Source organism: Pteronotus mesoamericanus, unplaced genomic scaffold (genome assembly GCF_021234165.1).
Source record: "Pteronotus mesoamericanus isolate MK-2021 breed Mesoamerican mustached bat unplaced genomic scaffold, CSHL_Meso_final contig_101, whole genome shotgun sequence".
Lineage (NCBI taxonomy): Eukaryota > Metazoa > Chordata > Mammalia > Chiroptera > Mormoopidae > Pteronotus > Pteronotus mesoamericanus.
In genome coordinates this window covers 29,430,456-29,715,188 of record NW_026555001.1, presented here as the reverse complement: position 1 = coordinate 29,715,188, position 284,733 = coordinate 29,430,456, and positions in this window count along the sequence as shown.

Genomic DNA, 284,733 nt, shown 5'->3' with positions numbered 1-284,733 from the left:
AATACTGGACAAGAAGGGAAAGAGGTGCAGAAGCAATATTTGAAAAATTAAGCTAAGAATTTTCCCAAGTGATGAAAGATATCAACCCACAAATTGAAGTACTTAGTATTCCAAACACAATATAAATAGACAGAAAAACACACAAGGGCAAATCACAGTAAAACAACTGGAAACCAAATGCTGAGGAAAAAAATCTTAAAACTTGTCAGCAATTACTGACAGCTAACTTCTGAAAATAACTGAATTCAAAAGGACAATGGAATTCTACATGAAAAATGCTCACAGAAAGCAATAGCCAATGATGTGAAAAAGTCCTTCAAAAATGAAGGTAAAGAAATAAAGACAAATCAAGTACAAAAGAACTTGTTATCATCATGTGCATATTAAGGAAAATACTAAAATATTCTTTAATTAGAAGGAAAATGATCTGATTATATTTCAGAGATAAATGATGAAATAAAGATCAGCCAAAACTCAAAATATGTGAATAAATATAGTTATTGACTGTATAAAATAATATCTTACAGGATTTAAAAGAATTATAAGAAAATAATTATGTTTAAAACAGATTTATATAATATATGCACTACTTCCCCTACAATAACACATAAACTAGAGGTATAAAGATGGAGTTAAAGTACCGATAAGGTCACTGAACTTTTGGAAAGTAGAAACAAACTCAATGTTAAATTGAACACATGCTGTAATTTCAGAGTAACCAATAAAGAACAGCTTTAAAAAGTATAGCTAAGAACCTAAGAGATGTTTAAAAATACATAAAATATCAAATCCATATAAATGTAAGAAGAAAGTCATAGAAGAAGAGGAAAAATAGAAACGATAGCAAGTGGGAGGCCGCAGTGCACCAACCAGCACAATGACACGTGAAAAGCGCCGCACAGAGCCGCTAGCGGTCACCAGGCACCAGGCTCGTCCAAAAACAAGCCCGACTCCACGGTGCCACACACTGAATGTAAGGGCACAGGAAGGCTGGAAATAAAGGAATGAAGAAACAGTCAATGTAAATGCCAACTGAAACCATGTCCTATAGAATTTTAAAAAACACTGGCACTCGGCCTAACCTTGGCTACCGTGACTATTTAAATCTTGGCCAGGGAAGAGTCCTGTATTACTAAAACTGTGCATGGTTGAGTCCAGTTAACAGTTATACTTGAGAAACAGTGATCTAGCCTGACTTGTCTTACTTGTCTGATGAGGAAATTGAGGCCAAAAAAGACAATAACTTATATTCCTTTTAATCATTGTTTATTCAGTATTTAAGGGAAAACTACTGTGAACTAAATTATGAATAAGGTATGTTTCCTTAATTCACAATTTTTAAAAAGTTGCGCAAGCATGTATATATATATTCATGTGTGTGTGTGTATGTATATACAAGACAGAAAGACCTTACAAAAGGGACAAGATAAAATACTATCGATGAGAGAAGTGAGATTGGTTATGTAAGGAGGTAAAGTCTAGTTGTCAAAGAATCAGGTTTTTAAAATCTGGATTATAAAATGTTGAGTAGGCTTGAGAAAGTCTGGGAAGCTGGAGGAGGACACAGCAATGGGATCTCTGCCAACAGTGTCTTCAGTAACTCGGGACAGTGCGGGTCTGCTCACGAAACGCTCGCCCTCGGCTTCGCAAAGCAGACCGGCTTTCTCCCCCGGCGCTCTGAGACACCCACTTCCCGAGGCAACACAGAGTCCAGAGGGACTGTGCCTGGAAGCAGACAGGGGAGCAGAGCTGCCAGTCCGGGCCCCTCTTCTTGGCCGCACAGCTGCCCCGCCCGGACGGCCTCCCCTGCAGGGGCTGCAGGCCTGGTCCGAGCAGTGGTTGCGGCAGAAGGCGGGGGGCACCCAGGCCAGCTCGTATCTCCAGTGCATGGTCCTTGGTCACTTGTTCCATCCACCAGGTCAATGGTGGATGGTAAGGCCACATCACAGAAAGAGCGCAGGGCCCAGAGTGACTGTGCAGGGCGTAACCGCCCCCTCCTATTTAGGAACTCGTGTGACTTTAGTGAAAAATGTATGTCTGATTAGCGTGTCAAGCTACTGACGTTACAGGGCTGAGGGCTCAGTGGTAGCCACCTCTGTCAGAAGCGCTGGCTTGCACTCGTGTGCTGGTCTCCTTTCTTTAGTTCCATTTTCTGACCTACCTGCCCACCTTCTCAAAGGTGCTACCTCCTTCCCTCCGGGGGATGCCCAGGGAAGTACATCACTCACAGGCCAAGTCTCTGCTTGGCGGCCTGAGGGGTGGTCCAGGCACACAGATGCTTTCCACTCAGCAAATGACCTATTTATGAGACGCAGGCAGCATGGAGGCATTTGGGAGGGGCTTTTAAAAGGAGAGGGCAGCTCAGAGTAGTTCCCATTTCCATCCACAATTTCACTGTCTTTGGGGGCCGTCACTTCCTACCACACCCATGTCTGAACAGTAAATGGTGGAGAAAAGTCTGGACCTTCTGAGGTCGAACCTTTCCACTCCACCCCAACGATGGCTCTTCTGCGCAAGGAGCACCTCAAGTACAAGTGACAGTGGAGAAGGGTGACGTGGTCCTGGGCGCACGCATGGGCGTGGGCCGGTGTGTCACTGAGCTAAACCTTCCTTGCTCTGAGCCACCCCAGAAAAGCCACCAGCACAGCAGTCAGGTCCCTGGGGGAGTGAGGTGCTCAGTTCCTGCCAGCAGCGTGCAGGTCACATTCCCAGGAGCATCAGTCTGCTCAAAATCAGGGCATTCTGGAGAAGTAAACCAAGGACATTAATATTCAATCAGTAAGATATGGCAGGCTGCATACTATGCATGAATCCCCTGACCCTCTAGGAGGGACCTAAAGTAAGTGTTTCATATAACATTGTCACTCCAACTGCTGAAGCGAAAAAAATAAATCAAACCTCTAGAAACACCTAACTTTGGAAGAGACAGAGAACGTGTGCGCGTGTGAAATATGCGACTGTGTTAAACCCACAGTGACGACGGTGTGCACAGAGCAGTGTGGGAGCCTGTTCTCCGGAATCAGGTGATGTGGTCCATTGCTCAGGATAAACTTGGACTGAATCCACACTCCTGATCGGCGGGCACATTTTTCCAACTCAAATATTATCTAAACTATTGTTTAATGATATTTTGCCATTAATAGTTTTTTAATTTTAAGCACTTTTATGTTTAACATTATTAGTGGTATTTTAAGAGAAAGTCCTTACTCTATAGTTTACCACAATTACCAATGAACTTTCAGGTTTTGAAAATATTGAAACCTTCCAAAAGTATTCTCTGAAGCCATATATTTAATGGCATATAGTCATCAATACAGAAGTAAAATATAGAGCTTTTAATTGAAAGCTAATAGCTAAAAGTAACCATTCTTACAAATAAAAGAGAAATACTGCACACTGTGCACCCTGAGGAGGAAGGCGCCTACGGAGACAGGCTCCCGGGGGCAGTCCCCGGGCTCTGCTCGCAAAGCGCAGAGCCTCGCTGCCCTGTCCGCCCAGGGCCTCTCACACACACGGCACATAGGGGACAGCCCGCCCGGGGCCGCCCGCAGGCACCGGTCCCCGCCCTCTGAGCAGCCCTGACGAAGGGCCCCCGGAACCCTGTCGCTACCCCCAGGACCAAGGCTTCCCATCCAGTCGGACCTGAGCAGCTGTGTCCCCATGAGCATCCTCACCGACCAATCAGAGCAGCTCCAATCTGACCAGTTAGGACGGTGCCTTTTGGACCAATCCAACTGCAAGGATTTATTTTATTTTTTTAAAGATTTTTTTTTTCTTTTCTGAGAGAGGGAAAGGAAGGGAGAGGAGAAACATCAATGGGTGGCTGCCTCTCATGTGCCCTCTGCTAGGGTCCTGGCCCACAACCCAGGCCTGTGCCCTGACTGGGAATCGAACCGGCGACCGTCTGGTTCACAGGCCGGCACTCCATCCACTGAGCCACACCAGCCAGGGCTAACTGCAAGGATTTAGAGTCCTTATTTGCATGAGGATGACCAATCAAGGACAGGGGCAGGGACTTGTGTCTATATGTCAGCTCTGGCTCTGAGTGCACACTTCCCTTTTCCACGGAAGACAGTGTTTCCTCGGCTGAGCTGACACTGATGATGTCTTGCTGGCACAGAGCAGAATGGTTCAGCCTAAGGCGCCTGGACCCAGGGCCACCTCACAGCTGTGCTGTGTCACAGCTGAGTTGCTCTGCATTGGATAAAGTTTCCTTCTTCAGTACCTGAGCAGCTTTTCTGGAGTCCAGGCCACCAGTACTGTTTGCATTGGTAACCCACCCTCCTCAGTGTCTCTGGGGCTGTCTTTCTAATGCAGGTTTCTAATGATGCATCTCCCTGCCTCCTTTTCTTCATCTACGAGTCCACGTCCAAAACCCTTAGATGGTCAGCCAAGGCCCTCTGACTGGGCTCTTGCCAACACATCCAGTATCAAGTCCGCCACTCCACCTAATGGTTCACAGTATGAGAACGCCGAGGTCTGTAGACGTTTCGAAACACGCTGGACTATGCCACATCTTCATGTCTGCGGACATCTATTTTCATTAGCTACCTGGTTCTTGCTATTTACCTAATGAAGTCTTGGTCATCCTGAAAAATCTAACTCTTTTGGAAATTTTCTTGACAAGACTTCCACGATACTGGAGAGAAAACGTGACTTGGGCCACAGCTCAGTCCACCTGTCCGTGCTGAACTGAGTTTGTTTACAGGTCTATCCCCTACCTGGGCTATACGCAACTAAAAGGCAGCACCTGTGTCTTATGAATCTTTCTCTGCTCATCAACATCTGTAACACTCAGGGTCTCACACATCAAATTCAAACATGGCAACGCATAAGAGAAAGGGTAAAAAAGTACTGAATTTGTCCTTCAATACAGACAAAAAAGTAATGCTTACTCCCCGAAATTCGCCTTCCATAAGCCACTAAGATCAATATACAGTCGATGCTCATTGTTTGCAGGCTCTAGATCTGCACATTTGCCTACTCGCTAAAGTCTCCTTTAGCCCCAAATTCAGTACTTGCCATGATTTCTGTCATCTGTGGATATGCACTGAGCAGTGAAAGAACTGAGGCTCCTGAGGTGTAACAAGGAGATACTCTGCCTTCCTTTCTCAGCTCTCGAGCTGCAAACTTGTGCTTTCCATCGTCTAATTAGTGCAGTATTTTCCACATTTGGGGGCATTTTTTTGTGTGTGTGATTTTTCTGTTTAAAATGTCCCCAAGCATTGTGCTGAAGCCTAGTGCTCCTATACGTAAGCAGCTATGGAAAAAGCATGTGTTAGGTAAGCTTCATCCAGGCACAAGAGTCAGTACTCTTGGCTGTGAACTCTATGTTAATCAATCAGCAACATATATTAACTAAGGTGTCTTTAAACAGAAAGCTAGGGTCTTTCTGTTTAAAGGTTATATACTGATTGCTTGATGAAAATGTGACCAGAAGCTTAGAAGAACCCAACCCTACATTTCCCTTAGGAACAGCAGTTCAGAATTTACTAATTGAGTGTTCTTGGTGACTTTATAGAAATAACAGCTATGAGTAATAAAAACTGACTTATTACATGTAATTATACAGGGTCTGGCACAAAAAAACGCCCCCCCTTTTTTTAACAAAATCTTTTATTACAAAATCATAAGCATGTAATTCTGTAACATAACATTATCACACTCAAGCACACCCTATGACATTTTAGGTGAAATTAAAACTATAAATTGTCACACTCATATTATTACCCTACCAACCACACTCAAGCAGGCATTGTTTCTGCTGGACCCTGTGTGTATATGTGCTTGTGCATGTGCACATGTGTATGTCTGTGCATATATATCACAAATATAATGATGCCCTTTCCTGTTTAAAATCCAATCCACTGATGAGGAGACTTCATGTCTCTTTGCCCATCTTTGTGCTTTGTCAAAGAGAAAGACGGCCTTTTTTTAATCTTCACCTGAAGATATGCTTACTGATGAGGGGTGGGGCGGAGAGAGAGAAAGAGAGACAAAAAACACTGATGTGAGAGAGAAACATTGATCATTTGCCTCCCATACACGCCCTGAATCCAAACCCGCAACCTTCTGGTATAGGGGTAGATGCTCCAACCAACTGAGCCACCCAGCCAGGGCAACAAGGAGGACACCTTGAAATGTCTTACTCGGTTTTCAGGCTGAGCCAGGCCAGCCCCGCACTTTGTTGAGCTAATGCAGAATAATATACTGTTTAGTATGAAGTCTCAACGTCTATGTTAACGACACCGCCAAGCAGCCAATGACATCTGCTGAATGCTGTTCTCCTGAGAGACAGAATAGAGCATGGCTTTGCATGTTTTGCTCAGCACTGAGCCTAGAGCAGTAAAGGGTCAATTCTATGAAGAGTTCATTACAATTATTGTAGAGACACGAGAATGGGACTATTTTTCGGTCACAGATTCTCTCAGGATTGATGAAGGGTATAGGCTTCCTCTTCAAAAACATCAAAATGCAGAGACTCACAATTTTACACACGTCTACACGTCTTCTGAAAGACCACAAGCTGCCCGAAGCATATACACCTCCAGAAAACACCTTAACCCTAGACTGAGAACCACCTGGACCGAGAGCAAGCGGACGCCTGGGGCCGCCCACGCCGTGGACTTGCGCTCTCGCCCCGCCCGTCTCCAGGCCGTCCCTGGCCATGGTCCCCGCCCACTGTATGCTTCCCATTGTCCACTCCAATGGACAGGCTGGAGCGAACCACACCCCTTGTCTCCCTCGCTCGGCCAACCTCCCATCCATGAGGATGTAACCAATTTCACGGTCCAACTATGAGGAAGAGACTCTAGGCACTGTAACTCCCGGGAGTGGGTAACAGAAATCTCACTAATCCAAACAACTCTGTCTCCACATGCCTCACCATTGAAACCCACCGTTCTCCCGTGGAGAAAGGAAGAACAGACACGTGAGGAAAGGTACCCCACAGCCACATGACCTTGAATTCGATTGAATTCAAGCTCCACACTTGCTACAAACATGAGCCCAGACCTGTGGCACAGGTTTAGAGAATCAAGGATCCCGATAAAATGAGGCTGGGCCAACACTTGGTCTGCAGACCCCTGCTGAGGGTTACATGAGATAATGCACCCAAACCCCCATCACAGTCCGGGCACACGGCAGGCCATGCACGTCGGTCAGTGCCCGGCCCCAATGTGCAGGTGACACCGGGTCAGGTGGTGTCTACAGCAGGTTTTCTAAACTTTACTGATCAGGCAAAGAAACTGTTTCAAAAAACAGTGAATGACACACTTACCCCCCACTATGTACTGACACACTGTAATAACTATGGAACACACACTAATAAAAAATTTCAATTTAAAAATACTTATTTAACCTATAAATATTACCAATCTTTTTTTCCTTCTAAAATGTACTAAGAATGTTTTTAAGTAAGAGAAATATCTTCAAATATAACTTATTATTTTTACAAATCCTACTTGACACTTTCTGATAGAACAATTTCAAGCTCTATTTCTTAGTTCAATTTATATTGATACTTGCTTTTAAGACCTGTCATAGCTGAAAAGATGCCTCTCACAGAAACAGCCGTCTACACAGGAAGACGACTAACTGCTGTATTGGTGACTGTAACTAAATCATAACATTTATTTTTCAATTATTTCTACAGGCTATGCCAAGATTTTTATTGAAATTCAGCTAATAAATTTATCCCAAATGCCACAGTTGCTCCTGCAAACCAATCAGAAGGTGTTACATATATATTTATATATTTTAAACAAATGGATTCAAAGCTCATTAAATTGATGTGTGTTGACAGTTTTTAAAACTGTTTAAGCCTTTTTGTTTCCAAATTTTTAAGTGGGTAAATCTGAACATTTTTAATAAGTTTTAAATATCATTTATAGAAAAATTTAAAATCACATAACAATAACATTCCTAAGCATCGATTTTCAAAACGTTCTCTCCATAATACAAGTTCTTTTATAAAGAGATTCTCACTAATTATTGTAACATCATCTCTACTTCCAAACAGAATTAAATTTATTCATTTGCCAAAAGTATCTGCTGATACCATACTTTTTAAGCCACTGTCCTCATCCATAAATAACAAAGTAGAACTATACGCCCTTCTGTAAACAATTCTGTCCGTCTTTAAGGCTGGCACCCTTTCATTTAGAACCTTGCTACAACAATAAGCAGACATCTTTGTGGCACAGATGCCTTTCACAGTAGTGTCCCATTTCACCAAAGTATTATGAAATATTGCAAAATAATTTTATAAATCCATTTATACTGAGGCCCTCAGAAACTGCAATATGTAGCAAAATGCCAGGAGCCAACGAAGGCGCCAGGTTCCGATGCCAAGGCCGGCCCTGCTGACTGCTCACTCAGCCACAGGGCAGCGTGATGATGTGCTGCCATCATGGCATCTAGCGACATCGTGATGTATGACGGCCGCAAAGGTGAGCGTGTTCATACCCATGAATGTTTTGTACTAGGAAAATTTAATGTAGTTATTTATTTTGATATAAATAAGTCCAAACATTTCTCTTACTCCCCAGTGCCTGATGGGCCCTCTGAAACGCGGGCATTCTGCTTTGGACACCGGCAGCCCAGATTCCCGCATCGCTGTTCAAATTCCCCCAAGATGTGCTCCCTGGCTGAATCAGTTATTTATCTTTTTCCTTCTCACTCTTAGCTTCCCTGCCATCTGTAACTGGTCTTAATAGTTAAAATTTCTCTAATGTGTATACTGTACAATCTTGGTTGAAGTCACTGTCATGCAAAGGACATCAAACTAAAACACAAAAGTTTGACGTTGGCCACCAGACAGCTAACGCTCCTCTCTTCCCCCCACGCTCTCTGCCCTGCCGCCCTGTGTTCCAGGCCTGGCAGGGTCATTCTGTGCTCTGTGCCAAGGCCCCGGTCCTCAGTGGCCTGAGAAAGCAGAGATCCTTGGACAGATGTATACAGTCTCTCTACTCTTAGGATGACAGTAGATTTATCATCTATCTTTTGTGATGGGAATAAAGAGAAATACATATGTCAAAGGAGAGTAGGGAGGACAGATGAGTGGGATGAATATTCTCATCAGCTGGAGACTGTGAAATAGAAAAACTGAAAGAGATGGATTAAGAAAAAAGTAGGACTTTTGTTTCCAGCCAAGATGGAGTAACAGCATTACCCCCAACCAGGAACAACCAACTGAACAAAAACAGACAAAGCACATGGGACAAGGTCTTCAAGACGCCAGATGTCAGAGAGTGAAGGAGACTGGCCCCAGGAGACAGGAGCGTGGGCTCTGTGACTGTCCGGGGTGTCTGCCTCAATAGAGTGCCCAGGCGGGGCCCCAGGATGGGGACTCTATTGAGGCAGAGCCCAGTGGACTCTGAGTTGAGGAGGCGGAGCTGAGGCTCCGGGGAGTCAGGAAAGAGAGACCTTAGGACAGAACCGCGGAGAGATGAGGGCTGCGCAGAGAGAGCCCGGGCTGCTGAGGGTCCCTCAAGGGCCCTCAACAACGTGTGAACCAGCACAAGTCTATGGGGATGACCTGAGGCCCGAGGCCTGAGGCTGGCGGGAAGGACACCCTGAAATCACCTGCAGGACAGCGCGTGGCTTGCTTTCAGGGCAAGACGGGGACGCTCACGCTTCACGAGCAGCGGGCCAAGTCCTCAGACGGCCTGGACTCAGTAGCAAGGAATGATTACTTACAGACTGAATATTGCTTTGCTGCTGTCTGACAGAATTTAAAAGCTAGACCATTAAGGATCAAGATATTTCCAAAAGCAAGCCTCAAATACACTCCTAGAAAGGAAACTATATCCAGCACTCAAAAAGGCAAAATTCACAAGGTCTAGGATTCCATTAAAAATTACGAAGCACTAAAAAAAGCAGAAAAATGAAATGCAGAGTGAGGAGCAAAAGCAATCCAAACTATTATAGAACTAACACAGATGTTAGATTCATCAGACTATAAACAATCATTGTATTCCATATATCCAAAAGTTAAGTGGAAACAAAAGATATTTAAAAAATAAACACTGTTTCTACAAATGAAATCTACACTGTATGAGAGGAAGTGCACCCTGGGTGGGTAGATGACACATCAGCCTTGAAGAATCAGAGCAGCAAGTCTGAAGATGTCACAACAGAAACTGTCCAAAATGGAACACACAGAGAAAAAAAATAATTTAAAAACAGGAACAAAACACCACCCATGATAGATAGGTGGGACAACTTCTAGTGGCCTAAAATATGTGATTGGAGTAAGGAAAAAAGGAGGACAAAAAATTTGGTCAATGGCTTAAAATTGTGCAAATTTAATGAAAAATTCAAACACACACATCCAAAACAACTCAACAAGACCCGAGCACAACAAACATGAAGAGAATTATGTGCATAAAATAATGATCAAATTGCTTAAATCTGGTGATAAGCGGGAACTCTTAAAAGCAAATGGAAAAAAAAGACATGCTACATATAAAGAAACAAGGATAAGGAGTATAACATTTATCATGAGAAAGAGAAAATGGAAGCAAGAAGATAGTAGAACATCAGCTTTAAGTTCTTACAGAAAAAGAAATCTTGTTAACCTTGAATTCATTACCTAGAGAATATACCTTTCAAAAATGAAGGTAAATACATTTTTTCAGACATATAAAAGCTAAAATAGTATCTATCATCAGTGGACTTGTCCTCCAAAAAAACTTCCAGGAAGTTTTGAAACAGAAGAAATATAATACCAGATGTGAATCATCACAAAGTCACTATGTAAATACATGTTTTTTACTTGTTATTTAAATCTTTTTAAAAACAAATCACAGTTTAAACAAAAATAATAATATGGTGTGTCCTTTATAACAAATGCAAAACTAAAATTGATGGTAACACCAAGGCCAAGGGGGAAGTAACAACAGGCTGCTATTATGAGATTCTTATACACTATATGAAGAGGTATAAAGTCATTGGATGGTAAAGTATAAAACAGTAAGATTTATTTTCCAAACACAAAGAGACATCTAAAGTAACAATATCTACTACAAAAGAATTACAGCTAATAAGCCAACAAAGTAGATAAATAGAATGTGTGTGTGTGTGTGTGTGTGTGTGTATTTGCTCAGCCCAAAACAAGGCAAAAATTAGGACAAAGGGAAAAAGAACAGATGGAATAAACAGAATATAGTAAGATGATAGATTTAGACCCAACTATATTAATAACCACATCAAATGTAAATTATATAAACACTACAATGAAAAGGCAGAAGTTGAATTAAATTTAAAAAGCAAAACCTACATGCTGCCTACAGAAACACGTATATATAAGGACAAAAATAAGTTAAAGCATGAAAATATATACCATGTTAACAGAAGAAAGAAGTTACTCTATTAATAACAAACTACCTAGTAGAGCAAGGATTATTAACAGTAATACAGATGAAGTTATATAATGATAAACCAACACAGGAAATAACAATCTTAAACACTTATGCATCTAATAATTCAGCTTTAAAATACGTGAAGTAAAAACTAAAAGAACTGCAAGGAAAAACAGACAAACCCACAACGAGTTCAAGAGCTGGTAGAAAAGGATTAGCAGACAGAAGAGCCAGCAAGGACGCAGACCGATGCAACACTCTCAGCCACCCAGACCCCTGGGACCCACACCGAGCACTCCCTCCAAGAGCAGGAGCGCGTGCTGGGCATCACCAAGGTAAATCGGATTCTGTGACATCGAACAACTCCCAACAAATTTTAAAAGATTCAAGTCATACAAAGTGTGTTCGCTAACCATCGGGAATTGAAGTGGAAGTCGATAATAGAAAGTCCTTTGTAAAACCCCTAAATAATTGGGAACTAAATTCCCTGGTAACCAATGGGTCAAAGAAGAAATACAAAGGGAAATTTCCAAGTGTTTTGAACTGGATAAACAAACAAACCCACAACATATCAATCTGAGGATTGCTGCTAAAGCAGTTTGTTGGGGAGAATTTACAGCAACAAATGCGTATGTCAGAAAATAATAATCAATGACTTCCACTTCCACCTTAAACCACCAGACAAAGAAGAGCAAAAAAACTTAAAGTGGAGGAAAGGAAATTATAAGGACAGAGAAGATGTCTGTGAAATAGAAAATAAAAAATAGAGAAACAATGAATGAAACCAAAAAAAATTGATAAATCTCTAATCAGGCTGATGAGGGAGAGATAGGAGAGAGGGAAGAAGAAAGTGAGAGAGAGAAAGAGAATATTAACAGTATCAGGAATGAGAAAGGGAAAATCAATACAGAATATAAGCATTTCAAAATATAATAAAGGAACATTACATACAACTTGAGCCAAAAAAATTCAACAACTTACATAAAATAGAAAAATTTCCTTGAAAGACAAACTACCAAGTTCTTTCAAATAAGAAATACATATCTTGAATAACCTATATCTATTATAGAAGTTCAAACTGTTGTTAAGAATCTTTCCACAAAGAAAATACCAGGACCAGATGGCCTCACTGGTGAATTCTACCAGACATTTAAGAGAGAAATAATATCAATTATCTATAAATTCTTCTAGGAAATTTAAGAGGAGGGAATACGTCTCAATTCATTCTACGATGGCAGCACTTTTCAGATCAAAATTTTAACAAAGTAAACCCACAGCATAAGGTTGTAACATGTCTTGTGACCAAACAGGGTTTAATAAAAACTAGTATGGCATTTGAAATTTAACCAATGTAATTCACTACAAATAAACTAAAAAAAGAAAACAAATTCACATCATGCCAATAATTGCAGAAAAACAATGTGACACTGCCCAACACGCATTTCTGATAAGTCACTGAGCAGACCAGGAATAAAAGGAAATTTCTCCAACCCAATGAAGGGCATCTACACAAAATCTGCAGCTTAACATCATCCTTAGGTCGGGAACAAGGCAAGATCCCCTCATTACCACTTCTAATTCATACGCTCCCAGACACTCTGCCAGCGCGGTGAGGCAAGGAAAAGAAATGGGAAGCACACAGACTGACAGAGAGAGGGTGTTCATTTGTGGACAACATGACTGCACGTGTCGAAAACCTGACGGAATCCGCAAAAAAACTACTAGAAAATTAAATGAGTTTAGTAAGTGTGCACGATACAGTTTAATGCTGAAAAACAATGTTAACTTTCTATACTATCAGTGAACATTTGGAAACTAAATTAAAAATACAATTATTACAGCATCAAAAATGTTAAACACCCAGGTAGAAACCTGACAGTAACGTGCAGGACCTATACACTAAAAAGTATTTAAAAATACTTTTCTAGAGAATTAAAGAGGGGTCTATATAAGTGCAGAAATGTATCATGCCTGTGGTTCAGAAGATTCAGTGTTTTTAATGTCAGTTCTTCCCAAATTGTTCTGTTCTATGGAAGTTCATGTAAATTTTGAGTCCATGAAGCAAAGATTTTCATTCCATAATTTGACATAAAAAGCAGAAAAACTTGACTCTCTGAGAGACAACAATTTAGCTAAAATGGCAACAATTGAGCATGGCTGAACTTGGCTAACATTGAGGCATTGTCTGTCTCAATGGAGGGAAGGAGTTTCGAGTTAGAAGGATGCCGTTACATTGGGAAGAGCGACCGGCCAAAGGAGACGGTGAGGGCAGTGGGAACGAGTCTCACTGGCCTGCGAAGCCACGTGGCTTTGCGGCTTCTCGTCCCTGGAGTCGTGAGGAGCACTCTGAGCAGACGTCTTCGTGCAGCCAGCAGCCATCCCGTGGCCAACCCAGTGCAGGTCCTGGGCAGGAGGACTTTCACTAAAGACACCCCGCCCCACCCTTCTCTCCCTTGTAGGGTGTGCGCGCACTGTCCTGCTCAAGGCCGGTCCCAACAGAAAGGGGCCCAGGGCAGCAAGACAGTGCAAGTCAGTGAGGTGTGGGGAGCAGGGGACAGGAAGTGCCATTTCCCACACCCTGAACAGTACAAGCGGATTGCTGATGATCTCAACAATGACGATGGTGGTTTAAAAAGAGGGAGGAAGACGAAGAAGTGAATGTCTAAAAGAGTAATCATGATCAAAACAGGACGTGATGGCATCAAATACCTACTGGCAGAGTCAGCGATGCGAATGGTGCGCCTTGGACACCTGTTTTCGCGAGGCAGCTCCCCACCCCGCTTTTCCACTGCTGTACGGCGCTTCCTTCCAGGGATGTTTACAGAGGCTCTGAAGGGTTTATTTTTTTTATGTTTATAATTTTCAACTGTTATTCTATTACAGCTGTCCCCATTTCCCCCCTTTGTCCTCCCCCACCCACCCCACCCCCCGCTCCCCGTCCCCACTCCCACAGTGAACTCCCATTCTGTTGTCCATGTCCGTGTGTCATTCGTGCGTGCTCTTCGTCCAGTCCCTTCCCTGTCTTTCTACCGTTGTCCCCCTACCCCCGACTCTGGTCACCATCAGTTTGCCCCCCCGTTTCCCTGCCTCTGGTTGGTTCTGTTTTGCTCATTAGTTTATTTTGTTCATTAGATCCCTCTTACAGGTGAGATCATAGGGTGTTTGTCTTTCCCTGACGGGCTTATCTCACTCAGCATAATGCGCTCCAGCTCCATCCGTGTTGTCGCAAAGGGTACGAGCTCCTTCTTTCTTTCTGCTGCACGGTATTCCATTGTGTACATGTTCCACAGATTTTGTGATCCACCCATCTGAGGATGGGCACTTAGACGATTTCCAAACCTTGGCTATTGTAAATAGCGCTGCTGTGAACGTAGGGGTACATAAGTTCTTTTGAACTGGTGATTTGGGATTCTTAGGGTATATTCCCACCAGTGGAGTCACTGGGTCAAAAGACAGTTCCATTTTTAAGTTTCTGAGGAAATTCCACACTGCTCTCCACAGTGGCGGCACCAGTCTGCATTCCCGCCAACAGTGCACTAGGGTTCCCTTTTCTCTGCATCCTCACCAGCACTTGTCTCTATGGCCAACTAATATTTGACAAGAGGGAATTAGCATACAATGGCCTAAAAGCAGTCTCTTCAATAAATAGCGTTAGGACAATTGGAATGGTACATGCAAAAAACTGAAACTAGATCACCAATTTACACCATACGCCAGAATAAACTCAAAATGGATAAAGACTTAACTATAAGTCTTGATACTATAAAAAGTCCTAGCAGAAAACATAGGCAGTAAAATTTCAGACATCCCATGTAGCAATGTTTTTGCCAATATGTCTCCTAGGGCATAGGATATAAAGGGAGAAAATAAACAAATGGGACTACACCAAATCAAGAAGCTTCTGCATGGCTAAAGAAAACACCAGCAAAACAAAAAGGGAACCAGCTATATGGGAGAACATATTTGCCAATGATACTTTGGACAGGGGTTTAATCTCCAAAATACATAACGAGCTCAGATGACTCAACACCAGGAAGACGAACAACCCAATTAAAAAATGGGCAAAGGACCTGAACAGACACTTCTCCAAGGAGAACATAGAGAGGGCCCAGAGACATATGAAAGGATGCTCAGCATCACTAGCCATCGGAGAGATGTGAATTAAAACCACAACGAGATACCACTTCACACCACTCAGAATGGCCGTAGTAAACAGATCACCAAGCAAGCACTGGCCGGGGAGTGAAGCAAAGGGAGCCCTAGTGAAGGTTTTATCCAAATGATAATGGCGCCCCTTCAGAGGTTTCCTAGAGGGCGAGGGGGTGGGGAGGGGCAAGTCACATCTCCCCCAAGGAGGGCAGGAATGGCTGTCACAAATCAAGTGTGAGGACCTGCTGGACTTTCTTAATGGTGAATTGGACTGAGTCTTCTGAGTGTTTCTAGCTAACAAAATTTTGAATTTAGGTTTGAGATTTTCATCAAGGGCTGGGCCCAGAAATCTGATATGGGTAGAGAAAAAGCCTGCTTAGAGCCTGTGATAGGCAGAGAATGCGTCTAAGGTCCCAGTTTGGGGACTGCACTGTCCTACGGCCATCACGTGAGGCCACCACCATTAGGGAGAAAACAGGAAAAGGAACAAAACAGTATTACTGAATCATATGAGAGAGAGAGAGAGAGAGAGAGAGAGAGAGAGAGAGAGAGAGACTGAGAGGGGCAGGCACACAAGAATGAGCAGGAAACGACCGCAGGTCCTTCTACAGGGACACCACCCCCTTCAGGTGTCCTGGGACAGAGAGGGACTGGACCTGCACAAGTCTGGGGTTTTAGCTTACAGCCCACAACCTGCTCTTGTTTGTTTGCTAAATTTGAATAAGGTTGTGTCTGATCAAAACAGCACACAAACCTTGAAGTCTAAACAACCCTGAGGTACTACATTTTAAAAGAGAAATTTTAGATAGGAAAGCCTTCAATTTCTAAGAGTGGAGATTTAAAGACAACATTACTGGGAAAAACCATTACGACCATTTGTGAAATAATGCAGCACTTCCTGCAGAGGGCCCCTCCCCTGCCAGGGACCGGGCACAGGCCGGACGCACGACGTGAGGGACAGGCGCTGCTGCTCTCAGCCCTGCCGAACGCCAGCCAGCCAGCCCCCACGGGCTGCCTTCTCTCACCGTGCAGTGTTCAATTTAACTCGACCTATCTTTTCATAGACAGAACCGTAGTTTTTCCTTCAGGGACTGTTGTATGTGGGAGCTAGGAAACACACACACGCACACACGCATGTAATCTATTATGTAATTATAAATAGCATTTAAAATTATGTATTTTATATATTTATTTTAACATACTGTTTTACATAATATATATTTTAGAATATCAAAGCAATGAAAGAGTTCATTATTTTAGAAATGATTCTGTATGCTGTATTTTTCTTCAGTTATGAATTTATGAACATCCAGTGTTAAATGGAAGATGAAGAGGCTTCATCTGTACACTCTGAGAGAGCTAAGGGAGACTCTGACTAGACCGCACAGACTCAATCTTTGTTAATACTGCCCCACCTCCTTGCGAGGAAGGAATCTTAAATGCTGGGATACCTACTTACATATTCTAAAATAAAAATTTAGGTTTGTCATGACAAATTCCTAATATGATGCAATGGCAAGATAAAGTAAAACATCAAATTTAAAAAAAAATTTTTTTACAAATGACATCTTTAAAATGGTAAGTGAACATTATTATAAAATATGTACATTTAAAGAACCACGATCATGAGACCCAACACTGAGAATAAGTGTCTTTGGTTAACTAAAGCACCCCCATGCGCCCCGTCTCCTGAGCAAACCTCCACGGAGCGCCCCCCACCCCCGTGCCGTGGGACGCCCACGTGGGCCCTGCCTCCCGCTCCCCTCCGCACCGTCAGCAGACCCGAGGAGGACGACAGGGCCGAGCCACCAACCGTCGGCCACAGGATGTCTGGCCTCTCCGTGGGAGGCACCTCCACAAATCAGAGTTGAGCTGACCCCTTTCTGGATCCAGATAAGCAGAAACAATAACTGATGAAAGTATTAGAATAGCGAGGGCTGAACAAGACAGACCAGCCAGCCCTCCATAGCCTTTCACGCCGATACAGCTCTGTATAGGCTGTCTGTCCACGGGTGAATTTTCTCTATTAAAGACAATTTGAAAAAATAATTTAAATGCATTTGGGTACTTGAGAGTTGAATCAGTCACACATAAAGTCAGATTTGTAAACTTCACATTTCTTTTTACAAACAGTATCTAATATTTTGTTGTCTTAAACACTAAGCATTTCTAAAAATAGCTGATCTGTTAGATTGCAGAAAAGTTTTAATTTTTAAATTATTTCCACCACATGTTCAACCATTTGCTTTCATATATTTTTACAGACTTCATAGGCCAATTTTGGTCTTTACATGATTGGATTCAAAAGGATAAGTAGAAGTTCAAAGTCTAAAAGTCTATTTTGCAATTAGCCTTCAGATGGGAAAGATATCTACCCAGCACACTTTACTACTTCATTTTCATTTTGGAATGTTTTCAAATTTTTCTTTAAAAAGTTAAAAAAAAAAGTTTTCAAGTGAAAGCTTTGCAAATACAGAAGGGCAACCTTTGACAATGGACTCCTGGTTGAAACCGTTCCACCATCGACCTACTCCATGTGGGTCGATTCAGGCAGACTCTGCAAATACCCAACTCTGTGACTGTGCCAAGGCTGGTATGACAGGTGACGTGTATTTGCTGTGTGACGTCCTTATAAGAGGACTTTCTGAAAATGGCTCATCTAAACATGACATTGGAAAGAAAAAACAGTGAGTGGAGACAAGTCATTTAAGGAGAACAAGCCTGCCTGAGGTCACAGGCCAACTTCCGATGCACCTTCCCTCCGTTCGTGTGTGTACTGGCTCTTCAGGCATCACTGGAAGGAAACGTTCTATGTAGGGGTCCTCCCTCCCTGCCTGAGAGGCCACTGGACTCTCCCTCATTTAAAAATATCAGGGCGTGACAGCAACAGTTGGCAGCCCTGAAGACGAGTCCCCCTGAGGTGCTCAAATGGACAGCAGAGGACGAAGGCTGACAGGACCCATTTCGACTGTGCAGAATTAATATCCCTGAAGAGATGGGAGAGAGGGTTAAGTGACTCCAATGCCACTCTTCCCGAATTCTAAATGCTTGCAGGTGAGAAGAGAAAGAATGAAAACAGCGTGAGTCTCATCCTATCCCTGCCACATCTACTTCCCCATTAGGAAAATAAATGTGGGTATTTTGAAATCCTTGAGAATGGTCTTAGACCATGACTGGTGTCATGGGTGCCTGACCTGGCAGTCACACAAGGCCCATGTCTGGGAGGGTCCCATGTTCAGTGCAAGGCTCTGTTGCCACCTTGAAATGTTAAGGATGTCCAAACAAGAGGGCCTGCCCTTTCACTTGGCACCAGGCCCCGGAGATTGCGGAGCTGGTCCTGCCTTGGGCAACCGTCTTCAGCAATTACACCTTTTCTCTGGCATAGTGGGAAGATCTCTTCTCAGTTTCCTTGCTCCAGACTGGATCCTCTCTCCAGCTCATGCACTGAAGCAGCCCCCAAAGAGGAATCTGCTACTGCCTGTGCCCTCCCCTCCTCCTGGTCCATCTGGGAAGGGGCCACAAGCACCCTCCCACCCTCACTACCAGAGGCAGAGGCTGGGGGGTGGGGACAGGAATTGGGAGTCTCCCCCTCTTGAAAAGATCCAAAAGTAATACTATGTGCACCCCGACTACACATGCCACCCAAACCACCCTCCATCCCCACTGCTCTGCTCCAAATCACCAGCTACCCTGGGCTCTAAGGCATCATTTCTGGTTGGTATTACTGGTCTCCCTGACTCTAGCTTTACTTTCCTCAATCCATTTTCTAAAATTCAAGCAGACATATCATTAAAATGATAACCTCATTCCATGCCACCCTTTCTCAAAGAACACTGAGGTGATTAATTAAACCTTAGAAAGAAACAGCTGTGCTGTTCATAACAAAGCTCACAAGCTCTTAGGTGGCAGGCACCCACCTCAGCCAGTGCTCGCTGTCATGTGCTGAAGTAGAGCGGTCCGTGGACAGTGCCTGAGCTAGCACTGGTGTTTCTCCACACCTGACCTTTCTCTACCATATACACATGTGCGTATATGCACACGTGCACATACACACATGCAGCAGGCCCACCACACATACACACATGTGTCCAGATCTCATAAAAGACTCTTGGGCATTCCCACGTTGTTTGCATAAAGGCTTTCCTACAGACAGACACTGGCTCAGAGGAGACCGTGTGTTCGAGAGATGGGAGGAAGAGAAAGAAAACTGATGTCTAGAGAGGGAAGCGAGGCTGGCGTGACCGGAGATACTGGCGATGAATGCAGGTTCCAGGCGGAGAGCCACGGCAGGAGCAGGAACTGGGGGGGACACGGCCCGCAGCGGCGCTTTCTCTGCACCAGCAGTGCCTGGCGTGCAGCAGAACCGGTGCTGAGTAAGAGCGACCGTGCGGCGTGGAGGGGAGGATGCCAGCCGCAGCCATGACTGATCTGGGCCCAGCACTGGAAGAACCACCTAGTCCTTCAGCAGCTCGCCAGGTGCAAGGAAGGTAGGCCTCGGCCCCAGGGTGCCTGGCCTCTGGCCTGACACCCGCACCACTGCATGGCCCAGGCTCTCAGGGGCGAAAAGCCCCTCCGTGCCCCCAGGCAAAGCAGGTCCACACACCGCAAACACGAAGAGCCTGCGTTCGCAAGCACCACACAGCCTTGAGACAGGCTGATCAGAAACACACCTGCCTCACAGCCTCCGCCTTGCGTCAACCCCCTGGGACACGTGCTGATCACTGGGACCCAGGGAACCCAAGGCATCAACACAGAATCTCACCAGGCAGGTTCGATTTCCAAAAGGAAGGTGAAGTTGTTGTGATGGGACACATGGTCGCCTGACCACCTGCCCTGCCAGACTGTGATGTGTAGGATGCTCTTTGGACTCCCTGTCACTTTCCAGTCCATTGCCTCGTGCCTCCTCTCCTATGTGCCTTAAGACACCAAGGCAACAGGCGCCTTCTTTCCAGTTATGGGGCAGGAGAGTAGGGCTTAGAGGAAGGGGCCATGAGGGGAGGTCACAGAACTTGCTCCTCAGAACTTTGCCCAACCAGTGGACGTGCGTGCCCTCGGGGAGCCCAGGGAACCTCAGAGCCAGGACTGCTGAGTGGTGACAAACGTCCAGCGGGCCTCTGGACTCTGGGGCCCGGGTCTAGGTTTTCACCTGTTGGCTGGCACACCGTCGCACGCTCTTCAGTGGGCCTTCCGCCTCTCCAGAGCCGTCACTGCTCCTGCTCCGACGCCCCCCAGGGAACAACAGCGACCTGTTCAGGTGTATGTTCCCCAAAGAAGCCAAGGCTGGGAGGGGCGCCTGAACAGCGGCATCAACTGGGTATACAGATGTAAACAAGCAAAAGACTGTCACGGGGAGGCTTAAGAGGAAAAATGTCCTGAAGAGCGACGTGAGGAGTGACCCCCGTGCCGGGCCCCGAGCCGAGGAGCTCCTTAGGAAGGGCCAGCTCAGGTAACCCTCATGACAACCCTGTGGGGCAGGGAGTTTCTCAGGTCGCATTTTACAGATGGGAAACCTGTAGGACAGAGAAGTGAGCAACTTGCTCACAGAGAGAAGGAAGAGAACGTGGGTTGGGGGTCTGGCTCCAGGGTCCAAGTTCGTAACTGCTGTATGTTAAGGTATAATGAGGTGAGAAGTAGCGGGGACCGACCCCTGTATCCACTTCTGGACTTTTCATCTTCTATTCTTATGGGCACATCCATGAGCCAATACCTAGAGGTCTAGATGCAGAGAGGAGCCACCACGGAGAGGCGAGAACCAACTGTTCAGACTCATTATTCCCCAAAACTCCTAGTAACTACTGTGAGGACGATTTGTATAGCTTGTTGTCAGTGCGACGGTTTGTCCACCACTTGTGAAAATCAGGACTATCCGGGGCACATCTCCCAGTGCCTTTTAAACATCATAATGTGCAATAAAGCACATTCATTGTATATATTATATGTAAATCACATAATAAAATATATAAGGTAGGTGAATGAAACGTAAGTCACCTACCAGAAATTCCAGCCATTTAAAGCTGATGACTCCAAGAGTTTTAGAACCTGCTCAGAGAAGCGCCCTTACCTGCTGACGTCTGCATCTACCGTCTTGCCACCCCAAAGGCGGCGTGCCAGGGCCGTTCCGACCCCTCCTCTCACCGCGTCTGTCTGTGTGTGACTGAGTCGTCCCTGGAACCGCTTCTTCTCCAGCCAGCTGACTCCGGCTCTTCAGGAACGCCCTGCTCCGACTGAGACAGCACTAGGTCGTGTCCTCTCGGACCTGTTGCCTTTCCATGGTGAGTAAGCAGGGCAGTGGTACTTTATTCCAGGACTCAGACCTGCTACACTTCAGAATTATTCTCAGTGACAGGCCATCCTCGGCCCACGCCTTGCTGCACCTGTTACTGAAACCCGACTGACTGGCAGACCACTCTCCCCTCCCTCCACTCCCGGGCCCCCTGTCCTGGCAGTCCTGCCCCCTGAAGGGTGCTATTCCCTCGGTTCGGTGCGTGTCCTCTTGGCCCTGACCGTGCAGTGCTGTAAGGCATGAGCCTCAGGCTTCTTCTCTCCTCTACTTTTTGGCCAATCTCATCTGGTTTCAGGTCACTAAACACCAACACTGTGCACTGACCCTGGAGCATAATTCTGGGCTGAAACTTGCCTCTTCTCTTCAGACGACCAACTTGACATCTCCACTCAGGGATCTAATCAGCATCTCCAGCTTCAGAGTCCACAATGAAGCTCCTTACCTTTCCCGTGAGCACACGTCTCCTCTGTCTGATGGTGTCAAGATAAAAGGGATTGACACTGAGCAGAGCTGAGCAGCCAGGCCACCAGGAGGGGCCAGCCCGCTACAGCCAGCCCCTGCCCGCCATGCATCCCACGGGCGGCCTGAGCGCAGGCGCCCTGGGAAGGCTGGCCAGCACCGTCTGCCAAGCACACTCCGGCCCCCTCCCCCCGGTTCGCCGGTCTGTCTGGGCTAGGGCAAGGACGCTTTCCTTTTGCAGACTGGACTAAAGTGTACCCCACACCCACTGCGGGTTCAGAACTAGTTGAAACCATATGAAAACATGATGTTACCTATAAAGTTAAAATTCAGGCATCACAGACTTTCTAAAAGGACATTTTTACTCAATTATCAAACATAACTGTAATACTTTGCACTAATTTATACCTTTTAGGAAAAAAAATTGGAAAGAGAACTATCATTTGTTGACCATCTACCAGCTGCCCTACGTTGTACCCTGTGATTCACATACTTGCTATTCAATCCCTCTGATGTTCTGAGAGGCACACACTATCAACCCCATCTTGTAGTTGAGAAGATAGGCCCCCAGAGTCTTCAATTACACTGCCCAATGTCACACAAGTCGTCATGCCAGGAAATGCCTGGGACTGAACACAGGCTGTTGATGCTCACACCTGACACATCCCCATGCAAGGACTAGAGACAATACAATCACCAATAAATGTCAAAGACAGAGCAAGGGGACAGTTCTGTCACATGTACTCTCTATCAGGCTTGATGTCTAGATTAGGCATTTTAGCGTCATAATTAACCTGTGAGCACAACTATGCAGAAGTCCATCAAAAGATTTTTCAATCATCAAAGGCAATGGATGTCAAGTTTGTGCAACAGGCTCATAACAACGATTTAACTAGAGGGAGTTCAATCACCATAGTTAGGTTTTAAGCACAGTCAAATGGCAAAGAAACTCTGCTTCATCCAACAAATGGGTATTTTGTCTAAACAATACCAAACATCTTCAAATGCTGCTATCTCATTAGAAAAAAATTTCTTGCCCAAATAGCAGATACAGAGAATTTTAGAACTGAAAGGGAGCTTAGAGAATTTGTCTCTCTCCCTCTCTTTCCCTCTCCACACCCTTCCCTCTTTTGGCCAAACCGTCTTATTTTACAGATAAGGCATTTGTCTCTATGTAAGTGCTTATTGCGCCGAAAAAAATATTTTAAATTCTTTTAATAACAATATACATTACAGTCCAGAAACACATTCTGTCTATAAAACATTAAAATAGTCTCCATTTATATAATTTAGCACAAAAGGTTTCAACCTTAATGTTACATAGATATCATATCATCTTCCCCCACATAACTTAAAATTCACAAAAATATAGCATCATTTTAGTTCTCTCTTTTAAAGGAACAAGTGAGGAATAACTATTTACCCAGCCAATACAAGAAAGCTGCGCTAGATTTTTGAGCATATTAACTGTAAAATTTAAAAAATTACAGGACAAGTGCAAGCTAGTAACAAGAACCATAAGGGAGCGATGTAAAAGGTGAGTCTTCCCAAATACTGCAGGAGGCTCCCCATTCCTCTCTCTTTGCAGTAAGCAGCTTGTTGGGGACTCAGCTAGGTATATTCTATGCCTCTATAAAATATCTCTAGATGGACATACACATACATAAACATACATACAGATAGGTCTATATTAGATCTATTCCATATATTTATTACATATATTTCATATGTCTAATATAATTATAGATACATATTTAATGACTATCCTTTTAGAAAACAAACGAACTCAAGTTTGGAGTGAGTTCTTTACGCATATACATATGGCATCCTTATTAGCATTTCTGTATCTGCTTCATTCTTTTTTAAATGCACAGCATCCCTTTTTCCGTGTGGGTCAGTATTTATCCACCCTTGGTCCTGCACCAGAACACTACCGTGGCTTCTACGGTTTCACACGTGCAGCACCATGAACATCCTTCGCCACACAGGCGGCACATTGCAAAGGGTTTTCTGTCAATGCAGTTGCTGGGGCAAAGGACATTCGCATTTACCATTTGGCTGACCTGCCAAATTTATCACCACGAAGGTTGCACCAACTTGTGCTCCCAAAGCTGGAACTGGCATTGGATACCTAACTCCCAGTGCTCTGTCAACAATGATAATGATGTAAGAAGCTTTGATTTAATGTTTACTGAATGTGAGCTCACTATAGGCAAAGTATGGTGTTAATAATTTAACCTGTTGGGTAAGCCCAAAAGTCTATTTAGTTTTTTCTGTAAAATAAAAGACGCATTTTCACCAGTAATTTTATTAATCTGGACGTTTTTAATATATTGGCTATCTCCCGCTATTGGCTTCTAGTGCGGAGAGGCCAGGGGTGCTGCTGAACATCTTCCCATGCATAAGATTGCCCTACAACAAAGAATTATTTGGCCAAAATGTAAATAGTACCAAGAACCTTCACAAACCACTTATGAAATGTTTGATCAGTCACAGCACCTTCTCCATAAACTGCACAAATCTTTTTTTGCCTTTCTGTTGTGTTTTTACTTTTCTTAATAAAGCATAATATGCTGAAAATGTTGTGTATCTTCTTCCATCTTCAACATTGAAATGGCTGCACAAAAAATTCACCAATTTTGGTAAGTTTTTTTTAAATGCACGCTGATATGACAGCTGTCACAATATAATGTAACAAAATTGTTCCAAATGAAGTTAAAGACAACTAAGCACTACTAGAGCCATTGTATGGACAAAATATAATGGATTTTTTGGCCAACCCAATTCAATACATCGTTTCTAAATCCTGCACCAGCCGAGCCAGGTACATCCATCTAGTCCCGCCTTCAGCTCACCTGGGAACTAAGTTACACAATACAGGTGGCCAGCTAGGAGAGGGAGAATCAGAACGGAGACCCAGCTAACCTGGCTCCAGAGCCCCATCTCTTTGTTACAATGTGACACCTTATCTAAGTTAAGACAGGAGAAGCAGGCTTATAAGACCTTGATTTACAAATTCCTGTGGAGAAAAACAATTTGTCTTTAAGTTTTTGCAATTAGTAACCAAGGCATGGTACCTGGCATTCTGTTTATTTTCATTTTTAACTGTGTATGTGCCTAACCCAGCTTTGACTTCAACACATTTCCTTTCTCCTCACTTAAATTACACCTTGAATTCTGCGCTCACCTGACAGCAGATGGAGCTTCCTGAGCCATCTCACAACTGTCACAGGGCGAGCTTACTGGTCTGTAACAGAACAGCCGAGTCAGAGAAACAAAAAGAAGGCTGGCTCCTGAGACGAGTCTGTGGAGAAGGGGACACAACTCTGGCATCTCCGTGGACTCGGCTCCCGGCAGCGGCCGGCAGCGGTTTCACACCGAGCTCCGATGTCTGCGTCGTTCGTGAGAGTGGACGCCGACTACCAGGCAGTCCCCTTCCCTGTGAGCTCAGGGACAGGCGGGCTGCCTTCAGAGCCGTCACTACCCCCGGCACGGGGGACACAGAACCCGTTTCACGTGATGACTGACGGGGCTTGCTAACTGTGCAGTGGCGGGAATGCCGGAAATTCCCCGCTCTCTGTCCGTCGCCGTCAGTGGGCTGAGCGCCTACGAGGTGACATGTGACAGTGGAAGCCAGCGCCTGACCCAGATGCCGAGCTGTGGAAAATCCCTTCCAGCAGAAGCAGCTGGGGCGTCAGCGGGCTGCACAGGCAGCAAAGCTGAGAGCCCTGACGTTGCCCGTGGCTCTGTCATGCAGAGAGGCTGCTCGCTGTGCTGGAGGTTTCCACTTGAAGCCATTTTTCTCTGACTCGCCTTTGATCTTCAGCTATTTTGCATATTGTTATGAGCTCAGAGGCAGAAAAAAGCACCCGTATAAACAGCTCTGGAGAGCTCGGCCTGCACATTCTCATGGTGGAGACCTGGGCTTCCTGCAGCGTTCACGTGAGCTCGCCTTCACACGCAGATCAGCCCGGGGGGATGCCCGGCACTGGTCCATGGACACAGTTACCCAAGGCTCCCCAGAGCCGAGGCCAGCAAAAGCGCCCCCCCCCCCACATCCACGGGGAGCAAGGCCGCACTCCTCCGTGGGGCGTGGCTTTCTCTCCCTGCTTTTTGCCTCAGCGGTGCCTAGACCATCAGGTTAGATGGGGAGGAAACTGCTAACAGCTGGAACACAGGCAGGAGGGGAGCGCACACAGTGGGACAGCGAAGCCAGACACCCTCCTCCATCTGTGCACTCACACGTCTGTTCTCTGTCCGCCCCCTTCCCCATGCCAGTTTCCCTGTGGTTTTCTTTCTAGCTCTCCATCAGCTCTTCATCAGCTCTCCAGCCGTCTGTCCTCTGTCTCTCTCTCTCCCTTAATTTATTTCTATCTTAAACTCTCTCCACCTACCTACCACTGACTGATTCCATAAACAATTATAGGTTGACTGAGGTATTGCCCAAGATGTTCGAGGCTCATTGAGGAAAGACAATAAAAACGAAAAGAAACAGCGACAAACTGATCTGAGGGTCCATACAGCAAACTTTGTTTACGTCCTCCACTCACTCCCCGAGTCTCACATTCAGTCTTTTTTTTGTTGTTGGTTTTGTTTTGCTCTTTAGAATCTGGTTTGGTTTGATCGTAAAAGTAACCAGAATAAGCACCAGCTTACCACAAGTCCATTTTACAATAGAGGAAATTTCATTCCACACATACAGCAAAGGCTCATTTTGCAAATATCCCAGGGAAAGAGAACACAGCCACAAATACACAAGTGATGTGAACTGCCAATGACTAGCGCCCTCACGAGATGGGGGAGGAAGGACATGAAGGGTGTGCTGGGGGCGGGGGGGGGGGTGGAACGCGGTGTCAAGGGCAGATGCCTCCAAGGAGGGGCCTTGGGGATAGGAGGGGCCCCGGCCTTCAGAGGGCAGCCCAGGCTCCTCCAGGACCCCCCCGCCCCGCCTGTGCGCGACACCCTCCGGGCTTCCCCCAGCCCTGGACACGGCTTTCTCAAGAGTCAGGGCTCCGTGCTGACAGGAGCACTAGAACGGAAGACAGTGCTTCCATCTCCCCCACCGATTCCTCTTAGTGCACAGAGGCGCACCTCCAAGACAGGGTAACACGGAGTCCTTGGGGCTGTCAGGAGGGTGTTCTCAACGGCCGGTGCAACACCAGTGCCGGGGGGTAAGAACTGAGTGCAGCTCTGCCACATCCAAATGTGGGAAGGAAACCCACTCATTTCTTCATTTGCCTCACTGGGCAAGACGCCTTCCTGGGAGGTACAACAGACACCAGGGGCGGTCACGCCTCTCTGTCTAGGTGTACAGGTGAAAGCCAGGTGTGGGACAGGAAGGCGGTGCAGGGCGCGGATGGGGAGGAGGGGCCGGCGGCGGGCAGCGGTGGGCTCGGTTCTCGCACAGCTGCTCCCCCACCGAGACCCTGCATGTCTCCAACTCCTCTCTCCCCTGCTCTGTCTGCACGGCCCCACCGGCACGGCCACCCAGGCTGTCCTTCGTACCCCTCTGGCCCCTGGAGTGCCTCTGTGGAGCGGGGACTCACACACAGCACGATGTAGCCTGCAGAGCTGCCGCTGGGTGGGATGATGTTTACGAAGCACGAGGCTTAGTGCCTGGCGCGTGCTTAGCCCTCACTAAACAGTACTTGTTCATTCCCTGGATGCAGCAGGCGTTCAATAAGCATTTTTGAATAAATGAAAAATAACTTTTGAAAGGCCTCATGACTTAGAAATCTTGGAAAAACTATTTTAGAGAGCTGAGGTTTCTAAAGGTCACATAGTGAACAGGTGACAGGGTTAGGGCTAGACTTTAATTCCAATTTCTGGTTCAGTGTTCTTTTCACTGCACTATCCTGCCTTTGCGTCTGACTGAATTGGAACACATGTAAAACGAATGGCAAAGGCAATCAGACATTAACGTGGGGGTGTGCAAACTTTTTCTCCTCTTGGATCACCTGAGAATTCAAACTTGCCCGGGTGGGGGTCATGTTGGGCCTAAGAGCAGCCCCTCACCCACCCACCGCCCAGTCCTAACAAGGCAAACGCAGGTGGGGCACCTGAGAGGGGGCAAGCGAGGAGAACGGCCGGGGCCCCGGACGGCAATGCCCGCAGAGCAGGAAAATGGTCCTGCCTCAGTCCTGGGGGTGGAAGGATGCGCGAGGCCCTCTGAGCACCCCGTGATGCCGGCTGCATGGCCCCTGTGTTAATCGATGTCCATGGTGCCACTGGGGACCCTCCCTCCCTCCCTGAGGGGTCCCCACATCCACACTGGAAGACCGCTGGTGCCTGAGACCACTGCTGAGACCCTGGCATGGAGGAAGGGAGGGAAAGTGGTCAACTTTGGCACACATCATAGAACACACACCTCAAGTCACAGTTCCCATTCTCTTTACAAAGAGTGATTTTGAGAGGAGAGCAGAACCAATCAGCACGAGATCAGTAACCAGACAGAACATGAATTCCAAAGACAGAGCAATTGCCTTGGAGAGTTAGGTATAAATTTTAGTAACTGTGCTGCTGAACAACAAAAATCCATAATGGACTGCAAAGAGGGGTCCAGATCCTCATGTTGTCTTGGAATATAAATGATTTGGCATTTCAGTGTAACATACAATAGTCAAGAAAATAGGAGGAACAGCCCCTGCTGAAAAATATTTTTTGTTATTGGGCTTTTTTTCTTGTCTTTTACAAAGGCTGTGATAGGACTGCATGTACAGAAGACCAATCTTATAATCAGGCTTATAACTCTTAGATAAGTCCATGCTTGTTTTATACAAGAAAATGTAAAATCAATCTTACTAAGAAAACCTATTCTGTGTATTTAAATGGCAACTCACTTACACTCATCAGGCTGGGAAGCTAGATTTGTGAAATGCAAGGGTGAATTTGTCTCTTTAATGTGTACCCATCATTCTATGCGTTACAAATGGTAATTAAGTGCATAGTAAGGACTGAAAATGCAATTCATGCATGTTGCTGTTTTCTACATCTTTTCAATTAAATAAAGAGCATTGGATGAGCTTACAATTTCATATCTGTCCTGTGAAGACCACAAAACAAGGAAGGGGTCTAATCACAGCCTGCAGAACACAGCAGCAAGGGTGCTGGACACGGAGCTCTCTGCTGTCCTGCAGGGTTCTTTGGCCAGCACACTCACAATGTGGCAGGTCTCGCAGAGAGTATTTCTGGGTACGGAGCGCACGAGCCTGCTGTCTGTCAAAGGGTCAGAGGTGAGCGCCATGGCGGTTTGCTCCTATTGGCAGTGCTGCTTCCCGTCTACAGAGTCACATACCTCACTTCCTTAAAAGTCTCCTTCCTGTAAAACTCCAGTGCTGTATTATGGGTTGGTGGTATTACAGAAGCAATGGCTTCCAAAGAGTTCAAGAGGGTCCTGGCTTAAATTACGGAATTTCTTCCAAGGTTGAAATCTCAGTAAAAAGACAGAAAGTTGCACTCACTGAGCTAGGTGAGTTAGGAGCTTAGAGGATTCAAGTGAACTAATCTAGGTTGTTCTTTAAAGCAGGCTTTGTTTGTTTGCTTGTTTGTTTGCACAGGGAAATAAAATAAAAGTTCAGGCCTCACTCCACCCGCTTTGACCCTTCAGTCCTGACTCGTCTTTCTGACGACACACTCTGGTTCCTTTTGCCGGCAGACGTCTCCAGCCATGTCTGTCTGCCCTCTCGGCCCACGCGCCCCCATGTTCCCTTTCTGTCTCTGCCCTGTCTTTGTCTGCTGCCTGCACCCACCAACTCTCCGTTCTGTCACGCAGACCTTGTGCGCCCGTTGAGGAACATTTTTAGTTGGCTGATGTCACTCTTGTACCTGATCTCACAACTCCTAGCCTTGCCTCTGTTGGTACTACTTCTCCACCAGTATCCACAGAAGCTGTATTTCCTAGTTCTCCTGGCTCTGTGGGGTGCACGTTTTAATTCTTATCATTTTGCCACACTCTGATTGGCTAGGTAAGCAATGACGCACAGCACAGCCCCCTCCCCAATCCCTACTCACTCCACACTGAAACCCATGACAGCTTCAGCAATATACTAAAATCTCAGATAACGGGCTATTTCCATGATGAAATTATGAATTCCCGTTGTTTAACTTATTTCCTTAGCTTTCACAAGGGCTCCCCCATCCGCCGCAGTACACCCTTCATCCTAATTAAAGCAAGACATCCCTGTTTCTGAGCTGCAAGGCCAGCTGGGCTGTGGATGGGCCTGACTGCTGGCAGGCAGGAAGCAGGCGCTCTCTTCTGCAGAGAAAGGCCAATGACTCCATTTGTACTGTCTTTCAGTTTGTGAGGCAAACAGATATTTTACACTTCTTCACATCCCTCAAGGAACTCAGGAATTCGTAGGTTACCTACAGCCCATTATGTCAGAGCCGCAAATTCAGAATTGTCCTTTAGTCTCTCGAAACTGCCGAAGACCCACTGGCTCCCCTTTCCTTAACTGACAGGTGTTTTGGGAGAGGGGACACTCAAGTGTTCTCATTCCCCATCTCCCGTTGGGACAGCCCTCCTTCCTTTCCCTTGCCTGGCCCACGCCCTTACCTGTCCTCTCCCCACAGCTTTGCCTTCACTTCCACGCCCCACCCAGCTCCACCGGAAGCTTTGGAACAGCGGCGCCACCTGCTAGAACGGGCCCTTGGCATACGGGACCTGCGCAGACCGCGCTGCGCACCATGTCGTCTGTCCCTAATGAGCTCATCCCACCTACGCCAAGGTTAGCCCGGCCCCTACTTTTGCATTAGGTAACTAAAATTTTCCTCACAGCACAGGTCAAATGGTTTGGAGAGAGGATGGCATAGTGAGGAGTGTAGTTCTACCATCCTAATGCCTCAAACTGCTTTCTTTCATAATAAAGCCATCTCATAAGTGCCTTCAACTGTTACTATGCATTTCCCTTTTCATTCAGGGAAAGTTTAATGAGATGATGCCTCTTATTCCAAATGCCCAAAGACGGTCAGGAGCACAGAGCTACCTTTAGAAGGTCAGACATGCGTAGGACGTGCAGGGCCAGGAGGAAAAGAGAGAAGCTCCCCCTCGCCCCCAGCACCTGGATGGGAAAGCCCTTTCCCCAAAAAGGAAGGGAGGTTAGGGTTAGGGACCTGAGGCTGCCCCTCCAAGTCACACAGGTGCGAGTCTGACTGGCAGAGGAGATGTGTAAAGCTAGGCTCTGCCTCCCCAGGGGTGCCCTGCGGGCCAGACAAACCCCAGACTCATCACCTACCTCACCAGAGCATGAAACACCAAGTCAGGGTGCTTACGTAGCAGGGCTTGGATTTTTCATGTTCAAGAACCTCCATACAACAGCATCTTACTATTTCTCCACAAAGAAAAGGCAAGAGCATTACATGATGAAAGCAGACAACTGTTTTGTTGGGGCTTATCTCGGTTATTCTTTAGAGTGCCTGACCCCTGGTTCTTCTTGGGACCGTGGACCATGGGAGCAAACCTGAACTCCTGTATTTACGGAACAAAGATGAAATCAAGACCATGGTTGGTTGTCGACAAGCGGGCCCTTTCCTGAGAACTCATCTGCCCTAGCATCTCTGGCCAGGCGCCCTTTCCTCTGGGCTTCAACCTCCTGACCTACAAAGTGAGGGCGACAGGTCAGATCAATTATATCCCTGGGTCTGGGGAGACACTCACTCCCGTGGCTTGGAAGTTAGGGTACAGTTCCAGGTTTATCTGTGACACAGTAAGGCTCCAGCTAATCTATGCTTGAAGAAAAAACTTTGTAGAAAAAGTGTGCTGGAGATGACTGTTTACCAAGTGTTGAAATCCATGTGCTAGATCACCCATGAGAGGGACAGTCAGTTTTACTTGTTGGGTGTCCCCTTTCTCATACCTGGGGAAGCTGGGGACCTAGCCTCTTCAAGCAAAGTTGCAGCCTGTGAAGGCAGCCATGCACAGAACGCACCTGCAGGCTCCAGGCTCTGTGACCACTGAATGAAAGCACCTGTGATAGCGCCTTTGGCTACTGGCGTGGGGCAGAAAGGCTGGGTACCATCCCAAGTACAATCCCTACAGCTCTATGTTGACCAAAGAAGAAAAAGTGAGCCCTGTGTGACACCTTTCTAAGCCCTTCCATAGCAGCCCCAGAGCTTCAGCCTCCCAGTCTCCAGGGAGAAAGAGTTTATGACTTGGAAAAGCAGGGGACAGGAAGCACAGGGCATTGTAAAGACCCTGCACCAAAGTGTGGAAAGGTTAATCCAAGTATCAGCACTCCACACGCTTCTGCTTATCACACCAAGCCTGCTTCCTGATCCCCAAAAGTAGTGATCATAGTAGTTCCCCCTAGACACTCCTTTACCTGCCAGTGCAGATGTAAAAGCAATGTGAATTCAAGAGCAGTATGTGGTTAAAAGTTATTATTTCTAGTTTCGAGCCAGCACCCCAGCTCCTTGCTGTGACATCTGCGTGCTGCTTGAGGGGACAGAGTACACTCAGTGTAAACTCAGCAAGTCCATGTGTGCAGACATGGAGAGATGGAGGCAAAGAGAAGGCCGAGGGTCTTTCAAGCAGCACCTGAAGTCAGACACTAGAGCTTCCTCGTGAACATTTTTATAGACTAATAATACAACCTTTGTATTCACTAGTGTTGCAACATACACTGGTAATAGATATAATTCCGATTTCACAGAGAAGTTAATGCAACAATTCAATCGAAGAAACAGTGCATTAGAGACATATCAAGTGTTCCTGATCCCTCACAAATGAGATGCCTGTTCGTCTGGATAGGAAACATCCCCACTTTGAAATGAGGTGGGCAGTGACCTCCCGTGGCTCACACTGGAAGGACTCCACACTGCATGCTGGGCACGTAAGCTCCTGGCTCCACCTGCTCTGGTCCCTGAATCCGCTCTCTTCACTTCTGTCATGGCCCAAAGAGTATTTTCCCTGTCCCCTCGGTGGCTCACCTGACTATCTGACCTCCAGTCCGGCCACAGAGAGGGGAGCAATGACAGCACCTGGGTAAGAGGCAGCTGGGGACCAGCTCGCCCGCTCGGCTGTGGGCAGAGGCGGGAGCAGTGCCCCAGGCAGGGCAGAGGGGCTGCCAGCGTCCCTGCTCCTTCTCTCTCTGGGGCCCTCTGCACACAGTTTCCTTCTGCGTTTTTATTCCTTTCCCCCCATTCTTTCTTCCATCATTTTCCCACTTTTTCCTCCATTCTTTCTCTCTCACTCCATTAACTGATTACCTTATTAAATAAAACATCAATTTGGCTTGTGACAAATTTCTTGAGCAGAATATTTCATTTCTTGCTTTAAAAACAGGTTGTAGTAGAGTCTTAATTTAAATTAAAAAGTACATATGCACATGGAAAAGATGGTACAGATCAATACCAAAATGGCAACACTGGTGATTTCTAGAAGGAGAGATCACTTTACCCTTTTATTGTTGCTTTGAAAATTTAACATAATTAAGTATAGTTTTCATAGCAATACTAATAAAACATATGAACTTGACTCCTTGTATCAGTCTCTAAATCATATGGCTGTGGATCCAATGATCTGAGAGTGAGGTCTGGCCTCTGGACACGACGGTCCCCTGGACATGACCCTGGCTGCTCTCCCAGGGACACAGCCCCTAGAGGCCAGGATGCTTCTGCCCACGTGGGTCTTTTATTCACAGGCACCTCAGGCTTGCCGGGTAAAATACTCAGGAACCCAAATGTGCTTCCTTCTTGCATGATTCATTCTGAAATGGGACTAAAAGGAAAAATTTTTTTTTTTTTTTTTTTTTTGTATTCTAGTGGTAGCCACAAGCAACATAGTTAAGTCACACTTTTGGCATCTGAATGCTACACTTGCCATCCTGGTATGTGAAGCCACTACGACTCTCAAGGTAGTACCTAGGGAAAAACCGCTCACCTCAGAGAAAACCTGTCACCCTAATTGGCACTTTGTTAACAGCTGCTTCAGCAGGAAGGCCACATGCAAGATGGACAGTGTGGACCGGCAGACTTCATTTTCTCAATGACTCAATTTCAGACACACCCCAGAAACAATGAAGTACATCTCCGTAATAAAACAGTCACAGGGCCTTGGAAATTATAATTTCAAACATGTTTCTATTTACGATGATGTGTGCTTAGTCCATAGGAAAACATTCTTATCCAAAGATGTTTCTACCTTTGTCAGGGAGAGACAGTTTTCACAAAGACCAGCTTACATTCTTCAATCTTTTGTTTGTTTCCTTTTGCAATGTTAAACAGTAAGCTTTTGCAAGACTCCTGGTTGGTGGGAATCTAGGACAGAGGAACGAGTGCGCACAGAGGGCAAATGGAAGCTGACCACACCTTACATAGGGCTTCAGGGGTGAGCTGCCTCCCCACGACCCGCCGTCAGTCCCCTGGGCAGGGGCAGGACCAGGACCAGCTACATGCTCGGATTCTGGGCAAGGAAGGCAGGGTTCCCCGTGGAGCGTGGCTTGCAGAGGTCAGTGTCCGCACATGACGACGGATGTGAGGGGCTCTCTCTTTCCCAGACTGCAGGCTCCAGAACAGGACCAGCTCAGAGGGCAGGTTTGGCAAAGCGGGTAAAAGGGGCAGAAACAGAGTGTACTCATTAGACATGGTCTTTGGCAAGAGCAGGCTGAGTGGGCACCATCTATGACCTGCCTGCTCTGGCCAGCAGCCCAGTTCTCCCTGCAATCTGAAGCCCAGAAATTCTGCTAGCTTTCCAGCCAAGTGGGTCATCCCAGAATGCTGAGGGGCCTACGGCCTACATCTTCGTTTTGATGTCCTTGGTAGGATACAGATCAGGAGATAAACCATGCCCTGCAGGCGCTAGACACCATGTTGTACCTGTTGTGCATTCTGAGTGAGAACCAGTGCGTCCAGCAGGAATGAGCAACATGGGGTTAGCATCACCTAAGCTATCAGTTCAATGACAAAGCAGGGCATCAGCAGGACAGTTTGGGACAAGGGTCCACAGAATACGAACTGCTGCACCCAGACAATGCGAAGAACAGGGAGGGATGGAAGCAGAGACAGGAGTCTGGGTGGAAGGTAAGCGATGCCTTGGTTAGGCGGTCCTTCAACATTGGCTCCTGCCATCACCTGTACCGGGAGTGTTCCTGGCCTATGAGTCTTAAGAAAGAAACCCACCAGGCCTGGGCTCTGGACCTGATCCCACTGACCCATTGGATGGCCACCCACATACTCTAGCTTGGGACTGCTCGCGCTCCTGCACTTCTTTCTTCAGGAGAGGAGGACTAGATCAGCTGACCAGGTTCTGAGGCTCAGCAACATTTAAACCAGGCGTCCAGCCCTGGGTGTTACATAGCTGAGGGCTGCTCTTAAAGCAAAGTCAAAGTGTGATGTCTGGCAGAATGCTGGGCTTTCCCTGTGAGACTGAAAAAGCTGACAGTGAATCCTTTTTTTTTACAATCTTTATTGTATTTTTTTCCATTACCATTTAGTCCCCTTACAGCTTACTCCCCCAGCAATCACCGCACTGTTGTTCATGACCGTGAGTCCTTTTTCCTTTTTACTCAGTCCCTCCACCTTTCAACCTGCTCCCAACCACTAGCTGTCATCTTGTTCTCCATCTATGAGTCTGTCCCCATTTTCCTTGTTATTTCAGTTTGTTCATTAGATTCCAGATATGAGTGAGTTCATATGGTATTTGTCTCTCTCTGACTGGCTGATTGCACTTACCATAATGTTCTTCAGGTCCATCCATACTGTCACAAAGGATAAAATTTACTTTTTTTACAGCTGAATTATATTCCATTGCGTAAATGTCCCATAGTTGTTTTATCCACTCATCTACTATGAATACTTGGGCTGCTTCCATATCTTGTTGATTGTAAGTAATATTGCAACGAACACATGAGTGCTTATGTTCTATCAAATTAGGGTTTTGGGTTCCTTTGGATGTTCCCAGAAGTGAAACTGCTGGGTCAAAAGACAGATCCATATTCAGTTTTTTGAGGTATCTCCATACTACTTTCCACAATGGCTGCACCAGTCTGCATTCCCACCAACAGTGCAAAAGGATTCCCCTTTCTCCACATCCTCACCAACACTTGCTTGTTAATTTATTGATGATGGCCTTTCTCACAGGTGGGAGATGGTATCTCATTGTGGTTTTAATTTGCACATCTCTGGTGATTAGTGACATTGAGCATAGTTTCATGTCTATTGGCCATCCGTATGTCCTCCCTGGAGAAATCTCTCTTCAGGTCCTTTGCCCATTTTTTAATTGGGTTGATTGTATTTTTTTGGTGTTGAATTTTTAAGTACTTTATTAAGTTTTGGATATTAACCCTTATCAGATGTATTGGCAAATACGTTCTCCCATTCTGTCGGCTGCCTTTTATTTTGTCAAAGATTTTCTTTGCTGTGCAAAAACTTTTTACTTTGATGTAGTCCCATTTGTTTATTTTTTCTTTTGTTTTCCTCCTGGAGAGATATATCCAATAAAAAATTGCTATGAGCAATGTCTAAGATTTTGCTTCCTATGTGTCCTTCTAGGATTTTTATGGTTTCAGATCTAACATTTACTCTGATCCATTTTGAATTCATTCTTCTGTGTGGTATAAGAAGGTGGTCTGGTTTCTTTTTTTTTTTTTTTTTTTTTTTTTTGCATGTACCTGTCCAATTTTCCCAACACCATTTATTGAATAAACTACCTTAAGCCCATTTCACGTGCTTGCTTTCTCTGTCAAATATTAATTGACTATAACAGCATGGGTTTATTTCTGGGCTCTCTATTCTCTTCCATTGATCTGTGTGCCTGTTTTTAATGCCAGTACTATGCTGTTTTGATTACCATGGCCTTATACTGTAGTTTGGTATCAGATAGCATGATTCTTCCTACTTTGTTGTTTTTCCTCAGGATTGCTGTGGGGCTTTTTGTGGTTCCATATAAATTTTTGAAATAGTTGCTCCATTTCTGTGAAATATGTCACTGGAATCTTGATAGGAATTGCACTAAATCTATAGATTGCTTCGGGTAGTACGGACATTTTAATGTTAATTCTTCCTATCCATGAACACAGTATGTGCAGCCACTTACTTGTTTCTTCAATTTCTTTCTTCGGTGTCTTATAATTTTTTGAGTACAGGTCTTTTACATCCTTGGTTAGGTTTATTCCTAGGTATTTTATTCTTTTTGAAGCAACTGTGAATGGGACTGTTTTCTTAATTTCCCTTTCTGGTAGTCTGTCATTGCATATAAAAATACAACTGATTTTTAGATATTAATTTTCTATCCTGCTACTTCACTGAATTCATGTATCAGTTCTAGTAGCTTCTTGGTAGAATCTTTGGGGTTCTCTATGTACAGTGTCATGTCATCTGCAAATAATGACAGTTTTACTTCTTCCTTTCCCATTTGGATGCCTTTTATTTCTTCTTCCAGTCTGATTGCTGTGGCTAGGACTTTCAGTACTATGTTCAATAAGAGAGGTGAAGCAGACATCCCTGTCTCATTCCCGATCTTAACAGGAAGATTTATAGTTTTCACTTGTTGAGTATGATGCTGGCAGTGGGTTTTTCGTATATGGCCCTTATTATGTTTAGGTATGTAACTTTTATTTCCACTTTGCTGAGAGTTTTTTATCATAAATGGGTGCTATACTTCATCAAATGCTTTTTCTACACTTACTGATATGCTCATGTGGATTTTAGCCTTCATTTTTATTTTTGTGGTGAATCATATTTATTGATCTGCAAATGTACCAACCTTGCATTCCTGGAATAAATCACATTTGATCATGGTATATGATCTTTTAGATGCATTGCTGTATTCAGTTTGCTAATATTTTGTTGAGGATTTTAGCATCTATGTTTATCAGGGGTTTGGCCTATAATTTTCTTTCTTTGTAGTGTCTTCTTTGATTGGTTTTGGAATTAGGATAACGCTAGCCTCATAAAATAAGTTTGGGAGACTTCCCTCCTCTTGAATTTTATGAAATAGTTTGAGAAGGCGAGGTGCTAGTTCTCAGAACATTTGGTAAAATTCACCTGTGAAGCCATCCAGTCCAGGGCTTTTGTTTGTTGGGAATTTTTTGATTTCTGCTTCAATTTTACTAGGTATAATATGCCTATTCAGATTCTCTGAATCTTCCTGATTTAGTTTTAGAAGATTGTTATGTTACTAGAATTTATCCATTTCATCCAGGTTATCCAGTTTGTTGGCATATATTTGTTCATAATATTTTCTTGCAATCCTTTGTGGTTTTTTTTGGTGTCAGTTGTTATTTTTCCTCTTTCATTTCTGATTTTATTTATTTGGGTCCTTTCTTTTTTTTTTTTTTTTTTTCTCCTCCCTTGATGAATCTGGTTAAAGGTTTGTCAATCTTGTTCATCTTCTCAAAGGACCATCTCTTGGACTCACTGATCTTTTTTTTTGTTTGTTTCCTTAGACTCTATTTATTTCTTCTCTGATCTTTATTATTTCTTCTTTCTACTCACTTTGGGCTTTGTTTGTTGTTCTTTTCAAAGTTCCTTTAAAAGTGTAAAATTACATTGTTTATTCGAGCTTTTTCTTGTCTTTTTGAGATTGACCTGTAATGCCACGAATATCCCTCTTAGGACTGCTTTTGCAGTGTCCCACAGATTTTGGAATGCTGTGTCCTCATTTTCATTTATTTCAAGGTATTTTTTTTACTTCTTCATTGATCCCATTGTTGACCCATTCATTGTTTAATAACATGCTATTTTTGCTTATTCATTGCATGAATAACATCTTTGCATGTTTTTCAGTATTCATCTTGTGATTGATTTCTAGTTTTATAGCCCTGTGGTCAGAAAAAGACACTTATAATTTCAGTCTTCTTAAACTTACTGGGACTTGTTTTACGTCCTAACACATGGTCTATCCTAGAAAATGTGCCATGTGCATTTGAAAAGTACGTATATTTTGCTGCTTTGGGGTGAAATGCTTTGAAGATATCAATTAAATCCATTTGGTCTAGTATATCATTTAAAGCCACTGTCTCCATGTTGATTTTCTGCCTGAAAGATCTATCCATTGAAGTCAATAGGGTGTTAAAATCCCTGATTATGACTGCATTTCTGTCAATCTCTTCCTTTATGTCCATCAAGATGTGCTTTACATATTTAAGTGTTTCTATGTTTGGTGCGTAAATGTTTACTACAGTTACAGCCTCTTGTTGGATTGTTCTCTTTGTTATGTAGTGTCCTTATTTGTCTCTTCCTATAGACTTGGTTTTAAAGTCTATTTTGTCAGATATAAATACTGGTATCCCAATTTTTTTCTTTTCCATTTGCATGAAATATCTTTTTCTAATCCTTTACTTTTAGTCTGTGTCTATCTTTCAATGTGAGATGACTCTCTTGAAAGCAGTATATATATGGGTCTTGTTTTCTTATCCATTCAGCTACCCTATGTCTTTTGGTTGCAGCATTTATGCATTTCAAATGATTACTGATAGATGCATATGTAATGCCATTTTATTAAGCTGTTTTCCTTTTTTTTTTTTTCTTTCTCTTCTTCTTCTTCTTCTAATAAGTCCTTTAACATTTCTTGCAGTATTGGTTTGATGTTAACAAACTCTTCTAGCTTTTTCTTGTCTAGGGAGCTCCTTATTTCTCCTTCCATTTTAAATGATAGCCTTGCTGGGTGAAGTAGTCTTGGTTGTAAGGTCCTTGCTTTTCATCATCTTGAATATTTCATGCCACTCCCTTCTGGCCTGAAATGTTTCTATTGAGTAATCAGGTACTGGTCTACCTGGTGCTCCCTTGTGGGTAATCACCTGCTTTTCTCTTACGGTTTTTAGGATTCTCTCACTGTCTTTAAGCTTTGCCATTTTAATTATGATGTGTCTTGGCGTCAGCCTGTGTGGGCCTAACTTGTTTGGAGCTCTCTAAGCTTCCTGGACTTGTGCAACTTTTTCCTTTACCAGATTAGGGAATTTTTTGGTCATTATTTCTTCAAACAGGTTTTTGATCCCTTGCTCACTCTTTTTCCCTTCCAGTATTCCCACAATGTGGATGTTGTTATGCTTCATACTGTCCAAAATGTTTCCTAACATCTCATTTTTTTAATTTTTTTCATTTTGCTGCTCTGCCTGGGTGTTTTTTTCTACCTTGTCTTCCAAATCAGACATAAACCTCTGCTTCATCTAACGTACTGTTTATTCCTTCAGTGACTATTTATTTCAGATACTGCATTCTTTATTTCTGACTGGTCCTTTTCTATGGTTTCTATGTCTCTTTTCATGCTGTTGAGTACCCTTATAATCATTACTCTAAACTATCTGATAAATTGTTTGCCTCCATTTCATCTAGTTCTTCTTCTGAAGAATTCTCTTGTTCTTCCATTTGGGGTCTGTTTCTTTGTCTTCCCATTTTGGCTGCTGCTTTGTATTTTCCGCCTTAGTTGTTAAACTAATCGGTTGCTAGGCTGATCAGCTGTTAAACTAATCAAACTATAATCAGCAGCCAGGTGTAGCTCCACAGGGTGGGGCTGTTGCTTCCCCTCTAACTGATGACGCTGGGAGGGGAGTGCTCTGCCTGAGAGAGATGGCTCCTGCAATATGGGGAATGACTCAGCACAGGGATCTTGGCAGCTATTCACTCAGTTCTCTCCGACCAACCCCACACTCTCAAGTGTCTCTAGTCCACTCTGCCCTCCCTTTGCCTGCACCCAGCATTAAGTGGATGCAAATGAAATTTTGTGCATTGGCCCTTAAGAGGCTCTCTGTGCCTGCATCTGTCTCTCTCTGGCCGACAGAACTCCTGCTGCTTTTTACAGCGGGGTGGTATCTGGGTTCCTTTCCGGCTCTGATGCTGTAGGCTGGGGAGCCTAGCCCGGAGTTTAGACCCCACGCTTCTCAGGAGGAACCCTCCCACTGCTGAAATATCCCTCTGGAACCTTAGCTGCTACGTATGAGCACTCAGCCAGCCCTCTCGTATCTCCTCTGCACTCCCTACCAGTCACGTTGTGACGAAGCTGCTGCTTCTGTCTATCCGTAGTTATAAGGCTTTTCTCCAGCTAGTGCTCAGTTGGTTATTCAGGATAATTTCTCTACAATGTAGTTGTAATTCCAGGTTGGTCCTTGGAAAAGGTCAGTGTAGCTTCCATTTACTCCTCTGCCTCCTGGATCTCCCCAAAAAATGAATCCTCTAATGGCATGAGGTAGAGAATGCTCCTTCACTATGGGTGCTAGCAAGGACTCCTCTGTGTCACAGTTTCCCGGGTCACAGGGTTTCGTGAAATCATATATAAAGTAATGAATGTAAATTCTTCACACCATGCCTGGAATTTTGCTGAATAAAACTGCAGCTATCATGACTATCATAGTAACATCAAGAATTCTGTTGAACCAACTACAAATATATTAATCAAATTTCCACAATTCTAATTGTCATCAGATTTCCTACGTACAGATATCTCAGAAGCCAATGTAAGATTCAGAACAGTAGTAAACATGGAAATGCTGAGGACTCCTTCTCACAAAGTTGGATGCCCAGAGGGTTTAAAGAATCAGAGCAAAGGCCATGAAGATGAACCATTTTAATTGATAGCAATGTATTTTATTAATTGTCAATTCAAGGAGGGAATGTTAAATGGCATCACTTGTTCTGAGTCACTGAATTTGGACATGTCACCATGAAAAAAATTCCTGAAGCACTCAGAAGATACAGACCTAATTAAGATTCATATTTTTTTTAAAAACTTGCAAAAAGGAATAAGATTTTAACTTTGAAACTTAATGTCATCTTCTAATGTGATAAAAATGTCTTTTCAACACACACCAAGTTGTATGGTCACAGGGTCTTCAGAGATGACAAGGCAGAATAATAACCTCCCAAAGACACTGACGCCCTTATCCCCAGAACCTGTGCATGGTACCTTGCTTGGATGTGATTAAGTTAAGGATCTTGAAATGAGGGGAGTTTCCTGGATAATCCAGCGGGGTCCAATATAGTCACAGTGTCTTATACAAGAAGTGAAGCAGGAGGTCAGTGTCAGAGATCAGAGAGAGGTAGGGAGATGCTGGCTATGAAGACAAAGGAAGGGGCCAGCAGCCGAAGAATGCAGGTGCCTCTGGAAACTGGAAAGGCAGGAGCCGAACTCTCCCCACCAAGCATCTAGGAGGAACCAGCCTGCTGACATCAATTTAGCCCCTATGAGACTCATTTTGGTCTTCTGACCTACAGAACTGCAAAGGGATAAACTTGCCGTGTATAACCAAGGGTAAGAGCAGCCTGGAAAACAAGAAAAGCGTCCATAGCCTCTCACATACCTAGTCCAACCTCACCCACCTGAGAGCAAACAATTTATTTTTGTGTGACTTGAGTTCCTCAAGGAGAGCAAGGAAGAGAGGTGACAATGATAATTAACTCAGCTGGTTCCAGGAAATATACTGTCATTCCACAGGAGTAGAAAACTTCCATTTCCATGGTGATGACTGTTTCAGGGTCTTTGGGACTTCCCCTGAAGAAGAGCGCCCCCCCCCCCCCGCCACACACGCATGCTTCAGGCTTTTCCTGTCCCCTTCCCAGAGGCGAGGGGGCCGGAGCCGGGGTGGTGGAGCTGCAACAGGTGGAACGCTGAGATGCATTCAGTGGAAGTTTTCCTATCAGAGTGAAAGGAGAAGCCACTTCTCTCAGTTGTGAGACAAGTTTCCCAGCCCATGTGAGGTGCTATCCCTTCTTGTCCTTCTGTCAGGCAGCTCTTGGGCTAAGTGAAAAACAATGGTTACTTGCTGAGTGCATGCTGTGTGCACGCTGCTGTCTGTGCTGGGTACTCATACCTTTCTGCTGACTTTAACGGCAGATTATCAGTCATATTACGTACCTATGTGAAGTGATCCACAACGTCCAGGCGGTTATCAGTATGGACTATTATACCGAGGACAACAGGACGTGTTACAGTTGTAAATCTCGATTTGCTTCATTTTATTGATTGCTTACTTGTCAGGAGCCCAAGTGTCTAAGCTTTTTGTCAGTTGAGTCACCCCTCACATGTGTGAAGGTAGCTGGCTCATGGTGGTTTAAGAAGAACATGGAGCAACAGTGTGGCTTGGCTGAGAGGTTTCTGAATCACCAGTGAATGGCTACTGGACTCAAGCAATTCTGAGACCTCTTAATGAGGATGTGAATTCTCAGCACAACCTTTAAAAAAAAATCAAACTGAGTAATTTATCCATTGTGTCTATCCCAGTCATTCTTTCTAAGGTTGAACAAAAAAAAAAAAAAAAAGTACAAAAATTTGAAGAAAATATTAATCTTATTATTTATAATTGAAAAAACTGAAAGTCTAATGTTTAAAATTAGAAAATAATTAAGCTAGGGTAATTTTACCAAATAAAATACTTTCTGGACTCTTAAATGTTTTATACAGTACGTTTAATGCCATGAGAAAGGAACATACTGTAAGATGAATGATAAAAACCTATTAAATGTTAATATATATGTTAAATGCTATTAATTCTAACAGTGAAATTAGAGGCGATTTTATTTTTCTCTTATAATTTTATTTTCTATATTTGCTTACAATAAGCCTATATTCTTTTTTGTCTTCAAACAGACAATAACGTAAATTGATTTAAATGCATTAGAAATAGACAGACATAACCTGTTCCTAGCCTTATTCTCCCCACAGGGTTTGCTGCCTGTCCTTACACTGGGCATTCTTCCCGAAGCTCCTTCAGGAAGCTCCATGGAGGTCCACACCGTGCCTCCCACCCCACAAGAAGCCTGTCATTGGGTTGTAGCCCCAATACTTCAGTCCCCACCCCACCGAAAAAGCATCCTCACATCCCTTCTTATGAAGCTCTGTTATTACAAAAAGTGTATCCAAGCGAAACTTCGACACTGAAGGACCACAGTGACTACATTTCATTAATGCTGGATAAGTGCACATACCACTAGATTATCCCAAGCTACTGCTAAACAACTGATCCAATGATAAAAGATATATTACAAGGGTCTGTAAGCAGTAATATATCCATTTTCAAGAATGCCATTATCACAGAAAATTTACCCATGACTAAATAGCTTCTTTCAAACACCTAATAAGGAAATGTCAATTAAGTATCAGAACACAAAAAATCCTTTTAATGTAATGATGAACATAGTAGGCACTCAATAAACACAAAATATGAAAAGAGATTTTCCTTAATTTACTCCAATCTTGGCCATGGACAAAATCTAAACTAAAATTTAGTCCTTCTTGTTATCAAATACTTTATTCCTACTGTCGAATGTTCATACGGCTGGAAGACCGGTCTCCCAATCCACACCACGCCTCAGGTGACCTTTCTGGCTTTCTCACTCACTGTCTGACGGAGGCACCTCAGTCCTCACCCACCCCATCGCCCGCTCTTTGTCCACCTGGCCTGCCCAATTCACACTGATTCCAGCCCACCTTGCAGTTTCCAGGTTAGCTGTCACCCTGTCCAGGGCCTTTTTCTTAACCAAGTACTTTCTCAGCCATCTGACCTCACAGCCTTGTGAAGGATCCCAAGCTGCTCTGCAAGAACTGGCTATCTGCCTTCGGGGACTCCCCTTGATTCTGCAGTCCTGGGGTCAGTACAAACTCCTTTCAGGAACCGCAGGGATTCTTATTTTATTTTTACAACTGAATCCTACATTCTCGAGGGCAGCCTGGATGGGAGATGCAAGGAGGAAGGGCAGAGCTGATGACAGGCCATGGCCCTGTTCCCACCACGAGCACACCAATGGCAGGACTCTCCGTACAAAGAGAAAGGTCCATCTTCCTCCTGTTCATCCCCCACGAGGGCTTCTGCAAGTGCTCTCTGGGGTGCCTGATCACTTCCAAAATCCCTTCCCTCCCCTTTCCTTCCTCATCTATCTAAATCTTTCTAGAACATCCTGTCACTTAAAAACTACATATATGCCAGATCATTCTGTCCTTCAGGTCAAAATTCTTCAGGTTCATATCCTAAGTCCTCATTTGAAAGGTCTTCAAAAAAGTGTTTACACCAAATTCCCATGCCTTACTTTAGAAGGTAACTTTTCCTGCAAAGTTTGAGAGCCAATGGAAGAAAAGCAGATATAAAAATAAGCTAGTTTGTGCTGTTGTAGCCCCTCTGAAAGAAGAGGAGAAAAGAAAGCAAGGCGCCGACCAGCCAGGACAGGTGTAACTTAACAGCTTCCCTGCCCCTCCTGCTCTGCACTCCAGCCCCGGCGGGGGCGCCTAGGCCTAGCTCCCAATTCTGAGAACGAACGCTGCAGCTCCAGATTAATTCACAGGGCAGGGCATGCTGGCATTTCACGTAACGACTCTGCCATGGGGGCAGTAGGGAGAGTGCTAAAGTTCTCTCTTAATTTTCTGATTTTTGACTGAGTCAGCATAAGAAATTTCTGGATAGGAGTCAAATCTGAGTGCTACACAGTGGGGAATCTTTCTATAATGGTGTTACCCAGCATCACCAACGCACAGCACTGCCACATCCAGTGCTCTATGGGGGGAAGGCGGATGCAATTAAATGGAAGTACTGGGAATGTGTCTGTAAAACAACAGTGCCAAGTAGTGCACACGCAGAAACACGCAGGGGAACAGAAGAGAAGGAGTGAGAGCGGCCAACCCCTGAGGAGGGGAGGTGGCCCCGTTCAAGCGGAGAAGGCAGGAGCCTTGCAGCAGCCGGCCTGTGAGACTGCTTCCCGCCAACCACCTCCTAACATTTGCCTAATTTCAGGCTGTGAGTCGATTCACCCAAGTTTTATTTTAAACATTTTTTCAGGTAAAAAGGCTACACAGTCCAGGGCAAAATCTCCAAATATAACGACACTCACACACACAACACACTATATGCAGACACAGCATGACACTGTGCATAAAAAATAAGCAAAATGGAAACCTCCGCAGAAGAAGAATGGAAGGAGCAGCAGAGACTGTGTCTGTGGCTACTTCGCAGAACTGCGTATTGTGTGTGTCCCCACTCATATGTCACGGTACCATCTGCTAATTTTTAGACCCCCAAATAGGATTTTGCATCTACCTGTCCAAATGCACCAAACAGATCATGGGATTTTGCATTAGACTCGGGCAATCCAGGGAAGCCCCTCAGTCCCGCGGTGCCTACATACACACCCTGGTGCCCAGGACGGGCTGCGGGGCACTGCCGTGTGCGGCCAGAGGGCCTCCACCCTTCGGCTTCCTGTCCCTGAAATGGTGATCATGACTGAGGATCAATGAACCAATACACAGGCATTTCCAAGAGCGCTTGCTGGCACTTAGGTCAATAAACATCAACAATTATTATTTGGTTATTTTGCCTTAAACCCCCACAAAAGTGATATAGATACAGGATTATAAAGCAATACTGCAGAGTGAGAAATCCTTACTGTGCTCTAGTGACAATTCTCACAGGCCTCTCCTCTGTCACTTTAACACAGTTTAGTTGCCATTACAAAAATCACAGCTTCCTCCTCCTGCCTGAGGAAGCCACTGCCCACTGGGTTGGCCAGCCCTGGCTCCCCCTACACTGTCCTCTCTTTCTCCTGGTCTCCCAGCCTCCGCCTCTCAGAAAGTGATCGATACGCCTTTTCCTTTCCTCCTCCCTAGGCCACACACGCCATGTCCTTTCCTGCTTCTACATTTCCAATTTAACTTTGTTATCATAATGCTTTTTAACCCTTCTACTTCCAGGGAAGATTTGAGGTGACTTAAAAGACGTAAACAATTGATCAATAATAAAAGATCAAAGGGAAAAGTCTAAGGAGAGAGAGAATTTTACAGAAAGGCTACAACGATAGAATTTAAACACTTTGTTCTCCTGAACTGAGGTGGTCTTGTCTCGGCTTCCCTTCATGCACGGCCTGTCCAGTATCTCCTCCTCCTGAAGCCCTCCCGGACTACTCTATCGCACGGCGACTTCTCCCCGCTCAATTCCCCACACTCACCTGTTGTTACCTCGCCTGTGCAATGCAATATATTGAGAGGATATATTGGGGGTTATTTTTAAGCACGAGTCCTGTCCTTCTGTGTGGCCAGGAGCACCCTCACACACAGTGTCTTCTGCTCTGGAAACGGGCAGCTGGGCGCCCGGGGGATGCAGAACGGAAAGGAGTGTGACAAGAAAAGAACCCCACTGTTTCCACTGGAGACTCAAATTACTTTGGAGTCAATAATGAAATTAGTCCCTATTTGCTACTGAATATTTTAAAGGTTTTAAGAATTTTAATTTCTAAAAATATGAATCAGGCATAAAAATTCTACAGAACTAAGGCTGGGTCAGTTTTCAGCTATTTATAACACACACATGTGTAAGTGCCAACCATGACGTGACACTCACAGACGACACCCATGATCATACAAGAGTGGCCACTGCCAGTTAAAGCAAGCCCAGGCCGTCCTCCCTGGTGCTGTCATGCACATGCCTGTCACAGACGGGCCGATCGTCTGGGCTAGGAGTAGTGACAGCCTGGTCACGGAAAGGGGGCCAGCTAAGCGTTCACAAGCGGTGAACACCCTGTCTTGGGCCGGAGGTCTGTGAATGAGCGGCACAGCCACGGCCCTGCTCCCGGGCGTGCTCTGCAGCTGTGGAGCTCAAACACAGAGACGGGTCAGGGTGAAGGGCAGTGTGCTTTCCAAAGACCAAGTCCTCCTGGTGTGCCCACCTGCGAGAGCGCTGTTAAGCACCCTCTTTAACTCTCTCAAACCACCTCTGGTCAAAGACAAAACACGGATAGGCAGACGGAGGGTCCAGAAGCAGAGGTGCAAGGAGTCTGCTGAATGCCGGCAGACCTCCCTGAGGGGGAGCTGACCTTCACAGAGGTGGGAGGCCCAAATGGCCTGCAGGCCCCAGGCCACCATGACCAGCTTGGAAAGATCATATCGAAAAGGTCAAGTTATTGACCCAGTAGCAGACTGAGATTTCTTAGGAAAAGTGACTGGGGGGTCAGTCAGGTCAAGGGGCTGGCAAACTACAGCCAGCGGTCAAATCTGGCACCACCTGGTTTTGCACATCAAGTCTGTGGAGCACAACCACACCCACTGATTCGCATACTGTCTATACACTTAGTGCTACAACGGCAGGGTTGAACGCTAAGTATAGCTGCAACAGGGACCTTATGACCCTAAAGTCAAAAATATTTACTGCCTTACTCTTTACAGATCAAGCTTGCCAACTCCTGCCTTCGATCATTCTTCAAGGAACAAGAAGCCCAAAAAAGTGACAGCTCTGAGAACATGGCATAAAGGGTACAAAAGACCAAGGCCAGACAAGAAGCAATGTTCGTGATTTGCAGGAAGGTGTAAAACGCATTTTAGAAAGCGTGAGAGGGATAAATGCGCTGCTCGGCCAGGCGGTGCTGCCACGAGCAGCTGAAGCAGCAGAGGCACAGCCCTCCCGGCGGCCGCAACGACAGGCCGCAGGTCAGACGTGGAGGCAGAGGGAGGCGGAGCAGACGCCATGGCCCGTGTCCATCCGCGGGCGTGTGCGTGTGCAAGCACTGCCCACATAGCCACGCGGACAGACGTGCACGCTCACAGACGTGCAGCGTGTCACACGTGCACCCGCGGCCGCCTCCCAGCCTCACTGAAGAGCGGTGGTGGTGACCTCCCTTCCCCTGCAGACTGTAAAAACAAAGACCATTTACCCTGCCCCCAGAGTTTCCGATTCTGCAGAGGTGGGGTGGGGCCCAGGTTTTGCCTGTCCAGCCAGTTCCCAGGTGGCGCTGCGGCGACTGATCAGGGGACCCCACGGAAAACGGTGCTTAAGAGAATCGTCACTGAGACGCTTCCTGCAGGGCAGGAACTCGTGCAGGGGAAGAGCAGCCCCGCACTTTGCAGTCGTGACTTGGAACATGGGGCTCGGGTTTGGGATGACGCTGGCTCCCTGTCGGTGGCGTCTCACGCCCTCGGCTGTCTCTGCGGGCTGGGGTCCCAGGCCCCTTGCTTTCCGTTCCTCCACTGCTCTAAGGACGACCGTCTCGGGGACGGCCCCAGAGTGCCCACAGCGGACGTGTGGACAAGATGCAGCCTGTGTTTTCAGTCAGGCCATCCCAATCCCACACTCCAGCCTGGTGACAGTCATTCTAGCCCTTTCATGCGCTATGGTATCAGGGAGAAAAGTTAAATATATAGCAACAAAGTGTCTGAGAAATAAAAAGATCTGTGGCTGGCCCAGCCCTAGACTGACGGGTCCTTAGGCGGTTTCTCTTGAAACACCCCATTTGGGGTTTGTCCTGTCTCTGTGCCTCACTAGCTGAGTATACTAGGTCCAGTTCTTTAACATTTCTGAGCTCCAGTTTCTTTAATCCAACAACAACAAAAAAGATGCAGTAACACTGACTAGGGATGTTACGAAGATAAAATAACCTATGAGGAAAATGTTGGGAAACAGCCAAGTGCCATCACGGGGCTTCTGTCCACGCAGCCCCTCAGGCAGGCGCCACGGCAGAGCCCGCGCAAGGCTGCGTGCCACCGCCCGCAGCCCGTCAGGAGCACGGCCGCGCTCCTCAGCCACCCCGTCCACTTCTCCCGAGCACCTTCAGGGCTACTTCACTCACAGGGGACGACACGACAGCAAAGAACGAGATTTGTAATTAGAATAATTAGGGCTTGCACCTGGCTCCTTGACTGACACGTGATCTAGCAAATTACTGTCTAGCTCTGTGCCTCAGTGACCACCCACAAAATGGCGTTCGAGTTGTGACATTTCACAAAAACTCCATGAGGACCGAATGAAGTCAAGTTTGTGGGTGAAACATTGAAATTTTAAAAACATTACAGACTTCAGTGTGTGAGATTTCATATCTCAAATGAAAATGCTAGGTTTCATCAAAGTCGTAACTTCTAATCAGAAATCGAATGCTATGATTGTGACTTATGTCCCGACTTCCAGAATCAGGCATGTTTCTCATTTCTAACGACTGATGACAGAATCATCACACACTCCAGCCTAAGGCCTCTGTATCCTGGTGAAAGTACTTCGGGATTTCTTTCTCCTGTCCTACACCTTTTTATCTTACAGAAACTTAACTTCCTATAGAATTATTTTTTACACTTTACCCAAAATCTGATTTTTGTTTCCAAAAAAAAAGTGCCTCTTGGCTTCCCCTCCCTTTCATTGTTCCCTATGAGCAATGGAAACCCATGTTCCCTTCTATGTGGCAGGACTACCCACAGAGCACCAGCAGGACCTGAAGGATAGTCACCAGGCCCTTTCCTTGATCCAGTGAGAAGGAAGATTATTTGTTCTGTTTGTTGAGTCACTGTAACAGGTTCTGGGACAAGGCTCTTCCTATTTCCCTTGGGAAACTGCCAAATTCTAAAATGCACTACTCTTAGGGGCCTTTCCTTGGTATCTTGTTACAACGTTCTTTTCTAAAATTCCAGCCTACTATTCTAAGAATTAATTTTGCTTCTCTGCTCCATGGAAACAGGCTCCACAAACTGAACAATATGAAAACCTATCTCAGGAACTCTTGGTTAGGCAGTATTTGCGTTGTTCCATTGACTCATTGCATTTCCCTTTGTCCGAGCTAGCTTTTTGTCTTTCTAAAACATAGCTCTCCAACTGTTGTTTCGGTTTTGGGGTTTATTTTTTTTTAACATGGCTCTTTGCATTTGTTCCTGTTTCATTGTTCTTGGCTATCATAAAATCAAAACAGAACAGAAAACTATGTTGGTAATACACTTAAACATATTTGTGTTTTGATATTTTTGCTTATATCCATTATAAATCTGATTACCGTCTTTTAGACTAATCTTAAATGAAGAAGAAATACCATGAGTTAGGAATATAACTATGCCATCTCCCCGTGTTAAATAGAGACGTTATCTGAATGGCACAGAAAAGGCCACTAACGAGTGCCTGGACGACCCACCACATTAGTCCCCTCTGCGAGTTCAGGGTCCAGTGGAACCATCGCCCACCCGCAGGCCCTCATGCTGTCATCAGTGGGGCACTGGCTGAGGAGGAGCTTCAGATTTGGCCAGTTAGGCAGCCAGCAGACTTAGGTACACACTCGACGTGTTTATTGTAGAAACGAAGTAAAAATAAATACATGAGAGAGTTGTGCAGATACCAGCACAGCACCTATAGACAAAAAATGGCTGAGTTATGGAAATCTTAAAAACCACTGAAGCTTTAGGGCATGGCTTGATTACAATACACTTCTGGTAAGATTAAAGTAAAATAAAACCTCTTCAGGAAATGTATCACCATGATCTTTTCTGAGCCAGCCAGAAAAAGAGATCATGTACTGAGAACATGCTTCATTTCTTAAAAGAATAAAGATAAATTTTAAAAACTCATATGGAAACCAATGGAAACGGGTTAAATTCAACTACACTGTATCACAGCCCTTGTAAAATATCCCAGCCAGCCCCTGAAGGGTGGTTTTGAGTAACAGGCCTACGTGGCACCATGGGGTCACCTCAACAAGTTAGCAGAGTCAGGTCTCAGCCACAGCTGCAGGGCTGTGATCTGTTTTTGGTTGTTTTCACTGTTGAATTCTAACACCTAAAACAGTGTTTAGCACATAGTAGGCACTGAATAAAGTTTTTTTTGTAAAAGGAATGAAAAAAGAAAGGAAGACAGGACAAATTATCTTTGGGGCAAAATAATCAATGAATGACTCCAGCAATTCATACATTTCCCACATCCCCTAATTTTCTGAAATTCTTTATAAACTTCCTAAGTTTGTTTTACTATCCTGCCAAATAAAACTTTTCATTAATGTTTGTGACAGTTGCAACTGTAACATTTGATCTGATCGTCTTTGTTGCTGCTACGAATTTTTCTAGTAAACCAATGACCAAATAATTTCTGATGGACTCCAACTAAAGACACTCTTTTTAATACACAGCATTTTTTTCCTTCACTGATTATGTTATGGGCAGAGGTGTTTTTATCTCAGTGAACTGGAAAAGATTTTCACATCCTACCTATGCGGCAGGCACAAATATGCACATACATCATAAGTAATACATAATCTATCTCCTCAATTGAGGGAAAAAGCACTAAGTGAACTAAATTATTTCTTCTCAAAAGGCAGGATAAAAAGCACAGATAAATTTTCAAACATAAGACAGAGAAACTCAGAACTTTTAAATGAGAACTACTGCTGCCCTTGGAGAGGGTCAATTTAATTCTTCCCTGGGTGTCCCCATGTCACTCCTTTCAGTTACCCTATTGCTGCTCTGTCAACAGCCCCTCTTCCAGGGCTTAAGAAGACAGTACGCTTATCACACATTGAGAACGGGAGGGAAGCAAACCCTACTGCTCTGGCCGCAGCCTGCAGCACTCACCTTGTCCTAGCTCAGACCTCGCGGGGCCCTTCTACAGCTCCCAGGAAGAAGGGGCCCCACGTGCAGACCCAGCCCCAGCATGTGCTTCGCGATGCCGGGAGCCTCCCCAGGAGGAACAGACCGCTGCATGCTCTCTGCGGTGCAGATGAACTGGTGTAGCTGGCATGCACTGTGTGTTTCTGAGAGGTGAGAGGCCCGGCGCACACAGATGCTAAGCACCTCGCTGGGTCTAACAGAACTCAATACCAGGCCTGGCGACTGCCTCCCTCCCTGTGCTTTACACACAGGGCAGAGCAGCGTATATCCCAGAGTCTGGGGGTGGCAGAGGACAGACCCCTCCACCCTTTAATGTGATCCCTGACATTTCCAGGAAGCTGCATGTCAGAGGGCACAGTTTATAGGTGCTTGCTGTGTCAGGCATAATGATGTGCATTGTGTGCACCCTGTATAATTTAATCCTGGCAACAATTTTATGCATCTTCTATCCTTATCTCTTACTTGACAAACTGGGGCCAGGAAGCTAACTTGCTTGGCCAGAGACCCCTGGCAAGCACACACAGGGTTGGGATGTGAACCCAAACCTGACTCAGAAGCTCAAGCTCGTTCCAGCGAAGCGTCTGGATTCTGGCCCTGGCCTGCTGATGCTGTGTGCTCATTCCGTGTCTCCAGGTCTTGGATTCATGCAGCCTTAGCAGCAAGGTGCGCGCCCTTCTCCTGGCAAATCAGTGTAGAGACCCAGCGTCTGCGCTGCCCGCTTTCTGCAGCACCGCCTGGCGCCCAGCCCACAGGCCCAGGGCCTGACACCTTCTTTACTGAGATCTACATGGCATGCTGTGGCATCAGCAAAACCCTACGCTGAGCCCTCCGACTCCGCCTCCCGCAAACCCCTTTCGCTGCCTGCCCCCACAGGCAGGGTCGGGGAGGGTGGGGAACCCAGACCCTAGCCCTGTACTTGTATTGTCTATTGATCTGCTGAGGGGACAACAATGCATCGCTTCTGCTGTGGGTGACAGCCATGGACTTCACTCCATCTTCCCTGCAACAGGGTGTCATCTCCCTGCATTGACGGCCCACGTCTGCAGAGCCCACTCCTCCAGGAGCCCCACAGGAGGGGGAGCGCTGGGACGGCGCCATGAGGCCAGGCCTGGGGTGCTACTGGAAAGGCCAGCGCTGCCCCTGAGTTCGGGTGCTAGTGGCTCAGGGAATCTCCGGAGGAGAAACTGAGCTGCCTTTGATGAGGCAGAGAGACTCATCCGCACCAAACCTAGAGAACCCAGATCGGCTTGGCACCCTTCCCGAAAGGCCTTTCTGATGTGCAAGATACCAGACAAAATGCTAAAGAGAATACAAATTAGAAAAAGAGATAAGTAAAATCATGACATTTGGAAGCAGTCAGACTGGGTTCAAATTCCTGCTCTACTATTTAATGGCTATAATATCTTGGACACCTAAAATCCAGTTTCTGTATTTGACAACGGGAACCACGCTCCCGCCCTTCCAAGCTGTCATTAGAGTTCTAAGGTGAGAGGACGTCAGTGAGACACTCAGGGCACTGCCTGGTGCAGAGAACACACAGCGTATTGGAGCCTCTGCAAGTCTAATGGGACGAGTCCTTGGGCTCGAAGAGGCATGTCCAGCAGCATCCAAGGCGGCACCAGTGCGAGTGCGCAGCAGGCAGGGCGGACTGTCAGCAGGACCCAGCCAGGCCCTACAGGTCCTAGGGGACCTCAGACAGTGCAAGTCGGCCCCGGAAGAGGAACCATCCAGGACGGTCCAGCACCTGCACGGCTATGAGCACGTGATGCACTTTTCTGGTGAAGTCGCCTTCTCTGTAGACTGTTGGAAGGACGGGCGCACACCTCCCTGGGTAAGGTGTCGGTTACGTTTAATGACCCTAAAACCCAGAGAGACAGTGGTTGCTGCACTGACCTTCGAGCAGCGAGGACAATGAGAAGGCGGAGAGGGACGCTGACGGGCAGACACAAGCCCTGAATGGGGTGCTGCTGAAGACAACGGAGCCTCGCTGACGCAGGGGAGGGGTGCGCTGAGCGCCCGACGTGGGACCGAATGGTGGGTCTGGCTCAGGTGGGTGCCAGACGCATGGGACACAGCTCCAGGCATGCATTGAATATATGGTAGGTCTGCTGAGAGCTTCACATGCTGAGTGACCAACAGCTCAGCCCAGCCTCAACAACCTTATTATGTTTCAGGAATCATTTTAAGAGCTTTACAAGCGGTGTCTCATTTAATCTTCACAGCAGCTCTACAGGCAGGTACTAGTATTATGACCGCTTTACAGATTAATAAAGGGATTCTCAGGAAAGCCATGTAACTTGACAAAGCTCACAGACTTAATATGTGGCAGAGCAAGGCTTGAAACTCACATCTATCTGAGCTTGTGCTTCTTCCGGAATATAACATGCCCCCCTGGGAAAAACTCTCCCCAGGTACAATGAAAGCCAGTGGCACCTCTGTCAGGAGTTCTGGGTGCTTTCCGAGGTCAGGACCGCAGTAATGGTGATGGCACCTAAAACCCTACAAGGCTTTGTGGGTTACATGCGTAACTCAAAGGTACAGCAGTAAGACCACTACTAGAGCGGAGCGGGCAAGGGGCCAGAACACGGAACCATGGCTCTGCATGCTACACGCTCCCATGCCGAGACCTACAGGGATCATTAGAACGGCACAGGAGCAGGGGCTGCCATTGGGAGCTCAGCTGGGGAGAAGAAAACAGCACAGGCAGAGTACCTTAGGGACAGGGAAGATCTTGTTCTACCATCATGACGAAGAAGAGTAATCCAGGTGGGGGAGACTGTGAACCAGGAAAAGGAAGGAAAGGTGCGCAGGCAACGATGGAAGAACCGTGACTGCCCAGGTGCGGGTGATGCCTGGGGAGGCTGTTTTGCGAAAGGTAAAGTGGGGAGCACCACCCACACGGGAACGACAAAGGCTGCTCCTCACTCGCATCAGCTGGCCCTGGCTGAAGGCAGAGACACCTGGGCGGCGCTTTGCCTCGCGCCATTCGTTACCTCCCCAGGAAGCCTACACCTTGTCACTTCCATCATGTCAGATGGGGAAACTGAAACTCCTCGGGAGGTTACAGGGATTTCCCAGGTCCCCAAACACGGAGAGGACAGCTGGGTTTGAAACCACAGGGATGACACAAAGTGCCTGCTTTACCTTCTGTTTTAGGAAAAGAAAAAAGCACATGTGGTGGCACCAGACCACACTGCAAGAAACAAGGGGGCAGGGGACCCAGGACAAAACCTCCTCAGGGCGAAGAGCCAGGATTGTGTATGTGACCATGGAAGGTTCCAGACAGCCACAGGAGCCCTGCGATCTGCAACCAACAGCCTGGATGCAGCTCGGCAAGCTGAGACCAACCCAAGGAAGAGTCTGGTGGAAAGCAGTGAGGGCGGCTGGGGCGTGCTGAGCTGGACGCGTCCAGGCATCTAAGCAGAAAACGTCCCAAAAGGGGTGAATGTGAGTGTCTGGCCTTCCTGAAGCTATAGACTGGGGTCTGAGCCTGAGCTGGGGAGGTGCCAGTGGAATCACGGAAAGACCGCCACCTGCGGAGCAAGTCTCTACTGGAGAAGGGGACCGAGGACAGAGCCTTCGGACCAGCCCCCTGCACTCCCACCCCCTCAGTTCCCTTCAAGATTATGAATCCAATACCTGCTCTGAATATGTGACGTGGACCTTCATTTAAAATTTAGCCTTCTAATTAATATTAATGAAGGGTGAGACTGGAGGGATAGCAGATGGAAATTCCAAGATGTTAGGAACAGATTTATGAAATGCAGAGTCTCAAATGAGGTCATTTTTCAACCTCCCAAAAGGCCATACACACGTGATTCATGCATATGCCTACTCTGGGTGGAAGAATTTTATTTTCTCAAGTCCCAATAATCAATTTCTCTGTCACTGTTAACCAGGAAAGGTGCTCATGCACTTGCCCGTCACATGGATCCCAAATGGCCATGGACGTTTCTCATTTCGCATCCTCACTGCTGCACTTTCGCCGATTTGGGCGGGCTACGAGTTGGCGGCCCTGCCCCAGGGCTGCAGACCACCCTCCACCTCCCGTCCCACGAAACGAGGAAAAAACCTCCCCTCTCGATAAGCGTGCAGATTAACCCAGGTGATGAATGTGACTGCTTTGTTTTCACGCAGGTCTCCGGTCACTGCCCTCACCAGCTGTCTCTCTTTGCTCCTCTCCTGCGCAGCTGCCTGCCTGTGCTCACCTACAGCGAGCGCGCGCGCTTACTGCGTGGCCCGGCATCCGCAGCTCTCCAGCAGGCTGCGCCTACATAGCTGTCGTCTTTCTCTTCCTGTCCCCCACCCCACACTCTAGCAGGCTGAGCAACCCTTGTGGTTCCTGGCGCGCCCCGATCCCCCTCTTGCTCTGTGGTGCCTTCTGCACAAATGTCTCTCCTCCAGTCAGGAAAGCGGACTCTCAGGTGGACCACCTGCATGAACTGGATCCCCTTGGCTTCCCTCGGCTCGAACTATCGCTAGGTACCTCCAAGTCAGGGTCCCTTACCAATTTCTCCAAAGGCATTATGGCCTTCAATCTACGTCAGAAATCAGACCAAGAGCTTCCTGTGTTTGCTTCATCGCATTTCTTCAGTTATTAGCATGGTGAGTTACAGTCACATACAACTATTGTTTTTTCCCTTCGAACATATGTCTGAGTCCCTGTCAATGTGCCAGACATAGGGATGGAAGGAAGAGGAAGGGAAAGGAGAGATCTGTTCATTTAACCACGGACCAGTCCCACTGAGGTCAGACCAAGACGGTGACAAACAAGCAGAGAAAAAATTATAACCAATCTCCCTAATTGGTACTCATTGCATGCAAGCATTCTTTAAGTGTAGCAATAAAGGGACATTACAGCAACAGGCAATCAAGCAGAGCCGTTTATAAAGGAAATACAGCACGGGCTCTGGATGCCTTGGAGCCCCCCCACCCAGCTCAACCCGGACTCAAGGCCGTGCGCCCACTGGGCCGGTTCACGGGGTGCAGAGGCAGAACAGACGCACGGCTCAGCCCTGAGTGCCGTGTCGTGACGGCCTTCCTCTTCAAAATCAGCTGAAGCCTGGCCCACTTCATTTTCCCTTCCTTCCTGGTCGCTTTGCTTACTCCACAACGTCTGTTAGAATACACCAATTTCTTACCAATGCCAAGAGTCCCGTAGCTCTTCCTACCTTTCTGCTCCCCATGAGAATGAGGGGTGGGCCCGGTGGGAAAGCCTTGCCTACAGACCCCTTGCCTCCCCGTGCACATCCGCACACACGTGTGTGGATATGCCGCTCTTGGGCCACTGCGTCTCTCCTCTAGATACGCCCGCCCACAGCTGTGGCCCCTGCGCCCTCTGCCTCAGCCTCCGCGCAGCCTCCTTTGCTGCAGGCGCCCTTGGGTGTCGTCACCGCTCTGCTGTGACTCCGCCCCTGCCTCCTGGGGTCCAAGCCTCCCCTCATGTGCTCATTCTTCCCTTTTCCTCCGTCACACCTGAGACCTCGTTTACACTGATAGCTGAATCTGTGCTCCGGGCCTCGCTCAGCCTCGAGCCATCGACTGGCTTTGCCTCCCCAACCCCCGGCTCATAATTTCCCTCTTTCCTGCTTCAGTTTTTCTCACAGACTCGTCCCCATCTATTACCATGTGTGTTTACTTGTTGACCGTCTGCCCTACCAAACATGCACACACTAAGATGTTCTCTCTGTAAAGGCAGTGGTTTTGTTTTATTTTCTACTCTGTTCTTGGAATGACTATAATCATTAATTTTTTTCAAGCAAAAAAATGAATAATGTAAAATAATATTCAGTCACTTAGGGAAAAGCTGAATACTGCATAAAAGGAAACAATGAGGAGCACAATTTCACATAAGGATTAAAATACAGGAACAGATGAGTACTGATCAATAAAATATTTGGTAACAAGGGAGAACAATACGGACAGCAGCCTGCCACAGAGACCACCTCGATCCCATTATGTATTTTCTACACAATGTGGGGCTAGCCTACTGTGTAGATCCTTCAGTGCACCTTGCCGGAAGGACTTCAGTTTTCACCTGGAAAGGTGTCCACTTCCCCCTAAGACTCCGCTCCTTCCCTGGCACCCTGGACCCAGAACCAGTTTCTGGAGAAGGCAGGAAGCCATGCAGAGCAGGAGCAGGCCTGGCAGCAAGCACGCTGGCCTGCAACCTGCCCCCGGTGAAGGTGCGGGGCACCGTCAGGCCCACTGTGGTCCCTCTGTATGTGGGGAAATGGAAGGGAGGAAACCACACACTCGAAGTGCTCAACTGTCATCATTTAATTACCACACCAACCAAACTTTCTTCCAAAAAATGGTAAGAGAATCAGGAAAAGCACTTTTAACCATTCTTAAAATGTGGAAAACATTAGCTTTTACTTTTAGTAATCCCAAATTGGAAGTATTTATGTTCTGCGAGATCTGGGCCTGAGGTACTGTCTGTGTGTGCGAACACCTCACCGAGCAGGTCAGTAGGCAGACTCGAGCCAGAGCCCTCGGCCAGATGCAAGTGGCTCCGTCAGCCACTGGCCCCCATGGGGGTGCTGGGGTCCCCATTCTGTGCCCCGAGGTGGGGCTATGACCAAGAAAGCTGAGGGCAATATGAGAAGACAGTCCAGCACTGTCCCAGGAATGTGACAAGTGCTCTGGAAGAGCAGCAGGGCCGCCGTGCATCGACACAGGGTGGTGACAGGGGACACTGGAGCAGTGTCACCATGAGTGGCCATTCCAGCCTGGCCTTCAGGAGTGACTGGGGTTCCACTGGGTAGACTGGTTTGGACAGGAAATTTAAAGATGGTAGTACAGTAAGTGTGTGTTTATGTGTATCCATGTGTGTGGTATGTGTGCATGCATGCATCTGTGTGGCACATATGTGCATGTGCATGAACACGAGCGCGCCTCTGTGTGTATGGTGTGTGTGTATTACACAGCAGAGACGTGAGGGCGAGCTGTGTGTCTGGGAGTATCAAGTAGATGGAGCCATGCCGTATGGGAATTCCACCTTCAACCTAAACAGAAGCAAGCAAATTTCTCCGAACCCCATCCTGCATTCTGTGGCCCTGAACTATGAGCTGCCTCTGATCCCAGAATGCTGCTCTCTGACCTGCGCGGTGCTCCGAGCACCAGGACCCATGACTGGGAGCCCCCAGCGGCCCGGCCATTTTGGATGAGAACAGCGGAGCGTGCCGCGGTGAGCGGTGTCGGCGAGGCCACCGAGCTGCGCGACGAGGGCTCCGACCCCTACACCAAGTGTGCTCCCTGCTGCACAGAACCGGTGTCACGGAGACCCAGACACGGCTCTGGGAGGCCTTCTCCCCCTCCCTCTGTATTTCAGTCGCCCCGCAAATGTTCTCCACTCACACACTTATGCCCCTCCCAGGAGCCTGTGAGATAAATTCAAAACAGTTCAGCATGGGATTGCATCCTCCATGCCCTCCCTTCTCCTCCGTCACACCTGAGACCTCGTTCTCCACATCTGTCTCCCACATGCGATTAGGACATTCCCCACAGCATCACACTTTGTCCCTCTCGTCCCCTAGTCCAGAGAAGGTTCTCTGCCCAGGAAGGTCCCTCCTTGTTCTTCAATATCGTCTCAAAGGACACCTCTCCCCTCCCTCCACTCACCTCCCTCTCCGTCTGACAGCTCAGTTTATGACCCCACCGTGGGCTCTGCTCTCTCAGGTGTGTGGCACTCGTGTGTGTGCCTGTGGGATGTGAGTGCTCCAGGACCCACGCCTGGGGTTTCATGCACAGCAGAGTCCAACACATAGGAGGAGCTCAGCAGCTCTGTGCTGAGGAAAGACAAAAATGTGTCAGGCTTCCTTTAAAAATAATGACATTTCTATTCATTAAGGTTTCTCTATAACTGAAGTCAGGAAAATGTGACCGCTGTGCCAGAAGGCCACCTGGTACATGATCTGAAAGCAGCGCACAGAGTCAGGCCCACAACGCCTTCCCACGCCGCCCTCAGAACCCAGACCCGCTGCCACCCTTTTTCTTGTGTGTCTTTCCTCCATCGCAGATGCCCCGCCCCGTTTAGTCCATATCCTTGGAGAAACCCTCCCAGCTCTGCTCATCCAAATGACGCCCCCTCCCCGCAGGAGCTCCCCACGCATTCTCTGTCCTGTCTGCCCTGGTCTCGGCTGCTGAGCCTTGACGGACCTCCTGAATGCTTGGTCTTCGCTCATCTCCTCGGCCCTCCTCAGCTGGCAACGTGATCCGTGTGAGACGGCTGCTCAAAACACACACCGCGTGGAAACACTTCAGTCCCCTTTCACCACCTAGAATGAGGGCTGGAATGAGGACTGGACTCCCACAGGTTGGACACACAATCGCCAAACTGGCAGAAGACAAAAACAGGCCTCACATAGAGAAAAGATGGCAAGAACGGAAAAAATAATGAACAGCTACTGGTCTATATACTTTCACGCTTCTAAAACCTGTGTTTATCAGCCAAACTGGCTTCCCTAGAAGAGACAGTTGTCCAAATTCCCGATATTGATTCCTTTCTTAGGACAGCTATGAGTTAGAATTTTTAAAATGTGAAAAAGAAAGGACTGTAGGATTAATTATGAAACTGTAAAGTTACTACCTCTCAAATGTTATGTAAGGGTAGACTCTAAGTGGCTATTTAAAAAATGCAGTTATTTACCCTTTGCAACAGAAAAAGAAATGCAAAGCAATTAAATGCTCAAGGTACAGTCAGTGTTGTTGCTAATCTGTCTAATCTATTAAACTATAGTTTTAAAAATACATATATTCTTAGCAAGTTTTAAAAGCCAATTTTATAGTATTTCTTTAAATACCTTTAGAAATATATTCAACATTACAAAGTCACAGAAGTCACTAATTATTAAATCAATTCTGGTTTTGATTTCTAAAAAGACAACTATTAGTTCCAAAATGCTTTTCTTATACAGCATTAAGGACTTTTTCTACAAGCAACTGCTTATATAAGAAATTCCAAGTGGAAAGTAAAAGCAAAATTCCACCTCTGGTCCTGGCCAGGTGGCCCAGCTGGTTGGAGTGTCGTCCCATACACCAAAAGGATGCAGGTTCAATTTCCGGTCAGTGCACATACCCTGGTTGCGGGTTCGATTGCCAGTAAAGACCGCACACAGGAGGCAGCCAATCGATGTCTCTCCATCTCTGCCCCACCACTCTCTCTCTCTAAAATTAATCAACATGTCTTCAGCAGAGGGTTAAAAAAAGTCACCTCTGCAGAAGTTAATGAGAGTGACCACACGCAGGGACTCTGCCATGCACGAGGTGCTCCTGGTGATTCATGCGACAACTCAAGCCACCTTCACAAGGGTCCTAAGGAGTCCAGACTTATCACATTTTACAGATGGAGAAATGGAGGCAAAGAGAGGAAATTTACCGGTTTTCAGAGGTGAGATTGGATTATCCTTGCCAGTCTGGTATCACAACGGCCTCTTCAGTTACTATGTTACACAACTTCCCATTCATTGAGACATTTTAATGTGGAAAATGGTAAACAAATATAAAACTGGACAAGAGTGTAAAAAATCCCACTTATCCATCAACCAGTTACATTTGCCCAATGTAATTTCATCTGTACTGCCATCTAATAATTACTTGTTATTTTGAAGTCCAGAAATCATATATTTTTGTCTAGAAATCTTTCAGTATGCATCTTTAATTATAATAACTTTGTTTTTAGAGAGCCATGAAGCTATTCACATACCTAAAAAATTAGCACTAATTCCTTAATGCCACATAGTTGACACTTAAAATTCTAATGTATAAGAGCTCAGCCTTTAGTCCCACTTTTTTTTCTGGCTGTATGTGAATAGCTGCATTTTGTGTAAAGGGAAACGCTTATGGACGGTGGGTGGAAGGTAAGGGATGAAGTGCCACCTCGAGGCAGAGGGCCAGGTCGCACAGAAGGAAGACGCGCACCAGCTAGGACCTTTCCAATGCCAGGGCATCTTTCCTGTTCCTAGTCTAACCTCATCGCACGCCCCTCGGCCTGCTCTTGCCGCCATGACTCCTGCCAGCCCCGGGAGCCATGGAGTTGTGCCTGCCACTCACTGGTGAGCCTGGCTCCCCAGAGGCCATCTCCGAGTTCCCTGTCCCTCCTGGCATCACTGTGACTGAGATGCCTGCTGAAGGAAAGAGCTCTGGATCACCCCACCTGCCACCTCTGGCCCCAGCCACTTCTAAATGATTGCTGAGATACAGGAGGTTGTCTCCCGAGTGGGCCTTTGTTTTCAGGCCTCCCTAGTCATTTAGTATTTCTTAGTATCTTGACAGTTGTGACACTGTACGTCCCACTGTGGGTTTCTGGGCTGGGCACAGAAGACAAACTCCCTTTGTTCTACAGTTGAGATGTTTAAGGATGAAGAGTATTTACTTTCCCTGTATTTCAGGGCTACTCCTGGATGGAGCTTCTGTTTAAAGTGTAGAGGGAAATAACGCCTCTTCCATATCAAAACTCACATACTATTGTCATGATGGAGCTTTTAACATACAAACAGCATCAGGAGAGAGAGGCAGGGGGAGAGAGGGAGGGAAGTAGTAAGACTCTCCCTCAGACTTCCGTTGGCACCTTGCTCCATGGCCTGCCTGCTTTTCCCGACCATTTTAATTATACCTCCAAGTTTATCAGCTGGTTAGTTTTCAGCTGAGTAAGAGCCTTTATTGTACGTCCCTTGGCCGATCTATGTTTATAAGGCTTTTTTATTTGTATCCTCAAAATGGCAGGCACTAGACACTAGGCATTGTTCTTTCTTTCACTCACTCCTAGTCAGACAATAGAAACTGTGAAGATCAAGTAGAGAGCTGTTGTTAATGGGTACCTACAACGTGTACCTACTAAAGCAGCAGAGACCAGCATGCAGCATCAAGTCAAGAATGGGGACAACTGGTCAATGAAATAAAAGCTTCAATGTGGTCAATTTTATGTAATTTGAAATTGATAAGATGTAAGAAGTAGTAAGACTAAGTATCAGAAAAGGGTAACAAAGAAATAAGTATAATCATTCATAAAATTTAAAAAGACAATATTCTTGAACAATTAAACACATTTGTGAACTAAAATAGAAAATATTAGTTCTAAGAAGATTCTCTTTATAAAAGGATATCAAGCATGCAACACATGCTCACATGCATAGTTCACGATGTTTATGGATTAACGTGTTTCTATTGTTTCTGTATTTTTGCTAGGCTGCCCTGTTAGTATTTGCCTCTACGATAACCAAGTGTTCCAGAAACCACCCGCAGGTCAGAGTTCGGAGTAGGAAAGTCTTTTACAGTACCCCTCTCGGCCCCTGCCCACAGTGCAGTCCAGAGGTCAGCAGCTACAAGTGGGGTGACGTGAACCCTGGCTCTGACTCTTCAACATGACCTTGAGCACAGGGGACAGCTGTGGGAGAATCAGGGAAGGGCACCAGGGGCCCAGACATGTCACTAGAGACCCAGACTAAGACCAACTGCAGCCTTGTCCTCTCAATTATGACATACGGATGTGAAGTTGGACAGTGAAGATATGATAGGAAAAATAGTGACTCATTTGCAGTGTGGAGCTGGAGAGCGCTCTGTGGAACCCTGGACCTCCAGAAAGATGAGCAAGGGGGTCCCGAAGCAAATTAATCCTGAAATGTCTCTGGAAGCAAAAATGACAGAACAGAAGCCATCCTACTTTGGGCACCTCCTAAAAAAGTCTAAGTTCTTTGGGAAAGACAATAATCCTGGAAAAATAGAAGGCAGCAGGGAGGGAGACCAGCTCCGAGATGGGGTGACTCCATAAAAGAGGCCGCAGGCGGAATCTACAGGAGCGGAGCAGGGCTGTGAGGACAGGACGTTGCGGGCGTCCCTCATTCACAGGGTCACCCGGAGTCGAAGCCAGCTCACAGCAAGCAGCACGCAGTCCGGGGCCCTCTCTGTGCAGCTCCGCCCGCCTGGATTTGGGGCAACGGCGCCACAGTCCCAACCTGAGCACATCAGAGCTGTGTGATCCAGGACCCAGCCCCCAAATACAAGATTCCAACCTACCTTTTGGAGTCAGAGGCTCTGTAGAAATCACTGTCCCCTTCATTTTACAGACTAAGTAACCAAAGCCTTAGGAACTTCGGCGGCCTGCTGAACGTGGCAGACTCGGGACAGACAGCCTAGGTTCCCCCATTTTTATTTCAGGTTTATCTTTTATACCACATTCACATACCATAGAAAGGCTTCTCACGTCACAATCACTAATAGTTTGGAGGAAATGACTTTTATTTGCATTTTAACACAATCATTGGTAATCTGTACAAAGGGGGTGGGCATCTCTGTCTTCATGGTCAACTGGGGAAAACTCTCCAACTAGCCCATGAGTGTTATCAAAAATTGAGGTCAAAGTAATTCCTTCATAGAAACCTATCAGACTTAGTGTACTTAGCAGTGTAATTACCTTGAGTAGGGTAAGTTATTTAACTCACATGTTTAGGAAAATATAACTACCACCAAACACTTGAAATGCTGTTCTGTGAAACAAAAATTAGCCCTTAGCAGCTGGAACAGTTTCTGACCATAGCGGATTCTTAACACAGCTCTCGTGAATTGGAGTGAGTTGAACTGATCTCATCCTCAATCTCCCCAGAGGCTAAAATCACAAATCGGTGTATACTATGAAGCCACAGTTTCACATCACAGATATCGCAGCACTTCAGCCGTCAGAACGGAACAACAGCGCGATAGGCCGCCCCGCCGCACCGTAGGCCGCCACCTCTGGGCACATCCAAGAAGTGACCCTCCTCTCCCCAGGCGGGGGGTGGGGGCCAGAAGTGCCGGCACGGCGCCCTCTGCAGCGCACTGCAAGGGTGCACTGCGACCTTTCTGATGGCTGTGCATCTTGACATAGGGTTAGGCATCAAGAAGAATCATGGTCTCTGTATTAAATAGCTAATAATGACATTATATTCTTAAAGCAAACATGTTACAGTGCTTTTTATACAGTATATCTGGCACTCAACATGAGTGTGGATTCTTTTACTAAAAGGTGAACACCTCAAAAGCATGGGACATGTCCTCTCCATTAGATATCAACAGTGTCTAGCTTAGTGTCTCACACACAGTAGGTACTTCAAACTCTGAATTAATATCAGAACAAGTGAATGAACATGTAAGATTTTGGACTGAGTTCTTGAAATTTTCATTATATATATATAGAAGTAAAATTTTAATCTTTTAAACCTCACACTACAAGATTACTTTGTCTGAAAGTCAAATTCGTGGAAGCTATATATGGAATGGCAGGCCACCCGGACACTGCTGTGTTTAGAGTCACAGAGGACATCTTGTCATTTGACAAGATGTAAAAGTGGAGGAACATCTTGAAAACATTATCATTCTCAAAAGGCTTAAGATTAAAATGTACAAATTCTTTGACCTGGCTACTTTACTATATGTTATGGAAATAATTAACAGTGTAAAAAGTTTTAGGTAAAATATTGGTTATGAATACCTTTTTTATAAAGCAAAATTTTAAAAAGTCAACTGATAAAATTACAATAAAGAATTTTTTAGATACGTTTTTGCATAGCTATAAAGTATAATACTGTCTACCATAAAAAATGTTACAGAAATGCACCTATTGGTATAGAAAGATGTGAATGATGCATAAAGTACAAAAGGAGTAAAGAACAAATGTACAGTATTATCCATTTTAATTTAAACTTGTATGTGCAAAGAAAACAATTGTGAGGAATTTTAAACCAACATATTAATGGCAGTGTTTTAATTTTTTATTATATATGTATACATATACATTCTAATGTTCTAATTTTTCTACAATGGGCATACGCTAATTGTGGAAATAAAACTAAAGTTAAAAAATCTCTCTCTCTGGCAGTTCAATATCAGTGGGAATAACATTCAGGAGGTAAGTGTCTGATGATGCTGCCACTGGAAAGTGAGGAGAGTAAGGAGATAATGCCTTAAAAATGTGTAATTTTTGAACAATTAAAAATTAATTGTATAGTAAATAGAGAATATTAGGTCCAAGTGACTGGCTCATTTCTTACAGTCTTGATGGAGATTAAATTTGTCTTGTGTTTAAGAGTAACATTTCCCAGTCCCGCCCACTCATTAGAAGAGAAGGCAAGAAGTCACCTGTGTACCTTGAGGTCACGGACCAGGGACACAGGTCTCCAATACATTGGTCAAGGTAATGCTAGTTGTTAACAGAGTTGAAAAATAATGAAATTACATCTCAAGGTAGATTTTAAAAGGGATAAAAATGACTGCCTAGGATGTGCCACCAGGGAAAAAAGGAAACTGGTGTCAAAAAAGGACTGCAGTTCTCAGTGAATTCTTTGAAATCGGTGTGACCTGGGCCAGTTGTCTATCTCCTTTAGCCCTGGTGTCCTTGTGTTTATAGGGGGTAGTGATATTTTCTTTTCAAGGATACAGCGAGATAGATAATGAGTAGAAAGTTACACAAAGTGGTCCTGACACAAAGCAAACACGGAACACATGCTAAACATTATTATCAATTTGCCTCTCCATGAATAAATCATTAGTAAAGAGGAATTTTACAAAAGAATAACGGATTTCAAAAACTGTCACTTTTGACCCTCTACACTCTTGAGTCTGTCACAGGCTCCAGCTGATGGACAAAGGAAATGACAGAACACATGGGTTCCACACAAAGGCTCATTCGGTACTACCCACCAATTAGTTTTTAGAGTTTTTATGAGGCCCCAATTAAAGAATCTGAGTAGAAGTGCCTGAAACCTGTAAGGAACCATGCAAATATCAGGAATGAAAAAAGTAGTTGAAAACACTGTAGAAATATAAATGTGATTTAGGCTTAAGGCCCTCAGCTTGATGTGGCTTGTTTCTGAAATACTGAGATTATATACAGTGCTCTCATTAGTGTAAAGATGTAAGAAAAAGTCATCATCAATGTATCAGCTTAATGTATGTATTTAATCAACTAAACAATAAAGTAAAATTGAAGCATCTAAATATCAAAAACAAGAAAAACCGGTAAGAGAGAACATCAGGAAGCCCAGCATCCCGAGTCCCGCCTGTCTTCAGGTGGCCTTTACAGGCCTCACACGAGCACAAACCCCCACCCCCCCTGCATTAACATACCGCACTCTGGGACTCCTCACACGGCAGCGTGGGTCAGACCGACGTCCAGGCAGCCAGGCAGCATCTGCACGCACCTTGGCCTTGGTCTCTGCGCAGCTTCTCTGCATGTGAGAGAGGGCAGAAGGTGTGGTTAGCAGACCGGAGAGCAGGCCCTTGGCCGAACAGGAAGGGCCAGTCTCCCGACAGGGGCTGTGCACACGGGCACTGGCCGCCCTGCATTTCAGCTGGGGAACGGCGCTGGAGCTACACCCCTGCTGTGTCTCCTCAGCACTGTAGTGCTTTTGAAATAAACGCCTGTTCTTTGATAAAAATTACAGAATGAGGTCAGTTGTGTGAAAGTCGAGTCAGTCCCTAGGTCTCTGGCCCACAAAAACACCAACAAAGGGAGACGAGTCAGAGGGAGCACCAACACCCCAGACACTGCCTGCCTGTCGGGCCACGGCCACTGCTGTCAACAGAAGGTTCTGGACTGCAGGCGAACACTCCAGAACCAATGACGGCTCTGCCTGCAGAGTCAAACAAGGACCTCGGAGTCAGACGGCTTCCCTAGGGCCAGATCAGACCTGAGAGAGAAAGACGGGCAGAGGAGGGGAAATGTTTGCTATTTCCTAGTTTCTAGGTTTACAGGGGAAACTGGGGTAATCGAAAAAAAGGAAAAGAATTCCTTTGGAACACAAGTTCAACTTTTTCTAACCACCAACCATATTCATTCCAATTTTAGCAGTTCTGTGGGAGGAAAAATGAAACATGAAATTCTGTGCTTTCCACTGTGCATATATTCCCTCCCTCTACCTGGAATGCCCTCTCTCCTCGGGTCTGCACAGCCAGCCCAGAGTCACACTTTCTATTTTGGGTGAGGAAAGTGACAAGAGCGAGCGTCTTCAGACTGAGACCAGCACCAATAATAACTACCATTACTGATTATCTACCTGAGAAACCAGCCCGTTAGATGCTGTGGGCCCATTTCCCCATTTAATCTTCAAAGACAGGAAACACAATTCTCATGTTACACTGGTTCAAGATGTCAGGAAGCCCCTGAAACAGAGCTGGGCCCTGGGAGGCAGGGGTCAGACCAGCTCTCGCTGACTCTGGAACTCCTCCTAAGTCTCCAAGCTGCCCTCCCATTTCTCAGATCCTCCAATCCAACATTTAAACCCTGAGTTCTGCATTGTTTTTGAAGAAAACATCTAACATTTGTAAACATGCTCTGGTTCTCATGCAGAAATACACCCTTTCGCAGATAAAGTCAATGACTGTTCCAGGACAATATAATCATTATTAAAATGTGGAGACCATTTTAGATCATTCAAAATCATATCAACCATATGGACTCTTTAAAGGAAGTAATGTTGGTATCAAGTTTCTGATGACTTCTAATGGAGAAAATAAAACAAAGAACCCATTAGAAGATAGTTATGAGAATTTCAGGCCTTAGACTCTTACTTTATAACTGAAAATGAGAGTAAATCTAGTTTCTACTTGGATTAGAGTGTGCTTGCATATTATAAGTCAGAAATTAAGGTCCTAATGGTTTTAAGTGGCCCAAATGGTTCCCTGCACGTGGGCAGAGCAGGCAAGGCCATCGGCAATGACACTGACACAGAAAACGAAGTGCCTCCGTGCTGGCTTTGGGGATGGTGCCAGGACCCCTAGGGCCTGGCCTTTTCTCCCTTTTAAGAGTGGTTATTTGTAGGATGGGGGAAGGGGAGCATGAGATATTGAGGGCAAGAGGGAAGAAGCTAATCAGAAGAACAAACTTGGTGTCAAAAACAACTTTGCTAAGATTTATTCTCCACTGCATTTAGAAAAAGATGTTTATGGCAAATAAATAGGATTTATGCTCACGTAATCATATAGGAAAGACAGTTACAGGTATCCATCTGTATGTATACATGCACACTTATTTCATCTAAAACTGCCATTGCTTTCATTTTCATCTTGCTCTAATACAAAATACTGGGCTCACGACCTGTACAGATGCTCAAAAGCAAGTGATTTAAAGAAACATTAACTAGCAGGGGCCAGTCCCAATCTTTTAATTTTAAAATGTAAATAACCTAATCACTGAAGATGAAAAAAATGGTAGGATTTTGAAATTACAGCATAACTTTCTCATGGGTACAATGAGGGTTATAGGGAGTTAGACAATCTTTAAGATCTCTTCTGACCTCGACAATAAAGCTTTAGTTTTCAATATGTTCAGGGCGTTGGCCTTTAAATTTATATAACTATTCTACTTACCTAATAGTTATTTCATATTGTCTTTTAAACCAATAAAACCATAGTTATTTATATGTCAATATCATTACTTTTAAACAGAGGAAAAGGGATGAACTTTCCATGGAAACAATAGCAGCAATGCAACTAAAGCCTTATAAGCCAGGCTAGTCTACAACTCCGGGTCACCTTGGGACCGGAACGCACGGGACAGCGGAGATCAGAAGGGAGGGCGTGAATTCAAGAACTCCCTGGCAGACACACAGATCATTCCAAAATATTTACCTGCCCTCTTCCGCACAGCCTTCCCAAAACAGAAATCGGCTATCTCATTAGATACATGATTTGGTTTCATTTCAGAACCAATAGCTTCTTAAATCAAAATTAGTTGATAACAAACGCTATTTTTACTTAGATAATTTAAAAAAAAAACTCTCTACCCGCGGACAGAACCTCTAGGCTTATTCGTCTGCTTTCACGCAGGTTTCCGTGGCTCTTGATGAGAACGGCAGGTTGAGAGCCCCTGCTCCCCGAGGGAGCCCATCGGGATCCGTGTCTGGGCAACAGAACCCTCCGCGGGCGGCCGAGGGAGGCTGGGCCTCACAGGGCCACCGCCCGGCGCCTCAGCTGCGAGGGCCCTGCAGGTGCCACCGCCTGGCCAGCGAGGCTCTCCTGCGGGCACACGGCTTGGACCTTCTGGGACATTAGCCTAAAAGGATTCTTCTTTATATACTTGTTTACTTAGACACATGCTTTTCAGGCTTATACTGTTTCTCATCCACACTTCAAATATGATTGTAGTGTAGCTCGTTGTTCATATTCTTAATTTTTAAAAATGCCCATTTGCTTATTACCGTATTTTGCTGTGTACAATGTGCGCCCACGCTTTTGGCTCAAACTTTCAGAAAAAAAGCTCTCACTTTAATTTTTTAATTCAACTTTTTGTTTATTTGTATTTAGAAACAAAACAGGGTATCACATTCCAGGGCGTTACTTTGCATATGGGTATTGTTACTGCTTTCTAGAGTTACACTTTCAATGCATACACACACACTGAAATATTAAAAACATTCGTGTAGACGTGGAATTAGTACTACCCATGTATAATGTACGTCCTTATTTCTCCCTCAAAAATTGGGACAAAAAGTGCGCACGACACACAGCAAAACGCGGTACTTTCTCAGGCGAGACTGACACCGTTGGTGAGCGACCCCGCGTGAAAACGCCGGCCTTCGCGGTAAACGCGAAACGCCTCCGCAGCCGGGGACTCGCAGCAGCGGCCCGCGGACACGGGACCGACGGCCGTCCGACCCCGAACGGCCGGAGCGCACAGGGCGGACGCCTTAACGCACCTGCCCTCAGAGAAAGGACGTGGCTTTCCTGGCATCGCGAGAGACGAAACAGGAGACGGGTGTGCCGTCCAATTACTCGCCCGGAGGCAGCAATCCCCAAACCCCAAGCTCACCCGCCCGGCGTAAACACGGCCTCCTCCCTCCTCCCCCAGAGCCCACGGCCCCCGGGGGCGGGCCCGGGGGACGGCGAGGAGCAGGCAGCGCGCGGGGAGCGCTCCGCTCGCCGGGGACGGCCTCCGGGGCGGCGCCGGGGCTCCGGGGGCGCCAGCGTATTTCCGTACCCACGGCGGCCGGCAACCGCCCCACCACACCCTGCACGAGCGCCACGAGGCCCGCCACCCACGCGCGCTGCAGCGCGGTCGGAGAGGCGCCCCTGCTCGCGCCGGCCCCTCTCCGGGAGCCTGTCCCCCGCGGCACAACCAGGAGCCGGGGAAGTCGTTCTCAAACCGCACTCGCTGCCCCCAAGCGCCCGCCGCTCAGGCCCAGCCGCAGGCCGCACGCGTGTCCGCAGGCGCCCCGGAGGCGAGCAGGGCAGGACGGCCCGGCCGCTCGGGAGCCGTGGCTCCCGCTCCGTCCGCTCCCATCTTCGCAACGGCCGCGGCTCTCCCCTGCCGGCGCGGCCAGCGGACGGCCCCGGCCCGGGCGCGCCCCGGAAACGCGCCGCCGCCGGCCCCCACCACGGCCTCTCCTCCGGTTAAACGTGCGGCCGAAACCCGCTCAGGGGCGGTGCGCGAGGCTCAGGCGCGCGACGTCCCGAGAGGCGACGGCCGCCTGCTCGCCACGCGGTCTCCGCCCACCGCCACGCGCGGGACCTTCTGCCGCCTCCTCGGGACGCGCCGCGGGGCCGGCACTGCGCGCTCGTCGGCGGGGCCGACGCGGAGGTCCCTCCGGAAGCGTGAGACGAGGCCCGGTCGGAGAGCCCGGCCCCGCGGGAGCTCCGCATTCACGCGGGGGCCTCGAGAGGCAGCGCGCAAAGCTGCGGCCACGGCACCGAGGCCGCGCAGGGCGTGGGCCGCGCGCCTGGTCTCAGCGCGAGGCGGTGGCGGCGGCGCTGCTTCCTCACCGGGAGGCCGGGACTCTGGCCCGGGCCTAAGCCCCTCCGTGGCGAAGCTGGGCCCGAGTCTGGACGCCGAGCCTGGCGGGCGACCTCGCAGAGCCGCGAGGCGCCGGCGGCGGGCGGACGCGGCCGAGGAGCCGGAGGCGGGTCGCGCCCGCGAGGCCTCAGGGGCGCGACGTCGGCCCGCAACGCCAGGCCCGACCGCCCCCGAGAAAACGCCCGGAAACGCGAAAAAAGCTCGGGCGCACGCGGGCATCCGGCCGGCCCGTGGGACTGGGGGGCAGCTGCCGGGCGCCCTTCGCCCGCTGCCTCTGGAGGCCCGTCCGGCCCTGTCCGGCCCTCGTAGCCGCGAAGGCCCCCGTGCTCAGACGCGCGCGCCCCCCTAGCTGTGCGCTTGGTGTCCCACCCATGACAGCGCACCGCGCGCTGGGCCCACAGCAAGTACCTGGGGGCTGTCCCCGCTCAGGCGGCCGCTGCCACCCAAATCCACGAGCAGCACGACGGAGAAGGCCGGGCGGGAGGCAGAGGTGCGAGAGGCGACGCCAAGGCCGCAGGGGCGCCGCCGTCCACAGGCCCGGGCGGGGCGGAGGCGGCACGTGCCGCGCCCCTCGCGAGGCCGCCCTGGGCATCGGTGTCGCATGCAGCGCCGACACACGCGGGAAGTCGGCCTCCACAGCCCAGCTCTGTGCCTCCCGAGCTGCCGCGTCCGCGATTCCCTCACTCTCTCTGAGGCGTGTGGGCACTTCCGGTGGGCAGGGGGCGGGAGGACGTTGTCTCCGACGTCACTTCCTGTGGGCACCGGTTCTGGCGGAAGCGGAGGTGTCTGCGTGAAGAGGCCCGGGACAGCCTTTCCCGTTACCACCCGCCGGCGTTTACGTCAGCGTGAGGTCTCGGCCCTGCCGAGCTGGCCACCCCGACACCAGCTTTCTCAGCAGTCGCTCGTGAGGTGGCAGGTGACAGGGGGTCGCCGGGTGGTCAGGCCCCACAGAAACAGTTTGTCGTCGGAAGGAGCTCTGCAGTCGTGGGAGACCTTGCCGCACGACATCCTGTGTCCTCGTGGCGCAGTGACAGCGGCTCCGTGTTAGCGGGAGCGCGGAGTCGGCCTGGGGGCAGCAAACCGCCCCCCAGCGTCGAGTGTGGCGCTGCGCTTTCTGCAGCGCCACCGAGGCCATGGGAGGAGCGGCGCGGCGCGTGCTCCACTGACGGGCGACTGCGGAGGAGAAGGGAAGGGGCGCGGCCGACGCCCAGCGTGCGAGACCGCGGGGTCTCACGCGTGCGTGGTGCACGGCCTGGCTGCGGCGGGGACGGGAGGGCGCCTCGTCCCTGGAAGGATGGGTGGGCACGCCGCCCGCCCTTCTCGGGCGGAACCGGCGCCGCCTGGGCCCCGAGCCACGCAGAGGGAGGCGGCTGGGCGGCGCTGTGGGAGCGGCGGCGCGGTCGCGGCCCTCCGCCGCGCGCGGGAGCGTCGCCATGGCCGGGTCTCTGCGTTGGCGCCCGGATCTGCGCCTACATCCTCAGGCAGCGGGTGCTCCCGGGTCAGCGGCGGCCGCCTACGTGCGCGCGGTCAGCCGCCTGCAGTCAGAAGTGACGTGGCCTCCCCTCCAGGGCGGGCGTGCCCACCGGGCGGCGGGAGGGCGGGTCCGGGCCGCGCCCCGCGGACCCGCGTGGAGGCGGGTGAGCGCCCGCCAGGCCTGTGGTAGGGAGAGCTGCCGAATTAGGAGACACGCCGAACCACACGAAGCCCATGGCACGTCTTGCTCTTTCAGGCGAGTCTGTGATGGGAGTGCCGAGGTCTCGGGAGCAGATGTACACAGAGTCAGAAAAAAGAAACGGGAGGCGGGGCCGGGCGCTGAGCTCCACAGCCGGCGTCGGAGCAGGAGGACCGGCGAGCCAGACGGAAGGGACCGGAGCCGCGCTGCGGCTCAGACGAGGATGGCAGCGCGGCACGCTGAACGCGAAGTGGCTTGAAAACTCTCTTATCTGCTGTGCACCCCCCATTCGGTCAATTACGTGCCGCAAGACCGCAAACATCAGATTCTTCTGCTATCCAGCCACTGCGAGAGGCTTACCCGGGACAGGCGTGCCCTCAATCACGGGGAAGGGAAAGCCAGGCCGCCGTGGACGTTGCCAGAAAGTGAGAGGGAGAGACAGACACAAACTTCCTGTCCTCGACATCAGCTTATTTCAAAGGGGTGGCAACTCAAGTGCACGGAATCAAGAAATTCAAGACCAGAGTTACATTTAAAAACGCCAGTAGGATAAATATAGGAAACACAAAAGATTTAATTTTGTTTTTCCAGGAGGTGCCTGTAACTGAGCCAGAACCAGTCAAAAGGAACCTTGAGTGGTTAAGAGGCTCGGATGTAAGTCACCCAAAATACAAGTAAATGACCTGTCACTGCTCCTGGGGCTGGTGCGGGGGACACTATTTGAGAGGAAAAAGGAAACAGTACCTCAAGCAAATGGAAGACAAAGTTATTCAGGAGAAGAGACCAATTCTCCAATAAAGATTGCTTGTCCTGCTTAGTAAACTGTTACTATTCTCATTTAGATGGTTTTCTTAAGAGAAAGGATATGATTCATGACAAATATTTCCATTTTGAGAGCTTTCCCCCTTTAAGAAAAAAAAACATTAATACTGGTTTGCTTTTTTGAGTATATATGGTACATGAATTTAGCAGTGATACAGACATTTTCTTTTTTCTAGAAATGCTGTCTCACTAATATCATTAACTCCAGGAGGAAAGGAAGGGGTAAATGGGAGGGGAAATGAGGCTTGTAGGACCCGCCAATGTCAAGGTAAGGAGATCAGTGGGGACAAGAGTACAGAGACAAATGCTGCTGTGCGACGCGTGTGCTGTCTCTGCCTTGTCCGAGGGCGCAGCTTGGTGTTGACACTGTGGAAGGAAGTGCCAGGCTGGCCTTCGTCTGAAAGAACCCACGGGCAGCAGCCTTGAGATCGAGCTCCACCTCTTCATGGCAGGCAGTTAAGGGCGAGAGCATCGCCATGCCTGGCCGAGTGTGCGCAGGCCTCACCAGAGGCTCCTCGGACCGCAGCTGTCAGCCTGCTGCAAAGGAAAACAGCTGCCTGTGCTTTAGTGGGCGGCTCGCCTCCGGGGAGGCAGGGCCCCTGCTCAGGCTTTCTGCCCCCAATCTGGGGGATTGTCTGGGGCCCATGGAAATGCGTGCAGTGCGGGCACTTAGGGCAGCCCAGAAACAATGCAAACATCTGCTTTCCTGCGAGTTCAGCTCGGCACAGTATGCACAACCCACATCCAAGGCACTTTAGTTCAGCGGTTTTCTCTGCTGCTCTGCTTCCCACAGGCGTCTCGGTGACGTAACAAAAGCCCCAGTGTCCTAGAAATGCCTTCTGAGGCATTTCTCCCACTGGGCTCAAGGTAGAAACATCTTGAAATTTGTATTTGAACACCCTAACTACAGGGTGACGTGACTGGGGCACCTTGTTTGGGACAAACATTAAACTGGGTGGGACACCTGGACATCAGATGTAAACCTGGGCTGTCTGGGTACACCATGGCGTATGGCCACCTGACAGAGTGTTTTGGACAGGGCAGAATCCACCGGTCCATCACCACTGAAAAAGGCTCGTACCAAGTGCCCGCTTTCCTGTAGATGGGTCATGGCATTCCTGTTAATTTCCCCCCAGTGACAGGTTTTAAAATTCATAACATTCATTCCCTTTCATATGTCTCCCCTCTCCCCTCCCACCACGCCAGCAGCCACGTGCACTACTCAGTGTGCATAAAGGCATTGGGAGGGTTTCGGGAATTTCTCAAGAACAAATGCATCCTTTTACACAGAATGAAATATTGTCTTCCTCCTCCTCCTCCCTATTACCATATGAGTACTTTCCCAGCAAGGAAGGAAGGCCAGAAAAATAAAGCCAATGCCTTCAAGAGCCATCTAAGGTAAGAAAAATGGGCCCTAAATTTTAGTAAAGCAGAGCTATTCTGAGAAATCGTGACCAACACCAATGTCATGAAGATTTTCACCTATTTTTCTTCTTAAAGTTTTGCAGTTTCACACCTTAAGTTTAAGTCTTTAATTAATTTTGAGTTCATTTTGTATGTGGTATAAGGGTCCAATTTCATCCTTTTGTATGTGGACATTCAATTTTTCCAACACTATTTATTGAAGAAACTATCTTTTCCCCATTGAGTATTCTTGCCACCCTTGTCAAAAATCAATTGACAGCGTAGGCATGGGTTTGTCCCGGGTTCCCACTACTCTAGATATCTGTCCCACTATCCTACATATTGGTCTAGGCCAGCACTATACTGTTTTAATTCTCATAGTTTTGAAATGTGTGTGTCTCTTTGTGTATGTGTTTATTTATTTAATTATTCAGTCTCCCTTTACTCTTTACCACCCTCCATCCCTTTCCCTCTGGTAACTACCATATCGTTGTCTATGTCTATGAATTAGTTTTACATCGCACATGAGTGAAATCATGTGGTTCTTAGGTTTTTCTGACTGACTGATTTTGCATAAAAATAATAACCTCAAGGTCCATACTTGTAGCAAATGGCAGCATTTCATCCTTTCTTATGGCCAAGTAGTAGTCCATTGTATAGCGGGAACCCTCAAAAAACAATTCATTTATAAAATATTGTGCATTTATTCTTACATGTTTAAACTTCAGTCACCTTCAAAGTACTCTCCATTTGATGCAATACACCTATGGAGACATTTTTTTCCCATGGCTCAAAACAGTTTTTTAACTCAATTTTGATGCCTTTTGGTGCTTCTACCGTTTTTTGTTTTACCTCTTCCACATTGGCAAAATGTTTCCCTTGGAGGACTCCTTTTATTCAGGGAAACAAACAAAAAAAAAATGTCCCTCGGGGTGAGATCAGGTGAATAAGGAGGGTGAGGCACAGGGGTCCTGCCATTTTTGGTAAAAGCTGCTGAAAGTCCAGGCGGGCAGGCGCGCTCGTAAATCTCCCGTAATGAAATGGGCAAATGCACTGAAAGTGTTGGAAAAAGTTCACTGAAGCTGAGTGCAGCCTCTCACAACGTCAGGTGGTCCGCTGGTCCAGATGGGCTCCTAAAACACTCACCTAGTCGGGGAAACCTGGACTGTAAGGGGCCCGCCCTCCAGAAGATAATTCTGGGGTTTGGGGAGGTCCCTCCTCATATATATGTACCACATCATCTTTATCCAGTCTTCCATTGAAGGACATTCTGTTTGTTTTCATGTCTTGGCCAATGTGAATAACAATGAACAGTGAGGTGTATATATCTTTGCAAATAAATGTTTTTGAGTTTTTCAGGTGGACACCTCAAAGATGGATTGCTAGGTCATATGAAAGCTCTATTCTTAATCTTTTGAGGAACCGCCAAACTGTTTTCCATAGTGACTATACCAGTTTCCATTCCCACCAGCAGTGAATGGGGGCTCCTTTTCCTTCATGGCCTCTCCAACACTTGTGATTACTTGTCGTGTTGATAACAGCCCTTCTAATAGCTGCGAGGTGGTATCTCACTGTAGTTTTTATTTGCATTTCCCTAATAGTTTAGTGAAGCCAAGCATCTTTTCATATAGCTGTTGGCCATTTATAGGTCTTCTTGTGAGAACTGTCTGTTCAGGTTCTCTGCCCATTTTTTAATTTGATTGTTTGATGTTGACTTGTATGAATTCTTTATATATTTTGGATATTAGCCCCCTGTCAGAGCTGTTGTTTGCAAATATCATCTCCCACTTGGTTGGTTGTCTTTTTGTTTTGCTATCGATTTCTTCGGCTGTGCAGAAGCTTTTTAGTTTGATATAGTCCCTTTCATTTATATTTTTGCCTTTGCTTCCCTTGCTTTTGGGGTCAAATTCATAAAATCTTTTCTAAAACCAAGGTCCATGAGTTTAGTACCTATGTTTTCCTCTATGTGCTTTATTGTTTCAACTCTTATACTCATGTCTTTGAACCACTTTTAGATAATTTTTGTATATGGGGACAAACTGTAATCTAGTTTCATTCTTTTGCATGTGGCTTTCCAATTTCCCAGCACCATTTATTGAAGAGGCTTTCTTTTCTACATTATGTGGTTTTAGCTCCTTTGTCAAAAATTATTTGCCCACATGCTTATGGTTTTATTTCTGGGCTCTCAACTTTGTTCCATTGGTCCGTGTGTCTGTTTTTCTGCTAACCACGCTGTTTTGATTATCATTGGTCTATAGTATAATTGGAAATCAAGTAATGTGATACCTCCAGCTTTGTTCTTTTCTCAAGATTGCTTTGGCTATTTAGGGTCTTGTGTGTTTCCATAGAAATCTGATGATTTTTTTTGTTCTGTTTCTTTTTAAAAAATGACATTTGGATTTTCATGGGATTGCATTAAATCTGTATATTGCTTTTGATAATATGGACACTTTAACTATGTTGATTATATTATATATTTTTAAATCAGGAAGTGTAATGTTCTCCTTTCTCAAGATTCCTTTGGCTCTCTGGGGTATTTTGTGTTTCCATATGAATTTTAGGATTGTTTTGTTCTATTATTTAAAAAAATGCCATTGGGATTTTGATAGAGATTGCATTGAATCTTTAGATTGTTTTGTATAGTATGAACATTTTAACAATATTAAGCAACAAAAGCAAAAATAGACAAGTGGGGCCATATCAGACTAAAAACTTCTGCACATCAAAGGAAACACAGTGAAAGGCGACCCATAGAGTGGGAGAAAATATTCGCAAACACAAACTTTATCAGGGGTTCATATTTATAGTGTATAAAGAACTCCTACAGCTCAATAGCAAAAACACCCAAGTAACTGAGTTGAATAGACTTTTCCAAAGAAGACATATAAATGTCTGACAAGTATGTGAAAAGATGTTCAACATCACTAATAATCAGAGAAATGCATATTAAAACCTCAATGAGATAGCACCTCATGCCTGTCGTCAATAAATCAACAAGTGCTGGCAAGGATGTGAAGAAAAGGGAACTCTAGTACGCTGTGGATAAGATTATAAATATGTGTAGCCACTACAGAAAACAGTACGGAGAGTCCTCAACAAAATTTTAAAAGATTACCATGGGATCCCACAATTCTACTTCTGGGTATTTATACAAAAGAATTAAAATAATTAACTCAAAAAGATACCTGCATGTCTATGTTCTTTACAACATTATTCACAACAGACAAGATACAGAAACAGCATAAGTGTCCATGGATGGATGAATGGATAAAGGAAGTGTGGGGTATACACACAATAGAATACTACTCAGACTTAAAAAAAGAAAAAAGACGACGAAGATCTGCCATGACTGACAACTAGATGAACCTGTAGCGTACTATGCTAAGTGAAATAAGCCAGACAAAGACAAATACTGCATGACTGCACTTTCATGTGACATCTGCAACGGTCAAACTCTGAGAGACAGCAGAATGGTGGTACCAGGCATTGGGGGAGGGGGGCATTGCTGTCCGTAGTTCAAGCAAGATAAATAGGTTCTGGAGACCTACTGGGCAACATTAATTTTCTAGTGAACAGTACTCTGTCGTGCACTTAAAAATTACAGAGGTTAATCTCATGTTAAGTGTTCCTACCACAATGATAATTTTTAAATAACCTATTCTACTACTCCCCCAAAAGGCATTAAGCATTTCAAGGTACCTCATTCTTTCCCATGTTCACTTTACTCCCATGTTCACATGCCCTGACAGTTCTGAGCTGAGCGCTTGAGAAGAAGCCTTGGGTAGTCTGGGTAACTCCAGACAGAAACTAAGGGAAGCTAACACTCATAACATATTCTTAGCTTACTGAGTCCCCCAAGTATCCTAGTAATTAGTAATTATGAGCTGTGAGGACCAGACTTATCTCTGATTAGGCCCAGCGTTTAATTCTGGCTGGAAATATGAACGGACGCACTCGACTTCCAAACCAGCTGGCATACACACATTTTGGGGGTAACTATTATGTGCCTTACTGATGACCATATACAGTGGGACATGCTGGGAGAACTGAGATCTTTTGCTCAAAGTTCTTAGCTCTTTTTGAGGAGACAAAATAGAAGTACAAAAAAAGTGAACACTTAATAAACAATCAGATGTGAGCTACCGCGACACAGCTTAAATGGGGTGGGATTTATCAGGGAAACCCACATGAAGTAGATACGATTTAATCTTAAGAGTTGCTTTTGCAGTAATAATTTGCAAGCTGCAATTAAGAGAAACTATAATAGTATAAAGTTTTATAAACTTTCATTCCAATTAAAGGCATTCCTTAAAAAAAATCTAAAATCTTTAATGTGATAAATACTCCTCTGTGTTTCAAAAACAAATACCTTCGAGTAGGTTCCGGATGTTGAAACCTCGGCTCTGGGGGACTGGAGGAAAGCCGCGGGCATCTGGGGGCGTGGGGCGTTGCTGAGGAAGCCGTCGCCCGCCCCAGCGGGTCCCGAAATCCTAACGCGGAGCCACAGCGCCCACGACACGCGCTCCGCCTGGCGCGGTCCACTCCGCTGCCTGCTGGGCGGGCCAGGGCGCAGTGCGCGGCACTGGCCGCGGCCACCTGTGCCCCCATGAGGGGCGTGATGCGTTCCCGACACCGAGGCCGGCGGCCCCTCGTCCCACACGCGACGTGCTGCGGCGCACCCGTCTGGGGCAGAGGAGCGTGGGCGGGTGGAAATCTCGGCTCCAGCGGGCAGCAGAGGTGGCCCCAGTCCCCTCGCAATGCACCTCTGCCCACGAGTCACCAGCAGGGACCCCTGTCTGGCAAGAGGGGACCTCAGGCCATGCTGCGGGCTTGCCAGCCCGGACTCCTCAGGCCAGGCTGGTGGGGAAGGGGGCCGCGACTGGGGTCGGACAGCGCACGTGTCCACCCGGGGCCCCAGGGCCACGTGTGGGGCGGAAGGCGGCGCCCGGGGTCAGCCCTGGAGAGTGAGGGCCCACGGCCACTGCGGCTCTCGAGCGTGTTCAGGGGACACTGCAGGCCGGGTTTGCTTCCTCCAGGGGGAAGCACGACGATCAGCGACAGCGGAAACTCCAAACCTGCCAGTGGTTTATTGTCTGCGTGTCCTCAGCTTTGGGGGTGCTGGCCCCTCCCCCTTTAACGCGGGAGCGTCCCCCGCACGCGCCCAGACAGGCTTACTCGGGGCGGCCCGTGAACACCGAGCGGGCCTGGCTTTTCCTGGCCAGGCCCCTAAATCACAGTTTGGCTCCACGAGACTTTTCTCCGGCTTCTTGCGGCAGTGAATCCTTTTAATTAACTTGAAAGCAACGGGAAGAAATCGATACTGTTTGGCGTGTTGATGGCTTGGGAGCGATGCCCGGGCAGGGTAGCCGGGCCATGCCCAGCGTGTCGCCACGGACACTAGACCTGTCTGTCTGCCTCCTCGCCGGATGACACCGGCAAAGGGGCTGGACCTCCCGCCTCGGACACTCAGGCTCCCGTGGCAACGGCCCATCTTCGCGCACCGCGACAGTTTGCAAATGACGGTGCAAAGCTGAGACGCTATGTGTCGCATGTTCTGGCGCACACGAAAAAGGCACACGGTGCTCGTGCGCAGGTTGGACCGGGTTTCCCTCCCGACTGCCCGCGAGGTGCCTGTTGCTCCTCAGAGAACACTGGAGGCCCCTCGTTTTCTGGGGACCCCTGAGACGAGCAGCGTGCCACCCCCAGCAGTCGGCCCGCAGCCTGCAGGTCAGCTGTGGGTCCCACAAGAGTGTCCATAGGCCACTCGGGCCCAGCCGCGCCTCCCTGGGGCTGCGCAGCCCGCGGGGTGCTGGCCGCCTGCGCCAGCTGGGGGCGGGGCACATCTCTGCGCCACGACCAGCTGCCCTCTGCCCAGGAAGGCCAGCGTCGGGCCGGCGGGGGCTGAGCCCTGGCGGGGGCTGAGCGTTCCGGGCCGACCGCGTGCACTTCTCCTCCGCGGACCGGGCAGAGCTGACCTGCCTGAGTCTGCTTCTCCTCGCCACGCAGCCCAGAGCCATGACCTAGCTGTGCATCTTACGGGAACGAGAGCAAGGGCCGTGGGCGCCCGGCCAGGCCTTCTGCTCCGTGAGCACCTCCGGGACGCCCGCTGTTCCCTCGGTCCTGGAACAGCGTCTAGCCCTTGGGCCGCTGCCGCGGGGCTGGACCAGGCGCCGGCGCGCCCTTGCAGCCGGTCTGAAGGCCGCGTGGAAGGCGCTTTTGCACCAGCTGCTGGCCTGTCTCCCGGAGCTCCACTCTCTGCCAGCCCCGTGTCCCTCTCGCTGGCCTTGCTCCCTTTTCGGCTTCCTGGTCTCTGCCCACCCTCATCTCTGTCTGTTTGCCTTTCTCTATGTATCAGAAAACGCCATTTCAGACAGACATGTTGAAATTCTAATTCAAATTCTTTTTCAAATTCTAATATGCCCCATTTCACACGTGTAGGTGGGCGAATATATTCTTCATCACCTTATTAGCAAATACCCAGCTCCCGTGTTTGAGCCTGTCTGTGTGAGGCGCGGCTCCGGCCCTTGGTTGTGGCAGAGAGTGGAACCCAAATGGAAGGGCTGTCGAATACAGCCCTCGTAACATCTCCTTCAACGGAAGCTGTGGCTACGGCAACATCCTGGAGATCCACCACAGTGGCCCAGCCTTTAGTTCATGTGAACATGGTCAATATATATCATGTGCCAGTGCCACCTGTGTTCTGCTGCCACAAAAATAGATAAAAATGATGCGCCAGGCTCACAAGTGGTCCTCTACTCCAAAAGTCCCATTCATGACTGGTTAACACTACTTCCAAAAATGACCTTTAAAGTGCATTAACATAAGCACATTTCACAACTGTTGCAGGAAAGGCACACACAAATGAAGGGAAAACTGAATGGCTAAGCCATTATTTTCACATATCTAAAACAAGGCAGAATATGGAAACAAACGAATCCTGCACACAGGTGTGCAGTCAGACTTGAGGCTGAAATTTTAGTAGACTGGATAAATGAGTGACTACTGAACTTATTAGTCAATAAGTGTTGTCTAAATGTTCGGAATGTTTTGCACCAATTGATAAAAACAAACCCACAGAAGCAGTCTTGGCTTGTTCCTTCCTGTGAATTTGTTCATCTATAGAAGGTGAGCTTTGGAAACATGGGACCACTTTTCCTTTGAAATGGGGAGGAGGAGGGGTTGCTATACTTCTATTTTTGCCAGACTTCAAGACAAACTTGACTGAGATGTCAAATCGCAGTGACTGCGCCTGCCACTAAACATGCTGATTTATGCACATTCCTGAAGCTGATGTCTGCGCACAGCGAACAATGAGCTCTTCCCTCCCGAGGAGACAGGCGGCTTTGTGTGCTCGGGTGGCGGGACCGAACCCAAAGTGGAGACCTGATCACATCCTGCAACTCTTGAAGAATTTAAATGGGCTCTTTTGTCTCATCTAAAACTTTGCTAAAGCCGAGATTATTAATTAGGTTATAGACATGCTGATATGCAATCATTATTTGATGTATGAACAAAGTCCTTGAGAGAGGAACCAGCAGACTGCTTTAAAGAATCAGATTTTTGTTTTAATGCAAAAGCAAAAGCACTTCTGACTTTTGGGACTTCATGAATGTCCCTGAATAATAATCAGCACTGAGCCCCCTTTAGGTAAGTGCATGTCTGTGTTTTTATTCATTCAATAAATTATTCAACTTATATTTACTCAGCATCTACTATTTACCAGAGAGTGAGCAATTGGGCTCAACCCTTAATTCTAGGTTAAATATGATTTTAAAAGTACAGTCATCGTCATAGTAACAGAGTTTGTGAAACCCCTTTCACATTTCACGAAATCATCTTATTTTATCCTTCCAATAACCTTGATAAACATGTCTTCACTGACGCTTGGTGTTAAAGGCGGGGGCAGGGTGTCAACGGAAAGGCGGTTTGTGAGAAAGCGGAGGAGCTGACACCGCAGTGGCCATGGCCCGGGTCGCAGTCTGTGAACTGCCCTCCCCGGGGAACCTGCGCTTCCGCTCACTGCTGACAGCTCGCTGCTTTCACACCCTCAAGACACCTGTCCCTCCTCTGCACAGACGAGGGGCGGGGGCTCAGGAGATCCCTATCAACCGACTTGTTTACCAAAATATCCTAAAGAGCAATGTAGTCAAAACTTGGAAATCAAATGCTACTGTTTCCTAAGGAATATCACCAGCTTCAGTCAGGCCTGGGGGGAGGTGGGGCCCCAGCCTTCAGCTGTAGGTCACTAGGCCCATGGGTTTATTTCTGCTGACGGAACGCACGTGGGTGCTCTGTGGGCCATGTTGGGACAGCTCTCAACCGGCCACATTGGAGAGGGACGTGCATCTTGCAGGATTCCATGTCGAGAGGAATTTATTTACTCTGGAGACCGAGGGGAGACTTCAAAAACCAAACTAAACCAAAAGCCAGCTTGTCTGAAAATCAACAGAGTTCATGGCTGTATGAGTAACAAACAGCATCACCAATGAAAATATTTGTCACTTCACGTCTCAGGAGAACGAGGTGGAAGTAAAACAGCCCTTCAAGAGCTCTCCTGAGCCCGGCCGCCCACAGAGGGGGCGGCTCACCTTGAGCTGCAGCAGGAGCCCAGCCCCCACACAGCCGCCCTGGCTGCAGGCAGCGCCAGCGAACCAGGCTTCTTCTCCACATTTCTCATCGGCAGTACCTCCTGGACACGCCTTTATCCAAGAACTAAAATATGAATTGAGATTACATAAAAGCAAGAAGACACCAAAAAGTGAACTAAGAAGGCAAAGCCATATTGGATTTAACAAAATATGAACAATGTGTATCGCAAATCAGTCTAATAATCAAACAAGCATGTATGGGCACCTTTTATCTGCGTAAGGCACTAGCAAATCCTTTTGGGAGAAATTAATACCTTTAAGGCATAAGGCACATTCCTAAGGAGAGACAATCTGGTTTGGGTAGGAAATGAACACATTCATTAATAAGTATCGGGAAAGTGGAGGCGACTGGAACACTGGCGAGCGCGTGGCACCAACAGCGCTGCTGCCGGAGCAGGAGGAGGGGCCGCCCGAGCGGAGGGCGGGTCAAAAGGAAAGGGCGCCTTAAACCTCAGCCTCCCCAGCGCCGTCCAGGTCTCATCCGAGCTTTCTGTTCTAAGGATCCTCCTCATCCTCTCCACTTGTACTTAATAATAAGCACTAAGTTCCTTTTTTTCTTCTGTATTTTCAATCTTTTAATCCTTTCTGCTCACTCCCCGCGAAGGAGACTCGTGGAGCGAGCGGGCTCCCTGGGCTGTGCCTGTGGTCCAGCAGGCTTGGCGGAGCGCGGTCCGTGCCGTTTGAAACGCGGAGGAACGCTCGAGACGGGGGAAAGATGCGTGTGGGGGCGTGTTTGCGTCACATCCCCCCCCCACCCCGCGGCCACCTCTGAAACCATCCCCATGGAAGCAGAGCCCAGGCAGGAAGCAGAAGGGATATCCCCAAAGGCAGTCAAAAGCTGAGGGCCCAGCGTCAAGAACACGCAGACTTCATTGTGCTGGGACACACTGATTCTGAGCATCCCTGCATTTGAGGCTAGAGTGGATCCCTCAAACCAACTTTTAGTTTAAAATACACAGAAATAAAGTACAATTTCTAAATATCTATCCCCCCATAAGTTTAATCCAGCATAGCCATGCTATTTAAATTGCTGAAATAATTTTTAGTTTTTGAAATTATCGTACAACAGGGAGCATTCTTCATTGCCATAGGGACAGACACCTCAGAGAACTCAGCAGGATGTCACATGGTGCCTGTTTCCCAACGGGTACTTCTCTGAGGCCTGGGGTGCATCTGTGCCACTTAACTTCAATGCCCTCTTCTTTTCAGAACCAGAACAGTGATACTTCTGAGCCTGGATGAGGAATACAGAGGTCCCTCTGCTGAGCGGCTTCTCCTGGGAGCACATGCCTCCCAGAATTCTGCATCTCAGACTCCTCCTTGCTTCATCCGAGTACCTACTTACTGGGAGGAAAAGTTGAGGAAAAGGAAAACCTTTCCCAAAGGAGCCCAGTTCAGCATCCCTGCAGGCACCTACCAATCGCTGTGAATGAGACCTAGGAGTTTGAGTTTTCAAGGGTCCTTCTCAGTCGCTTGAACGCAAATGGCAGATATACAACTATTTATTTCTAAGTGGTAGCAAATGGTCCGAATGAGCTAGAATACACTTACCCGCATAAGCAGGTGAAGGAAAATAAAGGCTGTGGAAGGCTAAGGTTCTCAGACTGGAGTCTGGACTTCTGACTCTGAAAGTTTTATTCAGGCGGGGGAGAGGCAACATCATTTCACAGGAAGCCCCTCGGTGACTCGGACACGGTGCGGGCACGTGCACCATTCACACACACTAAACACCTTGTGAAATGCTTTCCACACAGGGACAACATGCCTATGTCCGAATATGAAGGTGCACAGCCTCACACAAACCAAAACAAAATGATCGCAGTCTTGGGATAAAGACTTTCACATTGAATCGGGACATAGAATCTGGGACCTACAAGGTCCCCACAGAAGATGAGGCATCGATCGTGCCAGTGGCCACGAAGAAGGGGCCACGCTCCCTCCCTGCCCACTGGCCTCTCTTCGCACGCACAGGGAGTGGCCGGGCAGCGGCACGCACACCGTTCGCCCCGGAGGAGGCGCTCCTGAAGGGCGGCTGGCGCAGCCCTTGCGGCCCCACGGTTACAGAGGCAGCTGCAAGGGCGAGGCGGCCTGGGACAGGGGCGTGGGAACCGTTGTGGGGGGGGGGGGGTGGACGTCTTCTGGAGGGAATCAGAAGGCTTTGTGGAAAAGGGCACTCGAGCCAGCCATCGGGGAGCGGAGAGCGACAGCGGGCTTTTGCGTGGACACACAGTAGGACAGCGAGTGGGGACAATGTGGAGGGCCCAGCGCCATGTCCAGAGGACAGTCAGCTCCCCACTGCAGTGACCGCCTGACATTGACGAGGACAGTGAGCGGACAAAAGGCAGTGCGAGCAGGTGGGGGTTACCTGGAACACTAGGTGAGGTGTTCGGGTTTAAGTCCCAGGACAGAGGGAGACCCTGGTGTTGTGTGAGCACAGAAAACGCCAGAGCTGCACTCGGAATAATTAATTTGAAAATAGAATGTGAAGTGTGTGCTGGGGGGTGCTGAGGGGGAGGCAGCACTTGAGGCTACTGTCCCCGTCCAGCGGAAAGATAATGACAGTCTCCTCAGAAGCAGCGGGAGAGGACTGAAGGGATGAAACAGTTGGGAGAGCTATTTTAGCGACAGAATTGGCAGGAAGTAGCCACTGATTGGCTGCCAGGTTAATTATCCCAAAGAATAGCTCTGGTCTTGTCACTCAACGGCACACAAACCTTCCGTAATTTCCCATTATCTGGAGAACAAAGTCACGATCCCGGCCTGCGGGGACTCTGGTGAGTACGACACTGCGACCCTCCGCCACCTGCCGGCCGGTGCCTCGGGCCCACTCACCGCCACGCCTCGGGAAATGCCTGTTCTCCTATCCACGGGGTCCCCACGCCGTGCCCTGAAGAAGCCAAGTGCCCTCTCTCCTAGGAGCCTTCTGTCCCGCCCCCGCCTGAACCCCGCCCCTCCTGTAATGAGCTGCCGAAGCCCTGCCCTTCCTCCTTGGGTCGCCTCGGTACAGCCTCTGCGCACTCCACTCGGCCTTGCTCCACCGCCCCCGCTCCTTTGAGAAAACCCTAACATTTCATCTCTGCTTCCTTACCATTTGTACCAAATCCCAAACCATACTGTAGTCATTTATACACGTGCCTGCTCTTCTCGACGGGCCCACAAAAGTCCTGAGAGTAGAGGATGGACCTGACTCCTTTCCTCGGAACCCACAGCATCTACCAAGATGAGGAGGTGCTGCGGGAGCGGATGAAAGAACCATCGGGGAGACGGGCGCCTGTCAGCTGGAAGGGAGTTCGCAGGAAAATTCCTCCACCCCAGAAAACCCAAGAGCGACCAAATAGAAGAAGAGAAGAAAGAAGAATCTTCCTGCTGTGTCTCATCTGCAGACAGGCCGTGCCCACTGGGCCAAGCCCTGGACGGCTGGTACGTCTCCGCACACCCCACCGCCCCTCACCGCGTTCTGCCCCCGTCTGCACGTGGCCGCGGGGGTCTGATTTCGAGGCCGCCGGCGCCGAGGGAGGAACTGAAGATGTTCATAACTAAGACCATGCAAGAGTCAGAAAAGGCGGGCGACGGCAAATCCCGGGCGACGGCAAATCCCAGCCGATGGGCCGTGAGCAGCAAGACGCGGGCCGCGGGGCAGGTTCCTGGGGACCACGCCACACACAGGCCTGTCTGCCGCCCGGGCCTTCCGGTGCGGGTGAATCGACAAGGACCTGCCGGCGCCCGGGCCGGTGAGCACTGCGCCGCGTCTCACCTCCGCGCTCCCCGCGCCCGCCGTCAGCAATGTGGGGAGGGGCCGTGAGGCGCGCGGTGCGCGGGAAGCTGGTCTCAGTGGGGCACGAGCGAGCCCCCGAGACGCCTTCCTTTGGTCAAACAAAGCACCAGGCGGTGCCACCAGGGAATGAGGGTGCCCCTGCCGCATCCCGCCACTTGGGGCCCCGCTCAGGCTGCCATCCCGGGAACAGGGAGTCCGGAATACAGCGCCCGAGCAGCACGGAGGCCTGGCGCCCAGCACCCGCTGCCCGTGGGTCGGGCTCCGGGACGGGAGCGAACCAACGAGGCAGTAGGATGCGCCCTCGGTCCTCGCCCAGAAGCAGCCCGGCCAGAGCGGACGCACAGAGCGGGCTCCCCAAGTGCCCGGGGCTGAGGGCTCCCTGGGGCCTCCCATCGTGAGAGGGTCTGTGAGCGGACACTCGTGCTCTCCCCAAGAAGCGTGATCATTTGGCTGGGATTCCTCCGCCAAGGCACCAAGCTAGGCCCTGGGAAGCCCAGCCCCGTGGAGACCCCGCCGACGCCCGGGCGTGCCCACCTCTTAGCGGAGCTGAGCGCGTCCCTCACAGGGGCGCTGCCTCGGTGGGCTCCCGCCGCCGCCGGGATGCGCATGGATCAGGATGGCAGTCACAGGGCCTGCTGGACCTGCGGGGGTGAGACCAGGCGAGGGGCGGGGTCGGGGCTGCCTTGCCCACCAGGGTTTGGGGACCAACCCGCTCTGCCTTGGCTGTCGGCCCTGACGGTCCCCGCCCCGACACTGAGCCCTAGAACCACAGAGGGGCCCCCTCCTGCCACCACTCAAGAGCACAGCACTTCGGAGGCTTACTCAGGGTTTTCACTACTGGTAGCTTTTTTGAGAGTCTCATCCCGTTATCCGTTCTCCCTATTTTTAGACCCTGTAGCGATAGAGGCAAAGTGTGCGTTTGGTGAACCAAGGACAGCGGGGAGCGTGCTCCTCGCTTCAAGGGCATTTCCCCAGATGCCGTGGAGGCCCTGCCAGGGCACAGGGGACGCTGAGAAATGGGACGAGGGAGCATCTGGCCAGACGCTCCCTGAGAGGAAGGGGAAGATGGGGAGGAAGATGGGAGAGAGAAGAACATTTCTTGGCCACTTGGCAAATGTGCTAACGGTTGAGGGACCGTCACTGGATGAGAATGAATGAACCAGACGCGGCACCCGCCGTGGCGGCCAGGGCACCGAGGAGGGAAGGAAAGGACTTGGCGTGGCACCGGGCCTTGAACGCGGCCGAGAGGCACGTCGCTGCGTCCCTTTTGGTGCGCGCACCTGCCGGGGTCCCTGCTCCACTTGCCCAGCCACTGGCGCGTCCAGTGGAGGATGGGGACGAGCACGTTTTTGCCAGTGTCTGCGGCGCAGTAATAGCATTTTTATAGAAACAAAGCTGATAAAACTCAGCCTGTTACCTGCTGAGAATCTCAGCTGACGTAAAAGTGAAGCTCCGGAGAGCGAGCACAGTCAACAGCGCGCAGGCAGGCCCTGGCCGGCGGCGCGCCAGTCACTGCCCGGAGGCCGGCCCAGCGGTCGGCGTAGGACCGCTCTGCGCGGAGGCCCCGGGCCGGAGAGGCAACGCCCGGCGCGTTTCAGTGAGGTCGGCGCTCTAAACAAGGCTTTAGTTAAGCAGAGTTGAGCTTTATAAACCAGTTTAAAATAACTATTTTGGGGGAAAGTAAGGAATGTAAGAAAGTTGGAGGCTGGACATTTTTCTTCGAACAGCCACTATGGGAAGAAAACGCCACCGGACGAGACAGCTGGTGTTGGAGCCACGCGTGGAGCGGGGACGGTGGCATCGCAGCCCCGTGAGTACTGAGGGGAGATTTGACCACACAGCGCTGGCCCATCGTGAGGCAAAAGGTGTAAGAACTGGCGCTTCCATTTTTCCTTTCCGGGATACTACGCGTTCTCGGGGTCACGTGCACATTTGATCTTGCACACAGGAGTGGGCTCTCACGCGCTGGGGAGCCTGAACTGGGTGCCTGCCTTGTCCTCACACACACTTTCACACACATGTCTGGGCTCTGCCCTTCCTGTGACGGGGGGCTCGCGACACATTTACCTCGGTTTCATACCTGTCTGTGAGAAAAAGAAATCCCTACTTGCATAATTCCAGAGCGAAGAAGAAATATTTCCATTGTTTTCTTAACATTTTAACAATTTCATGAGAAAACATATGAAATTATGACTATTACAAAACTAAATGTACTTAATATTTTTGTTAATCGTCCAGTAAAAACAATATACCCCTCCTTTGATGTATATTTAGACCATGGAATGAAACGACATGTTGTTTTCGGAACTTTTTAAAAAGCAAACTGTTAACCATTTCCCGGATGGAGCCGCCTCCCGCTTGTCTGTGAACAACTCCTCCGAGGCCGCGGGAGCCCACGCCCAGGCCGCAGATGAGGGAACGCGCAGCCCCACACTCCAGCGGCGCGTGACTGTGCCAGTCTAGACATCATGTCCACCTGCTACGCTGACTGCGGTGACATCAACATGGGGCGCCCTCTCGTTTCCCCACACTTCCAAATTACACTCATTTTCAAAAATCAGCCCAAACCCCCCCGGTTATGAACCGTACAGGCCGGCTGCTCGGCAGGAACAGGGCGCCCTTCGCGCGCCCATCGCCGCTGCACTGCGCGATGCGCAGCCGGTGACCCCCAAGGAGCGCACAGCGTTTCTTCTGGTGCTTCAGCCGCCCATCAGGATTGTTTCATTTGCTTGGTGCTACTTAACACTTCCTATATTGATATATCGTGTTCCCAACTAGAACTTGCAGTCCCTACGGACAAGGAGTAGGCCTCGGGCGCAGCTTCGCGCTGGCCCCACAGACACCCCCGCATCGAGCACCGGGTCTTGCTCAGGCCGGGGTCCTCAGCCAGGCCAGCGCTGCACCGCAGGCGCGAGGAGCCACCCGCCGCCCTCGCCCCGACAGAAGCTGTGGGCCTGGGCTTTTCTTGCGCGGCGCACTGCATTGTCAAGAACCCGCCTCTTCACCTGGCACGCTCTTTTGTCTTTGTGCGGTTGCTGGCCTATTAATAGTGCCCACAACCCATACGCGCCTGTGGGCTTTACAGGGTATAACCTACGGATAAGGCATCCAGTGTAGTGCGTTGGTCGAGCGAGCATTGGTCGTTATTTCTGTTACCATGGTGTTTTCCTGGTAGTCTGTTCTCATTTGTTTGCCAATATATAGCACATAAACAGCTTGGACTTGCATAAAAGAGAATAAGGGTACTGCCCACTTAACATGACTGAACTTTGATCTTCCAAAAGTATGATTTTAGAGCATCCTCCTTTAAATTAGAATAAGGAATAGCCCAATTGTATGTCTTAAACGTGTCTTTTATTGCCTGTAAACTTTCTCTTGCTAATCTCCTTCCTGCTGCTCCCTCTGCTCCTTCATTTCCCTCTCTACCCCCTTCACCCACACGCGTGCACACGGTTACCTTTCCCTCACTGCGCCCCTTCGTTGGTTTGGGTGGGAGAAGCAGTTCCCAACTCTTAGAAATTACACATCTGGCATTTTGAGCCCTTGAAAGAGTGGATGGTTTTATTAAATAAAGCACATCTTCGTTTCGCTTCTCCCAGAGGAGCCTCCTTGGTTACGGCGCGCTGGGGCGGCCGCCGCGACGCCGGTGCGAGGGCTGCCTCTCAGGTGCACAGAGAGCAGCTGGCCCGGCCCGTGGGCTTGGTCCCGCCCTGCTCCCCGTCCCCAGGGCGGGCTCAGCTGTCCTCTCCTCTTCCCTGGACTATTTCAAGGACAAGACTCAGCTCAGTCATTCGCATTGCTGAGAACCGCACACCACTGGCTCTTGGGGTGAAAGCTCAGGGGTTGTTGGCACCCACAAGATCTTGTCACTCTGGTTGCCTTAGGCTGCCAGAAGTAGGACATGGGTTGTGTAACAGATTTCAAGTGCTGAGACTTCTAGCTGCTAGAACTTTCTATTCACCTGTCACACATGGGCTGTCTCTACCACCTAAACACTGCTTCCGGGAGGGGAGAGGAGGCACCCAGCCCCTGGGGCTGTTCCTCTCCGCCTCGAGCCCAGTGGCGCCAGCTGCAGGCACTCCGCTTGCCCCCCTCGCGGCAGGGACGGGAGGCCCCCTGCAGACAGGCGGGTCGCGAGAGACAAAGCCGCAGGCCCTCGCTGCGCAGGCCTGGCTGCGAGCCCTGTCGGGGCCCCTCGCCACTGCAGGGAGCACAGCAGAGACTTGTCCAAAGTGACGTGAAACCCTAGTCACAAAACAAATAGGAGAGGAAAGCACTGAAGTGAAAGTTCGTTTCCAGCTACACGTTCGAGCTTCACACACAGCCCGGCGATTGTCGAGATGACCGAGAAGCCTGGGCGTCGACCCGCCGCACGGCCATTCAGCCGACCGCAGGAATGCCCGGGCAGGCCCATCCGGCAGCACGGCGCCCCCGCTCCACCCGCCGGCCACGGGTCCGGGGCTCTCTTCCTGCTCTTCCCGCACAGCGGCCCCCGACACAAGGAGCAGGCGCGGCCCACGGCGACCCGCCTGCAGGATGGGCCGCGCGGCCCCGGCAGCTCCGGAGCCACAGACTGTGAGAGCCGGGAAGGAGAACTCGCGGCGCTCACTCCCCGCATTCTACGCACGGGCACTGAGACACGGGGGCTGAAACGGCTTGGGCGACATCGTCCCCAGCTGCGGAGGAGGGCCGGCCTCGGGTGAAGGCCCTTCCACCCGGGCGCTCTCAGGCGGGCTCTCCATCGCTGTCCGCCCCGCAGGGATGGAACACCTCACTTGGAAAATGTAAAGGGCAGAAAAGGGGAAAGGACGGCTACAATGCACACTCTCAGGTGAAGACCCCTTTTAGGAGCTGGTGGAAAGAAAGACGTTTCCAGCGTCCTCCGTCATTTTGAAGACGTGGGGGGCCGGGGCCTGACACTGGTGCGGGGGCCACTTATCCCGCAGGGCCGAGCCAGGCGGAGAGTTTCTCACACTGAGGAGTCCAAAAAAGTCAGCCACGGGGGCCATTCATGGTCCTCCTAAGCCTGCCCTTCGTTAACTGAAAACTCGGGAGCAGGAGCGAGTGCAGGGGGACACGAATGCCGGCTCAGGGGACTCGGGGGGAGGGCGGCCACAGCCGGGCGGGCGGGTGGGCAAGGAGCGTGGAGGCGGTGCGCTGAAGGTGCCCGGTGGGACGAAGTAGGTCCACAGCTGTTGGTGTGGGAAATGCCACAATAATTAATACATAACAACACAAGAATTAACTGTGCTTCACACACTCCCAGCCGGAAGCTACGTTTGCCCCGTCCTGCATGTAACCCCGCTCTCCTCATGCTGCTCGTCCGACCGGCATCCCGAGCCCTTCGGAAGTACCTTTGGTATCGAAACAAATGATGCGCTTCGCCTGCGCGGGTTTCTGAAGATACGAAGAACCAAACAGAAATATCATTGGCCATACCTCTCCTTACGGACGTTCCTCAGTCTAACTCCTGGGTTGTTGACATCCATATTTGGAATATCTATCATGGGCTGAGTATATTTGCTAACTTATTCAAAATTTAATATACATGAAATGTTATACATTATAAATGAGTCACCGATAATCTCACAACTTTGGTGGTCTTCCTCGTCATACTGACCCCTTTGATCAGGTACCATTTGGGTCATTAACTCTAAAACTAGATGAACAGGTGGCTCAGCCCTTTTGTAAACAGGTGTGTAACTTGCCCCCAGAGAACAGATACAACATTTTGAGACTTGCACTGCGGGTGTGGGTCTCTTAGGGAAAAGGGGTGTTTTTGAGCTAACAAAGCCTCAGTAACAGCATATTAACTAAAAAAAAAAAGTGCTGTACCATTCTAGTTCTCAGACTGCAAGAAGAACCCCAAAAGATACTGGTGAATTTATAACACAAATTCCATGGAAAATTCCAAGTGTTGACTCAGTACCAAATATGCCATGTGAACCAGAAAACACATAACCAATTAGTCTGAAATTCATCTGAGCAAACAGTTAAGATTTTCTTTCCTGTTACATGCAAGTACCTAGCATCAACCAGCACCTTTTACTTCATGACATCTGAGGCTTCTTTTTTAAGCAAAGACATGCAGCTTTTGATGTCTGCGCTCCTTCAATTCCTGGACTCCAAAAGAACATAAAACTCTAATTCTAATCTAAGTTTTCTTTTACAGGATTTAATCTCAACATTCTTATTTCTGAATAGACGGGCATGTTCAGTCAGCCCTGACTCCACGGGAACCTGGCAGACAGGTACCTGAATGGTTTGAGAGGCATGGCTGGCTTTCAGTGTGCCCCCTCCTTTCCTGCTGCCTCTTCAGCCAATGGTGAGTCAGTGAATGACCAAGTCACTGTCCCCGTCAGCGGCCGGCTCCTGGGCAGCTGTTGATGTCACCGCCTGAGGTCATAGGCGAGTGAGTGGGACCCAGGGACCTTCCTGTTTGCTATGGGCTGGCCCTCGGTTGGTCATCCAGGGTTGAGCCATGCCCGGCTCAGCTGCTCTGTTGGGGACCTTGGGACCCCCTGCTTTGAGATGTGCAGAAATTGAGGAGCAGACACACCTGATGTTACTAGCACTCCTTCCTCATTACAGTGGGGTTTTTTCCTGTCCCACGCATAAGTCCATATACTTAAAAATAAGTGTATATTTATATATACCCTATGTAACACATATATTATGTGCAATGTAACATGTGTGTTGTAACATGCACATTATATGTATAGTGCAATATATAAAATATTAACTGTTACATATACTCATAGATTATATGTAAACATATACTTATTTATAAGCTTACATAGAATTTATAATATATACTTAAATGGGTATCTGTTTACATATAACCTATAAATATAAATGCATATATATATATATAGAGAGAGAGAGAGAGGGCAGGCAAAAGCAGGTTTACAGTTGTTTATGTAGAAAAAGACATGCAGGTTATGATTGTCACAATAGCTTTACTGTTTCACACACAACTATGGAACCTGCTTTTTCACACACACACACACACACACCCTGACTTCCCGGGGGCCAAGACCGCAGCCCTACCCCTTTGGGCTCTCCTCGGCCACGCATGTTGTATGAAGCCTGAAGGAGGAGCTAAGTGGAAGCAGCCATTGGCTTCATCTTCTTCACTCATTCTGATCTTTTTCCTCCAGGAGGAGATGGTGAGGGAGCCGGGCTGCCCAGCCTTGTCTGGGACCCAGCCAGGCTGCCACTGAACTCTTCCCAAAGGCAGGATCCAAAGCCACTGACAAACTTGCGGGCAGGGTCCCAGGGCAGGGGAGATGTGCAGCCCGGCAGCCGAACGCCCCCAGGGGAAGACGGCCCTGCCCCCGAACCCCGAGCTAAAGGTGTGCCCGGCCCTGAGTCTGCAGCGGGCCCGCGCGGGCGGGGCCTCCCGCCTCTCGGCGCGTGGGTCGGGGAAGTGCTCAGACGTGGCCAGGGCGGGCAGAGCTGAACTCGTAGCGTGACCTGGTCACCCGCGTCGGCCGCAGGGACACTACAGTTAGGCACACACGCTTATTTGTCTGGTGATATACTCCAAAGCCCTGAACAGAGCCAGCAAAGAAAGAAATTTCCCTTATTTTAAACAAACAAATAAATAAATAAAACAAGACCAAGAACAGAACTAGTTACCCTGTGAGACAAATCACACAGCCCTCTCCTGACAGCTGCCATCGTGCACCCCAAACTACAGGATGGGGGGCCGTCGCGGACCGGAACCCAGAGGACACAGGGGGCTCCAGCCGACCCCGCAGCCTGCGGGGAGGCCTTGCCCCCAGGGTCCTCGGGGCGGCACGCCCAGCCACGCCAGTGTCCCAAGCGCAAGTGGCGCGCCGCACGCGAGGGGCTGGCAAGCCCGTCTGCGGGAGAGGTCACGCGGCTGGGGGGGCCGGCCCCACTGCCCTGTGCGCGCGCCCAGGACAGCCTCACTCCTGCCGTCCCCAAGCCTCACGATGAGGTCCCCTCCTTCCTGAGGCTGGTGATGAGCCACGCTTTCCTGACCAGGCAGCCAACAGCTGGGTGGATGCCAAAGGACCGCACATCCGTGGTCCTCCGTCCCTTTTTAATCAACTTCCTAATTAAAAAATGCCACGCTGGCATGAGGTAGGAAGGGAGGAGGCTTGGGATATTTCACAAAATAGCATCCCCTAATCCTGGGGTTGTTGAAAATCTGTGTTCTTACAGATGTTTATGAGTTTTCCTGGTGCAGAGATAGAATCAATTTGCTTGCGCCTGGCCCTCAAGATGTATTAAATTTATCCTGCAGGAGCCTGGCTTCTGAAAAGCTCGTGCCTAGACGCATTAGGCAGGTGGGAGTTTCAGCGGACCGGAGGGCCCACGAGCAGATGCGGCATTGATTTCCGAGTGTGCACAACCTTGCAGACCTGATTTGATGGCTCTCTGTGGGGTGCCCGGCAGACTGGATTATTTCCACAACCAGCCTGGCTGGCTTTGTTGCGCGGCGACAGTGTTGTGTGCCTGCAGCCTGCGCTCAGGTGGCCCAGGCCGGCGGCACCCCCGTCCCAGGGCAGGGAGGCGGGGAGAGATGGAGAACCGTCTCTGAGAGCTGCCCCCACCCTGTCGGGGCCGAGGGAGGCGGCAGCGTCTGGAGCTGGGAGGCAACGCTCACTTTGAAAAAGCCATTCTGTTGAGTGCCCCTGAAACCCATGACGAGTCTAGGCTGAGGGAAGAGCGTGAAGACACTGCTCAGAGCAGGGCTGGAGCTGGAAATCCTATAATGATAACCTCGGTCAATGTGCCGGAAAGAGCCCCGCCCCATAAATTATTAATCTGTGAGTTGTCTGATTTACAGACCTACGCCTGACATTCCACGCTCGGAAATATCTCAAGCAAATGTCCGGCCATCACGAGGGATTTTCTTTAACATAATCGGGGCGCGCTCTCTGAGCAGCGAGACTTCAGGAAGGGCGATCAGCTCCCACACTGTCCTAGGGCGCCTCGCCACCCACGCGAACAAGTGCAGGCGTGCGTCCAAAGCAGGGGACCGGGAGCGCGTGCTGCCCCGGCGGCTCTCGCGCTGTCAGCTGACCCGCAGCACGGCCACTTGCATTTTAAAAACACATGTGTGCACGCACTCGCAAAACGCTTCGAGAGACTCGTTGCGGCCCCCCTGGCGCTGCAACAATACATCGTGGCACAGAACGTTTTCAAAACAGGGCAAGTGGCCTTTTGAAAGAAAAGTGTTTCCTCCCATCTCCCTTCCTGGTCCCTGGGAGCCCTGCTCAGGTGTGGGGCCGGGCCCTCCACGCGCAGGGAGACCTCGCGAGGCAGGAGATGTCCCTGAGTCCGTCGCCATTCCCCGGGGAAACCGGAGGGCGTCTGACTTCAGCCTGATGCGTGAGCATCTCATGGGTTGCCCAAAAACTTGCTACACAAGTCTGCTTTCCTCTCTAAAATTGATCTTCAACCTTAGAGCTAAACTAAAAAAAAAAAAAAAAAATTCCCTGAGAAATCACATTTTCAGTGAGCTAGACATCAGCATATTTCTAACCCTGGGACCTTTCATTGTCTTTCAAGGCAAGTCCTTATCCACTCAACAGTGCCTGAGAACTAATGTGACAGAGAGTGGCATAAAGTAACTCCGTCAAGTGGAAAGTAATATGACATAATTTTGGCCCAAAAAAAAAAAAAAAGCTGGGCCGTCCCTCTGAGAGGCAGCCAGGCACAAAGGCAGCGAGGTGGGTGCCACGAAAGGCCCCTCCTCCTGCAAACGGGCACAGCGAGGCCAACACGGCGCTGCCAGTTTGTCCCGGGGAAGTTATAACCCATCAGACAACCAGAAGGAGTTATTTTAATCATACAGAGCTTGGCTCAACTCTGAAATGAAATACAGCAGAGGAAAAATAATGGAAATACCACTTTCCTCTAGATAGCACTGCACGAATCTGTTCGAGGATATTTTGGTATTTAATATTGTTTGGGTTCAAAAAAACCTCAGTTGCTTTTTCATTCTAATTTACCAGCAAATGGTAAAATAAATGTGTGTATATATGCATTGATATAAAAATGAAGAATTCATCTATTATGCAAAAAAAAGCTCAATGTGAATGTTTAGAAACTTGAAGTATGAGAGAGAAAATGATCAACACCAAGTGTCAGAAGCTTCACATGAAGGGTTACTATGTTTTGCCATATCTTCTGAGGCTTCGGTTCATTGAAGTAGGTTTTTTGTTGTTTTCTTTTTTTGGAAATACATGGTATTTTAAACAGAAGAAATGACCCTCCAAAAGTTGCCTTTTCTAGCAAATATTCACTGTCATTGTGCATAGTCAACAGCTGAAGTAAAGCAGCTCTTTAAAAAAAAAAAAAAAGCCTAAAAATAAAAGCAAAATGAACTCGAGTGGTCTGCAACATTCAGGAAACTGTAAACAGACAGTTAAAGGGTAATAATTTCTGCCTAATTTCTACCTTAAAAGCAGATGAAATAATTAGGTCAGTTAAAATGAAAACCTTACCTTTTAAGGAAAGTAGGAATTAAGAGAAGAGGATGGAACTATTTATCAGTGAATTCCCCGAGATGGAATTACATTGACTAAATATTAAAACACCCCTATCGCTCTGCTCCAGCCACAGAATTATATAAGAAATGTGTGTCACTGACCACAATAGAAAATTCGGATTCCAGCAGGCTTCTCACTCATTTCTCAACTCCTAGGACTGCGTGGTAAAGACAGTCTCCATTTTTCTGACCAGAACTGGAAGCGCCAGGGTTGATTTTCATATTTCCTATCTATAGAGCTTACAGATCAATAGAAACTTCAGTCCCATTTTCATGATCTCCAGTAAGTTGCCAGTTAAATTAGCCAGAATCTCCTTCCAGCTAGGAAAAATATACACCAGTCAAAACTAATTATGTCTGGGCTTTCACTGAAACAAGATTTGCTCATTTTACTGGTCTGGATACACTGTTCCAGAAAATATCAATTAAACACATTGAATAATGGCTGCTGCACATTTCTGAAAACAATAATGTCTCAACAGTTCATCCTCACTTCGGACCCGTGCCCGGGGCGGGGGGAGGGGGCCGGAGGAAGCCCCCGCCCCGGACTGGCAGCCACGACCACTCTTTTGTTACTGACCACACAGAGTTGAACTTTGCTCCACTTTGAGAAGGGGAGCCGGGGCTCCGGGAGCGACGAGGACAGGACATATTTACCTGCAGGAGCAGCGAGGAGAGACCCGAGGCATCGCACGCCCGCGCCCGCAGCCCCCGGCTCCCCGGCCAGGCCGGTGCGGCCGGCAGCCCTTCCCCCGGCAGCCACCCCGCCTTCCCTCTCAGGGACTCACCCAGAAAATGCTCCGACCTGCTCCACGGCCACAGAACTCTTGCAAGGCTTTTGAACGCCCACCATTTGCCCTCCATTCATCCAATCAACTTCCCACTGCACATCTCTCTACCGGCGCGGAGACACCGGGCCACTTCTCATCTGTATGCTAATTATTTTGCCACATGGACAAAAGTAATAATGCTTTCCGACAGGAAACTAACAGGCCTGAAGTCGAAGATGGAAATTAATAACTTGACACCACTAAGCGACAGGGAGGGCGGGCATGCGTGCTGGCGGCTCGGCGGCCAGGCAGCCGCAGACAGGGCTAGCCCTGCGTGTGCACGGCCGGCGCCCCAGGAGGCCACAGCGCGGCGGCGGCTCCGCTCGCTGACGACCTGCCCTGTCTCAGGCTGCATCCTCTAAGCTCCACGAGACACATCCATCTCCCCAAATCCTAGTCTGGGAGGGAGCCTCATCGCTGAGCTAGATGTTTTCCAAGGTACGGCTGTGGATTAAACCGGTAATTGCTAGCCTTCCTGTTTATTAAGCCTGCAGCACAGCCGGGCGAGATTGGGGATGCATGCTGTATGAGTCTCACATTGTACCCACAGGCCCCTAAATCTCTAGAGCAGAATGTGTATCATGTGCAGGGCCGTATTCAATGGAATAGATGAGAACGGGAAAAAGCAGGGGCGGGCTGCTCACAGCTCACCGGCGAGGCAGCCTGTCTCCCAACCAGCCCCCATCACGTACGGGGTGGCACACTCAGGCCGTGGCCACAGAAGCCTCACAAAGCCACCGGAACCCACGGTGCTTCCCATGGTGCTGCCACTCAGCTTCACAACAGAACACAAAGAGGCCCAACCTGCCCTGCCACTGCTCAAAATGGGAGGACAGTTCCCCAAGAGTTAACACGGACCGACTCAAAACCGCCCTCAGGTTGCCAGCCACACTCCGGTCTGTTTCCGTGTGAGCTGCTTCTACCATTTTCTTTTAAAACAAAAGACACAGAACGATTTCCCGGAGAAAGTTAAAACATCATCAACATTTTAGTATTGTTTGAGGGACGAAAATGATGAGGAAAAGTTTGATCTGAAAAGGCAAGACCAAATTAGGTTTCAAAGGTACAAAAGGGGGCCGAGATGTCTGAGTTCCATGAGCATTTTTCTGGTTAAAAGGAAGTGCTGATTTTCCAAGGGGCTGCCGGGGGCCAGCAGTGAATGCCTCGCCCCGGTGACTAGACCTTGCGCCCTCCGCAAGCCTCGCGGAACAGCCGCCGCTCGGAAAGCCACGTTCGATCACACAGGCTCCTTAGCGCCTCCCACCCTCCCTCCCCCCCCCGGACGCGGGCCTCGAACACAGGCTCCTGTTTAACAACAAGTCCATGCGGCACGCAGACCGCCGGGCGCCCGCGGGGGCCCCACCCCGAAGGAGCCGCTCTGCCGGAGAAAGAGCCCACCCAACCATGCGATTTTAAGAAGTGCGATAATTTGTCATCAAATAAGGGCCGAAGCTAGGTAGCCAAGGAAACAGCTCTGTGCTCAAGTGCCCCGGCGTCATTCACAAGAGCTGGAAGTGGCAACAGCCAGATAAACCTCAGGCGACCTTTACATAAAGGAAAGCGGTACCTTCACGCAGAAGAGTGGGCGGCCGGCCGGCAGGGTCCTGGTCCGCAGTCTGTCTGCGCGGGCGGGCAGGGCGGCTTCCGCCCCGCATCAGCCATCACACGTGTTGATCCCTGTCCCCCACGCATGTGCGCCCCATCGGCCCTGCGCTCCGGGCCCGCGCCGGCGGCCGCCCGGGCGCCCGGAGAGCCCAGGGCCGAGCCGGCAGCGGCGACGCGCCACCGGGGCTTCGCGGGCGGGGGCCGGGGGCGGGGGCCGTGCGCAGGGGCCCGGAGTTGCCAAGAACACCTGATCCTGGCTTCCAAGGGGGCTCCTCCGCACCCCAGCCTCCGGCCGGCCACGCGGAGCCCAGACCTCCCGGCTGCTCGGAGGCGACAGGGCCCCCCGCGCAGCCCCGCGGGAGATCGCCGCAGCGTGCGAGCCGCCACGCTCCCCGGAGCGCCCTGTGCCACCAGGCCCCGCACGCACACCCCCCTTCCACTCAGGCTGAGACCTCCCCTCCCCCTCCCAACTTCGCTAATAACCACCACGTGGGGAGCAGGGATTTTCTTTAAAGAGATACATTTGAAGAAGATTTTCTAACGGAGCCCAGCACAGCGGTGCTTCTCAGTGTTTCCCTACGTAACAAACAAGCATCTCTGCGCCCTTCCTCGTTGTGTGACACCTGGCTCGCATTTGCCCTGCCTTCTCCGGTGACTGCCGCGGACACCGCCAGGGCTCACTGCGATGTCAAAGCTCTAAACAGTTTCAGTGTGGAAACAGGCATAGAGAAATCGTTGTGTGCGCCGGAACAATGCAGGTGTGAGGGGGCCTGGGGGCGGGGGGCAGCGAGACAGACAGACAGAGTCAGAGAGCGGACACGGCGAGCAGGGGGGGGAGTGGGCGCGGGGAGGGGGGGCAGAGCACGCTCCAGGCTGCAGCCGCCGGGCGCCGGGCCGGACCCCACTGATGGCAGAACGTGGGGCTGCTGCCTTGCACAGCCCGACACCAGAAAAACCGTGCAATTACCTCAAAAGTACAGGGTTCAGTAGTCTGCCTTGCACACGTTTCGGGCGTTAGGGGCTATATTTCTGATGTGTGGGCTGTGCCAATTTAAAATATTTATTTTTTTATATCGGCCACATATGCTTTTTGGATGTAATTCACCCCCTGCAACTTCACGATGAAAAATTTAAAAATTACATACATATGGACTTGTTTAACGTGGCGGTACCTGGTCTGTTCAGTTTAACTGGGAATGAATGCAGGTTAATGTCCGGTGAAGTGTGTTGGCGAGGACCACAGGGTGAGGGGACTTGGTGAAAAATGGGTTAATTATTTTCAAATTTTTGTTTGAGATTATCCTCTATTCCTCCTTCCAAAAGAATGTTGCACATTTCCCCCCAATGAAAGCATTGATGAAGAAGGCATTTTTAGAAACTTAAAATAAGAAATTGCAATTAAATTATGATATGGGGTAATTTAATTATAAGAATTTAGCCAAACTGGAGGTCTCTCTTTCTGAATTTGCCAGTCGCTTGCTTCCTGGACGGTGTCCTGGTGAGACTTTGCAGCTCAGCAGACATTATGGCAAAGCACCAGATGCGTCGGAAAACCGGGTTGCCGGTTGGGAACTCCAGCCATGGTCTGAGGGGACGTCCGGCTGGGCCAGGCGGCAGCATCAGGGCAGGGTGGCCGCCACCAAGGGGCATCACCCTGGTCCCTCGTGTGCCACTTAGTGGGTTTCATCAGGGACAATATTTAAGAATAAATAAAATTTTAAGTTGTTTGAAGTTTAAAATGTAGCCACAAAAAAAAATGTGTAATGAGTAAACAAAGTCTTTTAGATGATATAGTGTGTCTTCAAAAACAATGCCTCTCCCTCAAATTAGATTGTCTCACAGGCAGAGTTGGAAATCTAGTTTACATGCGAGACCTTAGAAATATTATTTAGGCAACAAAATAAATATTTCACGGAAAAGTGACTATATTTTATCACATGTGTGAAGTATTTGTAAAAGAAAATCAAAATCAACAAATAATCAGGTTGCTAATTTAAAATTTTGCATCTTAAGTATAGTTTAACAAATAGAAAAACTTAAAAAGCTTTGAAGTTGCAAAATATTTTATTTATTTTCACTAATTGATTGAAAGTTGGCATAGGAAACAGACATAAAACATCAGACAGTGAAATAATGGGGCATGTTCACTAGTAAGGTATGAAATATAAAGATTTACAAGAGGGTAAAAAATAAATGCCGGGTGCACATCACGGGGACCATGAAGCCAGCACATTGAAAACACCCTCACTCCCTGAAAACCTTGCTGTCCTGCTTTTACTGCCCGAAAGAAAAGAGTGTGCCCCTGCTTCTTTAGGAATTTCTGTGCGCCACATGCTCACGGGCACAAATTATGTGCCCTTCATCCTTCGTCTTGGTGTCTAACGCAGGTTGTGTGACGGACCTAAGTTCTGCTAGGGGATGTGAGTGTAACTCAAGAGAAGTTAAAATGTGTGTTGCACGCACTCTCCCTGCCTCCCGGTTCACCCTGGTCATCCTGACTCCCCTTTTCAAAAGGGGAATTTTATCAGAGTTACATAAATTTTCATTACCTGTAGATTTCCCACTTGAAAAGCATGTCCACAGTGTGTTTACAGGGTGGTTGTTTTTTTAAAATCACAATTATACATGTGCAAGTCATTTTAATGAAACCCTATTATGTTTGCTAATTTGGAAAGTAGGGTGAAAACGTTTCTATGCAAAATAAAGCTGCAGAGGTTGGGTGTCTTTCCGGCCACCGTCGTCAAACATCCGACCGCTGCTCCCTGCCTCCGCGGGCCAGGCTGAAGGCCCTGCCCTGGGCCCTGTGCACGCTGCCTGCGAGCCTGCGGGCGGCCGCGGACAGCTCCCGGTGCTGAAAGCGAGCGGGAGCCGCCGGGCTCACAAAGGCTGGCGCCTGAGCCCTGGACAATCGCAGCGCCGCCGACCAGGGGGCCGTGCTCGCTGCACCGCGCGGCCTGCAGAACAATGAGCGCCAACTCCGACCCCGCCGGTAATCACACTAATGAGATTAACAGGGAACGAGCAGCAGTCAGTGTCAGGGAGGCAAGGAAGACCCCAGCTAGGATTGGTAATTAACTTTTTGGATGGGGGCGGGGGGAGTCCACTGAGCTGCCCCCCAGGCATCTCAGAAGTTGACAATTCCGCTTCACAAGCCTGCGGGCCACACGCGCCGACCGGGCAGCGGCGTCTCCCACTACCGTACAGGCCCAGGGAAGGCATCGCTGGTGCTTCCGCGGGAGTCCTTGGGGACAAGTCACGTCATTGTACATGATCTTCATAAACGATCAGGCTTTCCCTGTTTTTAACTTTCTACATGTGAAATTAATCCTTAAAATAGAATGACCTCCCTAAGACTCCAGCTAAAATATAAAAAAATATGGCTGATTAAAAAGGGAAGGATTATATAATGGCTGCTCTTGCCTGGGTGAAGTCCGTGACTTTGGGGCAGACCTCTTAAAAGTGCCACCGAGTGAAAAACTATCACACAAATATATCAGCCATGGTCCAATGTCATTGATAGAGAAAATTTATCCCTACAGTACAACTTTCAGGAGAACTTCAACCAATTCAAAGACTGTACTTGAGGCGATAGATAATACCCTTTCCATCAGGTCAGTTAGAAAAAATAAACTTTCTTTATTCTAGAATGTGTTGCTAAATGCCATGCACAATATGCAATCAACACTGGACTCCAAGTTCTTAAGAGGTGGAAACTTGCAGCAATGCAATGGAACTGTTTTATAAAAATGGATTATTGGGCAAAAACGCCTTTTACTTTTAAAATAACCACATTTTTATCAGTATGGAAGACATGCCCCTCTGGTTGCCACTTTCATGATATTGGACAATTAGAAAGATTCCCTTCCGTCTGTGAGGAGGGTGCTATGTACTTTTGCCTAGCAAGTTAATTTTGTCCAGTAAAAAATACAAACGCAAACAGAAAGATCTTATTATAAAAATATTTTTACTCTAAGTAAATAAATAACATAATTCTATAGGTTGTATAGTTTTAGTGGTATAAAAATCATCATGGCTAAATTAATACTAAATTCAAAATCAAGGCTCTATATTCTGAGCAGCTAACTGCCATATGTTTACCTATATATTTTCTGCCTTATTCTGAGTTCCCTTAAAAGTGCAGTTTGCAGCTTGAATTCCAGTTGATTAATTTAAATTGCATTAAGAGACACATTTCTGTTATAAATCAAATATTGTTTCATTATTTTGAACCTCAAACATTTAGGTTGTAGTTTAAAAAATTTTTTGAGTTTGTCAATTTAATCAATGTAAGTCAACTTTCTCTCCAGTAGGCAGACATAACGTTACAGCAGAGAGCTCTCATGCTTTAACAGGCTTTCTGTAAGTGACATGCTTTATTTGCCACACAAAGTATATTCTAGTAAAGTCTCAGGGAAGTTCCTGTTGCAATGTCTGCATATCATCCAAGTTCTGTTCATGCAGCGAGTCCTCTAATAAACACCACCTCCGTTAAGGCATGCAACCTAATACCCGCTCTGCCTTAGAAAGAGACCTCGGTGGGCGACCAGCTTGCTAGCTCAGGACCCTTTCAGCTCCCGGCCCCGCCGAGAAAGGAGGCACAACACGGAGCAGACAATAGCCACTGCAGCGAAGCCCTTGAACTACGGTGAGACAGACCCTGCCGCTGCGTCCACAGAGTTAACCCCAGGCACACCACATACCTCCCAACGTGACCACAACCGCTCCCGAGTTGCACTCGCTCAGCTTTGGTAACTGTGCTGGCTCAAAAAAACACACAGAAAGACAAGGAAGCCCTGCTCCACCACCAGCTGGAAAGGACGGTGAGGAATATGCCTACCACGGAGATGCAGAGAGCTGGCTTTTGGTCTTCAGTGAGTATTGATATTATAACCCATAGTCCAGAGAACAAAAAATTAAAACACACCCACCAACAATGAGTAAAACAATCGGGGCGTCACGCAGACTGCGGGGAGAGCTCTCACTGCGTGGTGTGCAGTAGCTTAGGGAGAAAATGTCGCCGGCAGGAATGACAAACGCCGCGCGATAGGCTCGTGGGCCTGAGGGATCTGGTTTGCTTCCACACACAGCCCCGAACGCACGACTCCCACTCAGCCTCTCGAGACGCTTTTTTTCCACATTTTTTTTTTCACGAGCTCCAAATCCCCGGCATATGACCTTCTGTTAAATAGATAAAAAAAAATTGCTTATCAGTCATGCAAATGAGGCTGAATTCATTTTCCACAACAGATGGCCTCATGGATAATGATGATGGAAGAGAGAAAATTGAATGTGTCTCACAAGGTGGCCATGGCAACCGAGAGCAGAATAATATCAATAATAAGCTCACTGCATAATAAGGTTGTCAATCCCACAAATCAAAGTCTCCAGCTAAATCAGGTATCCGCCCCAGCTAGTTACCAGGTAAATAAAATATATATACATATAGAGGCTGCATTTTACAGCGACCGTGAAGAAAGCTGGCATTTCAAGCCATTCTGAGGAGCGTGCGTGTGTGTGTGTGTGTCAGGGGCGTAGCTGGGTAATGAAACGAGATGTGACAGTTTCCCCCTTTCTTTTTCTCTCGTGTGTTCCCTGTGAGGGACTTGGTTGCAGGCGGGTGCCGGAGTGGCCGTGGGGACTCTGGGGACGCGGCTGCGGCAACCCTCTGCCTCCTGCCGCCCCCGCGCTCGCCCTGGCTGCCTGCACCGATGCCATTGCCGCTCGCCTGCCTCGGGCGTCCACCTTGGCTCCCAGGGGACATCCTGCAAAATGAATCAGCAGCCGTCCTGAGCGGCTGATTAAAATGAAAATGGCAAGGCACATGTCTGGGCGGAACTGGAGCTCAGCTCTGCTGCCTGTCTGGCAGGCATGCTCGATATAGCTCCTGCTAATAATGGCTTACAGCCTCTCGTTTTTTAAAAAGGTATCACCCTTTTTCCCCTTAGCCAGCTGGTGCCGGAGTGTGTGTGTGCGTGTTTGCGGGTGTGTGCGCGCGTGTGCGTGTGTGTGGCCAAGGAGATGGGAGTGGGGGCTCCACGCCTGCCGTTTGCTGCTGCTTACGTGCCGACTGCTGCCCGACAAGCCCATTATTGGAAAACTGAGCTTACGTCCAGCTTTCTTTGTGGGGGGGGGGGCAGTAGGGAAGCCTTGGGGTCACAGGGCCAGTACCGCTCCCAGGTGCCGCCTGGGAGGCCACGGCAGCATCTCCACCCCAGCAGAGCAATTCCAAGCCCCGTCCCAGACAGCAGGCCCGGTGGGGGCTGCCCCGCGTCCCGGGCTCCTGGCGGGACCCGAGACGCAGCCTCTGAGGAAACCTAGTTCTGCGCCCAGCGCTTGCAGCAGCCTGATCCTGTGCCCCAGATATTACGCAACGCAGGGCATCGAGATAGAAAGCCGAAGGCTGACTACCAGATGCAATAATCTGACAAAATGTGATAGAAATCAACCCCTGGTTACCTTCTTCAAAATTCTCAGGTATGGCTTTAAGATTACCCTCCAAAAACTGTACTTTTCACTATCTTAGCCAAATTTTTCAGGGTTGTTTTTTTTTAAGATATTCTAGAAATTAGACCATTATCTCATTTAAAAAATAGCTTAAAAATTAAAACCAGGGATTTTTTTTTTCCAAATTCATTATACTCTCCCTGTACATTTTATTATGAGTTATCAACAATCTCAATTTTGTTAAATTTCTTCTTTTGATTCCTTTAGGTAACAGATGCACGATGTTTATGGGAAACTGCGCATATACATGTTTTTGCCTCTAGTCATTCCTGTCCCTAAGATGTGACCTTCCCTCCTGCGCTCCTGCCCTGAGCCGCAGTGTGAATCCGAAATCGATAGAGCTGCCCTGGTGCAGCCTCTCCTCTCCCTCCTCCCTCCTCCCTCCTCCCTCACTCTCCCTCGCTCTTGCTCTCCTTCCTTCCTCTCTCTCTGTCGCGCGTGCACGCGCGCGCACACACACACACACACACACACACAAAACGGGTGACGTCTGTGCAGCTTTTTCAGCTGATTGGGCGCCGCATCGGATGTTCTGTGGAGCAAAGAATAGAGATCATTCACAGTCGCTGGGAAAAATGGGAGCCCGGATCCTCCTGTGTCAGAGACACTGGCCTGAGCTCCCCAGACAGCCCGCTGCGCAGACGGGGGCAGCGCCTCAGACGGTGGGGTCGCCGGGGTGAAGGGCAGCACCCCACAAAGCAGCCCAGGGCTGAGCCTGCCGCACAGCGGGGCGTCTCCATGTGAGCAAGGACGCGGTGTCCCTGTAGAAAAGCGAGCAGAGTGCAATGCACAGGAAGGTTTGAACACTGAGGTCAGACTGAGACCCAGGGCTCTGTGCTAGGGTTGGAATACACAGCGTATTATTTAAAAATCTCCCATGTTCACTTTGGAAAATGAAGTTGAGATGAAAATCTGTGTGTACGGGTAGACACACACGTGTGTAGCTGTTTCCTGGAAGCCCCTCTGCTTTCCCTGAGCTGGGCCTGCAGTGAGCCCGGTTTTCTTTGGTAAACATCTGCCCACAGACAGCGCGTCGTTCAGCAGGAAATAAATCAACCTCCAAGTGGCAGTAGGCCGCAGTATTGTCAGCCACACATCCACCACGTGGCTGTGCTTCTCACGCATATGTGCCTGGCTGCCGCACACCCTGTGCGTTGGATGCAGGGCGCCTGCACACAGGCAAGCACGCGTGCCCCCGTGCACACGAGCACGCGCACACAGGACAGCGTTGCCCCAGCAGCTTCTGGTGACCGGAAGCTGCCAGTGTCTCTCCCTGAAACGACAGGCCCCCTGCATGGCTGAGCTCACGCACAGTAGGGAAGGTGCCCTTGACTCTGTCGCAGGGAGGCGCAGCCTCTGGCGCTCACTGCGGGCGCGGGCCCATCAGCCTGGCCTGGCTGACGCTGCCCCGGCCTGAGCCGACCCGGAGCAGACAGCTGTGGGTCCCTCCCGTCCTCTGCAAGGCCTCGGAGCCTGAGACGCAGGAGCTCCAAGGTCGAGGGGAGGGGGGAATGAGGCCAACGGAAGCCCCGGGCTGGCAGCCGGGCGGCGTCTCAGCCTGCATTGCGCCCTTGCATTGCGGGCACACTTAATAAATCGTGACTCCTTATACAACGAGCCCAGTGTCCCGCAGCATGGCGCCGGACGGAAAACCCGCTCGGGCAGGGACTGGGAGCCCCCGAAGACCACAGAGACTAGTGGTCTCCTTGTCATTCACAATCAGTCCCGACAATGGAAGGCTTTGCCTCCAATGCCCCCGGTTCTGCGCCGCTTCCCAGGCGCGCCCTCCTGCCCTTGAGCAGCGTACTGCCCGGGTCCAAGCCTTTCTGGATTAGGAAATTCACAGCTTACCTGTTTATCAATCAACCAGTAAGAGAAAATAAATGGGAATTGTGGCCCCTTCTCATGGGTAGAGACCTCCCCCCCAACTCAGTACGAAGAAAATAAGCCCAGGGCCATGGCGTCTGAACCGGGACGCGTACGGCTTACGCCCGGGCGGCGTTTCCAGGTCTCGGTGGCCTGTCCCCATCGTTCCTGTCGACAACAGATGGGGCTCTCCGTGCAGGAAGGACAGCCTGTCCCCATCGCCTTCCCAGACGTGGGCACAGACACTGGCGTCGACACTGGCGCCAATATCGCAGGTACCAGCGGGGCCGCGGCCCCGCCCCAGACGCTGCGCTTCGCTCGGCGGGGGCCTGGGCCCCAGCTCTGCAGCCAAAGCGCGGAGGGGCCTGAGTGAGTTTTCTTCCGAATCGCGTCTGCGCTGGTGAGGGGGTGGCGTGATGCGGGAAGGAGCCTTGGGCTGCCCCGGCTCGGCGGCCAGCGGGAGCAGGTCAGCGCCGTCGGGAGGGAGGGCTTGACGCCCGGGATCCCGGTGTCGCCGCCCCAGAGCGACGACCACGCACCGTCGGCGCTAGCGAACCCCTCCCCCACGCCACCGACACCCGCGGCTGAGACGCATACGAGGTAGGGACATTTAATTAAAATACAAATGACGATACGAAGGTGGAAACCTATTTTCTTTTTTTTTTTGCGTTCTCGTTTTTTTATTGTTGTTCAATCACAGCTGTCCCCGTTTTTCCCCCGTTGCTCCCCCTGCCCTCTCACCCCGACCTTCGGTCCCCCGTCGCCCTTGTCTTTGTCCGAAGGTCCTTCATCCTTGTTCCTGGACGACCCTTCCGCTTCTTTCCCTTGTTATCCCCTCCCCCAACCTATTTTCATTACAGGGAATTAGCTTCGACTCATCAAAACCTCTGTGAAGCGCTGCGACGGGGAACGGCGATGAGGAATAAGGCGCAGAAAGCGGCCCAGGGTCACATCAGGGGAAGCGCTGGCGATGGGGAGCGGTTCCGGGCGGGGGGGTGGGGGGGAGCGGCTGCGTGACCCCGGGGGCCGGCGGGGCCGCGCGACAGGCCATGACCTTGCTGGGGCTCGCGGAGCCGCGTCTGCTCGTCTCGGGCCGACGTGCGGTGCGGTGCGCGGGCCAGAGACGGGGGAGGCTGGAGCCACGGGCTCTGAAGCACCCAGACTCAGCTTTCAGAGAATCTAGGCTTTTACAGAGTTGGCCTGATTTTATACAGCTGGCCTTTTTTTCGGCAAAAAAAAAAACCATAGTGTCTCCAATGGAATTCTGAGATTTTAAGATTTAGATGATCAGCCAGCAAACTAAGAGAATCCATAAAAGATACTCATCTCATCCTCAAGCTCCTAATTTTCAGAACATGATCTGCAATCGTATGAAAACACACGCTGCCCCTTTCCCTCGCCGACGCCCATCGTGCTTGCCGACGCCCAGGTCTCCCGGCCGGCGCCTGCCTCCTGGCCGCCCGCCTCCTGGCCGCCCTGGTCCGGAGTCTTTACGTCGCGTGTTGCCTCCTCGTGTCCTCTGCCCAACAGTCTCGCAACTAGTCTAGTTCCTTGGAAAGAAAGGGACTTACACTTCTCAGCTTATGAGTTTGAAATGACGATGTAACTGGACCGCAGGTGGGGTCCCGCCCTGCGGCCGCCCCAGACAAAATGCCAGAGGCCAAGGCTCGGTGAAGAAGGAAAGGAGGCTTCTTTCGGAAGCTTCCCGGTTTTGGCCCCTCAGCTTTCCACACCCTCGGTCACGTAGGCCTGCCAGTGAAGGCCGAGCGCTTTGCCTCCTCAGTCTCAGCTTCCGCCGCTCACGCCTGCTCAGGAAGGCGAAACTCTAACACCTGCGTTCTCCTAGCCTTTCCCCCGTTAGTGTTTCGTTACCCGGTTTCTATAGGGTTAGTTTACAAACTAAAACAACGTAAGTGGCAAAAGCCACATAATCCTGGAAGCCTGAGGGCTTCTGCCTCAGAGCCTGTCCCCTCATGGTCCCCAAAGAGGAACGGCCCTGCCCTCTGCCGGGCCAGCCCGGCCCCGCCCGGAGCGCCTTCCACGCAGACACTGCCCGTTGGGAAACGCGGGCCTGCGGTGCGGCCACCCAGGCGTCCTCGAGGAGGGAGGGAGCCAGCGAGAGCCCTTCTTTTATTTCAGATCTTCTCACCCATAATTCCATGCATCCTGGGGGCATTCAGCTTCTCAGCCAATCCCGTCCTAGACTGTTTACTGTTGCCTAGGCAACCCCCTCCTGTGGCCCCTCCCTGCTTTTCCCAGTGATCTGATCAGATCTCTGTATCAGTAATATTGGTACAAATCGGGGGCTTGATAAGAACATTTGGTTGACTTTTAAGGATCCTCACTAAAGTAAATACGTGTATATATAGAGAGCGCGATTTTAGACCATTGATGTTATTTGGAATTGAATTTTTCTCCATCGTGCTGAAAACAATAAGTGTCAAGCATATCTGGAATACTTTAGTGCTAAAAATCATCAGGAAAGGTGAATCTAGAAAACACATGATGCAGAGAAGGCACTAGAGATACACGGAGGAGGAGAACGCTGGGCCTTCTTGTTCCCAGCGTGGTGAGCGTTTCCATTCCTTCTGCGTTGCCAGCGCCCGAACCTCCCTCCTGCACACAGAACCTCCCCAGCCCTCGCGCCCCTCAGGAGGTAGATACTAAAGCCACCAGGCTTTATTTCTTGGATTCCCCTCCCATCTCAGATGTGGGCACATGGCATACGATCCCCCATTAGAACACGCCCGTTAGATTTGCAATGGAGAGTTAGTCACACAAAAATGGGCGGCCGTCAGGGTTCTTCTGCGGCGACGGTGGTGGCCGTGGCCTGACCGACTCCGGAGGGAGAGGGTGCCCGTAGCCACGCGTGCGGCGGCAGAGGCCTCCCTGGGCCCACGTGGCAGCACGTTCCGGGCGCCGCTCCCAGCAAGCGAGCCTCCGGGCCCGGAGCCCGAAGCTCCCTGGTCCTCCTCTCTTCCACGCTGAGTCAGCCAGCGTGCTGACCGGCAGCTACGCACACTGCAGGGTGCGCGGGTTGATACAAGAATGTAGAGGAAAACTAAAGAGAGGAGAAACGGGAGAAAGGGAGGTGTGTTATTTCACCTGGCAGAGAACGTCCGGCAGGGGAAGAACTGACCCTCACGGGGCCCGGAGACAGAACCACCGAATTCTCAGCAGTGACCACAGGAGGCTCTCCAAGGCCCTCGGCGGCCCCGTTTGGTTGGCGGGATGGCGGGGACTCGACGCCTGTGAGCAGAGGCTGCGCCAGCCCCTCCGTCGGTTGCAGGACCTGCACCCAGCGCTGGGAAGGGGTAGGTTCCCACACCAGGGGTGCCTCCAATGAAAGGCATCGTTGAAGAAACACGTGCAATAACATCACGCAAAAAAGCGACCCGTTCCCAGACCCTCGGACGTATCAGAGTCACACTAAACTGCAGAAGGGGAGCCCTCTGCCGTGGGGGAACCCGGGGGCCACGTGGCCCCCTGGTGAAATAGCCCCGGGAGGAGGGAGCAGGCTGTGCAGGACCGGTGGGCGCCGCCCGAGGGGCTCGGCACCAGGGGGGCGGCACCAGGGGCAGCGGCTGGGCCTGTGCCCGCGCTCTCCGCCCCGGTCCGGCCGCGGCGAGCTCCCGCTCCCTGGTTAAGGAGCCGCCTCTCTGCTTCAACCAGCCATTGGCTTCCTTCCCTTGAGCCAAGGAACCCTGGCTGAAACAGCACACGGACACAAAACACGACACACGGGCCCGCACCCCCCGCACCTGCTCCGAGGCAGGAGCCACGCGAAGGTGCAGCCTCTTGCCGGGCTCACTGTCAACGCTGCCTCTCGCCGTCGGCCCAAATCCTGGCCTGTTTGTCCCCTGAGCGGCGCCCGCCTTCAGCTTGTGCACAGCGCCTTCCCCAGCCGCACCCTGAGGCCCGGCGGTCTGCAGGGCGCCGCCCTCCCGGCCGCGTGTGCGCAGCGCCTTCCCCAGCCCGCACCCTGAGGCCCGGTGGTCTGCAGGGCGCCGCCCTCCCGGCCGTGTGTGCGCAGCGCCTTCGGCTCAGGGTGGGGGCCAGACGGGCCCAGAGTCTGAATCCGGTCAGAAACGAGGCCAGTCAGGACCGGGTGACACAAACACAGCGGTGTCAGCCGTGTCATTGCCAGCCTTTTTATGACACCAAGCTGGAGGCGACGTGACAAGGAGAGACAGCTTTACGGTCTCTGCTGTGTTGTCTTCTTGATTCATCATAATGGACGAGTCCTGCTTCATTTTTAATACCCTGCACGGCAGGAGCTCTGCTTCCCAACTACACAGTAGAAGTGCCTTTCCTTTGTCTTCTAGCTCGTTCTGCTCCTGAGATGCACGGGGGCATCGGGGCCGCACCGCAGTCTGGGACCCACCGGCCTCCAGCACCGAGGCTGCATGTTCCCAGGCGGCCTGCGGCCCGCGGAGGTCTGCGGACGGCGGCCCGGCCCCACGCTTCCCGGGAGAGGCCCGAAGCGAGCCTCGCGAGCTCCGGACAACTGTCCAGCAGCTGCATGTAAACAGAAAGCAGAAACAAGTGAACTTAACTCTAATAATTTATTTCATTTAATCAAATATATCTAATATTTTATTTCAAAATGTAGCCAACAAAATACTCAATGCATTATTTCAAATGTAATCAATGTGTTAGTACAATATTCTACATATTTTCGCGTAGTGTTGATTTGTTGACATACAGCTGACACACAGCGCTGCATCAGTTTTGTGGCTACGGCGACAGGGCCGCCGCAAGCCTGGCCACATCACCGTGACGGAGCCGGGCTTCATGTTCACTCTGGCAAGTGCCCTGCGGACGCGGTGCCCGGGGAACCAGCGAGTCATCAGCGCTCGGTCGCCTGGCTGGCTGCTCACTGGCAGGTCCTCCCACAGAACCCGCCAGGTAGCTCTCCCGCCCTTGGACCGAGGTGGGGCGGCTGGGAATCGCCGCAGCAGCGCCTAGAAGGGGAAGCGCAAGACGCTGCGACCAGAGACCCAGCGCATTTTCACACATAGATGTAAATGTTCATAAACACACACGCTATCAATGACCAACAACGGAGACGCGTTTGCTCAGCCCGGGCCTGCCTCTGCTCGGCCGCCACCCTGGCCCTGGGGTCCTGTCGGCCGACGGTCCGCGGTGTCTGCGGCCGTGGCGTGTGCGACCTCCCAGTCCTGTCACCTCTGTCTGTTCGGCTCGCCCGCAGTGGCACGCCACAGGAGGAAAGGCGTGGGGCCCGCCGCCGCTGGGGAGGTGCCGGCATGCCTGTCCTGGCCCCCGGGCGTCTCTCCTCCGGTTCCCCGCAGCGGCCCGTCCAGCCCGGCACCAGACATGGCTGTTCCAGTGCCCGTCCGTCCCCACGGGGCAGTCCCCTCGCAAATGCCCCCTCCCCCCAAGCCCCGTGAGGCAGGCAGCATCGCTTCGGTTCCTGCCTCCGCCCTCACCACCGGCGACCTCCAAGTCCTCTCCTTACAGCCCCGTGGGACGGCTCCGCGCCTTCCTCGGCACGGCCGCTGCAGGCGCGCCCTGGTGGGGCGCTTTCTCCGGCGCCGGCGTCACCCCCACCAGGAGGGGCGGCAGAGCCTGGCTGCGCGCCTCCCGGCTCCGCAGAGGCCAGGAGGCCCCCACCCGTGTCTGTTTTAGGGTGTTGTCTATTTTAAACAGCTCACTTTAACCTATGTGATTGGAATCTCATTTCCAGATAGAAGGACAGTATGAACAGATACAAGGAAAATGAGGAGGAGGAAGGCCACCTTAGAGATGATCAATTCTATAGTTTAGGAAACTGAAGCCTGGAGGGGTGGTGACTGCTCGTAATCAATGATGAGAGATAGAGAGACAGACAGACAGGGCGACAGAGAGACAGGGAGAGAGACAGAGAGACAGGAAGTTGGGGAGAGAGAGGCTGACAAAGGGCAACGCATCGGTGCCTCTGCGTCTCAGCCGCGGGGGCGTGGGGCCCAGCTGTGCCGACGAAGCGAACCCGGCGGCTCGTCACTGGAGTCGCACCCGCACCGTCGGAAGAGCGCCCAGGGATATCTGGCTGGCAGGAGGTCGCACATCTGTTTATTCACGGGCCTACAGTGCTGCAGTTGGGACATGAACTCAAACCTGAATGAACTCCTCCGCGCCGAGGATTCCAGGCTGGATTTGAAAAATGCTGTGGAATTTGCCAGGTTCCTTTAGCGGGTCCGACGTTCCAGGTGAGAGAGGGAACTGATGTACCAGGGACTTGATGAAATACTTTCCACACATCACTGCCTTCAAAGTCAGGATACAGATGTATGAAGTAACAAGCGAGGTAACAAACACCCCTGCTTACACGTTCAAAAGCGCTGCTGCCTCCTGTCCGGACCGCGAAGAGCCAGAGCTCCTGAGAGCCCACCACAGGCTCCCGCCGCCCGAGGCCCATTCGGGGCCCTCAGGCGCCCAGGCAAGAGTCACGGCGCTTCCTCTGTGCGGACAGCTTCGTTCTTGGAGGACGCATTTCTAGAAAGAGCCAAAACCATTCAAAACTCAATCCGAGGAAATACATACTGCACTTGTTAACACTCTTCAGAGACAAAAACTAATTGTGGTTAGAAGGTAACAAGGCTGATTTCCTTTCTTTTTTTAAAAGATATATATATTTTATTGATGATGCTATTACATTTGTCCCATTTTTTTCTCCCCTTTACTCCCTCTGCCCTGCACCTCCCCTCCCCACAGCACCCCCCGCCTTGTTCACGTTCACGGGTCGTAAATGTATTTCTTTGGCTTCTCCATTTCCTATACTATTCTTAACCTCCCCCTGCCTATTTTGCACCTACTATTTATGCTGTTTATTCTCTGTACCTTCCCCCCATTCTCTCCCCTCCCCCTCCCCTCTGATCTCCATTTCTGTGACTCTGTTCCTGTTCTAGTTGTTGACTGACTTTGTTTTTGCTTTTAGATTCAGTTGTTGGTAGTTGTGAGTTTGTTGTCATTTTACTGTTCATAGTTTTTAATCTTCTTTTTCTTAGATAAGTTCCTTTAACATTTCATATAATAAGGGCTTGGTGATGATGAACTCCTTTAACTTGCCCTTATCTGGGAAGCACTTTATCTGCCCTTCCATTCTAAATGATGGCTTCGCTGGACAGAGTAATCTTGGATGTAGGTCCTTGTCTTTCATCACTTTGAATACTTCTTTCCACGCCCCTTCTTGCCTGCCAGGTTTCTTTTGAGAAATCAGCTGATAGTATTATGGGAACTCCTTTGTAGGGAACTGTTTTCTTTCCTCTTGCTGCTTTTAAGATTCTCTCCTTATCTTTAATCTTGGGTAATTTCATTATGATGTGCCTTGGGGTGTGCTTCCTTGGGTCCAGCTTCTCTGGGACTCTCTGAGTTTCCTGGATCTCCTGGGAGTCTATTTCCTTGGCCAGATTGGGGAATTTCTCCTTCATTATTTTTTCAACTAAGTTTTCAATTTCTTACTCTTTCTTTTCTCTTTCTGGCACCTCTATGATCTAGATGTTGTATCGTTTAAAGTTGTTCTGGAGGTTCCTAAGCCTCTCCTCATTTTTTTGAATTCTTTTTTCTTCGTTTTGTTTTGGCTGTATGTTTATCTGTTCCTTCTGCTCCAGATCATTGATGTGAGTCCCGGTTTCCTCCCCTTTATTGTTGGTTCCCTGTAAATTTTTCTTTATTTCACTTTGGATAGACTTTACTTCTTCCTCCATTTTGTGACCACACTCAACCATTTCTGTGAGCACCCTGATGACCAGTGTTTTGAACTGTGCATTTGATAGATTGGCTATCTCTTTATCACTTAGTTCTATTTTTTGGAGCTTTGATCTGTTCTTTCATTTGGGCCAATTTCTCTATGTCAGCATTGTTGTGTTGGGGGGGTGGAGCCTTAGGTATTCGCCAGGGCGGGGCAACCCAGGTCGCTGCGTTGTGACGCTGGGGGTGGGGGGGTTCCGAGAGGGAACAAGGCCGCTTGCTCTGCTCTCAGCCGGCTTTCAGTCACTTCCCCCACTGCCCACAAGCAAACTGGGCCCTTCTGGTGCTGATTCCTGGGCGGGTGGGTCTCTCCAACAGACTCCCTGTGAGGCTGGGAGTTTCTCCCACCACAACCCCCACAGATGTTTACAGCAGAGGTTTTGGGGCTTCCTATTCCTGCACCGGGACCCTGGGTTGCGAGGTCTGTCTCACTCCCCAGCTGTTCCTCCCGGTTTATACGCATGTGAATGTGGGACCAGCTGGTCCCCCAGCCACCGCCTCGCCCTGCATCCTCCCTGCCCCGGCTGCCCATCTCTACTCCTCCTAGTGGTCTGGATGAATGTTTCTTCTTTAGCTCCTTGGTTGTTGGACTTCCATGCAGTTCAATTTTCTGGCAGTTCTGGTTATTTATGTTTAAACTCGTTGTTGTCCTTCTTTTGGTTGTGTGAGGAGACAACGTGCATACACCTGCACCTCCATCTTGGCCAGAACACAAGGCTAGTTTTTATTTTTATTTTTTTTTTAAATTAATTAATTTACTTTTTAAATACATTTGTCTCTGCCTTCCCCCCCCCTCTTTCCCTTGCCCCCTCCCACCTTCCCTCCCTCAGCTCTTCCCCTTTGGTTTTGTCCATGAGTCCTTGCTATATGTTCCTTGACTTTCCCCTTCCCTTCCCTTTCCCTGCCCCCCCCTTCCCTCTTGTCTCTGTTGATTTCTTTTCCTTTCAGTGTTGCTGGTCATATTTGCCTTGCTTCTTTGCATTGTTGGTTAGGTTCCGCTTATAGGTGAGATCATATGGTATTTGTCTTTCGCCCCCTGGCTTATTTCGCTTAGCATGATGCTCTCCAGTTCCATCCATGCTGTTGCGAAGTTTAGTACTTCTTTTTTTCTTTCTGCTGCGTAATATTCCATTGTGTATATGTACCATAATTTTTTGATCCAATCATCTACTGATGGGCATTTAGGTTGCTTCCAACACTTGGCTATTGTAAATTGTGCTGCTATGAACATTGGGGTGCTAGTTTTTAAATGCTTTGAGCCAGTTCTGAAGGATGAATCTCAAAGAAAATTGTATGCTTGTTGACCAAAGCCATGTAAACACGTGCACACCACCGAAAATGTGACTTCCGAAGCCCCAGAGGCGCGCGTGACCCTGCTCCTGAGGCTCATCTTTCTGCCTCGGTCCCGGTCCCCTTCTTCCTCCCCCACACCCGCCACCGTCTGTGGGGCGCCCACACCCCCTGACTGCACAGCACGCTGCAGCCGGCGTGCCCCGTCCTCGGCGTTCCCGGCAACGTCCCCGACCGCCGGCCGGAGCAGAAGGGGCTCCGCGCCCGTGCTGCGGCCACGTGCGTCCAGCCGGAAGTGCCTGCCGCCGGGCGCCCTTCTGCGATGTTATCAGCTGACGATGCGCAATGCCGGGATCCAGGGATTCAGGGACGTTCGCGAAGTGATGATATTCTGCTTCTACAATGGACATCTTTTTCCTAAATTGGACAGAATACTCTCATAAAGAGAGGCTTCCCCTTGCCTGCTATTAGCCTCTTCATAGACTTCACATGGCAAAGGTGGAATAAGTGTTTGACTGGGTAACCAAACCTTATGACCAAAAGGTTATAATAACAACCTTTTCTTTACTGTTATCAAGATAATTAATTTGTTCCCTATCATCCGCCAATGGGGACCATTTTTTTTTTTTTTAATTTCTTAGCAAGGGGATGTAAACATACTCACTACGTTCCTGAGCATCATCCCTGCAGTTCCGACGGAGGTCCACACCGTCGCCCGCGGACGCGGGGGCCGCTCGTCGGACCTGGGGCCTCCGCTCCGGCTCTGAGGGCCTGTGGCAGCTTCCTTTCTGTCGCTGTGCCCAGGTGCCCTGGCTTCGCCCTGTACCTTTCCTGCTCATTGTTCTGAGAAGCTCTGTTTTTCTAGCTTTTACTGGGGAATAGCATTTCTAGACACCCCCCGGGGTGCCAGAGATGCTCTCCGCTCTGGAGCCAGTATTGTTTCTAGGCTATTTCAGGGATCGTAACTGGGGGAACCAAACCCCCAGTTCATAAGTCAACGCGGATGCTTGCAATTTAAGTGCAGGGCTCCCGGCTGCTGATTCTGTCTCTTATCTCTGACACCTCCGGCTTCCTTCTTCTCCATCAGGAACTTACTCCATCAAGGACCGAGGAGAGGACTGAATTAGAATATCGCATGATTACGTTCTGCTTTTCATATCCCAAAAAACTGTTCGTCTCAACATAACAATACTAAATGTTACTGAAGAGTTTAAGCATGATCTGGGCGGTAGGCTGTCCGCCTCTGTTCTCCCCAGTCGAGCTGCACTCGCCCCATCCACGGGGGGGCGCCCCACACGCCGCTCCTGCCCGGAGCCGCAGCCACGGGCTGTTGCCGGCTCCCTTCCTCCCGTGCCCGACGCTGGGGTCACCTGGGGCTCATCCCGGGCAGACTCCTCAGCGAAGACTCGAGAGCACACGCCCCCTCAGTTCCTAAGATTTTGTTTGTTTTGCTGGATATGAAAACACCTGCTTTACATTTAAGACTCTTAAAACTGTCACTCAGTTTTCAGGCACAAATTCCCGCCAAGGAGACCGGGTGCCACTTCCCCCATCTCCGCTCTTACGCACCTACCCTCCAACCCTCCCTTTCAGATACGTCTGGACAAACCCACCTTCCAAAGGCCCCCGCCTTCCGTGGTCTCTCCCGGCTCCATCCTGACTCCTGTGAACCGTCACCTTCCCGCTGCCCTCGGAACGGCAGAGCTCTGGGCTCCGAGGACCCGCGAGGCACCACTGACCGACCACGAGGGCGCCACGTCGGGCGCGGCAATGGCCAGCAGTGTAGCGAGCAGGTGCGGAGTGGAAAAGTGAGCCAAGGTGCCTCTAGAACACAGAGAAACTACACCTGTTTCCAAAAGAGGAGGAGGAAGAGCCTTTCTACCGCAGGAAAAACCCCCGACGCTGGGCACTGGCACTGGACCCAGGATCGGCCCGCTTGCACCGTGCCCCGTCCTGACACAGCGCACGCCGCAGGGGACGAGTCTGGGGGGGTGTGCTTTTCCCCTTAAACAGCGTATTTTAGACTCCTAATTTTAATTGCAATGCTCGTTAATTAAGTAACCTTTTTTTCCCCCACCCCTGGGTTTTCGGTCTTCACAGAAAACAAGGAGGACAGTGAACTCTCTGTAAACAGACTCACCAACCCTTCCAGGCCCTGGACACATCTCGCCCCATCTGGTCATCCTCTGGGGACATCTCTGCGGCAGCCTCTCCGCAGGCCACCCCGTACCGGGGTGACGAGACGGCGCGTTCTCTGTCTTTGAAACCTTTACAGGCCCCTGGAAGTATATCACATAAAATAAGTACTCCAAGAGGGATTGGATTGGAGGGCATTTTCATTCTAATAATTGTCCACATAGCGTTAGAAAATGAAACGCGTTCGAGGAAGCACGGCGGGCTCTGACTAGAAGACTTGATGTCCTGACTTTACATATGTATTTTTTCATATTTTAAAAACAGTGTAAGGATACGTCGAAAACCTCTTAAATACTCAGCAGCTCAGAAACAAATGGGGAAGTTCTCTCAAGATTAAGAGATCTGAACTAAGATTCGGGGAAAATGCATTACTCTTTTGAACACAGAAACGACACTATCGGTCTTCTATCCTCCACCAGAACAGATTTAAATAATTATCTCCACTGGGTTCACTTGTTTGAAAAGGAGATCCAAACATTTTATAAAAATAAAACTGAGGCCAGTAACAGCACCAAAGGAACAATATAAAAAAGTAAAGAGAAGAAACTCCGTATCTTATCCAGCCTATTATCAGTCTTGAATAATGTGATCATTTTGTTGACAGTGAGCTACAGTGAACCATTATTTTCAGGGGTATTTGACCACTTACGGGAAAGAGGAATAAACACTTATGTCAAGAATAAGTTGAAAACAAGACCCGCGAGTCAAGCGCTGTGAGTCCGTGTCCAGGTTCAGCCTTGAACACCCCCTGCTCCAACCCAAGGTCGTGAATCATGTTCACTTCTCCGCACGGAGCGTCCTGCAGTTTGTTTCTTCTGTGTCGCTTGCATCCCCGCCCCCTGGCCCCGGCACCCCGCCCCCCCCCCCCCATATCAATGGGTTTTTATCTTGTGTGACTCCTGCAAGTTCTGGAGTTACTATGCACACGAAGGCTGTTTCTGTGTTACACTCACAGCCTCTGCACGGGAACCGCGAGGACCCGGGCAGCCCCGCCGTCGCGGTGACTGCGCAGGCGCGGCCCCGCCCCGCGCCCGCCCCGCCCCCCCAGCTGCGGCCCTGCTCTTCCCGCGGCTGCTGGCTTTTCTCCCTCCCGCAGCCATTTTTCCGACCAGAGCAGAGTGAATTTTTCTTTTTGTCGCAACATTTTTTGCTGGTAATAAATTCCTCTTGTGCCTTCGTAGCCCGTCGCTCCACCCTGCGGCTGCGAGGCCTCCCCTGTCCGACCTGCGTCGGCGGCAGGTCCCCAGACGCCGCCGTCGCCTTTGGTGGCAGTTACCACCCCTCTTCCGGGGCCTTCCTCCCCCAGGACCTGCCTCCCATCTCTGACTCCTGAGTTTTCCGTTTCAGCCACACCGGGTCCTTTGTACCTGCCTGCTCTTCCAAGGCGGCCTGGCGCCCAGGCTCCCGGCTGCATCGCTCTCCCCAAAGAGCAGCGGGAGAAGAGACAGCAGGTGCGTGTCCTTCCCTTGTTACACGTGACCTGATTTCTGCCATTCGGTGGACGCTCACGTTCCCCTCCCCGTCGCCGCCTCTGCTGCAGAAGGTGGCCCCTGGTGACAGGGCACAGGGCCGCCCTGGAGGCGCAGGCCCCACGGCGCTGTGTGTCCCCACGCCCAGCTGCCGGGGACACGTACCCTTGGGGGAGAGGCGTCCCGCGACCAGCTCCCTGCAGTGGCCGCTCCGCTGCACTGACGAGACGGCACAAACACGCCTCCAGCCGCACAAGGGAGCTGCAGCCTCTGGGCAGGGTCTTCGTTCTCGTCCGGACCGCGGAAGCCGTGGAAAGCGCCGGCGTCGCCGCGGGCTGCCGGGGGCCTGGGGCACGGCCGCTGCAGCCGCGCACGTGGAAAAGGTGGCGGTGATCGATAAACAAGGACACAGGGCTAAACTCTATGTTTCGCATACTCGCAACTGCAAACCTTCTTTTGCCCCTCCCTGTACAACACGCTCTGGATATTAGGGCAGAAAAGGGGCTTTAGGAAAAGGCAAAATTTGAGGAGCGAGGCCTGCGGTTCCAGTCATCGTACTGCGCAAATATTAACAGCCTGGTGTCCAGGTGGTTCGAGGCTGTGCGAGGTGTTCACGGGAGAGGACGCACGGGTGGGGGCGGGGGCGGGGGTGCGTGGAGGCGCGACAGCTTTGGCAACTCTTCTGTAGATCAATTTATTTCTAGTAAAAAGCTATGCAAAGCTACCAACGTTGGAGGAAGTGGCCATTTCCTCAGCTCTGTGACTCACACATGTCATGTGTACGGCGATATCACCAGGACGCCCCAAACAGAAACGTCGGGAAACGGTGTAGACAAGCCACACACACGTTCATTGTTGCCTCTTGAGAAAAGGGGGTTTCTTATTCACTTGTCCTTTAAACATACCCTTTTATGGTATATCTTCCCTCTTCCCCTTCCCTCTCTCCTCCCTTCTTCTCTTATTTCTTATTCCTAAACAATAGCTTCCAAAAAAGTTGATTGCAAGATCAGGTGGAGCGGACAGAGGTGGTCGAAGGGTGCCGGCCCCCAGTTACACACTGAGCGAGTCCTGGAGACACAGCGCGGGGCCAGCGTGGGGACCCAGCACCCCCGCCATCATCTCCTCGGAGCCTAGAGACATGCGTCTCTGATCAGCCCCTAAGGACCGACGTATTGAGAATGTTACCACAAACATTAGGATTACGGAGGTCTTTGTCTGAGCCATCGGATGGCTTTCATTGCTTATACAAATCTGCTAAACTTTCTGAAGACTATGAAGAGTTTCCAGGTTATTTTTAGGTGGAAAATACTTCATGAAAACAGAGGAAGAGCTGATAGCTGGAGCCAGGAAAATCTAGGGCCACCAAGTCGGCACCGCGTGTGACCAGGGAGGCAGAGCAGAGGGCCTGGGGTTGCGGGCGGGTCAGAGTCCAAGGAGGCAAACACGCAGCCTGGAGGAGGCTCCTTTTCTGAGGACAAAATGCCACTAGTCGGACTTTTACAGCCCATGATGTTTCCAGGGCAGTTGCACGTTAAAGATTCAATGCTCCCCCCCCACACACTTCCCTATACTACATACTCATCAGGCGTCTTTCCTGAGTCGGGGGCCCACCGTGTAAATGCTGTTCTCTAACCTCAGACGCAAGCTTCCGACGTCCGTGCTGGAGTTAGAAGACACGGTTCCTACTTCAGCAAACGGGGAACGTGTGCTTGTTTGCGCGGAGAGTAGGCAGGAAGCGCCCAAAGGGGGGGGGCATTTTAAAGTTGGTAAATATTGGGTTGGCCAAAAAGTCCATGTAGTTTTTTTCTGTGAAGTAAAAGGAACGCTTTTCATTGTCACCAATAACTATCGCCTTGGATACTTTGAGTGTGTCGGCTGTGTCCCGCGTGGGGGAACGCTGGCTGTTCCCAGTTCACGTCTCACCCGAGCGTGGGGCCTCGTCCCGCAGAAAGCTCCAGCTCGGACACGTTCGGCCAGTCACGGCACCTTCTCCATGCCCTGCACACATCTTTTTTTGCATTTCAGTTGCATTTTTACCTTTCTTGAAAGCATAATAGGCCAAAAATGTTGCATATGTTCTTCCATCCTCCATATTAAAATGGCTACAAAAACTCACCAATTTTGATAAGTTTTTTTAATGCACGCTGATATGACAGCTGTCACAACACAATCTAAGAAAATTTTCTCGAATGAAGTTAAAGACAACTAAGCACTATGACAGCCATCGTACAGAAAAAACTAAAGGCACTTCTTGGCCCGCCCAGCGCAGCGACATCAGCGGTCGCCGGCTGCTCTCGCAGCCCAGACGTGAGAGCAAAGGGGCGGCCTGACAGCGCAGGCCCGAGGGAACGGGGCCAAGGGAGCAGAGGGGAGACGGCAGCGTCGGCGTCTGGGAGCAGGAAAGCGCGTGGATTTTGGCAACCGTCCCCGCTCCTCACGGCTAAGGCCCGTCTGCAGGACGCCCCGAGGAGGCAGATGCGGGCCCCAGAACCCCAGAAACGCCGAGGAACGAAGGGCTCACACAGCCCTGGAGGCTGGCACGGAGCCGGCGGAGAGCAGAGGCCGGGTCTGCGAGCCCTTTGAGAAGTGGCCGCATTTGCTGCAGACCCGTGGGCTCACCCTGCAGGCGAGTGAAGCTGAGGGGCCCCCACAGCAGTCGGAGCCAGGGGTCCGTTCCAGGAGCAGGCGCGCGTCCAGCCCGGGAGGCCGGCCCTGGGCTGCGGCAGCGTGGGGGCACCGAGGACACGGCGCGCTGCGGCGAGCCCCACACTGCCTTCCTAGGGCCGCGGCAGGTGGCCTGCGCGCCACGTGGGAGTGTGCGGGGTTTTCGCTCAGGAGAAGGAGGGACCCCAGAGGGAGAACCCTGGTGCCGGGTCTGCTGTTCCTCAGCGAAGGGGCTCGGCCAGGCTGCCCCACAGGGAGGCCCACGCGTGCCGGTGCGGGCTTCGTCGCATGCGCCTCGAGGCGGGGCCTGCGGTGGCCTGAGAGCAGCCTGCAAGGGAGGACAGGCACAGGCGCAAACAAAGGGAAAGACACACCCAGGGAGTTTTAGGAAATACAAGTTCAGAAGAATCGTTCGAGAAGTGGCGTTGTCAAGACAGTAAGAGAAGATCATGCGTTTCTAAAGAAAGAATGAGAATGTGTACGAGAAGAAAGGGACTTCGAAAAGCCAAAAAGATTCCTTGAATATTAACACCTGACAGAATGTATAAAAAATCCTACAGAAGGATCGGAAGAAAGTCATGTGAAATTCCCTGTAAAACAGAATAAAAAGATGGGACAAAACAATGAGAAGATCCAATAAGAAGTCCACTGTCTGACTAACGAGAGACCCAGAAACAGCGACTGGAGAAAAGAGAATCAGGGACTGTAAGGAACTAAACTGACGTCGTACGCGCAGCTGGAGGGCCCAGAGGCCAAAGCCGCGGCCCGAAAAGAGCGGCCGCGAAACGTGGGCCCCGGGCAGGAAGACACACCGGAGAGCGGGGGGCGCGTGGAAAGGCCGAGGAGCCGGCCAGAAGCCCGACAAGCTTTTCCACGGCAAAGTTGTCTTCAAAATACATTTTATTGATGGTGCCGCCCCAGTTGTCCCGATTTTCCCCTTTGCCCCCCTCAGTCTGGTACCCCCATTCCCTCCTCGTTCATGTCCGTGGGCCTTGCACACAAGCTCTTTGGCCTCTGCATTTCCTACGCTGTTCTTAACCTCCTCTGTCTATTTTGTACCTGCCATTGACGCTCCTTATTCCCTGCACCTTTCCCCTCCCAGCTGATAACCCTCCAAGCGGACTCCGTATCTATGACTGTATTCTTCTTGTGGCTGTTTGGTTTCTTTTTTTTTTCAGTTCAGTTGTTGATAGTTGCGAATTTGTTGCCACTTTAATATTCATAGTTTCGATCTTATTTTCCTTAAATAAGTCCCTTTAGCATGTCATTAAATAATGGTTTGGTGATGATCAACTCCTTTAGCTTGACTTTGGGAAGCACTTTATCGGCCCTTCCATTCTAAATAAGAGCTTTTCTGGAGAGAATAATCTAGGTTGTGGGCCCCTGCTTTTCATCACTGTGAATACTTCTTGCCAGTCCCTTCTAGCCTGGAAGGTTTCCTTTGAGAAAATCAGCTGACACTCTTAGGGGGACTCCCCTGTAGGGAACTATCAGCTTTTTTCTTGCTACCTTTAAGATTCTCTCTTTATCTTTAACCTCTGGCATTTTAATTTCGATGTGTCTTGGTGTGGTCCTCTTTGGGTCCAACTTGTTTGGGACTCTCTGTGCTTCCTGGACTTGTACATCTATTTCCTTCACCAAGTTAGGGAGGTTTTCTTTCTTTTTTTTTTTTTTTCAAATAGATTTCCAGTTTCTTGCTCTTCCTCTTTTTCCAGTACCCCTATGATTCGAATGTTGGTACGTTTGAAGTTGTCCCAGAGGCTCCTTAACTTGTTCTCTTTTTTTTTTTTGGAGGCGGGAGGGGGATTCTTCTCTTCTTCTTGCTCTTCTGGTTCAATGTTTTTTGCTTTCTTATGTTCCAAATCATTGATTTGATTCTTGGCTTCACCCACTCCACTACTAGTTCCCTGTAAATGTTTCTTTGTTTCATTTAGGGTAACCTTCATTTCTGCCTGGGTCTTTTTGTGCTGTTGAAGTACCCAACGAGTGCCTTGAGCATCGTAATAACTACTGTTTTGAACTCTGCATCTGATAGATTGCTTAGCTCCATTTTGTTTAGTTCTTTTTCCGGAGTTTTGTTGTGTTCTTTCATTTGAGCCATGTTTCTTTGTTTCCTCAATTTGGCAGCCTGCCTGTGTTTGTGTCTATGTATTGGGTACAGCCGCCTTCACTCCCTGTCTTAGTAGTGTGATAGAAAAGCACACCCAGAAGTTGGATGGGGTGGGACCTTAGGTCATCAGCTGGTGGAGTCTCTGATATGGTGTCACTGCTCTGTGGTTCTCTGTGGGGGAGACTCAGAGAGGGGTCAATGCTGCTGCCTGGCCTCTGGAGTTTAGTCCTGGAGGGAGCTGTCGCCCTGCACTCGCCCCGGTACTGGGGTTCTTCCCATGTGCCATGATGTCCTTGCAGCTGCTGCCCCGGTGCTGGTGCCCAGAGGGAGTGAGTCTGCGTGAGTCCATGCGGGACCTTTAAGAGGAGACTCCTGGGAATCCCGCGGTTTCTTCTGCCGCCCCAACCCCTACTGGTTTTTACAGCCAGAAGTTATGGGGACTTATTATCCTGGCACTGGAACCCTGGGCTCAGTTGTCCTGTGTGGGGCGGGGATCCCTCAACTCCAAGGTATCCCTCCAGATTTTTACCCACCACGTGTGGGTGTGGGACCACTCATTCCACGTCTCCGTGTCTCCCTGCACGTCTGCGCATCCCTGCCCCTCCTATCTGTCTGGATGAATGTGACTCCTTTAATTTCTTGGTTGTCAGACTTCCATGCAGCTCAGTTTTCCGACAGTCCTGGGTGACAGCTGTCATGTAACCCAGCTGTAGTTTTTGCTGTGCTCATACGAGGACACAGGCTGTGTTTGCCTACACCTCCCTCTGGGCCGGCAGCTCACTGGAAAAATTCTGGGGAAAGGTGATGTCCATCCGAGACTTCTGTCCAGTCAGACGAATAGTAAAGTACGAGGTAGTCACGGACCAAGTCACAGACACTCAGGAGAGGCAGACCCACGGTCACACCCCCTGCCCGCCTTCCTCACGGACAGGCTCGCCGGGAAGCGCCCGGAACCACGGCCACACCCAGGAGCACTTGCCACCTAACTTGCTGGCGGCTGGCGGGGTGAAGAGTTCTCTCTCCCTCCGAATAAAGGGCAGGATAGCAAAGGAAAAGCTTTGGTTCCTTCTTCCTGGAATGCGGACGTGAGCTTAGAGCAGAGCCAAGGATGGCACAGTCAAAGCGTGGAGCGGCTTTGATGACCTTGGACCCCACGTCTGGCCTGGACTCCCTGCCTTCTTGCTTCCTGCCAAGTGAAAACAAAACCCAAGCCTGTACCCTCTGGCCACGCTGTACGGGTTATATTTTGTGTGACAAGCCGCCACGTGCAGCCCTGAGACATCCTTCCTAGCTCCACCAAACTGAAGTGGTGAACCCAGGAAGGAAAGGGCATGGGGTCGAGCCCAGGGAGCCGGAAAAGGGACTCTCCGTCCCGACGTGAAGGCAGCTCCCCCGAGCGGCCGCGCTGCAGCAGCCCAGCGGGAGCCCTTGGTTTCCTGTTGGTCCCCGCTGGCCCGCGTTGGCCAGGAGGACCTGGGGACGCTCAGGGACAGATGGAGTGCAGAGGCCACCTGGCAGAGAGACTGTCCTCCAGGAAGAGTTTGGGCCTGAATGAGAAACTGGAACAAAGTATGGAGATAAGCAAATAAGACAACTATTGCCGCTGGGTAAAAGCAAACGAACGTATGGTACACGAGGGGCTGTCGTCATGGTACCTGTGGGCCTCGGCTGTAGACAGCCCTCACCCGGTCAGGACCGGGAGACACCGGGCGGCCTCTCTCAAAATCGTAAAGGAGCCAGCGCTGGAAGCTGGTGGGGACCGCCGCTCTGTCCAGCACGGGGGCAGGAGGCTGAACCGCCGCCTTTGGAAGGGGAGGGTCACCCGCCACCGTCTCCACAGGAAACATCTGTCGTCGAGGTCGGGAATGTAAGCCACGACTGTAGTAGCAAATACCAGATTAATGGATAAATAGTGGAATAACTGACAACATTGAAAGTGGCTCTTCCTGAGGATGGAACACACGTCTGGTATTTTTTTCTCAAAACCGTGTAGATTCTAAAAACCCAGGTGAATGTATAATTTGGTTTAAAAAATCAAAGGACTATATTTTGGGGTTGCTGAGGTTAGGATTATTTTAATGCTCTCATCGCCCCCTAAAATATGGGATATTTTGGCATAATATTTGTATTCTAGTGGTACGCAATAAAAATGAAATAAAAGAACATAGAAAGATGGTATCAGATATAAAAGTGCAACTTTTCTGAGCTAAGATGGCTACAACTTTTGAAGGGTAGTAAATAGGCACAATTAACACCTTTATAGAAAATGACCACAGGGTACTTTGCCCTTTTGTAAAATAACCCCACGGAGACGCGAGCGGACACCCGCATTTGTGAGGGTCGCTCCCGACACCGAACGTCGCCGCGGGGCCTCCATTTGCCGCGAATGTCTCCACTGCGAACGGCGGTGCCACTTCCACGCGCCTCCCAGGGAGCGCACCCAGGTGTGCGGCCTCCGTGGGCTCCGGGCGCGGGGCCGTGTGTTCCGCGCCCACTCCCACTGCGGGCCGAGCCACCGCGCTGCCCCCCGGGTCTGAGCGCCCTTCGTCCTCACTGACAGCCGGCGGCGACCGCGGGGGCTGCGAGCACCTGCCCGCCTTTCTCGTCACGCTTCCCACGGGCCCTCCTCACGCTTCCGCGGGCTTCGCGCTCCCTGCCGCCGACGTCTGTGGCTGACGTCGCTTTGTGTCTCTCCCTTTGATGAACTACGGCTGTTACGCAGACGCCTGCAGGTTACAGTGGGTGTGATGGTAACGCCTGAGAAAAATCCGACCGCTCATCGCTGCGCACAGGCCGTCGCTGCGACACCAGGACCCTGCGTGTTGTTCTTACGTCGCAGTGAGTGGATACCCTACTTACACGTGATCCCGCGGGCAGAGGGGCCCCTCGGGCTGGTTTGCGGGCCCCCTTTCTAGCCTCTTAGGGCAGAGCCCCTCGCGGCGCCGCGCGCAGTCTGCCCGGGAACCCCGGCGCGGCGGGGAGCAGCAGCCGCGGCCGCACAGCTGGCGAACCGGTAGCACGTGAAAGACGAATGGAAGCGCGCGCTGGAGCTGACAGGAGTCGAACGGTCCCCTGGGCGGCCGTGCGCACCTCCTCCGCCTCCGATCCCGGGGCGCGGGCTGCGCGCAGCAGCGCGGGAGACGGGCGCCCGGCCGCGCTTTCCCTCCGGCCGCCACACCCGGGAGGGCGGGGCCAAGCACGGAAAGCCGCGTCCCGTCACTCACGCAACCTCGCCCAAGGATCCCGCGCAAGCGAAGCCACGCAGACTCCACACGGGCGCGCGCCTTTCTGAAGGCGCAAAGGAAAGAAGGAACAGAACGGCTCAGGGAAGCGTCTCTCCGGGCGCAGAGCGACAGGGCGCGGAGCCGGGGGCCGTCAGACGCGGGCGCCCCCCTGCGTGGCCCCTTCCGGTCATCCTGCCACTCAGATTCATCGCGTGGGGACGTTGTCCTTCGGTCCCCAAGAGCCACCCTCCACCCCGGGAACGTCCCCCGACGGGATCCCACTCGCCCTCCTGCAGCGTCACCCCGGCAGACAGGCCCCGGGCCGGCAGCCCTGGCCGAGGCTGGGCGCCGGGGACCGCGGGGTGGGGCGCTGGGGGGTCAGAGCACTGCGCGTAGCCACGTGCCACCCCGAAAACACAACCGAGGTGAGCGCCGGGCCGCTTGGGTGATTTCATTTCCCTCCTCCTCTCCCCGCGCGGAGCGTCGCGCGGTGTCTGGGCTGCGCCTCTGGGCGCCGTGGTGCCCCGCGTCGTTCCGTGGGAAAGGAGGGAGCGCTGTCGGGAGGCGACAAAGCCCGCGCTCCTGGGGGGGGGGGGCGCGCCAGTCAGTAAACACTCCATTATTTGAAAATTTCTCAACTCCCCTAATTATTTAACCCTTTTTGAAGTGGCAAAAATACCAGCATTTTAGCTCTAGAAAGGATTTTGATCTTGACCAAATTTTTACTACTCATCATTTATACTGAAATTAGCGAATCCAACACTATCCCCGTCAAGAAAAGCCCAGATTTAATTTTATTTTAAAATACATGCCTGTAAACCCTTGGTTTACAGACTTCGAATCAGATGCGTGTCGAATGCAGATTTTTTTTTCAGGGCACGTTTACTGTGTATGCACGACACCCCGGTAATCAAAACGAACCGTTGCAAGCGTGTGGCGCGCGTGGGGCGGGGGTCGCCCATCTGCCCGGGGCAGGTGTGGCTGTCTCGCAGCTCAGGACGGGCAGGTTTGCCTTCAGCGCGTGTTGGACTTCCGGGCTGTGGGTGACAGATTGGACACCCACATTTCCATTGCTGCTATGTATGCGGAAGGCACTTAGGAGGGAAGGAAAACTAAACTGACACGTGAAGCGTTCGTTTTCCTTTTACTTTCCAAACACTTCTAAAGGAGGAGAGGAGGCAAGTCAACAAAATCGTAAATAGTTTTTTGAGTATTGGTCCTCCAAGTGCTCTGATCCAAGAGACAGTAATCTAGGCAATCCTAAGAGAGGCGAGTGAGTTCATTGACTCTAGAAACATAAAATGTAAATCCATCTGAATGAGCACTACGCTAGCTGAGCTGACTTATTTAAGAAGAAAACCTAGGGAATTTATTGACTGGCCACTTCGGAAGAATGAAGTCTATACAAGAATATGCACGATTATCCACCAGAATTAATGCAGCTGTAACAAAAGAAAAATACTTTACCGGTCAGTCTGCTAATGGGGATTTTCAAACTGAGTGTAATTGTGTAAATTATGTTCTAGTTACCTGGGCATTTTCTATGACTTAATGTTACTAGATCACATTAGTAAAGACAAAAAAGAAATAAACAACAAACAAAACTAGGCTTTTGGACCAGCTCGTTTGCTTTCCAATGACGATTAATTCCTGGGGAGGAGGGGGCAGGGAGGCAGCAGAACTAACACTGTAGGAATGAAGTTGGCATTTTCTACATTGAAACACTTAAGTATCACCTGGCTTGATGACACCCGAGGGCCAGTGAACATAGAAGAGAGGAAGACATTTTGAAATAATTGAAGACAATGAGTTATGGCCGGGACCTGGGCTGAGACTGACCTGTGGGTTCTGGGCCCAGGGGTGGACAGAACTCGCCACGGTCACGCCCCGGGACAGCTCTGTGTTCACGAGGGGCGAGCCCAGCCGTGGGACCGGTCGCCTCCCACAGCCCGCGTCCCGCCCGCACGCCAGCACGAGGCCTTAGGGGCTCCCGTGAGTGCAGAGGTTTGGGTGCCACGTGGTTTTGGCCCAATACCCTGACTCCCTCTCAGCCTTTACACTATTTTTACCTCTGTTAGAAGGTGCAGCGCACCGAGGGGCAATGCTGCAGGCAAGGGTCTGCTCGGAATGCCGAGAGGTGCTAGACGTGCCATCTGGATACCCCAAAGGGCAACGCGGGAAGGGAGAGCCCAGAGCGCGCCAAGTGCGCAGCGGGCCTGTGGGCTCCGGGGAGAGCAGGTGGCCGGGGAAGGTGGGACTGTAAACATCCCAGGCGGCTGAATGTCTCATGAGGAAAGACACGGTGCTAGTCACGCATGCAAAGGCAGTCAGACAGCAGGACACACGCAGGCGAGCACACGCACACAACACTGGGGCTCCGTGACGTTGCCGAGACAGTTTCCTCGCTGCCAGAACTGACTGCCGTGTTTCTGGGAGCTCTATGATCCAGATTGCTTTGCACAGTATTTAAATATTTTTCTGTAGTTTTAAGGTGCTGTCACTCACATAAAGAAAGAGCAAAACTGTATCATTGGATGCATGTTACGGCTCAGAGTCCCTGGCTGTATTTTGGATTGTCCTGCACGCCCAGGGGACAGCCCTCAGAAGACACCTGTCCCGTCCTGGAGGCCACCACCGAGCGCAGCCTCCGGCTCCTGGGCCCACAGCGTCGCAGCTCCCAGAGCTCGAAATGCGGCGGGAGCCCAGGTGGGCCCCCCAGCCCCCCGAGCCCTGCTCCTCTTTGTGGCCTTGTATTAGGGATGGATGGGGGGCGGGGGCCGGCTGCAAGTTTTGGAATCAAACACAATTAAGTTCAAGGATTCCATATTATAATCAGCATTTTACCTGCACCACAGACCCAGACAAAATATCAAATTTAAAAGATAAAAATCAGGCTATTAAAACCAAAGTGATACACATATATATAGGTGTGTGTGATACCAGAGGACCGATTTCCATCTCTCTCTCTCTCACAGAAATGATAAACACGAAGGTAACAAGTTAGTGTTTTGGAAAACTTTCCAAGTTAGATTTCAGGGCCATGGACAATGGGCGGCCTTCACAACACAATAGGAGGCTGGTCCCCTAGGTTGCCCGTCCCCTAGGTTGCCCTTCAGACAAGGGTAACTGCCGAGCTCACAGAGAAGGCTTTGTCCTTTGCAGCCCCCGAGAGGGCTCACGAGTCCTTCTCTGTCCTCGTCTCTGCTGCCGGTCCCTCTGCGGCAGCTTCTGCCTGAGCGCTGGACCCCCACGAAGCCTTCCCGCCTGCTTTCAGCCCCCGAACATGTGGCGAGAGCGACGGCCTCTGCAGAGCCAGGCCAGCAGCCTGAGTCCAAAGCCTTCGCTGGCTTCTCCTCACTCACGGGACACCAACCGGGCTGGAAGCCGGGCACGCAGGGCCCGCCCCCGCCCCCCCCCCCCCCCCCGGAGCTGCGGCCTCTCGGTCACCGTGGCTGGGCCGGCGCTGTAATCGGAGCGCGCACTCCCGAGGCCTAACCTCGACGGGCAGGCGGATGCGTCTGCTGCCGTGACCACGGACAGACGGGAACCGCGGACCACGGAGGCCAGTGAGGAACGGTCCCCAGCGACGTGCGCGGAGAAGCGGCCGAGATTCCGGGTCTGGGAGGTCGCTTTTGCCACGGCAGCTACGTGATCGCGGGCACAGCCCTTCCTGTCCTCGAGCCTCGGTTCCCGTGTGCACAAACTGCCACTGACACTAACGCGTCCTCACCACTGAGTTGTCCTAAGATGCAGGCAGGCTGAAGAAAGCACCCTAGAAACTGCTGTGTTTCACGAGCTCTCTGGGCTCCCCTGGGAAGGCGGAGCATGTCTCCCTTTGCCGCGAAAACCAGCTGTGACGTGTGCAGAGCCCCTCGCCCTGGGCTCCCCCAGCTTTGGCACTCAGTGACATCGCTGTGGTGGCTGTCTGGGAGCCGTTCGGTGGCGTCGGCGCAGCACGGCACATTAGGTAGGTGCAGACCGAGCTCCACGGACCCCGGTGGGGAGAAGCAGGGTGCGGAGGGGCAGGAGGCTCCTCCCACCAGAGAACCCAAGCCGTGCCCACCTGGTGTCTGTACTGCATTAAGTTCCATCCAGCGGGGGTTGTGGGCGAGGACTGGGGTCCACCTAGCTACGTTATCGAAGTCTTCAGAGCTCCTTGGCCAACGTACAGCTGAAGTCTGGCCTGCTGACCAGCTCTGAGAGCCAGAGGTTTGTCATTGGGCCAGGGACAGTGACCCAAACACTTTAAGTGACCCCGTTTTAAGACAATTAAGTAACATCATGGGTCCCCCAGACTGGGCTCTGGAGTTTTGTTGAAGAGCCAGGCCAAGTGGAAAGGCCTTTCCTGTGAAGGCAGGGAGCCCGGCGAGCTCCAAGCTCCTCCACATCGAAGGCCCGCACGAGACAGTGCCCCTCGTGGGGGGGGGTCCACAACCCCGACTCCCCTTGAAATCAGCCCAAAACACTGAGAAACATATCGAAAACAACTCTTTATTGTTATCCTTGAGCAGGAAAGAAAGAAAGAGAAACCGAAAGCAGGTGAAAGCAGGAACCCGCAACTCTGAGCCAGGCCTTCTCCTGATGTGCTGACCCGGAGGCCCTGAGCTCGGGGTCCGCGGCTGTCGGGGCACTGGGGCCGGCGGCGCACCGGGTGCTCCCGGGGGAGGGACAGGGACGGTGCGCCCGCCGCCAGGGGAGGGGAAGCAGGCTCAGCGTCAGGGGCCTGGAACCCTAACTAATGAGGGTGCACATAACAGAAAAGCACAAAGAAAGAAAAGGCAAAGAACAAACATTAACCAAATAAAAAGTCTATAATAAAGATTAAGATCCAAAAGCGCGAAAGAAGGAAAAAAGCTGAAAAAGTTCTTGTATGATTACCAAAAAAAAACAAAAAACAAAAGCAGATAAGACACAGATTAAATGATACTAGGAATCAAAATGTGCCTAATAACAAAATCTAAAGAGATCAGAAGAATATAAACAACTCTATGCCAATAAATTTGAAAACCTCAATGAAATGGCTGGATTTCTAGAAAAATATAATTTCAAAAATTGACTCAAGTAGAAAGAGAAAACTAGACTAGTCCCATAAGCATTGAAAAGGTGAATCAGTAACTCCCCTCCCACAAAGAATCGCCAGCATCAAACATTTTACAGGTGAGTTATAACCAACCAACTTCCAAGGAGCAAATAATCCCGCACTTAACCCAGGCAGCCCAGCATATGTAAAAACAGAGAATCACCTCAAGCCACTTTGTGGAGCTGGCACAGGCCTGATTTAAAAAAGGAAGACAGTGTGAAAACACTCCATTTTCCTAGGAAAGGAGGTTAAAAAACCGTAAATAAAGTATTAGCAAAAAATCCAGCAACATCCATATGTGTATGTTTACACATCATAAACCCAAAATCGAACTGTATTTTCCTGAAAGTGCAATCCTGTTTAAACACTTACAAGTCACTAAAATTATTAACCAGCGTGACGCTGTGAACCCAGAAGGTCGCGCGCTCGCCTGGGGCAGGGAGGAGCGCACCCGAGGCGCTTGGGGGGCTTCTGCCGAGCGAGAGGCACTGGGAACTGCATTTTAGAATTGGAGGGCTAGGTCTCCGGGTGGCGGGGGCCCGATTTCCGAAGGACGCGCCGCACGAGGTCCCGCCGGCTGGCGTCCCTGTCCTGCAGAACCGACATGACACGGGCCGCACTTTCCACAGAAGGAGCCTTGCGCACGGGCTTTGGAATGCGTGTACCACCTGTGACAGCGTGTTTCCTCTTCTCCTGATTCCCAAGCCCAGCCCCAAGTGGACTTGACGAGGCATCAGCGTGTTTGCACCATGGGGAGCCCTCGCCATGGCCCCGGGCCCTGGAGGCAGCGGCCCCCCAGCGATCGCCGGCCTGTGGGCGTCCAGGCCCGACTACCCCAGCCTCGGGAGCGAGGTTCGGCCCGGTGGCCCCTAACGTTCCTTCTAGCATGAAAATGATGGTTTTTCTCTAACGGCAGGAAACCCTCCACAGAATTAGAACTTATCTCGGTCACTCCCGGCTTTCACAGAGCTCCCTGGGGTGTTTCATGGACGCGCCAGCCCCCGAGGGTGCCACGGAGAGGTGCCTGCAGACCCGTCGCGGGGGCCCTGCTGATTTATCGGGTCTCGGGGAGACCTCGGGAGGGTAAGCCGAGCCGGGGGCTCCTTAGATGATTAAACCCCAGCTGACTGCGACCTGTGTTAGCGGTGAACTCGCCCTGAACCACATAGTGCGCGTTCTGACCGCGGCGCATCCAAGAGCCTGAAACCGAGGTGAAGGGCAGGGTGGCAGGCGCGGCGATGCTGTGAGCGACATTTGTGTTTCCTTCCGGAGGGCCCGCTGCCCGGTCCTTGTCCGGGGCCTCGGCTTTCTGGACCCGGGAGCGCTGCCGGCGGTTCCCACGAGAAGGGGCAGGAGGGAGAGAAGGCACCTGACGCCCCGCAGGTGCCCACCCAATGCCGGGCTCGCTCTCCGTCCGCGCGTGACGATTTTGCCTTGTGTCCAGCGATGTCAATTGTTCTTAGCCTTTTCTACTAATACTTCTTCATGGAAGAAAATCGTACCAGCTGAATTTTCTAGAAAGTTGTTACAGCTGATGGTGCAAGTTGTCAGAGCGCAGCAGTTACATTCTAGGTGCCCAGGAATCAGAACCTGATGTTCCTGTAACGCCTTTTTTAGAACAGGTTTCAAGGAAATGAAAACAGTTACAGGTCCCCAGCACAGACTTCCCACACCGAGGGGACCCTGCGTATCGTCCTGGGGGGGCCTGCGACGGGGAGGTCCCTGCTGCCGGCCAGGGAGCGTGCGGCCTCCTCCCTGCAGCTGCACCTTGAACGATTCTGCTGGGGGTGGGGGCAAGAAAAGAGGGTTAGTTTCCGTGGAGACAAACGTCGTTACATTTAACAAATGAGCTTTCTCACCCCAGCTGGTGTAGCTCAGTGGCGCGCCGGCCTGCGAGCCAAAGAGTTCAATTCCCAGTCAGGGCACCTGCCTGGGTCGCGGGCCAGGTCCCCAGCAGGGGGCGCGCAGGGGGCAACCGCAATGTTTCTCTCCCTCTCCTCCCTTCCTCTCTCTAAAAGTAAAAAATAAAATCTTTTAAAAAACCCCACAAAAACAAAAACAAATGAGCATCCTCAAGAATTCCAGACGTACCAGTTGATTCATTCACAGCTCCAGTGGGCCCTGTCGGTCAGGGGCTGAGGCGCCCAGAACGGGGAGCGGACCCCAGGCGCCAGGCCTTGTGGAGCGCGTGCCCCGCCATGGAGGCAGACACTGGTCAGCAACGCGGAGCCCTTTGCAGGACGAGCCCTCCCTTCCCACCCGCCTCGCAGGGGCCGTGCCCTCCTCTCCCCTCACCTCCCCCGCCCCGGGTGCCAGGATGCGGCTGCAAGGAGGGGGAGCGGCGGGTCAGGAGAGGGCAGCGTCAGCACCCTGTGCCGACTGGAGTGGGCACTGGCTAGGTGGCAACAGTCTCCGCCGCTCCGGTCATCGCCATGCTTCCCGGAGAGATGCCCCAGGGACCGGGGCGGCAGAAGGCCCTCTCGCGTCCTGGACCAGCTGCCACGAAGTATCGGGGAGACAAGGCAGGGAGTCCAGATGAAGGTGAGGCTCGCTGGTGCTGATTCATCAATGCATTTCAATTTCATGACACGCATTTTGGCTAAAAATATGAGTTTCTGGGGCGGGCGGGCGATCTGTGCGCGAGGTGACAGCTTAGACGGGAGGACCCACGCCAGCCCCAGAAACCGCACGGCCGCACCGGTGCAGCGGCAGCGAGGGGCAGCCTGCAGTGGGCACCACCGCGTCCAGGCTGGAGCCGCAGCTGAAGCTGCAGGCTCTGCAGGGAGACAGAGCCAAACCCGGCCTGTGCCGCCTCGGGGAGGAGCCACAGGACGTCCTGGAGGCCCGGCCGTCCCAGGCGTGAGGGCGGGAAGCCAGGCAGAGCCGCCCTGCCCCCAAGGGGCGCAGCTTCAGAGCCGGTCTGCAGAGGCGGCCGGGCTGTGTTCTTCGCGTGGACTGAGAGGCTGTAAAATGGCCTTGAGCTTTGAGATGGGATTACAGGGGACAAGCAGGTTGGTGCAGAGGGCGCGCCAAGCAGAGAGCCAGAGGCTGGGTCAGGCGGCTTCGGGGCACTTGGTTTTCGGCGGGCTCTGCTCGCGGGTCTCAGGCTGCTCGGAGCCTGGGCTGTGGGGATGCCACGCACGTCCTTTTGGACAGAAGGGGTAACAGCCCTGACCGCAGAGGACCGAGCTCCGCAGCGGCGGGGCGGCGCGGCCCGCTGCAGCGGTGACTAAGGGAAAACACACATCTTCTTGCATGCAATTGGTCCGAGGAGCCGGGCTGGGCTGTTGGCTGCCACACATGGATCTGAGAACACACACGTCTGAGATCAGAAGTGAGATCAATTTCATGCTTATCACAACTTCTGTTCAACATCCTGCTAGAAATTCTAGCCAAGATAAGTCAAGAAAAAGAAATAGAAGATACGCTATCCATACAGGAAAGAAACAGTATTATTTACAGTTGCTATGACTGTGTAATTGTGTGCATAGAAAATCACAAAGACTCCTCACAAGTTAAAACAATTAAAATATGAGGCTAGAAGGTGGCTGAAATAAAATTGCATATACAATTAATTGAATTTTAGCCAGCAAAATAAACTGAAACACGTACCTTCTAAAATGCAACAGAAATATTAAACATGTTTATTAAAATAAATCTACCTTGAGATGTAGAAAAATTCTATAGATAAGATTATAAAATTTATTGGGAGACAAGTAAAAAGGCAATTACAAGGGAGGACCCCCAAAAACCTGGAATTATCTCCTGGAGGGGGTCCCCTTGCGTGCAGGCCCCCGACTTGGGGAGGGGCCTCGGGGCCTGGCCGGGCCGGGGCGCCGGCCGGCGTGGTTGTGAGAGGCTGCCTCCGCCTTCGGTGAGGTTTTTCCGACTCCCTTTCAGCGCGTTTGCCCATCTCACGAGTGCCCCTGCCCCCCCGCACGGAGTGGTCGGCGGTTTGTAACCGAAAGCTGCACGACCCCTGTGCCCCACCCCCCGTTCACCCGATCTCACCCCAAGTGCCTTTTCTTGTTTCCCCGGATTTAAAAAAGTCCTCAAAGGGAAACGTTCTGCTGACGTGGAAGAGGTGAAACAAAAACCAGTAGACGCGCTAAAAGGCATCAAAATTGACAGGTTCAAAAGCTGTTCTGAGCCGTGGAAAAAATCTCAACAGAGGGACGGCATCCAGTGATGAGAGCTTTGAAGGTGACTGAAGTTTAAACATGTGAGAATAAATACACGCTTTTTTATAAATAAATTCCAGGGTTTGGGAGGTCCCCCCGTACATGAAGATACGTCGTGTTCATGAATTGAAGGCATCAATGTAGCTAAGATATTCATCTTCTCTAAATATATTAGATATTTAGCACCGTCTCAGAATATCAGTAGCTGTGTGTGTGTGTCTGTGTGTGTGTGTGTGTGTGTGTGTGTGTGTGTGTGTGTGTGTGTCCCCTCAGGAGCCAACGCGGCCCCGATGCGGAACCACCAGAGGCCGAGAGGGGACCACGCACTTCGCAGACGATGGGGGGGCTCCGTCGGTGCCGGGGCTGATCGGAAGCCACAGTAACCGCGAAAGGGTAGGACTGGCACAGACGCAGACAAATATAGTGAAGAACAGGATGGAAAGTTCAGAAGCAAATGTATGCAAATATGGGCATTTGATTTATGACAGAGATTATGCTTCAATTCAGTGTAGAAAGAACAGCATTTCTAAAAATATTTGTAGGACAATTTGAAAATATATCAGAATTAACATTTCTCCTAACACGCCGCCCCCCCCCACACACACACATCGTTTCTACCGGGCAAAGGAAAGCTGTGGGGGGACATTCGTTTCTCCCGCGCGAGCCAGGCCACTGAAGCGTCCGAGGATGCACCGGCCCTGAAGGAAAACATGGATCAATTCAGCTGCATTGAAACAGGAAACACCGCCTCCTCCGAGACACCACGCGTGTGAAAGGTAAACCCACAGGAATGGAGCGGACGTTTCCAATACGCACGACTGCGTGATACCACCCAGAAAACACACAAAAGTAAGTCTGCAAGTCAGTAAGAAGAAGAGAAATGGGAAAAATACCTAGATGGGAACGTCACAGAAGGAAGCTGCTCCGTGACTCTCAAACCCCCGAGAATGAGCTCCCGTGGGAGCCCCACCCGCCAGAGCTGTGCAGGGAGGGGCGCGGGGCCTCGGCCGGCCCGCTCTCTCTCGTCCCCCGATGGGACTGCGCGTCCTCCTGCGCGCTGTGCCCACACGCGTGTTCAGAAGCAGGTAGGCTGGGCCAGAGGGGGTGGCCCTGGTGGGACCCGCAGGCGCCGGGGCCGCGGGTAAAGGCGAGAGGAGCACGATGCCAGAGACAGGGTGTGCACGGGGTGAGCGGCGCCTCGGACCGGAAATGCGCAGGGGGGAACGTTCGCGGAATCTGTGGGGACAGCTTTCCTGAAATAAAAGAGCGCACAGCAAAAAAGGCGCAGATGTGACTGAGACTGAGAGACCCAGACACGGGCCACTCGCAGGCCGGGAAAACGCGGGGCCCTGGAGGCGGCTGAGGGGGCGGCACGAGCCCCCTGTGACCGGGAAGGCGCCTAGAGTCGCGCAGGCACAAAGTCGCAGGACCAGGGTGGCGTCGGATTCCTCCCTGCAGAGCTATCAGCTCTGAGGCTGTCCTGGCGCGCGGTGCTTGGGCGGTGGCAGGGCCGCCTCTGCGCGACGCAGGAACCACGCGCGGGGCCCCCACGGGCGATCGGGTCTCCACTCATTCTTTTCTCCCCGTCTCCCGGCCCGGCCTCAGCCCCCCAGCCTCCCAGGCCGCTCGTCTGCAGCGCCACCGGCGTCGCCCGGACCCCGACGCGCCCCCTTTCTGTGGGGGGCTGTCGCTGCCGCCCCGCTGCCGTCCCGCCCAGACCCCGCGCTGCTTCCGGCCGGGGCGGCCCGGCCCGGCGCTGCCCACGCAGCCACACGGCACCTGCGAGCCGACGCGGGCCAGGCTCCGGCTGGGCTTCCCGAGGGCCCTGGGGACTGGGCCTGGGCAGGGGTGGGGCGCCGCGGGCGAACAGGCACCTGCAGCTGGTCCTCGGCGTCTCCCCCACTGGCTTTTGGGCAACGGCCCGTTCAGCGGATGGGTCATTTGTCAAACTGATTTTCAGTTGCTTGGCTTTCGGTAAACCGGTCCCTCGGCAACAGGAAACGGATTTTCAGAGCGGCCCAAGGCTGCAGCCGCGGGGCCCGTGTCTGGGAGCGGAGGCCTGCCCACTCGGAAGCCCTGGCGAGGAGCCCCGTGTTTCAGCGCCGGCACCAGCGCTGGTCCTTCCGGGAAGCGAGAGTCCGACAGGGAGCCCTGAGAAGCAGGGCGGGGCATGACAGCAGAGATCGGCCGGCCAGCGGGTGGTCAGGAGGGGCCTGGGCATGCGGCCCGGCCTGGCGGCAGCGAGCGCTGAGGCACCCGAGCGAGCGAGGGGCGCGGGGGCGGAGCCGACCGAGCGTGGGAACTGATGGGGGGGGACATGGCAGAGCACACGGCGGCCCAGGAGGTCCCGGTGCGACCGCAGTGACTTCCCAGGGGGCACCAGCAGAGCCAACGTCACTCCGCTTCCTCGTACCGTGTCTGCCCGGTGACGCCGTACCGATCCGTGTGGCCCACTACACCTTCTGACCCGTCCCACACAGACCGGTCCTCTCGGCCTCCTGTCCTCCCCTCCCTCCCAGGCGCAAGGACCACGCCGGCTCCAGGGGACGTGGGCAGCCCTCCAGATTGGGCGGCACGTCGCACCGGGTCCGCCTGGGACCGACCCCTCAGGTCCCGAAAGCTGGGCTGTCCTCTGAACTCAGGTCTCCCGCCTGTTTCTCCTGTCACATGCCGCTCAGCAGGTTTAAGCTTCCCCTCCCTGCTTGCCTTCTGCGCCCACGGCCCCTCAGCCTCATTCTCGTGGTGCGCTCTGCCTTCCTGAGCTCAAATGACCAGCAGGGCACATTGTCACTAGTCACTTCTTGCCCAAACTCCCAAGGCTGAAAACATTAGTCTATATGGAAGCCCTGTGGGATTCCTGTAAATATACGGAAAACAATACTTTCAGTTATGTTCACTGTATTTTTATTCTGCAGATGGCACTGTCTCGTTCGCTCTGCTAACTGGGCCGCCCGGCACGCGGGGCGGAAGTCGGGGCGATGCGCCCTCGGGGCACTCGGCCTCTGTCCGCGAGCGCAGCCAGAGGGAGGCACGGGGGCCCCTGGGCTCCAGCCGCAGCGAGGAGTTCGGGCTCGGGGGCACTTGGAGTGGCGCCCAGATGTCTGGGTCGACGGGGACAGAGCCGGTTTCAAATACGCTGTCCCACTTCCAGAGCATGTGTCAGACTATACATCGCGTTCACGCTGGAGAAAACAGGACGCTCGTTTCTGTAGCAAGAACACAGGCCTGCAGCGCAGGGTCGCTCCTGGGCGGGATCTTCCCCCCTCACCCGCTGGAGAGCTCACGCGAACGCCCCGCGTTCCCTGGCCAGGCTGAGAGCGGTGTGCACCGGCCGGGGACAGACAGGGGCTGGTGTCACCCACAATGCCACGCGCTGGCCGACCAGGAGCCCGGCCCAAACCACCCTGTCGTTGACTCCACTTCCTGGTATGTTTTCTTTCACGTGATCCAACCCTGAAATTTTGCTCAACTAAAAGCAAAGTAAACAGATTCAATCTTTGTTCAAGCAGAAGTAGCTAAAGAGCTTGTGTAACTGGGCCCAGTTCCTCTGCCTTCTCCTGCCTTTTGGGTTGGTTTCGACACAGGCGTACATGTAACTGTAGATGAACAAAAACAGAGGACAAAGAACAATGGTCCAAAGACCAAGGGGCACGGCTTCTGCTCGCAGCCGGTTGCCTGCGCCTCCTTCCACGCTGCTTCCCGCAGGGCCTCCCTTCTTCGCGGGGAGGAGGCGCCCGCGCGCACCGCGCCGCGCAGCCCAGGTCCGCTCCATTGGTCCCCCCCGAAGGCCAGGGCCAGAACTCACTGCCGCGGGCAAGTTCTGCCTCTTCACAAAGGCGCCCGTACCACCGGGGCCCCCGGGCGAGCTGGAAAACACGTGCTCACATAAAAACAAAAACACCACGCTGTCCTTAGGTTATTGCCCAATTATTTCAAGACAAGATTTATCACCTCGCTCAAATGATGTGTTATAATGTGATAAATGTATATCTTTATTTATTGAGCATTTTCTTATTAAAGGAAAGTTAAAAAGTCTGATGGAGATAATCTAATTATAATGTCTAATTACAGAATGAAATAAATCATTAAAACCAGCTCCATGGGTCTCAAACACTAATTAACATTCAGACCAGAGGCCGGGGCGGGGACAGTCCGGCCAGGCAGTGAGTCCCGGGAGCGCGAGGCCGACCGCGCGGGGCGCTGCCGCGTCCCAGATCCCCGCGCCCTCTGCCCTGTCGAGCGGGGCTGCGCGCCTGGTGTCTTCAGTCCTGGCCTAGATCCGTCCCGACAATGCCACCCCTCCCCTCGCCCTGTGGAGAGGCTCTGAACAGCTCCATCTGCTGGGGCGGAGGGAAAGACAGGGCACGTCCACGAGCCGCGGCGTCATGAGGCATGGGCCTGGGTCGGGAATCGGAAGCAGGGCCCCGCCCACGGCACAGGCACAGGCACAGGCACCGCGGGCCGTGCGCTGGCACCCTCCCTGGTCCTGGGCCACGGGGTCGTGGAGGCCGGGCTGCCCGGTGAACGCCGCCACCCCGCCGGCCGGAGAGCGGGCCTCGCCCCTCTCCTGGGCCCCGCGCCCCTGTGTCAGCCCGGGCGGGGGCACTGCATGCGGGGCGTTGGGGGCGAGACGCTGCGGCATCGCTGAAGCTTGCGGCTCGGAGCTGCGCGGCGTATGCAAAGGCCCCCCAGCCCGCGTGGCAGCTCCGCCCTCAACTTCCTGCGGCGGCCCTGGCGTTTATCGCGCAATCGCGGTGTGGAAGGTCCGACAGCCGACCTCACCGCCGGGTCCCGGGGGAGCAGGCCGCAGGGCCGAGGGGAGCAGCAGAGAGCCCCGGTCGTGCCCACGGCAGGGTGCGGGCTGCGTGGGAACGGAAGGCGGCTTGGGTGGCGCCGTGTCTTCAGGCCACAGACACCGATGCTGCCGAAGGAACCGACACGGTGACACTGATCCATCGGGGGAGGGTTGGTGGAGACCTTGGGAGCTTGTCAAGGACTTCGGAAGAGCAGCTCGGTGTTACACTCCTCTCGAGCTGGATTCGGGTCACGCCTGGCAGCCGCCAGGGAGGCGACTCCCTCCCCATCCCTCCACTGCCCCGAGCTGGGGCCTGGGTCTCCCAGCAGCAGGTGGCCAGGGAGGCTCTCTGCCGGGCCGCCGTCCCCGAGGCCAGGCATCCCAGCCACACGGCAGATCCAGGAGAAAGACTGGGTGCTGCCGAAAACACCCGGTACCAGCCCGTCCTCACCACAACACGCGATGACTCTGAACGGGACGCCCTCTCTTCCCCGCTCTCTTCCCGAAGCACGATCGGGACGTGCGCGGGGCCGCGGGAAGCGCGTTCAGCCTCCGAAGCCCAGCCCAGCGGCCGCCCCACAGCGGGGGGCCGGCACGGCCGGCGCTGAGCCGTCTGACCACGTGGCCTTGCCCCAGGCACGTCACACCTCTGAGATGTGCTGTCTTTCTCAGGAGGGGGGCTGCCATGGGTCACTGTGCCCCTGCTGCCTCTGCTGCCCGCCTTGCTCCTCCCCTTCGCCAGAAATGCTCGAGTCACTGAAACTCACAACAAAATGACACCGCGTCCCCACGGCTCCCGCCCCAAGGCCACGGACGCCCTAGGAGCTGAGCCCGTCCCTCCCTCCCACGGCTTTTTTCGCCTGTGTCTTGGTTTCCCTATTTTCCTTCCAACCCCTCGTTCTCAGAGAATTCCCCCTCCTCCTCTCTGCCCTCTCCACTCTCCTCACCAACAAATTGCGGGTGTTCTCAGGACGACTTCCGACTTCTTGGATTTTCTCCCAATTTGTATACATCTTGGGTCGCTGCCTCACCCGCAGCTTCAGTCACCACCTGTAGGCTACACATCCCGAGCATCCACTTAAGTTCAAGCTGTGTGAACGCCGGAGAGCCACTGCCTCAGCTGCCTACCAGACAGCGTTACCCAGATACACGAGGTCTGTCCGGAGAGAGTCCAGCCCTTGTTAATATAATGGGAACGGCCTGTGTGGCATCCATGGGACCTGGCAGCCAAGGCGAGTGCGCTGGAAGGCGCGTGCGTCAACAAAGACGCCCGCACTGTCCTAGCCCGTGGGGGCGGTGGAAGCCGCTGAGCAAGCGTGTGCCCTGTGTGGCCGTCGCAGTCAAAATGACCGAGCGAGGAGAGCAATGAACCTGCCTCAGATTTTGCATTAGGCTTGAACGTTCCTCCACAGAAACTGTTCGGATGATTCAGGAGGCTTTCAGGGACGAGGCAACGCGTGCAGGGCAAATGAAAGTGGGGCGCAAGCGCTTCCAAAGCGGTGGAGAAGCTGCGGAAAGCGGCCCGTGCTCCGGAAGGCCTGCCGCAAGCGGAGCCCCCGAGAGTGGCGCCCACGTCCGGGCCGCCGTCAGCGACGTCTCCTCTCCGACTGCTCGCCACACAAGCCGGGGCCCTGGAGAACGACCGAGGCTCTGCGACTCCAACGCCTCCCCGCCCCGCAGCTTCCTGGGCTCCCGCCCCAGGGCCTGACCAGCCCCCGGGGGGCTCTCTGCCGGGACTTCTGGTAACGCGCTATGTCGCCCCAAGCCTCCCCGCCGAGGCCGCTCTGCGGACCTGCCGAGCACTCTCCCCGCCCCCCGGTCCTCCCGCGGGCTCCCACCCGGCCCGAGTGCCGGCGCTGCGGCCCCTCGTACAGCCTCACAGCGCTGCATGTCCGCCCCCGGCGAGGCCGCCCGGGGCGCGTGGCCACCCCAGCTCGTCCCGGTCAGGGCCTCAGTGACTGCTTATTAAGTAAGAGGATGGTATAGAGAATGCAACTGTTTTTTATCTTCACCCAAGGACATTTTTTCATTGATTTTAGTGAGAGGGAGGACGGGGGGAGGGAGAACAAGAGAAACATCAATGCGTGGGAGAAACATAAATCAGTTGCCTCTTGTATGTGCCCCACCTGGGCATCGAACCTGCAACCTGGGTACGTGCCCTGACAAGGCGTCGAACCTGCGACCCTTCGGCACGTTCCCGCCAGCTGAGCCAGGGCCAGGGCCAGGACACAAGGTGCTTCTCCCAAAAAGGCTCATCAGGTGCCTATTAGGTGCTCTCTCAGCTGTAGCAGCGACTGAAATAAAGATCCCTGTCTCCGGGAAGGTTACACTCCCACGCAGAGGGGGGATTTAAACAAAGCAGGTATCGCAAAAATGTAAATTATATAACCTGTTTGAAAGTGACAGCTGCTACGGGAATAAAAACGAAACAGGCTGCCAGGGTCGCAAGGGTTAAGGGCGCGGGCGCAGGGCGGCAGCGAGGGCGCCCGGCTGGACAGCGTGAGGAGGGCGGGGAGGGCGGCGCCCGGCGGGGCGCCCCGCGCGGCCCTGGCAGATGTCCTCGCTCCGGCCCTGAGCGGGTGGGGCTCTGACAGGGGACACGCAGGGCAATCGCTGACGAGAGTCTGAGGACACAGCAGTACGTTCAGGAAACCGAGACGGAAACAACGCACCCACAGGCCGCCCCAGACCTGCAGCTGGGAAGGCAGAAGCCGTTCTGAACTGGAAACAGACAACTTAAAATTTACATAATGCCCAGTGCTGACAAACTACTTAAAGAAACAATTTGTGGCATTTCTATAAAATACTCTTAAGAAATTAGAAATCATGTTGCGAAAAGTAATGCAGTGAGAAAGCGTTTACTATGTAATGTCCAGGGACTAAGGAAGTTTGCTCAATGATACATGCAACGAATTCCAACGTTCCCGTTCAGCCAGACGCGTGTGCGTCACAATGTTTGGAAAATAAGCACCAGAGTGGAACCGGGTAGTTCCAGGGTCTTCATTGTCATTTGCTGTATTTTGTGAACTTTCTAAAGTGAACAGTTACAATTTTAATGTTGAAAAATAAAGCAATGATATTAAAAACAGAAAACTCTGAAGATGAACCCAACACGTGTGAAAAATATACAAAAAACTTAAGGGACCCCTCATGCCCCATCAGGAAAGGAAGCCACGGCCGGAGGCGCAGTGCGCGAACGGCCGCGCGGACAAGACGCACGGCTGCCCCCACACCCGGAGCTGGAACCCAGGCCCGCCATGGTAGGAATCGGTGTTTTTAAGGACGACAAATTCAACCCTTCAGCTGAGTCTGTGGCTAATGGTGGCGAGTTGGCCACATGTGTTTATTCTTCTTCCACTTCCTCACATGGTAGGAAATTAGGAAAAAATCTCTAAACCCATAGCAACGTAAAGGACAAATGCAAAATGAAAAACTGTGGATGGAGAAGTCATAATTTGTTTAGCAGGAAGGGGAAGCTACACATAAAATACTGGTACAGGGTGGTATCAAAGAGAAGGAAGCTGACTCACCAGCCAAACGCCTGGCCCTCGGGAGCGGCCGGTCGGCGGCAGGACGGATGGGCCGCGGGGCCACAGACAGGCGCTGGGCCCTGGGCCCGGGCGGCCGCCACCTTCCCCGCGCTGCCCCGCGTCTTCGGGGAGACCCTAACGGGCCTCCCGCCGCCCCACCCGCACCCCCAGTGGACAGAACGAGCGTTCACGTCACAGTACAAGGGGGGGGGTGCCTGAGAGCAGGGTGCTCCCCCAAGTGCGCTACTCAAGGCAGACCCTGAGACAGTAACCAGTCACCGACGAGAACGCAGGCCCAGGCAGGACACTGCGGGGCCACACAGCCTGACGCCCCCGACGGGCACGCAAGGCCCAGATGAACGCTGCCCTCCGCCCTCCACCCCCCGCAGCCGGACCCCTCCCAACGGCGCCAACCGGCCGGAAGGCCTTACCCGCGCATTCTGAGCTTCTAACCAGCTCGTTGGTACATTCTTTTTGGAAAAGAATTTATTTATGTTTGGAGAGCAGGGAAGAGAGGGAGAGAAACAGCAACGTGAAAGAAGCCTCCACCCGTTGCCTCTCACACCCCCAAGCGGGGACCACCCCCCCTCGGTGCGCCAGACGCTGCCCCCCGGGGCCGCCCCGCGGGGCTCGCTGGCGTGCCCTTCACACGTGCAAAGTCGGGTCCCTGTGAACATCCGTGAAAGGTTTCAATAAGAAAGGAAAGACTGCAACTGGAACGGAATAAATGAGGGTGGAGGAAACAAAGATGGTGTAAGATGGGAAAATGTGTAACTCTCAGTCTTAGAGTGGTAAGAAGCACACGACATCCATAAAATCAGAGGAGTGTGCAGGGACAAGCAGACAAAGGACGAGGAGGACCCATTAAAATTAGGAACGTGAAAAGCCCAATTGGACACACATTCCATGCTTCTGTCAACCACACGGCCACGCCGGGGCGGCGGGGGCCGCTTTGGAAAACCCGCAGACTCTGCCTCCCGTGGCACACGCGCCGGCCGAGCCCCTCCCCACCCAACGGGGACAGAAGCCCATCGGACAAAAACGGGTCCGAAGGCTCAGACGCAGATGCTCCGGCCCCGCGCGGAACCTGCCGACGCCCTGCCCGAGGAGAGGGGACGCGTGACGGGCTGTGTTTGCGGCAGCGCCTGGAGGGGGCGCCGACGCCCGGGGGCCCCGCCGACGGGAGGCGACGCCCGCGGTCCCGTGTCGGTTTCCTCTAAACTCATCCGCGGGAGATGCGTCTGTGCGGCGGTTGCGTCCCTCCCCTCCCCCCACCCGTGGGACCGATGGGTAGGCAATCACTTGGGTCTTCTTCACGGACGTGTGTACTTAGGATTTGTGTACTTTTTATACGTGTATGTTCAACGGAAATTTTAAAATAGTGGGCTTAATAAATACATCTTCCCTGCCGCCTGAAGGGGCAGAGTCCCCACCGTGTAGAAACACAGACACGTTTGGAAACAGTGAGGCGTCGCGAGATGACTGGGCGCCGTGAGGGGTGGGGACGGGGGAGATGGCACCCGGGCTCTGTCACTGCACGTTTGCCTCTTCTGGGTCACGTGCTCGGTGCCATCGGTTTCCTCGCCTGGAACGTGGGGGCCTGTCCTCGCCAGGAGGTAGGGACCGCGGCTCCTCCCAGGGCTGCCCCTCTTTCTGTGGTATTTCTGTTAAAACCTTCATTGTTTTTGTGATGTTCTAAATTTTATTTGATTTTCAAAAAAATGTTCTTAAACTTCCCATTGGCTTTTTCCAAATGAATTAGCAGTTGAGCTTCTGGAGGCTGGAAACTGTTCTCTGCCCTCACGAGTGTAACTCTCTTCGGTCTAAAACAAGGTTTAATACGAGCGCTGTAAACTGCATTATACTTATTAAGTGCAAAGTATCCCCGAAGAATGACGGAGTATTAGCCCCAGCGCCCAGTATTTCTGTATCACCTGACGAGGGGCCGCCGCGCTGCCCCTGGCCTGTCCCACAGCCCCCACTCCTAACCGCCCCTTGGTGCCCCTTCTTATTCTCTCCCCCGAAGCGACCAGCAAGTACCTGCTGCGCGTGCTGGGCCCTCGGGAGCAGCGGGCGAGGGGCACAGCTCATGGGCTCTTCAGGACTTGGGCCGCATCTCCGTGGTTTACTCCCTCTGGCTCAACGCTTCCACTTGTCCTAACCTGCAGGGCTCCGCACCTCTTCACGCCCGATGCTCCTTCTCTGCCCCTCGCCCTGGGGCATCCAAACGCACCGCGCCCCGGCACAGACGCTGCGCTCTGGTCTCGCCTCCACTCCCGCCCACGGGCCACGTGGCAGGCATGACCCCGCCCGTGGCCTTCTGGCATGAACGGGCCCCAGAGGAACGCGCATTCTGCTTGGAGGGGGTGACGGGCGTGCCGACGGCCGTGTGAGCGGCAGGCCCGGGAGCCCACGAGAAGGCCGGCCGGGCCCCGGGCGGCCGGGCGACGGCCGCGCTCACTTCCGGGGGCCAGCGCCCGCGTGCCCAGGCTCCCGACAGTGACGCGTCTCCCGGCCCCGAAGGCGGGGGCTCGGGGGCCCAGCTGGAGAACGAAGGTGGGAGGCCCGAGAGGGATCGGAGCAGCTGCCGGGCAGAACGGAACGAGGCAGAGCTGCCGACACAGGGCCTCCAGCTTTGCACGCGACGCCACACTGTGTCCCCGGCCGGCTCTTCCCTAGTTTAGACGTATTGCTCTTCATGTGTTTGGAGTAAAATACGAGTTTCTTTTGGGTGTGACGCCCCCACTGAGACAAGATGAAGAGGAAGACAAGGAGGGCACCGATGCAGGGGCCACCTGCGCCCCTTCCGCGCCTCCCTGTCTTCGCCCTGGGGCGGCCGCTGGGGACCCGCACCGGTGACGGGACCCGCTGCGGGCGGCCTCGTCCCGAGCCCTCCCTGGAAGGCCTGGACGGCTCTCTCACACTCCGGTGTGTAGCCGACAGTGACTGCTGATTTCACTCCCTTCAGTGGCATCCAGGTTTTCGGGGGTTTCTGCCCCGTGACCAGGACTCACTCGGCCGCGTCACTGTTTGCGCCGATCCCGACGGCCGCGGTGTAGCTGCTGGCAGCCTCGTCAGGGGACGGAAGGCATCCCAGATGACTTGCACACCTTAATATCTGACTTTCCATTTGACCCTGAAATTAAATCTGCCAAGTTCTAAAAGACTTCTCTGCAGTGCAACATAATATATTCCTCTTTGCAGTATAGAAATTATCCAATGTTTTTCTTATGTAGCTTTTGCATTTTTTTTATTTATGGGAAGCTGATCAGAAAGCTTGATTGATGTTTTTGTCATGTGAGACTTTTTTCCCCAATCTTACATCTTTTTTCCTAAAGAAGGCAACAGAGGACATGGTCCTTCCCAGAGATAAAGCGGATCCTCATGAGGTCGTGATGACACCGGACGTGAGCGTTCTGATCTGCAGAGTCAGAAGTCAGGGGTGTCAGCGAACCTCGCATGCTCCTTAAAACTATGATGGCCAAAAACAAACAAACAAACAAACAAACAAAAACGTGACTTTGCAACGTGGCCAAAATCCCAGACTTCAACCTTCCCTCTTCTCCTTTCTAGCTGTCTGGTACTGGAACAGGCGCTGAACTCCTACAGGTCTCACTTTGCTCATTTATACAATTGAAGCAAATACTATCCACACGCTGGATGTGAAAGCTCTCAACGAAGTAACAATAAACCAAACCTGGTGACACACGAGAGATGGGACACGATAACCAAGCGGAACACAGCACTGGTTTCGGCGCAGAAAAGTCGTGCTGATTGAGTAAAAAGCAGAAACCAGAGTTATCTCCATAGGTGGAAAAAAATGACAAAATCCACCACCCGTCCATAAGAAAAAGACCACAGACGCGGAGTTGAAGGGAGCGTGGTCGCCTTAAAGGAGACGTGCGGAGATGCCCGCGCCCGCACCGGGCCAGCCCGAGAGGCTCAGCGGCTCCCCACGCCCACGGACACCGGCAGAGACGCCGCGGGGCCTGCCCCCGGCCCCCCGCACCGGACGCCCAACCACGGCCGCTGGGCACGATGCGGAAACAAACGGCGCCCTGACTGGAAAGAAAGCGGTAAAATTACCTCTGTTTGCAGATAACATGATCTGGTGGGTACATAAAACCCTAAAAAAACTCATTATGAAATGTTAGAACTAATAAACACATTCAACAATTTCAGTACACAAAATCAATTGTATTTCTACGTGCTGGTAATGAAAAGTCCAAAAATAAAATTAAGAAAACTGTTCCATTTACAATAGCATCCAAAAAGAATGAAATGATTATAAATAAATTTAAGAAAGAATTGTAAAATGTATACTCTAAAAACTGGAAAATGTTGTTGAAAGAAACTAAAGGAGATCTAAATAATTGAAAAGACATCTCATGACCACCGATCAGAGACTTAACGTTGTTAAGGTGGCAATACCCCCCCAATCAATCTAGGTTCAGCTGAACACGGACTGCAGTCCCCGCTGCCGTGAGCTCGGGAACTGCCAAGCTGACCCTGACATTCACACGGAACCCAGGACGGCGGGAGCGACCCTCACACAGGAGCAGGAGGGCGCAGGAGCCCGGCTTCCCGACGTCGGACCTACTGTGCGGCTGCAGTGCCACCGCCAAGGGGTGCGGGCAGGGAGCCCGGGCGACCAGACAGACGTGCGGGTGCAGGGGACAGAACTCGGTGTCCGAAATAAACCCCCTCATTTACGGTCAGTTGATTTGGACAAGGATGGCAAAACAATCAAATGTGGGAAAGAATCGCCCTTTCACTGAGCGATGCCGGGACAACGGGATACCCACCCCAAACCACTGACAAAAAGTTAGTTAAAGGTGCATCAACAGACTGAGCTCAAACTATAAAACTCTTAGGCGAAAACAAGTATATATTTTCGTGACCTTGGATTGGGCAACGGTTTCTTACATGAGACACCAGAAGCACAAACAACAAAAGAAAAAAATTGATAAAATGGATTTAATCAAAATGAAAAGCTTTTGTGATCCAAAAAATACCACTAGCAAAGCAGAAGGCAATCCACACCACAGGAGAAAATGGAAGCAGAGGATTTTCCCTACAAGGGACTCATATATAAAGAACTCTTACAACTCAATAAAAATAAAAATAACCGCCCAAATTTGGCAAGGATCCAAATAGACATTAAAAAAAAAACAGATGCGCCAATGCCAAGGAGCACGAGACGAGGGGTCCAACATCATTAGCGCCTGGAAAATGCAAGCGTAGACCTGAGGAGAGGGGGGTTCGCCTCCGCGGTCGGGTGAGACAGACGGAAAGTAACAAATGCTCACAGAAACGTGGAGGCGCCAGAACGCGCCTCCACCGCGGGGGGAGTGGAACACGGCCCGGCCGCTCTGCCAACAGCCTGGCAGCCACGCCCCAGGGGGACACAGAGCTGCCCCCGACCCGCCTCGGACGCACCTGCAGGGAGCAGGACAGGTGACGACCGCCCCCGGGGGCCGGTGACAGCGCCCCGCCGCCCCAGAGCCCAAGCGCGGAGGCCCCCGACGGTACCGGTGACTGAATGGATACCACGTGTGAGCCGTGCATCTCGAGCCACAATGGAGCCGTTTGGCAGTAGCAACCAAATAGCTTGCTCTTCCGTGATTCCCTCTGCAACCGGGTGCACGGTGGAAACACTGTGCGAAGAAACACGCCGGCCACAGAAGGCCAGGCGTTGGTGGGGACCGGGCTGCGGGCTGAGGGGAGACGGGGAGGGACCGCTGGCGGTGGGTGGGACGCGGGCGACTGGGAGGGGCGCGGCGCGACCTGAAAGTAACCGTGCGATGGGGCCCATTGGGGCACCCGCGAGGAACCCACGGGACGGCCCCCTTCCGCTGAGTGAAAGGCACGGCGTACAGCGTGTATCTCAGCCACTGTGTTTTATATAGGATTTTTATACAGAATATGTTCCTATGCCCCTATGTATATATGTGTATGTACATAGCTTCAAAATAAGCAACTAAATACCAATAGAAATGAGAGAGGAAAAGAGGCAAATTTACAAGTGCCGACCATAAAGGGGAAATGGATTAGGTGGAACACATAAAGAGCTTCTGTTATCAAATCGTATGACTATACACACATTTACACACTTACAATTCATGATTTGTGTCCTGACAGAAAACTTTTAGCTTATATAACATATAAACATTCCAAACATCAATACATAAATAAATGAGCAAAAGCAAATAATTCAATTAGAAAAATGAACAGAAAATATGCCTAGGTACCTTTAAAAGGTTTTCCATGCACTTTTCCATTAGGGAAATTCAAATTAAACCCCCAGCGGAGGCCACACACACTCCTCCCGAGCGGATCGGAGCGCGAGCACAGGGAGCGGCCCGCGCCACGCTGCGGCCGGGATTCCCGCAGCCCGCCGGGACGTTCACCGACGATCAACAATTACTTCCAGACATTCACAGCCCAGAGCTCCTCAGCTCGGTACACACCGGGGGAAATGTGCACGCATGCCCAAAGCAGACACGCACAAACACGCTCATAGCAGGACCGCGGCTCATTGGCCCAAACTGGCCTGTTCACCACGAGGAGGATGCGTGGGCTGAGACCACCCGCGGCCCCGCGGACGAGCTTCACACGCACGGCACTGGAGGGCCCCAACAGAGGCGCACAGCACACACACCCCGAGACCTCCCTCCCTCCCGGGAAGCGGGCAGGGAATGAGGACAACCTGCAGTGTCCGGAGTCCCGGGAGCAGCTACCTTCAGGGGTGGGGCACAGAAGAGAGGATGCCTTTGGTATCTGACAAACAAGGAATAAAATCAAGAGGCACGCAGAGAGAGGCCCCGACATCACCGACACCGTGGCATGGTCCTGCGTGGTCAGCACCCGCGGAGGGCGGGGTCCCTCCGGCGGCGGGGAGGGCAGGGCTCGGCCAACTCGGGGCCGGGACTGCGAGGCCAGCGGTGCCCCGGCGGCTGCCCTGGGACCTGGCCGTCCGCGTACGAAGGCGGCCTGTAGAACAGCACCCACGGGGGCCGGACAGACAACCAACCAATCGGAGCTCTGCCCCCATCACCAGAGGACAGCAGGGCCACAAGGGGGACACGGGCTGCAGGGCCCCCGGCCGTGTCCGCGCCTGAGCCGGCGCCAGGCCCCAGGCCGCTGTGAGAAGAGAAGGCCGTGCTCCCGGGAGGGCGGGCCTGGATCGCCGCGGCAGCGGTGCCTGGGGAGGGCTCCCCGGACCCTCCACGAAGGACACGTGGCATTTCCCTGGGGGACGGCACACAGGCAGAGCAGGGCTGCAGGTTCAGAGGCGACCGGCAGGGCCATCACCACCCTCCGTGGGGGGCGCGACCAGGTGGTGAAGGGGTCAGGACACTGTCCGGCGGGCGGAGGCTCTGCCAGTCCGCAGATGCTCCTCAGGGTCACTCCCCTCGTCCCCTGCTGTGTTCAGGAAAGACATCCTGCGCGTGGGGCGGGCCCGCGACGTGTCTCCGCAGGCGGGTCAGCGATCGTAGAAGGAAACCCCGTGGAGGCCCGGAGACTGCGCCCCGCCCCCGCCCCAGGCGAAGCCGAACACGGGCCCAGGGCCTTGCCGCAGGGCCTGGCAGGGACTAGTGCCCCGCGCAGGAGCTGAGCGTGCGGGCGGCAGCCTCGCTGCCTCCACCCGACTCGCCCGTCCGGTCCTTCGCAAGGGGACAGCGGTCCCTCGCGAGCTTCCTGGAGGGTGACCGCGGCTGCGGCCCCAACACGGCTGGGACAGGCTCGAAGGCTGGTCCCTTCTCGAGCGGACGGTGACGTCACAGGAGCCTTCCTTTCCATCCGTCGGGCCTGCGCTCCCGGGAAACGGGCACCCACGCGGATCTGGTTTTTTCCCGGGGCTGTGCCACCTCCCCTGCCCTGCATGGCAGGGCCCGGAGCCCCGGGGCGCCCCATCGACTGCGACAGCACAGCCACCTGGCCAGCAGGGGCGACAGGCCTGCCGGGGGCCCAGGCTGCCCCCGCTCTGCCAGGCACGGCAGGTAAACCCCGTGGAGAGGCAGCGGTGGGCACCTCCACGAGCTCAGGGCTCCGTGGGCAGCTGCCTTGTCCCCTGCTTGTGGGAGGCAGCATGCCCCTGGGGGGCCTCGTGGGATGGGGGCGGCCGGTGCCACCCGAGGGGACACTGCTTCAGCCCGCCCAGCCGGCGCGGCACCGGGGTCCAGCTCCGAGGGCCCCGAGCAGGAACGGTGCCGCAGTGGGGCCGGGATCGGCGTCCGTCATGGCTCAGGCCGCGTGACCAGCAGGACACGTGATGTCAGAGATACCAGGACCAGGAGCAGATGGCATGTGGATGTTAACACTTCGGTCAATGACAACGTAAGCCCCCGGGGTTCCGGAGCAAGGCCATTTCCTCTGCCGGGGAGTGTCGCCACCTTTAGGAAAATGGCACCTGGTGGGGACAGACGCCTGGCCATGGGCCTGAAGGGCCACACCCGCGGACTTGCCACCGCAACCCGCGTTCTGTCAGAGTCACTGAATTATGCGACTTGGCGGGCCCCGCCTCAGGCCTCTGTGTGACAGAAGGTGTACAGTGGCGCTACAGGTCACGCGGGAGGGGTGACCCAGCCTCCACGAATCACATGTCACCTGTCAGGGCGGCGGTGGCCACGGGCGGGCCGGCAGGCAGAGAAGGTCCAGCCTCGGTCACAGGTGAGTCCGCCTGGTGTTGGGTGCCGGGCGGGACGCGACGCGGGCGGCTGCTGACGGCGCCCCGCACGGGAGCCCGAAGGACGGCCGCGGGCCGGCAGCTCGGCCCAGCGCCCCGTCTCAGGGGGCGCGCGCTGCTATGCGCGTCAGGGGGGTGGGCACGCGGCGCAGGGACGCGGTGGCCGCCCCGTCGCAGGGCCCGCGGTCGGCCGAGTGCAAACCGAGCCGCGCTCGCCCACGGCGCCTGCCCCCCCGCTGCTGCCCGGGGGTGGGGGTGGGGGCGGGGGGGCAGGGTTTCCTCACACCTTATGCCACATAAATTAAAAATGGAACAATGGTCTAAGATTTTTTTTTAATCACAAAAGTACTTAAAAATGTGAATTTAAAAATACATTATTTTTAATAATGGTCTTTCAATGAGGTTCTTTAACTTAAAAACTAGCAACGTGGGGAAAAATGTAGCTGGAGCTCAGACCTTGTTTAATTTCCTTAGCAGGTGACGGACGTGCACAAACGTGCGAGAAGCTCCTGGAGGTGGCGGCAGGGCCGGGGGCGGGGCGAGGGGCCGGGCGACGTGGGCGGCACCCCACTCGCTGCCACGTGCCACTCGAGAAACCAAGTGAGAACGCCCGTGAGTCGGCGCCTCGCCCGTGGCGCGTGGGACGCTGCCCGCGGACTGCAGACGAGTGCGGGTTCCCGGCGAGGGATTTACCGAAACGCATCAGAACTGGAAACGCACGCAGCCCTCACCTCCTGCCGCGCCCGGCTCCGCCCCGCGCCCGCCGCACGGGGTCGCCGGGGACGCGCCCTCTCGGAGCGGCCTCCCCGCGCTGGCCTCAAGGCTGCTCCCTCCGGTCCCCTGGCCCCTCGGACCCTCGCTGGCTTCTAAAATATTCTTCAAAGACCCAAGTTTAGCATAAAGACAATCGAACAGGTCATATAACTTGGGGGGACGAACTACACGAATAACCACCACACACACCACGGGCTCCGCCCCCCGGGCCATCCCGCGTCGGAGCCTCAGCGGCGCGGCAGCGGCCAGCGAGCCCGGGGCCTCCGCCCAGGAGCGCGCCCGCCGGGCTACGTCCAGTCCGCGCCGCCGCCGGGACGCTGAGAACTGCCAGGCTCGGCCCCTCCTCCTCCCCCAACGCCCCTCCCTCTCCCTGGGCAGGGGCCCGCGCCGTTTCACCGTCTGTTCTCCCACCAAGTGCGATACAGTGAAAGCTCCTCACGCCGCCGTCTCTCCTGTTGTGCGTGTTCTGAGTTCACTGGCTGTGTCGCCCAGTTCTCCACGTCGTCTTTTTCATTTATTGTCCTTTTTATTTGCCTCCCTGCTGGTATGTGGGGACTGTCCCAAAGCTCGTGGCCCCCTGGAGGAAGGCTGGGCTACTTGAGGGAAAACCCGGAATTTGCACTTTCGGGGCAGTTTTGTTTCAGCTTCGCACCACGAGGATCCCCCGCAGAGCCGCACTACACGGGCCCGAGGGCTCGCGCGCCCGTGTCCCCGCAGCGAGGGGCCCGGGCGGGACAGGGCCCCCACCCCGCGTCCTTCGCCGTGGCAGCAGTGCGCCGCTCTCGCGCGCGGGCGTGAGCCCTCGGCTGCCCTTCCAGAAGCACCTTCCCAGTCCGGGCAGAAACAGGAAGGGCCGGAGGACAGAGCGAATCTGCGAAGCCCCCCGCCCCCACAACACACGCGGCCCCAGGCGGCTCCCATTAGGTGTCAGTGGCCAGAACGGCAGCGCCACGGGTCCGCGCAGCTGGCGGGGCTGAGACGGACGCAGAGGGGGCTGTTAGTGGGGCCCCGGCCCCCAGCACCGCGCGCCGAGTGCCAGCGGCTGCGACGCTTTCTCACGGAGGGAAACCGCTTTCATGTCTAGGAAGTTCGCTTAGGGCAATTTCAAAATAAAACCTCGCATGTTCCCCCAGAAAACTAATCAGAATGTAATCCCTATGACTTCCATATTTCCATTTTAAAAAGGCAAAACCAGAGATTCTTGACACAAACTCTAACAAGGAAATAAAGAATTTCAATGCCTTCGGGCACACTGACAGGCCGAGCACAGCGCCAGCGGCAGGGCGCAACACCAACAAGAACGAGGTCCGGCTTCTGATCCCGGGACACCCTGACCCTTCACATTTACGGAAAATTGTCTCAGACCTCAATTCCGCTTCCCTGAGGAAAATCTAACATCTGCTTCGTCGGCGCACGTTCTCCTCTGGTCGCAGGAAGTTGCCGCCCGGGGACCTCGATCGCGGCTGCGCGGCAGGGCAGGTGTAGCCCGTTTCCGGGCCCCAGCCCCGCGCACGCGCACGCACGCACGCAGGTCTCTCCCGGCCCGCGCGCTTCAGTGAAGGTTCAGAAAGACAAAGTGAACTTGCGTTCCAAACGCAGATAGGTCCAACAGTCCGGACTTAAAAGGCCCTCCTGGCCAACACCTGCCCAGCCCCGTCTCCTCATTGCTCCTGCCTGCACCAGCCCCTGGTGGCTTCCAAAAATGCCCCACTTGGTTACAAAAGCTGTTTAGGTTTCTCTACACCCTACAAAAAACGAAGTTCCGGGTTTCTCTTTGAATGCGTAGCCATTGATCGATCTGTTTATTCCATAGCAAACGCTCAGCGAGCCCTGCTGGGCCCGGCGCACAGAAGGGTGAGTGAGGACAAGTGTGCCGCCTGCCCCGGGGGCGCAGAGGACCCAGCGCAGCCAGCACACGTGAATCGGGGTGGGTGGATGAAGGAGAGACTCGGATGGGGCATTCGCCTTGCGCAGGGAGCTCGGGGAAGAAATTCCTGGGCGCGAAACGCTGCCGCGGGCCCTGCTCCGCAGGCTGCGGGAGGGCCGAGGCAGGGGCTGCGGGAGCAGACCAAGGGCGGCCGTGGAGGCCTGGGGACGGGGCAAGGGCCTCCGAGGGAGACGAGGCCTTCGTGGCCGGGCTGCAGGAGAAACAGGTGTTGCGAAGAGCCGGCCGCAGCTGGAGAGGCCGGGCCGCGGGGACGCACGGTGATGCCTGTCTTCATGCGCCTGGAGCATCTGACGGGCTGGGCGCGCCGGGGCCTCGTTTGAAGAGACGAGTCATTTTGAGGACGTATCAACAGACGGAATGGAGAAGGCGGCACCAGCCAGGAAGCTGCTGGAGTGGCGCAGACTGGAGATGGCTGTCTCGTCGTCTGGGCGAGGCAGGCGCGTGAAAACCACCAGCCCCTGCGGTCCAACACGACCCCTAGGAAGGAGAGGCGCGCCCAACGCTGCGGTCGCCCAGAGCCCGGCCGCGGGTCCTGCGTTCTCCGACCACGGTCACCGCCTCTTTGCCAGGGCCCGGGGGAGGCCACCGCGGCGCCTTAATGAAGCCGGCATGTTAAGGGGTCAAGGCTTCTGATTAGAAACAAAAGGCACCGTGGCAAAGGCGGTACCCCGATGATGTCAGTGTACGTCGCTGTTTTGTTCTTCTTTTCAGCCATTTCCTTTCATTAAGTAGCAACCTAAAGACAAACATTTAAAACCAGGCCTTGAAAAGAAGCTAAATATGACATTAAATTTTTGTATTTCTCTTTCCTGAGTACCTCACGTACTCGTACCTAGTTCTATGCACAGACTTTATTGTATCAAATTAGTCTCGTTCTGCTTGCTTTCTTCTTCATTAGGTTAATTCCATGAGGGCAAAGACCAAGCCTTTAATAGTGCATTACCAATGCTTATAACAGAAGGTACTTAGTGCATTCATTTTGTAATTTTCAAAACACGTTCACTTACGTTGTCTGTTTCCATCAGACAACAGGTTTGGGGGACTAAAAGCTACTCTGGTTTTCTTACAGATACAGAGGGGCGTTAGTTACGCCCCAGCCTGTCCCCACGAGAAAGGCCTGAGATGCCGGTGCGCCTTCTCCTCTCCCCGCCCACCCCTCCTCCGTAGCAGCTCCGCCCTGGTGGAGTTCAGTGAGTTCTGCGAAACCTGTCCTGGCTTGATGGAGCCTTCTGGAACCACTGCGCCCGACGCTCTCTAGGGAACGTCCCACGCTTCTCTGAATGTGGACTTGGGGGCCCTTGGGAAACAAGTCGATGGGAAATAGCACTAGTGCAGCGCCTGCGAGGAGCGAGGCCGGCGCCGTGCCAGCTCCAGCACCAGGGAGCAGGGCTGCCGGCCGGCGGCCGCGGCTCCGACTCTCCGCCCCTGCGGCCGCGCCCCTCAGCCGTCGCCCCAGGCCGGTGGCGCCGCTCCCCGAGCCGCGGAGCCTGTCCCTGGGCCGCAGCTGGACCCGCAGACGCCCCGCTGACCCGTCCCCCCTCCGCTCTGGGGACACGCAGACAGCAAGGCAGGAGATGCTGACGCTGCAGCTTCAGGGCCATTTCCGTAACTTTTGGGGGAACTGGCAGGTCAGAAACGAGTCAACAGTTCAGCCACGTTGTCAGGTAACAAGGAACGCCGTCGGGACGGGGATCGTGGCAGCTGCTCCGAACACAGCAGGTGTTCAGCCAGGTGTCGGCGTGGGAGCGCCGGGCCGGCCGCCCTGGCTCCTCTCCGCTCCCAGCAGCCACGTGGGCCAGGGTTCAGACGCCAGGCTGACAGGTGTAGCCCCAAGCGCCTCATCTCCTGTGCCAGGCAAACCACGCTGCAGCCGAAGGCAGGCAGACTGGTCTCATGTTTAGTCTTGTTGTTGAGAAAAATGCTGGGATCGGGTTCCACGGCCTCAATTACATGCACAGAACAAACTAGAAAATCCCAGCATGTCAAGAAACTAAAACACACAGGAGCTGGTTGACGCTTCCAGTGCTGCGAAGGGGCTGCGGTGGCCACACGCCACTCCGCCGCTCCACGGAGTCACACAGCGCTGGGCTTCTGGGCCCGGAGGACCCAGGCCCCCGCCGCCCGCCCGGCTCCTAGCGGGCGTCACGTCCACCTGCGGGGGGGCTGGGGCAGGCCCATCGCAGCGACGTGCCATGGGGGTGCCTGCACGCAGCTCCCTCTGGGGACGCGGGGGTGACCCCTTTGGGCACGTGGGAGGGTCACATGACACGGCGCTGTCTCGGTTCTAGAAATGCCCACAGAGCACTGGCCCCCAATGTAGGCACCTACCCCGAAGGGTGTTCGGCTTCTGCTAAAATGAACCGCCGACATGTGTGGGTGAGTGAGGGGACCCATCCCTCCCTCCCGCTTCTGCCTCCGTCGCCCTCAGTCTTGCCCACCCTCTAAGGCCCAGGCCAGATGTTACCTCCCCCGGGAAGCATTCCCTTCCCATCATCCACCCTCTCAGAGTGAGGTATTGATCCGCGCCTCTGTTCTACCTCTGTTATCGATTGTGTCTCTCTCAGCGGGCTCCCTCCGCATTTTTGCGCTGGTCTTCGGCCAAGGTGGCCTCCCCCGCCCCGATACATCACAACCACGGGCCATAACTTATTTATGTTGTGTCCTCAGTGCCTAGCACAGTGTCAGGTACAGTCAGAAACCATGAAACGCTCGTTAATGTCGCAGCCTCTGGATTCCAAGCTCAAAGATGCTTAATGGTGAAAGGCCAGTGCAGGGGCAGCCACGACCTGGGGAGGACCCCCCCCCCCGAGCTTTCAGACACACAGGGGAGCCCCCGCGGCGCTGCCACCGTCCACACCGCAGCTAAGCTCTGAAGGCGGGGGAGGGCGGGAGGCGGCGCAAGTTCAGAGTCAAAGACAAGTTTCCTGTGCTCAGCGCAGACGTGCGGGCCTCGCGGTGCGGCCTGCGCGTCTCCTCTAACGGAGCGTCTGCGGGGAGACCTCGGCCACCCTCGGGTCCTCAGCACGACCTCGGCATCGATCCCTTCCGAGGATAATTCGCAATCTTTTCCTAGAAGTTTTGCACGCTCCTGTGTCATTTCCCACCAGTTTCCGGCTGGATACTTCGCTGCCGCCCTGCGCCTCCGAACCGCTGGCCCCTGCCGCTCCCCGGGGCCGCCCTCCGGAGCTGCGCTCGCTGTTCTCTTTGCCACCCCGTCTGGCGCCCGACTCGGGTCCAGCCACAGAGCCTGCAGCCCCCCTTCCGCCCTCCCTGCTTCGCCCTCCAGCTCCGCCTGCCACCGAGACCTTCCCACTGCTTAAAAAGAAAACAAGAACCTTGATACCTCGCTTCTCGGGCCCTACTTGCCAATTTCTACCACTTCCTCCTGTTCCTGGCTGGCTTAGGGCCTGAATCGCTTCTCTGCATTTGCGTTTCTCTGATCCGGCAGCCACGGTGTTTGCAGAACCAAATTCCTGACCTCTTTCCACACCGAACACCCACGGTTTCTTTTAGGGCAAAGTCTGGTTCTGCGTGGTCTGCACGGTCTCCCGCCCGGTCCTCAAGTCCAGCCAGGCCCTCCGCTCTTCCTGCTGCCTCGCTACCTCTGAACCCTGAGTCAGGCCACCCCTCCAACTGGAACCCTGTCCTCTCAAAGTAAATTTTACCTTTTTGTAATCCTCCCCTGAGGATATGCTTATCGATTTTAGAGAGAATAAGGGCGGGAAGACTCCCCCCGGCTGCCGCCCATGTATGCCCTGACCAGGAATCGCACCCGCGGCCCTTTGGTGCCCAGGACGATGCTCCAACCCACCGAGCCACCCGGCCAGGGCTCCAAGGGATGAATTTAAAAGGCGGCGGGTCTACCGGCCTCCCCAGGTTTCCCCTGGGCTCTGGGTCTCCGCACGGACGTGGGCGCCCAGAGCTTGGCCCGCAGTCCTTCTCCGGCGCCCCCTTACGTCGCCCACTCCTGTTCCCGGCTTTTCTGCCACTCAGACCAAGCCCACCGCTCCTCCCCCGGCTAGTACGTTGTTTTTTTCCTCCTGAAAAAGATGGGGAAATAAAAGGAAAGAAAGTCACAGACCTGTCCTTTTAATCCACAGCAACAGTCACGTTTTGCAGGTCGTTCCATCAGCGCTAACAGGAAACGCGGAGACCGCGTGTGACCTCCTCCCGCTGCGGAAGACGACGCGCCCCAGGCGCTGAGGTTTACGTGGCGCGCGCGCCCCCGCGGCGCACGCGCCTTCACGTGTCCCCACGTGCGCGCTCGCGCCCCCGCGGCGCCCGCGCCCGCCAACACTCTCATCCCAGGGCGGGGACCGTGGTTTTCGTTTGTCTGTTCAGCTGCAGGGCGGTCGTTAAGCGATCCTGTGTTCTTTCCAGTGTTTTCAGGCTCCCTCTTTAAAGAAATGAACACTTTAAATAAATTCAATCACACCGTAAGAGAACGATGCCTTCAGTAAGAACATTCAAAACATACGAAATCTTAGAAACATAACTATTCTTGGTGGTGTGTGAACCTGAAATTCTGCACTAGGACACGTAGACCGGTTGGTTTTTAGGCACAAAGTGAGACAAGGAGAAACTTTGCCCTTCTCGCCTCTGTTTCCGACTTCAGTTTGACGCCGGGAGCCCGCGCCTCGGAGCCGCTGCGTAGGGGGCGCCCGGGGACCGGCCCCGCTCAGCCGCCCCGATGCAGACGAGCTCCGCGTCAAACACGGCCCGCGTTTTTAAACGAATTTCCAGGGCAGTTGATCTGGATGTTGACGTTGCCAGGGAGGGTCTTAAAAATCAAGGCACTTATTTAATAATTACATCACCAGGCACTGACTGTACTTATTAAACTATAATTCTTATACATTTAAGGAAATAATTAGAACGAATCAAAAATATGACATCTGAAGACGTCCTTCATAACACTAAACATAAGAACGACTACAATTCCATGGTAAAGAAACTATGATATAGTATAGACATTAATATTATCCTTATTGAAATGGAAATACATCAGCAATATAAAGATAATGAAACAAAATAAAATTGTATGTGTACTATTATTGAATTTATATAAAAACATGTACTAATATAGTTAAAATTAGGGAGAAAACACAAACATCATCTATGTTGAGATGAAGAATTTATAATGAGCAATGTTTTTGTTAATGCTTTGATGTGGCGATAATACTTCAAAAAGAGAAGCTCAAGGAAGCCTACGATACCCGAGTCAGAGGATACGAGCCTCCGGGGCTCCCGGGGCGCCGCAGCTCTGCCTGCGCGTGGCCGCAGGACCCCCGCGCGGGCTGCCCCCGACCCCGCAGCGCGAGGAAGCTGGAGAGCGGCCTCCTGGGAAGGGGCGGGGTGTGTGCCAGCCCCGTCGCTGGGGCGGGGGTCTGGGGAATGGGGTGACCTCAGGGGTCTGTGGGTTTCCAGACGGAAGCGGAGCGGAACCACGAGAGCAGGGCCCTGCGTCTGCCACGCGAAGCCGCCTGGGCTTCCCTTCGAGGCCACGTGTGAGGGGGCGTGTCCGTTCGCGTGGGGGCCTGTCTGAGCCCGCCTGAAGCAGAGGGAGAAAGCAGTGCAGGGGCAGAGGCTGGGACACGGGACGAGGGGGCACTGGACCGCGGTGTGGGACCCGTCACTCGCGCCGTCCCCACAGAGTGCCCGGGAGGCCGCTTCCTAAAGGGCCGCCTGTGCCCCCAAGTCGCTGCCTCCGCACTGCCCTGCACTCCCTTTCAGCTGAGAGTTCGGTGAGCGAGCATCATGATGGAGAGTGAGACTCAGCGATGAAGAGGAGTAAGAAAGCGAGCTGCTGTTGGGCCAGGAAGAGGGACTTCCCACGGCGGCCGGCGAGCGAGGCCGGCGGCCTCCCCGCTCTCCAGAGCGAGATTTGGCAGGCCACCGCCGGGCTGGGGCTCTGACGTGCCCCCTGAACAAACACCCTTGTACAGGCGAGCAATTTCCGCCCGCCCCTCGAACCGCGCGCCCACGAACTGCAGCCCCGCACGTGCAGGCCGCTGACCGCGGACCGGCGGCAGCAGCTCGGGCGCACTTCCTGCCCCTTTGGGGCCCGGGGCAAGCCTGCGCCTGTCCTCAGGTGGTCTGTCTGAGCGCCCGCGCACACGGCGCCCCTGCTGCGCGCCAAGAATTGTGCTGTGGGGACACACAAGGCACTGTGGTCCTCGGCGTCACAGAGCCTGAACATGGGCCCCGGCTGTCCTACTGTCCTGTGACTCCCGGGAGAGGGAGCTGGTGCAGCCCCAGGCAGGCAGGGTGCTGTGAAGGCCCGAGTCTGCCCGCGCCCTGGAGAGATGGGCCGGGCAGCGTCAGCCAGGCTGGGCTCGATGGACGCACCCGTGGGGCCAGACCTTCCCTCCTGTGCCTTCCCGAGGCTGCATCCTCCTCCGTTGCCTCGCTTTCTCCGCCTGCATCGCCACTGGGCCTTCTTTCCGCGCACCGCCTTCCCCACATCCCGCCGCGGGCCTTTCTTCTCCTCCTGCGATGTCTGGGCTCCTCCGGATCGCGGCATGGTGGGCACCGCGCCCCGGGCAAAGCCTGCGCTGTGACTCTCGGCACATGAAACCGGAGTCCCCTTCTGGGGGCTGAATCGCGCTCTGGGTTCAGCAAGATTTAATCTGTCGTTCCGCACTCTGTGCATTTACAAGCAGCATAACACGCACAGTCAGTCGCTGTCCGTGGGGTGGCGCACAAGCAGGCGGCCGTGTCCCCGCGGCCTGCCGCCGCCGGCCTGATCGTGGCTCGTGACCGCCACCGCCACCGCCAGGGACATGTTTAACCCACCCTGCTCTCCATCGTGTGGGCCCATCGAAGGAGGTGGCCTTATTTTTAATAGCAAAATGACACAACCAAATATTTATCCTTTAAAGCATCTTTTAAAATCAAAATTACTCTTTAATCCCAATTGTGGTTATTAACTAATTAGTGCCACCACATCCCACTTAAATAATTTATTGCAGAACTCACTCAAGGACAGTTCTCAAGCCCAAGTACAGCTTCAAGTTCACGTAATCACGTGGCCTTAGAAGCACGGCATCCCGAGGAGGAGAGGCTGCGCGGCTCTGCCCCGCGGCCGCCGGCTCGTGGTGCTGGCCTCGCCGGGCGCGCACAGCGCAGCCGAGACGGGCCCACAGTTCCGCACGGCGCACAGGAGACTAGCAGCGAGCCAGACTGTGGGCGACGGCGGGCGGGCGTAAGGCTCCGGAAACCTCCAGAAGGGCCGTGTCTGGGAAACGGCTTGGGCAGGAACTGAGCTGGGTGTGCGTGAGCGCGGGCGCGGCATGGGACGGGGGATAGGCAGCAAGGCCCCCGGGTTGAAGGGGCAGGACAGACAGAAGGACGCGATGGGAGAGGCAGCCCCGTCGCTGCCGCCGCCGTCGGGACCGTGCCCCGGGGAACGGCCACGTCCCTCTTCGTGCCACCAGCCGCCGGCGCACAGTCAGGACACGGTCCTCGCAGAGGCAGCCATTCGAGACCAGGGCCGTCTAATAATTTACAAACTGGGGATGGGGGACTTTTACTATTTAAAGGGCCTTGAGATAACTGGCTTAGAGGGACAGAGACACAGGGAGAGGCAGAGCCTGTGAGCGCCGGGGAAAGAAAGGCTTTGGAGAAACCTGGTTAAAAGGCGACCGGCTGGCGGGCCCTCACAGCACCTTCCACATTCGTGCCTCCGAAAGCGCGCCGCTCCCTGGCGCAGAGGGAGCCCCGCCGCCGGCCCAGAGCTCTGCACGCGGAGGGCTGGCTGCCCCCCAGTTCCCGCTTGCCCCAGGCAGGTTGTCCTCGCTCAGGCCCTACTGGCAGGCGCGCCAAGGGGGGCAGGAGGGCGTGACGCCCAGCCTGAGACACCCCCGTGCCCCTGGAGAGAGGGAGAGACGTAGGGGGGCCAGTCAGGTGTCGCTGTGCACCGATGGGCAGGGGAAGCTGCCTGTTGCGCCGTTTTCAGGTTTCCTCACACCTTCCAAAATTGCGTTGGCAACCCCGCCGGGCATCCGCCGCGGCGGCCTCAGCGGCCCAGGGGCAGCCGGACGTGCACAAAGGCCGCCCGGGCCGCGCGGGCCCCTCAGAGGGGCGATCCTGGCCAGAAGTCTCACGAGACAGCACTCATCGCAGACAAAGGCGTGAAAAATTCACTGAGACCGGAAACGTAGAGCAGAGCAAAAGTGTTTTTGTAGATTTTACATGGAAGACTCTGGAGGAGTCTGAATTAGTGTGCGAGGGAGGCTGACTAATGTGAGCAAGGCTGCCGTGCAAAGCCAAGAGTGCTGGCCTCCGCTTGGCCACAGAAGTCAGGTTTAGAAATTAAAGGTTTGGAAAAGCCATCAATTTTATCAGGTTACAATGTTTTATATGAAGAGACCTAAATTGCGGGGTTTTTACGGAAGTGTAGCAGCCGTTGCTGAAGTGTCAAATCACAGTCACGACACACACAGTGCAATTTCCACAAACAGAACACACCTGTACTTACAAGACCCTTCATCAGGAACCCAGGCATAATCAGCGTCCCAAAAGCCACCCCATGCCCCTTCACAGTTACACCCTGCCCCCAAGGGTAGCTGCTGTCCCGACCCACGCACCAGAGTTCACCGTGACTGGTTTCTGGAATTACCGAGGCGGGACTGGCCAGCACGCCATCCCTCAGGTCCGCTTCTTTTGTCGACATCAGGCTGGTGAGAGTCGCCGTGCTGTGGTGCTGGCTCTGCCTCAGTCACCCCTAGCAGTTCAGAAACCCACTGGTGACGCTCGCCGTCTGTGGATTCGTCGCGCGACGCTGCGCGTTGGCTTCACTTCCCATGCTGCACTTGCACAAGCCGCACGGCCAACAGTGTGTGGTACGCCTTCCGTGGAAAGACACGCTCAGGCCAGCTCCTCTGAGGGTCACCAGCTGTAAAGGCAACCTGCAAGTTCCACGCCGAGCGGAGCTGAGCCGCTGTCACGCGGTCACTGGCGAGTCCAACGTGCTTCGGTGAGGTGCCTGTTCAAGCTGCTTGGCCCGTCCTGTTGGCTGCTTTGTTGTCTTCTTCAGGATTTGTTCAAGCTCCGTACGTGTCCTGGGTGCGACTCCTTTGTAGGAGGGGCCTACCACAGTCTCCTCCGCCTTCTGTGCATCATCTGTCTTGTCTTGCTGTTGATGCCACATTTGGATAAATAGAAGGATTTTGTCTTATTACGGGCAAGGCTTTTGCTCTATTTAAGAAACCTTTGCCTACCCCAGGTTGTAAAGATGACCTATCATTTTCTTCTAAAAAATTGTTTTTTAATGTTTCACGTTAGCTCTGCAGTGCGTAAGACGTATGTTGTGAATGGGTAAGGTTGGGATCGAGATTGACTTTCGCTGTCTCTATCCAGGTGACCAGGCACAGTTCACCGAGGAGAGCCTTGGGGTCTGAGGCCGCGCTCGGTCTTGTTCTGTTGGTTTGCTTCTCTGCTCCGCGGCTCTGTGTTATCACTAACCCTTCACAGCAGACCCCGGCCTGGCCGCTTCAGCCGTTCAGTTGCCGTCTTGTCTCGAGGTCTCCTTGGCCGCTTGCACTTCCACTGGAATTGAAGGGGCAATTTCTAATGCCCCCCAAACTCTGCCTCCTCATGCAATTGCATCACATCTACAGATCAGTGTGGAAAAATCTGAAATAACGCAGTACTGATTTTTCCAAGCCATGAGTGTAGTATATTTCTCTGTGCATGTAAGTCGCTGATTTCTCTCAATACTGTTGCATAGTTTTCAGTGCATGTGTCCTACCTTTGTTTATTTTTATGTTTGATGTGTTTTGATGCTGTGTTTAATTCTATCGTCTGCTGCTTTTTGTTGCTATATAGGAATTTGATCAATTGGTGCATAGGAGACCTTGTAACTAGTAACCTTGCTGAGGTGACGTCTTAATTCTCCTGGTCCATCTGCAGAAACGTTCTGAGTTTCCAAATAACCACAGAAGTGCCGTTTAAATACACTAGATGCATGAGCTTGATTCGAGGTAGAGACCTCAAACGCGTAAAATGCCAACATCTCTCCCTCCTTCCTGCTGAATGTGCCGAGGGCAGACCCGAGGTCCCACGGAGGGGACCGAAGCCGCGCGTGAGTGTGAGGCCGGAGAAACCGGCGGCGGAGGACAGGGAAGGAGAGCACTTTTCGAGTGGAAATGAGGCTCTGGCTTCTGCGCGGACCCCTGGAGGAGCAGGGCTCGGGGCGGAGCCGTCGGGTTTCACCGGTGGGGCGGGCGGCCTGCGGGGTGGCTGGGAGGGGCTGCTGCCCGCCTGTGTGTTCGCGGGTTCCTCTCAGTGGCCGTAAAAATGGTTGCTTCCAGGAATTCATCTGCACATGACGAGTATGCTGTTTCTCGTAAGTGAGCCGAGTAGCTAATAACTTATATAGTCCTTTTTCTTCTTCTTCTTATTAGTCCTATATTATTATTAATTAAAATGTCTTCTTGGTCTTTTCATGATAAAGCAATATGAAGAAAAACATAAGAGAATCATATTTTATTTAAGTTTAAAAGGAATATTAATTTGCATTTTTCTCAGAAAATGGTTGAATATAAGTTATGCTTGGAGCTCAGCAGTATGGGACCTTAGCCATGGCAAAAATGAAGTAATAAAATTAAAGACCAGCATTTCCGAGCTACTGTAAACTGCGTTTCTGTTCTAAAATGAAGATATCTTGACAGGCTGATACCTCTGTGCCATTCTGGCTGATGATACACAGTAAAATCACTATGTCAACTAGTGTCTTCACCGTGTGACCCACCGGGACCCTCGGTCCAGAGAGCCAGACCCCTCCTGCTGCTCGGCCAGGACCCCATGGGCTCTGGGTGGGGCTCAAGGGTGGGGGGCGGGGGCCTCTGGCCTGCGCCTCTGTCCATGGTCCCGACGTCGCTTTCCAAGGGGGGCTGGCAGTTCAAAGAAGGCGGGAGGCGGAACGCGGAGATAACAGGGGAAAGTTAGGAAATAAACCTTCTTAGAAGCAGGTGAATGTAACTACAGTGGCTTCAAAAGATGGGGGTGTCTTCATTCCGTGTCTTACAGGGGCCCAGCCTCGCGCTCCGAAGCGCCCGGCGCCACAGCCGCTGTGAGGCAGCAAACGGGGGGACCTGGGGGCAGTGAAAACAAAGAAAGCAGTAATTTGATCAAATATAAATCCTTAAAAATGTTTATATGTAAACCATATGTAAATTTCTTACCATAAAGCCAAATTTGGGGCAACAGTGAGCCAGCACCAGACTACACCACCTGGCTTATAAATTTTTTGCTGTAACATTTTCCAACAAACCCCCCGGAGGCTTGTCACAGAAGGCTGTTAACCTCCAGTAATAACATCTATTGTGAACAAATAGAAAATGTTATATTTTTGTCCATAAAAATAACTGGACATTTGAGGCATTGGGGGAAATTTATGGTCTAAAGATACCACGTGAAAATAATATTTCTATTGGCCGTGAGCCTTCAGTATGATGTAAGTGCCAGATAACTTACTGCCTCCTTAAGAGGCTTTGAGGAGGTGCAGCCGCAGAACCGGGCAGTGAGGTCCGTTAACCCTCCGAGCTGCGGGGGCCCATGCCCGCTACCCGGCTCGACGTCGGAGGGGGACAGGCGTGGCGCGCGAGGCCCGGGCGAGAATTGGGGGTCAGGGCCTGGAGGTGGCGCAGGCAACGTCGGGGGTGGGGGCGAGATGCGCCCCAAGGCGGCTCTGCCCCAGCAGAGAGGACAGGGACAGACAGTCCCAGGCTCCGCGTCAGTCAGGGCTCCTGGGGAAAGAGTCTCTTGGAAGGATGGACACACAGATCAACGGGAGACAGTAGGTAGGTGATTGATAGATATTATAGATAAATGGATGGATGATAGAATATAGATAGAAGATACATAGATAGATGACAGATACATAGGTAGATAGATGATTGATAGATAAATGATAGATGTTATAGACAAACAGATAAATAGATGATAGGTAGATGACGGATAGATGGATGATAGATGACAGACTTGACATAGGCACTGGCTCATGTGATGCGGAAGCGGTCCCAGCCCTGCCGCCCTGCAGGACATTCCTGGAGAGACCCTGTGGTCTCACCCGTGCCCACTGCTTGCCCCGCGTGGGCCTGGTCACCTCCGGAACTGGCTCAGGCCGCCCCTGGCTGTGTGAGGCCCTCTCAGTCCCCCGGACCGGCCCAGTTCTCTGTGCCTGAGCGCGGGTTTCCAGCCGCTGTTTGCAAGCCGATCACTCCCCGCGCCCGCTAGGCCGTGGCTGTCCGCGAGTCCAGGGCTCCGACCCTGCCCCGGGGCGAGGGTCGCGCCTTGCTGTCTCTATAAGGCTGGTCTTCCGGCAGGAGCACGGTATGCACCTGATAACGCGGTGGCGCCACTTAGAATGACCTGTCCCGCGAGCGCAGCGCCGTGTCAGTCGTCATCGCAGGCCCTGACCTGCAGTGGAGGCGTCCTGCCAGCTGAGAGGTCGGCGCTGGCCGCGGGGAAGCCTCCCTGCAGCGGGTGCGACGAGTCCGTACCGTCACTCAGTGTCGGCAAACCCGACCGTTTCTCAGCTCTGGCCAGGCTTAGAGGCCTCCCAGTTCCCGTTGCCCAGCAAGCTCAAGCCTCGCCGCCACTAAGACGAACACGGTGTGGAAACTCCTGCCCTGACTCAACACCGAGCACGGGCAGCTCGCGCTTCCTTCGGTGGTGACGGCGAGGGCATGCGTGCAGAAGATGGACTTGGGGGGCTGCTTTGTCTGTACAAGGTCCTTCCTCAGTCCCTGGAGCTGCGAACAAACCATTTCCCTCTGCGCCGCAGGCGTTGCCCTCGCGCTCCGGGCGGCGAAGCGCCAGCTCCGTCTGACCTGTCTCAGGGATGGTGACGGCACGGGGTCACCTCGTCTGGAGGGCGGGGCGCGGGCCCTGGGCTGAGAGTGCAAAGGGGACACGCGGGTGCGAACGGATCCGCAGGGCCACGAGCACGGGCAGGAGGGAGCGCAGGCAGGCGGAGAGCGTGGGGCGTCGGCCCGGGGTCGGGCCGGCGGGCAGCACCTCCCAGCCTGTGGGAGGAGACGTCGCTCCAAACAGAGGGCGTGGCACCGCAGAGGCTGAGCCTGTAACCTGCTTTGCCTGGAAACTTCCTAAAGTTTCAAAAGGCTCTCCGGATTCCCCGTAGAAAAGGGTCTGTCTTGGTTGGACAAATTGAGTCACCTCATTGGCACATCTCCTTAAATACGGGAGTCCATTTCAGACACTGATGCACCGCTCACTGTTTCGGGGGCTAGTTCCTAGTGCGCATGCGTGCTCCGGGCGCACATGCGCCGTCTCCTGCGACGAGTCCCTGTAGGTCCTTTACGGTCCGCTCCTTGTGGGCCACCCGGCATCTCCAAACAGCCCTGGGGTAGGACAGCCCGCCCGACAAGCTCTGACTTAATGCTCAGCCGTGGATTCTGTGCAGTGAGTTGAGACTTTGACCCATGCGACACGGGACGTTCTACACGGGAGCGAGCCCGTCTGCATCCGGGCGACGGAAGGAGCGTGGCGTGCGCGCGCGCGCGTTGGAAAGTGCCACCGAGGGGGTCGCGGCAGCCACACGGCCCTGCCTGGCTGGGGAGCACGGACGTGACGCCGAACGTCCTGACTCAGGAGATACGCGCCAGGGCTGCGTTGCCAGTTGCGCAAATTCTGTTTTATAAGCCGAGGCCTTGGCTGATGAGCTTCCTGACTCAGAATGACTGGGCACCCCCAGACTAAGCCTGGCCCCGAAGCTGCGTATGGTGGCTATGAAAATCTGGCTGAAGGCGGGGCAGGGGGTTAAAAGGTTTTTTAAATAACATCACGATGCCAGAGAAATTCCCGGACCTAAATACAGGATCTGAAATAGTAAAACACATAGAAGAAGATGTAGGTACTAAGCTCATGGACCTTGGTCAGAGAGCACATTTTGTAAATTTGACCCCAAAGGCAAGGGAAGTAAAGGCAAAAATAAATGAATGGGACTAGATCAAACTAAAAAGCTTCTGCACAGCGAACGACACCAACAACAAAACGAAAAGGCGGCCACCTGAATGGGGCGCTGTCCCATTCCCAGTACAATCCGCGCTCAGAAGAAGGGCCACAGATGCTCCTTGAAGTTCTCCCCACGGCTGAGTAGTGCACTGTGTCGTTACAGACTCTCGGGGAGTATTTGCCAAGTCAGTTAAGGGGTGAAGTATGCCCAGGCGCGGCCAGCGAGCTTCGGAGAACGTGTCCTGCGGAGAGAACGAGTGACGTCACCAGACCGCGCAGGGCGATCGGGGGCGGACACCCTCCTCAGAAGGAGAAGGAAGTCTGCTTGACAAGGAAGAGAAGGGCGCATGGAAGCCACCTCACTGAGCAGAGGGAACTAGAAAAGAAGGCCATCACAACCGTGCGCCTGAGGATGCCCACGGGGTGACCCTGCAGGGGTGAACTCCACATTCCTCCTCTGGGGAACAGAAAGTGTGTGGAATTCTATGACTGTGTTAGGAGCAGGTCGTTGGTGTGACAGGGTATCACCAAAATGGGCGTCCTACCTGAGCCCTAACAAGCAGGATGTTCAGGGACGCAGGGCATCGGAGGGGCGGCGTGGGGGCACCTGAGGCCCCGGCTCCGTGCGCAGTAAATGTTTCCTTGCGGCCCAGGTGTCGGCTGCGCATGGAGCTGGGCAAGGAAAACCTGTGGGACAATCCTCAAGGAAGGCGTCCGCTGTCACGGGCACAGGCTGGGGGCGCTTGTCCGTCTCCTGGAGCAGCCACAACAAAGCACGTCAGCACAGCGGGCACCCGCTCAGCGACGGTCTGGGATCAAAAGGCCTAAATCGAGGCACCTGTGGGGCTGGTCGCTTCTGGGGGCTCTGAGGGGAGCCTGCTCCGCGCCTCTCACCGGCTTCCGGTGACGGGCAGCCGTTCCGGCTGCGCCTTGGCTTGTGGGCGCGTCATTGCAACGTCCGTCTCCCTGTGTCTCCTTGTGTCTCCCTGTAAGGACACCAGTCACGTGGAAATTAGGTCGCCCCAGTGAGCTCATCGTAACTGGATTACGCCTGCAAAGCCCTGTCTCCACACAGTCACATTGACGAGCACTCGGGGTTCGGAGTGCAGCCGACCAGGGGGGCGAGGGGGGGACAGTTGGCCCCACGGCCGGGTGCCAGCCTGTCCCCAGGGGGCTGCAATGAGCGAGGAGTCCCGGCGGGTCCCCCCGCCCTCCAGGCCCGTGTGTGCAGGCGACTTCCTCCGCCAGGTAACTAGAAATGCTACCCTGGCATTCTGTCCTTAGGAAGGGGCCTGCGGCAAGCTCTTCTCTGTGTGGGGGAGGGGCGCCTGTGTTCTGCGTCTCAGCCAGCGGCGGCCACATGGGTAGGCACACCTGTAAAAATCCATCAAGCTGCACACAGGTTTGCAGTTTCACTGCATGTCAATGACACCTCAAAGGTATTTCAAACGCGATCCTGAGCCAAGTCCAGCCCCGTTTCCCGGGGCAGGTACCTGACTGGAATCCGTAAGCGCCTGGCCTGACACCGAGCCGCCGCCTCTTGGACTTGACGCGGTCTGCTGCCAGCATGCAGCAGGGCCTCCTTTTAGCTAATTACGCACATGCCCTTGACTCGACGTGCGCCAGGACTGCTGCATCCCCATCTATTATTTATGGAGCCCCCTTATTAACGCCATTTGTTCATCAGTCTATTCAGCGGACGAGTCTCCTGTGCCCCAGATGCCGCAGTCGCGGCTGCAGACGCAAGCGCGCCCCCGCCCGGGGCCTGCCTGTGACCTGCCACGCGCCGGCTGGGGGCGGGGCGAGGAGCCTGCCGGGGCCCCATGCTGTCTGGGCCTGCTCCCGGCGCCGGGCGAACACAGCCACGCGAGCTGCGGGGCCGGCGGGGCCGGCGGGGCCGAGGGACCACCAGGAGGGCGTCACCACCAGGCAGGACCCTGCCAGCCCAGCCCAGGGGATGCTGCCCGAGGGAGGGCTGGAGTGCGGGGCGTCGCCGACAGCCGCAGAGGTCAGTCAGGCCGTAGCCAAAGGACAGAGGGATGGTGGCGCAACAAGGAGGAGGATGCACAACACGGGCACGCGTGTGCGCGCGCGCACAGCCATACACACTCATGCCCACATGCATACACAGCACACCCATATACGTGCACACATGAGCATATGTGCATGTGTGCTGCACGTGTGCACACACGTGTATGCATATGCTCGCGTGCATGCTCTGATAACAGCCCCTCCGACGTGGGCTCAGCCACTTGCCTGGTCAGCATCAGAGGCTGGTTGTGCTGGGGGGCGACGGGGGGGAGGAGGAGGGCGGGGCGGGAGACCATGCCCGGCGGGCTGAGGCCGCAGCGAGGGGCACGTGAGGCCGGGGTCTCTGCGGTCGGGCGGGGCCGGTGGGATGAGCAGCTGCTGCGGGACAGAGAGGGGCTGCAGGACGGGCCCCCGGGCCCCCGGGCCCCCTGCGCCGGGGTCTGTGCTCTCCGTCGCGCCCCCCACCCGCCCGCCAGGCAGCGGGCGGGAAGGCCCCTGTCCTCGCGGCCCCCGGCCGCGGCCTCGCTGAGCCAGGCCCCAAGGCCGGAGCAGACGCTCGGTGTCTTCGGGTCCCAGAGATGATGGGCGATTTTTCCGCCCAGGGCTTCTCGAGAGCCGGCTGCTGTCCTGGCATCGTCTCCGCTCTGCCGAGCAGGCCCCTGAGGCTGGCACTGAAAACGCACCTGCGCGGAGGCCGAAACAAGGCACTTGAGACATCGACTTGCCCCAATGCCACCGGTCCGCGCGGTGCCACATGCTCCCTGCCCAAATGCAGACCTTGCCTTGCTGTGGGGTCTCACCGCGGGAGCCACGCCCATGGGCCGGTGCCACCGTGTGGGCAGCCCAGTGAAAGTGCCGGCCTGTCCGCAGACAGTCTGCAAGCATCAGGTCGGCAGGACCGTGCCTGCCCCGTCACAGGAGCGAGCGGCCCTGCTCCTGGACCCCTGAGCCAGGAGTGCGGGTCGCTGCCAGGAAGCAGCCGCGGCGCCCCGCTGAGTCACGGGCCTCGCGGAGAACACGGACCAGCGCCAGGACCGGGAACCACCTGCACAGGGGGCAGGCAGGGAGCCCTGCCCTCCCTGCTGCCTCGGTCCCTCTCAGCGCAGCCCGTTCAAGTGCAAACAGGCAGGCGCAGCCTGTTCAGACCCTGCGCGACTCAGGCCCCCTGAACGGCGGGGCCAGCCCTGAGGCGGGCCAGGGGCGGGGACAGAGCCGGCGCGGCAGCCCCTGAGCCGTGGCAGTCCGTGGCCAGGCCCCTGCCCTTTCCTGGTCTCCACGGTCAGTCTGGAGCCAGGGAGGTCGGTACGTCTGGGAGGAAATGGGGTGTAAGCCTCGGGGCACTGACGGCTGCTCCTGGGAGGCCTCGACCCAACGTGGAACCGGCGACAGAGGAGGCCTCGGTGCTCGGCCGAGGCCCAGGCCGTGGCCCCGCGGAGCCTCTGGGCTGTGCTGCGGGGCTCTGGCCCCATGGTCCCGCCCGCCAGGCAGGCCCCACCGGCAGCTTCTAAGTCCCGCAGCTGAACCGCACATGCACGGGGAAGCACCGGCTTTTGTTCCATTTACAGTGGGTGTTAAATGCACTGCTAATGTAAAAATCGGAGCACTCACGGCCAGAGAGCCCAGAATCTCCTGAGCACTCACTTAACAACTGTGGGGGGCGGGGGGGGGGCACAAGAGGACAGCCAGCCGAGGACGGCCCGGTGCCGGGCCTGGCCCCGCCCCGCGTTCACGGCGAGAGGCCTCGCTCCGGCTCCCCGGCCTGCCTGCACAGAGACGGCTCCTTGTTTCATTGCGGAGGACGTCCCGCAAGGACGTCCCCTCCGGTCATTCCGGGCAGGGTCTGTGACTGGCTCGGGCATCCCCACAGAAGGCAGGTGACGATGCCCCTGGGCAGCCACCACCGCAGTGGCTCCGGAAGCAGCTTTCCAAAGAGCAGGGGGGCGATGTGGAGACCCCGCGGCCCAGGCGGGGCAGGTGTGGGCAGTCCGGCGAGGACTGAGCCTCGGACAAGGCCCAGCCGCTCGGCTGGATGCCGCCCGTGGGGAGGGACAGAGGGGCGGGCCTGTCTTAGAGAGCGGGGGCGGGGCTCATCGACCGCGGGGCAGGACACCTGTCTTCCTCAGCGCCTTGCCCCAGAGAGCCTCCGCGACCCGCCCCCGCCGCCCACGGGAGACTGTCCCGCGGCCGCCCCCCGGGGGCAGGGACGCCCAGGGCTCCAGACCCCCCCGCGCTGCCCCGCCTCCTCCCTGCCCTCGCTGCCCGGGCCTCCCCCTTCCTGGTGAGGAGAGTTGCCACAGAGGTGAGGGAGAGGGAAGGGGGACCCCAACCGCAGCAGGCCACCCAGGCGGGGCCGGGGAGAGTGTGTGGGCCGCAGGACCCGCTCCCAGGAAAGTGGGCGCCTGCCCCCCAAGGCTGCAGCCTCTTCATCTTTTGTTCTCCTTCCTGGAGGTTTCAGAGAGTGGCAGGCGGCAGGCGCTCAGGGTGCATCACCGTTACCATGGAAACGGCAGCGGGCCACCAGCCCTGCTGACCTGCCTGTGCCCCTGGAAGCCCAGCCCTGAAGGGGTGCCCAGGGAGCCCCCCGGGGAAGAGCTCGGCCAGGCAGAGGCTGCCCACGCTGCCGCCTCCGCCCTCCCGGACTCGGCTGGAATCTGCGAAACGCTGAGTCAGGCACTTCCTGCCTGAGCGCAGAGCAGGTCGGCCACCTCCCTCTCTCCTCCCTGCGACATCGGCAGAGGACAGAGGGCGAGGGCCGCCAGCCCGGGGACAGCGGGGCCCCTTCCCTGGCAGGTGGGCGGCACAGGTCAGGGCATCCGGGCCCTGCAGCGTCAGCAGCCCCTGGGGCCTGACCGGACCTGCATCCTGGCCCTTGTGGGAAAGGCGGACGCCGGAGCCGGGAACAGCCCCCTGGGCACACTGTGCGGGGCCACGGTGGGCGCTCGGCCCTCAGCGGCACCACCCATCTCCCCAGAGGAGCGGGGGTCCTCCTCTGGCCAGAGCGGGTGTCAAAGGCGGGGCGGGGCCCTGGCCGCAGAGCTCCCAGGAGAAAGCCTGTGCCCAGCTCCAAGCCCCTGCCCCGTACCGGGAAGTCCTTCCCCCAGAGCCGCAGGGCTGGGAAGGAAGGGGCGTTTCTCTTTACTGCACTGGCTGTTAACCACGCCCTCAGCCGAGAGTCCCTTTTATGCGGCATCTTACATTCGACCCCATAATCACAGGAGCGGGCAGGAGCGGGGTCCCCGCACGGTGGGCAAGGTGGCGGGCGGGGTGGGGATGAGGAGCCCCTTGCCCAAGAGTTTGGTGTGAGTGTCTGGAGGATGACATGACCAGCTCCCCTTAACCTCCTGCTTCTAAAAGAAACTCTAGGTCTACACAGCCATCGCGCGTCTTAGGCCAAAACACCATCAGAGACGGGGAGCTCACCAGCGGCCAGGCTACCCCTTGTGCGTTTAGATCAGCCTCCGAGGACGCAGCTGGAGGACGTGCCTCCCTGCCTGTGACTCTTCATCTTCCTGACCTGAAAAATAAAGCAACGGCCGTACGGACCGCGGGGGCCCTGAGGGTTAAATGGGGCAGTGGGCGTCGGGCCTGAGCCGGCGACCAGGCGCGCGAAGAACACGTGGGGACAGAGGCGGCCAGCGCCGAAAGCCGTGGCTGCTGAACTCAGCCCGGCTGGCCGCTCCCAGTCTTAGCGGCGACACGGGGGGCCACCAGAACGGGCAGGCGGGCGTCCTCCAGCTCAGAGATCGCGGAAGCCCGCCCCGGAGACCCGGTCGCGCTCCAAGGGCACGTGAGCCCGGCCGGCCCTGGCTCCTCCCCGCGGCGCGGCTCCCTCTCCCTTCCGCTGGCCCTGCACCTCGGGACTGTCCCCGGCACCGCCCCACGCCCGTGCTCTCGGCGCTGCGCCCGCCCCGCTCCAGTCGTCCCCACCGCCCCCGCCGCGGGGACAGTGACGTGCCGTGGCTGCGCTGCCTCGGGCCCCGCTTCGTCACGCCTTCTCAGGGAGCCCGACGGCCCGGCCTCTGCGCTTCCCCCCGAGTCTCACAACATGCCCTCTGCCCAGTCGCTCACAAGAACAAAGGCCGCCCTGTTGCGAGACTGAATGGACGATTCCCACTTCTATTTTACTGACTCTTTCAGCAAAATGAGACGATCGATTACTCGCTTGTTTATTCAATCACTTCTCCAGGATTCCTTGACACCGAACGCCCGGGCTCTCCCCCCGGCCGGCGCAGCGACCTGCTCAGCTGCCGGGGCCAGTGCCGCAGACCCGGAGCCGAAACAGCGGAGGCGGGGGGTGCGAGGCCCCCGGGCCGGCAGGCTGTCTCCCTCGGAGGCCTCTCGCCTCGCGAGCGGGCGGCCGCCTGCTCCCTGGGTCCCCACGGGGCCTTTCCTCTGTGGCGCCTCTGGCGTTCCCCGGTCTGTCCACACGTCCTTTTCGTACAGGACACCAGTCACGGCGGATTGGAGCCCACCTAACGGCCTCGTTTTAGCTTCACCGCCCCCTTTGATGACGCGCCCCTCGATGCGGTCAGGTGCTGGGGCCTCGCCACACACGTCTGAGGGACACAGCTCCGCCCCCCGCGCTCAGCCTTTCCTATGAGCCTCTGCCCCCTGCGGCTGGCCCCGGGGTCCAGTCCTGGGCGCTGGCACTGGTGGCTCTGTCCCCTCCATGACCTCTGTCACCCTGTGCCGCGTGGTGGGGGCCACGCGGCTGCCACCACGAAGTGAGCACCTCTCCCGAAGCTCCTGTGGGCCCTGTTCCCTCCGTCACAGGGGTTCCTGCCGCCGTTGAGCCACCGCCCGTCAATCCACCCCTAACCGCTGCCGGGCTCCACGTCTGCGCCCCTCGAGCTCCCGGAGCACCGGGCCGCGCGAGCACCAGGGTTGTGTTGGACACATTGGGCCGTGCGGAGCTGCGCCCGCGAGGAGCATCAGGGAGGACGGAGACGCAGGCGCAGCGGCGACGTGGCCCCCGCACGGCGGGTAGCGGAGCGTCCAGGGCTCGTCTTGAGTAAGTGCAGCGCAGTTCTCATCACCCAGTATTATTGGGGGGGCGCCTGGAGGAAGAGCGAGGAGGGGCCCAGCAGGCACAGAGGGACCCAGCGCTCCAGCCGGAGGAGCGCGGTGTGGCCGCTTGGGGCAGGGCTGGGGGAGCCCCGGCGCCCCCAGGCCCACGGGGACGGCAGGTGGTTCTCGTGAAAAGCAGCGGGAATCCACAGACGGGCTTGGAGGAGTGCACGGCCGCATACGGTCTTCATGCCAAATACCGGACACCGTGCCTGCATACGGCGAACGCGCCGGAGGGTCGCACAGGAGGGAGCCGGCCGGACCCCCACGTCACCGCCGCCCACGGTCCTGCCGGCAAGCGGGTGGCCGTGGCCCGAGGAGCACGGGGCGGGGGCGCGGCGCAGGGGCGGGCGGATGCTCGGGCCGTGGGCTGGCGGCCGGCGACCCCTGGCAGGGCAGAGACGGGCCGCGAGCCTCGGGGTTCTGGCGGTACGGCTGGGTGCTCCCTGCGGGGGCAGGGGTCCCCGAGGGGATGTGTGTGGGGAGCGCCCCGGGCCCTCAGACACACGGGAGCCGGCAGGCGTCTCAGCCCTGGAGAGCCTCGCAGTGAGGAAGTGCGGTGGGGGGTGTTTTCAGTGGAGTGGGAAGGGGGGTCTGGGAGAGGCAGGCGAGGGAGCACGCAGGTGGCAACCCAGAAACGCCGCCCCAGAGCGGACAAGGGGACAGAAGGCCCGCGTCACGGGGCCGAAGCAGCGACAGACGTCCTGGAAGGCCAGAGAACGCGATCGCCTCTGTCTGCTGAGGACAGCTCCCCACTGTCCTCAGCAACCGGCAGGTCACTGTTTACATCGGCAACGGCGGCTACCGAGTCGCGATGGGCAGAAGCCACCTGGGAACCTGGCGAGGGAGACACGGACGCAGTGCGCGCTGTGACGTTGAAGGAGGACAGAGGCGCGGAGCGAAAGCTGCGGTCAGAGGCGGGTCACAGGAGAGAGGCCTGGGCTTCCCGCCGGCCTGCTGCTGAGAACGAGGACACTGGCCGGGGGTGCGGGAGCCCCGTGCCCCCGCCGCATCCCTGCAGGAGCTAAAGCCCGTCGCCCCTCCTGCTGGGAGTGTGGGCGGCTGCCGGTTCTCACCGAGCCCCCAGGCCCCGTCCCTGCCGAGGAGACCTGTCTCGTCCCCGCTCACCCCTTCTGCAGGCGCGCCCCCACCCACGCCTGGCCGCCCAGAGCTGTGAAGGCTGGGCCTCACCCCCGGGAGGACGCGCCCAGGCCCTTGGCTGGCGCGCCTGTCGGCCTTGCAGGGCAGCCGGCTCCTCCAGCTCAGCGTCCGGCCCCGGGGGGCCCAGCCTGAGACGCCCGAGGAGTGTTTCCGGCAGGAAGACTCGGGCCTCTCTCTCCTGGGGCTCCCAGCACGGCCTTCCCCGCTCAGGGAGGCTGACCCAGAGGGGCTCCCCGGCGCTCCGTGTCCCTGTCACAGCTGCCACCCCCATCAGACACTCCCAGCGGCACTACAGCCCCCTCGCCGCGCCGACGCATGGGGACGCAGATGGCCGCGGCGATGTGTGCGTGCACGGCCTTCACACGCCCAGGGGCGTCACCAGCGAGCGGGCCCCGCCGCCGCACCGTGCTCTCCGTGCCTGACTCTGCTTTGTGTCAAGACCAGCAGTCTGAGCCATGGTGGCTGAGAAGAAAGTTGTGCAAATGATTGTTTGAACATGCCAACACGAGATGAAAAATTATAACCTGCATGATAAACTCCAGGCTTTACAACTTGAGATGCCTTTAAGGAAATGATCTAAGAGTGAAAGATGGAGCAATAAGAAAGCAGTTAGGAATTGGTAAAATTGCTTTAGTCACATGAAGAGCATTATGAACATCTCTCAGCCTGGGTGTATTGACCAACAATTATATAAATTAAAGCTAGCTGAATGGGGCTATGCTCTCAGAAATTTTTATATTATTGACAACATGAAGGGAAGAAAAAGTTATTGCCAATGTTCGGGTAGATTATTACTACTACCATTTCCAGGAAAGTTACTTTCTTGCTAAACAGAGACTATATGTATAGTACTGTTTTTTTGACATTATCTGTCTACTCAACTAACACATGAATTTTGGAGGGTCAAGGTCATCCCTGCCTTATGCATATTGTATCCTTCAGTCCCTTGTATGCAACTTGGCATATGTAGGTTCTCCATGAGCACGTATGGTGGATGAGTGGGTGGGTGGCTGATGAATGGATGAGTGGGTGGGTGGGTGGGTGGGTGGATGGATGGGTGGATGGTTGGTTTGATGAAGAGACGATGAATGGGTCAGTGGGTGGATGGATGGAGAGATGGATGGATGGGTGGATTGTTTGACGATGGGTGGATGGACAAAATTCTGCACACACATGTACCCCTCAAATTTTGGGTGGCTAGTGTGATGAGTTGTCAATATCTGGCACATGCACTACAGGTGAGAGACTGGGTAGAGATGAACAAAATACTGGCTTTCAGTTTGTTCCAGAATCCCCTGACCTAACAAGTCTTGTTCTAATGAATTTACACTAAGTCTTCTCGGCCCTGAACAGCCACGCACTTCCCGTGTGGACACCAGGCAGTCCGTCTCTCTGGAGCTGCCCGGGCCCGTGTTGTGCTGCTGACTCTGATTGGATCTTCAGCCCAGATCCCTCAATCAGCTTTTTCATGGGCCTTCCCCAATCTCGGCCTCCCCATATTAGATCAAAGTCCGCCATCAGCCTCTGTCCTCGGCGTTGAGAGGAGAGACACTTAATCAGGAGCTGCCCTTGGCTCTGCGGGCCTGGCTCCCTCGCCCCTCCTCCCACGCAGCCTCTTCCTTCACCACGATCAAAAATAGGTCATGTCTCGTGTTGCTTTGCCCTCCTTCCCTGGAGCATGTCTCTCCTGCCTCAAGACCTCATCCTTACTCTCCCGCTCCTGCCCACCAGCCCTTGCTTGGTCCTTAAAATTTAACATTATCCAGACAGGTTAACCCATCACATTCAAACTAACTTTCATCTGAGCCCAGCATGGGCACGAACAGAACCCACATAACTGGGGCGATTCTGCATCAGCCCCCTTCCCCTGGAGGGCGAGGAGGGTGTTTCGTAGCGCGAACAGGCGCACTCCCTTGCTGCCTCCCACCATGCGTGTTCTCTTTCCCATGTCTGTTTTAAAGCGGTTTCTCTCTCCAAAAGCAACTTCATCTTCTCTGGATTTTTGTCCTGAATATGGTTCCTGCAGCCACTTGTTTGTTTAAAAACAGGCACTGCTATGAACGACAGGATCCTGTTCTCTGCAAAGACAGACCGTCCAGGAGGCTGCCAGAAGGAGCCCGTGCTGTGGAGGGGCCATCGCCGCCAAGACCGGCACAGCACAGAGAGAGCCTGCAGAGGCGAGCGGACGCAAAGCAGAACCGAGCGCCTCCCCAGGCCGTGGTCCGGACCAGCCACTTCTGCCTCGGTCCCTGTTTTCTCATCTGCAAAACGGCATTCGGGGTCTGAATCACTTCCTGGGACCCTTCCCTGTGACACTGCGTGACGGCGGTCAGCCTCCCTCAGGCCGCATGCTGGGCTGTCTCCAGGACCTCAGCATTCTGTTTCTGGTTATGTTTCAAGTCCCCCTTGCAGTGACAATCTAAGGAACACATGCCTGCTCCAGGCCAGCACCTTGCACTGCCAGGGCATTGTGAACTGATCTGTGACCCTCACGCTCATCTCGTTGGATCCCAATAATTACAGGAAGTCACAATAGACAGTGTCACCCCCATATTCTGTGGGTGGGAAGCTGAGGTTGGGGGAAATGGAGTGGTTTTTCTCGGGCTCTGTGCGGAACCAGGCTAACACCCAGGCACACCGGCCATAAATCACTCCGGCAGTCATGTCTCAAGGATTTGTGCATTAGACAGGCTCACTCACCCTTTTCCTGAACTGGCAGGGGGTTGGGGTCTGGTTGAACGGGAAGTGCTGAGCGAGCAGCCCCGGGCTGAGGGCAGAGGCGCAGGCCCAGAGGGAGGAGGCGGGTCAGGCCAGGGCGCAGGGAAAGAGGGCGAGCCAGCCAGGAGGGCCAGTGGGTCGCCAGCGCTGGGGTCTGAGGGCACTGCCACACCTGCCCTGGCCAATCTGGAGCCACCGCTCCGCGGCTGGCTGCCTGTGCCCACTGCCCAAGATCTGCAGCCTTGTGCCGGCGGGAGCTGTCAGCCTGCCCAGAGGATGAGCACTTGGCTGTCTTTGATTGTTCTGAGACGTCAATTAAAACGCACTCGCTTCACCTTGCTTGTTGCTGAAGAGGCTTCTGGAATGACAGCTGCTTCACCAAGCCAGCAAAGGGTCTGTGTCTCTCTTGATCGATGCCGGGAGAGGGCAGAGAAGGACTTGTCCTTCTGTCCCGTGGGCTGCCCGTCCTGCGACCCGCAGCCTGGGCCGCGGGGAGGGCGCCTGCCTGCCCAGAACACTGTCTGGCCTCTGGCCCTTCAAGGGGCAGGACACTGCTTTGCTGAGCAGCCATTGTCCCCGCCCACTTCTGAGCAGTGCAGGGCGCGCTGGGGAACACGGGGTCAGGGACAGGTTAAACTGCTGATGGCAAAGGCTTGAAAGGTGTGCCCGCACCTTTATTCATCTATTCGGCAGTCTGCTCATTCACCTTTGCATGGTGAGAAGTCCGCAGGGAGTGGGGGCTGGCCTTGGCCCAGACGCTCAAGGACATCGGTGTCAATGCCTCTGCGGTGCGTCCCTTTCCCTTCTCTGGCCGTCAGGCCCACACTCCCACAGCAGGAAGGGGCGTGGAGGAGGGAAGGCGGGTCTGGGGCCAGACCCAGGCAGTCGTCATGCGTCTCATTCCAATCTGTCCTTTGAGAGGAGCCGGGAGTGTCCATTTGCGCTGCGCGGGCGCGTTGCCCCCGACGCCATGGGCCCCGCTCTGGGAGGCAGGGCCGGGTGTGGGCGGCAGGTAAGCTCGCACCTCCCGTGGAGACACAAAGGTGTCCCTGACTGGCTCTGTGACGTTCTAGCGGATGAATTATGTGCTCATCACTTACCAACGAACCATGCACCTTCGTCTTCCATAAGGAGAACGGCGGTAAAACCTCTCTCCTCTCTGGAGTCACAGCGAACGCACAGGGAGCGAGGCTGTCGCAGACCGTGCTGGAGGCGAAGCTCCGCGGGGGCTGGCGTGCGCTCCCCGGCACGGGTTCTCCGAGTTGCGTCGGTGCTGCCGCGGTGGCAGGGCGGACACGGCAGGGGTGGGGGCGGGGAGGGCTCCCTAGAGAAGGCCCTTCGGAGGCCAGGGCTCATGAGAGCATGTGGCTCAGCCCTGGCCTTGGCTTTGTTTCTGCAGCCGCATGGGCAGCCGCCTCCCCGCAGGGGGACAGTCATAGAACCAGGTCCCTGCAGTGTCCGGGGTGTGACCCTTCCCCTCTACAGGGGACATGCACATTAAATGAGCACGTGGATCAAGGGATGTTCAAACCAGACATGTAAACTTCCGGTGGGTCGGTCCCTGCCGGGGAGGCGCCGTCCTCACCGGAGCCTCCTTAGAGCGACCTGCAATTGCGCACGATTGCCCGCGATTACCCGCGATTCACGCTCCAGGCGCCGGAAATCAGCCCAGCCTTCACTCCTGCGCAGCGGCGAGCTCTGGCCTGTTCAAGGCAGGGGGACGGCACAAGGATGCGAGGATTGCACCAGACAAGGCACACGAGGGTGTCCTGCAGGTCCCCAAATGGGACTGGTGTGTCCTGTCTGGGGAGGGAATGTAAGAAAAGCTCAGAGCAGCCTCGGGCCCAGCGTGGCGGCGGCGCAGGGGTGGGCTCCGGGGCTGAGGGCGCTCTCGGTTCAGGGTCGCCGGCAGAGCAGGAGTCGCGGCCTGTCTCCCGCCGCGAAGCTGCGGTGAGGTTTACAATGGCGGTGCCGCCCTGGCCTGTGGCAAACATGGACACCACCTCAAGCTACGGCGTGAGCCGGCCTGCTGACCGCCACCCCGCTCACTGGGTGGCAGGGTGCCTGCCGGGGCCAGGGTCCACGCAGCTGCGCCCTGGGCCGGACTCCAGCTGGGGGCCTCCGGGAAGGACAACACTCAGGCCAGAAGATGCCAGGCTCCCTGATCCATGCTCCAGAGGACGTGGCATCTGGGTGGGGCTCATATGTTCCCTCCGGCTTCCCTTTCTGGCCCCGGAACAGGACATTTCGGACCGAAAGTCATACGCGGCCATGCTGCTGCCTCAGCGGTGAGGCGGGGGCTGCGGAGCGTGCTGAGGCCTGCGCAGCCTCCCCCGGTCACGGCTGTTCTCCAGGCGCCTTGGGAGGGAGGCTCCCTGCAAACTGTTGGAAACATCGTAGCAACCCTGTGTGTGGGTCGGAAGGCAAGGCCAGCAGCAGCCTCGAGCCTGTGGGGCCCAGGCCTGCCCTCCTGCCGGCACCACCCAGGGCCCCCGGGCGCTGTCGCATCTGGGGGCCTTTGGGATGAGGCGAGCGGCCAGCCCGGACGGCTCGCTGAGGGATGAGCTGTGCCCCAGGCCCCCCTCCCCTGAGGTCAAGCTCCTGCGGTGTCCTCGTGGTCTGACCAGGGGCGCGTGGGGCGGTGGGGCCGTGGGAGCCTTTCCCGGGGGCCCGGGGACCCCACAGTCCTCAGGCCGCACCCAGCAGGGCCTCTTCACCGGAAACCCTGCTGAGCCCGGCCCGTGCAGCACTCAGCGGGCCGCTGGCTGCCGGGGTCGCTGCAGGACACAGCTGCTCCGGCCGCAGAGGGGCCACCGGGCACGGCCGGTGGGACGGCTGGGCAGAGGGCTGGTGCCCCAGGAGAAGGTGACCGCCCCGCCCCCTGGCATGGGGAAGCTGGAGCCGGGAGCCTGGCCCCAGGGCGCTGCTCGGTGGCGGGGTCCCGGTCTCACAGAGGGGGGAGGCGCCGGCCCAAGGACGTCCGCTCCCCCCGCAGGGGCCCGGGCAGGCGGGAGGCTGGATTGGCCTTGTGGTGGCTCCCGCTCTCTGCCTGGCCTTTACACAAATTAGTGGCATTTTTCTGTGCTCAGCCAATGTCACCTTGATGGGAAACCCGCCCTGTGCTGGCCCGGATTCTGAGGGCGTGAGGGTGTGTGAAGGCTGGTCCCCTTTCTCCTCCGCTCTGACATCTCCGGCGCCTCAGGGGTCCGAGACGCCGCGACTACCCCGGGCCAACTGCGGGCACTGAGCCGCAGCCGCTGGTGCTGGGTCCCAGCAGGTGCTCAGCCTGGGAGCCCAGGCGGCTTCCAGATGGGAGGGGCGGCTGCTCCTTGTCCTGAGGGCAGGGGACAGGCCTGAGCAGCAGTCCCTCCACATCGGGGGGCTGCTCCTGCCCGGCCCTGGGACCAAGGACGCAGCCCGGGGCCTTCGGAGCGGGCGCTGTGCGGGGGGAGGCCTGAGCGGGGCAGGAGGGCCGCAGTCGTTACTGGGACGAGTCCAGAAGCTTCCCTCTTGCCAGCCCCCCGTGCAGACACGCCGGCCATCGCAGAGCTTGTGACCCTGAAGCCTCTCCTCTGCCCCATGCTGGCCGCCCGGCCCGCTGCCCCGTGGCTTGGCTGCTGGCGCCTGCCTTCACTGTCCAGGGTGCGGACCGGCCCAGAAACGTGACTGCTGTGCGCTCCTGACCGCTCGCCCCTTGGGCTGGAGCCACGCCTCTGCTAGTGGACTTCGGAGATGAGCTGTGAGCTGCCGCCCGTCGGATGGCGTGTGTCCAGGAGCACTGTGTTCGCCCCTCTGCTTCCCCTTCCTCGGCTGCACAACTGGCAGCCTCGGCACTGGAACGAGCACCAGGAACCGCATCGTGCTGTCCGCGGGGGGGGGGGGGGGGGGTTCTCCCGGGGCCTCTCCTCTGCGCGGGCAGGCGGCCGGTCCCCCCGTCCTCACCAGGATACCCCCTGAGCGCATACATCTCGGTTTCCCTGCGTCCCCGTCACCTTTTCTGATACACGCACCTGTCACACTGGGTTAGGCCCCGCCCTCACAGCCTCATTTGCGCTCAGTCGCTTCTGAGGGACAAGGGCTGGGACTTTGCCACGTGAATTTGGGGGCACAGTTCAGCCTATGCCATCAGCTGCCCCTGCTCCTCCTTGCTTCGGTCCCTCTTAAATTCCTGCTTTTCTGCAAATAATTCTTTGGGCCTCACATCACCCTTCCCTGCAAAGCATTACGTACACATCATGTCTGGGTTTCCTCCTTGGACGCCTTTTGCCAACCGCAGCCTAGGGTAACAGCCCCGTAAGAAATCCAAGCGGAAGCGCCTCACCATCCGCCCGCCCGCCCGCTCTCTGCCGGCCTGGCCCCGAGAGCCCCGCCCGGCGCGGCCGCCCGCCGGGACTGGAGCCGAGCGGGACAGATCGCGAAGCCTTCCGACGCTTCGCCTCGCCCCGGGCCCCACGGAGAACGCCAGCTGAGGCCGGCCGGCCCGGACACCCCTCCAGCGGGGAGGCCGTGCAGCTCTCTCATCATCCTCATCCTAACGCAGCGAAACTTCTCACGGGAGGACCGGCATTTTCCTTGACCCGTAGGTGTTTTTAAATTCATCTCGAAAAGAAAAATTCTGAGCTCAGGACTTGGCAGTCATGTCTATGTTGTCAAAAAGACCTGAAGCCGAGGGCGCCGCGCTCTGCCCCGCAGGGAGCTGAGAGCCGCAGGCGAGGTGAGGCGAGGCGAGCGGCTGGCCCCACGGGCAGGCTCTGCGAGGCTGACACGCTAAAGACACAGCCGCGCGGTGCCGCCCAGGCGTCCCGAGTTCGCGCTGACAGCGCTGACGGGGACCTGGGGCCCTCCTCTGACATGTCACCTCATGTCATCCTCGCGACAGGCCCGGGCGAAGGCGCTTTCATCATCCAGGATCGGAGACGAGGGGACTGAGAACTGCACCGAACAGCCGGCCTGGATTTCCCAGGCCCGGAAGCGGCGGCCGGATTCAGCACCCGCTCCGGACAGCGCCCGCCCGCTGTCCCTGGTCCTGCCGCCCAGGCCCAGGCCCGGGCCCTGGCGAGTCTGACTCGGGGGCGCGTGGGGGACCGGCCGTGGGGACGTCTCCTTGGAGGCGGAGTGCCTTATTTTCCTGAGTTAATTATGATGAAGGGAACACTCCAACCCTTGCCCCACTGAGAATTTGAAAACTAAAATGCCTTTCTTTTATTAATTTACTGCAATCTCCAGTGAACGAGTGGATGGACTTAATCAGCACACAGAGGGACAGCGGCATGGCACCACCAGGGGACTGCCCCTGCGCGGCCCAAGCCCTGGGAGCCTGGAGACGTGTCCCGTCTGTGTGACACCCCCGCCCGAGCCCCCCTTCTCCCACGCCGCCTCAACTTGAACTCCGGATGCACTCGGTCTGTTCAAACACTATTAGATGCACTTCCTGCCCCAGCTCTGCTTCCAGCTCCTCCCCTGCCCATTAGGTCAAGGACACCGTGAGCTCCCGGTTTACAAGCCCATTACTGCTCCCCAGTACCCCCCCCCCCGCAACCAAGGTGCAGACTAATGCATAACAGGTGTTTAATGCATGTTTGTGGAATAGAAGATAGATTTCTACCCTTAAAGAAGCACGTTGTCACCTGGAAAATTATTTATAGCAGGAGTTGCAGGGAAGGGAGGCTGCTGGGTAGGATGCATGAGCTGAGAGTGTGAGGCGGTGGGGGGATGGGGAGGGGGGGTCCGGGGGGAGGGACGCAATCGAGGCTGCGGACGGGAAGAAAAACACCCTGTGGAAGCTTGATTTATAGCAAAGTGCAATTTTAAAAGATAAATGCACAGGCTGGGGCTGGGAAGTGGAGCTGCCATTTCAGGTTACATAAGAGAGAAATAAACACTTTCATTCCCCCATCAGATCAGGCTGTGCTACCTCACGCCCCCCCCACCAGCCCTCCCGGGGTTTCCAGGGTTTCTCTCTCTGTCTCTCCCTCCCCCCCCCAGCCTGCCGCCCTCCCTTCCCTTCCGGCTCCCGCCCCCTCTCTCTAATTCCCTCTGTCTCTCTCAGCCGCCCACACACGCGCATGCCCACACTCCCCGCCCCCCCTCCCAGCGCCCTTGCCCGCCCTGGCTCTGCAGCCGGTGCAGGAAGGAGATTTATGGCGACCGCAAGCTCGGCTCCTGCCTCCCAGACGCAGGCGCATCCCACACGGAGCTGCTTTATAGGGGGTTGTTAGCTCTGCTCCGCTGACGGGGGAGGCCACGTAGTTTTAATCTTTATTATTTTTAACGCTGTCCCTCATCCCTGGGCTTCCGGCTCCCACCGCTCTCTGACCCCAGCATACCGGCCGCGGCACAGCCATGCCATGCCTCCGCCCCACGCTGATCTGAGCACCCCGGGTTCTTAAATTAAAGGGCGTGGGAGGGAGCAGCTCGGCGCTCTCGGCTGGCTCTGGGGGCTGCGGCCCGCACGCGGGGCCTTGCTCCCTGGCCTCTGACCCCTGCTCAGCCTGCACGACAGGGCCTCTGTCTCTAACAAAGGGAGCGGGGGCCGCGGGGAGCTGCGCCGAGGGCAGGAGGGGAACGTGCTTGAACGCGCTTCTCTTCCGCCAGGGAAGCCTGGGAAGCGGGAAGAGCCCGACAGGGCCCGAGGGAGCCTCGCCCGCAGCCCTCACCCCCAGGGCCCTGCTGAGCCTGCGCCAGATGCTGCGCGGCCCCTGGGCCCAGTGACAGCTGCCAGAGGGGCCCTCAGGGTGACTTGCCCCTGCTTCCCGCGGAGCCCATTGCCCCTCGCCTCGGACTGCGGGGCGGGGGCGGGGGGGGGGGCGGGCGAGAAGAGATGGGTGTCAGGGGAGCGCCGCGCTGTGGGGCGGGGATGCCTCCTCCGCGGGGAGCGACTGCGGACGGCTCCGCCCTGCAGGGCACTCCCCGCACTGGCAGGGCGGGTCCCCAGCCCTGGCCTGGCACCCCCCCCCCGGCCCCGCCCCGCTCTGCAGAACAAGCTCCCAAAGACGGGGTGGGGGAGGTCGCTGGCTGCCCATCCCCAGGTAGAACAGCCGCGCTGCAGCTGCGGGGTGTCCCTAGCTCGGGGACCCCAGCCCCATGAAGCTGGTCCCCCCTATGCTCCGTGGGACCAGGGTTCTCTTCTCCGCCGGCGTAAATGTGCAGGAATATTCAGTGTCACACTCTGATGCCAGTCTGAAATGTGTGTTCTCCGCTCCGGATTCTGCGGATTTTGTAGCAGAAGCGATTCCCACTGTGGACCTGCGTCTGGGGCGGGGGGCGAGGCGGGGGCAGGGTGGGGAGCAGGGCGGGCGGGGCCTGGACCTTCAGGCAGCAAGAGGTTGCCTGTTTGGACTGAGTTTGCAAATCCAGGCAGGTCTTCATTTCTCAGTCAAAACCTCCCCACCAGCTCCACTCACTGAAACCGGTCTCCAGCCCCGGCGGGTGCGGCCCAGTGGACTGAGCGCTGACCTGTGGGCGGAGGGGTCGCCAGTCCTGTCCCCAGTCGGGGCACCTGCCCCGGTGGCGGGCCAGCTCCCCAGCAGGGGGCGCACGAGAGGCACCCTCACACGGATGTTTCCCTCTCTTTTGCCCTCCCTTCCCCTCACTCTAGAAATAAAGAAATAAAATCTTAAAAAAAAAAAAAAAAAGAAGAAGGAAACCTTTACAATTAAGGTTTCAAAGTACGGAGACCCCAGGAGAAGTGACACCCAGGAGCAAGTTGCCATTGTGAGGGCGAGGGGGTCGGCCAGGGCGCCTGCGACAGCCGCTCAGAGACACAGTGCGGTCCCCCCCCCCCGCCCCCGCCATTCACCGTCCTGAGGGGAGAAGCCGTTTCTTGACTCACTGCCCAAAGTGACGCGCGGACCCCTAAATACCCTTCTGCCACTGTGCCCTCGCTCTGCTGCCTCAGTGGATCATTAATCATGGTCCTCCTGCTTGGTGACTGGAGCATGTCAGCCTCCTTGTTCCTCCATGGCAGCATCTATTACATGCCTCCTGACGCTTTCAGACGGCACCTTGACCAGCAGGACCTCATCGTGGGGCCGCGCCTACTGAGCCAACCCTGCCTCCCCCCCCGCCGCCCGCCCCGGCTCAGACAGGGAGGAACGCACTGGCCGGCGTGACCGGGAAGACAGGTGTGTCTGCTTCAGGCGCAGCTGGCTCAGGGCTCCTCCAGCTTCTCTCCAGCCTCGAGTGGCCGCAGCCTTTGCGTCTGGACGTTTCTCCCCTGCTGCTACCACAGTCCACAGACCCAGTGGAGAAAACAGCTCAGCAGAGGCCAAACCTCCTGCGGCTCATGATCGCAGAGGGAAAGAGCGCGGCCCCCACCCCGCCGATGGGGAGAGCTGCGGGACGTCTGGCCTACGGGCTTCAGGGACACTGACTCGGGACCCTCGGTGGGGGCGGCAGCCGGCCTCCCCTACGGACCCCTGGGCTGAGGAGGAAACCGCAGACGCCCCACGGCGCCCGGGGCCACCGGAGCTGCGGGTGCCGCTCTGTCTGGGGGCGCTGCCCGGCGGAGACGCCAGCGCCCAGCACGGCAGCAGCCAGGGGCGGGCAAGATGCGTGCGGCCGCTCACGGGGCTGAAACTCAGGCGGGGGCCCCGCCGACGATTGGCGCCTGCCGCCCCTCAGAGCACCGAGACGGTGACGTCTGATGTTGCCGCTCTTGGGCGTGATGCGGAAAGGCAGGTGTCAGAGGGAACCCGCCCTGGAGCTCAGCGTTTGGGGCCCAGGTTCCTGTCGACTCTTGAAATGAACATAGACTGGGCTTGGAATCGCGATTCTCGGAATTTGCTCCTGCCGCACCCTGCCCCCCAAGTCCACCCTGCAGACGTCACGTTCTCACAGGGGCCCAGGCGTTGGGACGTTTGCCTAGGTGTTATCGGAAACTTTAAAGCATTAGGGGAAACCTGAACATCCACTGATGGGTAGCACGTGAAGTTACCTGCAGCTCCTACATTCAACGATGTCACAAGAAGAGCGATTCTTTTGGTACCGACAAGGATGCCTTCACAAGATACATGAACACGATGCTTAGTAGTAGGCAAGAAATAACCTGACGTGTGTGTTTCTATTTCCAAAAGTCGTGTATGCGTGAGAGACAGACAGACAGACGGACAGAGAGCAGGGAAGGCTGGGAGGCCCCGGTGGAGACAGGGACGGCGAGGTGGCCCCTAACGTCCTGACCCCGCGCACCAGGCACCAGGCCGCTGTCTCGTCCTCGCCGTTTTGAACAGCCCCCCAGACGTGTGTGAAAACGCACACGTGTGCACGCAGCCCTCGTTCTGGTCGCTGGAAACCCCAGCGGGCACCTGGCTGGACAAAGGCCGGGGCCACTTCCGAGGGGTGGGAGCCACTTTGTCCAGTTGCCCCAGGAGGTGGGTCATTCGCCACCTGAACGCGCCAGCGTTGTGCTCCTTCCACCTCAAAACGCGGATCATTTCAACTAAAAGGCAGAGACCTTCCCTGAGCGGGCGCCCCCCGCCAGCACACTTGGGCCACTAAGGACCAGCGGACAGGGAGTGACCGGATTCCTAACGGGCCGGTGGGATGCGTGTTCACATGGGCGGCACTCGTGAGGCCACCGCCTCTGCTGGGGCAGTGGGCGCGGCCGTCGCCTGAGGCTCCCTTGCGCCCCTGGGCCCCTCCGCGCCGCCACCCCGGTCCCCCGCCGCAGCCGGTGCGGGCCTGGCCCCCCCGCCACCCCTGCGTGGTGCGCGTGGACTGTTTCCGCCCACAGGGCGACTCGGCGACGCGGCCACGCCGCCTGGTAGCTCCGCCCCTTTCCCAGCAGAGGGCCCTCTGCTCTGCGGCAAACGCACCCGAGTCCATGCTGGTGGCTGTTTGCGTGGAGCCCACGTTTGAGTTATGACAGGCGCGTCGCTACGGACGTTCATACTGAGGCCTCGGCAGGCACCTGCCTTTCCTTGGGGAGCTGCCTGGGAATACGATGCCACATCACGCATGGAACAGGTGTGCGCATGACGCGGCGAGAAACTGACGCGCCGCTTCCCCAGGGGCTGCTCCGCGCCGCAGTCCCACCGGCGGGGACGGGTCCCAGGTCGTCCGCAGCCTCGCCGGCGCTCGCCGTGCGCGGGTCTCTCCATTTGCCCTTCGCAGCAAGTTCGTGGCGGCCCCGCGCCGCGGCCCGTGGTGCGGGATGTCCATTTCAGGGCGGCACGCGTGGTTTTGTGAGTGTGGGCTGTTCGTGAACACACAGGGCACAGGTGCCTCAGGGAGTCGCCCGAGGACCCACCGCACCCCCTGTGTCCGGGCCGCGGCGGCCCTGTTGGGAGGCGCCCATCCGCGGGGCACGTGTCCTCTGCGTTTGCTGTGCCCTAGGTAACGCGTGCATGGCCCACGGGTAGAACTCTGTTTCAAAACATTAGAAAAGAAATAAAATATGGCAACGTGTATAAGTACACTGCATTGAAGTGTGAGCGCTCGTATTCGCACCTTATGAAGCAGAAGTTGTGGCGAAGACCCAGGCCTGCAATGTGGGCCTCCTCCCGGCAGGGGGCGCTGCGCGGACCAGGCGCAGCCCCGGGGGGAGGGGTTCAGACTCACCCCCGCGCGCCTGCTACTAGACGCCGGCAGCCCCTCCCTCGCGCCTGCACGCGTGTGCACGCGGGCACCCTCACGGAGCGCAGGTCCTCGGCCGAGGCGCGGAGGGCGGCTTCCCCAGGAGGAGGCGTCGGAGCTGGCAGGGGCTGGGGAGGCTGCGGTGGGGGTAGGGGTGGGGGTGGGGGTGGGGGGTTCCAAGGCCGCATCACCCGCCGCCGCCACACCCAGGAGGCCGCAGCCCGGTACGTCTGGGCCTCGCGCAGCAGCCCCTGCCCGACGGGGACACTGTGAGCGGGAGCCGCGTGCGCCCCAAGGCCACGGTCACGCCCCTGGTGGCAGGCGTGTCCCGTGGCTCGTCTCACAGAGGCCACGCCGCCTGCGGGGCTCACACGGCGGGGCTGCGGGGCCAGGCGCAGCCCAGGGGCAGGGGCCGGCTGCGGCGGGGGCCCAGCTCCACCGTCCCCTCCCTTCTGCTGAGTCAAAGCCGCGGGTGACCCTCACGTCCTTCGTTTCCCCCAGAACGAAGCCTCCGCAGGGAGAGCGTGTCCCCGCGCGTCCCTGGAACCGCGTCCCTGGAACCTCGCAGTGCGAGGCGGCTCCTGGGCTGGGCGCCGCCGCGGCCTCTGCTTCCCTTCCCGCAGGGCTCTGAGCCGGGACAGCGAGAAGGCGACCGTGAGCAGGTCACAGCGTCTGCAGACCGTCCCCAGAACCGGAGCGTCCCCAGGCTCAGGTGCCTCCGTGGGGGAGCGACAGGGACTTCGGCCCCATCTTTGCAGAGGACGTTCACGATGACAATAATTTAGGCCACGTTGAGAGCAGGTGGGGGGCGGCTCTGAGGTGAGCACATCCCTCTGCCCTCCCAGCCCCGACCCAGAGCTCCCTGCGGGGAGGCCCGGGGGCGTGGGCGGTTGGCCCAGGGCCGGGTGTCAGGAGGGGACACTGGGCGTTTGTTGAGTCTGTGAAGGCTGAGACCCCCCAGCTGACAGACTTGGTGGTCACGGGCCCAGCTGCACCCTGAGGCCTTGTCCGCAGAGCAGGGCGTGCAGTCATCGCCCGGCGGCCCCCGCACTGCTGAGCCCTCGCTGAGCCGCACACCTGGAGGGGGCGCGGGGGCCGCAGGCTGGGAGGTGAGGGGCTGACGGGCCCCCCACGGCTGCGGTGCAGTTGAGGTGACCCCAGGAAAACCGAACCCCGGGCGGGTTTCAGGGAGAGGCTGCTGGCAGCGTGTGGGGGCGGGGGAGCCTGCTGTCCCCCTCGGCCTCTCCTCCTCCTCGTTCTCCCCCCAACCCCCCAGCTCTGGAGAGATTTCTAAGATCCTTTATAATAGCTGCACTCTGTTTACCTAATGGATTCCCAGCGTCTACTGAGCATCTTGCGGGGGAACCGGCGCCCCGCAGTCCAGGCGGAGAAGGGGACCTGAGGAGGGGAGGGGACCGCAGGGCCTGGAGGGAGGGCTGCGTCACAGGCTGCCGGCCCCTTGGACAGCGACTCTGCCGGGCACGCGAACCAGCACCCCCGCCTCAGTTGTTAGCGGTGCATGTCCAACACGTGTGACTGTCTGCAGCCTGAGCCCAGGGGACTTACAGAAGAAATGCACCTAAGACTGAGGCGGCCAAGCAGGAGCCAGTCTAACCAGCTCCAACGCCTTCCCCCGTCCCCTGGGCTCTGCCCCCGGGCAGAGGGGCAGGAGGGCAGCAGGGGCGGCCGGCTCACAGAGTGCCCCCCGCGGAGCAGCCGGCCTGGGCGCCCGATTTGCAGACGGCCTGACCTGGCGCAGGTCGGCGCTGGAACAACCTGGGGCCCGTGGTGCCAGCGGCCCTGGCTGCCCGGACGAGCCCCCTCAAGGCCTCCCCACCCCCGAGTGGGCGGCTGCCTTTGTCTTAGCCCATCTGACCAGGGAGGGAGCCACCCCGGGGATCAGAAACCACCTTTCTTGGACAACAGGATCTCCCCAGAAGCCCGATGTCACGTTTTAGATTTAGCTCCAACTGCAGACAGAAGAGGTGGTCAGGCAAGTGCTCTCTGGGTGCTGGGGACACGACCCAGTGCCCTCCTGTGCTCTCATGACGAACACAGCAGGAGCCCCTCTCCCCATAGGGGGCCCCGGGAGCGCGTGCCAGGGTCCCCGATGGCAGCCTGGCGTCCACCTTCGCCCACATGGCAGGGGCAGCAAGGAGCAGGGGAAGACCGAGGCTGACCTGTCTGTGAGGACGTTTCCAGGAGCCAGGCACAAACCTAGTCCCCTGGACGTAGCTCACTACACAGATGTTAAGAAAGGAGGCCTTTGAGCTGATGGGCAATGTATTGGCAGAATTTTTTTTTTTTTTTTTACTAAGGAAAAAGTGGTAAATTGCTATAGGGAAGCAATCCACATTCCCTGTGCAACAGACACTTTACATGATATGGAAGACCAGCAAACAGGACATCGAGCATCATCCCTCTGTCCATCCGTCCACTATCCATCCACCCATCCATCCATCCACCCACCCACCCACCCACAAACTCACACATCCACCCATCCACCCACCCACCCATCCATCCATCTACCCATCCACCCACCCACCCACCCATCTATACATTCACCCATCCACCTACACACCCACCCACCCACCTACACACCCACCCACCCATCTATACATCCATCCACGTACACACCCACCCATCCACCCACCCACCCATCTATACATCTACCCATACACCCACCCACCCATCCATCCACCCACAAACCCACCCACCCATCCATCTACCCATCCATCCATACACCCATCCATCCACCCACCTACCCACGCATCCATCTACCCACCCACCCATCCATCTACCCATCCATCCATACACCTACCCACGCATCCATCTACCCACCCACCCATCCATCCACTCATCCATCCACCCATCTATCTAGCCAGCCATCCACCCACTACCTATCCGTCCAGCATCCATCCATGCATCCGGTGGTGGGACTCCTTGTAGCTCCAGGTTAAGATGCCCAGTCTTTGATCTCTGTCCTTGGCCTCGACCCTGTAAGCCCCCCTCACAGGAGGACAGCTGCAGACCCGGGAGCAGGCCCCTGCCCCTCCCGTCCATCTGTTCCCCCCGACGCTCAGCCAGGTCCTTGCCCGGAAGCCCCGCCCTCACGACCAAGATCGCCCCGTGAGCCCCAGGGAGCGCGGGGAGCCTCCGCTTCACCCAGGGGCGCGTCCTGGCCCTCGCCCTGTGCGTGCCACCCCCTCACTTGCCCAGCCACGTGCCCCTTCCCCTCCTCGCCTGCCCCCACAGGCTCCTGGGCTGGGCAGCCCAAAGGGAGTGCCTGCTCCTCATCCTGAAGCTCTGCGAACAGGCCCAGGTGGCCTCTCCGTGGGCCCCTCATCTCTCTGGGCAGAGCAGGCCGGACCCTTTGTGTGGTTTTCTCCTCAGATTCAAACTCCAGGGCACGTACTTGCGACTCAGCTTGTAACGGAAAGTTCAGTAAGTATCTCCGTCCACCGAGGGCCCTGGATGAGCAGGAAGCCACGCTTTGGCCTGGTGGCCACATTTCAATGCAGTTCTCTTTGCTGCCCTGACCTTGCTCCTTCCCAAGAAGTGGAGAGAAAGCTCGCTGGGTCCCCCCAGTGTGTCACGCCCCCCCGACTGGGTCTGCCTGTGCTCCCAGCCCCGTGGATTTCAGGGGCTCAGCTGCTCAGGGAGGGCGAGCCCCCACCGAAGGCCGGCGGGGACCATTTCCCGCCATGCGCAGGGGCCGCCCCACGTGGGCCAAGCAGAACTTAAGAAAACCTGGGGTGTCGCGGGTGCCCTGGGCAGCACCTCCTCGCAGGGCTCAAGCCCAGGAGGCCACCCCTCGGCCGGACGCCTGTCCTGACCTCTGCCCTCCCTCCTCCAGCCCACCCCTCCTGGCCGTGAGCGGCCTGGGAGGCGGGCTTTGGGCGGCCTGGGCCGCGAGCCTCTCAGGGACAGGGTGTGGGCTCGCCCCCTCCCGCCGGTCGGCACGTGCTCACCCCTGATGGGACCGGCCGCAGAGCCTGCCTGACGCTCGTCTGTGGGCCACGGCGACACCTCTCCTCAGAGGAGGTGCCTCTGTGTCTCTGAGGCAACTCGCACCATTCCTCTCGGGGAAGGACGCGTCCATGGGAAGATTTCAGGGGGTCTGCTGAGCTGCTTCCGAGAGAGCCAGGGCCATGGTGTCCCCGGCAACCAGGAAAGGAGCCGGCGACTGGACACGAGTCCAGAGAAGCAAGGGCTGGGCTTGGCCACAGTTGGCTACGCTGTCGTCTGGGATGATAAGTTAAAAAGCGACTGGTACCCAAAGCAACCTATAGATTGAACGCAGTTGCTATCAAGATTCCAGTGACATTTCACAGAAGTGGAGTAAATATTTCAAAAATTTATATGGAATGACAAAAGGCCCTGCATAGCAACAGCGATCCTGAGAAAGGAACAACATTGAAGGAATCATGCTACCTGACATCAAACTATACTACAAGGCCATAGTAATCAAAACAGCATGGCACTGGCACAAAAACAGACACATAGGTCAATGGAACAGATATAGAGCCCAGAAATAAACCCATATCTATATGGTCAATTAATACTCAGCAGAGGAAGCAAGCATACAATGGGCTAAAGATAGTTTATTCAATAAATGGTGTTGGGAAAATTGGACAGATATGTGCACAAATGAAACTAGACCCGTCTTATGCCACACCCAAGAATAAATTCAAAATGTATCAAACCCTTATATGTTAGACCTGAAACCATAAAAATCCTAGAAGAAAACATAGGCAGCAAAATCTCAGACATTGCTCATAGCAATTTTTTATCAGATAAATCTCCCCAGGCAAGAGAAACAAAGGAAAAAAAGAAACAAATGAGACTTCATCAAACTACAGTTTTTGCACGGCAAAGGAAATCGTCAACAAAATAAAAAGACAACCCACAGGATGAGAGAACATATTCGTCATACATCTGATAAGGGGTTAATATCAAAAATTTATAAAGAACTTACACCAAAAAAACAAACAACCCAGTTAAAACATGGGCAAATGATATGAATAGACACTTCTCCAAAGAGGACACATGGATGGCCCGTAGACATGAAAAGATGCTCAACATCACCAGCCATCGGAGAGACGCAAATAAAAACCTCAATGAGCTGTCACCTCACACCTGTCAGAACGGCCGTCATCAGTGAATCAATAAACAGCATGTGCTGACGAGGACGCGAAGAGGGGGAACCTCATGCGCTGTCGGTGGGAAGGCAGCTTGGGGCAGCCGCGGGGGAGATCAGCGTGGAGATACCTTCAAACATTAGAAATGCCTCAGCCTGTGGCTGCTCGGCTGTGCACTGCACGACCACAGGCAGAAACGAGGCGTGGCCCGCCCGGCCGGGATTCCGGGCTACACGGATCGGTCTGCTGCGGCCAGGGACCCTTCCCGCCGCAGCACAGGCCCCGCGGAGGGCCCCCCGGGGCTGGGGGCGGGCTGCGTGCTGGGGCAGAGCGGTGCCCCGGAGTCTGTGATGACAGCAGGTTTGAGGCAGGCGAGGCGGCCCAGGGACCCAAAGAAGAGGGGGCGGGGTGCCAGGCAGGGGAACAAGGGGAGGCGCGGGGGTGGGGGCAGAGTTATAGAAGAAAGGATGGCTCCCCCCGGGCGTCTCACGTATCCCTCCCCACCTCCCCCACGGGCTCCCCTCAGCTCCTAACTCACAGAGGCCCAGCCCAGGTGGCACCCTGCGCTTGCCCGGCCCCTGTGGCCCCCAGGGTGGGACTCAGGCTGCACAGTGGAGCCCCTGTCCCCTCCCTGCCCCTGGGCAGCAGGGAGAGGGCTCTGCCTCCCTCCCGGCGGTGCCCTCTCTGTACGTGGCAGTGACCGCTGTCCACCAACCTGGCCTCAGGAAACACCCGGCGGCCGGTTTAGGTCCAGGGCCGCAAGGTGCGCCAGCAGGAACGGGGGCAGGTGTCCTTTCTTGCTTCAAAGTACCCGCTGCTGTTTGTTGAATAACCGCAGGTTAGCAGCCACCGTCAGCGCGCGCCTCGCCCCACCACGCAGACGTCCGCTCTCGGCCCCGCGGGCTGGAGATGTGCTCTCACGCGTATGGGCCTGGCTTCCAGGCAATACTGGGCTCAGAGCGGGGAGCACTGCTCCCTCGTAGCGGGGGGTGGGGGGCATCGCCCAGGGGTGTCCCCTCCCTCCCTCACCCGCCCAGCCCCTCACGCAGCTGTGCAGGCCGCGGCCAGAGCACCGCAGCGCACAGCTTCTCAGTGTCCACACCTCTCACGTGCCTCCTCCTCCTCTGCTCTTCCTCCTGCAGGACACCAAGGTGCAGGTGGGGGGGATGCAGCGGGGGGGGAGCATGGCAACTCGCGCCGGACTCCACCCTCTCTGAGCCCCTGACACTCTGCCACCTGGGCCGCTGGCGCTGAGCTCAGAAGCCGCCTCCTAGGTCCCTGTGGGGCTGCAGAGCGAAGTCCACCCGCACACTTGGCGACGCCCAGGCGGCCGCGGCCCTGAGTGGTTTCCAAAGCCCTGTCACACACGCGTGTCTCGGCCAGACGCGGGGGCTAGTGCCACCTGGCCCTGCGCCCGAGGACCAGGACAGGCCTGGGCCCCGGCCCCGGCCCCAGCCGTGCCCCCGGCCGCTGTTGCCCCCCGCTGACTCCGCCGTTCGGGGGTCAGCGCCGCCCAGGGAGCGGCCTGCCCAGCCGTGGCATCCTTGCAGAAGGTGAGGGAGGAACTCAGGACGCAGACCCCCAGCTCCGCCCCGTCTCTTCACTCAAAGCTGCTCAGGCAAAACTGCTTGATCTTCGGGTCGCGGGTGGCCGAGGCTTCGGGGGAGCGGACCGTGATGCCGCAGTGGGTGGCGCGGGGCCCAGCTGAGAGGGAACAATGCCAGGACAGGGGCCAGAGAGGAGGGCCGCGCGCGTGCACGCGTTTGCGCATGCATGTGTGCCTGTGCACGCCCATGTGGGTGCATACGTGTGCTTTCCCGTTTGTGTGCATACGTGTGTGTACACATGCATCCAGACACATGAAGCATGAGCTTCATGCTCAAAGCCTCTCCGATTCCATCGAATGCCCAGACGCCATGCTTCCCTCTGCCTGGGAGACAGACCTCCATCCTGGGAGGTCGCTTCCCGCTCCCCCGGAGCCCCGAGGCCACCTGCTGGCCGGGGACACCAGCCGCTCCCTGGTGCTGGGCTCCATCGCCTCCAGGCAGGCCCGCTGGGCACACCCCACACCCGCCGGCACCCCCGCCTCAGCGGCATCGCCCGGCGCTGCGGCTGCACTCGCCCTGACTGCGAGGAGCTCTGGCAGCGGGCGAGCCCATCTCAGCAGCGCCTGCTGCTGGGGTTCCTCCCCGGGACCAGGCCCCAGAGAGAGGGGGACAGGGCACACCCTCCGGAGCCCCTCCCTCCCACCAGCACGGGAAGCGCACCGTAAGGTCCACGCTTGTCCACACCTGCGCCTCTTCCCCGCCCAGTGATTTAATACCGGAGTGGGAGAGGGAGCTCGGAGGGGAGGACTTGTCTCGAACGATTTCCCTTGTTGGGCCTCCCGACCGCCGCGCCGCCCTGGGTGCGTCGTGTGCGGGAGGGAGGCGGGCGCTGCCGCGGCGCCGCCCCGCTGCGTGTGCAGGCGGCGCTCCCGTGGACCGTGTCTAACCCCGTGTGCTGTGTGCAACAGCTACCCGCCAAGGAGCTTTAACGACCTGCATCGACACACAGAGGACCTTGGACAGGAGCAGCTGGGCGCGTCCTCCAGTTCGCCCGGGGGCTGGGCGGAGCGGAGACGGGGCCTGCCCGCGCCAGAGCCGCTGCGCCCCCAGGGCTCGGAGGACGCGGGCGGCGGCCCGCTCTGCCTCAGCAGGTGGGGGGCTGGGAATCTAATTTCTGGCAAGTTTCCCGGTGCTGCGGCGTGAGAAGCACCGCCTGGGCGCTCCCCGCCTTCCCCAGGGGACACTCTTCCTCCCGGGGCACTCGGATCCCCCGCCCTCATCGGGGACTGGGGCTCCCGCCCCTGATGGCGCGGGGGCCGGGCCCCCCGGAGACCTGGCTGGGCAGGGCCACTCGCTGTCAACACAGGGTCCCCCAGCTGCTCCGGGGGCCCAGCTGACTGAGGCAGCTAATTGCCCTCAGTGAGGACGCGAACTCGTTAGGGCTTCTCAGGAGGGGCGGAGCGGGGACCCCTGGGGGAAAGGGCGCGGTGGAGCGGGCGCCTGCTCGTCCCAGCAAGGGCCCGCCTGCACGAGACGCCCGGGCCCAGCGGGGCCCGCGGGGCCCAGGCCTGCCCGCGGGGCACCGCGACCGACTTCGTTAAATACGATGCTCTGCCCAACGGGCCGAAGCCACGCACGACGTGCCGCCAACTCATCGTCTGCGTCTGCCCCCTGCCTGGCACGTTGAAGGGTCACGTAAATACGTTAGAGAAGGAAAAAATGAAACAAATGAAAAAACAAGGTAATTTAACGTGAAAAGCTGTGAGTGTTCATTTGGAATAAACCAATTTATAAAGCTGGAAGCGACAAGATAAATTAAATGCACTTCCTTTTATTACTGTTTTTCTACACCCTCATCAGCCGATTGCACTCAAATCAGTTAGCGGAGGGCCCTCTTTACTCCCATTAAAGTACATCAATTCTCCTTGAAAACCCATTCCGCGTCTGATTGGTGGCTAAGCCACCGTTGCATCCATCATATTTCCTAAGTTTTCTAAGAAGACTTCGATTTCGAAGCTGCCATCTGGACACAGCGTTAAGCGCCCTGGTGCAAACGCGCCGGAGGCCGCGGAGCAGAGCGGCGCACCCCTGCCCCGCCCCTCGAGGCGCCCGCGCGGCCGCCGCAGCTCGGCAACGTCCGCAGGTCCACCGGCGTCATAACCAGGCGACGTCTCTGCGGGCGTATCCGACTGCGGTCCCACCGAGGGCCCAGGCCGGCCGGACGGCGGTGCCCTGGCCCAGGCGCAGCCCCTCAGGCAGGTTCGTCTCGCGCCGTGGCTCCGACAGCTTCCGCGTCCTGTGTGTGTCAAGCACCCTGATCCGATTTAGAAGTGAGAGTTCACTTGCATTAGATGTTAGTCACCTTCTGTTCGGTCACTGTGTCCACCCGGGAGTCCCGCTCCAACGGGCGCGTCCTTCAGGCACCGGGACGCTGTGACTGAAGTCCACGTGCCCCAGCAGCTGCTTTCTGCCTCTGGGTTCGCGGACACGCTGGCCAGCCCCGCTGTTCAGAGGCTCCTCCGTGGTGTGAGCTTCGCCCCGGAGCCCCAACCTCTGGCACCCAAGGGCAGGGCGAGGCAGCTCCACGGACTCCAGGTGAGCGAGCACACCGCTGGCTGGGCCCGGCTGGCAGACGGGGCGCCTCTCTGCGGACTGGCCGGCAGGCGCCCCCCCACCCCGGCCACGGCCCGCGGGTCCCTCTCCAGCGCCCTCCCCACCCTCGGCCACGCCGGGCTTGCCTCTGCCCTGACTCGGGGGGCGGCCACGGCCAGGTCATTGAACCCACCTCTGCCTGTTTCCTCTTTGCCAAGTTGGGGACGAGTGGGGAAACCCATCATGTGCGATTATTGAAAATAATTAAAGTCCCAGGCGGCAAGGGGCGCCCGTCCACAGCAGCGACGGTTCGTTCGCCACCAGCTCGGTCCCTCCACCCGCCCTCCCGTCCACCTGCCGCCGCCCTGGAGACAAGGCCCGCCTATCCCATCCCACGCGGCCGTCCCCCTTGACTCCTGCTGTGGCGAGCTCCCACCCTTGTGAATGAGGTACGAGTGGGGGTCCCGCCGAAGGGCCTCGACTCGGGGGCCTGGCCCTCCGTCCATACAGTCCTTCCCTGCGTGGGGGGTTTCAGCCCCAGTCTGAACGATTCCAAACCCCTCCCAGGAGACAGGTCTCATCTGATGGCAAAACACAGTACACAAAAATCAAATAAAGCGTGGGGCTCACAGAACCCGTTAGCTGTTACAAAAAGTGAAGGAAAAGGTTTCGTCTTTCTGGCCCCCCCGGAAAGGGCGGGCGTGGCTGTGGGAGCCCTCTGCTGGGGAAGCCGCTAACGCGGCTGCTGCTGGGGGCGGGCACCGACCCCTCACGACTCACGGAGGGAAGGGACGGGGCCACACAGGCAGCCTGCCTGCCGTGGCCGCTGCGGGGGAGCACGCAGCTTTGACGTTAAGAGCAAGACCTCGGGGTGAGCAATGTTGCAGCTATTTGGGCTGCACTGGGGTGCCCGAGCGTGTTCACACTTGCGGGACAGATAGAATTCTCATGGGAGGTCTCCAGTGGACGGGGAAGCGTAGAGTGCTTTATTTGGGGACAGTGAGGAGAATCACTTGAGCAGATATGTGACAAGGAAGCTGCTGGCGCCCCCAGGACAGCAGACGCCCTTTAAAGCAACCGCACTCACGAGGTTGGGCAGGTGCTTTGGGCTTCCCCACCTCTACCTCCGCCTTGCATTTTAATAGCCATCTGGTAACCGTAGCATCTCCAAAGTGACAGAGGTCGAGAAAAGTGGGGACCACCATGACCCCTGAGGCCGCCACGGAGGCTGAGGTTCAAACAGGATCAGGTGCCCCTCCTGGGAGGCCCAGCAGGCACTTGTGCAAGGGAAGCACCAGGAAGAGGCTCCTGGAAGCAGAGCTTCTGGCATTAAACAGCTCCCTGCGCTTCGCTGGGAGTGGAATGAGCGGCCGGGACAAAGGCAGGCGCCGCGCTGACACCCAGAGCCTCCAGGACGCGCCCTGGCCACGGCCGGACGCAGCTGCCCAGCCCTGAGCCTGCTCCTCACGCGGCTCTCCCCTCTCCTAGTGACGTCCGCCTGCGCCCTGAGTGAGGTGCGTGCCCAGCCTTCCTTCTCTGGCATGGGCTGCGTCCTAGCCTGGTCCCTGCCCCGCGGGCATGTCCCCACAGAGCCTCCACCTGCCCGGCCGCCCGGCCCCCCGCCCTCTCCATCCCCTGCTCCCGTGAGCAGGTGCTCCAACCCCCAGAAGGCCGGCCCAGGTGGCCTTCCACCCTGTGGGTCCTCCTTGGCTCCAGTTGCCTGTCCCCTCCCTGATCTCCTCAGAGCCAAGGCATCTCTGCTTCCCCCTGGGAGGGAAGGAAGGTGCCAGCCGAGCATGCCAGGGGCGCCTTTCCCTCTGCGGCTGATGGCAGGAGCTGCCCGGCGCCCAAGACCCTCCACGGGCTCCTGGGGATGCGAAGAAAAGCACGGCCACTCCTCCGGGAGCGCGTGGAAAACGTGCCAACGCCGGTCTGTGGCACAGCTGGGAGGCGGCCCGGACAAGCGGCCAGAAGCACCTTCCCTGGAGATGAGTCCCAGCACCTGCGTTTCGGAGAGAGGCTGTTCTGCTCTGCGATCATTGGTGGAGCAGCTCAGGGCCCCCAGGGGTCACGCCCCTTGGCCGCGGTCCTGCTGTGGGTCCACAGCCTCGGGCCTTCACGCTCATTCACGAGCAGACGCGAGCACTAACTCCCTCGATGCATGTGCGATGATGGCTTAGCGACACTCGGGGATCACCTGAGACCCCACGGTGAATGGCAGGCCCGGAACCCAGTCACAGATCCTCCCGCGTCCCCATGGGCAGTGGCCCCACACGGGGGATCGGTGGCTGATCTTGGGGCAGGGACGGTGTGACACACAGGTCCCAGAGGTCCCTGCGGAGGGTGAAGCCCCCTGCGGCGCAGCCTGGCCTCTCCCAGTGCCCGCGACGCCAGGTGGAGGCCAGCCTCTCTCCCTGGGGCCTGGGGAAAGGCGCCCTGGAAGGCCGGCCTCGAACAGGGAGTCACTAACTCACGGCGTCTGCTGAGCCCCACGATGGTGGGGTGGGGCCGGGGGCTGCCGGGCAGGGGGGACGGGGTTGCCGCTCACCCAGGCCTTAGAGCTCCCACCCCGCAGCCAAGGTCCACAGGACACGCTGCACACGCGGCTTCTCTGGGCTGGGCCCCCGACCCTCCCTCCCTTCCTGCGCGCTCTGCCCCTCACGGCACCCTGAGGACAGAGACCCTGTGCCTCCCTGGCACCCGGGCCAGAGCTGGGGACACTCCGGGCACCTGCGCACAGCGACCCTCGCCCCGGCCCACGGCGCTCTGCGCAGCCCGCCCTCCGTGGTCTCGGCCCCACCAGCCAGGGTGTCCCTGCGCCCCCCGGGGCGCCTGACAGACTCGGAGGCAGGGCCGGCTCCACGGAGCAGCTCCGCTCGGACGCCTACAAGGACGAGGGGGCAACAACCGCGCGGCGGCCGGGCCCGTCGACCAGGAGGCAGCAGGGCGGCCAGAGGCCTTCTCCAGGCTCTGCTGCCCCCCAACAAGGGCACCCCTTCCTCTTAAAAGAGACGCGTGCCTTAGAGGGTGTGCAAAGCCCAGAGACATAAAAATATATCATTCACAACCTCGCACCAAAGGGAGAACAAGCGTAAAATTTTGGCACGTTGTCCCTCCAGGAAATTTTCCAAGTGTGGATCGTTTTAACGAGACTTGACTGGACTTCGGAAGCGGGCCGTGAATTCTATTTCCGGAGAAGGCTTTTCCAGAAGGATGCTGTGCACCCAGTTAAGGGAATTTGTCCTCCTTTTCTTAGGAAGTGGCTTTATTCGCGACACTTCTCACCACTGTCAGCGGGAGCTCGGTTCGGCGGGTTCCTGTTTGGTTGCCCGGGCGCCTCCTCGCTCACCGCGCGCCGGGCCCGCCCCAGCTCCCTGGCTTCGCCCCGGGGCCGGCTCACGCCCACGCCTCCCACCAGCCTTTCTGCCCTTCGCCTGAGCCACTGCGCCCCGGGACGCGGTGGCACCTGCCTCGCAGGGGGCGGACGTGACTCAGCGCGCCTAGCGCTTGGGGAAGTGCGGGCCGTAAACACGCGCTGCGCGCTGAGCATTGTTACTATTAACACAGTGGGAAGGCAGCTCTGCTCCGGCCTCGCACCGGCGATTTTTTGGGGGCTGATGAGCGGCTTTCTCAACGTCTCTGCTTCAGGTTCAGAAGCCAGTGCCCCCCATCTCTGGCCTTGCTGTGTTCAGCACCGTTTTCTTAGGCTCTGGCTGGTCTCCTGATTCTTATTTCCCTTCTGTTTATCTCTTCTCTGGGCTCATTCTTCCCATGGGGAACCCAGCCGCCCAGGATGGGTGCACCGTTGGGGGCTGGGCCTCGGCTTCACCCTGTGCATCGAAGCCCCCGCCTGGGTGTGCAGCCCAAGAGCAGGAGGCGCCTCTCCCACTCGGCTTCCAGCTGCACCGCCCACACGCGGGGCTCAGCCCAAGATGGCGCTCACGGAAACTACAGTCCCCAGCATGCACTGCTCCGGGGCGGCCCCCGCCCACTGGAGGGCCCGAGGACTACACTTCCCAGCATGCAGCGGGCCACCTGCAGCCGTGCCGGTGTTTCCCGGATGTGCTCCGTGCGGGGTAGAGGGCAAGTGCGTGGGGCCCTGGCCGGGGGCCGTGTGCTGGCTTCTGAAGCCGCTGTCAGGGCCGCGCACAGGGCGGCCTGCCTCCCTCGCGATGGATCCCGATACCCGGGCTCTGAAGCTGGAAGCAGGCGCGGCTGCAGGAAGCAAGTGTTCTGACCATTTTAAAGAGCAAAACACGCGCTGTAAAATGTGGCTCGGTCACGTGGCGGAGCCTAATACACAGTGACGGGAGGTGGTTTGACTCCAGGTGGTGGGTCCACAATGCACCGCACAGACCCGGCGTCAGAACTGTGCACTGGAGACCTCCCCGATCCTATTGGCCAGTGTCACCCCAATAAATGTGGTAAAAATTATTTTTTAAAAAACAAAAAGTAAATACAATTTCCCGTCCTGTGAAAAAAGAAAGCCTATGGCTGCATCCACCCTGCAGCCACGTAGAAGTTCCCAGGGGATGTGGCCGTGCGTGTGTAGCTGCCAGTCCTTGTGCGGGGTCGCGGGCTGGGCGCCTGCGGCGTCGGGGACAGCCAGCTCCCCCGGGCCCTGTAATGGGCACGGCACAGGCACCACCATGCCGCGCACCTGCGCGCGCGCTGGCGCCCCCTGCAGAGAACCCCGCGGCCCGGCGTGGTTGACAAGGGGATATTCAGAATATTCTCAGGCTCTGGGCCGCAGGCCTGCCGGCCCCCCCTGCTGAGGACTCCCTCCCCCACCTACCGCAGCTGGGCTGAGGCTCCGCCTCGCTGCTCCCCGCACAGCAGGAGACCCCAAGGCCACCCAGCATGCAGAGCCTGCGCTAGACAAGGCGCTGGCTTCAGGGACCGGCTGCAGCCCCGAGGCAGCCATCAGCGGCTTCGGCAGCCCTTCCCGTGCACAGGCGGGGGTTACCTGGGGCGCTCAGCACCACAGGGGGCGCGGACAGCGGCACACGAAGTCGGCCTGCCCTTCCTGGCTGCTCGCCCTGCGGCCCCCCCGCCCCGCCTCCCCCCCCCCGCCTCCCCCCCCCCCCCGCAGCAGGGACGCGTGCTCTGCCTGCTGAGCGTGCCCCCTGGGCTGCTCCCCGAAGGGTTATGCTCCTGTCCTTGACTCTGTGTGCAAGGACAGAGGCTGAGAACAGGAAAACTAAAAAAACAAAGTGTTACATGAACTGCCTTATTAGGTTGAGAGGCAAGGAGCAAACCACCAAAACTCAGTGACCAGCAAGCGGTCCGAGTTCCGGATGGTCAGACCTGGCCTACGGGCAGTGCCGGACACCGGGCAGCCCCCCAAGGCCACACCCTGTGAAGGGCTCGCGCTCGTACCCTGCTCTCTCTGTCCTGGAATTTTTCATAGGCTCTGACAAGGGACCATGCATTTTTATTTTTCACCGGTTGCCACAGATTATGTAGCTGGTCCTGAGAGACGCCTGCTCAGCTGCCTGGCAGACACCATAGACGGGGCGCCTTCCACAGCAGGCATTTGTTTGCTCATGGTCCGGGGGCTGGAAGCCAGGTCCAGGGGCCCGTGTGGATGCGTCCGCTCCTGGTTTGCACAGAGGCCTCCAGCTGCGTCCTCATGGGGTAGGTGTGGTGAGCGGGGCTGTCTGGAGTCTCCTTTATAAGAACTCATTTGTGGGGGCTCCCCTCTGGGGACCTGAGCCCCCCCAAGCAGCCCCACGCCCTAGGACCATGTTAACGTATACATTTGTTGGGGAGGAGGCACAGGTATTCAGACCACAGCAAACGCCAGAAACACCACGTCTTCCCTCCAGTTTGGCAGAATTTGACCCGGAGTGAGGACGGCGCTATGGCCGCCACCATCGAGCTCCACAGGAGCCTGGGGAGGCCTGCCCTGACCTAAGGGGCACCTGACGCCAACGCCACACCCTCAGGGGACGGAGACCCAAGCCGGACTCAACCGTGTGCCGCTGCTCCCGGGTCCGGCCGCCGCGCTGATGCTCCTCAGCAGGTAGGGCCGCCACCAATCGCTCAGCAGATCCCGGAGGAAAATAAGTCAATAAAAACAGACCCAGAAATAACAGATCTGATGAAGTGAGCAGACACAGACATTAAACCAGCGATTATAAACATTACAAATATGCTCCAGTATTTAAATGAAAACACAAACATAATGAGGGAAGAAATATAAGCCATAACAAATAACCATTGTGCATCGAAAGACTCCATCAACAGAGCTGAGAAGCAACTCCCAGAAAGAGGGAAATATCGGCAACTCGCATCTGGCGCGGGACTCACATCAGCAGGCACACGGAGCTCCAGGACTCCCGGCAGCCTGGCCGAAAGGCGGGCCAGGCGCTGAGGGCCCGTCTCCGAGGTGCCCAGACCCCCGTGGACACGGGGAGCCGCGGACACCGTCAGACCCCCTGCAGCCCCCGTCTGCCGGAAGCGCGGGCGGCTCCCCGGCCGGCAGGCCAGCCTCTCCCGCAGCGCCTGCATTTCTCAGAGCGGCCGCCCCGGCCGCCCCCTGCCCCACAGCCCCCTGGAGCCCGCGGCTGCCGTCGCTCCGTTCGCGGGGTCCCTGCTGAAGCCTGCGCACGGGCCCCGTGCTTTCCCGTGCGGTACATGGTCATCCGCCCGAGCGCGTTTTCTGCCCTGTCTTCCACCACGAACTGAATGCCTTTCCCATGTTAACTAAGCACTTACCGCACACGGTGGCCGAAACGGCGGCAGTTTGAGGTGCGACAGCAAGATTCGCGTGAATGTCTCTTCGTCCTTCACAGTTTCATGGCTAGAAGGTGTGTTCTCACCGCAGCTCTCAGCAACCTCAACGTACCACTTCCTTCCTTATCAAGTCGAGAACCTTCCCTTTCGCTCACAGGAAGCTCTTTCCAGAGTCTCGTGGGCGCATCCGAACTGCCAGCCTCGCTCCTCTTGTGCTTCGGGGCCGTCAGTCAGTGCAACGGGGCGACGTGAACACAAGCCCTGCCCCCCAGCATCAGCGGGTCCGGTAGCCAGGACGGCCGCTGAGTGACGGATGGGGAGGAACGTGGGCAGCGCGGAGACGCTGGTCAGAGGGGTGGCTCACGTCCCGGGGGGGACAGAGGGGGACAACGGAGCGAGAGTTCATCATGGGGCCGCCACCTCAGGCAGGGGGGGCGCAGGCGCTGGGGATGCTGGGGCCTTGCGACCTTGGGCTCCGGGACAGGGGCCTATGCGGGAAACGGCCTGTTCTGTGGTCAGGCTGTTGCTGGGCCCTAGAGCTCCGTGTGCGTCCTCGGTGGGAATCCCTCGGGTAGGGGAGGTGCCGGTGTTTCCTCCCTGTGCGCGGGGCACCTTTGCCCTGTGTTGATAGTGTCTTTGGATGCGTAATGCTCACTTTTCAGGGCTTACGTTTTCCCTCGTGGTGTTCAAGCCACACACACGGATCCGATTCTCTGGTCAATGGCAACCCACAGTTTGTTTACGGTTCAAGAGTTTTGAAAAAATGAACAAAAGGATTTTGTGAACATCCGTTTTTTCTGTGCACCCTTTACAAGTGTTACTAGAGATTTATCATCATTCGTGGTGACTGAGTAACGCGCCCTTGACGTCATCACAGCGTTAACGATCGTGTGCGTGTGGGAGCCCGCGTCCCTTTTGGTGGAGAGCTGGCTGTTAAACAGTCGGCGCACCCCCGAGACCGCTGGTGCCGACCGCCCGAGCAGCAGGTCCCCGGGGGCCTTCCGGGGACCAGGTCCCCGGTCCTGGCAGAGACGGCCCAACACGCAGGACGGTCATCAACCTCGCGAGGGGGCTGAGGCAATGGGGCCCTCACATCCCTGTGGGGTGCCTTGTGGCGCCCCCAAACCTCTGGCTGGCCGGCTGGGTTCTGGGTGCTGCCTCTGGCAAAGTGGCCACACAGAGCACCATTGTCAGCCTCCGGAGGGACAGGGAGGGGGGTCCCACGAGGGATTAGTCGGCCTCGAGCCGACCACGCCTGTGCTCCCGCGGCAACCTCTGCCCGCGCCCATTTCCCTGCTCTCCCCGAACCGCCCTCTTCCTTCCGGGGACTCAGTGTCCTCGGGGTCTCCGGGGGTCCAGACGGATCATGCGCCTCGCGCCCGCCTCTCACGGTGCCTTCTTATAACACTTATCATGCTGTGTTTTGTCTGTCAGTGTCCGAAATTGACTGTAATATCCTCAGGGACAGGGAGGGAGAATTACTCAACGCTGTTAGCAGTTAACAACAATTTCTTACTGAACTGAGTAACGGTGATGTGCAGGCGATACGCCCAAGGATACGCCCTTCTCCAGCGGTTCTGGGCTGCTGTCGCGACACCGCTGGATGAAAGGGCCACGCGGAACGGCCGTCGGCGGGTCTCGCTGCGGGGGAACGTGGGGTTCTTACGGGCGGGCTCTCTGTGGGGTGGAGCCTGCGGGCTACAGAGTCGGGAACCAAGAGTCACCTGAAGGTCAGTGCTCAGAGATGTTTTAGGGATTGAAAGCCAAAATAAATACATATATTTAAAAGATCACCCAGGCTTGAAGGCTGCAATGAGGTGCAGGCGGGGGGACTCCACCGTGGAGCACGTGGGCACCGGGGCCTGGTCTGCGGGAATCCCTGGTGAGTGGGCGTCTTCGACGTGGGACCCGAGCCGCGCGGCCGGGCCACCAAGTCGCACAGCGGCAGCCGGAGACCCAGTTCTGCCGCTCGCGACGGTTTATGGAGGGACCACACAGGCGCGAACGTGCACAGACTGTAAACGTGCGGCTTGGCGGGTTCTTACGAAGTGACGCCCCCACACAGCCACCACCCAGTTCAAGATGCAGGAAAAGGGCGTCCACAGGACCCCCCCCCCAGCGAGCCGCCGCGCCGTCCGGGGACGCGCGCCGGCCGACTGCCGTCCCGGCCATCGGTGTCCCGCCCCTGTGGGGCCGTGCTCCTTGACACGCGGTGTCGGCGGCGCCCGGGGGTCCGTGCGCAGAGCAGCTGTTCCCCACCACCCAGCGCAGCGCTGCCGGTCCCGTTCCCGCAGCAGCTCCCGCTCGGGCGGCTTTCGATGGCGTCGCCGCGAGCGTCACCGCGGGCGTCTCATGGTGCCCCCACGGTGACCGTGCTTCCGAGTACACGCCAGGGTTGGGGGCGCTTCGTCCAGAGGTCATGGCCCTTCCTTCCCCTCTTTATCTTCTTTTGATTTAACCAACATATTTTTAAATTTTTCTCTTGTATGATCTTATTAATTTTGTAAACTTCCCTTCTTTAAGGATTAGGACTCGAGCGAAAGATTATAATACGTATCCTTGATTAATAACAGTCTAACGTGAATGAATAGCGTTGCCACCCCGGAGCCGATGGTCTCACCTCAGAAGACTTAAAATCTCCATTGTTGTTATGCCTTTCAACCTCCACGCGTGCTGACCACGTCAGATGTTATTACTATTTTACAGTTACTGTTAGTTCATGTTTGCCTATGTTTTCCCCTTTCTCTTGCTTATGTTCCTTACTGGGTCTCTGTGTTTCTCTCTGGAAGTATTTTCTTTGTTCCTAGAGAATTCTCCTTACTATTTTTTTCACACAGAGCTCCCGGCAACAAAATCTCTCAGCTTTGCTTTTGATGGAGACGTGTTTGCTTCGCCCTCCCTTGTGAGGGACCTGTCCCCAGACAGGACCAGGCTTCCGGGTCCACCCTCAGCGCTTTGGAGACGTCGTTCCTGTGCGGACGCAGCAGCTGCGATGCTCTTCCTCCTTTGAAGGTGACGATGCTTTTTCTCAGCCGACGTCCACGATTTTTCTCCTCGTCTGTGATGGCAGCCGTTTTGTGATGAAGCCTCAGGTGTGGTGTACGTTGTGTCTGTACTTCTGTATCTACGACTTGAGTCTGATCGTCAGTGTTGGAAAACCCTCGGCATCATCCCTCTAAGCCCTCCTCCCCCGCGGCCGCCCGCCGCCCCGACTCCACACCCACGCCCGCCAGCCGCGCCCCCTCGCCGGCCCGGGGTCTCCCCACCCGGCCGCTGTCCCGTCGCCGACCTCTCTGCTTTGTGCCACGAGCTCAACCATTGCTTCACTGAGCCTTAGTTTCAATTACTGAGATTGTCGCTGCCGAAATGATGAGTTGACTCTTTGGTATGGATTTGGATTCTGATTAAACCTTCATCTTTGCTTCCGCATATTAATCAGAGCTATTTTAAAGTCCATGTATTGATATTACAACTCCAATAAATGGGCTTTTTTCCTGGTTTCCTTTTTTTTTTTTTTGGTTTTCCCTTTCCTGGTTACACCGGGGGAATTTTTATGAAATGCTGGACATTTTGTATGAAAATTGCAGGGGTTCTGGCTGACGTTGTCGTCCTTCCCTCTGGCACCCGGACCTCACTTAACCTGTGGGCTGAGCTCACTCTGTCTGGGACGCAGGGACACTTGTTTGCTGGTTTGTTGATGTAGTATTTTTTAAAAGATTTTATTTATTTTTAGAGAGGGGGGAAGGGAGGGAGAAAGAGAGGAAGAGAAACATCGATGTGAGAGAGAAATGTCAATTGGTTGCCTCTTGTACGCGCCCCCACCAGGGACCGAACCCGCCTCCCAGGCCTGCGCCCTGACTGGAAATGGAACCCGTGGCCTCCGGCTCGCAGGACGCCGCCCAGCCCCGCGAGCCGCGGCGGCCGCCCGCCGACGTTGTGCGCTGCTCCACGTTCCCGTCGCTTTCCTGTCCTCCAGGGCAACCCCCCGAGGTTTTCAGCTGCAACACTAGGCTATTTACTAGCACCTGTCTACCTCTTACACTCCTGTTGGGCCACATTACACCAAAAAGGTCACCGTTTCAAACCAAAAGCTCCAAAGCTTTGTGCGTAGCTTCTCAGCCCCTCTCCCTGTTCGCCCTGCGAGTGTGGCGAACGCCTTCATGGGGAGCGACCGTTCACAGCAGAACGCCCTGCGCGGCCTGGGCCCGGGGCCCTGCCTCCTGACGCCGCCCGCGCCCCCCACACACAAGGCTCAGTTGCAGCCTTGCTGACCTCCGACCCCACCGGGGCTTGGGGACGTTCCCTGACCATCCCCCTTGGCAGCTGCCTCCTGCTGGGACCTTCATGTCCCCAGTCTTGGCTGCACAGGCAACTCTGATGTCTTGCAACGGACTCTTGTTTTCAGGCTCTTCTCCGTGCTCCCGGGGGAGCAGTGATGGGGCCGGCTTTGCCGACAGAGGCCCCCAACGTGGTTCTGTGACGGCGGAGGCCGGGGGTTGGGGGAGGCCCTCGGCAGCCACGCCAGGAAGTCCGAGGCCACGCCTCCCCCAGCCCCATGTCCCTTTGGGGGGGCGCCCGGACCCCTCTCCACCACTGCCCACGCCCGCTCGGGACGGAGCCCCCGCCGACCGCCACTCTGGTCCTTGGATCCACGGGAGGGCGCCAGGGCTTTCCTGGCCCCCGAGCCGGCGCCGTCCTGTGAAACCAGACCCAGAGGCCGGCGCCCGCCGAGCTTGTGCAGGGGCTACACGATCACGTGGGTCAGACCCCTGCCCGGGTCCGCCGTGGCCTGAGCGCGGTGCTTCTCGCGAGCGCGTGGTTTTCCGGGCTAAATTCAGGCTGCCTTTTTGTGCTGGAACGTCTGTGTTCCCTCCCCCAGCCCTTAGAAACGGAGAGAACGACACTTGTGCCTGAAAAAAGGGTCAGGAAGACCATGCAAATATTTGGAAAGCAGCCTAGTTTGAACACTTGAAAGAAAAAGTGCACTATGAATGATTATTTTTTAAAGCACCATATGTAGGAAATGCAATCCAGCTTTTCTTAAAGAAGAAGTGTTTTGACGTCTCATCCCAATTTCCCGATGAATGGTAACTAATGAAATGTTTGTCTGGGATTCGGAGGCGAACGGGCGGCTGTGTGCAGACAGATGACGTCGGTGCTTTGATCTTGCAGCGAAAGCATCTTCCGCAAGGATGGTTGCGCCAGGGTTCAGATGGCTCCGAAAGCTGCCGTCTGCAGTGCCGCTGCCTCTCCTCCCCCTGCCGTTCGTCTGTCTCTCAGTGAAGGGAACAGCAGTTTGGAAGGGCTTATAAATCCCAGCCCCTGCCCTTTAAAACGGCTGCTCTTTCCCCTCCTCTAAACATGCAAATCGACCGCCTCCCTTAAGCCTCTGATGGATACCCAGAAGCAAAGGCACAGGCCTGGGGCCCGCGTCCGGGAGACGCTGCTGCAGGCAGCCCCTTGGTCCCCCCGGGCGGAGCGCCGCGCTGTGGGGCGCTCAGAAGCGGGGCGGGGGGCAGTCAACACGCAGGAAGCTGGTGAGGAACTTGGAACCATCCATGCCCAACAGAAATGGGCCCGACTGTCGCGGGCACTGTTGACCGTTGACCCCACGAGGCTGTGCAAAGGTCGGGGGCAGCTTCAGCCGACCTGCCACTTCCCTCCTGACTTGGCCACCGGTCAGCTGCCTGGCCTTGGGGAGGGCCCGCCTGGCCGCCTGGATGTTTCTCGGGAGACGGCGGGTGGCATCTATCGGTGGGATTGGCCGGGGCCGCGTTCGCCCGGGGGAGGGGGCAGGGCCTGCTGCCCCCGCCGCACGGGCCCAGCGGTTTGAGAGTCGTGTTTATTGGTGGGTTTTTCTTTATCTACTGACCAGAAAGCCCCAAACTTTGACTTTTAGAAAAGACTTTACTGTTCCAAGAAAATGTAAAACAAATGAGACTTGCTGATACTCAAAACCTCTAAGAGACTGGGAGATCTCTCGCTCTTTCCAAAGAGAGTTTTTAAATCTCTATTTAAGTTTTTTTATTTATTGACTTGAAAGAGAGAGAGAAACATCACCTTGGTGTTCACTGTGTATGCGTCCATTGGTTGATTCTTGTATGGGCCCCGGGCGGGGATCGAACCCGCGACGTGGGCGCACAGGGACGACGCTCTGACCCGCCGAGCCACCTCCCTGGGGACGGAAAGAAGGTTCCGTGACAGCACAGGGCGCCCCTGGGCCTGTGGTCTTTGGCCTAATTTTAAATGTGAGGTTAAGGAAAAGCGGATGCTGGCCCGTTTCTAACCACAGTTGTCCGTGACGTTCAAGAAGGTTGTGGGGAGTTGTTCAGACTGTCAGTGCTAGGATGATGCATGATGACTGTAAGGCAAAATCTCACTTTAAAAAGAGTATCGGTCGCCTGCTACTAAGTAACCAGTCGCCCCAAACGTAGCCGCTCGCAATCGGCGCGCTGCCTCCCGGCCGAGCGGGGCCCCCGCTGCGGCCGTGGCTGCCCCCCATCGCGCTCCCTTCCGTTTCGCTCTGGGGCTGCGAGGGAGCTTGGGGGCAGGGGCGCGGAGTGAGCGGCAGCTGGGAAGGGGCCCCCCTGAGAGGGGCCCGGACCGCCGACGTCGCCCCTCGGCCTGCGGGAGGTGCGGTGCCGCGGCAGGGCCCACGAGACGCAGGCCTGGCCGAGGCCGGCTCATCACAGGATCTTGGGTGGCACAGGGACCTCAGAGATCACGCTTCTGTCACGAGGGGCACAGCTGCACTGTGGCAGGGGAAGGTCACGTCCCCTGGACACCCAGCCTGGCCACCAGCCTGCAGAGTAACGAGCCATCAACCACATCTCGACGCTGCCGCGGCCGGGCCGCCCGCCGCTCCGGCACTGGGACGTCAGCCTCTCCCCAGCTCGCAGCCCCTCCCAAGGCGGCAGGCGGGAGGGGTCCCTGCCGGATCCGTGATGGGGGGCGGTGGCCATGGCTTCTCCTTCTGTGGAGGAGGGTGTTCGTTGGCCAAGGGCACCCTGGACGCTTACACAGAGCGTTAAAAACCTACAGGTTTCGGAAGGTAGCTTCGCCTGACGGGTTCTCGTTCTCGTGGAGACGAAATCGGCATGGCATAAAATGAGCCATTTTAAGGCGAACCTTTCTGTGGCATTTAGGATGTTCACACGTTGGGCACAACTTGGGTTACATTTTGTACAGATAGAACCTCACTCTCCGTCCCAGAACAATGTCACCGTCCCCATGTCCCAGCGCAAGGAGGGGGTGGGGGTGGGACACATTCAGGGACCCCTACGCAGGTGGCGATGCCGCCAGAGCCCAGCTGAGCGCCCACCAGTGGCAGACGTCGCAGAGGCCACCCAAGGAGGCCTCGGCAGCTGGGCCCAGGGTTCAGGGGGCTCCAGCCTCCTCTATCTGGGGCCGGGGGTGCACGGAGCCTCTTGAAATCCAGTCCACTGACGCCGGTGGCATCCCGAGGGGCCCTGTCGAGGCCGAGGGAGGGAGAGAAGGTACTGCAGGCAGAGCCCTGTGCCGGATGGACAAGGAGATGGGGGAGAGGCAGGAGCGGGGGTCTGGCGGGCCCGCCCACGAGACCAGGGCGCCGGCGTGGACCTTTGTTCCGAGATTGCCGGTTGTTGTGGCTGCCGGCACAGGGCTCTGCCTGCATCATGCGGAGGCCTCTGAGCGTTTCCTGGAGGGGGCAGAGCTTGGGGGCAGAAGTGAGGCCGGAGCCGAGCAGGAGGCAGCGGGCACGGCCATGCCTGTCTCTTCACCCATCACAGCAAACCTGAAATCAGGTGCCGGCCTGACCTCCAGCGTCCCGTGCCCCTTCCTGTGCCGCTGTGTTGGTTCCAGCCTCTAGGCAGCGAAGCTCTGAAGGTGGAAATAAGTGCACAGAGAAAATGTACCCTTGGCTCTGCTCACCGGGGTCCGGCTCCCAAGACAGGAGAGAGAGTCACCTGTAACTCGCGGGGGCGTCGTCCCGCACCGTGGGTCCTGTGGGAAGCAGGGGTCGACATTCGGGGGAGATTGGACCCGTGGCTATTCCTGGGGCCCTGCGGGGCTCCCGGGGGTCCTCCGCCCCGGCGCGCGCCTCCCAGCCCCCTGCCCCGTCTCCCGCATTCTCCCCCATGACCTCCAACTCCAGCCGGGAGGTCACCCCCTGGGCGCTCGGGGAGGTGGTTTATGGCGGCTGCCGAGAGCTCTCTCTCCGAGAGGCTCCATCAGCGCACTCTCTGGAACCCGCGCATGAATAATAGATCGGCAGATGCAGGGAGGCCATGCGGTGTCTCGAGGTGCCTCAAGAGCCTCTCAGGGGTGTGCGCCGAGGTCACAGGCTGCTTGAGCTGTTCCGGGCCAGGAAACGGGGCTCTGCAGGTGGGGGCGAGGCGCCCGGAGGGAACGCTGTTCCTCGCGGTGTCAGTGCCGCGCCCCCTGGCCCCCGCCGCCCACCCCCCCCCACCCCGCCCCGGTCCCCGCCCTGTCACTGCGGGGACTGCCCGGGAGGCCAGGCCGGGAGGGGCCGGAGCAGCGCCTGCTGGGCCCTGCAGGAGCTCCCGTCAATCTCCCCGGCTCAGCCCGGTGCCGAGGCCGCCTGCCCTGGACGTGGCACCGAAGCCCACACCGCCCCTCGTGGCTCGGAGCCGGAGCCTGTGTTCCTTCCGCAATCACAGGTCACGGCAGGGCAGGGAAACCAAACACCCGAAGGTATGAGACCTACGTGCCGCCTGCCCCCCCCCCGCCCCCGCCCCGGGCAGGAGGCGCCTCCCTGCCTGTCTCCCGTTTGGCTCGGTGGCCTCGAGCCCGTCACTGCTGTTCCCAGGACGCAGAGACCTCCGTGCTGCTCTGTGGTCCTGGACGAGAGGCCATCCCGAGCCGCACGCTGAGCCGTAAGTGGGCACTGGCGCGCGGGGAGTGCGGGGCGCCCGCTCCCAAGGCGCACGGGGGCAGGCGCGGGCGCGGCCGCCGTGGGCTCACAGCCTGTGCCGCTCCCCGCCTGCCGGCAGTGCCTGCTCACGGCTGCGCGGGGGACGCAGGGGCAGGCGCCGTGTCCCGCGTGCCCTCCGGGGTCCGGGAGAGGCCACCGCATCCGCCCCGGGCACCGGCACAGGTGGCCCGGCCTACGAGGCCCGTCGCGCTGTGGGACGTCAAGAATCTTGAGATGAGAGACGGTTCCAGGGGGCCTGGCGGCCCGAGGTGACCCCTGGGCCCTTGGAGGTGGGAGGCAGGAGGGTGGGGGTGGGGGTGGGGACAGGAAGCGACCAGGGTGCAGGGCTTTGGGGCGGGCGGAGGGCGGGCGGGCGGCTGGCCCCGGGGGCTGGGTCTCCTGGCCGGCCCTGCCCGCGCCGCCCGGGAGCGCGGCTCGTCTCAACGCACCGACGCTTTGTTTCCGGTCACCGCGCAGCCCCAGCAGGTCCCCGGCCCATGCTGGCCCTCTGCCTGCACCTGTCCTTCCAGTCCCAGCTGAAGCGGCTTCTCCCTGGCGGACGTCCCCCTTCCGCCCACAGAGCTGAGCTCCCTGCACGGCCCCTGCAGATCGAGGGGCACGCAGGACAGAGCCACGCAGGACAGAGCCACAGCGCCCGGTTCGCCTGCCCGCGGTGGAGGGCACGGCCCAGGCCTGGACGCGGGCACACATTGCCAGGGTCACCGGGACCGGTGCCGCTCAGCAGGCCGCCGTGTCAGACGGACGGACGGACGGTGCTCCGCTGCGCGAGGCGGCCGTGCCCTGGCTCTTCCTGATCCAACAGAAAGAACGGTTACTGCGGCCCCCAAAGGGGCCCTGCACGTCCACCTGCCTCCCAGGGGCGGCGCGGCCCTGAATCAGAACCAGCCTCACGAACAGCCCTCCCTGCTCCGATGCAGACAGCCGCTGGCCGCGCAGAGACGGCGCCCAGTACGGGACGGAGGGCCGCTCTGGGGAGGGAGGGACGGGGGCTCGTGCCGGGGCGGGGGGGCCGCAGCGCAGGAAGGAGGGGCTGAGGGGCTGAGGGCGAGCCCGCCCAGGCACCGCGCCCCCACGGACTCGCCCCAGAGTTAAACAGCCGCAGCCGGGACCAGCCACTGGGCGGGAGCAGAGCCAGACGGCCGAGGACGCTCCGTGGGTCCCCTCAGTGAGCGCGCGCGGAGAAACGCTGGTGTGTTAATTTCTGGTGTAATGTCTCAAAAGCAAGGCTTAACTGAGGAAAATTCTAAATTAAAATATTTCCAGTGCAGTTGCCGGGAATAAATATTCCTGTTGGTTATGTCCTATTTACCCTCATTGCAGCGATTTAATTTACATGCCGTTTAAGCCCCGCCAGTGATAGCAGTCGGGAGAACGTTACCTCTTAAGACACCTTTAAATGCAGATTGTTTCATATGAGCCTAGGGAATAAGAAATTTTCCTAACAATTTTTCATTTGCTCAAATCTGTTAAACCTGAGGCGGAAGCGTATAAAGCCGAATGCACGTTTCTAGGAAACTGTGAAATAGAAGTGGCAGGACCCTGCACGCACTCACCGTCCTCGCTGTTCCCCGGCCCGGGCCGCCCGGCACGGGCCGGCGTGGGCGCCCCGCGCGGCGCAGAGCGGGGCCGTCCGGGTGTGGCGCCCGCGGGCGGACGGCCGCCCCGGGGCAGAGCTGAGAGACACGCGGACGCCTGGGCGCAGGCCCCCCCGTGGCCGCCGCGGCGGGGTCCCGGGAAGGCCTCCGCAGCGCCACGCGGCAGGCAGCTCAGGACGTGCTCCTGTCCCGCTCGCGTCCACGGCCTCCGTAGGCCTGTGGACCCACACCCGCCTGAGGGCGCCCCGTCCTGCTGCCGCGCAAGGACAGCCTCAGGCGCGGTGCCAGGGTCTGCCCGCCCGCGCAGACCCCGTCGCTGCCCTCGGAGCCAAGGGCCTGCGCTCTTCCCGGCGGGGAGCCCGGAGCCCCCCTGCCCCCTCCTTTGCTCCCTGCGTGCTGGCTGCTGCCCAGCACTCTGAGGGCCGCAGGAGGTGACAGCCACCGGCAGAAGGGTCCGGGGCCCGAACGTCACATCCAGACGCCCACCGGCCCACGTCCGCCTGGGAGGCGAGGAGCAGGACCGGGCCCCGGGAGGCGACGGAGTGGCAGGCAGCTGCGCCCCGAGCGCTTGCCGGGGAGAGGGCTGAGGAGGACGTGTGGGTGTGGGAAGGTGAGGGGGTGGGGAGGCCGGGAGAGGCCCGGAGCTCCGTTCTGGGCACCGAATTGGGAGAGGCTCCTGGCCGACCGGGCCGTGACATCGAGTGGCTGGCACGGCTGAGCCCGAGCTGGTCTTAGCTGGAGATGGGGCACCCGGGTCCTCGTCCAGAGATGGCACGTAAAGCCCGGGGACAGGGCAGGAGGACCAGAGGCCCAGCCCTGGTCACCCCAACGTCCTAAAGTTGAGGGAGGACCCATGAGGAGGTCGAGAATGGGCAGTGAGGGGGCAGAAAACCACAGCGGCCTGGCGGCCCTTGAGCTGTGATGCTGTGTGACAGGGACACACGGGGGGCCTTCCAGGGGGACCCTGCCCCCCGGTCCCGGTCGCATGCCAGGCGGGGCCAGTGCCCAGCTGAGCCGGGCGGGCGGATGCCTGCGGAAAGGTAAACCGAGGGAAGTTTCATCCTGTGAGATCCCGTTTCCCGCCCGCCCAGCCTCTGCCTCCAACAGAGGAGAAGCACCAAGTGCCCGAGGAGCTGAGAGCTCAGCCGAGTCCCCGAGCAGAGCCAGAGCTCAGGCCCAGGCCTCTGGCCAGAGTCCCGGCTGTGGCCCCGTGCCTGCAGCCAGACCCTTCGAAGGAGTGGGCCCTTGGCTTCCTCTCTGACCCCTGCCGGCCTCGTGCTGGCGGCTGGAAGGCACATTGGTCACCTTGCCGGACCCCCGAGGGGCTGGGGACCACTTTAGACTCCAACTCAGGATTCTCCTTCCCAAGACGTCGGGGCGGTCTAAGGCCCCCCTCGCCCATCACGTTCCCTTCCTTGCCGTGTAGGAGCTACCAGCTGGCCTGGCTCCTCCGCAGCCCCGGCCACGAAGCCCAGAGCGGGCCCGGCCGACCCTCCCCCTCGGAAAACGCAGGGGCCTGAGCCGCCCTCCACCGCCTCCGCCTTCTCTCTGTCCCCCCGCGCTCTCCCCGGCCAGGCCAGCAGCCTTCTTACCGTTTCTGACCCCCAACAGGCCCCCCCCCACAGGCGCTCCTGGGGGCGGCTCATCTTCTGCACAATCAATGTCTGGCGGCAGCCAAGGTGCAGCCATTCCTCAGCGAGAGCCCAGGACACGACCTTAAATAAATGCGCAGCTTTAGGAAAGGACAAATATCAAGTAAATCTTGTCTGTAATGGCCGTCAAGTAATGTCCGTGAAGACGAGCCGCTAAAACCTGTGAATCTCAGGATGCATAAATAACCCACCTCTGACAGGCAGCGCACATACATCCTGCTGAAGAGCCGAGTGTCAGAATTCATCTCTGGACGTCTACGTGGGACGTGCGCTCCGCACGCCGCTGCCCCTGCGAGCCGCTCGGGGGCGGGGGCGGGGGAGAGCGCAGGCGGTGTCTTTGCGTTTTCACGCCCTCGGCCTAGAATCCAGGATGGCGGTCCCCCCTGATCCGGGGCCGCTGCCGCTCTCCGGGAAGGCTCCCGCGGCCACGTCCGCTCTCCTGGGCCAGGCTGTGGAGCGGGAAGGCCCCATGAAGGAGGCAGGACAGACGCGTGGAGACGGGAGGGGACGTGGCCTGGCACCGCGGTGGACGCAGCGCCAAGCGGCATCCTGACCGGCGCCCGCCGACGAGCGTGGTCCTGCGAGTGTTTCAGTCGGCGGCGGCGGCGTAATCAGGCACCACCGGCGCGGGTCCTGAGAGGTGCGGCGTGGGAATCACGTCGCGCGACTCCATTCGCGTTGGCAAGTCCAGACGCGAAGCTAAACCCACAGGAATTAAAATCATTCTCCACTTAAAACTTTGGGTAATTTTTCATTCTCCTTTGTTCTAAGGCTCTGAAATCTCTAACAGCTGGCCCCCCAAACCTTGACTGCCCCCGTCTCAGGGGCAGGAAAGGGGGAGGGGCTGGCAGGAAGGCTTTGAGGGCCCCCCACCCCCCGGCAACAGGGTGCTCCTGCTTTGCACACGGAGATGTTCGTGAGCGTGGCTAACAGGCAGCTTAGATCACGTAGCATCACATTAATGGCAGGTGGGCTGGCTACTTTTTCGACACTCTTTACTTCCTTTCTTTTGTTTGCTTTTTTCAATCTTAAGGAATTTTCATATACATTTATCCATCATCCATCCATTTATTATTTAACACGTCTCCCTACTGTTGCTAATAGTATCAATGCAGTTCATGTTCATCAAATGCTTGTAAGAGGCCAACCAGACACTTTGTTGTTCTGGCAACTCTGTGCACATGCAAATCTTCAACCAGCCCTCAGCCCGCGGGACACCCAGGAGAGCCAGCGGGGGCGCCGCGCCCAAGCCCCCCTGAGGGTGGCGGGCCAACACCCTGGCTCGTGCCAGGGATGCAGGGCAGCGTGCTGTCGAACGGGCTCGGAGCCGCGGTTCTGCTTCCGCCGCCCTCCGCGGGTGGGCGAGGCCCCCCACGCACTGCGGGGGACCAGGGGCCCCGCTGGCGGGGGAGGAGTAGGCCTGAGGCCAGGTGACCGAGAGGCTCTGCCGCGGAAAGCCAGGCCCAGGGCAGCCCGCGGGCGCTCTGTGACCTTGAGCCCCAAGGCCCGGCCCCCCCGCCCCCGGCCCCCGGCTCTGAGCCCGCTGGTGCTTCTGAGAGACCCTGTGAGGAGCTGCTTCGGCACCTGCTGGGGGGAGGTGCTCAGTAGATATCTGGAGAGTGAGTTGTCATGACAACCGCAGAGAGCGCTGTTCTTGGTGATCTTCGGGTCCCTCTCAGGCTGACCTGAGACAGGAGGATGGAGGAGGGGGCAGCTGTCAGGAGCCCCGCCTGACACACCTTCCGCCCGGAGTCCTTTTCCGGCTCATGTCTGAGCCACGGCCTCCTTGGCAGCCGGGGGGTGGCTCACGCTTCCAGGCCCTGACCGCAGACGCCCCTCTGCGCACAGGAGATGCCCACAGTGCCCACCCCCCGGGACCCCTCCCTGCGGCTCTGAGCACAGGCTGCCGCCCCTCAGCGCCGCCGCCGAACCCGGACGGGCCCTGAAGCCCGGCTGACTGGCCGCTGGAGTCTGGGGACCAGAAGCCGCTCGCGCTGACCTCCCTCCCCAAACACCGCGCTTCTCTTCTAGCAAAGCAAAGCTGCGACCTGCGCGCCCCATGCAGGGCGAGGACAGTGAGCAGAGGGGGCAGACTGGGGCTCCTCCGTGTGCCTGGACCACGGCTGCCGCTGGGGAGGGACCGGTCGCACCGCCAGCCCGGGCGGGACACAGCGAGATGCCCCAGGGGCAGGCCGTCCTCTGACCTGATGCCAGGCACGCACAGAGCCTCTCGTCCGCGAACGCGCCGTCCTTGGCGCTCCTGTCACCTGGGCCCCGGGCCTGAAGCAGCGGGGCTCCCCACGTGCCCCGACGCGGCTGCCAGGAGGGCAGGGCCCAGTCGGTGAGAGAAGGAGGAGGCAGGAGGGAGGGAGCAGCCTGGGCTGGGACGCGGGGAGACCTGCCAGGAAACACCGGTGGAGACAGGGACCCTGCCCTCCCGTGAGCGGCTCCGCAAGGCGTCTCCAGGGCAACGGGGACCCGCGCGTGTCCCCGACCTGGCCGGTCTGGGGAGACCGCCGCTGTCCAAGCCCCTCCTCCCTCCGATGCGGCCACTGCTGCTTGGACGTCTTCCCACGCCCGCGGCTTCGGGCGCCAGAGCCAAGGCGGCGCGGTTCCCACCTGCCCCGCCCCCGTCAGCCCGCGCCTGAGTGATGGGGCGAGGACAGCGCTCCCGCACACCCGCCCACACGCGTCCACGCGCCCACAGCTGCCTGGCTGGGGGGCGGCCCGCAGTCGCTCTGCCCTGTCCCCTCCTCCCTGGGTGCAGCAGCGAGGGTCTGTCTGCGCAGGGTTCCGGCTGCCCGCACGCAGGAGAGCCACGTGGCAGCCACAGGGAGTCCTGGGGGACAGAGTCCGCCGGTTTTTCAGCTTTGGGGAAACCTTGTGCAGAATCAGCGGCTCGCACACCGCGTCCCCCACGCCTCTGTCGGAGGCCTGCCTGGAAAGCCCTTCCCGGGCGCGTGGGGTGGGGGGGCGGGGGCAGCACAGCCGTCGGCCCAACAGTGAGCCCCCGGCGACGGCCGCGCCTGCATCCACGTCCCCTCCGGGGGCAGCCGGGGCACTGACTCCGTGTCCTTGAGCGTCCCCGGTGACGTTAGCGAGGGCGACACTCTGACGCCACGCTCGGCCTCGCGGGCGGCTCTTCGCCCCGTGGGAGGGAGACGGCGTCACTGCGGAAATGTGCCCCGCGTGCGCCCCCCGGTCGGGCGGTCGGTGGGAGCCCTGCTCGGGCGGGTGGCGTGGCTCGGCCTGGGCCCCAGGGGCGCCCCAGGGACTCGGCCGCACGCGGCCGCCGGACACAGTGTCGCCCCCTCACGAGCCGCCCGCGTGGAAGGACCGAGGAAGTGAGACGAGCGCGCAGGCGGCGGACGGGAGGGATGCAGCGCCCGTGTCTGCAGGCGGAGAGAGCCTCGGGGGGGCCAGGAGCGGCGGCCACCGCGCCCCCGAGCCCCTGACCCCGCCCCCCTGGGCTCCCGCTGCTCAGAGCCTCTGCTCTTTGCTCCGAGGCAGCAAGACAGAAGGGCCACACCCTCTGGGGGCCCAGCCGGTCCCCGCGCCAGTCCTCAGGGCCAGCGGGCGCACGGCAGGCGGCCGTCCTGCCAGGGGCTACGGCACCGGAGCTGCCGCTCACTCCAGCTCTGCGCTGACGGCCCGTGTCCCCCTCAGATCCTGAGGCCCCTGGCCCACGACACTGTCTGCGTGGGAGGAAGCTCTGCAGAGCCAGGTGCTCTACGTTTCCCGCACTGTTTTCTTTAGCAGCCGAGGCCCCTCCCACCCTCGCTTTCTCCTCCTTATGCTGCCCCCCATCCCCCGCTGGGGCTGAGAGGACACTGTTCTCCTGTGCCACCTGCATAAGCACCCTCTAATGACATCAGCGGCTCGGCCCACCCCCGTCGCCCGGCCTCCGCTGCCCCACCCCCCACCTGGGTCTGGGCGAGGCCCCGGGGCGCAGGCCTGCTTGCCCAAAGCTGCAAGGCTCAGGCGGCAGGCGCTGTGCGGCAGGGCCAGCTGAGCCGGGGAGAAGGCGTCCACCGGAAGGACCATGTGACCCGGGGTCCAAGAGCACCTGGTGGGGAGGGAGGGACGTGAGGAAGCCACCGGAGTCAGGAGGCTTCCCACGAGGGCGGCAGAGGTGCCGTGGCTGGAGCTGCTGGCTAGACGTTCGTCCCGGAGCCACCCCACCCCACGGGCTGCGGGGGCTCGGGCCCCAAAGGTGTCCTGCCAGGAGCAGGGGGTCCCCAGGGGAGGCACAGGTGGCACGGGACCAGGAAGCCGCCCCAGCCGCGAGCACCTGGGGAACGGGGATTAGAAGGGGGCTTAGCTTTCATTTGCTGATCAGATCGAAAGGCCATGATTCCATGGCCGTGGCTGATGTGCGTGTCGTGGGGAGGCGCGTCCCATGCGGCTGCCGGACACAAAACTCAGATGTGAAACGCTATTCCTGGAGAACAGCGGTGTTGGGGAAGGTGGAGTCACATCCTCTGACCTGCTCTTGTCAGCTCCCCTAATTAGACCGTCTTGGACGCGGGCGCAGGCGTGTTAGCCAGGACGCCGCCCGCAGCGCCGTTGCCAGTGCTGAAAGGACAGCGTTGAGGAGCAACGCAGGTGCCCACCGTCAGGAAACGGCCACTCAAGTGGCCGCGCTTCCCCGCCAGGGAGGAGAAGGAGCCGTGGCCAGACCCCCAGCAGGCCGGCCGCTCTGGGCCTGTGCCAGCTGGCCACGCCCGGCACGCTGCGGACCACGCACGCCCAAGGAAGCGGCGACACCAGAGATCGATGCTGCGCGTCCACGTCCACCTCGCCATCTGCCATTTCCGTGGCTATGCTGACGGCCAGACGGGAGGGCCGGGTCTGAGGCTGGGCGTCTGTGGTGCCTCCCATGGGGCGCAGCACGTCCGCGGCCGCGGGAGGGATGGAGACGGTGCGGAGCGGCCTGTGCCGCGATCTCCAACGGCTCTGCCGAGGCTCGAGGGGCCAGCTGTGCTGTGTCCGTGCATCGTGTGCCGACCGGGCACCCACCGTGCGCCTGGCCTGTGGGGCACAAGGGCATCATTTCTGACCTCGGGAGAACGTGGGACTTGTGGCTCCAGCCCCCACACCCCCCACCCCCGCCCAGCGCTCCTGCCAACGGGTCCGAGGAGGTGACACCCAGCCCTGCTCGAGTCCGGAGTCCGGCCCCCGCGTCCTGCCCCCAGCACAGGAGCGCGTCCAGCTGGTTTGCACACAGAGACCCCACACGCAGGCAGGGCCCCGGGAGCTTCAGCTCAGACACAGGCAGGTGAGCCCCTGGACGCGGCGTGTCGCCACGGAGCTCCCATGAACCGCACTCGCCTCCCACACACGGCCGGCTCTGAGTGCCGGACGGGAGCCCCAGGGAGGGACCCCAGGGGCCGGGGGCCGGGCCCGGCACGTCCAAGGGTCGGGGAAGGTCCTGAGAAGACGGCACTTGGACGCAGCCAGGGGTCAGTCCAGGGTCGTGAGGTGGGGAGCGGCTGGCCCAGAGTCTGCGGGCGGGATTGGTGGTGTGGCCTGTGGGGACATCGTGGGTGACGCCGCAGTGCTCCTGCCCCTTAGCGCCCCTCCGTGCTCCAGCAGGACACTTTGTCCTCGAGTGCCATCGCCTCCGTCTCCTGGAGGGCAGGGGCCAGGTCTTCTGCAGCTTCCCCAGGAAAACACTCAGGCCCCAGAGCGAGGCCGGGGCCTTCCAGGGCTGTGGCCGCGGGCCAAGGCCCGGGGCGCGGCGCCCACAGCACCCGCTGGGAGCAGGGCCTGAGAGGCTGGACCTGCTGGCTCGCTGGCAGGCCTTCCTCCCCGGACGCGGTGCCGCCGCCTGTCACCGCGCCTGGGGAGGGAGGAGGAGGCCCTGTATGGCCCGGGCCCTGCTCCTCGGTGCCCACCGTGCGCCGGTCTGTTTGCGGCCGGGCCAGGAGCCCCCGCTCATGGGGGGCCCGGGAGCATGGCTCCCCACTCCCAGGAAGCCTCCAACAAGAGTGGCAACGACACCGCAGCCCCGCGTTTTGAAAGGACATACTCAATACTCGTGCGGCGGAAGTAAAACCGTTCTCTTTTCTTTTTCTTTTATTATTTTTAAATTCTTTTTCTGAAGGTGAAGGTCTCCCTTAGTGAGACAATAGCCCAGAGGCAGGAAGGGCGTTGATGGTCAGCGAGAGCGAGGCTGCCACCCGCCCTCACCCCCTTCCCACGTCAGCGGCCACGCGCTCTGGGCGGGGGGCGGCCTGGCGCGTCCCTCGCTGGGGACACGGCCGGCAGGAGAGCACCTCGCGCAGGGACAGAGCCACGGGGAGGCCGCGGCCCCCGGAGCATGCCGCGAGCAGCAGGGAGCCCCCACCCCAACACTGGCAGGGGATTTGCTGGGTCTGGGCCCATGCGGGGCTGAGCTTCACCTTCTCCGCGAGCAGCCAGGCCAGCTCGGGCCGGACACAAAGAGGGGCTTTCAAGAAACCCGTGCACCCGCCTCCCCTGCCGGAGCAGCGGGGCCCTTGCAGGCTTTGCTCGCTTGCACCAGGGCACAGACAGAGCAGGGAGTCTGCCCCCCGCCGCCCAGCCCGCTCCCCCAAGATAGGCCAGAAAGCGCCCCAGGCCTCTCCTTGCAGAGGGCGGCGGGCGGCGTCCGTCTCTTCCACTGCCTCGGAGCGATCTGCGCGCCACCCTCAGAAATGCAATGAGGGCGATGAATAATTGATGGGACAAGAGCCTCCCGCCTGCATTATTAAACGCCCGGCGCCGGGCCGGACCCGCCCGAGCCCAGCTGCAGAGGGGGGCCCGCAGCCGCCCCGCCCAGGGCCCTTGGCGGCTCTGATCCCCTTCCCCGGGAGGGCGAGCGAGGTGAGCCGAGGTGCGCGCACGCCCAGGGACAGCAAGGGCGGCCAGGCCGGCCTGCGACCTCCGCGAGCCCTCGGCCCCCGCGGGGCGGGGCCTCCCGGGCAGAGCGCGCTGCAGGGGTCCCCAGCACTGCAGTCGTCACGCCTCTGAGGCCACACCTGCACTCAAGGGACACAGCACAGTGTCTCTGTCTCCCCCGCTTACCAGAGTTTGCCTAAAAGGGCGCTGTTCACCCCCAATGCTCACCGCTAACAAGCCATTGCCTCAGGTTTTCCTTTCAATGGACCGGCAGGCACAGGAAATATGCCCCTTAGGATTCAGGGAATTAGCAGAAGCCGCTCCGGGCCCCTTTCTTCCCCGTGGTGTTCTGGGGCTGCCTTTACTGGGATGGTAAGGGGGCCGAGCGGCTCTGCCCCTCGGCCCTCCCCCGAGCCCCCGCTCCGGCCGCCACTGCGGAGTGTGAGTGCCGACCAGTCAGGACGAGCTGAGCCCCGGCTCCCTCTCCAGCTGCCTGACGGCAGGGTGGTCAGCAACGGGGCGACAATGGCGCCTCCCCCTGGGCAGGGACGGGGACGCAGGCCCCTGCTGGGCCGGCCCCACGGGAGGCAGGTGCTGCCGGGCGCAGCTCCCCGAAGGCAGGGACTTGCCGCATCTGTGCGCGCGACCCTCACTGAGCCCAAGGTGTCGGCTACGCGTCTTGTCTTACAGTTAAGAAAAGAAGGGTCTGCGGACAGGCTGTCCCACTCCATCCGTCGCCTCCCCAGGGACATCAGTGACGACAGTGCCCTTCTGCACACAGCAACATGCAAGTCGTTCACGGACGGGACCCCGCAGTGGTCCTGGCCGGCGTGGTCTGGTCTCCGGCCGGTGACGCCACCGCCCTGCTGCCCCTTGCGGCTCAGGCACAGCCCTGTTTCCGTCCTCACGTGTCCAGGGAGCAGAGCTTTTGCAGGAAATGACCGAGGACCGCCTGAGGTCATTACGAACGGCCTGTTTTCCAGAGGAGGGAGCCCACCGCCCGCAGAGGAAGCGGCAGGCCCTGAAGGGGCTCCCGTCTGCGGGGAAAGGAACTCGGCACGGCTGCCCTGTCCTCACCCTGGCTCCGGGTCAGCTCTGCCGGAAGTGTGCCCGCGCGGGCCGGGACGCGTAGGACACTGCCCTCCAGGTTCAAGGGGCTTCACCCCAAACCCTCGGCCCAGACGCTGGCGGCGGAACTGGCCCTTGACCTGCGGGCGGGGCCTGGCCCCCACCCCAGCTCCGCCCCTGAGACGAGGGCGCACCGCCCCACTCCCTCGGGCGGAATGAGGGGACGGCACCCCAGCCGCACAAGCTGAGTGAAGTGATGGGGGCGGGCAGACAGGCCGGTGGGGCGGCCTCCCGCTTTGTCCTGGGGGCACGGGGGCCAAGAGAAGGCGGAGCAGAGCAGCAGGGCCAACGGGCCGGGGGGCCCTCCCCGTGGGCTCCGGCAGCGAAGGTGGCTCCCCTTGGCTCCTTCCGGGGGCTCAGGCGGAGCCGACTGGTCCTGGGACTCGGTGAAGGACGCAATGGAGATGGGGTGGGGGGGCAGGAGACACAGCAGCTGCCCAGAGACAACTGGGAGGAAAGGACCCCCAAGTCCACTCCTCTCCGGAAAGCCCAGCCGCCTCCCCGCCTCCTCCCCAGTCCCGAGGTCTCTGTCTCTCCCTCTCTCTTTGTCTCCCCCGCCCCCCCCCCCCACACACACAGGACCGACTGACAGTTTGTGCTGACCATCCAGTTGCCCGTGTTTGCCCCACGCTGGCCGGCCCTGCGGGCGGGCCTGTGGCCCGCGCGTTTCTGGCGATGTCCTGGCCGTGCAGGGGGCCCTGTGTGCGGTCCCCTGTCCCTCTGCCCCTCCCTGGGGTCTCGCTCTAACCCCAGCCAAAGAACACAGCTGGACCTGGCACTGCTGGAGGTAGGATGGCGTGCACCTCTGAGGGACGGCCGCGCGTCAGGCCGGCTCTGAGCGCGCTCTGCGTGGGCGCCTGGCGCGCTGCGCTCTGACGGCCCCTCTCTGCAGAGGAGGGGCCCACGGGGCGGGAGGTCTGAGGCCTGTGGGACCCCTGCCATGAGGACCAGCCGGTCTGCGACCGCCCACCCGGAGGGCGCCCAGGCCTGCGCAGCGGCCGGGCCCTTAGCGAGGGCCCCCTGCCGGGAGGAGCAGCCCCCCGCCCCCCCCCCCGGCCGCGCCCCCACCCTGGGCTGCAGGGGCCAGGGGCGCAGAGGAGGGCGGGGCCAGGCGGGGGAGGGGCCCGCAGAGGCCCCGAGAGGAGGAGGCCCACGGTGCGGGGTGGGAGGGCAACAGCCTGCGTCTGAGCAGCCTGGGCCCCCCGCCCCTGCTCAGCGGCCCTGCCTGGTCCCCCGTGTCCTCCGGGAGCTGTGCGGCGGCCCAAGGGCCCAGCAACCCCCGCGTGGCTGCCTCTGGCCGCCCGTGCCCCATCGGCGGCCCTTCTCACTGTGGGCATAGTGAGGGGGGCCGGCCTTTCTGCTTCCCACAGTAACCAGACGTCCCGGGCGGTTCCGGGAATCGATGGCCGTTTCCTGCAAAGCCATTAGCTCTTAGGCTTGAGAGCCCAGGGCGGGCAGAGGCGGGCCTGCAGGCGGCAGAGACAACCGCAGGGCCTGCCCCCGGGAGAGGAGCGCGGCGCCCGCCGGGACAGGTGCCTCAGCCGCCCCGGCCTGGGAGGCGCCACCCACCGGCCCTGGAGGAGCAGTGCCCGGAGGGCGGGGGTGAGGCCCGCCCCGGGCCTGGTTCCTGTGGGATCAGAGACGGGCACCCCGAGCCCCTCTGCCGCGGCGTGGCCTCGGCCCCCGAGGGCCTCTCCACGCGCGGGGCCAGCACGCCTTCCCCACGGGAAGGCTGCCTCAGCCTGCGGTGTTGGGAGGGCAGGCGAGGATGGAGGGGACAGCCACACACGCACATGCCAGGCACGCGCGGGCACGCACGCCCCGCGCCACAACGCCCGGCCGTGGGCTCCCTCCACCTCCGCCTCCCCGCCTCCTGCGGGCCTTCCCTGCAGGCCGCTCACACTCACAGATGGGACCTGGGGCTCACCCTCCACTAGTCACGCGGGGAAATGGCTAAGTGGCCAGGCAGCTCGGCAGGGTGAGGGGAGATGCTTTAGAGCAAGCTCGTTTGCCTTGGGCAGAGCCGGGCCCGTGTTGCTGCAGCAGGTCAGAGCCGGCCCCCTGCTCCCGTCCGCCCTCCCAGCCGGCGCCCGCTCTCGTCCGAAACGGAGGCTGCCGCGCCGCACAGCCCTCCCTGACTGTCTGTCTCCCTCCCTGTCTCTCCCTGTCTCTCTCCCTCCTGCCCAGCGACTCTCTGGTGGCATAATTGAAGCCGAGGGGACAGAAAGGAACAGCAGCACAGATGTTCCCATCTCAGCGCCGCAAATAGCTCCAAAGGGCCCTCACTGGGCGGCGCCAGGGCCTGCGTTTCCTGCCTGGCCTGCCGGGCGTCAGCGCCGGAAGCCGTGGCTGGGAGCGCGGAGAGTGGATGCCTTTCAATCCGCACGGCCGCCAGCCACCGCCGCGGCGGGCTGTCAGCTACAGGCACGCGGCGGCGGCACCGTCCGCAGGGAGCAGGCGCCGGCGTGTCATTTTTGACATCGCTGCTCGTCCCTTCTCGCTGCTCAGCTGACAGCAGGCCCACCGCCTGCCTGGTGCTGTGAGGAGCCTGCCCGGGAGCCCAGGCTCCAGGCTCGAGGCCTCTCCGGGGAGAGGCCAGCCAACCGCGTGTCAGGGACGCCTATCTGGCTGGCCAGCCGCACGGGGCGTCCGGAGAGGGGTAGCCGGGCCCTTGCGGAGAGCCTGGGAAGGAAGCCGGTTGTGCCGGAGACTTGGCCTCGCCAGCACCGAGACTGTGGCCTCTGGGGGAGGGCGCCCTCGTCCCCCCTTGTCCCTGGAGTAGCGGGTGCCCGGGACCAGGAGGGCCGGGTCGGGGGTGGGCGCCTCCGGGGGCCTGGTTCTCACCCCCTGCAGACGCTCAGACGCGGATTCCTGCCCTGGTTTTAGCCCCACGGAGAGAACGTCGTCTGCATGGAGACAGGAAAGTGCTTGCAGAGGTGCCTGGTGGCCTCCCGGGCCTCTGACAGTCAGCGGAAACGCCCCTCGCCCCCTGCAGAGGGCGCCAGACAGAGCTCTGAGCCCCCCACACAGGGATCAGCGCCTTCCGGGGCTCCTGCCACTGCTCCTGCCGGGGCACCTGGGCGAAGGAGGCCGACCTCACCTGGGGCTCGCGGGAGGGCAGAGGTGAGGGAGGCAGGCTGCCCCGACGTCGCCACCGCCGGGACTCCACCGCCGGGACTCGGTGCACACGGCCCTTGCCTGGAGGCGGTGCTCCCCGCGGCGCTCCCTGTTCTGCCGCCTCCCCTGGGGCCTAAGCCTGGCAGCGGCCACCAGCCGCCCCGGCTCGCCCTGCGGTTGGTAGGACGCAGTCGCCACTCCAAACGGACCCTTGTCATCGGCCTGCTGTGCCCTAGTGATCTGGGCACTGCGGTCGGAGCCCACTCCGTGGGTGGGCACCTCAGGTGGGTCCCGACCTCCAAGGCCTCCAAGGCACCAGGGGCCTCCCGATGCCGGAGGGCAAGGGGCCCTCCACACCCTGCGCGCACCCCCCGCCACCCCAGCGGGCTCCCGCCCCTCCAGCCTTCCCCGTGCCCTGTCCAGCCCTTCCATGCCGCGGGCAGGCTCGGGCTTGCTCGGTGGGGCCGGCCCCTCCGCGCGGGGCTCCATTCCCGCCCGGCCTCTCCCTGGACTGAGCCAAGTGCAGGCTCCTGGGCACAGGTCTCTCCCAGTTACTGGGCTCATTTCGAGGGGTCCGGGCAGCTCCTTCCCCGGGGGCCCCTCCCCCATTCCCTGTGCGGGGGAGCAGGGCCGCTGTGCATGCGGGGGGGTGGGGGGTGGCCGGGGGAAACCGCGCTGGTGTTTAGAATCGGGGGCGAGGCGTGGAGAACAGGACTGGCTGTGCGTTCCCTCTCTGGGCTGGAAGAGGCTGCGTGTTTCCCCAGAGCCGAGCCTGAGACATTTAAACAGCATCTGGGCGCAGGCGGAGGGAAGCCGCTGAACGGTGACTCGTGCTGCCACTCTGCGTAGCGACGAGCATCTGACAGGGGTCGGCCAGGGGAGGCGCCGGGAGAGGGTTGGCCTGCTCAGCGCGGATGCGCGGGGGTCCACGTGGCCGCGCATGGGGCCCAGCAGGGGGGTCGCTCTCAGCGAGCGGCCCTGCTCCCCGGGGCGGGGGGACAGAAGGGCCTCCTTCTGCGAGGATGGGCGGCGGCCGTCACGTGGCTGCCTCGTGGCATCCCTTGGGGGCGCTGGTGTCTGGGGGCGAGGAGCCCTCAGGCAAGCGACGTCCCCTCCTGCGGCGGGCCCGGCACCGTCCCTCGGACCCAGCTGTCTGTGCCGCCCGGCGACCTCTGCCGTCTCCCCGGGGACAAGACGGCGTTTCTGACAAAAGGGGGCCTTGGGCTGTGAGTGAGTCACGGCGCCTGCCGACCGCTCCCCCCGCGAGGCTCTCCTCGTCCAGAACCCAGACAGCGGCCACGGCCGAGCCTCCGTCCCTCCCGGCAAGCGTCCCCGCTGCGCCCAGCCTGCTTCTGCACCCGCCCGCCGCCCTGCCCAGGTGCCAAGGCGGCCGGCCCTGCCCCACAACCGCAGGTCCGCGGCCCCGGAACTTCCTGGCCCTTCGGGATGGCCGAGTCCTGCCCCGGTCCCGGCAGCCTGTGGCCCCGTGGCCCCGTGGCCCACGTGTCCTGGGACAACGCACGTGGGACAGTCTTCCCAGCCGCCCCCCACCCGGGCCTCCTCTGCTCCGATGGCAGCTAAGCTCCTGCTGAAGCCGCTCCTGGTCTCCAGTGCCGCCTCCCGGGACACAGGTCCCCGTGGTGCGCGCAGCCCTCTCTGCGCCTCCAGCCTCCTCCTCCTCCATCCCCCCGCTCTGCCTGTGCCTGGAAAGGCCGGATTGCTGTGAACCCCGGCACCGGGGGTGGCACGTCTCCCGGTTCCCCCCCAGGACAAGCGCCACTTACGCTCCTCCAGGGCCTCGTCCGCGCGGGGCTGCCCTGGGGGCTCCCCAGAACACGGACGGGGTCCCTCCCCCCGCGGCCAGGGCACCCGGCCTGGCGCCCAGCCCTGCCACAAGCCCCCCGAGCACGTGCGCCCCCGTCCCACCGCAGCCGGCGACCCGCCTGCTGTCTGCTGGGCTCTCACTGCAGCCTCGCTTCGTTCAAAGTAAACACTTCCCACTAAAGAAATGCGCACCGGCCTCCTGTTTCTATGTGAAATGCATAACAGTCGAACCGATAAATCACCCACGAACCTACATCGAAACTGCCGACCACCAGTCCTGAGGGAGGAGGGAGAGACGCCGCGGGAAACCCAGAAACCGTGAGACGCTGAGGTCGTCGGGAAAGGGGGAACGCGGTTGCGCGGGACGGGGCGTCCACGTTCGCAGCGTCGCCTGTGAGCAGGGACGTTATGTTTCTCATGTTCTATAGACAAGAAGGCGAGCGATCCATTCAGAAATCTTTCAGCTCAAAATTCAAAACGATGTGTGTGTTGAAGTTTTGCTGCTCAAATTGGTGACCTCGAGTTATGTGCAGAATCCACCTAGGACAACGTCTGGTCACTCCCCAGGGCTGGACAGCGTCCCCAATGCGCAGGGTGCGTGGCTGCCAGGAAACACTCGGCACCAAGGAGCAGAACCACAGAAAGTCAGGGCCTGCGTACCCAGCGGCGTGTGCGGGGCAGGCGGCCAGGGGACTCGGACGGCCGAGCCTTCGCGCTGCCGCTCCATATCCCCTGCCAGACCCGCCGCCGCGCCCAACGCCGCGACCCACGAGACCTCTGTCCGGCAGGTTCGGTCTTAGCTACCCCACAGGCTCGGCGGGAGAGATGCAAGACAGCCGACTGCGCGGCTCACCCAGAGCGCTCAGTGTAACTGATCCTGGTGGCGCAGGACGTGGGATTCCTAAAGATCCCGGGTGCCTAGGACGAGCGGTGCGGCTGCGCGTGACTGCTCCGGGCTCCAGGAAGCGTCTGCTCGCAGGAGGCCTGCGCTGAGCTTCGCACCACGTCCCAGCCTGGTGTCTCCCTGTGGCGAGCGAGCTCTTTGTTCCCAGTCTCCTGGGACAGCGAGCCCTGGCCCGGACACCCTGCCCACTGTCCCCGCGTCTCAGGGACGGAACTCAGGCTCCAGGATGTGCAGCGCAGCCCTGGCAGGGACGCGCCCCCTGCCCGGAGGCCCCGGCTGGAGGCCCGCGCTTGCTGCCAGGCCGCCTTGTCCTGGGCCCCCTCTGGAGGTGGCTGCCAGGCACGCGGAGCCCGCTCCCCTCACCCACAGGGCGCACGGGCCTGCTCCCTAGCCGGTCCCCACAGCGTCTGCGAGGTGCCTGGGAGAAACAGCCGGCCGCTCTAAGTCACGTTCTCGAGGAGACTGGCCCAGCAGTGACCGAGAAAACCCTGGAAAACAGGCTTTACCGCCTTTCCCAGCTTCCCAAGACGGAATAACCTCCCGACGTGAACCAGTCACCGAGGGGAGGGTCCGTGTCCCAGGCAGACTCATCTCGCCCGAGGTCCCTGTGGTGCCGGCGAACACGTGCGTCCACACGTGGGCTGACGCGCAGCCGGCGAGCGACATGTCTCGACAAGGGAAGCAGCGTCCTGGTCCTCCTGGACCTGGGGCTGCAGGGGGCCCACAGGACAGGGGGTCAACCCCCTGACCCTTCACCTGCCAGCCCCAAAGGGTCACCGTAGCCACGAAGTCCTCTCCCCAAAGCCAAGTGTGAGCCCCGGCCCTGGGCTCCCTGGGCCAGGCTGTCGGAAGGAGCGCGGAGGGCGTCACCGTGTTCCTGCTGCCCCGCCCGAGGCCGGCCTGCGCGCTGTCTGCTGGGCGCCCCCGCCCCGTGGGAAACAGACCAGGCGCCCAGAGCCGAGCCCGGGCCTGGCTTCCGAGGCGCTCCGGCCCCATCTGGACCCTGCGCCCCCCCATCGTACACACAGACCCCATGGGCAACCTTCGACCTTCCCGAGCCTCAGTTTCCTCATCTGTAAAAATAAACGCAGGCAGTTTTCCTTGGCTCACTCCCAAGTTCACTGGGGAGTCAGGTGAGATGCGCTCCATGAATCTGTTCTGTGTGGCGTGAGCTGCGCTGCAAAGGTAATGGATATTACAGTCGTGTAAATACATGCAGCCAACTCATTCACGGGCAGCAGGGGACAAGCGTGGGGACCGGGCGCTGGGGACAAGCCGACTCCACGCCTTCGCCCCGACTCGCCTGCCCACCGCCCCGCGCGCCACGCCAGGGCCCCGCTGCCTGCTGGCACAGTTACCCGGGACGTCCCCCGCTGTCCTGCCGGCACGTGCGGGCACTGCCACGCTAGACGGCGAGATCCTGGGGGCCTGAGGTGACACACTCTCCAATTAGTGTACGTCGCTCTGTGCAGCGAACGGCGGCCTCCATTATGGTGCACAAAGAAACATAAAAGCGGCAAAAGGAAAACAAGTCCCCAGTTCCTGCATTACCGGGACAATAGGAAGCTAATTGCAAAATTACATTTAATTCAGATAGTTTGACGAACAAATTTTTATGAAATAAAACCATGTGTGAAGGTTGAAAGTGTCCTTACGGGTCACCCCAGCCCAGGGCTGCACACAGGGTGCAGCTGGGAGCCGAGGGCTGAGGGTCACGTGTGTCGGGAGCAAAGCCACAGCGCGTGGGGGGAAGGGACAGAGGCTTAGCCCCGACCGGCGCGGCTCAGCGGGTTCGGCGTCAACCCGCACACGGAAGGTCGTGAACTCGATTCCTGGTCAGGGCGCAAATGAGCGGTGACCGGCCGATGTCCCCTCTCACCTGGGCGTTTCTCTCCACCTCGTTCTCCCCCCCCCCGCCGTGGAACAGGTTCCTAGGACCTGAGCCCCAGGCCCGACGTCACACAGCGAGGCAGTGTCAGAGCCGCGGCAAGAGCCTCGGGACCCTGCCTGGTGTCTTCTCTAAGAGCTCCTGCAAAACGCAGAGGGAGGGAGCAGTGAGCTGGGCGTCGTCTCTCCCCCATCTGTCCTGGAAGGGCTGTGACCCCGCTCGCCGCCGCTGCCCCGCCCGGCCTGCAGGGGGCAGGCTGCGCAGCCCGCGTCTATTTCCCTGCCAGGTGCTCCCGCAGCTTTGGCCCAGCTCCGTGCGACGCGAAACCCATGGATCCCGTCCCCCCGGGAACAACAGGGCCACGCGTGCCCAGGACGCCTCGTCCCGGGCCACAGGCCCCAACAGCGGCGGCTCCTGGCAACAGCACGGCCGCGCCTGCCGCCTCGTCTCCCCCGCCCCTGACCCCCGAGCGCGCTGGTGCCACCGGGGACGGAGGCCCTGCCCGGCTCTGTCTGGAGAGCGGCCGTCTGGCGGCTTTAAGTGCGCAGAGCAGCGCCCTCACTCACAAGCGATCTGCCGTCTGTCGCCTCCCGGGGCAGCCGAGGCCCCCGTTTGTGAACGGCAAGGCCACCTCACGGTGCCGTGGGTGGAGGTGCTGGCGTCCCTCTGAGAACCACGCGGGCGGCAGGCCGGGCCTCCGGGGGCCACGGGCCGGCTTCGGGCCCAGCTCCCGGTAAGTGACGGGCGTGTGCGGAGCAGACCGGCTGTCTCTGGTTTCCTGTTGTCCCTCGCGTCACCTCCCCGCCCCGTGTGGGCTGAGGGGCAATGACCGGCCAGCACGCACCCCTGCGAATCTGCCCCCGATGCTCAGCCCCATTCCTGCCCAAGTGGGCTGGTCTCAATACGCCCACCTGGGAGCAGCTCACGTGCACCTGACGCCCACTAGGGCGCTGCTGTTTTTACAAAGATCAGTCAATCGATTGATCAAAATAACAAGGGTGAGGGTGTGGAGAAGCTGCGCCCTTGCGCTCTGTTGGTGGAAGTTTAAAACAGTGGGGCTACGATAGGAAACTGCGCACAGTAATTCATCAGAAAATTAAAGAATTCCCAGGTGCTCCAGAAATTCCACTTCTGAATATATATCAAAACAATGGAAGATAAGCCCTCAGCGGGCCATCGACCAGCCCTGTTCTCAGCAGCCTGGTCCCCAGCAGCTGCGACGGGGGAGCAGCCGGAGCGCGAGCGGACGGACCCACGGACGGACGGACCAAACGGGGTGCCTCCGGACACCGGAATGTCCCTTGGCAGTAAAATTCTGGCACCTGCTGCCATGTGGCTGGGCCCCGAGGGCACAGAGGTCACGGAGAGGCCAGAACGCTAGGCCCCAGAGTCTTCCGATTCGCAGCCAGAGACCACGGGGCCGGGCTGGGGCGGGACCCGGGCTGGGGCGGGGCCGGGCTGGGGCGGGGCCCGGACTGGGGCGGGGCCGGGCTGGGGCGGGGCCCGGACTGGGGCGGGGCCCGCGGCTGGGGCGGGGCCCGGACTGGGGCGGGGCCCGGACTGGGACGGGGCCCGGGGCTGGGGCGGGGCCCGGGGCTGGGGCGGGGCCGGGCTGGGTGGGACCCGGGGTCGCTGCTCGCAGGGACAGGCCCGCGGGTGCACGCCGAGGGGTCTGGAGGTCCGTCACGTAGCTCCATGGATCCACGCAACGCGTCAGAGCTGTGCATTCAGACATGCCTGAGAGGGTGAGCTCTACGTTGGCGCGTTTTACTCGAACGGAAGGAAAGCGACCCTCCGTGCAAGGCTGGGGACCACTCCCAGCCTCACTGTCAGTTGGGCGCATGCCTGGGACACGGACACAACCGGCACCCAGCCAGGGCTGTCGCCGTCACGTGTAACATTCAGCGTGCGTCGGGGGCCGGGCCCTGGGGGCCTCCCGGGGAACAGCCGAGAGTGGTGGGGGCGATGCCCAATGGGAGCTGCTTCTGCTCTGACGCGGGGGCTGGTCCCAGGGGCGCGACTGGCCGGAGGGACAAAGTCACAGCTGACATTTCGGCAGCCGGGTCACACCTGCCCTGGGCACAGCTTCCCTGTTTGCACCCGGGACACAAGAGGAAACAGCAGGGACCGTGCACCACAAGGGCACAGGGAATGAGGGGCAGGGACAGAGAGACAGAGCCGCCCAGAGGCCGCCCCCTGCCGCGGTCGTCCTGGGGCCGGGGCCTGAAACCAGGCAGGAGCTCTGGAACTCACAGACGTCACCCAGTTTTAGAAATAAAGTAGCAAAATGTCCTACGCCGAGTTAACAGGCGTCAGGTCAAAGCTGGGTTTTGCCACGATGGACAACGAACCCAGAGAAATTTCTAGGGGAGTCACAGACGACCCCAGAGAAAGTCCCTGGTCAAGGATCAGCCAGACAGGACACTCCCTCTTCTCTCCCTGCCCCGGGGACCGTCAGGCCCTCGCTGTGGCTTCCACAGCCGGAGCAGCAGAAGGGGTGCGGAGGTGACCAGCTGGTGATCCCAGAGCTCGGGCTCGCCGGCTCCGGCCGGGGGCGCACCGCCCACCGCGGTCATGAGGAGAAGGGAGGAGGCCAGAGCGCCCTGAAGGCTGCGCGCGGCTAGGCTGCGACGCCCCCCTCCACCCCGTACCTCAGGTGGCCCTGCCCCACGGCCCCTAGCAGGGGCGTCGACGAAGAAGCGGCAGGCGGGCTGAGGTGGCAACGGCCAATGCGGGGGAGGCCCCAGAGGGAGCGATGGGTGGCCTCAGGCCGGCGTGTCCAGGCCGCGAGGTCCCAGCCCCACACAATCCACTTCCTCCGGAGAAGCCCGGGCCACCGGAGCCGGTCCCAGGTCTTGCCGGTCCCCTGGATATTCGCTCGGTCCCGGAGGGTGGGCAGCAGCGTCTGGCTCCGTCTGGTTTGAGCAGAATGGAGCTGCGGGAGGGAGCGTTGGCGCAGCGCCGCTCACCGTTGCGGACACCGCAGTGTGAGCGCCTGGCCCAGTCAACGCTGGTGCCGCTTACGTGCGAGGCCGGCGCCGGGCTCCTTTGTCCGCGTGCCGAAAACAGGGCTCACAATCCCATGGGTGGTCAGTTCCCTCCTGCCCACTGACGGCTGTTTGAAATGATTTGATGGACAGGTTGACTGAAATGTCTTTGTGGGGATCCAACCACCACACAATGGAAAAATCTATACAATGCGCAACGCTGGGCTCAGTTCTAGGAGTGACCGGCCTAGGGTGTCACGGATGGTTCTGCCAGGCCCCTCCCCCAAGACCATGTGTGGCTTTATCAGTTCCCTCCACATCTTTGTCTGTGAAGTGAAGGTTGGGTTCGTGACACCCTCTCACGGTTCGCTGTTTGCAAAGCAGCAGGGAGAGGTGTGCCATGCGAGGCGGCAAAGCCGCGGCCACGGGCGTTTACGCAGCCCACACCTGTCCACAGCCGCGTCCAGGTCCCCGGGCCGCGGGCGCATGCGAGGGATGCCAAGGACAGTGAGGAGGACCAGGACAGACGGCCTCTGGCCGGGAGGCCGCCTCTCAAAGGGCAGGGAGACGGATCGGGGGCGGCTGTCAGCGGCGGCTGACGGCGGCTTGCTCCGGTTTTCCCCAGCACTGGCTGGTCTGCTGTGCGCCGCTAACTGCAGCATGAATATTTAACAAGGAAACATGTCATTAGAGCAAGGCCTCACAGCAAACGAATTAATATTAATGGGACGAAATCGAGCCTCCTTCTGAACCCTGGGAGAGGCCGCGAGGGCAGCGGCTGCGACAGGACTCGGCGGGTCTCCAAACCGGCCTTGACCCGGGCAGGGCTCCGCAGGGCCCCCCGAGCAGCAATTAAACATTCAGCGCGGCTCTCCCGCGGGCCCGGGCTGGGGCTGAGGCGCCCCCGGCGCCCTGCACGGAAGACTGACCTGCCTGAGGCCCGCGGGGCCCGGGGGTTCCAGGGGGGCCCAGGGGGGCCTTGGGAATGGCCGGGGGCCAAGAGGCCGCAGGCGGCCAGGTGCTGTCCTGGGCCACACAGACGGATGAGGACAGAGGGAGCCCAGGTCCCTTCTGAGCCACCCGTCTGCGGGTGAGGGACCTGAGGCAGCAGAAGTTGTCACCGACGCCCCGTCCCCGAATCAAGAGCGGGGGCCCCAGTTCCCCACAACACGCCTAGGCCTTTCAAACCCTGAAAATCTCCCCTGGCACCAGTGGGTCCCCCGTGAAGATGAGCTCCCTTCCCCGAGGACCCAGTGCCCCGCTCAGAGTGAGGGCGGGCCGGGCGGGAGCTGCGGTCGCCGCCTGCAGCGTCCCCGGGTGCCCCTGCAGCATCGCGGGGCTTTGGGGCGAACCGGGCCCCCTGCAGGGGGGCAGAAGGTCGTCCCAGGCAAGGGGGACCTGTCTTGCTCGATTTTGTCATACAGTAGGTGCTCAGCAAATTCAATGTACTTACTCACATGTATAGTCATTCAATAGCTAACAAGTATAATTACTGACCTCGGATTCGACAGAAACCAAAATTGCTTTCCTCATTGCGAATGGGGTGGGAGAAGAGGGGGTAAGGACTGTCAGCTACTCTTTCAAGGGGGCTGCCCCCCCCCCCCCGGGCATTCACTGCAGGGTGGAGAGACGCCAAAGGCCGGTCTTTAGGGATGGAGACGCGAGTCACGTTTCTCTTCTACTGGGAACAAACCAACAGAGGCGGCGGCCGGCGATGCAGGGGTCAGAGTGCGGAGTGTCCGGGCAGTGCTGTCCCCGGCACCAGGGCGTGAGGCTGAAACCGGTGGACGGGCAGCCCCCAGGCAGGCGGGAGAAGGCCGCCCTCCATCCGACAGACACGTCGGTGGGCAGACGGACGCGCGGGTGAGTACACGGCGGGGAGACGGGTGTGGTGTGCGCTGCGTGGATTAATGAAGATCAGCTCCTTCTGGTGAGATCCAGGGCCGTGGTTTGGGCCCCGGAGCCCTAAAAGCTCGAGCATCCAAGGCCGGGGAGGCTGACAAAGCGGTGCCCAGCCGCTCAGCCGCTGTCTGAGACGAAGGGGTCGGCCAGCTTCCTCGGCCTCGCAGGGGCGTCGTTTGCGAATTTAGAAACGAGGCCTTCTGCCACCCGCTGTCCTCTGACTGCTCAGGAAATTGACTTTCTAGAACACACACCCGTGTGAGCACCTGGCTCCCTGCACAGAGCCTGCCGCCGGCTTCCCTGTGCCCTTGGGGTGCATGCAACATTCTCACGGTGACCTACAATGCCTGCTGTCCCGGCTCCCGCCCCACACGTGTGAAGTGGCCGTTACAGCCTAACGCTGCCCCCCCCCCCGAGATGTAGCAGTTCATAGGAACAGCTACTTCCTGTTCTTCGCTGCGTTGCGGGTCGGCGGGGCGGGTCTCACGGGGTCTGGGCTCGGCTGCCGTCTTCTGGGGCGCCCCTGGGGGGTCTGCTGGGGCCGCCTGCCCCCAGTGGCCGTGGCTGTGGCGGCCGGGCCCCCGCCTGTCTTCTCGTGGGCTCTGGTGGAATTAGAGGCACAGAGAGCGGAGAGGGGGCCAGAGGACACACACAGGCCTCCGGAGATGCCGGCTCAGAGCGGCCCGTTGTCCTTGTCCCTGTCACCACTTTCTGAGGTCAAGCAAGGTCGGTCCCGATTCGGGGGGCAGCGTGGGGGCCGGGGATGGGCTCCCTGCCCTCTGGGTGGCTGCCCAGGCAGCGCGAGGCTGTGGACATGGGAGGGGCAGAGCCAGACGGGCCTGCCGCCAGCCTCGCTCAGCGTCCCCACGAGGCCTCCGCTCTGGGGCGCCTGAGAGCCCTGCCCCGCCCACCTCCTCTCCGTGGCTGCCGGGCAGGCTCTTTCCTGCCAGGCCCCCCGCCCCACGCAGAGAGTGGGCTTCGCGGCGGCCGCCCCACCTGATGCGAGCTCGGGAAGGGCCGGCTTGCGGTGGCCTCATCTCCAGCTCCCGAGACGCCACTGACACGGAGCCCGAGCTCAGCGCTTGCCGTGTCTGTAACTGCGTGAATTAATGAAGAAAGTCGCCGCTCAGCACAACACACAGCGAGTTTGTTCCTCCTTCAGTCTGCGCTCGCCCACGATTTTTCCCTTTCTGCCCTAGGTCAGCCCTCCTTGGGGAAGCGAAACTCTTCGGCACAGTCGCTTGGTGAAGGGCTTTAGGCGTCGGTGCATGTGCGGCCCCGTCCGCCCACCGCCTGCGGCCACAGAGCTGGACGCCCGCGCAGGCGAGGCCCCGGGCTCGGGCGGGTCAGCCGGTTGCCAACCCTTGGAATGCGGTGGGGCCGGGGGGCGGGGGGGCTGCTGATCTCACTGACCCTCAGTTTCCCCTCCAGGGCACAGTGACACCAGCTCCATGGAGGGTTCGTGACAGTAGGGCCTGGGGCCTCTCCCGCTGTGCGGCACTTGCCCGGGGCGCCCGACTCCGGTGTCCGCGGTGCACCTGCGGCTCCGCGACCTGTTCCACCTCAGCCCACTCAATGGCAGGACGAAGCCACTTCAGCAGAGTCCTCTGTGTGAGGAAGGAGCCCAACCAGCCGCGGTCGTAGGCTCAGGCCCCCTTCGCCGCAAGTGGGGCTCCCGGGAGAAGCGTGCGAGGGAGAGGCCTCTCCCCTCCAACTGCCCACCCCGCCTCCCTGCTCACGGGTGCGTGTTGCCGAGAGGCACGCGACATATGGTGGCCCTGGCTGGGCCGGCAGCACCCAGGATGGCAACCCACGCGCCAGGTGGGACCAGCACCAGGGAACGTGACTCGGGGCCTGAGGGGCCAGAGGCCACGCCCAGAGCCGGGGAGCCAGGCATGTGGCCTCGGCCCTCAGCCCCGGTCGCTGCAGGCTCCGGCCGGCAGCGCCGCTCCGGATGGCACGACCGTGCGTCCAGTCCCTGCGTGGCCGTGAGATTCTGCTCTCTGGGGCTCCGCAGCTGGAAGTGGGGGCCTGGCCCCTCGGGGGACCGGGGCTGCAGGGGACCAAATCCCTGCCCCCAGACCCTCAGCAGAGCATCTGGCCAGGACGCCCACTGGCTCCAGGACGTCCCAAGGCTCCAGGGCACGTTCTGGCCACAGAGGCTGCCAGCCGCTCGGCCCCCACTCATCGCCATCACGTGAGGCGCTCGGGGTCAGGGCTCCAGCCCAGGCTTGGCCTGGTCAGAGAGCCGGGGGCCGGCAGGCTCCAGCCCCCCCAGGCCGTGAGGGGGTTGGCCTGCCCTCGGGCGCGGAGGTCGGCCAGGACCAGCAGGCGGGTCTGGGGTCTCAGCTGCGCCGGCTCCGTGGAGTCTGCCTCCCGGAAGCTCGTTCGGCCTGTGGCTTGGGGTTCTTTCCCAGCGAGCGTGTCCGTGTCTGTGTTGTGTGCATCCTGTGCACTTGTGTGTGCAATGAGGTGCGTGGGTGGGTGTACAGGTATGTGTGTGTGTGCCTGTATGTGCGTGTTGCCTGTGTGTTTGCACGGCTGCCTGTGTGCACCCTGTGCGTGTGCTTGCTGGGGAGTCCAGGGCAGACGTGGAACGTTTCACCACAGGCTCCGCAGCCTGAGCCGCCCCAACGACGAGGCGCTCGCTGCCCGAGGGGAGCTGACCTCGCCGGAGAGGGAGCGAGAGACCCGGCAGCGACGCCCACGGCCTCAGACGCAGCCTCACGTGCGCGTCGCCGGAGCCTGAGACGCACGCATCCTGTTACCTCTGTAATATTCCCGACAAGGGAATGGCTCCGAGGTGCACACTCCCGGCCTGTCCCTGCGAGCCTGCCGGGGCGGGGGTGGGGGCGCCATGGACGCGGGTCCCGGGGAGGCAGCGGATCAATGCGGTGACACAGCCTCCGATGGCAAGTGTGAGGACATTGGGAGGAGGGGGAGGCACCGGAGCTGGCAGCGGCGGGCAAGATTTATCTGAGAAAAGCATCCATTCATTGATCCCCCGCTCACCTAGACACGTTACCATGGAAACAGGAAATCGCCTGGATTTTTCTAGCCCGCACTACACAGCACTGCGTCCCCGCGGGAGCCCCTGCTACGCCGAGGTCAGGGCCGCGGGGAGTGGGTGCGGACGCGGGGGCTGTCGGGGCGCGAGACGGGTGGGGGCGGGGGCAGGAGGGGGCGGAGCCCCGCTCGGGAGAGGAAGGTGGGAGGGGCCGGCGCAGGGCTGCCCGCCCAGGGCTCCGGTGGCCTCCGGAGAACGAGGGGACAGCAGGACACTAATAAAATCACGCCGAGCGAGGAAAAGCCATGGAGAGCCCGGAACGCACGTTCCAAGGGACGGGCGCCGTCTGAGCGCTGGACGCGGCGGGGCTCCCCACGCCCCGCACCGGGGCTGGAGGGTGGCCCGCGGTTCCGTCGCTGGGGCCGCCGCGGAGGGCGGGCGGCGGGGCCGCGACCCAGGGCGCACGCTGCCGGGACCGCGGGTCTGTGACATCAGGCATTTGTCTGAGCAACAGAGAGAACGCCCGTGTGAACTGTGGACTTGGTCACTGACAACGTAGCGATCGAGGGTGACAAACCCACCGAGCTAAGGGGGGAGGTCAGCCATCGGGGGAGGGGTGGGGAGGGAACAGGAATTCTCTGTACTTTGGACTCAGCTTCTCCGTAAACACAAAACTGATCTAAAAATAAAGTCATCGATTTAAAAATACGCAGGGCGGCTGTGATTTTGCCGACACCTCCACGGCTCGGCCCCACCCCCAGCGCCTGGCGCTCTTCCTCCGGACGGGCATGTCTGCCCTGTTTCTGCGTGTGGGCTTCCTCGGTTTCCACGCGGCGCCTGGGGAAGCAAGCTCCCAGCCGCCGGCGACGGCGACGCCCTGCCCTGGCGCCCGGCTCCGCGCCTGCGTGGGCCCCCCAGGCCCCTCCCGTGACCCAGGCCGGGTCCCATGTGGGGACCCGAGTCCCGCTGGCAACCCCGCAGTGTTCTCACGCCCCTGCGACCCGTTCCCTGTCATCGCCCCCGCCCTGTCTGGGCCACTGCCCCGTCCCTCAGGGCCCCGGCTTCCGCCGTCTGGGGTGGGGGGCGGCCCAGGGTAACTTCTCCACGCACAGGAAAGGCCGCCCCTCTCGGACGAGCCGTCTGGGTTCACGGCTCCCCTCACGGCCCCCTGGCCGCGGTCCTGACACCTGCGGTGGAAGAAATGCCACGCCAGGTGCTGTCAGTGACAGAGATGGATGAGATTCCGCCGGTCCCCAGCAGCAGCGGCCTTGGCAGGCGCACAGGACAGCAGGCGGCAGGTGACAAAGGCTGGGGAGGCTGCGGGGCCTCGCAGCTCCTGCCGCCATCGCCACGCAGCCTGCCAACCCCCCCAGGGCAGGCTCTGCCAGAGGCAGCAGGGCCGGTGGCCAGCCCGCAGGCGGGGCTGCGCTGGTGTCCCAGTTACCCATGGCTGCGTAACAAATTACCCCAAGACCAGGGACTTAAAATCCATCACTTTATTATCGCTCCGGATCCAGTCGGTCAGGAATCTGGGAAGGCCCAGGGCGGGGCTGTTTGTCTGCTGCACACGGCACTGATGGCCTCGGGGGGCACTCAGCCCGGCTGGGCTGCCCCATCCACGGCGGCGCCGCGGTGGGCACCCGGGAAGGCTGGTCCCCGGGCCCTTGCCTGTCCGGGTGGCCCCCAGAGGGAAGGTAGCAGGGGTCCCGGCACCGGCAGAGGTGTCACCTGTGAACTGGCTGCCGATGCTCTGCGGCGTCACCTCTGTGTCCCCTGGAGGGACACGTGGGGAAGGGTCTAGAGCGAGGAGGGCAGGATGAGACCCCCCATTGCAGGGAGACGGAGCGCAGGTCAGCCGAAAAGAGCCGTGGGGGCTGCGGGGGGGCCACTGCTCTGACCGCCTACTTCCATCTGTCACCTGGCCCCGGGGCGCCTGGTCACCTCTGCCGCCTCGCCCCTGGCTGGCTTCACAGGTGGCCCCAAGGCCAGCACCTCTGACCCTGGTGGAAAACGGAACTTCCCGGCCGCTCTCCATCCATCAGCCCCAGAGGAGACATCTCATTGGTCCTGTTATGCCACGTCCACCTCCGGCACCTTTGTCACCGTGGAGATGCGCTACGCTCGGCAGCCGTGGATTCAGCTGCCTCCTCTGTGGCCAGGAGGCAGCCTGCTACCTAAAGGGGCCTTCAGTAAACCCAGGCCATGCAACAGGGCCCCACGCGGGCACGGGGGGCGAGTCTGGGTGGGTCGCAGCGTCCGAGGGCAGCGAGCAGGGCCCCGGGCGTCTCCCGGAGCCCCACCCGTGCCCCTCCCCTGCCCATCCCCCATCCCGCCCCTGGGCAGGCCGGGCCAGAAGGGGAGCCGGGGCAGGCGGGGCTGTGCGGGCGGCGGCTCTGAGCAGGGCATGTTCAATGACGCCTCAGAGCCAGCCGCTGACGCCGCGCGTCTCTGAGGTCCGAGGAAAACTGCACGTTCACTGTAGAATTTCCCAGATTACCAGACGAGCGATGAACACAAAGCATCTCTTCTCAGATAAAAATGGACAAAAAGCTAGCAGGCTCGTGTGTCTGCTAACCCTCACCCGGCAACGCGGAAGCTGGTTTTAAACGGCCGCATGCATCAGGCGTCCGTGGAATACCTGCCTGCCGCTCGTGGTGAATGGCACCTGGCCCGGGAGGCCGCCCCACTCGGGTTCTGGACCCCAGGTGACCTCATCACATTTATTAGACAGTCATACTATTTTTAACATGTGGCTCACGGTTGTATTTGTATTGTGTCCATAGGCTCCTTTGTTGCAAAATAAACTATCAGGTTTTCATGAAGTACAGAATGTGGATGTTTGATTGCAAAAGAGCGGAAAAATGTAGGCAACTTTCCTTAAACTAAGCGCATGCCCACCCTGGTGCTGTGGCCGGACCGCGGCTCCCGTGCGCGGGGCCTGCGCAGGTCCCAGCGGCTGCCGGGCCCACGTCCGGACACCTGGGCCTCCCGGAGGGCCCGCCTGACCCCTCCCGGGGTGGTGGCTGCACAGAAGCCCCCACCCCGCATCCTGAGGTGCAGCGGACCTCCGGGGAGGGGGGGCGGCCCCGCCCAGGACGTGGGGCTTCCTGTGCCGGCCGGAGCCGGAGCCCGTCTGACAGGCTCTTCCTCCGCCGGCCTCCCTGCTACGAGGATGCCAATAGCCGGGCGAGATGATGCATTAACCTATTTCTGGCCGAGGCACGGCCATCCATCAGGCCCTGGCTCCTGCCGGCAGGGCAGCCGGCCACCAGGCACAGCTGTCCCGCGAGGGGCCGGCCCGGGGCTGCGGGCAGCCGTGTTCTGGGCCAGCCCTGTCCCCGCTGAGCCTCAGGCTGGGACTTTCCAAAGCAGGGTGGACCCCAAGCCTGCCAGCGCTCTGCCTCCCAGAGATTCTCTAATCTCGGGAATTTAATCTAATCCTGAGACCGGTCCCAGCCAGGGGTGTCTTACGTGGAACGAACTGCAGTCTGGCCGTTGAGCCGGCCCGTCGGCCGGCTTTTCCCCGGGAGGTTCCGGCCGGCCGCCCCCAGTCCTTCCCTGGAACCAGAGTCGCGCGGGTGGCCGAAGGCGGGTGCCCACCGCCCCGTTGCGATCCCTGAGGGTGTACACCGGGAGGTGACGGCCGTGGCGTGGAGTGGGAGCCAAGGAGCGGAGGCGCGACCGACACGCAGTCCCCGGGGACCTGGGCCGCGCCCTCCGTCCTCAGGGGTGGGCCAGGCCTCTGAGGGGCGGCACTCGCTGTCCCGGGGCTGACAGCGCCGGACGGGAGCCCCGGTCCACACAGCCCGCTGGCTCCCGGTGTCCCTGCTCCCCAGCCCGTCCGACGACCGGCCCACAAATGACAGCATCTGCCGGGCGCCAAGAGCGTGGTGGCCCGGGCTCGGCCCGCCGCCCTCGTTCCCATGTGCCCCAGGGCCTGGGTCTGACTGAATCTTCCCACTTCACGGATGAGGGGCCTGAGGCTCTGGCGGCCGACTCTCCTCGCCCGAATCTCAGCTTTCAGCCGCCGCTCCCCACAGGGCACCCCCAGGCACGCCCCGTCCCGGGGGCCATGCGCAGCCCCCTCCTGCACACACCCCGGCAAATGGCCGTGCAGCACGCGCGATGGGCCCAGCTGGGATGCCGTGCAGGAGAGGACATGGCCCTCGGGGACGTGTGCAGGGAGGGACTTGAAAAAGAAGGGCGAGGGAATTCCAGCGGCTTCCGAGGCTGCAGCGCAGTGAGTCGGGGGCTCTGTGCGAATCCACGCTCGCGCAACGTCTCCCCCACGAGCGGAGGGCCGCCTGCAGGGCGGAGCAGGGGCCTCCAGCCCGTGGGCGCCCCGCCGTCAGCGGACGGGTGTGCGTGTGAGGCCGGGAGCTGCCAGACCGCACGCGGCTCCCTGGGGGATTCCTCAGTGAGGGATCGCGGGAAAGCCGAGCGCGAGGTCAGACTCGGGCGAGCGCCGGCCCGGTCACTGTGTTCGGCGCGAGCTCGGGAGCGGCCGCGTCCTGGCTCTCGCCCTCTCTCTGTGGGGTGGGACCGAGGCCGCCGCCCTCACGCCTGCGGTGTCTCACTTCCACCCACACCAGGTACAGAGGGGAAGGGCCCTCTGCGCGCCTCCTTCTACCGGAAAGAAAGGGTCGCGCCTCCCCAGCAAGAGTGCGCGGCCAGGTCCGCTGCCTCGGAGCTGGGGGTTCCTCCCCGGGGGCTCCTCTCCTCCTGCATCTGCCTCTGACCTGGGAAAGCTTCAAAGTCCTGCCCACGGGACTGGGAATTCACTCCAAAGTCCAGGCTCACCCTCCCCTAAATAAGTCACCCAAGCCTGAGAGAGGCCGTCCCCCCAGCCCCCCGACCGCGTCCCTCACACCCCGTCCTGGCTGGGCTCCGGCAGCTGGTGTCACTCTCCCGACGCAGTGTAACCTCCTCTCGGCCGGTGGAGACTTCCCACCAGGCCCGGAGTGGACGCTCAGCCCTCCTCCTCAGGCCGGGGGTCTGCAGCCTCCAGCTGGCCCCGCACCCAGCTCGCCACCGGCAGCCAGAACGCGAACCTTCCCAGGTGGCCTCTTCGTCACAAACACCAGCACCTGCATCCACGACCAGGACATTCCCTCTTCTCAGCCTCTCTCCCTGGCCTCCCTCTGGCCCTCATCTGGTCCACCGTCCTTAGACCTCCCGCCACGTGTGGTCACCACCTCCAGGAAGCCCTCCCTGGTTGCCCCCACCGGTGGCCAGGGCCCCTGAGCTCTCCCCCACCCTGACCCTGTCTCCAACACAGAATCCACCCCACTCACCTGCACCTGAGGGGTGTGTGGCTGTGCCCCTCACACTGGAGACCAGGGCTGAGGGCCTGATGAGGGTTCGCCGGCTCAGCCAGGAACAGACAGCCCCGGAGAGCGAGAGCCAGAGGTGTGGCCACATCCGGCCCCGCAGCCGCCCACCGGCCCTCCTTCCCTCGCTGCCGGCTCCTGGTGACGACCCCGCTGCAAAGCCCTCCAGAGCTGCCTTGGGTCCCAGGAGCTGAGAACCGAGAGCTCCGGGACAGAAAGCCGCCTCCCCCACCGACGCGCTGCCCTGGAGGGGCTCGGCACCCGGCATGTCCCCCGCGCACGGGTGCGCCGCCACGGCGCGTCCTTCCTCACCGCGTCCCCGTGGGGACGGAGGGAGGGTCAGCTCCCTGCCCAGGGGCCGGGCAGGACGCTGGCCTGGTCTGTCGGCAAGACACCGACCGCCCTGCACAGAGCCCCGCGGTCACGAACGCATGGGCCCCGCCGGCGGACGCTCGGACACGCGGCTGCTGCCGCCCCGGACAGGGCCCCTCCGGCCCGGCCCCCGCAGGTTCATTAGCTTTGCTTGTTCATAGATTCCACTTCATTTCCAGCCGTGCCCTGTCCTGTCAAAAAAAATTATAATCTGTAACAATTACACAGTTCGCCCGTTTAATGGAGAACAGACTTGTCATAATCTCCTGCTAAAAACGGCTTTACCTCCAGCGAACACTCTGAGCCTCCGCGCGGCGGGCCGGGGGTAGAACGTGGGAGGGCCCCCCAGCACCGCCCCTCCAGCCCAGGCGGCCGCTGCACCGGCACAGCCCGTGTCTGAACAAGCTTCCGGGGCGGCTCAGGGAAAGGGGCCTCCAACGAACCCCAACCGGTGTCCCATGCAGAGAGGGTCCATGTTGTCTGAGCGAGACTGAAAGGAAACTCAGCCCAGCGGTCAAGTGCGTCCCGCCCCTCTCTGGGCTGCGTCGCGTTTCATGGGACCGATCCAGCAACCCTCTCTGCCTGGGTCTTCCCAACCGCCCGGGAGCCTGCCTTGCGTGTGGCCCAGTCTTGGGGGACGGGGTGGCGGGGGGGAGCGACAGGCAGACACACACGCAGGGAGGTGAAGGGAGATTTCGTCACGACACTCAGGACAGGCCTCCTCCCTGCCCCCGGCACCTGAGAGGCGGCCGCAAAAGCAGGAGAAACGCATCAGGCCAGAGAGGCCCCGCCCAGCAGGACCACGTTTCGGGAGCCCAGACGCGCTAATTCAGTTGGGGACCCAAACGTTACCAGGAAGCCATGATGAACTCCCTCGGTCTCATTAGCATTTCCCAGAAACCTGCAGGGCACTGCCAGGACGCGTGTGGGGCCCTCCAGCCAACACGGTGGTTCGGTTTTCACGGACACAGTCCCTGACTCGGTTCCCGACAGGGGAGAGCCACCAAGTCCAGTTCCTGCCCGTGAGAGCACTTCCCAGAAGCAGCTGCAGGTGGGGGCTCGTCCCCGGCCCGACTGGAGGAGACAGTACCCTGAGCAAACCTGTCCCTTGGCCCGTCCCCAGGGCTCCTCCTCGCGCCCCGATGCCTATGAGCAGATGCAAACAAGGGGGCAGGCGAGACACAGCCCCGGGCCCCACGCTGCCTGGCCTGGCTGCAGGTCCCCCCAGCCCGGGACAGGCGCTAAAGGGACTCACCATGAGGCAAGATCAGACCCAGCTCCTGGGGTCGACTCGCACACTCCCCTGCCATTTTGGCCTCACGCAGCACCAGGCACGAGCCCAGCTGGGGCATCTCAGCCGGCACCGCACGACGCGGGCCCGGCCCCACGGGGCGTCCACAGGGCGTGAGGTGAGGACGGGGCGGGGGGACAGGGACCAGCACAGCCAGCCGGTCAGCTCAGGGCACCTTCGCCGCTGTGGCTCTGGGGACGGGGGCGGCAGCTCTGGGGGCGGCAGTTCGGGAGAACGAGGTGCGAGGGTGGGGTCCCAGGGTCGGACAGAAGCAGGCTCCCCACGGGGCCCGTTGCATGCGGCACCAGGCAGGCAAGCCCGCGCCTGCACGCCCCTGGTTTCCTCTACTTAAAAAGAAGAGATCGAACCGCGGCCGGCGAAGCACCCCACACACCCTCCTTCTCGCAGCCACTTCTGGGGCTGCACCGTGCGCGGCACGGAGACTTTCAGGGGTTGTAAGGAGCGGCCGCCTCTGGCTTTCCCAGGTGACCCTCGGGCCTTGCGAACGCTCCGTCTCCCCGCGCCTGTTGCGCTCTGGACAACAAAGCATCTGCGACCTGTCGCCCCACGTCCCGCCAGGGGATCCCCTCTCTGACGCAGCCTCGGGACACAGGGTTCCCCTGTGGGAGGGGCCTTCGTCGGGGGACACCCGGCAGTGAGCTCTGAGGCCTGCCCGCTCCAGCGTGGATGGGGCTGGGGGGCAGCCGCAGCACCCCAGGGTCAGAGGGCGGGACCGAGATTGATGGCCTGCTGGCCAGCGCAGGGCTCCAAGGACCAAATGCCGCTGGAACTCCATGACGGGCAGACTCTGGCTTCCCGGACAGGCGAGGTGACCTACGGAGGGGTCGGAACTCCGGCCGCGCCGCGCCGCGCCGAGGCTGGACTCCCCGACGGGCTCCCTGGCCTGACACAGCCGGCACCGCTGGTCCGTGGAGCGCGGCCCGGGGCCGAGCAGCAGCGGTGGCCTCCAGACGTGAAGCAGGAGAGTGCGCAGGCTGGGGAGGGCGGGACGGCGCCTTTTTTAAGAGGATTAGAGAAACAAAAGAATCTAAGGTCCTTTTAAAGAAGGCACAGCACCTGCAGCAGGCCCTGGAACCCGTAAACGCGGCCCCTGCTCAGGACGGCGGCATCACCAGCCCCCGGTGATGCAGATGCCAGGGAAGAGGCCCCAGGGCCTCCACCTCGATCCCAAACAAACCTGCAAACAAAATAAGCCAGCGCCGCGCAGGGCGAAGGCGAGCTCTGCGGCCCTACCCCCTACCTCTGTGTGTCGCTGGCTGTCGGGCCGAGAGAGCAGGGCACAGCTGTCCCAGGCGGCCAGGCGGGCGGGGTGCACCTGCCTGCCCAGCACAAGTCCCGCCCCTGGGCAGGGAGGGGGCGGGGGGGGCCTGCGGCTTGTGCCCGCAGTGGGGGCTCTAACCAGCCCCAAGCGCGGCAGCGGGGAGCCAGCCTTTGACAAAGGGCGGGTGCACGTGGGGGTGCAGGCGTGGGAGGCGGAGCCTCCTGCACCCCGACAACCGCCCACCGAGGGCTGTTTCCTAAATTGCATTTGCAGCGTTCCGGGCAGCGACTTTGTTCCTGTGGGGACCACGGATCAGCCCTCCTCCCCGATCGCCCACGGCGTCTCTGCTCGCCCCTGCCCGACTCCCCGCCCGCCCGCCGGCTCAGTCCGTCCGACAGGAACAGCCTCGCCTGGGCGCTGGGATCTGATAACCACAGAACCACGGGATGGCCTATCTGAGCAGGACAGATAACGCCTTCTCTGTCAACGACGCCAGGAACCCGCGCTCTGCCTCCTATTTTTTTTTCTTTTTTGAGATCTGAAGTGAATGAAGCCTGGACAGTGGCGGGTCTCCGTGAGGGGGTGGGGTGGCTCCGGGGCGCCGTGCCCGCGCAGAGGGTCGGGCCCCAGCTCGCTGGGCGGCCGCGGCCGAGCGGAAGACACCCAAGCCCGTGGCGGAACCCACAGGGCCGAGGCCGCGCACGTCCGGGACGCGGAGGGAGGCCGGGTGCGACTGGGCCCGCAGGACGACGCGGAGCAGGCTCTGGCAGGAACAGGGACGGCCGTGCGGCGGGTCCTCGGGTTGGGTGGGGGCCCCTCCCAGGAAGCTAGTGAACTCCGTTGGGCTTTACTGTAATTTTTTTCCTCTAGACGGTCATGCCCATCCGGTGTCCAGTGCCAGTTGGTAAGAAACAGGCCCTGGTATTTGCGCGTCTGAAAGAAACATTGTAGAGACGAGGCTGGAGACCAGAGCCCCCGTCTGAGGACCAGCCAGCTCTCGGGCTGCCCACGGGCGCCTCCGGCCGGAAGCAGCAGGCTCTTGTGTCCTCCTAGTCCCTTCTCGGGGGCCCCTTCCCGGCACAGCGCCCTCCTGCCGGGCATGGCATCCTGTGGCTCTTCCTCAGCAACGTGACGACGGGCCTTTGGCCACCTCGGCCTGTTCTTCGGGGTCGGCCCAGAGCTCGGACACGTGCCCGATGCACAGCAGAGACTCAGGAAACGACAGGGAGCCCCGCAGTCCGCAGACGGGATGGGGGGGCGAGGAAACGCAGGCACAGACCTCGGACTGTGAGGCCGGGCCGGGCCGGGGCTGCAGAGAGCTCAGGCTCTGCGGGGGCGGTGGGGGGGGCGGGTCGCTGTGTCTGCTGGAGAGCCCTGCGGGGAGGGAGGCTCCCCCCAGAGCTCCCTGGAGAGGCGCCTGCCCGCAGGCCATGCTGACCTGGACGGGAATCTGCAGCCCAGCCCAGCGGTCGGTCGGTTGTCAGAGAAACCCGAGGCCCCTCCCCCCAGCTCTCCATCTCCAAGGCGGCGCGCGTGCAGTTACTGTTAATTAGGCCCGCGTGGGAGTTCCGCTGCGGCGGCCGACATCAGAAATGGGCCCCACGCTTGCTCCTTGAGTCTGTGAGAGGGAGCGGGGTGGGGGGAGGCGTGCGCCCGCGGCTGTGAACATCAGCCGCGGGGTCACCGGACGGGACCGGGGCGGGGCTCCCCCTCCGGGGCGGGGCTCCCCCTCCGGGGGAAGGGCCGGGCTCCGGTCCGCGCTCCTGCCACCTGGGGCGCTGTCCTCGCCTTGGAATGCCTGTCGCCTTCACCAGCCGCCTGAAGGAGGCGCCATTCCAGGAACATCTGGCAAGACCCGCCTGCGGTGGCGGCCGGGCTTTACCGCGGTGGCTGTCTCAGGTGGGGGTGGGGGTTCAGCTCCAGTCGGCGTGCGACACGCAGGGCCCGAGGCCCCGTTTGTTGGAGCCGCTCTGCCCCGGCCGACCGGGTCGCGGGCCGCGCGCCCCCCCTGTGTCACACCCCTCACCTCGCTGGACCATCACGGTGGCCCAGAGGGGCAGGCGGAGCTGCCTTTGTCCTGACTGGCAGGCAGGAGCGTGGCACTTGAGCCAGGCTGCGCGGTCTCCTCGAGGTCGCGCTGGCTCAGGGAGAAGCTGACGCCCCTCCGACCGCTCTCTGGCTCCGCTCTGGCTCCGGGTCAGCGCCCCCAGGTCTGGCCGCCACCTGGCCTCGCCCCCAAGGCAGCAGCGGGCGCTCTTGTCAATGGCCGCAGCGCCTCCCTGGCCGCTGCCCCACAGGAAGAGCAGGTGCGCATGAGCGTGGCGTCCCCACGCTCGCCGAGGGCACGGCGGGGGCCGAGGGGCCTGTGCCGGCACGAGGGCCCCAGGGAGCCGCACGGGCACGGGCCCGTCCCAGCAGGAGCCCGTCGAGGACACGGAGGGCAGGGGGGCTGCGGCCGCGGCAGGCGGTCGGTCGGCAGCGAGCTGCATCTTCTGAGGTGCCCGAGTCGCCTGCTGGGAGTTCCCACTGTAATCATGCCTGTGACGCTCGGTCTGTGGTTTCTGAGGTCGTCCTTACAGCGCGGCGACCGAGGGTGGCGCAATTTGCGGAGTCCTGGGCTGCACGGGCGGGGTGCCTCCGCCACCCGCCAGCACCCTCACGGGCCGGCGGGGCACGGGACGCAGGCGGGCAGCGGGGTCGGGGCCGGCGGGTGTCCTGAGGCGGAGCTGGGTGTCCGCGCCCCGCCCGTCCTGGCCGGGGGAGGGCCCACAGCCGCCTGCCGGTTTCCCTTCTGCCCAGAAATCACTCGTGCGCCCCTCCCCATCCAGGAGAAACCTGGAGTGTCTTGGACCCGACTTAGGACCATCTGCAAGCAGACGGTTCGCAGGAACGCGCTCACCTGTCAGGCAGGCACACTCTCTGCCCCTCAGACACACTGCAAACCCCAACGTTGCCTTCACAGGGACGCCGTCAAGGTCTGACCTTGTCCCCCTGAAGCAGACGAGGCGGCGGCGGGTCTCTCGCTGCGAACGCCCGCCCAGCACAGCGGCGCACGGGCGGGTGGGGGGTGTGGAGGGACCTTTTCATCTCAGTGATTATCAATTTATTTTAAGGTTTTTTCTTTAAAAACATCTCACCAGCAGAGCAAACTGGAGGTGGGATTGCTTTAGCCCAGGACTGGCTTTTAGGGGTCTGTCTTCAGAAGAGCGCCAGGTGAAATGCACACCTGGTATGTGGCTCAGCCAACGGCGAGAGGGCGCCCGGATGCCGCCAGGGCTCGGCTCTGCCGGGGAGACGCCGCAGCGCCTGGTCGCAGGCCGTGTGTCTGCCGTGGGCCGTTTCCCGAGTTAACTCCTTAGAAAGGAGGCGCACACGCACGGACCCATCGGGCTGCCATCGCTGGCCTGGGTCGCCAGGACACAGGTCGCCCGTAGGCCATTGGCGAGGATGTGGGGTCCAGGGGAGGCCGCCGCGCTGGTGGTCCTCCCGGCCTGCTGCTCCCAGGGGCCTCACGCAGACACACAGGCCGAGGCGTCAGCGCCCGTCCCTCCGCTCCAGCCTGACGCCATGGGCCCCCGACCGGCCGCCCACGGAAGCACCGTCAGACCCCAGAGGCGTCTCACACGGGGGAGAATGTGGCTGGCCCTCCGCGCTCCCTCTTGCTCAGGTCTCGGTCCACGTCCTCGGTGTCCAGGCTCGCGGCGGCTGCGCATGCGCCCTGACCCTTGGGCCTGAGTGCCCATGTCTCCTCTGCCCTCTTCCTGCGGGAGCTGGGGACACAGACCTGAGGGTGCCCCGGCCCGTGCCAGCCTCTCTCTCCTGCGTGGTGAGCGCTGGGCCGGCCGCGCGGCTGCCGAGGGCCCGGCGAGGAGGCCGGGAGGGGGCGCGGGCAGCAGGCCAGGCTGCTCTGGACTCGGGGACGCCCCGCCCTGCGCCACCGGCCAGTCACAGCGCATTTCATCGCAACGCCTTCCTCTGCTGGGTTTTGTCACATCACATGCTGATTGGACTCAAAACAACAGCTGATTTTGGATGAAAACATTCTTGTCTTTTTGGATGAAAATAATATTAATTTGGACGGTGAGCATCTGATCAGAATTCCTTGTAAATATTTGGATCCAGTGCCCGGGGAAGGAAGAGGCCCAGCTAATTGTAATTAATCATGGATAATTCATTACTTACAGCCTGCATCTCGGCTGGAGCTCACCGGGCTCGGAATCCTAAACAGCCTCCCGCCGCAGGCCCAGTGTGCCCGGGAGGAAGCATGTCTCCTCGGGGCTCCGACCCTGGAAGATGGGAAGGCTGGGACAGGCTCGCTCCCGCGGCGCCGGTGGAGGGTGAAGGAGCGCCGGCTGGCGTCGCGGGTGGGTCGTAATTCACCCGGAGCCGCAGCGCGGCCCACGCTCGGGGTGAACAAAGGGCCAGGCCGCGTCGCCGGGAAGTCCCGCTCAGCTCCGCGCGCTGGGTGCCAGGCCTTCCGAAGGGCCCCGAACCTCACCTGCCACTGGCCCTGAGCCCACCGCTCCGGGCAGGGACAGGGCCGCGCGATGACCCCGCGGTGCCGTGGAACCCCAGTTGCTAAATGCCAGGTCGGAAGGGAATCATCCCAGCGGCTGCAGGGGAGAGACCGCAGGGGCCACCACACATGGACAGCTGAGGGGGACCCGCAGCCACTCGGGTGGGGGCCTGAGAGCTGAGGGGTCTCCCAGAGGGGTCCGCAGGGGGCGGGGGAGGGTGGCTGCAGCCCCAGCTGCGGAGGGGGGGCGGGCAGACGGGCCCCAGGCCCCTGAGGCGGGAAGTCCCGAAGCCCCGAGCCGGGAGGACCACGGACGTGGTGCCCTGCCCAGCAACGGTGGGCTCAGGCCGTGACCCGGAGCTCGGCGAGTGGCAGGGACTTCGGCAGCGCAGCCTCGCAGGCTCAGTGTCGGGTGCATCGTGGCCCGCGCGGCGCCCGCACCCCTCCCGGCAGCCACGCTGCGAGAGCACGAAGCACAGTTACTGCTCCTCTGCCGCAGCTTCCAAGAAGAGAAGTGTCTCCCAAAAAAGCCGACCGCGATACCGATGTGAGGACGGGCTCTCACCAGGGCTCTGGGGAGAAGCTGGAGAATAGCGGGGGCCAGCAGCAGGCCTGCCCCCCACCGGTCGCCTGCGCCCGAGGGCCGGGGGTCTCGGGGGACGAGGTGGCGGAGCCATCGTGCCCGGGGCTCAGTCCGAGCTCTGCCGCTGGCAGCCGGCTCCCCGGCTAGGCCTGGGCCCCGGCTTCCTCCGAGGGTTTCCGAGAGGATCGGATCAGCGCCCACCCGGCAGCACTCGGAGAACATGCTCCGTTTGCCGGGACTGTGCGCTGGCTCCGCTCCGGGAGCCCGCACCCTGCTGCCCGGCCTGCGCCTACGAATAAAGCCTTAGCGGAACGCAGCCGCGCCCGTTTGCTCGTGTGCTGTCAGCGGTCGATGTCAGCGGCAGGTTCCCTACCGCCACAGAAAAGCTGGGCGACCGAGAGCGAGGCCACAGGCTGCAGACCAGAACGGGTGCGACTCGGCCTTCGGTGCAGACCGTGGCCGAGCCCTCAGACACTTAACTTTACGTGTCCACTTGACCGGCCAAAGGGTGTCCAGATATTCGGTCCGGCTTTCTTGTGAGGGGCTCTGCAAGGGTGTTTTTGGGTGCGATGACATTTAAACCGATGGACTGGGTCCAACTGCGAAGGCCCCCGCAGGAGATGTACACGGACCCCGCGCCCGCGGGGGAGCGGCTCTCCTGCAGATACGTCGGCCCGGCCCGGGCGCCGGCCACGCACCCGCCCACCCGCTGGACTTTGGCCTCACAACCGCACGAGCCAGCTCCTTACGCAGACGCTTACGCCCTGTTCTCAGCCGTCGCTCCTGCAGTTTCTGACCCAGGACAGTGCACGGGGCCGCCATGAAGAATCTGTTGGCCCCGCAGGGCCCCTGGCCCGGGCCCGAGGGGGCCGGGAGCCCCCACTGTGCCGGCTCCCCAGACCGGCCTGGATGAAAGGACGTCGGGCCCCGAGCTCCCGCCGCCCCCTCTTCAGTCTTGGGGACAGGGACTTACAGTTTGAGGCCTTGCACGTTCTTAATTAGTTTGTTTAATTATCACATTAACACACCTTTTAAAAGAAGATTTTAGTTTTCATCATTTTTTGGTGCTGTTATCCCAATTAACTGTGTGAGAAAATGCTGAGCCCCAGCTTCAAAGAAGCAGCGCTCGTTGTCTGAAATGCACGCTGTTGGGCAACGGGGCCGCCTCAGATTCCAGCACCTGGCGGGCGGCGGGCGGCGGTGCGGTTTTGTGTTTAATGGGCGCAGCACAGCTCTGCATTGTCCGGGTCAGCGGACGACGTGGCATCGCCTCACCGCCGCTGACGCCTCGGGACACCCCTCGGCACAGGCCTCTGGCCCTTCGCTCCCCTCCGGGCCCTCTGTTCCCACTTCTCCTTCACGCCGCCCAAGGCTGAGCGCCCTGGGTCCCCTGCAGCGGCCCCCACCTCCGGGGGCCTGGAGCCCCAGCTGAAGCACAAGGTCATTCTCACCTTGAAGCAGAATGCAGTGGGCCAGCCGGCCGACGGGCCTGCCCCTTGGGGTCTCAGGCTGAGACGGTGCTGCTGCCTCCGACAGGTGGCCCCCAGGGGGGCGGAGGACGGGAACCTGCGTGGGGGCCTTGGGGGGCGCTCCCCAGGGCGTGGCCCAGCAGGGCCCGCGGCACCGCGGCTCACGTTCCAGGACCCAATGCCACCTCACATCACACCTCAGGGCAGGGGAGGCTGGGGAAGCTCGTGGGTGGGGTGCCAGGAAGCAGAGCTCGAGAACCCTGGGGAGTGTCCAGGGCCAGACGCCGGGGCCGCTCGGCCAACGTGGGGAGACGGCCGTCCCCCCTCGGTCCATGCGCAGGTGGAACGGATGCTTTTCGGCTGCAGAGAAGGGCTGATGGCCCGCACGCGGCCTCCTGGGATGGGCAAACCGGTGTCAGCGTCCACTGGCGGTCGACTGGAGACGCCGGGCTAATGCGCGAGCGGAGCGAGGGCTCTGCCGCGCGTGGAGGCGTCCCTGCCGAAGGTAACAACGCGAGAGCCCCCGGACGGGTTCGGCACGGACGCACGCAGACGGGGCCGCCGATCCCGCGCCCGGCCCTCCGCTGCGTGGTCAGCGCTCCTCGGGCGGGAACGACGGACGGGCCGAGAGCCGGCCGCGCTCTCCCATGCCGGCGCCCGCCGGGGCCCCTGTGGACCCTGCGCGCCCAGGAGGAGGAGCCGGAGGCTGAGTTCAAGACAGAGAACGCAAGCGCGGGGAGAGGAAGGGGCACGACTGGGCTCCGGGGACTGGCTCCGCGCCCCCTTCTGCCACGTGTTTCTCCTGCCACCCATTCGTCCAGTGAGCTCTTGTTGTCAGCCACACTCTAGAATTCTTTCCGAAATAAGTCAGGCCCCTGTTGCATCGAGCGCGTGTCCCCGCGGCGCGCTGGATGGCGGCCAGTGGACGAGGGAAGGGAGGCGCAGGCCCAGCTTCCAGTCCTCCGCCTCCTGCGCTCAGGGCTGTGGCCGGGGCTCGGGGCGGGGCGGACGGCCCTGCGCTGACCTCTCAGCCCAGCACCCTTCCCTCCGCGGGTGAGCCAGGCCTCTCAGCTGCGTGGGATTCCGTCCGGACCTTCCCTGCAATTCCAGGAACAGGGAGGCTTCCAACCAGCGGCCCATGGCGGCGATGGCAGCACGGGTACTGAGCGCATGGCGGAGCCCGGGGCCAGGCGGCCACCCACGCAACTGACCCTGGACACCCCGCTGCCTGGAGGACCCACGAGGGCCTCCTCCCGTTCCGCCGCGGGGGAAGGGCCACCAGCGCCGAGGCCCCACAGTGACCCCGGGGGTGTCCCCCAGAGGCTGTGGGCGGAGGTCTCCCTGCGCGCCCTTCGCACCTGCTGACACCCTCATCTGTGAGCCCATCCTGGCGTCAAGCGGGGGGCTCTTCAGATTCCCGGGGTGACACCGAGGGGTGGCCGCTCGAACGGAGTTTTCTTCCTGTCGCTGTTTTCAATAAACAGCCCTTCCGCTTGAGTGCCCTCAGGAACGTGATTAACCTCGAAATTCACCTTCTCAGAGTTGGTGTTTGCAAGGCTACTCTGGGAGGAGCGGGCTGCGGGCGGACCAGACAGCGTGGAAATGCTGCACCTCCGTCCCTGCCACAGCAGCGCCGCTGCGCCCTGGCTCTCCCCGGCGCTGCTGGAGGAAAAGGCCGACGCCCCGCAGAGGGAATGCGCCCCCCGCGCTGGGGCCGCCGCCCAGCCGGCCACGCTTCGCCTCCTCCCGGAAGCCCCCCCACCTTCTCTCCCTCTCCCCGGCATCAACAGAGTTGAAGCCTCTGTCCCTGAGCTACCATGATACCTTCTAAAGTAGTTGCACTGTTTGGCTTATACTGTCTCCAAGTGAATCTGTTTATATCTCCGCCTCTTTACTAAATGACAATGTCCCGAAGCCAGGAGCCCAACCTTCCTCCTTGTGACCCCCTGGCGCCCGGCGGGTGTCTGTGGCTGGCCCTCCCCTAACGGATCCGAAGGCCTCCGGGGCCGCCCCCCACGTAGCCCTCCGCCCTGCCTGACCCTTCCTGCCCGCAGAGCGGGCGGTGGCCGGATGTCCCTCTGAGGGCTGGCCTCTCTCACGAGCTCCCTGCGCCTCTCAGGGCCGGGCCCCAGGCAGCGGCACTTGCCCGTGAGCAGCCGGCGAGCAGGGACTCTGGACAGGAGAGGGCCCTCCCTCTGCCCTGCCCAGGATGTCTTTATCCTGGGGGCCCCCGCTGTGACCCGCAGACCCGCCACCAGGCCACAGAGACCTGGAAGGGCTGCGAGCTTTTTTTGAGCCAGCATGTTGGGGACGAGCTCGTCACACAGCAACGGTGACAGCGACCTGCCCGCTTGGTACCTGGGATGGAATAACGGGAAGGGAACCCACTCCCTGTCTGAGGACCAGGCAGACAGCGCGCGAGAGGGACGTGAGCGTCTCCGAGTCCCCAGACCCTGGAGACGCCGACCACGGCAGCCTTGTTTGAAATCCCGATGAAGCGGCTTCCGGACGAGTAAGATCAGGCCTTGGTTACAGGCAGACGGGTCGATGTGGTGAGAAGAAGCGCGAGCGGGGGTGGGCGCCGACCCCGTCCCGCCGGGCGACCACGTCGTGACTGGGAAGGCGGTCCGTGCCGCTCCAGCCACGCGTGGGACGCGCTCGGGACGGCCCCCGAGGGCAGGCCCTCTGGTGGGAGCTGGGGCGCGGGGGCCGCACAGCATCTCCGCCCTCAGGGCCCTCGGACACACGTGGTGGTCGGCCCCCCGGTGGCCCGAGGCCCCAAGGGGTGCGTACCCCGGTCTCCTGGGGTCCCTCTTCAGCACAGAATGCCCTTCAGAGGTTACACGGGACAAGCAGCATTTGTTTTCATTAAATAAACTGCTTGCCATGGTCTTTGATTGACTGGAGGGTGCGAGGCCTTAGCCATGGCACCGAGCACCGCCCCGCGGAGGAGACGCTGACGAGGGGCTCGCTCCCCCGGGGCCCCCGCGGGCGGGGGCGGGGCGGGGGCTGGTTTGAACAGGCTCCGACGGGGGCAGGCGTCCTCCATTTCAGGGTCGGTGGCAGCGGGGATGCCGGAGACCACCCAGCCACGCCCCCGCAGGGGTCCCGGCTGCTGCGGCTCCGTGGAGAGCAGACCCGTCTTCCGCGCGGGGGCGAGGGGACGCAGCGGGGTGGGGAGGGCTGCCCGGGTCCGCGCAGTTTTCCAGTTTGCTCAGAATCCGGGCGCACACGAAAGGTGCTGTTTCTTCGGGATGCTCTAAAAACAGGGATAGAAATGAAAGGGCCGCCCTAAAACGCCACATTCCAGAAAAGTTATTCCAAAAACTAATAATGTATAAAGGTTCTTCCTGTAAGTTCTGTACTAAGAATTAGTACTAGGGGCGCACTGGCCAAAGAAATGCTGGAAAAACCCAGGCGTCCGCCCCGTCGGCCTCGCTGCGCCATTCGAGACGATTAGCGACACACGATGATTCGGTGGGATTGTCAGGAATGACTTTTAGGCAAGAAACCAAGAGGTCAAGCTACGTATGCCTGGGACCGCTTTCCAAGAGAAGTCATGGAACGGGGCTGCAGGCGAGGAGGCGCTGGGGCGCGGTCACCCTTTTTGTTCACCCGCTTTGTCTTTTGCTCCGTGAGGGACGGGGAGCCGGAAGGCATTGTTCGGAGCCGACGGGCCACGTCGCAAAGTCCGTGCAGGGAAGGAAAGCGAGCTGGTGCGAAGGGGCCAGGGTGGGGGCAGGGGGTGGCAGTGTTTCCAGGGCTCTGCAGTTCCTTCATCGCGAAGGTCGGGGTCGACAGAGCCAGGCAGAGCTAGAGATGAGTGTGTCGCACTGAGTTACCGCCAAGAGTAGTTGCCAGACTAAAAATATCTCCTAGAGGGACTGGAATGCGACTCAAGGATGGAATGACTGAGGGTCCCAATCAGAAGTGGACAAAGGACTTGCATAGACATTTTCCCATGAAGACGTACAGCTGTCAACAGCATCCGTCACCGGGGAAACACAGCTCGAACCCCAGCGAGATGCGCCTTCACCCCGCCAGGGGGGCTCCGTCGAGACATCGGGTGACGCCCCGTGCAGGCGGAGGCGGGCTCGGGGCCCTCCCGGGGGGCTGGGCGTGGGAAACGGCACAGCCGCTGGGTCAGTCCGTCTCTGCGACGCGGGGCTGACGGCGCCACCCCCGGGGACCAGAGGCCCGGGGCTCCGTGTCGGCTGATCAGGGTGCCGCTCTGGGTGTTCCCTGCCCCAGCAGCGCCCACGCTTCCCACAGAGCCTGCCGCAGCCGGCCCCCCTCCCTGGTTGCCATGGAAAGACAAGCGCAGAGAACGAGCTCAGCAGCTCCGCTCCCCGGGGCTTGCCCGTGGGCTGTAGGCAGCGCAGGCGCCCCCACGGAGCTGGTGTCCATCCAGCGCCCCCCCCCCCCCCCACAGGCTCTCCCAGATCCTGGGTCCAAGAGCGGACTCTGGGCGGGACCGAAGCCGCCCCGGCTCTTTCCGTGCCCCCCTCGGTACTGGCCGAGGGGCCACAGCAGCTCCTGTCTCGGGTGCGACGCTCCTTGGGCGGCAGGGCCAACGTGGGGCCCACACCGGCGGGGCCCCCGCAGAGGCCGCAGGGCGCGGGCTCTGGTTTCCGGGCCCCCCACCTGGCGTGCCCCCTCCACTGCTTTCCCGAGCCCTTGTCCCCATTTCCAAAAGCTCCACTGAAAACACGGGCCGTGAGCCGGCCGTGTGCCCTGGAAAAACCCTCGGCCTGCATGTGCTGGTTTTCTTTTTTTTTTGAACACACGTCCCCGTCATCTTAAAATGCAGGCTCCTTCCCCCAGACAGAGCGCAGCCTGGTCTCCTTTTAGATCTGTGAGCACGCGGCCGACGCACGTGCCCGCACGGAGCTCAGGGCAGCTGGTCCCCGCAGCGTGCGGCTGGCAGGCTGGACGGGAGACAGATGTGCGCTGGCCGCGCGGGGCCTGCCAGACTATCCGCTGAGCGCAGGCTCGCGGAGATGCGACTCTGCTCCGGGGCAGGGCGGCCGCGCGGGGCACCCCGCCTCGTCCCACGTCCTCTGCCGTCCCGTCCTGAGGGCGTGACATCGCCCCAGGTGCCAGAATCGGGCCGCTCCTTAAAATCGCCATTGTTTGGAGGAAGCCACCATCGCCGGCCAAAGTCACGAAGGTCATTCTCAACGCTTTCGTTGAAAGCTCCAAAATTACCTGCGGAATCCAGACCTGGTGCTGGCGTGCTCCTGACTCCTCTGGCGTCCAGGCGCCCATCTGTCGCTGGCCTCCGCTCGGCTGAGAAGACGCCCCAGGGGACGTACAGATGGGTAACCCGGCGGCAGCAGCTCCGGTGGATCAGGAGCCCGGCAACACCTTCGGGTGCATTGAAACAAGACGGACAGTCCTGCCCGAAGTGGCAAAGGGGATGCGCCTTGGCTCTGGGGGGCTGGGGCTGTTCAGCAGTGATGCCGCCTGGAAGGGGGCAGGGCCCTCGACGCGCCACCGCAGGCTGGCCTGTCCCGGCTGCTGTGGGCACTCGCCCCCCCTTCCCCGCCTCCCCACCCCCAGGCAGCACAGCCCGGCCCCCCCAGGGTCTTTCTGTCTCTCTCAGGCTAAGTGACCCACAGCTGCCCCCTGGCCTTCAGCTCCGGTGTCCCTGACTCAGGCAAGGACAGGAGTGAGGGAGGAAGGCCGGGGAGGGGTGTGCCGGCCACAGACGAGGGCCGAGGGGCCTCTTTACCGCGGCCAAGGAGGCTCCTCAGGACGGAGCGCTAAGGGCGCGTGGAGATGGCCCAGCTCCCTGCCGCCATCTGCTGTTGGAAAGGACTCCCCGGCCCCGCCCAAGCCGCTCCTGGACGGGGCGCCGGAGGCTCACACGGACTTCACGGTGTGAGCAGCACACACCGGGGTCACGTCCGGGCAGGGAGGTCGGGCGTCACGCCCTTGGGGGTCCCGGGAACCGGGTCCCGGTGGGGGCCAGGCTGGCTCGTGGCTGCTGAGCTGGCGGGACCCGCGCCGCCGTCTCTGCTGGATGGGACGTCAGGAGGGAGGCACCAGTGGGCCACCCAGTCGGAGGGGAGTCGGACACTGCACCTCAGGCCAGGGGCAGAGGGACAGCCGCAGGCCTGGCAGGGAAGCTCCGGCGGCCAGAACCAGCCGCTCTAGGGTGGGTGAGAGCCTGTCCCCGGAGCCCTGAGCCCGATGTGGGGGACGCGTGAGGGCGTGGCCCTCTCCTCCAATCAGGGGGCAGGGACAGGGAGGGTGTGGTTATTTTTTCCAATCACAGGGCACAGACAGGGAGGGCGTGGCCATGTCCCATCACAGGGCATGACCGGGAGGGCGTAGACATTGCCCCGTTTCCAAAAACACTGGGCTCCCCTGATTGGCGTTTCACAGGCAAACCCAGCGGGCAACCGTGAGGGTTTCAGAACCAGGAGGCTAAGTGAGGAGAAGGTGCCCGTGACAGGGGCCAGGCCAGGGGCAGGGAAGCAGCGGGCGCCCAGCCTGGGCTGCAGGATGGAGGGAGGCGGGGGGAAGGCACAGGGTGTCGGAGCCCAGGCCTGCCCTGCCAGAGCTTGCTCTGGGGCCCTGCTTGGGGGACGGGGGGGTTGGTGTGCGGGGAGTCGGGAGAAGGCGAGGGCAGGTGGGAGGACCTTGGGTGCCCTTGAAGCGCTGAGACTGCCCCCGGAGGCCATGAGATTCCGAGAAAGGACGCCGCACAGAGAAGTGAGGGGCCGGGAGGCCGCCTGCTGCCTGCACCGGAGGGAGGAAGCTGGGCAGGGGCAGGCTGCGGCAAGAGTTAGTGCGCGTGCGTGCGCAAGGGCGTGCGTCAGTGCGCTGCGGGGCGTGCGCTGCGGGGCGTGGGGTGTGGCGCGGGGCCGGCCGCGCTCCCAGGGGCCTTCCGGGACCAGCTCAGTGGTGGGAAGCAGGGACCCTTTCCCGAGTGGCGCGCAGGCAGGCCCGACTTGGGATGGAGCCGAGAGAAGCTGGGTCCACCGGTCTGCAGGCGCCTGTGGGTCGGCTAAGCCAGGAGGCCCAGGGGCAGCGGGAAAGGCAGCTCCGGGGCTCTGAAAAAAGGCAGGGGTCGTCTCTGTGCGGGGCCTTGGCGCGGGTGTGGCTGCAGCCAGGACTGTGCCCGGGGCACAGAGACCACAAGGCCGGGAGGGGAGGGGCGAGCTAGTGGGGGCCGAGAGAGGAGGCTTCCACACCAGGACAGAGTGGACAGAAGGCCGCTCAGATGAAGCGTCGGCAGTCGGCAGGGGACGGCCTCCGAGGCGGCCTCGCAGCCTGCCGCCTCTCACCCTCCCCCCAACAGGCCCCTCGCGCGCCTCCCTTCCCGGGCGCGGCCCACGGTCCAGGTGTGAGCATGCAGGACACGTGCTTGGGGGAACGTTCTCCCCCTCCAGGCCAGCGCGGGCAGCCCTGCAGGCTCAGACGCGACAGGGAGCCCAGGCCTAGAGCCCGCTGTCCCCGGGCCGGCGCGGGGGAGTGCCCGGGGCAGAGGCTGCCTGTCGAGGCGGAGGCAGGGCCGGGCTCCACAGGACGCCCTCAAGGGCTCCTCGTGGTCTCTGTGCCTCACCAGGGGGACACGCACACACACACTCGCACACGTGCACTCAACACCCATGCGTGCAGGTACACACTCGGACACACGCCGGCAGATACACGTGAATGCGCTTGCATAATCAGGCATGTGCATGCACATGAACACGTGTGTGCACGCGCACAGAGGCTTGCATGAACACACAGCACACGCACCGGCTTTCTGTCTCCCCCAGGGACAGGGGCGCCCCCGCCTCGGCTCCGCAGAGGCCCGGGAGGAGCTTCTGGTCACCCGCCCCCCCATCCCTCCCCACCCCCACCACACCCCCACTCTGCTCCTGGAAGCCCGTCCTGGCTCAGAGCTGCTGTGCTGTCATCTGGTCAGAGAAGCTGACAGCGCGGGCAGGTCGCCAACTTGGCCTGCGCTGCACTTGGAGGTTGGCTGGCAGAGAAGCCGGTCCTGGGGGCGCCCAGAGGGAAGGCTTCACATTCACTGCTCCGCGAAGCCAGCCCCCAGCCCCCCAGCTCCCAGCTGCAGCTGGGAGGCTGACAGGCACCAGCCGCGCGCGGGCAGATGGAGCGGCAGGGACCCGTCAGAGCTGGGCGAGGCGCTGTTCCCGGAACGGCCGCCTGCCACCTGGGAGCAGCGCTAGAGGCGTTCCGGCGCATTCCGGCTCGTTCTGGCTCCTCGTGAGCCAGAGTCAGATCCTGCCTGGGAGGCACTGACCTCTCGTCCTGACTGATGCTTCGGAGACAACGTGTCCCCAGCAGGAGCTGCTCGGACAGGCCCTGTGGGTGTCCCTGGTCTCTGGCCTTTGACAGATGCATGGCTGGTACCAGTGTGGCCATTTATACCCATAGAAGGAACCTGATCAACACAGGAAGACCAGGCCTTCAAAACGCGCTTCTGTCCCTGCCCTTGCGGCCCGGAGGCTGCCCTCCCCCCGCCCCCTGCAGCCCCAGGGCCTGAGGCTTCCTGACAGGTGCCAGCAGTGATGCCTCACGATTCCATACACAGAGTAGGGGACGCACACGGCCTTCATTCCAGGCCGTGAGTTCGGCCGCTCTCTGCTAACCCTGCTGCGACCTCTCCCGGTTCCTGGCTAGAGCACAGAAGCCTCGCGGGAGCTGCAGACCTGGGTCCTGGGAAAGGGGGGGCGGGGGCGGGGGCAGGTCCCGAGCCAACGGCCCGCCTGATGCCTGGGCACGGAGCCAGGACACTGGGCCCTTGCCCGCTGCAATGCCCGTGCCTCCCTCAGGCTTTGGCTTGCTCTCTGGGCCCCGGGAACCCCACCCCGCCCGTGCAGCCTGCCCGCTGAAGCCCATCCCAAAAGGCTCCTGGGCATCCGTCTAGCCGACCCCGGCTCCCCATGGACACCTGCCTGTGGAGGCCTTTTCACAGGAAGCCTGGCCCACGCCCGGGACGCTGTCCAGGGTGGCGGCTTCACCGCAGAGCCCCTGGGGCGGGGCAGCAGCCCAGACGGGCCCACTGAGCGCGGAGAAAGCTGCGGGGGCCGTCCTGCCAGAGGAGAGTGGGTGTGCTCCCCCGGGGACCGCCCGGCAGGGCGGGGACAGCAGGCCGGGGCTCCTCCCAGAGCGGCCGACGAGCTGCGGTCCCTGAGGGCTCTGGCTGCCCAGCAGTGACCGCTGACATGAAGGCTGTCCGGGCTCCATGTCCTGTCACTGAAGTCCCGCGACCCCACGGGCGCCGGTCGGGCAGGTGGGCTCCGGAGGCCGCAGCCCCCAGAGCAGAGGCCCTGGCGTGGCCCAGTCAGGACGTGCCCCCGTGGGCGGGCACTGGGGCTGCGTCTGCTTGATCCGGGGGTGTGTGTGTGTGTGTGTGTGTGTGTGTGTGCGCGCGCGCTCCCCAGAGAGTCAGACCTCTGTCCTTGTGAGCCACAAGAAAGTCCCTGTCCCGTGGCCCTCCGCGGCACGCACACGTGTGCGTGCCCCCTGTGCCGGGCAGCCCATGGCCCCTGCAGGAGCCGGCCTGGCATCCAGCCGAGGGCCTGCCCCCTCTCCCTCCCTCCGCTCCTCCCCCTGACCCGTCCCGCAGTTCGGGGACAAGCCTGCTACCTCCAGCTGCGGGAGCATGAGACGGCCGACTTGCCACGACAAGGCACGTTGCTGGCACTGGCCACAGAATGTGGGTCCAGGGAGGATGGCCTCGTCGCTGTCTCCCACTGCGCGCGGCTGCCCAGGGGGCGGCGAGGCGGCCCTGTGGGAACGGGCCCGGGCTCCCGGGCATCAGGTCCCCGGGGGCCGCCTCAGAGGGAGTGTCCCCCCGAGCGGCCCTGCGGGCTCCGTGGCGGGGAGCGGAGGGCCCGTACGTCAGTCACCACCCAGGGCCCACCTTCTCCCCGCTCCTCACGTGCCAGGCGCTCGGTGCTCCCTGGCGCTCACCCCGCACGGTGCACCGTGAGGACGCTGCGCCCGCCCATGTCCCAGGCGAGGGTCCTGAGGTCCCGTCCCCCGGTCCACACGCCCCCTTGACGCCAGGCACTCTCTCCTCCCGCCACCGGCGGGCGTTCCTAAGTGGAGGACGTGCTTCTCTGTGGAGCACGGTCCCATGGTCAGCGCCCTCTGTGGCCCTCCGGCACAGCCATGCCGCCGCCGAGGCGCGGTGCTTGGGCGCCCGACGCCGGCCCCCGAGCAGGGGCACAGCCCCACTGTCGGGACGGAGAAGGCGAGCTGAGCGGGAGGCCAAGCGGGAGCTGGGGCTCCGCGGCGACGTCCTCCTCGGTGTCTTTCGGCGTCACCCACGGTGGGGGCTGAGGGCTGGTCTGGGGGGACGTTGTGAGGCAGGGGCCATCCCCAGACCCAGAGGCACGCACAGCCCCCCGTGAGCCTCCAACACCCCGCAGGGCAGCGCCCCGGCCCCGCGCCTGTTCGGGAATTCTGTTTGCTCTGGCCATGTGCAACCGGAGAGAAACTGGATGGCGAGACCGCGTCCTTGCAAGCGCCCACCTCTGGTGCCTCCACGCGGGCCCTGGAAGCACCTGGCACGTCCTCTGAGCCCCCAGGACGAGCCCAGCACCCCCTCCCTCTGGGCCGCGCGCAGAGATAGCCGAGCCACCGAGCAGCCCCTGGAGGCTCCCGAGGGCCAGGACGCAGCGGCCGCCCCGCTGCTGTCACCGGGGGCTGCGGGCAGTGACGGGGCCTGCGCGGAGAGGAGCAAGCCGGTGGCTCGGGGACGCCTGCGCCCCTCCGTGCCCGGCTGGCCGGAGCCCTGCCGTGTGGACACATGGGCTCAGATGGGGCCTCCCAGCTTACCGCCACCTCCGCGCCAGGGACGCGCGGCAGGCATGTGCATGCAGGAGCATGCAGAGCGCACCCACATATGCATGCACGCGCACCCCTGCACACACGTGAGCACACGGGCGCACGCTCCCTCCACAACAAGCAGGGGTCGGAGGAGGCTGCCCTGGGGCTCATTTCCTCTTCTACACCCACAGCCCGCCCACCCCGGTCCCCACACCCAGCCCACCCCCGTCGGCAGCTGCGAGTCCCGTCTCTTTCTCTCCCTGCCCCCGGCCCCGGCCCCCGGTCAGAGCCGGCAGGCGGGAGGCAGGGACAGCCGCGGGGGGACAGATGAGAGGCTCGGTTAGCTGAGACAGATGCTGGTCACAGCGGAGGCAGGTCACCGGGTCTGCCTCCCCCGCGCTGGGCCTGGGCGGGGAGGAGAAGCCGAGGGGGCGGGGGAGTCAGGGGCGCCTGGGGGGCCCTGGGCCGTGGGCGCAGGCCTTCCGCTCCCTCTGCAGCCCTGCTCCGGCCGGGAAAGCTCCTGAAGGCCTCCCAGGCGCTCCCCACGCCTCGGGGCTCTGGGCACGTTCTGGGCCATCCCTGCGCCCCCGGCCCAGCCCTTCCCAGTCCTTTCTGTCCCTCCCTCACTGCAGAGCCGTCCTGCCTGCTCCCCAGAGCGGTGACGGCCAGGGCCCGGCTGCCAGCGCCAGGCCTCCCCGGTCCCTGCCCACCTGCCGCCCCCGCCCTGTCGGCTCGGCGCCCGCAGCTGGCAGTGCCTGGCGGCTCATTATTCCCGGGCCTCTGCTGCCCACGGAGCCGGAGCCTGGGCTGTGGCTGGGGCGCCTGCAGGCAGGCCCCGCACGGATCGGCGAGGTCGGTGTCGGTGTGCACGGCGGGCGTGGCCCGCTCGCCCGCCCCAGGGCGCCTCTCCCACTGCCGCCTACAGGGCGGCCGGGGGCGCCCGCGGATGCCGCAGGGCACCTGCGCGTTCGGGCGCCCGGCCCTGACTGGCAGGAGGACCGGGCTGCGCGCTGCGAGGGCGGCTGCCGCCGCGGGCACGGCGGCGGCAGGCCTGAAGGGACAGCCTGACCCAGGCTGCGCTCCACCCGGAGGGACGCCAGCCCGGGCGAGGGCGGTGCCGGAGGGCCTACTGCGCGTCCAGCCCGGAAGGACCCCACGCGGGCCTGCGGTCCTCCTGGGGGCGTGGCCGCGGAAGGCTCCATGCCCGGCCTGAGGGGCCAGCACCTCCCTCCGAGGACACCTCAGGGCCCGGCCCTCTCTGTCTCCTCGAGGGCGCGTCTCACCTTCCCCAACCCACCGACGCCCCTCGGGGACACCCTGTGAACACCCCCCGCTTGCCATTCCGTGGCTCCTGGTCCTTCCACGAGCCCCCAGGGCTGACAGGGACAGGCACCCGCATCCCAGGCCTGCCTGGCACACCTGGGTCCCGCCTCATCTCCGGTGCCCGCCTCTGCCTGACAGACACGTCTCTGCCCGGTAAAGGAGGCCTGGGAGGCGCCCCTTCCAGGCGGGGTTCCAGATGGGGGAAGCCCAGGGTGGCCATGCCTCCAGAGCCGGAGCCGCGTCGCAGGAAACCCAGCACGGACAGGAGTCACGAGAGCCACGGCGGCCACCAGGGAGCCAGGAGACAGAGGAGCTAGCTGGGTGGGGGCTAGCACTGCCGGAGCCTTGGGGGGTGGGGGGCACTGGGGTCAACTGGAAGGCCCCCTGCCGCCTGCCCCAGGTGACCGGCCTGCAGCACAGGCCCGCGGGCGCTGGTCCCGCAGGAGACAGATGCTCAGGAAAAGGGCCCTCCCCGCCCCGCCTGCTGGCTTCTCCCCAAGGCCTCGGGAGACTCGGCGGCATGTGCTTCGTGTCCTTGGGGCCCAGGGACACAGTGGATGGGAGTCAGACCCTCTGCTTCCCTTGGGCTTGACAGCCACGGCCACGGAAAGGCACCGTGGGGCCAGGGACTCGCAGGGCCAGCTCTCAGATGCCCTCCGAGGTGCCCATCTGGGTGACTCCGTCCGCGCCCCAGCCACAGGGCAGATCTGGTGCTGTTTCGTCAGACATTCTAGGGAGGCTGATAAAAATCGGAGCTTAGCAGCAACGGCCATCTCGGGCGGCAAGAAGGGCAAAGACCAGCTGCAGGAGGCACAGGCACAGACTCTGAGCCCCTGGGACCATGTGTGACTCCCAATGCGCGTTTCCCAGGCCACAGTTGTGGCAGCGGCAGCTTCTGGGCAGCGCGCACAGAGGACCCGCAGTCTGCAGACCCACCCTCGGTGATTCTCCGTGTCTCCACTTGCACATGAAAAAGCCAATTTCCAATTATTTTCAACTTACAATGCATGCTATTGCTAATATTGCTGTAATTACCTATTGGCACATTCAATTTCCGCCACGTGGAAATCAATAAAACGCTAGACCTTTAATAAGTGGGAAAAAATTCCAATGTTATTGTCATTATTTTGTGAAGCAAATGTGTAAAGCTGCTGGGAGGGGCTACATACCTCACCTTCTTTAAACCATGACTGTGGACAGGCAGCTTTGACACAGTTCAAGAATATGGAGGACCAGAGATGAGGTGACTGATGGGCCACTGTGGCTTTGCTGCGTCCTGGCTGCCTGTCCCCAGTGGACTCCGCCCCATGAACCCGGGGGTACTTTGCCTGCAGGACCTGCTCTCTCCTGAGGCCCTTGGCCTCCCTGCCCCCACCACACGTCAGATCTCCAGCTTCACAGACCCCACTGGCGGGGAGAGGCTGACGGAGCCGTGGGACGCTACACGTGGGCCTCCAGCCTCCGAGACACAGGGTCTGGATGCAGGTGACACGCCTGTCACGGCTGAAGAAGCGCGTGTCCCAGACAGGGCTGCGGCCCCGCGGGTCGAAGACAGAAACTAGACCGGCTTCTAGCCTCTCACTGCACAAACCCAAACGCCCCCCAGAGAGATTTCAAAATGTCACCGGGATCCCCAAACACAGTGACCTTTCGTCCTTTCATCAACAGCTGTAGGCGCACGTGGTGAGGCCCTGCGTTTCTGGGAAACGACGCTGAACGCGGCCATGAGGTCACCCCCGGGGAGCCGAGCGTCCCGCACAGCGCAGGGACCGGTGGCCGAGGGCTCTGGGCCTGCCCGCCAGGCTGCAGGGAGCTGGGCAGGGACTGCCCGCCCCCAGCTCCCCCACACCAGTAACAGCCTACCGCCCACTCCAGGGCGGGCAGGGGCGAGGGGCTCAGAGCCACGAGCACCATCCACAGCCCCTGTTCCCAGCGTCCCCTCAGGCACCAGCCCCGCGGCGTGCGGCCCAGGCAGCCCGCAGGCCTCTGTGCTGCACCTTCGGGGCAGCTCCGGGCCCAAGCGCTGCCCAGCCAGCCTGGTTTCCTGCCGGGACCTTGTTTATACAAACGTGGAGTGGTTGCCAAGCACATGGCCAGCGACAGGGCCCCGCTCCTGCAGCCAGGCGCGCCTCTCGCTACACCTGGTGGCGGGCGCCCGGTGCCTGGCACAGGCGTGTGCCACCCCTGCCAGCGTGAGGCCCGGCGAGCTTGGCTGCCAGGTGCCGCCCGCCCTGGGCGCGCGGCAGGCAGCTCCGGCCCTCGCGGTCGGCTCCCCACGGCGACAGAGAGGATGGTGTCTGCCCGAATGAGGTTCGACGTGATTCCCCTGGGAAGCTGAGTCAGTGCTCATCACCAGCCCCTCTTTGGGGCCTCAGTTCCCTACACCGGTGTCTTCGACAGGGTGGGGGCGGGGCGGAGGCAGGGCACCTCTCCCAGGCACCTGAAGTCACTTGTCTTGTGGCCGCAGCCTCTCGGCCGCGGGAGGGGCTCTGGGCGTGCTCCGTGCCGGGCCACGGCATCCAGGCCTGGGGCAAGGCGCGGGGCTGGAGGAAGAGGAGGGGGGGGCCCTGGATGGCCATCGCGGGGGCCATTCTGCCGCCCTCCACGCCAGGCCCCGCCTGCGTCGCTTCCTCCTCTGCGATGGGACCCCTGCGACTCAGTGGAGAGAGCTCACCTACGTGTCACGCACAAAGGTTTCTCAGCCTCGGCCCCCTGCTGTCCCCTCGTGCAGTTAGCATTTGCGCGTCTGCTGAGGGGACAGCCCCGCGTGGGGCTCTGGGACAGCTGCTTCCTCGGCGGCCAGCGATGCGCCTGCTGCACGGGCACTCAGCGAGCGTTTGCCGGCGAGGAAAGAGATCGGGCTCCAGCCCCGGGCGTGGGGCCAGCCCGAGTGGCTGAGACCCGCAGCTCCCCGTGGGCGGCTGCCGGCCAGTCGGGGCAGAGGCCGCTCCACGGGGGAGCTGGCCCCCGCAGGGGTGACTGCCGCACCCCTCACCTTGGGGGAGGCTTGGGGAACGTGCAGCAACAGAAAGGCTCCCTGTCCTGCCAGGCGGGGCGGGGGGCGGGGAGGCGTTCCCCAAATGCAAGTCCTGAATAAACACACACAGTGTCTGAGCCCTCTGCTCCATGGTTATTAAAGACCCGAAAAACATCAAATAACACCGCGTGGTTCTCCACGGCGCGGGGACATGGGGGAGTGACCGTGGTCTGTGGGGGGACGTGGCCCGTCGCCGCTGCCCCCCGACGGGCGCCCCCGAGCCTCTGCTGCCCGCCTCCCTCCCCCAGAAGAAACGAAAGGCCACCCTCACTGGGTATGGAATTGGCTTTTCCATGCTATTTTTTTCCTGCCAAAAGGAGTTCAAAAGTTGAGAGCTGCTTAGTATTCCAGGCACCGGGACGGCGGCACGCCAGCTCGGGCGCATCGAGGCCTCAGCTCCCGCCCCGGGCGCCCCCCAACCCCCCGGCTCGGAGCGGCTCTGCCTGCCGACTCCCGGCCCTGCCTTTCAAATAATCATGTCCCTGCCGCGCGCCATTCCTCTCTGTGATAACACCAGCCCGTCCCGTGCGGGTGGGGTCCAGGGGATCTCCCAGGGATTGCATTCTGGGCCTTTCCAGCGCGGCAGGCACGCCATTTGCATACATTTGTGTAAGTTATGCATCTGTGTACACTCCTCTTTAACACTGCAACCTCATGAAATCACTCAGCGGCGCATTAAAAACAGGATTTACTGGGGAAGCCTGACCCTTGCCTGGTAAATCATTCCAACGATCTTCTGAATCTATCTGCACCAGTGGTGCGTTCCAATGGCCCTGACCCAGGTTTTCAGAATTAATGGAGCAACCGGGCTGCCGCTGGGGTGTGGGGGACGTGTCACCCGTTTCCCCGGGGCCACCCCGGGTGCCTGGAATCTCAGGGGGCCAGGGAGTCCCTAGAGCAGCACCCAGCCTTGGGGCCCGCCCCTCCCGAACACGCAGAGCCCCCAAACCGAGGTAATTTTATCGACCTTCACTGTGCACCAATAGATCTGTGGCTTTGTCGAGACAGGGGGGAGGCAATGAGGTCACCAGGGAGGGGCCCTCACCCCCCGAGGCCACAGGGCCCTCCGCACGCAGGGAAGCGGGCAGCGGGCGGCCGGGCAGGGGGGCCGCGGTTGGCGCGCGGGCCTGAAGGCGGCAGCCAGCACAGCGCTCCCTGGGCGGGGGCTTGGGTGCGGCTCTGCCCGGGCTGCCGGCTTCTCGAGGTCGCCCGCGCGCCCGGGCACATCCAGGCCCCGCGGAGCCGATGGATTCAGATGGTTCTGGGGGGCCCAGAACCCACCCTTCCGCCCTGTGTGTGACACCCGGCGGCCTTCAGTCAGCAGGGAAGCTCGCCCTCGGTGCGGGGCACGTGTCACGGATTCACGGGGCCCCGGGCGGCTCCAGGCTGCCCCCCCAAGCCCACCTTTGAGGAGCCCCCCCGGCCCTGCGCTCGGGGCGGGGCGCTTCGGGCAGGAAGCCCTTCTCCGAGCCCCTCGTCCGGAGCTGGACTGCGGGGCTGGGGGCCCGGGACCCGGCTGGTAAGGACTGTCCCCTCGGAGCACGGCCCGGGAGGCGGGCCTGGGGGGGCCCCCTCAGCCCCCGGGGGCCCTGCCTTTGCCCCAGGCCCGCTTTAACCCTTTAATCTCAGGGCCCCAGTGTCTGAGGCGCCCAGACCCCACAGCCTGAGTGGACGTAAGAGAGCCACCAGCCACTCCTGGTCCGCCCCGAGTTAGGAGGGGCCTCTGGCCTCTGACCTCCAGCCCCAGGCTGGATGACCACATCACTGCCCTAGAGGAGTCTCCCGGGCCAGAGGCTGGCGCATTCTAGAACCTTCCCGTGACCCGGGCTTTGTGTGGGGCAGCGTCCTTGCCGGCTGGACCTTGGTGTCCTCGCCCCGTCTGGCCCACTCCGACCTCAGTCGGCTCAGTGGAGGCTCTGGGGCCCGCACAGCGTGACAGACCCGTTGGATTCCGGTGGGTGCAGGGCTTGGGGACACGTGGCACAGGCGTCCGCTGGTCCTTCCTGCCGGGGTCCCTGCCTGCTGGGCAGGTGGTTCCCAGCACCTCCGGCCACGGGAGAGGGTGTCCTTTGCCAAAATGGCCCCAGGGGTGCCGGGTCAGCCAGGCCAGGCAGGTTCCATCCCGGCTCCTCCGTCAGCCATGCCCCTCCCACTCCAGCACAGTGACCACATGCATGGGGTCAAACCCCCGGGCCTCCCTGTCACGCCAAAGACCAGATGAGGGCGGGAGGCGGTCACTGCTCAGGTCACCGGCTGCCCGGGGTGGCCTCATCCCTGAGTCTCCATGAGGTCGCGACCCCTGCCTTGCTCATCCCTGCAGGACGGGCTGGTGCCCGGCGCCTCTGTGGCCCTGCCCCCCACGGCGGACCCACCGCGCCATCTGCGGCCACGGCGGCCACTCCTGGGCCGCGGCAGGACCCCAGAGCCACAGCGGGTTGCAGGGACGGCGCCTGCGACACCTGCTCGTTTTCCCTGTTGGGGCGCAGGTCGCTCCCTCCATGTGCGCTGCGCTGGGGCCCCACGGGAGTCCGCTCTTCACTGGCCGGGGTGCTGGGGGCTCCTGCCAGGCACGGGTGCTGGCCAGGTGGCAGGGTGGCCGACAGAGGGCCATGGCTTCCCTGGCGGACTTCGTGAGAGACTGAGGATTTCGATTGTCTTGGCAAAACCCCTGAAATAAGCAAGCGTCCTCAGGTCGGCGTCAGCTCTGGTCGGGGCGGCGTGTGCTCTCCGCGCTCCTCCCACACAGACCCCCGCAGGCCGAGGTGGGGGGGCCGGGGGGCGGGGGCAGAGCCCAAGGCAGCTTCTCCGGTCCCTCGGCGGCAGGTTGTCCTGCTGCCTCTGGCGTTCGCTCCCAGGGGCCATTCCACACCTCAGGGCGTCCCAGCGGGTGTGTGTCCCCCTCCCCGCCCCCTGGCCGGGGTCTGACGCCCACCGTGCACCAAAGCCGGCTCCCTAGACCGCAGCCGGCTCACAGCCCCCTCGGAGCTCCCGTCGCTGCCCTGAGGGGGGACGCCCTGAAGGTGGCCTATCAGCCGACGAGCCGCCGCAGCCCGGCAGCTCCTGCCCATCGTTCAGGCCACGGCCCAGGCGACCTCACAGACGGGGGGCAGGAGCGGGGTGCAGGGAGGCGCGTGTCTTGAGCAGAACAAGGGGAGAAGATCGGCGCCGCCGCGCTCTGCGTCCGCTTCGGGAGCTGCCCACAGACCTGCCCTCTGCAGCAGAGCCCGGCCCCAGTTCCTGAGGCCCCCCAGGCCTCCCCTGCCGCCCCTCCGCGGGGCCAGGACGCCGGGGTCCTCCCGGGGAGGCGCGAGGCGGCGGCAGGGTATGCGTCCTGGGAGGCACCGTCAGGAACACTGCGTATTTCATCATCGTCCAGACCACTAAGCACAGAGACCATTTCACAGACTAAAACTCAAGCAAAGGAGTGGCTGCCAGAAGCGCCCGCAGAGCGCGAGGAGGGGCGCGTACGTCGGGGGCGGGGTGTGCGTGGTGACTGCCTGGCTGCGTGTGACCCCCGGGCGTCCGAGGCGCGGGCCGACCGTGGCACCTGTCGCCTCTGGAACCAAGTGTGCACGTCCTGAAGCTGCCTGCGCGCCATTTCAGTCCCGTGACCTGCTCTGCTCCCAGCCAGACGCGTGACCCCTGTGGCTTTTTCCCGCTGCACGGAATCAAAGGGGGGTGCCGTGCGCAGGGCAAAGGCGCCCCCCGAACAGTCCCCGGGAGGCAGGGGAGAGCCGGGCGCGGCTGTTCCGAGGTCACCAGGCTGAAAGGAGGGAGGAGCGCCAACCGGCAGGGGCGCGCAGGTGGCGGGCCCCCCCTCCCGGCTGTCCGCTGACCTGCCCCCAGGGGGTCCCCTTATTTCACCCTCTCAGACTGGGAGCCGGGCTGGGGAGGCCGACTCCCCCAGCCGCACCCCCAGGCCCTGCAATCCGCTCCGAGGTCGCGGCCCTACACCGCAGCGCCGGATGGCCCCGCCTCTCCCTGGACACCTGTCCCCACCTGGCTCTGGCAGCCGTGCCTCCCCTCACGGACCATCTGACCAGGAGTCCTTTCCAAAAGCAAAGCCAAGCCCAGTCCCCACGGTGGGATCCTGCGTTTCACACTACGGGGGCCTCGCTCGCTGCGGCCAAACCACTAGCTTCCCTCCTGCTTTTGCGCCTGGAGCCGCGGAGGGCACAGCGGGCATGGGAGGCGGCCGGAGGGTGGGGCGCGGGCAGAGGAGCCTGAGCCCCCGAGAGCACGCGCGGCCGAGGGCCTGAGCCGGGGAGCCCCGACCCCGGACCTGTGACGCCTGGGGAGAGAAGGGGTCCCGCCGCCGCTGCCCGCCATCAAAGCTCAGCGCACAGGCCGGCAGAACTCGCCGATCAGGAGGATGTCCCCCAGTCCGACGGTAACCGGTGCCATGTTCTGTGTCAGATCGCTTCCTGGTCCCTCGTGGCAGGGAAGAAAAGCGGGATTAACGAGAGCGTCCGCGGCAGGTCAGGGCCCGGCAGGCGAGGCCGGGGCGGCCTCCCCGCCCCCGCACGGCCTGCCTCGGGTGGCGACTCCGCGGCCTGTGCGGTGCGGGGCGCGGCGCGGACCCCCAGCTCGCCGCCACGGTGGCCGGAAGCGCACGGACCAGCCTGGGCGGAAACGAGGAAGGACATTACGGCAAACCCTCGGCCCTCAAGTCAGCTCACCGGCTCACCCGTCTCCGGGACACACTGGGGCTATTTTTGCTGGACGCGGACCACCAAGCCGAGCGACGGCGTCCACCGAGGGGCTCCCTGCTCCACCCCACACACCACCCCATTCGGGCCCCGCCCCCGCCCACGCACGCCGGCAACCCCGGTCCCCACCCACACCCGCGCCGGGGCGGCTGCCGACTCCAGTCGCGCCAGGCACCCTGTTCCCTCCGCCCCTGCGCTCGCACGGGCACAAAGCAAGCGTCAGCGAGAAACGGCATCGCTAGAGCCTCGGGTGGCAGGGGAGCCCGGGGTCATCCCCCGCCCGGCGTTCCCGGCCCGGCTCGACGCCGCCGCTGACCCCCTGGCTCGGGTCGCCCTGGGGCTTTGGGGCGAAGCCACCATTAGGAAAAGGTTCTTCAACCTGCAGCCCTTTCTGAAGCCGCTCCAGTGCCCTCCATCCCTTCACAGACGTCCCCGGAGCCCCTCCTGTGCACTAGGCGTTGTCACCTGCGCTGAGGATGCAGCAGACTTTTGTCCCTGCACCGTCGACACACAGATAAGCAGGAGCGGACGCCGAGACAAGGGCAGCCGCGGCAGGGGGGTCGAGAGGCTGACAGGGGCATCTTGGGAGACGCAGAGCGAGTTCTGGGGTGCGGACGCCCCTCAAAACAGGTGCTCAGAGGAGACCTCGGTGAGAGGGGGCCCCGTGAAGCTGCCTGTGGGGCCCTGGGTGGGAGCAGGCAGGGGCGGCCGGAGGGGCGGGGGGCGGGGAGCACCGTGTGCGGGCGCGCCCGGCTGCCGCTCCGTCGGCGGCAGAAGGCAGGCAACAGTGGGGACGGAGGACACAGTTTGTCACAAACACGCGCCCAGTCACTGCCGGCCTGGGCTTGCTGAGCACGCGCCGCGGACGGGCCACGAGGCTGTGTCTTTGGGCTGCTCCTCCGTCTCGTTTTCTGCCGTAAATGCGAGGGGTCTGCAGTCCTGCTGGTAACCGGTCCACGCGAGCCGGAGAACGCGCGCGCGGCCGTGAGGCTGGGGACCGACCCAGGGCGGGACTTCAAACCCACCAGGGGCTCGGGGCGCCTTCCGTCATGTGGCTCGTGATGGGTGGTTACCGACGAGAAAGGGGCCCGAGAAGGCAGGTGACCCCACGGGCGCACGCGGGGGCGCGCGCAGAACTGGGGTCGGGGCGGCCCCCATGTCCCGAGAGGCCGCGCCCCCGAGGACCGGCCGCCGCCCTGCGCAGCGAGGGAGCGGCAGAGGGCAGCTGGGCGGCACCGGCTTCCCCAGAGGGACAATCTCTCCGGGCTAAGACGCTCTGGGAGAAGGGCCAGTCCCTCCGCCAAACGCGACGCGGAGCCGGCAGCCGGAGCCGCCGGGCGATGCAGGATGCGAGCCCAGTGCGTCCACTCTGCCCCGTGACCGTCCTCGCCCCCGGCCCAGGGAGCTGCCACCCCCCGGGAGCGGCTTCATGCCATGGAAGCAACGGCTTCAGCTTTGTTCTCAGATCCAGCTCAGCTGAAAAGGGTAATTTCCTGGCTGGGCGGGGGGAGGGGAGAAGGGCAGCAGTTAGGATTCCAGTCCAGTGGCCGCAGCGCCTCTGTCCCCAGCTTTGGGGACACTGTGTCCGCTGCTCTGCCTGTCATCCCCCTGTGGTGGGTTTTGAAAGTGGTTGGGAAAAGCCGGCCTTGACAGGGAAGTCCTGCCTCCGGGCGCCAGCGCGTCTCCATGGTGACCAAGGTCGGTGAGTGAAAGCCAGGGACTTGCCGAGCACAGGCCGCTGGAAGCCACGCCGCTGCCAGGAAGGGACAGGCAGGACAAAGGCAACAGGAACTTCCTGGGATGCCCCCGCGCAGTCGGAGGCTGCACCAAGGTCGCAGGCCCCGCAGGGGGTGTGACCGGCTCCCGGGGCGGGGCTCGGGGGTGAGAAGGCTCGGTCTTCTCCTCGGGAGGCTGGCCGGCTCCGCCAGATGCAGGTGACAGAGGAGCCTCGCAGAGAGCCCTCAGTGACAGGAAGATCAAAAGCGGCCATTCATCCAATATTTATTCAGCAAATACACAGGCTCAAGAATCAAGCTGGGCACTGAGTTTAGAAAGCCAGGGTGTTGTGTAAACAGGTCACCGAAATCAAAGAGGAGGGAGAGAGGTGGACACCGGACTCGGGTGCCCACAGCCCAGGGGCGGGGCAGGCCCGGGAGGGGCCTCTGAAGGGACCGGGCAGGTGGGCAGGGCTGCTCCCCATGGGCGCCCACTGCCTCCCGCACCCCCTCTCTCCAGTGAGGCCCAGAAGCACTGCCCGGCCCAGGACGCCAGGGGCCCAGGTTCACTGGGAGTCCAAGCCCCCCTTCTGCAGCCCCGATCTGCCCAGGGACGGGAGGCAGAGACGCTTGAGGGGGACGGCACGGAGCCCCTCGTCCCGGGCAGAGGCAGACGTGCTCTGGTCCGCAGGGAGCTGTCGGGGGCGCCCATCGGCCTTGGCTTCGGCTCTGGGCGCCCCAGGGCCAAGCACCCTGCACCTGCCTGTCTCCTCACCAGACCTTGCCCCCAGCGCCCGCTTCCTCCCGACGGGCGGCTGGTGCCCCAGGGACACTCCACTTTGGACCAGCTGCCCCCCGGCCTGCGGGAACTCCCAGTTCTCCCCTCCGGGCACCGGCGGACCCAGGGGAGCCCTCTTCTCCCCCCCGAGTCTGGCCCTGCCCCCCACCAGCGGGGGGCACGTCTCTCTGTGGCCCACGGCAGCCTGCACCAGCTGCAGGGGCGCCTGGCTGGGGCCCACGGGGGAGGGGCCTGGCTGCCCTCTGTGCCCCCGCAGCACAGGGGGCTCACGGGCTGAGGGCGCCAGCAGTCTGTGTCCTCCCCGTCTGCCGCCCTGCTGGTGTCCCCAGCTCATCGCCGTGGGCTCCTCGTGGCCCCGGCACAGCCACTCCCCCCTCGGGCAGACGGCCGCCCTCAGGGCCGGCCACCACAGCCTCCTCCGACTCACCGCAGCGTCATGGCGCCCGGGCGGCACAGCTCGCTGCGGGCGCTCCAGCCTCCGCGGGGTGGGAGCGCGCCCGCAGACCCCCGACCGGCCGCCCGAGTGAAGCGGGGACCGGCT